Genomic DNA, 252,449 nt, shown 5'->3' on the forward strand with positions numbered 1-252,449 from the left:
GACTGCCCTCCAGCTAATTCTTGCCAAGAGTAAGAAGTGCGCACAAAAGGTATGATGCAGCATTGCTCCGAAGGGATTTTCCTGTTTTAAAATGTCTTCATGTCTCAGTGTTGCTTAGCTTTACTTTTTTTTGTCCTGTAACTCCTAAATATCGCTTTAGGTGGCAGTCGTGCTGTGTGTATTGCTGTTGTTACTGGAGAAAAATGATAAAGGACTGGAAGAGACAAGATTGGTTTTAGACTAAAACAATGATCAAGGGACTAAATTTAACACTGTGTAGACAAATGGTGCGGCTTGAACAACATTTAAATGATCAACTACACTTATTACAGACAGAGCTAAGACTTTATTGACATAGTCCAATGTAGATACAATACAAACGGTTAACAAACCATTAATAAATTGTCAGTAACATGTTAGGTGATGGTGCCAACCCTGACATACCAGTGCCAAACATGGACTCTACTCAAAACCTTAGAAAGAAGAATAACAACCTGTGAAATGAAATGTCTAAGAAAGACAGCCAACAAGACCAGGCGTGATAGAATAAGGAACGAAGAAATAAGGAGAATAGTAGGGACAAGATCTGTCCATGATCACATTCAACAACAATGTATCAAATGGTTTGGCCATTTCAATAGGATGTCAATCCGTCATCCTGCTTTTAGAGCCTACAACAAAAGGAGCTCAGAGATCCAAGCTCAAGGGCGGCCTCGCAAATGCTGGATTGACGACATGAGGGAATCCTCAGAACCTACAACCTGTCTGCTACAGAAGCTGCCCACCAAGCTCTTGACCGATGTCTCCAACTCCCTGCGACACCTCAAAGTACAAGCAGAAGACAAAAGAAAGAAAGAAAGAAAGAAAGAAAGAAAGAAAGAAAGAAAGAAAGAAAGAAAGAAAGAAAGAAAGAAAGAAAGAAAGAACATGTTAGGTGACAGTTAACAACCAATCTATCAACAAATTTTACACAATAGTTTATGTTTGTTCATGTTTAGTAGATATCTGCAGACTATCAACCTTTCCTTAGCGCTAACACAATTTCAAATGAATTGAAAAAAGGTAAACATTTAAATAATATTGGCTGGCTTTTTTCATGATATATCAGATATATTCCATTCAGCTAGCATGATACTGAACAAGTCTAAGATAAGTTCAATATCATGCTAGCTGAATGGAATATATCTGATATACCATGAAAAAAAGCCAGCCAATATTATTATTATTATTATTATTATTATTATTATTATTATTATTATCCATCCATTATCTGTAGCCACTTATCCTGTTCGCAGGCAAGCTGGAGCCTATCCTAGCTGACTATGGGCGAGAGGCGGGGTACACCCTGGACAAGTCACCAGGTCATCACAGGGCTGACACATAGACACAAACAACCATTCACACTCACATTCACACCTACGGTCAATTTAGAGCCACCAGTTAACCTAACCTGCATGTCTTTGGACTGTGGGGGAAACCAGAGCACCTGGAGGAAACCCACGCAGACACGGGGAGAACATGCAAACTCCATACAGAAAGGCCCTCGTCGGCTGCTGGGCTCGAACCCAGGACCTTCTTGCTGTGAGGCGACAGCGCTAACCACTACACCACCGTGCCGCCCTATTATTATTATTATTATTATTATTATTATTATTATTATTATACTACGTACACATTCGATAGAGCAAACCTGGCGGCCATGTTTATTTACAAATTGTCACAGTCGCTCGCTAGTGTGGAAGTTTTACATGTAATATGTATCTTATGGCATTTTCAATTCATTGTGACAGTTTATTGCGGGTGCTGCCGGTGAACAAAGAAATGCTTCTGCGCATGTGCAGAAGAAAACTTTCTCATTGGATATTCGCATCAGTGCTGACATGTGACGTCGTATTGTCTTGACAACCATGCAATATCGTAAACCATATTCAACGCTCATTCTCCATTGGGTAGCGTGGCATAATACAAGTAGGATAAGCGATATGCTAACAATATTGCATGCTATCAAACCAAATGAATGAAACCCGCTAGAAGGGAATAGAATACATTTTTATTCCATCGAAAAAGTGTCCTGTGTGTATAATAATCTTTGATAAATTAGCTAGTTCATGACAATCTGTACGTAGATGGTTTGGAGAGGCTACAGCATTTCTACAGCTTGTCTTTTGTGGAGTGGGCCAGCTAGCGATTCTCTGCAAAAGAACAGAATCCAGTGGAAATCTTGGACAGGACTCGATGACCTTGACATTACTGATGACATTACTGGCACTTCTTTCCCCCCCCACACACACCAGCATTTATAGGAGAAGAACAATTCTGTGGTAGCCACCTCTGAACAGAATGAGCTTAACATCCACAGGGAGAAGAACAAGATCCTTAAAGACAACAACAGTAATGCAGAATCTATCGCCCTAAGCGTGAGGAGCTGGAAGCAGTGGAGACATTCATCTATAAGCAGGGAGGCACAGATGCTGACAGACTAGAGAACATCTGGAATTCCAAGGAACTATCTTTCTTCACCAAGGTCAGATTTTTTAACATCAATGCCAAATCAGTCTTACTGATTGAATTAGTTACTAAAAAAAAACCCTCCAGGCTTTCATCAGCACCTGTTTAAAGGGGCACTTGATTCCCCAAGGCAAGGGGAAAAGAGGATTACCATGCAATATCTGGTGATGACTTGGAGGTGGATATCGAGAGAGCAAGATGAATAGAAGCTCTAAGGACAGAGATGGCTGGAAGAGGCTTGTCAGCAGCCTGTGTCCTAGGAGTGGCAGAATGTTTAAATTCTTTTAAAAAAAATATGCGCTTAAGGCTATAAACACTATACAAAAGTATATAAGGCTATTAATGTGCTACATCTAAACGTTATCGATATTAATAATCAACACTGGCATCGACTCTGCTGAAGGGTTGCTGTCTTTATGCACAAACAAATATGGGTGAAGACAGCGTTCAATCCTTCAGCAGCACTATGTGAGTCTGTCAGGCAGTTGATAAACAGGAACACCATCATCAGACTCTTCCTTGCTGCACTACACGTTATTGAAGCTTCCATCACACTCAGTGATCACAGCTGGTTTTCATTTTATTACTGTGGAGATGTAGCAGATGACGAGGAACAACTGCCAGCTGTCTCATCCTTATCACCATAATATAAAGGCCACATTAATTAAATGCATTCAAGCCACAGTGTCTTAGTAATGTTCTATTAAAATAGTAAGAAATTATGCACTGACAGAATTACAGTGGATATAAAAAGTGTACACACCCCGTTAAAATAATACGTTTTTTTCTGATGTAAAAAAAAAAATGAGACCATGATAAATGATTTCAAAACTTTTCCCACCTTTAATGTGACCTATAACTTGTACAATTCAATTGAAAAACAAACAAATCTGTTAGGGGGAAAAACATAAAAAATAAACAATGTACAATAAGCTGGTTGCATAAGTGTGTACACCCTTAAACTAGTACTTTGTTGAAGCACCTTTTGATTTAATTACAGCATTCAGTCTTTTTGGGTCGGAGTCTATCAGCCTGCCACATCTAGACTTGGCAATATTTGCCCACTCTTCCTTGCAAAAGTGCTCCAAATCTGTCAGATTGCGAGGGCATGTCTTGTGCACAGCCCTCTTCAGGTCACCCCACAGATTTTCAATTGGATTTAGGTCTGGGCTTTGGCTGGGCTGTTCCAAAACTTTAATTTTCTTCTGATGAAGACATTCTTTCGTTGATTTTGATGTATGCTTGGGGTCATTGTCATGCTGAAAGATGAAATTCTTCTTCATGTTCAGCTTTCTAGCAGACACCTGAAGGTTTTGGGCCAAAATTGACTGGTATTTAGAACTATTCATAATTCCCTCCACTTTGACTAAAGCCCCTGTTCCAGCTGAAGAAAAACAACCCCAAAACATGATGCTGCCACTACCATGCTTCACCGTGGGTATGGTGTTCTTTTGGTGCTGTACAGTGTTGTTTTTGTGCCAAATATACCTTTTGGAATTGTGGCCAAAAAGTTCAACCTTGGTTTCATCAGACCATAACACATTTTCCCACATGCTTTTGGGAGAGTTGAAGTTTTTTTTTTTTGCAAAATTTAGCCGGGCCTGGATGTTTTTCTTTGAACCAACCCCATAGTCCAGACATATGGAGAATACGGGAGATTGTTGTCACATGTAGTACACAACCAGTACTTGCCAGAAATTCCTGTAGCTCCTTCAGTGTTGCTGTCGGCCTCTTGGCAGCCTCCCTGACCAGTTTTCGTCTCGTCTTTTCATCAATTTTGGAGGGACGTCCAGTTCTCGGTAATGTCACTGTTGTCCCATATTTTCTCCACTTCTTGATGACGGTCTTCACTGTGCTCCATGGTATATCTAATGCTGTGGAAATGTTTTGTACACTTCTCCTGACTGATACCTTTCAACAATGAGATCCCTTTAATGCTTTGTAAGCTCTCTGTGAACTCTGGCTTTTGCTGGAGGCTGCAACTGAGTAAACGTCTGAACTTTATCTGGGGTTAATCAGAGTCATTTTAATTGACGGCAGGTATGAACCCAAAAAGACTGAATGCTGTAATTAAATCAAAAGGTGCTTCAACAAACTATTAGTTTAAGGGTGTGCACACTTGTGCAACCAGCTTATTGTACGTTTTTTTATTTTTTATATTTTCCCCCTAACAGATTTGTTTGTTTATCAATTGAATTGTACAGGTTATAGGTCACATTAAAGGTGGGAAAAGTTTTGAAATTATTTATCATGGTCTCATTTTTTTTTTACATCAGAAAAACCTGTCATTTTAACGAGGTGTGTACACTTTTTATATCCACTGCATACCTTCATTCTCTGTATTTTTATACCAGCTGATCATGTTTTTCTTTGTAGAGCGCTCATTCATACACAGACAGCAATGTGCTTCGTACATGCATAAAATCATACAGGATAGAAAAGACAGCAATATATATAAAATATAGAACATAGAAAAAGAAAGGGATAAAAGGATCAAATGAATGTTTTTTAAAGCTATACCCTCGAGAAAAAGAACTGAGTTGAAGTCTGTACATCTCTTTACTACAACTTACATGCTTTCTGTGGTTTGTCATTTCTATAATTGCTACATATTAGGTCTTTAAATCATAAGCACAATGTACTGATAATGGCAAAATCGTGGAAAAAAGGGTTTTATTGATTTCCTGGCAGGACTCCGTGTCCATTTCAAATAAAAAGAGAATCACAAATGACAGGCTATAGTTGAAATCAATATCAAAGCTTCCTGTCTGAACAAATGCTTCCTTATGTCAGCATGACAAATTCCTGAGCACGGTTGCTTTATTTGAATTACGTCACAGCTTGTTTCAGATTGAGGTCTGACCTTTGGGTTCAATATTAAAGACCTCAGCAAAGTTTCAAAAAACATGATGAGTAAGAAATAAAATGGATGGATGGATGGATGGATGGATGGATGGAACGTGCTATTGTAGGAAAACAAGCAACAACAGAGTGGTGTGATGCAGCCTGACAAGACACAGTTATTCGTACCACCACAATGGTTGATGATTTTCTAATAACAGCACGTTCCAAAGTGTTTTATTCCTCTGATACCACAGCAACATGATTTTTAGCTTTTAAATAATAACACATATTACATTTTATATTGTGGCATGTCTGAGAAACAAGTTAGTCCTTGTTATTACTTACATTATAGCAGTTATCAAGAATTATTTAATCATCAGACTCTCTCTTTTTTCTCTCTTGAAGTTAATAAGATAATATAGATATGTAGGCAATGCCTAAAAGCAGAGCTCCTGATGAGTGTATGAGCAAATTATTTGCAAGGCCACAAAATCAACCTGAATAGAATAATAATATTATAGTATATGAACCATCGAATTTTGTACTGTTGTATATTTCATGTCAATAAATTGCTGCATTGTCTTGTGACAGTGATACCAATAATGAGATACACATCGCAGTTAGGAATATTAGGAATACATATTTATTCCTTTCTTTGACACTGTATGCCATGCACCAGAAACAACACCATGACATTTATTATGGTGTGACTCTGCTGGGTGCCTGGTGGACAGCAGTGAACCAACACTTTCACTTTACATCATTACTATGTAGTTAGGGGGCACAGTGGTGTAGTGGTTAGCACTGTCGCCTCACAGCAAGAAGATTCTGGGTTCGAGCCCAGTGGCCGACGAGGGCCTTTCTGTGTGGAGTTTGTATGTTCTCCCCATGTCTGTGTGGGTTTCCTCCGGGTGCTCCGGTTTCCCCCACAGTCCAAAGACATGCAGGTTAGGCTAATTGGTGGCTCTAAATTGACCGTAGGTGTGAATGTGAGTGTGAATGGTTGTCTGTCTCTATGTGTCAGCCCTGCGATGACCTGGTGACTTGTCCAGGGTGTACCCCGCCTCTCGCCCATAGTCAGCTGGGATAGGCTCCAGCTTGCCCGCAACCCTGCACAGGATAAGCGGTTATGGATAATGGATGGATGGATGGACTATATACCGGTAGTTCTCATCTCATCTCATCTCATTATCTCTAGCCGCTTTATCCTTCTACAGGGTCGCAGGCAAGCTGGAGCCTATCCCAGCTGACTACGGGCGAAAGGCGGGGTACACCCTGGACAAGTCGCCAGGTCATCACAGGGCCAACACATAGACACAGACAACCATTCACACTCACATTCACACCTACGGTCAATTTAGAGTCACCAGTTAACCTAACCTGCATGTCTTTGGACTGTGGGGGAAACCGGAGCACCCGGAGGAAACCCACGCGGACACGGGGAGAACATGCAAACTCCACACAGAAAGGCCCTCGCCGGCCACGGGGCTCGAACCCGGACCTTCTTGCTGTGAGGTGACAGCGCTAACCACTACACCACCATGCCGCCCTATACCGGTAGTTACAATGGAATATTATCAGACATAAGAACTAATCAATATCGATCCATGGTAGTTTTAGATTATGTAAAACTAAGAAGAAATGCTTATAATTGCTATTGAACTGTACAATAATTATGTTTACACGAGTGTGCAGAGTAAGAAATCGTTCAGGTAAAAAAGAATACAATGCAAAGTTACGTTGCCAGCTATGAAAAAAACCAGCAGGGGAAAAAAACCCTTCTGGAATAAAATCTACTAGAAAACATCTTCCTCGACCGAATGCAATGTATAAGCTCTGAGTGTTAGAGCTGCAATCTTGATATTTCAAACTTGATGTCAAATAGTTGCCTGGTTACAACTGTCAATTGTCTGATGAGCTAGTGGACTAATAAAATTGTTTTAACTAGTTTTATACGAAACTGTTGTGAAAATTTTACATAAAATGTGTTAGTAAATAATCCCACGTTATTTTCTGAAAAGCAAATTAAAAATGAGTGCTGGATAAAAACCCATCTGTCTGATGGAAATAAAGATACAAATTTCATTGTCCAGTAGTCAAGTGTTTATGTATATGGTTGCAAAAGCCATTAAAAATCAAGTCGATGCATTACCGTATTCCCTTAAGCATACAGCTCTGCTCTGCTAAAATGCAGCTTGTCAATCTTAAAGACTTTCCTGTGTTGGAAAAGTTACAGCTTTACTGCTGACTGTTTCAAAGCACTGACACTAAAATGTCCTTCAAAAAATGCTAAATAAACATCTCCTCATAGAAAACGTCACCGTATCATCAATGACACCTGAGTGTCCCATACAATTCCCTGTGAAAGCACATTAATATAAAATTGTGAGCTGGCACTACTGTCAGAACTGCTGGTATAGAAAATTAATCAACACTTTCTGACCAATCACAACTGAGCATTCAACAGCACTGTGGTATGAAAAATGATAGTACATGTAAATTCCGAATGGTAAAATTTAAATTTGAGATAAATGTCAGAGTCACTCCACAGCCATTGTTTAGAAGTGTTGTGTTATGTAATAGCATAGGAAAGTGTACCTTTTATTTTTTTCAGGTGTTTGTACTGAATGTAGCACCGACCTGGAGCGCTTTCCAAAGGTATCAAATTTTATATCCAGTAAGCAATCATATCCAAGTACTTCACTTAAGTAGTGTGAAGTTTTCAGTGGCTGCACCGGTGGCTGATACTGTGCCAGATCTGATGCAGAGACGAAGAGACGGCGAGCCAGAGCTGGGTGGAGTTTTATAGCTCATAAGCCAGAGAATTTTAGCTTTAGTCTAGTGCAGAGACAGATGGTGAGAATCACAGAGAACTCACACGATCACTATACCACAGTGAAGGTCATCAGCACCCCCAGCAGGGGACCCTATGCCTTGACTATTGCTTCAGCAGATCTGTTCTCTCTGCCAAATATGGCACGCTAAGGTCTGCTCATGCCTAGTGTTTAATATCCTGTCTGGAATTGATAGCCTTGTGCACCTCCATTATAGGAATGAATTGGCTGTTGCAGCTGCTGATGAGGTAATAGTGAAGTAATTGCAACTAATAATGACAATTGTTCAATATCGGCAGTGATATGGATAAATTAGAAAGACTTATGGGGATTGGATAGAGTCTTCATGGCCCCAGGAAGTGGGCCTAGAAATCAGTATTAACTCCACAAGACTAATAGCGTGTGGTTATTTAAACTCCACTGTGGAGTCTGACTTCCCCCAATCATGCAAATAGGGATGCAAATGAGACGTGTCAGTTTATATGAGCCTTTGCTTACTCCAGAATATTGAAACATTTTATTAGTTAGAGCATCAGTTTTTTAAAGTCTGTTGGTTTATCCATCTTCAAACACACATGGAATTAAGCGTTAATTACACTGTGTATCAAACGAAGGCCACTGCAGATGATGAATTGGCATGATTCTTGATAGTTCTTTCTTCACTGATGAACTTGATTGTCTGCTAAACTAAGCCCATTCGTTTGAGATATACTGTACAGTATTGTGCAAAAGTCTTAGGCACCCTATTTTTTTCTTTTCATACAAACCTGTTATAGATTTCTATTTCATGACTTCTACATTGGCGGCACGGTGGTGTAGTGGTTAGCGCTGTCGCCTCACAGCAAGAAGGTCCGGGTTCGAGCCCCGTGGCCGGCGAGGGCCTTTCTGTGCGGAGTTTGCATGTTCTCCCCGTGTCCACGTGGGTTTCCTCCGGGTGCTCCGGTTTCCCCCACAGTCCAGAGACATGCAGGTTAGGTTAACTGGTGACTCTAAATTGACTGTAGGTGTGAATGTGAGTGTGAATGGTTGTCTGTGTCTATGTGTCAGCCCTGTGATGACCTGGCGACTTGTCCAGGGTGTACCCCGCCTTTCGCCCATAGTCAGCTGGGATAGGCTCCAGCTTGCCTGCGACCCTGTAGAAGGATAAAGCGGCTAGAGATAATGAGATGAATGGGAAACTTCTACATTATTGAGTCAGTACAAAAACATTTTAGCATTCCAAACGTTGGCTTTCTAGCATAAAATTAAATGTTACAGGGAAAAATGTTTGTATCTGAGCAGCAGGGCGGCATGGTGGTGTAGTGGTTAGCGCTGTCGCCTCACAGCAAGAAGGTCCTGGGTTCGAGCCCCGGGGCCGGCGAGGGCCCTTCTGTGCGGAGTTTGCATGTTCTCCCCGTGTCCGCATGGGTTTCCTCCGGGTGCTCCGGTTTCCCCCACAGTCCAAAGACATGCAGGTTAGGTTAACTGGTGACTCTAAATTGACCGTAGGTGTGAATGTGAGTGTGAATGGTTGTCTGTGTCTATGTGTCAGCCCTGTGATGACCTGGCGACTTGTCCAGGGTGTACCCCGCCTTTCGCCCATAGTCAGCTGGGATAGGCTCCAGCTTGCCTACGACCCTGTAGAAGGATAAAGCGGCTAGAGATAATGAGATGAGATGAGATGAGATCTGAGCAGCATATTACATACCGTAAGAGAGCACTTTTCTTTTCAGATTAAAAAAGAAAACATAATGAAGGCTACTGGGTTTTGGTGCAAAATGAAGAAGCGAGTGTGACAGTCAAAGTGTCCAGAAGAACTGGGGCTGGTTCTGCAAGATGCTCAGTAAAACCTACAGCTCATTTCCTTATCAAACTGCACTCATTGTCCCTGAGACTACCATGTTTTTTTTTTTTTTTTCGAAGCAAAGGGTCGTCTCACACCAAATATTGACTTTGTTTCATTTATTATGGCTTACTGATTACTGTTTATAGTATTTTTTAATGTTGAAACATTTCATTTCATTATTTTTCAGCCATTTTGGGTCTACAGCATTTCGTTACATGTGCCTAAGACTTTTGCACCATACTGAATATAGCACACTGTCATTGGCTGGATGAGAGAAGAAGAAGATCTTTGAGGTTTGTAATAATTATACTGAGTCTAAATAAAAATGTAAGGAGAGAAAAGTAAGATTTTGTCTTTTAATAATACTGTTGTAAAGTATAGATACATCAAAGTATAGTAACAAAGTAGAGTTACTCAAACATTATCCAATCTATATCAGAGGTCAATGAAAAAAAATCAGAATTGGTTGGCAATTTAAATACAGCCATAAAGATATGTTTAAAGCAATTGGTTCTGGTAAAAAATAACTAGGCCTACATTTGATTTTCATTTTAAATGTATGCTTTAGTGACCTTGGAAAAAAAGATGGAAAAAATCCTTCACAATGATGCTATATTTACAAAACAACACATGGCTTTAGAGCTTTAAATAGCTATTAGAAAACCTAAAATACATTAAAACATGCACCAAATTCTTTTTTTTCTGTTAAAGATGTATGTTTTTGTGGCAGCATGGTGGTGTAGTGGTTAACACTGTCGCCTCACAGCAAGAAGGTTCTGGGTTCAAGCCCAGTGGCCAACGGGGGCCTTTCTGTGTAGAGTTTGCATGTTCTCCCCGTGTCTGCGTGGGTTTCCTCCAGGTGCTCCAGTTTCCTCCACAAAGAAGAATTGGGATGATCAGGATGGTTAATTTTTCAAAGAGGATGAATTTGGCAATAGTCAATACATACTTCGAGAAGAAAGAGCAGCACAGGGTGACATTTAAGAGTGGAGGAAGATCTACACAGGTGGACTACATACTCTCTGCAGAAGGGGTAACCTGAAGGAGATTGGAGACTGTAAAGTGATGGCAGGGGAGAGTGTAGCTAGACAACATCAAGTGGTCGTGTGCAGGATGAGCTTGAAAGTGAAAAAGAGGAAGCGTGAAATAGTGGAGCCAAAGATTAAGTGGTGGAAACTAAAAGAGGTTGAACATCAGAAGGAGTTTAGGGAAGAAATGAGACAAGCATTGAGTGGTCATGGAAGTCTGCCAGAAGATTGGAATACTACTGCTGTACTAGTAAGAGAGGCAGCAAGGAAGGTGCTAGGGTGGTCATCGGGAAGGAGGAAGGAAGACAAGGAGACATGGTGGTGGAACAAAGAAGTGCAGGAAATTATAAAAGAGAAGAGGCTAGCAAAGAAGAATTGGGATGATCAGAGAGACGAGGAAAGCAGGCGGTTATACAGAGAGACGAGACAGAAGGCAAAAAGAGCGGTAGCGAAGGCGAAAGCAGATGCATACCAGGAGTTGTATGAAAGACTGGAGACCAAAGAAGGAGAGAAAGACCTGTACAGACTGGCTAGGCAGAGAAACAGGGAAGCAAGGGATGTACAGCAGGTAAGAGTGATGAAAGATGGAAATGGAAATGTGCTGACAAACAAAGAGAGTGTATTAAGAAGGTGGAAAGAATACTTTGAGGATTTATTAAATGAGGAGAATCCAAGAGAGAAAAGGTCAGATTCATTGGAGACAGCAAATCAGGAAGCAGAGTTGGTTAGTAAGGATGAGGTGAGGGCAGCCATGAAAAGAATGAAGACTGGGAAAGCAGTCAGACTACATGGTATCCCGATTGAGGCTTGGAGATGTTTGGGTGAGACGGCTGTGGAGTTCCTAACGAGATTGTTTAATAAGATCCTAGAGAATGAGAAAATGCCAAATGAAGGAAGAAAGAGTGTGCTAGTCCCAATATACAAGAATAAGGGAGATGTACAGAGCTGCAGTAATTACAGAAGAATAAAATTGATGAGCCACACCATGAAGCTATGGGAAAGGGTATTAGAGGCGAGATTGAGAAGAGAGGTAGCAATCTGTGAACAGCAGTACGGGTTTATGCCAAGGAAGAGCACGTCAGATGCAATTTTTGCTTTAAGAATGTTAATGGAGAAGTACAGAGAAGGCCAGAGAAAGCTACATTGTGTGTCTGTAGACCTGGAGAAGGCATACGATAGAGAAGAAGAAACCTTTATTTGTCACATGCACACTTCAAGCACAGTGAAATTCATCCTCTGCATTTAACCCATCTGAAGCAGTGAACACACGCACACACACCCAGAGCAGTGGGCAGCCACACTACAGCGCCCGGGGAGCAGTCGGGGTTAGGCACCTTGCTCAAGGGCACTTCAGCCCAAGGCTGCCCCACGTTAACCTAACTGCATGTCTTTGGACTGTGGAGGAAACTGGAGCACCCGGAGGAATTCCACGCAGACACTGGGAGAACATGCAAACTCCACACAGAAAGGCCCCCGCCGGCCACTGGGCTTGAACCCAGAACCTTCTTGCTGTGAGGCGACAGTGCTAACCACTACACCACCGTGCCGAGAGATGAATTATGGTATTGTATGAGAAAGAGTGGAGTGAATGAGAAGTATATTAGAGTGGTGCAAGACATGTATGAGAACAGTGAAACAGCAGTGAGGTGTGCAGTTGGAACAACTGAATGATTCAAGGTGAAGGTGGGACTTCATCAAGGATCTGCTTTGAGTCCTTTCTTGTTTGCCATAGTGATGGATTTCTTGACAGATGAAGTGAGGCAAGAGTCACCATGGAACATGATGTTTGCGGATGATATTGTGATATGTGGTGAAAGTAGAAAGGAGGCTGAGTTGGGTTTGGAGAGATGGAGGTATGCATTGGAACAAAGAGGAATGAAGGTGAGCAGTAGCAAAACAGAATACATGTGCATCACTGAGAATGGGGATGAGAGTGTAGCGAAGATGCAAGGAGTAGACGTAAAGAAAGTTGGTGAATTCAAGTACCTGGGGTCAACTGTGCAGGAAAATGGGGGCTGCGATAGTGAAGTGAGAAAGAGAGTGCAGGCAGGGTGGAGCAGTTGGAGAAGGATTTTGGGAGTCATTTGTGATAGGAAAGTCCCAGCAAAAGTGAAAGGTAAGATGTATAAGACAGTAGTGAGACCAGCTGTGATGTATGGATTGGAGACCGTACCCTTAACGAAGAGACAGGAGGCAAAGTTGGAGGTGGCGGAGTTGAGGATGTTAAGGTTTGCGATGGGAGTGACAAGGTTGGACAGGATAAGGAACGAGCCCATCAGAGGGACAGCACATGTGGAGAGCTTGGGAATTAAGCTAAGACAGATGAAACTGAGATGGTATGGGCCCATCCTGAGAAGAGATGCAGAGCATGTTGGAAGGAGAATGTTGAGGATGGAGCTGCCAGGCAAATGAAAACAAGGAAGGCCAAAGAGGAGATACATGGATGTGGTGAGAGAGGACATGAAAGTTGCAGGTGTGGTAGAGAAGGATGCAGAAGACAGGGAGAAATGGAGACAAAAGAGCCACTGTGGCGACCCCTAATCGGGAGCAGCCAAATAAAGAAGAAGGAGAAGCTCCGGTTTCCCCCACAGTCCAAAGACATGCAGGTTAGGTTAACTGGTGGCTTTAAATTGACCGTAGGTGTGAATGTGAGTGTGAATGGTTGTTTGTCTCTATGTGTCAGCCCAGCAATGATCTGGTGACTTGTCCAAGGTGTACCCCACCTCTCACCCATAGTCAGCTGGGATAGACTCCAGCTTGCCTGCGACCCTGCATGCGGTTGCGGATGATGTATGTATGTATGTTGTACAGTCTTGCAGAGCAACAGGTTAAATTTCCCCTTGAGGTGCAGAGTGAGGAGGATAATCTATGCTCGATCTTATATTAGGTTGGGGCCATTTTATTGCAGTCTCCATAGTAACCAGTGCCCTGGTAGCATTCTGGAATCAAACTATCCATGGCTTTAGTAATGCTTTGCATGCCAACAGGATTCTTTAAACCACAGGGGAAAGGGTCCATGGAAAGTACAGTACATAATCATCTCCAGGGGTTAAACTGCAGGGAGCTTCCCCACCTTTAATTTAAATAGACCTAATCTCTGTTAATATAATTTAATGAAATTGTAAAACATTGCATGACATAATGACAAAATGAAGATGTCATATGACAAACAAAATGACCAGCAATAGAATAAGACAAGCACTTATGACAGAAAAAAAATCTTGTCATCAGTGTTAACATCAGTTGAATATTACTTATTAGTATGAATACACAGGTGATTATAGGAAATTGCGCATGCTGATTGGTCAAGAAATTCAGACTATTTCTTGTTAACCACCTCAAGCGACTCAGCAAAATGGTGGCCAATCACTTTGTCACCATAAGCGAGGAAGAATTATAAATTATGAAAAAAAATGTTGTTCCTAAAAGCACTAAAGATGCTACGAAGTTTGATCTAAAACGATTCAAAGGTAAGGTGGAATTGTGATTTATTTTATCATCATCATCATTTCCCTCTTGGCACGAGATCGGCCTAGGGGCATGGCTGCTTGGAGCAGGAGAACCTCATCTCCAACATCCGCTCGAAGTCTTGTTTGTTCGTCATAGTTTTTAGGGCCTGATGTTTGTCGATCCCAAGCAGTTCCTCAACTATCTTCCAGTTCCTTCTCTTGTCGAACAAGACAACTTTCTGGATGGTGTCGTTAGCCATTCTGCACACGTGTGCTATATACTTCAGATACTGAATGTGGCAAAAATCATCAATAGGTCGTGATTGGGTAATTTGATGGAGCTTCGTATTGGAGATCTTGAAGGCCCAATTCAAGTCCCCGTCAACTAGGGATGCAGGGTCAGTTCCCTTCTTACATTGGTCTTTGGGTGGTACATTTTTCCTTGCATAGCCCCCAGCGATCATTTTTCGAAGGAACCCTTTTCAGACAGCATTCAGTTTCTGGAGTTCAGCACCTGATAGTTCCCCCGTCTGCACACTGTACAATAGGTGGGACCACACACAAGTAGTCAAGATCTTCATGCGAGTGTTGAGGTGGATTTCGCGGTCAGTCAGCATGTGCTTCAGCTCAATCCATTTTTCAAATGCCGATGCAATCCTGTGATGCAAAAACATCAATGACTTCCCAGTGTTGGTAATGAGATGGCCAAGATAGCGGAACTGCCTCACATTCTTTATTTCTACATTGTTTACCATCAGTAGGCTTGTTCTAGATTGTATGCTTTCATCAACATTAAAGGCCATTGTCTCCATCTTCATATATGACATCTGTAGGCCAAATCTCGAGAAAGTGTTGTCGTATATCTCTAAGATCTTCTTTAGCTCATCCAGGTTCTCAGAGAACACTGTAATATCATCAGCATACATGAGTTCTAATATTCTGGTCACACCATATGACGTCTTAGTGCGAAGTTCTCGGGGAGACACTTCATTCGGTATAACAAACTCGATCCGTGCTCCAGCCTCTGGGAATTGGCTTTTGATGTCATGGTATGCACATCTCATGACAAAGTCCATATACACATTGAATATGCCTGGACTTTCAAGAGCACGTTGGCGACACCCAACATAAGTGTTGAAATAGTGGTTGGTGCCTTTTATGCAGGCCATTGTGCCGGTGTACAGAGCTTTAAGAATGGAGATCAGTTTAGGGCACCAAAGATGGATCTCCAGGACACGAAAGAGTGCATCACATGGTACCCAGTCATACGCTGCCTTAAGGTCGATAAAGCAAACAAAGAGTGGGTTATGTTCTTTCTCTAGTATATACCGTACAATGCGGATTGCATCACAGGTGGATCGATTGCTTCTGAATCCGAACTGCGCAGGCAGCAGGATGTGTTCATAAACTGGCCTTACTCTTTGGACAACAACCATGGATAATAGCTTCGACAGTGTTGTGATGATAAACAGACCCCGGTAGTTTTCCGCTAGGGATCTTGACCCCTTCTTATGAAGGCACGTGATCGAAAAAACAGCCATCCTCTAGGGACCTTCACACACTCCCATATTGTTGCCATCAGCAGAACTAGATAGAGAAGGAGCTGTTTTGAGTAAGAGTATTTGAGTTGTTCGATAAATACTCCGTCAGTTCCCTGGCACCTGCCGTTTTTGAACTTAGACATGCAGTCCTCTAACTCGGACGCCTCGGGGGAGATTCATCAATAGTGTCTAGGTCTTCTGGGGATATGATATGACAAAAGCTATTAGGGTCAACTAGCTCTGGCTGCATGATGAAATCTCTTTTGATGATGATGATGATGATGATGATGCCCTTTATTGTCACTAGTCACATGTACCAGCGAAATTAGCCGTCAACCTGTCCGTACATATACAACATACAATTGACACAGGGTAGACAGGACAGGAATAAAAAATAAAAAGAAAACACAACATGAGGAGGAGAGATAAGGAAAAAAAAGAACACCCCCATACTATGCTCCTGTCAGGAGTACAGTGTGGGAACATTTAAAAAAAAACCTTGCATAAGCACAACTACAACACAGGTACACTTTAAACACGGGACTTGAGGGGAGGAGTAAGGGGTAAGGGGGGGGAGGGAGGGGAGGGGAGGAGGTAATCCAGCGCAAGCAAGCAGCCGTCCGCTCCTGCAGCCATGAAGGCACTGGTCACGCACCCGCTTGTCACACTGGGGGTAAAAATGGCGACCGCGGAGAGTTAGAGAGGAATGCGAGGAATGAGAGCATCTCCCACCATTGACCTTCAGGGGGAAATGTTTTCTCAGCAACGGCCTAAAACAAGGCCGGTTCTGTCTCAGGGTGCCGAATGTTGATAAGATATAAATTGTTTGGTCTTTCCAGACGCAAGTCTTTGCACGTCCTCACCGCTCATCCATATCTGTCCATTCTGTTCAAATTCAAATTCAAATTGATCTCCGAAAAACATATTCCTTGCAAAGCTGGAAGCTGCTCCGAGATAACAACCATTTTGTGGTTAAAGTTTTGAATGTCCACAGTTCGAGTGCCAACAGCTTTGCCCACCACTCCAATATCAGGCAGCTTTGTGGGGCTTTGAACAGCTGTCACCGTTGTCTGATTTCCTCGATATACCAGGGCAATGCCATCAGCAAAAGTCCTGTAATCATGGTTCCGAATAGGTAATATCTTCAATGTCCTCCACAGAAAGAATCGCCAGGCACACGACCCGCCACCGCTCCCACGCGTCCATTGTGTAACCAGCCACAAATGTTCCGGCAAGACAAACGGGTTCCCCCGAACCCAAAACTGTGTCAATTTCGTTAGGAGACCAATTTATCAATTCCATGCTTTTTTAGTTTAGAAAGTAATGGAGGAAGAGTCTCTTCAAAAGTAGACGAGACAAAACATAAAAGCACAAGTAGGGAAAAAAGGAGGGAGAGGGAGAGCAGAAAAATGCGACCGCCTTCCGTGGAAGCACAGAGAAAAAAAAAAACTTTTTGCCCAAGTGTTTCGCAAAATGGTCTTCGAGTTTCTTGGACTGTATGGTCTGTTGCCTCAATTTTGAGAGTGCAGTATAGTTTTTTGCCAACCGGAATTCCTCTTCAGTGTTCCTTTGTTCACTCACAAGGTTGATCTTATTAGCTTTGTTCTTGTAGTATGCACTTTTAAGTTGACGGCAGAGTTTGCGTACTTGCATAGACAGTTCTTTGATATCAGTTGGATGGGTTGACTTCCGTCTTTTCTCGAGCAGGATTAAGAATTCCTCATGAGCCCAGGGTTTAACGTCATGACCTCTGTACAGTTGTGGTATCTTTTCATCTGTAGCTGTGCGGATAGCACTGACGATTTGTTGTTCAATCACATCAACTTGTACCAAAGATGGGGGCTGTTCAAGGATATTGTCGAGGTGTCTACTATATTCAACTCTCACATCTTCAGGATCCCTAAGTGCTTGCATATTGCCTATCTGGCGAGCTTCGCCACTCTTCTTTCTGAAAATTTGTCTTCATTTGCTTTTAGTTGGAAGCATAGCATCAAGGACTACTATTTGATGGTCTGAATCAAACGGTACACTTGCCCTAGGGTATACTCTACAGTTCTGTGCGGCCCTTCTGATAAACCATTCTCCTAAGATGTAATCAAGACGTCTATAGTATCCTAGGTTGGATTTAAAGGACCACCTATGCATAGATGTTTTAGTGGCAAATAAGGTATTTAGGATGTACAACTTATTGCTTCTAGCAACTTCAATGAGCTTTGTACCATTGCAATTTGTAGGCTCGTCATCATTGAAACAGCCCACAAAATTATTTTGAAGTCACCACACACAACCAGTTTATATGATGGATGTGATTGTTTTACTGATGTTATGGCCCTGGAGAGAGTATTATAGAATGCTTCTTTAGTTGAGGCTGCATATGTCTCAGTTGGACAGTAGTAGGAGACTATAGTCAACTTAATCCCGTGAACAGATATTCTAGCCAGTATGATTCTGCCTTCCATAAGGTGCTCAATGTCAAATAATCTAACATGGGGTGCTAAAACTAACGAGACCCCGGCATTGGCCTTTCTCTGTAGCCCATTGTATAGGACTCGCCATATTTGGAGTATGTCATCACTGAATTCGATCTCACCCTGGCCTACAATGCGGGCTTCTTGTATACAGCATACATCATGTTGCAAGATCTTAATCTGCATCACATGCTCTGCCAGTTTAATCTCGCACTTTGCTGTTCTTACATTTATCGTTTCAATCTTGACATGATGGTTATTCCTTGGTTTTTGTTTTGCTTTATGCTTCATCGCAGTTTGAAGTTGCATTGTATAGTTGATATATAACAAGATACTGGATATCTGTTATTTAAAGGGAACTACTAGAATACTACAACCACAATTCCAAAAAAGTTGGGACAAAGTACAAATTGTAAATTAAAACGGAATGCAATAATTTACAAATCTCAAAAACTGATATTGTATTCACAATAGAACATAGACAACATATCAAATGTCGAAAGTGAGATATTTTTAAAATTTCATGCCAAATATTGGCTCATTTGAAATTTCATGACAGCAACACATCTCAAAAAAGTTGGGACAGGGGCAATAAGAGGCTGGAAAAGTTAAAAGTACAAAAAAGGAACAGCTGGAGGACCAAATTGCAACTCATTAGGTCAATTGGCAATAGGTCATTAACATGACCGGGTATAAAAAGAGCATCTAGGAGTGGCAGCGGCTCTCAGAAGTAAAGATGGAAAGAGGATCACCAATCCCCCTAATTCTGTGCTGACAAATAGTGGAGCAATATCAGAAAGGAGTTTGACAGTGTAAAATTGCAAAGAGTTTGAACATATCATCATCTACAGTGCATAATATCATCAAAAGATTCAGAGAATCTTTTGATGATATTGGTCTCAGAAGTAAAGATGGGAAGAGGATCACCAATCCCCCTAATTCTGTGCTGACAAATAGTGGAGCAATATCAGAAAGGAGTCTGACAGTGTAAAATTGCAAAGAGTTTGAACATATCATCATCTACAGTGCATCTCATCTCATCTCATCTCATTATCTGTAGCCGCTTTATCCTTCTACAGGGTCGCAGGCAAGCTGGAGCCTATCCCAGCTGACTACGGGCGAAAGGCGGGGTACACCCTGGACAAGTCGCCAGGTCATCACAGGGCTGACACATAGACACAGACAACCATTCACACTCACATTCACACCTACGGTCAATTTAGAGTCACCATTTAACCTAACCTGCATGTCTTTGGACTGTGGGGGAAACCGGAGCACCCGGAGGAAACCCACGCGGACACGGGGAGAACATGCAAACTCCACACAGAAAGGCCCTCGCCGGCCCCGGGGCTCGAACCCAGGACCTTCTTGCTGTGAGGCGACAGCGCTAACCACTACACCACCGTGCCGCCCTCTACAGTGCATAATATCATCAAAAGATTCAGAGAATCTGGAAGAATCTCTGTGCGTAAGGGTCAAGGCCGGAAAACCATACTGGGTGCACGTGATCTTTGGGCCCTTAGACGGCACTGCATCACATACAGGCATGCTTCTGTATTGGAAATCACAAAATGGGCTCAGGAATATTTCCAGAGAACATTATCTGTGAACACAATTCACCGTGCCATCCGCCGCTGCCAGCTAAAACTCTATAGTTCAAAGAAGAAGCCGTATCTAAACATGATCCAGAAGCGCAGACGTCTTCTCTGGGCCAAGGCTCATTTAAAATGGACTGTGGCAAAGTGGAAAACTGTTCTGTGGTCAGACGAATCAAAATTTGAAGTTCTTTATGGAAATCAGGGATGCCGTGTCATTCGGACTAAAGAGGAGAAGGACGGCCCAAGTTGTTATCAGCGCTCAGTTCAGAAGCCTGCATCTCTGATGGTATGGGGTTGCATTAGTGCATGTGGCATGGGCAGCTTACACACCTGGAAAGACACCATCAATGCTGAAAGGTATATCCATATCCAGATTCTAGAGCAACATACGCTTCCATCCAGATGACGTCTCTTTCAGGGAAGACCTTGCATTTTCCAACATGACAATGCCAAACCACATACTGCACCAATTACAGCATCATGGCTGTGTAGAAGAAGGGTCCAGGTACTGAACTGGCCAGCCTGCAGTCCAGATCTTTCACCCATAGAAAACATTTGGCGCATCATAAAACAGAAGATACGACAAAAAAGACCGAAGACAGTTGAGCAACTAGAATCCTACATTAGACAAGAATGGGTTAACATTCCTATCCCTAAACTTGAGCAACTTGTCTCCTCAGTCCCCAGACATTTACAGACTGTTGTAAAGAGAAAAGGGGATGTCTCACAGTGGTAAACATGGCCTTGTCCCAACTTTTTTGAGATGTGTTGTTGTCATGAAATTTAAAATCACCTAATTGTTCTCTTTAAATGATACATTTTCTCAGTTTAAACATTTGATATGTCATCTATGTTCTATTCTGAATAAAATATGGAATTTTGAAACTTCCACATCATTGCATTCTGTTTTTATTTACAATTTGTACTTTGTCCCAACTTTTTTGGAATCGGGGTTGTAATAAATAAATAGAAATATTTAATAATGATTAACAAACACGGTCGTCCTATCTAGAGGTCTCAGACTTTTTTTTTTACCTTTTAATCAGCAGTTTTAGATTTGCTTTCCAACTAGGAGGGAAGAGGCTACTTCACTTCCTAGCGCCAGTGACTCCATTAGTTCACTCAGCCGCAAAGCCGAGCTATCCAGGGTGTACCTGTCCTAGTGACAGAGGTGGAGTCTGGCTTGAGTGTGATAAGCGTTTAGACTCAGGAGGGCTTACAGATACTGCCTTTTAGGCCTAGCGGATACACATCCGAAAGTTGCGCTTCAACACTCCGTACACCCCAAAACAAAACAAAGTATTTTACGTGAGTCGGCGTAGATAAGTGACACAACCCTGCGTGAATTACATTTGCATGCCACTTTTGAAGTCTCATCTCATCTCATTATCTCTAGCCGCTTTATCCTTCTACAGGGTCGCAGGCAAGCTGGAGCCTATCCCAGCTGACTACGGGCGAAAGGCGGGGTACACCCTGGACAAGTCGCCAGGTCATCACAGGGCTGACACATAGACACAGACAACCATTCACACTCACATTCACACCTACGGTCAATTTAGAGTCACCAGTTAACCTAACCTGCATGTCTTTGGACTGTGGGGGAAACCGGAGCACCCGGAGGAAACCCACGCGGACACGGGGAGAACATGCAAACTCCGCACAGAAAGGCCCTCGCCGGCCCTGGGGCTCGAACCCAGGACCTTCTTGCTGTGAGGCGACAGCGCTAACCACTACACCACCGTGCCGCCCCCACTTTTGAAGTTGGAAATAAATTATTTTTTTTAAATAATCACCTGTGTACTTTGATTAAAACAATTATCCGTCTCAGTCTCAGTGATATCGGTGAATAATAACCTCGTGTCGGTTATTATTCACCGATATTCACTTCGCCTTTAGCGAACAATTGCTAAATATATCCTCATTAAATTCCTGGAAATTACCACCAGCGAGAGTCTGACATTCACTGACCTGTAGGTTTGGGTCCAACTCGCTCTCAGTCGCCAATAAAATATCCTCTTTTCCAACCTTTGCCTTTCTAACACATCTTCTTTATTAGATAAAATGCATTAAGTAGATAAACACAATCCTGACCCACACTGTGCAAACAAATGAAGATGTTTGGTCAGGCTGTGGGTGGACAGGATAACGGTGGGTGGTTTACAGTTTGGTTTTAGTTGCATCTGCTCTGCATTCAATCAAATACAGCAAAGAGGTTTAATAGTGCTTGAATGATACACTTGAGGTCTGCTCCATTTAGATCAGAAGCACTCTGATGATGTAGGGAGAACCATTTTTTTTTTTCTATAATCTCATAGCCTTAAAAATACACCATACATAGTATTAGGCTTGTGCAGAATTCTTCATAAATCAAACAGCATCAACATTTACATGTATCTTATCTTTATTTAGACCAGCTTCCACAAAGTGCTTATTAGTTTCCAAAGAGAATACATCCTCTGTATATATAATCCAGGGATGGAACTAAATCTGAGCTAAAAACCCTGTTAAAAAGGAATTAGTATAGGTGCCAAAACACAGTACAAACTGAGGGTTTGATGGTTTAGCATAGGTTTATGTTTAGTGCTCATTTTATTGCTCATTGAAGAGCTATGTGTTTAGTCTTTGGAGACAGCCAGTGACTCAGCTGTTTAGACAGCCATCAGAAATTCATTCCACCACCTCAGTGCCAGTACAAAGATACTTGTCTTCCTTGTTGTGTCTTGAAGTGAAAGTGGTACAGAGTAAAGCTTAATCTAGGTATTCTAGTAGCTGGAGGCTGGTTGATATTTTGCTTTGTTTTATATCTGATGCGGGCGGATACAGGAAGCTAGTGGAGAGAATGCAGCAATGGATTGATGTTGGAGAATCTGGAGAGATTGAAAACAAGATGCGTAACTATATCCTGGATCAGTGGCAGGGATCTGATGGCACACATGGAAAGCTCTGCCAGGACTCAGGGATGACAAGGGACTGAATAACAATCAATTCAAAGTCTTGTCCTGTGTCATGTAAATGCTTCAAGAAGACACAGACCACAGCCACCATATCATCTCTATTAACTTTACAAGCAAGACAAAGCTGAGAAACATTATGTTTCACTTGCTGTTGTGATTCTTTCCTGTGGCATATGGCTACTGTGGTGTCCATGTTTTCACTCAGAAATAAATCTATCTGTCTCTCTGTCTCTTTTTGCCTGCCTACCTGCTTGTTTGTTTACCTGTCTTTCTCACTACATCTCTGTGTATTTGTCTGTCTGCCTGCCTGTCTGTCTATCTGTCTGTCTGCCGATCCATCCATCCATCCATCCATCCATCCATCCATCCATTCAGTGGTGAAATGTTACTATTAGAGCTGGGACTTCTGCTCAGCCAGAACTTAGCCAGACACATTAAAAAAGCAACATGACAAAGGATTTTGCAGGGATTAGTGGCAGGCTGCCAGGTTGCTCCATTGTGTGTAGTTGTCGATGTTGATTTTAAAAGTAACTAAGGAAATTACATAGGGAAATTAATGCTTAAGTGAAAAATACTGCGGCGAATGTGCGTGGAAGAAGAGGCTGGAGACAGAAATCTTAGTTTCTCTATTGTTAGCCTGTTCTACTTGCTTTATTAGCATTTGCTAACACTACTGATGAATGCTACACCAGCTGGAAAGTGACTTCACTGCTGCACTGATGGCGCCGACTTATGGTTAAAGGAGATACGCAGAACCATGGCCTCACTTTTTGTTTATAAATGCCTTGAGATCTCAAGAATGGCACAGGAATAGTTTTAAGCATTAACAATAAATCTAATATAGTAATTTTTACGATTAAAGTGATTCATATAGGTAGCGGTCTGAGTGAATGACTGACATCTGTGACGTCATCGCAGGAAAGCTATTGGTCTCATGGCCATTTCCTCTATACTAAAACACAGAGCTGACTGCAACTTTGAGCTGAAGACTTACTGAAGACTCATATGAGACCTCTGATCTGTTGAGGAGCGTTGGCTATAAGCCCGTAGTGAAAGAGGGTGCAGTACCAACAATTAAAGGAAAAGAAAACTACAAGAAAAGGAAAGTAAGTTCAGTTGCACCAGTTCTCCTGGAGTGTGAGCCGAGGGTTGTTGCTAAAACCCGGGACGTGACGTGACGTGACATCGCTCGGGCAGAGACCTCCCCGCGGTTGTTGCTAAAACCAGTGACATCCCATCCTGTCCTGGGTTTTAGTAATTGCCTGAGCTGAGCAGTAATGGTGGAGTACTCGTTATGGAGAAAATGGAGAATGAGTGGACCAGCCGTTTGATTTCTCCGCTGGATATGCTTGCCTCAGCAGCAATAACTCGCCTTTACGTGGAAGTAGCGAATGAACAGAGAACTGAACGAATAACTGAAAGTCAGATTGTTTCAAAACAATCGACCACAAGCTCAGCCTTCAAGAAGTGAAAACAAAGACGGGTAAGATGCAACTCTCATTTGGATACAAAACAACAAAAACGACAACACTCGTTGTTTACCTGCATTTAGATTAATACTGTACATGTAACTTGTATTGTGTGTTTAAAGGTCCCATGGCATGGTGGTTTGTTGATGCTTTAAACGGGCTCGTGGAGGCTTCCAGATGTTATATCCGCAGCCTTTCTCGAAATGAACCCTCGGCACGTAAATATAGCCTCCTCGGAGAAAGCCCCATTTCAGCGCTTTTCCCAGTGCGTCGTTTTGCTAATGAGAAGCAGGAGGCGGGGGGGAAGGGTAGAGGGTGGGGGCGGGCCATGGGGGGAGGGGGAGGGGCTTGACCAAGCTGCGGCCATGCTAGCTGTGTGTGAACAGTAGCAATGGCAATACTGATACTGATCTACATACTGACAGAAAATTATGGACACACAAAAATAAATATGAGAAATACATAACATAAGAAGAAATGACCACTAATCAGGTTCCTTCACAAGTCTAAATAAGGGAGTGGGAAAATGTGTGTACAACACTAGTAGTATAGTATAGTAGTATAGTGTTTGTGTGCACACACATACTCGCTGCTATCAGTGCCTGTAGCCACGCTGCTAAGACAAAACCCCGTTCTCCCTCGGACTCCTTTCGTAAACTCAACATGACACAGAGAACAGAGAGTGAGAGCGTTCGGAGTGGTAGTTTACGAACATACGGTATAATACCCTAGGCTTGAACACGCACTCCATAACCAAAGAGGATAGAAGCAGCAACTACAGCAACATATCGCTTATCCAACAGAAGACATGCATTGCGGAGCAATAGTCAAACATAAGCTCATAAGTTACAGTCAATTTCCAGACTAAACTCAGTTTAACAGAGCATGCTGCATGCTCTTTAGTTTTGTAGCGCAGATTACCTGGCTAACTGCAGGAAGTGGTTAGCTGCACAGCTAATGCAGCCATTGCTAGGCTAACGCACCGATTTTAAAACACGGCAAAACGACCAGTTATACACTTACTTGTTCGGTGTTTGTGGCTGATGCGGCAGGGATGCTTGGTACGGACCCAGGCTTCAGTGACAGTTGATGTGCAAAACCTGCCCTGTACTGTCCCAAGTTGTGGAAACATTCCTCAGGAAAATGCTTCTGACAAACATACACCGTCTTAGGTAGACTCGACGGCGTATTATTGAAGTAAATAAAATTAAGCCACTGCGTCTTCAGGGGCTCTCCCGTCGGCAGTAAAAACAGACTCTTTTCTGTGTTGTCACATCCATGTACAGCGCAATTTCCATGTTTCGCTTGCTTAGGTGATGCCATGTGTCCTCTATGGTCTCCTCACTACAACTGGGTGGGCAATCCATACAGTGGGTGGGAATCCAGAGGGGGGGCGTGGGGATCATCTCCCTTGCTGACATAGTAAAGGGAAGAGCTTATCAATGCGCCGTTTTGACGCGCCATTCTCAAATGTTGGGCATAGTTTGGTTTACACATTATGAAATTTCTAGCCAATGGGGTGACTTAAGAAGGTCAGAGGAACTCATTTTAACGTTAAAAAACCTCAGAAAGTGAAAATTTCATGCCATGGGACCTTTAAGTTACCGGTATAATATTGTTTAATTTGCTTCAGAATGTGATTGTCTCAGTTCATCTGATTATTTAATTAGCCTTTTACGTTTTATTAGTGAAAATGCATGCATGTACATGTATGTTGCATAAGTTATAACACATATCCTGTTTTAATGAGAGTCAACCCACAATCAATGAAGTCAAATCAGTCTTAGTTGAGCAAGCTGGTAACGGTATTTCTTACTTTCACCATAAATTTTTATTTATATGACTTTGGTCTCTAGCTGTCAAAGGCCTCAGCCTTAGAACCAGTTCCTGCTGTGAGGTCACGCACTCAGGGCTGGCTGGCTCAGCAGGGCAGCTCGAATGCCAACTTTGCGGTCAATTTTAACTCTCAAAAAATATATATATTTTCTATTCCCATTCATGTAGCATGCAAGAGTGAAGGATGGAGATACTATCCACTCAGAAATGTATTTAAAAATAAAGGTTCTGCGTATCCCCTTTAAGCTCGTGTTGGCCTTCGAGAAGGCTGAGGGCGATAAATCTTTGGTCCCTCCCACTATAAATCAATATCCGATTGGTTAATTCATCTGTCACTTCCTATATAAACATATACTGCCATGGCCTTCTTTCCCGGCAATGAAGTCCGAACCAATGAGTGAGCCAGCTCTAAACTCTTCTCAGCCTAGATACAACAACAACAACAAATCTCATTGGATAACTCTATGTTAATGTTTTCAGGACAGTAACCCTTTCATTTCTGAAGCAAATTTGATAGAGAATGAGGCCAAATTAGAATTAGAAGAGAATAATTATCATGGAATTATGAAAGAATGAGAGCAATTAAAAAATCTCATTCTCATCTCATTATCTCTAGCCGCTTTATCCTTCTACAGGGTCGCAGGCAAGCTGGAGCCTATCCCAGCTGACTATGGGTGAAAGGCGGGGTACACCCTGGACAAGTCGCCAGGTCATCACAGGGCTGACACATAGACACAGACAACCATTCACACCTACGCTCAATTTAGAGTCACCAGTTAACCTAACCTGCATGTCTTTGGACTGGGGGGAAACCGGAGCACCCGGAGGAAACCCACGCGGACAACATGCAAACTCCGCACAGAAAGGCCCTCGCCGGCCCCTGGGCTCGAACCCAGGACCTTCTTGCTGTGAGGCGACAGCGCTAACCACTACACCACCGTGCCGCCCAATTAAAAAATGAAAGAAATTAAATATAACATTTGAAATGCTGATATGTTTGTGCCTTCTCTGAAGGTCTAGAAGATTCTGACGTGTGTCGTCCCCCCCACCCCCCCAATCTACCTGTCTATCACAGCTACAGTAGTCCATAATAAAGTCATGTTTCAGCTTATGGATCTGGTTGTCTAGCAGTTATATAAGTTCTCCCTTTTGTATAAAATTACTGTTGATTAACAGGTTAATTTTCAATCCTTCACCTCTCAACAGCACCCTGAGAGAAAACATCTGATGGATAGGATATTTCAGTTTAATATTATCTGCTTAGAAGAACAAATAATTGTATGCTTGGCATCTGCTATCGCCAGGACACACTTAATTTGATGTGAAACATGATTGTAAGATGGTATTTCATGGTGCCTGCTGGTCATGATGCTGAGCCATAAAGCACAACTGTACTGTAGATGTGAGGATCAATGCATAAATAATTAAATAATTCTAATTTTATCTGAATCACCAAACTCTCCCTGAAGCCAGACAAATCTAAACAGATAGGTCTTGCTGAGCTTCTAATGCGAGGAAATTCTTCTAAAATATGTTTATTTCCTCACCGATTATTACATGCTCCTGGGACAACTAAACTGTTTGTTAATGTGAACAGTGTTTCTGAGTAACTGCTTCTCTCTGGAATGAAACTCTTTTGGTGTCCTTTCATTCACCCAATATTTAAGTCATCAACCATGAAAAATAATAGATTGTCATCAGTCCCCCTGTGGTCAGTGCTGCCAGATTAATTTGGCATCATTCAAACCTCCATGGGGGACCTTTAAACAGCCAATTTTGTTCTACAGTGATGACAATGTTCCATCTTCACCATAAACGGAATATGCTGTGTTTACTTTCCGAGGTCAAGCAGATTTACGCATTAATGTGTTTTCTGCATAGATGACCTCATCTCATGTCATCTCATTATCTGTAGCCGCTTTATCCTTCTACAGGGTCGCAGGCAAGCTGGAGCCTATCCCAGCTGACTACGGGCGAAAGGCGGGGTACACCCTGGACAAGTCGCCAGGTCATCACAGGGCTGACACATAGACACAGACAACCATTCACACATATGGTCAATTTAGAGTCACCAGTTAACCTAACCTGCATGTCTTTGGACTGTGGGGGAAACCGGAGCACCCGGAGGAAACCCACGCGGACAACATGCAAACTCCGCGCAGAAAGGTCCTCGCCGGCCACGGGGCTCGAACCTGGACCTTCTTGCTATGAGGCGACAGCGCTAACCACTACACCACCATGCCGCCCTGCATAGATGACCTATTTTTGTGAAATACTGTAGTACTATGCACTTGATGAACTCAGCCACTGGGGTTGCGCAAGTCAGTGCATTCTTAGTGCCAGTCCCAAGCCCTGATCGACTGGGGAGGGTTGTGTCAGGAAGGGCATCATGACGCAAAGTTGTTAAACCTATGCCAAAGCAAATATGTGGATCCTAAATTGGATTTCCGTACTGGATTGGTTGACCAGGATGAGATAGGAACGGATCATCTGCTGTGGCGACCCCTAATGGGAGCATCCGAAAGAAGAAGAAGAATTATTATGCACTTGATGCTATATGAACCAGTAAAAAGCCTTAACAGTTGTAGCTCTATATTTCACACCATTAAGTGTAAATGCTGCTGCTTTACAGAAAGTCCTTGGACATTGTTATAGTTTTGTATGTACTAAAAGAGACATGCTGAAAGTGAAACATTTTTTCCTAGTCTCTCATTGATTCTCTTGGTGGAAAAGGTCAGGAAGAAGATGCAACCCTGAAAAGGAACTCCTGCTCCTCTTGTTTTCAAATGTCTGGGAATTAGAGATGTGAAAAAGCATTTTCTCTTTTACAAGTGACTGGATCACAGCAGCACTCATGCCTCAGTATCACACTGGCGCAGGTCTATATATATTGAAGAAGAAGAAGAAGAAGAAGAAGAAGAAGAAAGCCTCAGACAATAACAGATTTTGTCTATCTAATTTTTCTGAGTCAGTCCCCATGAGAGTGAAACCATTTTACGACTCACCATGGTAACCTGATTGGGCTTGGAGCCTTGGGCAACATCCAAGTCATGCAGTGTAGCTTTCATTCATGGAAACAGCATGTAGGGCTGGCAGATCTTCATGTCAATTATATGCCATAACCATAATAAAAATTTGCTTCAGTGTTTTTGTTTGGCATCTGATAGACTTATTTATTATCTAAATCTAAAGCTTTTGGGTAGGAACACATGCATGGCTCACCTTTCCGATGCTACTATGCATGAAGCCCTGACCACATCATCCTGCAACCTAACACACACACACATACACACACATATATATACATATATATATATATATATATATATATATATATATATATATATATATATATATACACTACTGGTCAAAAGTTGTAGAACACCCCAAATTTTCCAATTTTTTTATTGGAAACTATTCAGTTTAATGTCTCATTGCACTCTGAAATGAAAGCATAGTACAATATACACATATACAACCCCGATTCCAAAAAAGTTGGGACAAAGTACAAATTGTAAATAAAAACAGAATGCAATAATTTACAAATCTCAAAAACTGATATTGTATTCACAATAGAACATAGACAACATATCAAATGTCGAAAGTGAGACATTTTGAAATTTCATGCCAAATATTGGCTCATTTGAAATTTCATGACAGCAACACATCTCAAAAAAGTTGGGACGGGGCAATAAGAGGCTGGAAAAGTTAAAGGTACAAAAAAGGAACAGCTGGAGGACCAAATTGCAACTCATTAGGTCAATTAGCAATAGGTCATTAACATGACTGGGTATAAAAAGAGCATCTTGGAGTGGCAGCGGCTCTCAGAAGTAAAGATGGGAAGAGGATCACCAATCCCCCTAATTCTGCGCCGACAAATAGTGGAGCAATATCAGAAAGGAGTTTGACAGTGTAAAATTGCAAAGAGTTTGAACATATCATCATCTAATGTAATGTATCAAGTATAATGAAATGCATATTATTTGCTGATGATACAAACATCTTTTGCGCCGGGGACAATGCACAGCAGCTTATGGAAACAATCACAACCGAAATGAATAAATTAAAAAGGTGGTTTAACGTAAACAAATTGTCATTGAATTTGAGTAAAACAAAGATTATGTTATTTGGAAAATATAAGTCGAACCCTCAAGTTGAATTGAAAATTGACAACATAACCATAGAAAGAGTGTATGAAATAAAATTTCTGGGTGTGATTGTTGATCATAAAGTCTGCTGGAAACCGCATATTAATCATGTTAAAGCAAAAATAGCAAAGATTACTGCAATTTTGGGGAAATCAAGACACATTCTGGACTATAAATCACTACATACTCTGTATAATGCACTCATACTTCCATATCTGAGCTACTGTGTGGAGATATGGGGTAACACCTACAAATCTAACCTGCAGCCGTTATGCACATTACAAAAAAGAGCAATAAGAATTGTCAATAATACGGGATATCTTGAGCATACAAACGCATTATTCGTAAAAGCACACACTCTGAAATTCACTGATCTGGTTAAACACAAGACTGCACAAATTATGTATAAAGCAAGACATAACCTTCTTCCGGGTGAGGTACAAAATACGTTTATGGAAAGGCAGGGTGGGTATAACCTGAGAGGGGAAATGAATTTTAAGAGAGTAAATGTTAGAACAACTATGAAAAGTATGTGCATAACAGTCTGTGGGGTGAAATTGTGGAATGGTCTGGAAAATGAACTCAAAAATAGCACCAACATAAAACTGTTTAAAAAATTATATAAAAACATGTTAATAAAAATATATGAGAATGAGGACAGGCAGGTTATATAGGTGATGATGAAATTGAGAGTAAGTCTGTGACTGGTCTTCTTGTATTTAGTGTATAGTTATAGGTATGTGTATATGTATGTACTGTATATATGTATTGTATGTGTGTCTATATGCATAACATAAGTATCTGTATATATGATTTGATTTGGTCGATGTTATACCATGTCGGTATGTTTTGGTATGTTGGTATGTTTTCTTTTTTGTTTATTGCTTTTATTTTCTTTTGTATATATAGTTTATTATGGTGGAACGTGACATTTGATTAGCGGTGGTATAGAGGGTTAGGATTGGATAAGTTATTACTTCTTCCTAATCCTTTCTGAACATTGTTATGTTATTGCCTTGTGGCTACGCTATTCTGTTTGTTTATGATGATGTTTTGATTATTGTATTTTTTTTAATTTAAATTTTTATTTTTATATCTTTCTTCTTTATTGTTCAGAATAAAGTAATCAATCAATCAATCAATCAATCAATCAATCAATCTACAGTGCATAATATCATCAAAAGATTCAGAGAATCTGGAAGAATCTCTGTGCGTAAGGGTCAAGGCCGGAAAACCATACTGGGTGCCCGTGATCTTCGGGCCCTTAGACGGCACTGCATCACATACAGGCATGCTTCTGTATTGGAAATCACAAAATGGGCTCAGGAATATTTCCAGAGAACATTATCTGTGAACACAATTCACCGTGCCATCCGCCGTTGCCAGCTAAAACTCTATAGTTCAAAGAAGAAGCCGTATCTAAACATGATCCAGAAGCGCAGACGTCTTCTCTGGGCCAAGGCTCATTTAAAATGGACTGTGGCAAAGTGGAAAACTGTTCTGTGGTCAGACGAATCAAAATTTGAAGTTCTTTATGGAAATCAGGGACGCCGTGTCGTTCGGACTAAAGAGGAGAAGGACGACCCAAGTTGTTTTCAGCGCTCAGTTCAGAAGCCTGCATCTCTGATGGTATGGGGTTGCATTAGTGCGTGTAGCATGGGCAGCTTACACATCTGGAAAGACACCATCAATGCTGAAAGGTTCTAGAGCAACATATGCTCCCATCCAGACGACGTCTCTTTCAGGGAAGACCTTGCAATTTCCAACATGACAATGCCAAACCACATACTGCATCAATTACAGCATCATGGCTGCGTAGAAGAAGGGTCCGGGTACTGAACTGGCCAGCCTGCAGTCCAGATCTTTCACCCATAGAAAACATTTGGCGCATCATAAAACGGAAGATACGACAAAAAAGACCTAAGACAGTTGAGCAACTAGAATCCTACATTAGACAAGAATGGGTTAACATTCCTATCCCTAAACTTGAGCAACTTGTCTCCTCAGTCCCCAGACGTTTACAGACTGTTGTAAAGAGAAAAGGGGATGTCTCACAGTGGTAAACATGGCCTTGTCCCAACTTTTTTCAGATGTGTTGTCTCATCTCATCTCATCTCATCTCATCTCATCTCATCTCATTATCTCTAGCCGCTTTATCCTTCTACAGGGTCGCAGGCAAGCTGGAGCCTATCCCAGCTGACTACGGGCGAAAGGCGGGGTACACCCTGGACAAGTCGCCAGGTCATCACAGGGCTGACACAGATGTGTTGTTGTCATGAAATTTAAAATCACCTAATTTTCTCTTTAAATGATACATTTTCTCAGTTTAAACATTTGATATGTCATCTATGTTCTATTCTGAATAAAATATGGAATTTTGAAACTTCCACATCATTGCATTCTGTTTTTATTTTCAATTTGTACTTTGTCCCAACTTTTTTGGAATCGGGGTTGTACATACACATATACGTATATGTGTGTGTGTGTGTGTGTGTATATATATATATATATATATATATATATATATATATATATATATATATATACACACACAGTGGGATGCAAAAGTTTGGGCACCCTTACTGAAAATGTCTGTTACTGTGAATAGTTAAGTGAGCAGAAGATGAATTGATCACCAAAAGGCATAAAGGTAAAGATGGCACATTTCTTTTCAGCGTTTTCTGCAAGATTTGTGTATTATTTTTGCTTTGTACAATTGGAGAGTGAAAAAAGAAAAGGAACACCATGCGAAAGTTTTGGCACCCCAATACATTTGAGTTCTCAGGTAAATTTTACCAAGGTTCCCGACCTTAATTAGCTTATTGAGCTGTGGGTTGTTCAAATTCTTCGTTAGGAAAGGTCAGATGATGCAGATTTCAAAGCTGTATAAATTCTCGGACTCCTCAAATTTGTCCCTAAAATCAACAGCCATGGGCTCCTCTAAGCAACTCCCTCGTGTTCTGAATAATAAAATAATTGATGCTCACAAAGCAGGAGAAGGCTACAAGAACGTAGCAAAGTGTTTTCAGGTAGCCGTTTCCTCAGATTGTAATGTTATCAAGAAATGGCAGTTAATAGAAACAGTGGAGGTCTGGAAGATGAAGAAAACTTTCTGAAAGAACTGCTCGTTCGATTGCTAGAAAGGCAAATAAAAACCCCTGTTTGACTGCAAAAGACCTTCAGAAAGAGTTAGCAGACCCTGGAGTGGTGGTGCACTGTTCTACTATGCAGTGACACATGAACAAATATGACCTTCGTGGGAGAGTCATCAGAAGAAAACCGTTCCTGTGTCCTAGCCACAAAATTCAGTGTCTGAAGTTTGCAAATGAACATCTAAATAAGCCTGATGCATTTTGGAAACAAGTCCTGTGGACTGATGAAATCAAAATAGAACTTTTTGGCCACAATGTGCAAAGGTATGTTTGGAGAAAAAAGGGTGCCAAATTCCAGGAAAAGAACACCTCTCCAACTCTGAAGCATGGGTGTGGATCGATCATGCTTTGGGGTTGTGTTGCAGCCAGTGGCACAGGGCACATTTCATTGGTCGGGGAAACATGGATTTGAATAAATACCAGCAAATTCTGGAAGCAAACATCACACCATCTGTAAAAAAGTTGAAGTTAAAAAGAGGACGGGTCCTACAATAAGACAATGATCCAAAACACACCTCAAAATCTACAATGGAATACCTCAAGAGGCACAAGCTGCCTGTCAAAGCAACTACGGTCAATTTAGAGTCACCAGTTAACCTAACCTGCATGTCTTTCGACTGTGGGGGAAACCAGAGCACCCAGAGGAAACCCACGCGGACAACATGTCAACTCCACACAGAAAGGCCCTCGCCGGCCACAGGGCTCGAACCCGGACTTTCTTGCTGTGAGGCGACAGCGCTAACCACTACACCACCGTGCCACCCCATGATTCATCATGAGTCAGTAAATGCAAACTGAAGAATAAAGTGTATTCTGTATACTATATGCACACAGGTTCCAAGTGAAAGGGAAAAAAAAAAAACGTGGTTATGTATACACTGTTTTGGCTGACAATATGATCATGTACTGTGGTGACATTCTCAGTCACCTTAGGAACAGTTACTCTTCTGTTTTGCCTTTCATATCACACTAATGCACAGGCATCATGGACACTACAGGCAGCACAGTGATGTAGTAGTTAGCACTGCAGCCTCACAGCAAGAAGGTTCTGGGTTCAAGCCCAGTGCCTGATGGGGGCCTTTTGGTGTGGAGTTTGCATGTTCTCCCCGTGTCTGAGTGGGTTTCCTCCAGGTGCTCCGGTTTCCCCCACAGTCCAAAGACATGCAGTTAGGTTAACTAGCTACTCTAAATTGCCCATAGGTGTGAATGTGTGTGTGAGTGCGCAGAAAGGAACTGGCCACCCTACTGCTGCAATTCTGGTCAAGTCAAACAAACATGGTACACTCAAAGCCCGGATCGGGTTTGGCAGTGACGATGATGATCATGGACACTGAATGCACAACCATAACTTTCAACCTTATTTACTTGTTTATCTTTCCCAGCAATCTAAATACAGATCTCACTTTAGTCACTGTTGCTACTGAAATTCAGCCAGTGTTTGTGACTGAAGCTCCTGCCATCTGTGTCCTAATAATACACCCTCTTTCAAAATCACTGAAATCATGATCCAAAATTGAGTTCAACTGGGCCTGCTCAGCATTTTGTACCATACAGCAGAAGGTGTAAAAAAAAATAAATAATATTGATTATTCATGTGGGCGGCATGGTGGTGTAGTGGTTAGCGCTGTCGCCTCACAGCAAGAAGGTCCGGGTTCGAGCCCCATGGCCGGCGAGGGCCTTTCTGTGTGGAGTTTGCATGTTCTCCCCGTGTCTGCGTGGGTTTCCTCCGGGTGCTCCGGTTTCCCCCACAGTCCAAAGACATGCAGGTTAGGTTAACTGGTGACTCTAAATTGACCGTAGGTGTGAATGTGAGTGTGAATGGTTGTCTGTGTCTATGTGTCAGCCCTGTGATGACCTGGCGACTTGTCCAGGGTGTACCCCGCCTTTCGCCCGTAGTCAGCTGGGATAGGCTCCAGCTTGCCTGTGACCCTGTAGAAGGATAAAGTGGCTAGAGATAATGAGATGAGATGAGATTATTCATGTGAATTGGCGTAAATGTGGCTTATAAGTCAAGTCAAGTCAACTTTATTGTCAAATATGCTATACATGCTCAACATACAGCACAGATGAAATTTCAGTCCTCTCTGACCCACGGTGCGAACAGGCAATGCAATAAATGAAAATAGAATAATTGAAATAAACAATATAAGCAGTATAAACACTCTAGATAATAAATAGACATAGACTAAACACTCATATATATATATACACATACACGCATAAATACACACACACACACACACACACACACACACACATAAATTGGAGCACAAGGACATAAAATAAACAGTCAAGGGCACTTGAGGTATAGCAGGTAAACATGAAATAAGCAGTATAAACAATAAACTAATAGCTGTTAAGGTGAGGTAGTGCAGAATAGTGCAAATGAGCGAGGTAAAGTGAAATGTGCAGTCTCTGAGTTCAGTGTGCGAATGAATGTTGAGAGTGTGTGTGTGTGTGTGGGGGGGACTGTGAGGGTGACATGATGTCAGATGCTGAAGGGGGGCAGGGGGGTGTACGGGCAGAATCTGTGGCAGGGGGCAGAGGGGGGAGGAGGGGCAGAACAGGGAGGGAGTTGAGCCTCCTGACCGCCTGGTGAAAGAAACTGTTCTTGAGCCTGCTGGTTTTGGCCCGGAGACTCCGCAGTCTTCTCCCCGACGGCAGCAGGCTGAAGAGGCTGTGAGATGGATGGGTGGGGTCACCTGCAATCCTGATGGCTTTGCGGGTGAGGCAGGAGTTATAGATTTCCATAAGAGAAGGGAGAGAGACACCAATGATTCTCTCAGCTGCTCTCACGATGCGCTGCAGAGTCTTGCAGCAGGACACGGTGCAGGCGCCGTACCACACGGTGATGGAGCTGGTCAGGATGTTCTCGATGGTGCCTCTGTAGAATGTGTGCATGATGAGGGCCGGGACTCTTGCTCTCCTCAGTTTGTGGAGGAAGTACAGACACTGTTGGGCTTGTTGTAAGCAAGAAGAGCTATATCAGCTGTAATTTAACGTTTGCTTATTGTTTATTCAGTAATATAGCACTTCTCATCTCATTATCTCTAGCCGCTTTATCCTTCTACAGGGTCGCAGGCAAGCTGGAGCCTATCCCAGCTGACTACGGGCGAACGGCGGGGTACACCCTGGACAAGTCGCCAGGTCATCACAGGTTCAGTAATATAATTTATAACAAAACTGTGAGGAACAACTTTTACCATTACACTGAAAAATATTGAGCCCTTTACATGAGGCTACAACATTAACCTTTTAGTATATTCCACTTACCAAGCAGGGGTTCTTGAGTGCGTTCTTTTGAAATGCTTGTGCATCTCATCGATGTGCTGCTATGAAAGCTATTTCCACTTTACACATACTGTATATTCTATTCTTTTACTTTTTTTAAATGGCAAATCATCAGAGTTTTAGGTGCATGGTTCACATGAACTCAGTATTATACTTTTTTTTTTTGCAATTGGTCTGATGGCTCCATTTGGCTTCTTGCTTAGAGAACAAGATGTGCCTATATGGGGCAGCATGGTGGTGTAGTGGTTTTCACTGTCGCCTCACGGCAAGAAGGTCTTCGGTTTGAGCTCAGCCAATGAGGACCTTTCTGTGTGGAGTTTGCATGTTCTCCCCATGTCTGCATGGGTTTCCTCTGGGTGCTCCAGTTTCCCCCACAGTCCAAAAACATACAGGTTCGACTAATTGGTGGCTCTAAATTAACCATAAGCGTGAATGGTTGTTTGTCTCTATGTATCAGCCCTGTGATGATCTGGCGACTTGTCCAGGGTGTACCCCGCCTCTCGCCCATAGTCAGCTGGGATAGGCTCCAGCTTGCCTATGACCCTGTACAGGATAAGCAGCTACAGATAATGGATGGATATGCTTATATGTTCAAGTGTAATCAGTCAATCTGGGTTTTTTTCCTGTTTCTTAAAATGACCTCAACAGTGTTGGGCCTGAAAACACTTTAGTGCACAGTGATGTGGGGTACAATAATACTGCCCCCACAGACCTCACTATTGTATTACATACAACCCAGGAATAGACGTTTGGCATTTCTGTTGTTAGTTAAGTAAAAATGTGATAAATTTTGAAATCCACAATGATAATTTTTCATAATCGCCATTATCATTTATGTTGACTAATCATTGCAGCTCTACCACACAGCATGGTAAGAGGTCAACAACTAAGTTGTATCATACACCTGCCTGGAAACATCTCACTCTTTCTGCTTCTCACCTCATTTGTTAATGTTTTCTTTTCATTTGTCATCTGTTTTTATATGACTCAAAGTTTTCAGATCAGTGAATCAATCAGTCTAAGTCTCATTTGTTAATCAATCAGTCTAAGGTTTGTTTCTCTCCTGAAGGAGGACCCTCTCTCCAGCCTGCCTCCAGCCATCCCGATCGTGAGCCAACCTAGTCCACAGTGGTCCAGGAAGTTTGTCTCTCCATCTCGTTTTTAGTCTCCCTCTTGGTCTTGTCCACCTCCTTGGTGTCCATTTTATTACTCTAGCAGTCCACCTGTTATCTGGCAGTCTGGCTATGTGTCCTGCCCAGCGATGTAATGATTTTCCGATGACATCAATAATGTCCACCAAGTTTTCAGATATGTACAGCCAATAAATGAAAATCCTTTTGTAAATGGATTAATGTAAAATTCCATCACTACTACTACTACTACCTAAGATTACATTTTGCATGAATACACCCCATTAATATATCAGCATGTAGCCTTTTTCTGTGGTGGTGTCTTGGTATTTCCACTGATTTAATTGTTTTTTCCCTTTAATTTGACCCCATATATACAGTGTCTTGCAAAAGTATTCATCCACCTTGGTGTTTGTCCTGTTTTGTTGCATCACAAACTGGAATTAAAATGGATTTTTGGAGCGGTTAGCACCATTTGATTTACACAACATGCCTACAACTTTAAAGGTGAAAATTGTTGTTTTATTGTGACACAAACAATAATTAAGATGAAAAAAACAGAAATCTGGAGTGTGCATAGATATTCATCCCCCGAAGTCAATACTTTGTAGAGCCACCTTTTGCTGCAATTACAGCTGCAAGTCTCTTGCAAGTCTCTATTAGCTTAGCACATCTACCCACTGGGATTTTTGCCCATTCCTCAAGGCAAAACTTCTCCAACTCCTTCAAGTTAGATGGGTTGCATTGGTGTACAGCAATCTTCAAGTTATGCCACAGTTTCTCAATTGGATTATGGTCTGGACTTTGATTAGACCATTCCAAGACATTTAAATGTTTCCTTTTAAACCACTCCAGTGTAACTTTAGCAGTATGTTTAGGGTCATTGTCCTGTTGGAACGTGAACCTTCATCCCAGTCTCAAACCTCTGGCTGACTCAAACAGGTTTTCCTCCAGAATTGCCCTGTATTTAGTACCATCCATCTTTCCTTCAGTCCTGACCAGCTTTCCTGTCCCTGCAGATGAAAAATATTCCCACAGCATAATGCTGCCACCACCATGCTTCACTGTAGGAATGGTGTTCTCAGGATGTCGGGTTTGCACCACATATGGCATTTCCCATGATGGCTAAAAAGATAAATTTTAATCTCATTTGACCAGAGAATCATCTTCCATGTGTTTGGGGAGTCTGCCACATGCTGTTGGGCAAACTCCAAATGTGTTTTCTGAAGCAATGACTTTTTCTGGCCACTCTTCTATAAAGCCCCACTCTGTGGAGTGTACGGCTTAAAGTGGTCCTATAGACAGATACTCCCATCTCCACTGTGGATCTTTGCAGCTCCTTCAGTGTTATCTTTGGTGTCTTTGTTGCATCTCTGATTAATGCCCTCCTTGCCCGGTCTGTGAGTTTTGGTGGACGGCCTTCTCTTGTCAGGTTTGTAGTGGTGCCATATTATTTCCATTTTGCTATAATGGATTTAATGGTGCTCCCTGGGATATTCAAAGTTTGGGGTGTTTGTTATAACCCAACCCTGATCTATATTTCTCCACAACTTTGTCTCTGACCTGTTTGGAGGCTCCTTGGTTCTCATGTTGCTTGCTTAGTAGTGTTGCAGAGTCAGGGTCCTTCCAGAACAGGCTGATTTATACAGACACCATGTGACAGATCATGTGACACTTTGATTGCACACAGGTGGATCTTAATCAACTAATTATGTGACTCATGAAGTGAATTGGTTGGACCAGCTCTTATTTAGGGGTTTCATACAAAAGGGGGTGAATACCTATGCACACTCCAGATTTCTGTTTTTTCATCTTAATTATTGTTTGTGTCACAATAAAACAACAATTTTCACCTTTAAAGTGGTAGGCATGTTGTGTAAATCAAATGGTGCTAACCCCCCCCTTAAAATCTATTTTAATTCCAGCTTGTAATGCAACAAAACAGGACAAACACCAAGGGGGATGAATACTTTGGCAAGACACTGTATCTTACATATTGTCTTCATGATGTTGATTTCCCTTAATATTCCTTTCTCATCCCTAAACTCACCTGTTTAACAGTGTTTTTAAATAGAAACACCAAATCAAGCCATCTGCATTCGATTGTATTTTGACAAATATATGAGTATTTATATACAGTATAGACATTCTGTCTAGCCAGTGGTGATACTAACCACTAAACATAGCCATGTCACCATTGGATACAAGTCTTGTTAATGAAATCAATGTTATTGTTCGTGAGACCCCACTAACACAAAATATCCCATCCTAACTTTGTTGCCATGGAAACTCATCTCTTTTAATTAAAGTGCCTGAGGTGCCAAAGGGCATCTAGCTTAGGACTTGGCATGCAAAGTCCCAATCAAATCATGTTTGTTTTGACTCAAGCGCAGTATCTCTTAGTCTTATTTGCTGTCTGTCTTGCTGCAAAGTCACAGATAAGAGTGTTTGTGGACTTGGTTCACATCACATCGTCATATATTTAAGATATATTGGATGTCAGTTTATGATGTTAATGTATATCGTAGTTGCTTTAGACAAACACCCTTTCAGACACTAGCCTCAGAAATTAGTTAAGGAACAACAATCTGTCATATCTAATTCAATACCTATGCAAATTCACTTTCATTAATGCAATGAGAGCAGAACGGAAACATTTAACCTCTTGCTGCATAAAACTAAGGAAAAGAATCCTCTAGCATGACGTTAATTCAGACTGGGGTGTCGTGGTTTTTGTCCTGGTAATTAAGACAGTCATAGAGAGGCTAATTGGAGCAATCCAGATTAATTAAATCATTCCCATGTGAAGCTGGTCTCAAATTGGACTTAAATCGAAGGAGCAGGGTAAAGTGACTCATATTTTCAAAGAGAGCTTTAATATGTTCTTCCTACAAAAACACTGATTACCGTATTGCTTCTGATCTTCCTCTAATATTCCCAAACTAAGAGAAAAGTTGCATGGAAAGTTTCAGGAAGTGTTTTCATTTTTAATAGCGCCACTGTGTGTAGTCCAGGCAAAGTGTGCATTACTTGCTATGAATAATTGATGGGTTATGTTCTCCTCAGTGACTGCCTGAGAGAAGCATGCAAAGCGATATGTGCACAATTTCGATCCCAGCAAATCCTTCATCTACAACCGAAGAAGATTACCTTACATTCCTATATGATAACAGCATATCTTAATGCACAAGAATACTCTATAGCATGCATAATAATGCTGAGCAGACTCAGCTGAATTCAGTTTTGGAAGATGCTCATGAAGCATATTGTTAGATTTTAAATAAAATGTCTGAAATACGGTATTTTCTGGATAAAACTAGAATTCATTCATCATCAATAAACACTTAGAGCTACAGTTAGGTCCATATATATTTGGACACTGACACAAATTTTGTTTTTTTACCTGTTTACTGAAACATATTCAAGTTATAGTTATATAATGGACATGGACATAAAGTCCAGACTTTCAGTTTTCATTTGAGGGTATCCACATTAAAATTGGATGAAGGGTTTAGGAGTTTCAGCTCCTTAACATGTGCCACCCTGTTTTTAAAGGGACCAAAAGTAATTGGACAATTGACTCAAAGGCTATTTCATGGGCAGGTGTGAGCAATTCCTTCATTAAGTCATTCTCAATTAAGCAGATAAAAGGCCTGGAGTTGATTTGAGGTGTGGTGCTTGCATTTGGAAGATTTTGCTGTGAAGAAAACATGTGGTCAAAGGAGCTCTCCATGCAGGTGAAACAAGCCATCCTTAAGTTGCGAAAACAGAAAAAACCCATCCGAGAAATTGCTACAATATTAGGAGTGGCAAAATCTACAGTTTGGTACATCCTGAGAAAGAAAGAAAGCACTGGTGAACTCATCAATGCAAAAAGACCTGGACGCCCACAGAAAACAACAGTGGTGGATGATTGCAGAATAATTTCCATGGTGAAGAGAAACCCCTTCACAACAGCCAACCAAGTGAACAACACTCTCCAGGAGGTAGGCGTATCAATATCCAAATCTACCATAAAGAGAAGACTGTGTGAAAGTAAATACAGAGGGTTCACTGCATGGTGCAAGCCACTCATAAGCCTCAAGAATAAAAAGGCTAGATTGGACTTTGCTAAAAAACATCTAAAAAAGCCAGCACAGTTCTGGAAGCACATTCTTTGGACAGATGAAACCAAGATCAACCTCTACCAGAATGATGGAAAGAAAAAAAGTATGGCGAAGGCGTGGTACAGCTCATGACCCAAAGCATACCACATCATCTGTAAAACACGGTGGAGGCAGTGTGATGGCTTGGGCATGCATGGCTGCCAGTGGCACTGGGTCACTAGTGTTTATTGATAATGTGACACAGGACAGAAGCAGCCGGATGAATTCTGAGGTATTCGGAGACATACTGTGTGCTCAAATGCAGCCAAATCCAGCCAAACTGATTGGTCGGCGTTTCATAATACAGATGGACAATGACCCAAAACATAAAGCCAAAGCAACCCAGGAGTTTATTAAAGCAAAGAAGTGGAATATTCTTGAATGGCCAAGTCAGTCACCTGATCTCAACCCAATTGAGCATGCATTTTACTTGTTAAAGACTAAACTTCAGACAGAAAGGCCCACAAACAAACAGCAACTGAAAACCGCTGCAGTAAAGGCCTGGCAGAGCATTAAAAAGGAGGAAACACAGCGTCTGGTGATGTCCATGAGTTCAAGACTTCAGGCAGTCATTGCCAACAAAGGGTTTTCAACCAAGTATTAGAAATGAACATTTTATTTACAATTATTTAATTTGTCCAATAACTTTTGAGCCTCTGAAATGAAGGGATTGTGTTTAAAAAATGCTTTAGTTCCTCACATTTTTATGCAATCATTTTGTTCAACCCACTGAATTAAAGCTGAAAGTCTGAACTTCAACTGCATCTGAATTGTTTTGTTCAAAATTCATTGTGGTAATGTACAGAACCAAAATTAGAAAAATGTTGTCTCTGTCCAAATATTTATGGACCTAACTGTATTAGGGCAATTGACCCAGCCAATTCACTTACTGTACCTGCATGTTTCTGCATGACAGTAGAAGGAAACCCACACAAGAATGGGAAGAACATGCAAGGCAATGAAGTTTCTCTTGCACTCAAGTTTCCATCAATGAAGAGTTTATAACATCAATGAAACTGACGTCATGTTAAAACTGTTAATGTTATAGTCATGTTGTCTGCTGTTGCCCAAATGAGGATGGGTTCCCTTTTGAGTCTGGTTCCTCTCGAGGTTTCTTCCTCATGTCGTCTGAGGGAGTTTTTCCTTGCCACCGTCGCCACAGGCGTGCTCATTGGGGATAGATTAGGGATAAAATTAGCTCATGTTTTAAGTCGTTCAAATTCTGTAAAGCTGCTTTGCGACACTGTTTATTGTTAAAAGCGCTATACAAATAAACTTGACTTGACTTGGCATTAACCCAAACTAAAGTTCAAATCCAAGACTCTGGAACTGTGTGGTGGCGACACGACCCACTGCAATGCAACTAAATACAAACAATGCTATTTTGGATTATCTTTACCAACACTTCTGATTTTTTTTCTGAATAATTTCTGTGGTCCTCTTTGTCATTAATTTTTAGATATCAGCATTTCCAAATTAATATTAGTCATGGTACATTTCTGACATAATGCCATAACTTGTAATGGTGAATCCCATCATCACTGACTAAATATAGTAAAAGATTAATGACGAGGCTACTCTGTACCAGTTCTGGTGGCAATCCACTCAGCATAATTACTTTATCCTCACGTTCTGTGACTCTGCTAATTCCATTTGCTCTTGTGTATGTATGTGTGTGTGTGTGTGTGGGTGGGTGCGTGGGTTGAGGACAAAGAAAAATTGATGGATGTGACTCTTTGTGAACGATAAGGAGGCAGTTAAAATAAAACACCACATCACTCATATCAAGTTTTATTAATAAAAAATAGGTCCAAATCAATATGGATGATGCCATCATCCATTTGATGCACAGGGCTTACTCATACCTGGAGGGGCCATGAAGCACATATATTAGCTGGTTCAACTTGTGAACCTTCTATGAACTGGTTTGCTAGAGCCATGTCATTACATCACTGTATACGTCTTTCCCTTTGCTTTCCCTGATAGCACTGCTAGCCCACCCCACTAGCACTACTGGCACCAAGCACAACGACAGTGGTCTTCTTTTTCACTGGATTAGTCAGACTGGACACTATACTAGCTCTTTTTTCCCCCTCAATTTTTTCTCCCTAATTTATTCATGCTTAATTCCCACCCACCAGAGAAATCTCCCCTATCTCAGCCACAGATGGCTGTGGCATCATCAGGATTTAAACTCACAATCTCCGAATGATAGAGTGAACACTTTTCTGTTGCGCTACTTGGGAGCCATAGCTCTGATTTTTATTTTTTTAATGATGGTCACAAAGTTGCTGGTCTTGTTGGTCATGATAATCCTGCCCTTAGCCCCTGACATAAGCAGTCCTTGGTTCAAAGTGTTGGTGCTGCTCTGGAGCCAGTTGTCTTGGCTGAGAGCCTATTTTTTGGCTGTCCAAACACAAAGAACTGGTTCGAGATCAGGCACCAGCTCTAAACTGACCTCTTGATGGAAAAGGGGTAAGTGAGAGTTGTGTTCTTTGACTTCCCCAGTGCATTCAATACCATCTGGCCCCTCCTGCTTGCAGAGAAGCTCTCAGCCATGAAGGTAGACTCCAGCACACCCCAAGAAACCATACTTTCACAATTTCTCTTCACTAGCTACACTTCTGATTTCAACTTCAGCTTGAACGTACCACTTTCAGAAGTTCACCATCATGGGCTGCATCACTGAGGATGAGGAAGAGACAGTCTTTTAAAACGATAGCCTAGCCTAAATTATCTGCCAATAGAATAATGTTCTCAATTATTCTCTCATTACTAAAATGGATTTAATTCATGACGATACTTATTAAAATGTTAGGTTTATTTAGAGATAATTCTTTCAGTGCTGGGATTTGCATTGGCCTTGGGTCTGTGGAGATTTTTATTTTTAATATAACACAGTCCTATCTTCTAGTGAAGCCGAGAGAAAAATAATGCAGATTCTTCAGTATTACATAACCAATCAGATTAACTCTGCACAGTGAAACTGTACTGCATCCAGACTCAATTGTTGATAGTGAATCTGAAAACAATGGGTCCCATTTTACAAAATATATGTACAATATGAAATATGAGCCAGGCCATGATTATTAAATATTTTGATGAATGAAACTATGAACAGGGCGGCACGGTGGTGTAGTGGATAGCACTATCGCTTCACAGCAAGAAGGTTCTAGGTTCGAGCCCAGCGGCCAGCGAGGGCCTTTCTGTGTGGAGTTTGCATGTTCTCCTCGTGTCTGCGTGGGTTTCCTCCGGGTGCTCTGGTTTCCTCCACAGTCCAAAGGCATGCAGGTTAGGCTAATTGGTGGCTCTAAATTGACCGTAGGTGTGAGTGTGAATGGTTGTTTGTCTCTGTGTCAGCCCTGTGATAACCTGGCGACTTGTCCAGGGTGTACCCCGCCTCTCGCCCATAGTCAGCTGGAATAGGCTCCAGCTTGCCTGCGACCCTGTAGAACAGGATAGGTGGCTACAGATAATGGATGGATGGAAAATATGAATGAATTAACAATTCATTAAATTTGAAGTGAGATCATTTTAAAACATTTTTGCACACTGACAAGGCAGTCTCTTAGGTGAGGACAGCATTGGCCAGTATCAGTCACCTTAACTACAAGTCTCATAGGAAGAAATATTCAAGCTGATTATCTGCCCTGGCACCACTGCTGAGGGAATGAACCTCTGGCTGTCTGAACAGCTGAATCCCTGGCTGTCTTCAAATGAAGATCGAAGACTTTCGTATACACCAAGCACTTGAATTAGGACTTATTTAATTTATATGGACAAAAATCCCTTTTGTGTTTTCTTTTTCTTGCTGTACTAACCTCCCTCTAACAGGGTTTTAGCTCAATAGATCAGGGTATTCTTAGATCCTGACTTACTAGCCTGAGGATATATTTTTGAGATGACAAAGCACTTGTGTAAGTTGCTCTGGATAAATGATTCAAGATTACATTATGATCTGTGTAAATATCCTTTGAGTAATATCATTACTTCCAGGAATGGTACAAACAGATGCCTAAAGCTTTTTGATTGGAGCTATCATTTTGATTGGATAGCGCATTGGCCCAGTTTAGTCTCTTTCTCAATTACTTGATTAAAAAAATACAATCATAAACTAATAAGTGGTCAGTAGCTACATAATGTAATTCATGGCCATTTTCAAAGCTCCATATGTAAGAAACAAAAATTATCCCACCCGAAACACCCCACCAGCAAATACAAAGAATGAAACAACCTTCAGTATCAAGGCTACTCCGATCTGCTAGGTTTCAATCTATCCTTCAATCTAATCTTCAATTTATCCTTCAATATATCTTTGAAAATATCCTTCATTAAATGTGTCGATAAATTATGATATGTAAATGAAATATGTTTTGTAATAATAAATTGAAAGGTTTATTAATGCATTTAATTTTTATGTATTTATTGGATGCTATATTTATGGATTTATTGATGGATAGATTGACACATATAATTAAAGATATGTCACAAAAAAACCCTCCAAAGTAAAAGGCTACATTTAATTCATACAATTAATTAAAAAAAAATTTCACTGGTGCATTAACCTTGAAAATTCCATTCAAGAACAAAACGGCCATCTGAAAACTGTTGTTTTATTTTCCCTTTCTGCTTTTCCATAGTTTTTTGTTTTCTTTTAATTTTTCCTTTGTCTGTAGAACTCAACAATGTTTTATAAGAAAAGTATCTAAAAGTCTAAAGGCCTTCCCACTCCATGCCTTGGTCTTCCCAGGCAGTCTCCCATCCCAGTACTAACCAGGCTACTGAGGTGCATTGGGCAGCGCCGATCTCCGTAGCCCTCAGCCTCTTGTCTATACAGCTAGGGTTACAGTTTGGGGTTAGTCCTCTGGTAACTGAAGAAGTTTGACTCCCTACTCACATCTGTATTGCAGTGTACCTTGCCAGACAGCAGTAGGTACCATTTTTATGATGGTCTTTGGTATGACCTGACAGTGAGTAGAACGCACGTTCTCCCGATTGAGAGACAGATACTAACCACTAGGCCAGCTCACAGTATAAGAAAAGTATAATTAAAAGAAAATATATGCTTTAAAAATTGCAATGACACATGCATGTCAACCTATACGGAATGTCCGTATTTTATATGGATTTGATTCAATAAATGTAGTATATGGGCGTACAAATAAAGTTATACGATTCTTTAAAAAAACCTTCAATATTTATTTAGAGCTATAATCAATTCCCACGATGATAAAAGAGCGCATAACATTTACAAACATACTGTACACCACAGAAAGCACAAACAGCCAGTAAAGAGTCTTATGAAATCGCGCGTTATCTTGTGGTAGCGAGACTTCATTCCACTTTTGATCATGCGCACACCGCATTGCGAGAATCCCGCCAACCGGGAAGTAACATTTTGTTTGAAACGCGTATTTCCACCTGAGCGACTTTCAATAGCGACTGAAAAGATTCTGAATGGGCACTCCGGCAAAGAAATTCAAAACACAATACAGCGGTAGGTTTCTCCCTGTGTAAAGTCAAACTGGTTTTTAATGGTGTTTGTTTACATTTGGGAAACACAGGGGAAAAATGTGTTTAGAAAACTGGAAAAAAGTGTGTTTGAAAGTGAGATCACTGCAACTCAGCTGATTGACTGGAACGAGCATTGCCAGTCAGCTGATTATCAATTGCAGCTGGGCTCGTTGCAGCTGAGTGTGAGCTGCAAATTGAAGGCTCACAGGTGTGTTAATCAGCTGATTAGTTGTGGGGTGGTGAGAGACTAGTAAGAGTTACTTTAAAATTGTTGTGCTTCTGACCTACTTGAGCTAACACTGTGCAAATGTGGCATTTGGGAAACTGGAGAGGCAGCCAGTAAGCATTTGTATTTTGTTCTGCTTTATTTAATGTTGAAATTTATTGTGCTGCATCTCTGTGTTTGGTTGGTATTTGCTTTGACAATGCGTGGCCATGCAACAGTGTTGGGCTTTCTATTTGAATACACGCAGTGTAGTGTTTGTACTCCATTGTTGTTGTCTTACTGTTGTGTGGTTAAGTATAAACCTGGGCACAGATTCCTTCATTGCAATATTTATCTGCATTATATGGTATTGGTAGTTGCAGTGGATTTGTGGGCTACTTAAAGCAGCTGTGAATGGCCAAATTGAGTGTACTGCTATGGCTTGTATGGTTATATTGGTTCTTCTGGTAGTTTATTTCCTTGTGATTTTAACGTGTATACTAAGTAGTTAAATCTTATTTTTCTACAGTCATATTTAAGTGTTATCTGATTTGTAGTTTAAAATATTTATTCTCATATGTCTATTTTGCATAAGTATTTAAGGCATATTTGCATAGTGCATTTCTACATGCGTATTTTGCACAGAAGCATTGCATTTTTGCACTTTAACGGTTAATAATTGTTGTTGTGGTTTTTCTATTTTTATATTTTCAAAGGTTTTTCACCTAAAGAGAAAATTAGACAAAGCTAAAGGAAAAGTGTTAAGAGCTAAAGAGAGAACTAAAGACTTAAAGAGCTAAAGACCTGTTAATTGTTTCTACCATCTACCTGCCATTGCAATTTTATGGATGTGCCTTGAACTTTAATAAAAAGAGAAAAAAAGAGGAAATGGAAACAGTTGTCATGTTGAATCCTTTGAGTGAAGTCCAGTTACCCTAAACCTCCACCAGATGCCACAATCCTTTATTCAAGTTGGGGAAATTGCACAGAAATAACCAAACAAAACTGACACGACTTGACACCCTGAATGGAAGGACCTTTTCAATGGCATACTCCAACCGGCAGCCTCCAAAAACGACGAATACACACACTGCACACTGTGTGTGCGTGACATCAAAGTTGCAGCATCAGGAGTGTATGATGTGAAAGAACATTTCAAATCGAAACTAAACATCAGCGGAATGCAAGCCAAAGGCAAAATCAGCCACTGATGACAGTATTTGCGCGCTCAAAAACTGATATGCCAACAACTGGAAAAGACAGAAAACACAAGGTAGTGGGAGTTTTAGTTCAAGTTAGGCAGTGCTCTGTTTACCCCACAGTAATGCTGACTGTGAGAGAGTTTTCTCTCAAGTCAGGAAGATACACACAGAGAGCAGAAAGAACCTGAATGCAGTCACACTGACCTGGCCTACTGCAGTGTAAGAGCAACACAGCTAGACACTTGCTGTGACATGCAGCCTAGTGAGGTATTGGTGCGGAGTGCTAAAAAAGCTGTCATGGAGTACAATTCAGAACATTAGAGTGACACTTTGTGTTTTTGTCAAACATTGAAGCTTTGTATTCATTCTGAAGGTTTATTGTTATTAATATTGAATAAAAAGTAACTGGGATATATCATTGTTAATTATCATTCAAATTTTAGGTAAATTATTTTAATTTGCATCTTATAAGGATTTTATAAGGGAAATAAGGATTTTGGAGGTTGGTTAGACAGGTTTGATTGACCAAAGGTTGACATGTATAATGACAACAAAATTACAAGATCAATAGACATATGATTGGGGTGACTTGTATATACATGTTGATATGTACAACACCGATTCCAAAAAAGTTGGGACAAAGTACAAATTGTAAATAAAAATGGAATGCAATGATGTGGAAGTTTCAAAATTCCATATTTTATTCAGAATAGAACATAGATGACATATCAAATGTTTAAACTGAGAAATGTATCATTTAAAGAGAAATTAGGTGATTTTAAATTTCATGACAACAAAACATCTCAAAAAAGTTGGGACAAGACCATGTTTACCACTGTGAGACATCCCCTTTTCTCTTTACAACAGTCTGTAAACGTCTGGGGACTGAGGAGACAAGTTGCTCAAGTTTAGGGATAGGAATGTTAACCCATTCTTGTCTAATGTAGGATTCTAGTTGCTCAACTGTCTTAGGTCTTTTTTGTCGTATCTTCGGTTTTATCTCATCTCATCTCATCTCATTATCTGTAGCCGCTTTATCCTGTTCTACAGGGTCGCAGGCAAGCTGGAGCCTATCCCAGCTGACTACGGGCGAAAGGCAGGGTACACCCTGGACAAGTCGCCAGGTCATCACAGGGCTGACACATAGACACAGACAACCATTCACACTCACATTCACACCTACGGTCAATTTAGAGTCACCAGTTAACCTAACCTGCATGTCTTTGGACTGTGGGGGAAACCGGAGCACCCGGAGGAAACCCACGCGGACACGGGGAGAACATGCAAACTCCACACAGAAAGGCCGTCGCCGGCCCCGGGGCTCGAACCCGGACCTTCTTGCTGTGAGGCGACAGCGCTAACCACTACACCACCGTGCCGCCCCATCTTCGGTTTTATGATGTGCCAAATATTTTCTATGGGTGAAAGATCTGGACTGCAGGCTGGCCAGTTCAGTACCCGGACCCTTCTTCTACGCAGCCATGATGCTGTAATTGATGCAGTATGTGGTTTGGCATTGTCATGTAGGAAAATGCAAGGTCTTCCCTGAAAGAGACGTCGTCTGGATGGGGGCATATGTTGCTCTAGAACCTGAACATACCTTTCAACATTGATGGTGTCTTTCCAGATGTGTAAGCTGCCCATGCCACACGCACTAATGCAGCCCCATACCATCAGAGATGCAGACTTCTGAACTGAGCGCTGATAACAACTTGGGTCGTCCTTCTCCTCTTTAGTCCGAATGACACGGCGTCCCTGATTTCCATAAAGAACTTCAAATTTTGATTCGTCTGACCACAGAACAGTTTTCCACTTTGCCACAGTCCATTTTAAATGAGCCTTGGCCCAGAGAAGATGTCTGCGCTTCTGGATCATGTTTAGATACGGCTTCTTCTTTGAACTATAGAGTTTTAGCTGGCAACGGCGGATGGCACGGTGAATTGTGTTCACAGATAATGTTCTCTGGAAATATTCCTGAGCCCATTTTGTGATTTCCAATACAGAAGCATGCCTGTATGTGATGCAGTGCCATCTAAGGGCCCGAAGATCATGGGCACCCAGTATGGTTTTCCGGCCTTGACCCTTACGCACAGAGATTCTTCCAGATTCTCTGAATCTTTTGATGATATTATGCACTGTAGATGATGATATGTTCAAACTCTTTGCAATTTTACACTGTCAAACTCCTTTCTGATATTGCTCCACTATTTGTCGGCACAGAATTAGGGGGATTGGTGATCCTCTTCCCATCTTTACTTCTGAGAGCTGCTGCCACTCGAAGATGCTCTTTTTATACCCAGTCATGTTAATGACCTATTGCCAATTGACCTAATGAGTTGCAATTTGGTCCTCCAGCTGTTCCTTTTTTGTACCTTTAACTTTTCCAGCCTCTTATTGCCCCTGTCCCAACTTTTTTGAGATGTGTTGCTGTCATGAAATTTCAAATGAGCCAATATTTGGCATGAAATTTCAAAATGTCTCACTTTCCACATTTGATATGTTGTTTATGTTCTATTGTGAATATAATATCAGTTTGAGATTTGTAAATTGTTGTATTCCGTTTTTATTTACAATTTGTACTTTCTCCCAACTTTTTTGGAATCGGGGTTGTACATACACAGTAGATATGGTACGGATAAGCTGTATGATTTAAGTTGTACACTCTCAGAAAATAAAATGCATTATTGTACCTTTAAGGGTACAACGGCTTGTCACTGGGGTGGTACCCTCTAAGGTACTTATTTATACCACTTATATACTGATTGGGAACATATATGTACCTTTTTGACCTTAAAAAGGTACACATAGTTACCCTGAAGTCCAATAATGAACCCTAGGGGTACATTATTGTAGATTGTACCTTGGAGGACAGAAATGGACTCCTACTGTATACCTATTTCTGACAGCATATGTCAATACAAAATGCAAAGCTAAACTACAGTTGGAACTCTTTTGAAGACATGTTCGCTTATTATTTACAAACAGATGGTGTTTTAGCTAATGAGAAATCTCTCCACGGCACAAAATATTCAGCAACTCAAAGTGAAGTCTTTCATCTCAAACTTTAGACAGGCACTTTTATGATGAATGATTGAACGAACGACTGACTAATTGGAGGCCTTAAGAGTTCCCATCATTAAAAGTGACTTTGTGAGTCATCTCAGAGTACTTTGCTGCTCATCATGCCAAAATAAGATGTGCATGTGCAGAGCTTAATTCTAGGTGGTGATCATACACAAAGTCTCTCTGGGAATATTATAAACCACATTCCTGTTGGAAATGTTTTTAATTTTCCAGTTGATAACCTAAAAACAAACACAGTATACACACTGCCATCATTCTCATGCAACTCATTAGTAAGAGCTTTCTGGAACTGGAATTGTACTTCAGGTGGCTTTTGAAGAAGTAAAACACCCAGTGCTGAGCTGTTAGTTACAGTATTTTGTTCAATTTTGCCCAGCTGATGTTCCTGGAATCTCTGAAGTACCTATACACAAAAGGACACTGGGCTTTCTGAAACAGTATTTGCATATGAAGTGGCTTTTAGCCAAATTGATCACGCTGGTCCCTATTTAACACTGCGTTTGATTGCACTCCACTTGATGGTGTCCTGAATTCTGCCCTACTAGTTGCAGCAGAGAAAATAACCTTTGTTGGAGAATTTCTCTGCTCAATATTGCGACTATATGTTGCACAACTAGGTGTTTTGCTCCTGCTGTAATGTTCGACTAAACATCCCAGAGACATAGGAAGCCACCATAAACACTGTCCCTGCAATAGCACCTTAATATCCCTGTAAGGTACTGTTGAAGGGCATTATGGTGCTATTGGTAAAGATTAAGGTACCATTGAGGGACATTAAAGTGCCATTATAGGACATTAAGTTACGATCGTAGGACATTATGTTGCCATTGGAGGACATTGCAGTGTCATTGCTGTATATTAACATCCTATTGCAGGGCATTAAGGCACCATTCAGGGACATTAAGGTGCAATTATAAGACATTAAGTTACTATTGTAGGACATTATGTTGCTATTGGAGGACATTGCAGCACCATTGCTGGACATCAAAGTATCGTAGGACATTAAGATGGCATGGCTGGACATTAAGGTATCATTGTCGGACATAAAGCTGCCATTATAGGACATTAAGGTGCAACTACAGGACATGAAGATGCTACTGACAGACAGTAAGATGCCACTGCAATCAATTATGATGCTATTGCAGGACATTAAGGTGTCATTGCAGGATATTAATATGCAATTTCAGGTCATTAAGGTAACATTGCTCAAGAGTAAGATCTCATTTCAGGTAATTAAGGTGCCATTGCTAGACATGATGCCACTGCAGGATATTAGGAAACTATTTAAGACCGTTGCAACTACAATAAATTATTTTGCCATGGCAGGACACAGAAATGTCATTGTAGGATATTAATGTACTAATGCGGGGCATTAAGGTACCATTATAGGATATTAAGGTATCTTTATAGAAGATTAAGGTGCCATTACAGGACATGGAAATGCTACTGACAGATACTAAGGTGCCATTGCATTCAATCATGATGCTATTGCTGGACATGCCATAAGGTGACATTGCTGGACATTTAGGTACCATTGCTGGCTTGGACATTAATGTGATATTGCTGGACATAAAGGTGACATTACTGAACAGTAAATTGCCAGTTCAGGTCATTAAGGTGCCATTGCAGTATATTACGATCCCATTGCAGGACATTACAAAGCCTGTAGCCTTTTCATTACAACCAGTGCAAACAAGCAAACAAACAAACAAGCAAACAAACAAATACTAAAATTACAGTTGTTCCATTTGTCCTTTTTATATAATATGTACAACCAGTACTTTGACTGGATAATATGTACTTAGTCTATTGACTAACTTTATTATTGATTTTTATTATTTATTCTTTATTGACTTTTGGATTCATCTAAAGGCAAGCTGTGAAAAAGGAGTAAAGGAGAGTAAATAATCCACCTCGTTTGTGTTCATAAAACAAGCGACTTTATTTCACATGCACATTCTCAGTCATTTCTGGTGGCATGTTACAAATACTCAGTGAAGTGATCTGAAATCACATGACATGACTGTCACTGATAGTCTGTAGCCTATGAATTTACAGTTGGGACTAGAAACAAGTCAACTCCAGCCTCACTTCTTCATACCATTCCGTGTCATTTTCTTATGTGTTGGTAATGTTGTTGCACTTGTTTCAATGAAAAATGTAAAATAAACAGATGTAAATGGCAAAAAAGCCACAAAAACCCCTTATATTGCTGTATTTTTTGTACCTGGTGTAAGACAGCCCCTGATTGTATCCTATCCTTGCATATTAGTATCATAGTGTCAGCCCACTTACCATTGTGTTCAATGTACAGTCATTCCATTCTTTGGCATCATCCATCCATCCATCCATCCATCCATCCATCCATTATTTGTAGCCACTTATCCTGTGCAGGGTTGCGGGCAAGCTGGAGCCCATCCCAACTGACTATGGGCGAAAGGTGGGATTCACCCCGGACAAGTTGCCAGGTCATTGCAGGGCTGACACATAGAGACAAACAACCATTCACACCTACGGTCAATTTAGAGTCACCAATTAACTTAACCTGCATGTCTTTGGACTGTGGGAGAAACAGGAGCACCCGGAGGAAACCCACGCGGACACGGGGAGAACATGCAAACTCCGCACAGAAAGGCCCCCGTTGGCCACTGGGCTCAAACCCAGAACCTTATTGCTGTGAGGTGACAGTGCTAACCACTACACCACCGTGCCGTCTTTAGCATCATCATAGCTTTATTCCAGACTAAACTTCCTAGTTTATTATCTTGTATTGAACTGCACCTGAGCCATAGCCTTTATTTTTATTGAGCTCCCTTAGGAAGATTGGTCCCTTGTAGCTTTCTGCATTTTAATGCTCATCTACTAACTGCTGTATGACAGAACGTATAGATGCTCTTGTTTATTTCATGAGGTTGGGGTTTCTCAAATCCACCCCAGGGAAATAACCTTGATGACTGTACTTGTTTTTGTTTATAAACGTTATTCCTTGGAGGTTCGAACTATCATTTATTAATTAATGTTCTGAAGCACACTGTGAGTAATACTGCTTTCTAATTTGATGAACTGGTTGAGACATGGGAACTGTACACCTGCAAAAACCAAAAACTTATTAGCCAGGAAACATAACTATCCCAGATAGTTTGCAATTCGTTACGTTTCTGAGCCACTGTGTAGACAAGCCTGGAATTCCAGCTGTTCTTGTACTGAGCTTATCAATATTGCATTGATGCTCTGCTCCTGCTGGTGAGCTCCACTGCTGTAATTAATTTAATTTAGGGTTTTTTTTTGTTTGTTTTCTTTGGGCTTTTTTTTTTCTCCATCTCTTGCTGCTTACTGACTCATGTCACAAACATCAGCCTCACTTGAGTAGAGCCCAATCTGCATATTCAAACAGTCTAGCATTTGATATAGAGATCTTGCAGTCATGTGACCGGAAAGTACACAACCGCCATCTTGTCGGTCAAAAACACCGCTGAATACTGCTGCACTCGTGTACAGAATGGATCAATTTCAATCGACGGACTACACGGCTCATTTTTCTAATGAACAGATAACTAGATATATGTCTAAAATAAACGATCTACAGATTTGTGACCCTTATGGCTTACCGGACAGAGTTTTCACGACCGGATTTTGAACTGCCAGCGGAATACCCACGTGTATAATTACCTCATTAACTTTCCCTCGCTGTTCAGTGGTGAAGCACTGCGTGCTTATAAATCTCTGGACAGTTATCTTTACAGAAATTCAGGATTTGTCAGCGACTCAGATGTGGCATCTTGTAAACAAGAATCCTCATTGGATGGGTAAGTCACTTAAGTATTGAGTATAGCACTGACCAGCCGATTATAGAATAGAATAAGGTAATTCCAAATCGTCCGTGTTGTTTACATGGATCTGGCGTTGGAGAGGTAGAGGCTTGGCAGTGGAGATTTGAGTGGCTGTTTTCTGAGCTTAGTCAACAGGCCGGCTCTGCCTGTAGCCTCGCTTTTGCTTCCGCTCCCGGCGCCACCTCCTTCGCTTTGCTTCCGATAACAATCCACGGAGACCCCGCTGGTCTCGCTATCTCGTCCGGAATGTTATTTATTTATTTTTTCTCATCCAGAATGTTGTGCATGCGATGGAAATCGCTACAAACCGTCATTTTCTGCTGGAAACCAATGTCCAGTAAGTCCATACGGTTGTAGTGGATATTGAAGTCCGGTACAGACGAACAACACGCAAAAATACACACAAAAAACATAAAAAACATGCACAGGTAGGGAGAGCTTGTAGCCGCAGCCGTTGTAGTAGAATTGTATATAGTAGGGTTTTCCAGGAGAAAAGGTAGAAGTAAAAGCAGAAGCAGACCCAGAAGTAGAAGTAGAAGGCGGAATATGGCGTTTGACCGACAAGATGGCGTCTGTCACAATCTGGATCGGCTGTGACGTCACATGCAAGTGCTCCAGAGAGGCAAAGGTATTTGTTGAGGAACAATGACTTTTTAAACAAGCAGTCATGCTCAAATATTTACAACCATGCATTCTGCAGATGATGCATATTTCAAAGCAAAGATACCAGTTTTACAACCCCGATTCCAAAAAAGTTGGGACAAAGTACAAATTGTAAATAAAAACGGAATGCAATAATGTACAAATCTCAAAAACTGATATTGTATTCACAATAGAACATAGACAACATATCAAATGTCAAAAGTGAGACATTTTGAAATTTCATGCCAAATATTGGCTCATTTGAAATTTCATGACAGCAACACATCTCAAAAAAGTTGGGACGGGGCAATAAGAGGCTGGAAAAGTGAAAGGTACAAAAAAGGAACAGCTGGAGGACCAAATTGCAACTCATTAGGTCAATTGGCAATAGGTCATTAACATGACTGGGTATAAAAAGAGCATCTTGGAGTGTCAGTGGCTCTCAGAAGTAAAGATGGGAAGAGGATCACCAATCCCCCTAATTCTGCGCCGACAAATAGTGAAGCAATATCAGAAAGGAGTTCGACAGTGTAAAATTGCAAAGAGTTTGAACATATCATCATCTCCAGTGCATAATATCATCAAAAGATTCAGAGAATCTGGAAGAATCTCTGTGCGTGAGGGTCAAGGTCGGAAAACCATACTGGGTGCCCGTGATCTTCGGGCCCTTAGACGGCACTGCATCACATACAGGCATGTTTCTGTATTGGAAATCACAAAATGGGCTCAGGAATATTTCCAGAGAACATTATCTGTGAACACAATTCACCGTGCCATCCGCCATTGCCAGCTAACACTCTATAGTTCAAAGAAGAAGCCGTATCTAAACATGATCCAGAAGCGCAGACATCTTCTCTGGGCCAAGGCTCATTTAAAATGGACTGTGGCAAAGTGGAAAACTGTTCTGTGGTCAGACGAATCAAAATTTGAAGTTCTTTATGGAAATCAGGGACGCCGTGTCATTCGGACTAAAGAGGAGAAGGACGACCCAAGTTGTTATCAGCGCTCAGTTCAGAAGCCTGCGTCTCTGATGGTATGGGGTTGCATTAGTGCGTGTGGCATGGGCAGCTTACACATCTGGAAAGACACCATCAATGCTGAAAGGTATATCCAGGTTCTAGAGCAACATATGCTCCCATCCAGACGACGTTTCTTTCAGGGAAGACCTTGCATTTTCCAACATGACAATGCCAAACCACATACTGCATCAATTACAGCATCATGGCTGCGTAGAAGAAGGGTCCGGGTACTGAACTGGCCAGCCTGCAGTCCAGATCTTTCACCCATAGAAAACATTTGGCGCATCATAAAACTGAAGATACGACAAAAAAGACCTAAGGCAGTTGAGCAACTAGAATCCTACATTAAACAAGAACGGGTTAACATTCTGTAAATGTTCCCTGCGTGTGGGTGGAGCACAGAGGACGGCAGGACAGAGATCAGGGTGAACAGGAGGCTTTATTGCCGCACTTTTCAGTCTGACAATTAAATAAGCAATCAGAGAGACAGAGACACACACACTGTAGTCTCCTCTTGGGAAGCTCCCCTCCGCTCTCACTCTCCCTCCTTAAATAGGGCGCGGTCAATGGGAAGACACACACAAACACAGGTTAATTGCCGTCAGGTGTAGTGATTCTGCCACTTACCTTCCCTGACTCCGCCCTCCTGTCACAGACCGGCGCTTGACCACGCCCCCGCTGACACATACCCCCACCGCCCGACTCAGGCCGGGTGGCTGTCCGGCCTGCAGCCGACTCCCCCCCCCCCCCCCCCCCCTTGACGGGAGAGGAAGTCTGCCACGACCATCTGCGCCCCCGGCCTGTGGACCACCTTGAAATTGAAGGGTTGGAGTGCCAGATACCAACGGGTGATCCACGCGTTGGCATCCTTCATGCAGTGGAGCCACTGGAGGGGCGCGTGGTCTGACCAGAGGGTGAAAGGGCGCCCCAGCAGGTAGTAACGGAGGGCGAGGATCGCCCACTTGATCGCTAGACACTCTTTTTCTATTGTGCTGTAGCGCCCCTCACGCACTGACACCTTCCTGCTAATGTACAGGACGGGGCGGTCCTCTCCCTCCACCTCCTGGGACAAAACCGCCCCCAGCCCTCTGTCCGACGCGTCGGTCTGCAACACAAAAGGGAGAGAAAAGTCAGGGGAGTGCAATAGTGGCCCCCCCACACAGTGCAGCCTTTACCTCAGCGAAAGCTCGCTGGCATTGCTCTGTCCACTGGACCGGATCTGGTGCCCCCTTTTTAGTGAGATCAGTCAGCAGGCTGGTGACGTCCGAATAATTAGGTATAAACCTACGATAGTAGCCAGCCAGCCCCAGGAACTGTGTCACCCCCTTTTTGGTCTTGGGCCTCGGGCAGGCCGCAATTGCTGCTGTCTTGTTAATTTGGGGACGCACCTGCCGGTTGCCCAAGTGGAAGCCCAGATACCGTACTTCCACCCGCCCAATCGCACACTTCTTCGGGTTGGCTGTGAGACCCGCTCGCCTCAGCGACTTAAGGACGGCCGTCAGGTGTTGTAAGTGCCGCTGCCAGTCATTACTATAAACGATGATATCATCAAGGTATGCAGCCGCATAGGTGGCGTGGGGGCGGAGGACCCTGTCCATCAGCCGCTGAAACGTAGCGGGCGCCCCAAACAGCCCAAAAGGAAGTGTGACGAATTGGTGCAAGCCAAACGGTGTGGAAAAGGCTGTTTTTTCCCGGGATAATGGAGTCAAGGGGATTTGCCAATATCCCTTCGTCAAATCCAGTGTCGAATAAAAGCGAGCCGTGCCTAGTCGATCGAGTAACTCATCAAGCCGAGGCATTGGGTACGCGTCGAATTTAGACACCGCGTTGACTTTTCTATAGTCCACACAGAACCGGACCGACCCGTCGGCCTTGGGGACCAAGACCACCGGGCTGCTCCAGTCACTGTGGGACTCCTCGACGATGCCCATTTCGAACATGGTCTGAATTTCTTCCCGAACCACCTTTTTTTTTTGTGTTCGGGTAGCCTGTAAGGGCGGCTACGCACTGCCACCCCCGGGGGCGTCTCTATGTGGTGCTCTATGAGGTTAGTGCGGCCGGGCAGGGGCGAGAACACATCCGAAAACTCGGCCTGCAACTGGGCGACCTCCGTGAGTTGGGTCGGGGAGAGGTGGTCTCCACAGGGGACCGGAGAGGTACGTGATGCCAATGTTCCTTTTTGAACCTCCGGCCCCAGCTCCGCCTTCTCCGGAACCACCGACACCAACGCCACGGGGACCTCCTCGTTCCAGAGTTTAAGCAGATTGAGGTGGTAGCGCCCCACCCCTGTCCGTTCGCCTCACCTCATAGTCGATGTCCCCAACTCGCCGTGTGACCTCAAAGGGTCCTTGCCACTTGGCGATCAATTTGGAGCTCGCCGTGGGCAACAGTACGAGTACCTTATCTCCCGGAGTGAATTCTCTAAGACGCGTACCCTTGTTGTACAGGCGGGCTTGCCGTTCCTAGGCCTGCCGCAAATTCTCCTGAGTTAGGTGGGTGAGCGTGTGGAGTTTTGCGCGCAGGTCCATAACGTATTGAATTTTGTTTTTGCTTTGTGAAGGTCCCTCCTCCCAATTTTCCCGCAGCACATCCAGGATGCCGCGTGGCTTACGCCCATATAATGATTCGAACAGGGAGAACCCCGTGGAGGCTTGGGGGACCTCTCGCACTGAGAACAACAAGGGTTCGAGCCACTTATCCCAATTATGTGCGTCCTCACTTACGAATTTTTTGATAATATTTTTGAGGGTGCGGTTGAACCATTCCACTAAACCGTCCGTTTGTGGGTGATACACACTGGTGCGGATCGGCTTAATCCCCAATAACCCATACAGTTCGCGTAGTGTTCGTGACATAAATGTAGTGCCTTGATCAGTCAGAATCTCTTTCGGGATTCCAACTCGGGAGATGACGCGGAAGAGCACCTCTGCAATACTGCGTGCTGAGATATTGAGCAGAGGCACTGCTTCCGGGTATCGCGTTGCATAGTCCACCAGAACTAATTGAGCAGAGGCACTGCTTCCGGGTATCGCGTTGCATAGTCCACCAGAACTAATATAAAGCGGTACCCTCGTGCTGACCGATCTAATGGCCCGACGAGATCCATCCCAATTCTCTCAAACGGGGTCTCGATTAATGGAAGAGGGCGCAAAGGCGCTTTTGGAATGGCCGCTGGATTTACTAACAGGCATTCGCGGCATGCCGTACACCACCTACAAACATCGCCGCGAATCCCCGGCCAATAGAATCAGGCCATTATTCGGGCTAGTGTCTTATCCTGCCCGAAGTGTCCAGCCATGGGATTAAAGTGAGCCGCCTGGAATACCAATTCCCGGTGGCTCTTCGGAATTAAAAGCTGTGTGACTCGCTCTTTCGTTTGAGTGTCCTGCGTCACTCAGTATAATCTATCCTTCATAACTGCGAAGTAGGGGAAGGATGGGGTGGCGTTCGGCTGGAGCGTTTGACCATCGATTACTCTCACTTGGTCAAACGCATGCCGCAGAGTCTCGTCTCATGATTGTTCTAATGGGAAATCCGCAAGGGATTCCCCAATAGAGAGAGGAGGAGCCGGCGGTTCCTCACTCTGACGCGGAGATGACATAGACGGCTCTGTGACAGCTGCTCCCGCCAAAGCGACACCAGGACCTCCCCCTGTCAAATGGCAGGACCCACTCTTTACTAGGCGTGTCATTAAACCCCGAAATCCCGGCCAATCAGTCCCCAAAATCAAAGAGTGGGTAAGGCGAGGATTAACTGCCGCCTTCACTATAAATTTTTCCCCTCTGAAAATAATGTGGACCGACACCAAAGGATAGCGGTGAACATCCCCATGCACACACAACACCTTCACCCCCTGTGCTCCCCCCAATGCCTCGTTTTGCACCAGGCTTTGGTGAATTGAGGTCTGGTTACAACCAGAATCCACCAACGCCTGACATGTATCCCCTTGGATACTCACCGGTATGCGATAGGCTCCGGCCCGATCGAGGGCGGCCTCTGGCGCGTCGGGGATCCGAACCACCGCACCCACTTCCATTGCCGTGCACTGTTGTTGAAGGTGGCCCGGCTCCCCGCAGCGCCAGCAAACCGGCCCGGGCTTTCCCTTTGCACCAGTGTTCTGGGGCTCACTCACCTGAGGGGGGGAGAGACAGACGCAGAAGGGAGAAACGGGAGGACACCGCGGGTGCGGCGGGCCGGCTGGGGTGGAGCCGGCCCCCGTCTCCATGGTGGGGGAATGGGGCGAGGACGGGACACAGAAGGAGGGGGAGAGAGAGAGAGAAGAGGAGAGAAGGGTCAACGTCATCTGCTGTCCTGCCGCCGGAACAGCCGCCAAATGATCCTCCGCCAGCTCGACTGCCTGATCCAGCGACGCCGGGCGGTGGCGCTGGACCCACTCCGCGGTTCCTGCTGGTAAGCGGGCGATGAACTGTTCCAGCACCACCTGGTCAATGATCCCCTCGGCGTCGCGATCGTTGGCCCTCAACAACCGCCAGCAGGCGTCCCGGAGCTGCTGGCCGAACACGAACGGCTGGCCGACTTCCTCCAATCGCAGAGTGCGGAAGCGCTGGCGCTGTTGCTCTGGTGTGCGCCCCACGCGCTGGAGGACGGCCCGGCGAAGGTCCGCGTAGGCCAGCCGGCGGTCGGCGGGGAGCTATAGCGCGGCCAGCTGTGCCTCTCCCGTTAGTAGGGGGAGAAGGCGCACCGCGCGCTGCTCCATCGGCCACCCCGAGGCTTCTGCGACCTGTTCGCACAGCGTGATGAACACCTTGGGGTCGTCCTGCGGGCCCATCTTGGTGACAGTGAGGGGAGACGGGCCCGCGGCCGGAGCGCTGGTGGACCCCGCCGACGCGAGGAGGTGCCGGGAACGCCTCACGGTCTTCCTGCTGGGCCAGCACCAGGGCTTCGAAGCGCCGCTCTTGTTCCTTCCGGAGTGCGACGAGCACCTGGTGCTGGCTTTGCTGAGCCGTGGCGAGGGCGTGGAACAGGTCGGCGAACGGGGAGGATTCCATGGGGCTGCTTGGTTGGTGCTCCACTTTCCCGGGTTTCAGCACCACTGTAAATGTTCCCTGCGTGTGGGTGGAGCACAGAGGATGGCAGGACAGAGATCAGGGTGAACAGGAGGCTTTATTGCCGCACTTTTCAGTCTGACAATTAAATAAGCAATCAGAGAGACAGAGACACACACACTGTAGTCTCCTCTCGGGAAGCTCCCCTCCGCTCTCACTCTCCCTCCTTAAATAGGGCGCGGTCACTGGGAAGACACACACAAACACAGGTTAATTGCCGTCAGGTGTAGTGATTCTGCCACTTACCTTCCCTGACTCCGCCCTCCTGTCACAGACCAGCGCTTGACCACGCCCCCGCTGCCACACATTCCTACCCCTAAACTTGAGCAACTTGTCTCCTCAGTCCCCAGACGTTTACAGACTGTTGTAAAGAGAAAAGGGGATGTCTCACAGTGGTAAACATGGCCTTGTCCCAACTTTTTTGAGATGTGTTGTTGTCATGAAATTTAAACTCACCTAATTTTTCTCTTTAAATGATACATTTTCTCAGTTTAAACATTTGATTTGTCATCTATGTTCTATTCTGAATAAAATATGGAATTTTGCAACTTCCACATCATTGCATTCCGTTTTTATTTACAATTTGTACTTTGTCCCAACTTTTTTGGAATCGGGGTTGTATGTGGAAAACTTTATAGGGGAAAAAGTGTTCGCACATCAATGTACCCAAGTATTTAAAAGTAAAAATGTATCATGTTCAGGGTTGTGGTGGATTTGGTGGAGCACTGGGCACAAGCAGGGAATACACTTGAGTCCATCCCAGTGACTAAAAACTGATTATTGATTGTCAGTCTGAGAGGCTCAAAGTAAGGAAATCTTCCAAGGTCATGGAATGAAAGGTTTTTTTTTCACATATTTACCACTTTAATATTGGCAGGTGGATACTGTGGATCTGGGGATGGATAGGAGAACATTTTATGCATGGTGTGTAAGAGTGGGTAGATATAGATGAGGGACACATTAAAGAAAAACACAATATAAAATGAATTCCTAAGGTGTTGAACCACAGCAAGCCTCTAGAGCAGCTATATTGTGCCTTATAACAATGTACCCTTTTCTTAACTATGGTGACAAGGGACATACCTAATAACCTGTATTTTTCTCTGTCTCTCTTTGTCTCTCTAGGTTGAGTTACACATCACTCCTGAGATACCAGTGATGCTGGCCTTTCCTGCTCTTCGGTCCTGCCTGATCCATCCTGATGCCCTACTTCTGGCTGGAGTTTTCATCACTTCACTCCTGTGAGGATGGCTCTATATGTAAAGCCCCTGATCCATCCTGATGCCCTACTTCTGGCTAACGTTCTCTTTGCTTCGCTCCTGTGGAGGATGGCCCCATATGGACAGTCTAAAGATACTCTTAGCAGATGGCTCTGGACACTTACAGTTTTGCTACTATGGCTTAGGACTACAATTGCCGTGACAACTTTAGGATTGCAGTTGTCATGAACAGTCTTGCACTCAAGTCACCATCAATGAACAGTTGATAAGTTCAAGAAAAAAACAGACCTCATGTTAAAACTATAATGCATTTTCCTGGTTATACAATTGCACTTTTTTGCACATGTATAGAACCATGTTATTAATAATCACACTATTTGTTATCACCCAAATGAGGATGGGTTCCCTTTTGAGTCTGGTTCCTCTCAAGGTTTGTTCCTCATGTTGTCTCAGGGTTTTTTTTCCTTGCCACCGTCACCTCAGGCTTGCTCATCAGGGATACATTTATTAGTTCATAGACTTAAAATCTTTAATTTTCTGTAAAGCTGCTTTGCGACAATGGCTGTTCTTAGAAGTGCTATACAAATAAATTGACTTATTGATTCTACAAGTCTCTGGAACGGTACTGAAGGGATTAACACTGTTCTCCCAAAGAGATATTTCCTCAATTGGTGTTTTGATGACGGTGTTGGAGAGCACTGCAACACATTTCTAATACGTCACGAAGACCATAGCATATGATTTTCGCCCTCATCAAACCGTTCAGTGAGTCTTTGAACCTTGTGGATTGGGTTGGGGTCATCCTGGAAGACAGCACTGCCATCAGGGTAAAATGTTTCATTATAGGATAAAGGTGATAAGTTAGAAGGCCTTTGTTTTGAGTTGTGGTGACACATTCTTCTGCAAGGACAAGAGAACCCAAACCATACCAGCAAAATGCCTACATCATAGCAACCATTGTTTTTTCCATTCATCTGGTACTTGTTTATGTGTACATAACTAAAGCTACTTGATAAGATATCTAATCTTTCCCTGTTAAATTTACCTGTTAGAGAAGATTAGGTCACTGTGCTTGGTGCTGATGAATCGGGTTGAAAAACAAAACAAAATGATACTGTAAGTGAGAGAAGTGAAGGATGGGACAGTAACATCTTCATGCAGAGTGGCTTCACAAAAGTAGCAAACTAATTACATTACATACCATTTTAAGGTCAGTGGTGCTCCTTGTGCCTGCAGCCCATTAATCACTGACAGTCCCTAATCATAAATAAATTGCGAAGAGAATTTTCTAACGCAGGATGGAGATAGCTGCAACCAGAGCAAAATCTAGTTCTCTCTGAAAACGCACACTGCACTAAATATTCATTCAGGTCACTTGAAACATGCTTTCTAACATGATTTCTTGAAGGATAGTGCCTTGTGCTTGACGTTACAGTTAGATCATCAGATGTCATGACTAGGTGACCGGGATAAATAATGCCATGACATCACACAAGTGTTTAGTAAATGCTGTGTACTGATGTGTCAGTCGTGATTGAGTCAACTCTTAGAGCTGACTCTTTCAGGTGAACCTTGAGAACCAACTCAAACATCTTAAGAGCCATAATAATTATTATTATATCCCAAATATAATAATAGGCAGCTGCACCCCTCAGAAAACAGCACTATGTCAGTCACCTCAGAGAATCCATAATTTCAACTGGAGCCTCTCAGTATGTGGTATATTTGGTTATTATTATACATACAGGACATTTTTTTTCACTGGAATAAAAACATGTGTTCTATTCCCTTCTAGTGGGTTTCATTCATTTGGTTTGATAGCATGCAATATTGTTAACATATCGCTTATCCTACGTGTATTACATCATTCTACCCAATGGAGAATGAGCATTTAATATAGTTTATGATATTGCATGGTTGTCAAGACAACATGATGTCACACATCGGAGAAGTAAATCTTCCACACTAGCGAGTGACTGTGACAATTTGTAGATAAACATGGCCGCCAGGTTTGCTTCGTTGAATACAGAAGGTTTTGAGAGAATTTTGAAAAAGAAAGACATTGAACACCACAACAGAATGTATAATAATAATAATAATAATAATAATAATAATATTGTCTGGCTTTTTTTTCGTGGTATATCAAATATATTCCATTCAGCTACTCGTCTTTGAATCGTTCCATATCATGCTAGCTTAATGGAATATATCTGATATACCACGAAAAAAAAAGCCAGCCAATATTATTTAATTATACCACAATGCTGCTGCATTTTTATCGACACCCCAAACCACACTGAAGTTTTTTTTTCTAACTATAACAGCACGTTTCAGTCTTTTATTCCTTTTTAAACACAGCAATAATTTCATTACCTTACCATTAACAAACAACACATCGCAACTTTTATCAGTTTATAGTTACATTTAATGTTGTTGAATGTCCACAATACAAGTTACTTCCTGTTATAATGCACATTTTAACAGCTATAAACAGTTCCCTCACCAGCCTCCTTTTCTTCTATTGACATTCCTCATCTCATTATCTCTAGCCGCTTTATCCTGTTCTACAGGGTCACAGGCAAGCTGGAGCCTATCCCAGCTGACTACGGGCGAAAGGCGGGGTACACCCTGGACAAGTCGCCAGGTCATCACAGGGCTGACACATAGACACAGACAACCATTCACACTCACATTCACACCTACGGTCAATTTAGAGTCAGCAGTTAACCTAACCTGCATGTCTTTGGACTGTGGGGGAAACCGGAGCACCCGGAGGAAACCCACGTGGATACGGGGAGAACATGCAAACTCCGCACAGAAAGGCCCTCGCCGGCCCCGGGGCTCGAACCCGGACCTTCTTGCTGTGAGGCGACAGCGCTAACCACTACACCACCGTGCCGCCCTTCTATTGACATTATTGAAAGTTATTTATCTTGAAAAAGACAACAGAACATAATGGAAAAAGGTACAGATTTACCTCTAACTGTTATGAAGCACTGACACTCCTTCCATAAATGCTAAATAAACATCTCCTCACAGAAAGCTTCACCATATCAACAAATTTTCTTTAAAAAAAAAAAAAAATCACATTTATTGAACCCATTTATTATTTGGTTGAGATTATTTGGAGCATCCACCATACAAGTCCCTGTGAATTATCTGTTACTATAGAAACAACAATGTAGAGCAAGAAAATGAATCAGCATCCTCTGACCAATCAGAATCAAGAATTCAACAACACTGTTGTAAAAAATTAATTACAACAACCTAATAATAATAATAACTATAACCACTCTGGACCACATGCGAAGATGTTTCATTAAAAGGATGTTTATTTATTTATTTATTTATGTGTGTGTGTGTGTGTGTAATTAATTGATTAGTGAAGTTCATCTCATCTCATCTCATTCTCTCTAGCCGCTTTATCCTGTTCTACAGGGCCGCAGGCAAGCTGGAGCCTATCCCAGCTGACTACAGGCGAAAGGCGGGGTACACCCTGGACAAGTCGCCAGGTCATCACAGGGCTGACACATAGACACAGACAACCATTCACACTCACATTCACACCTACGCTCAATTTAGAGCCACCAGTTAACCTAACCTGCATGTCTTTGGACTGTGGGGGAAACCGGAGCACCCGGAGGAAACCCACACGGACACGGGGAGAACATGCAAACTCCGCACAGAAAGGCCCTCGTCGGCCACGGGGCTCAAACCCGGACCTTCTTGCTGTGAGGCGACAGCGCTAACCACTACACCACCGTGCCGCCCCCCAAAAAAGGTAAAAAAAAAAAAAAAGAAAGAAAAAAGTTGGATCTAAATAATTAAATTGGTTATGGCTGTACAATGGACTGGACAGTCAGTCTATAAAGGTCTTGCAAAGGAAGAATCCAGCGAACATCTCCAAGAAGATCTTCCGAGATGGATCTGGTCTGAGTTTCCCAAAAGCATCGTAGCACAAAGATCATCATTAAATGGTAGAGCAAGCAGCACAATGAACACTTTCTCTCCTAGTTAAGATGCTCTTAGCGTTAAGAGGTTTTTGGGAAACCCACCCCTGTTTTGTTTTGTGAGCTTGAAGTTTTGTATTTTGAGAAAGTGGTTAGTCATTTATATCATCTTGAGAGAACTTCAGTAAGCTAGTATTAAAGAAATAAATTAGTCTGAGATTTTTCTTCATGTCTTTTTAGAGACCAGACTTCACAACAGAACTCATCCCAAGAAAGATTTTTCCAAAGAATTCCCAAACACGTGATTTCATCACTGTAATTTTTGTTTTCATAAAAAATATCACACCCTCTACCTATGCTTCATGGACTCCATTTTGAGAACAATGGTACTTTAGAAACAAACTAATTTTAAAGTACAATTTTATACTGCACATGTTTTTAGTTATGCATTGAATTTGAACACACTTCTGTTGTTGATTTTTTTTTAATTATTAAAGGTTATGAAGATATTTAGACTCATAGGGTAAGCTTACAAGAAATTTGCCACGTATAGCATTTCTCAGATAAGGGATTGTGTGACTAGCTATTCTGTTATTACTGCAATGATTTTTGTTGCTATTTTCTATTTTTAAAATATATACTAATTTGATCAATCACATTACAATGTCATGGATCATTATTAAAGTCTTTTAAATGGCCATAATGTGCAAAGGTGTCCAGATTGGATTTCTGCAAATACCAAAACAGCCTTTTTATAGTGGACTTTATTCAGTTGCTTTATTGATTTATCATGGCAGGATTTGCACTTTAAGCTAGATATTATCTGATATTTAAAAATAGGTTTCAAATTTTTTTTATCTGGTCAAAATATCAGTGCGCATGTTCTCCATGTGTCCTCTGGGTTCTCTGGTTTCCTCCCGTCTCCCACATACAACATGTAGGTGGATTGGCGAGGTGTGATGTGCGCATGGTGCTCTGCAATGGACAGGTGTGCCATCCAGGGTGTATCCCCAACTCATGCTCAGCATTCCCAGGATAGACTCTGGATCCACCATGACCCTAACCAGCATAAAATGTTCACTGAAGTGAGCAAATAAGTGAGATTAATGGTGTAAGCCTTAGAAATTCACAACAATAGATCATCTCCTCACAGTTTAGAGACCTACATGTACATGTACAACATTCCAGGAGATGCAGAACCAGAATCATTCATAATAATAATTCAAAATGATTCAAAACTCTTTACAGGCTATATGTAAGCACATAAAACCAAACTCTGTTAACTCATAGGCACAATTGGGTAAGTTGCATTTACCTTTAACATCTGCCATGTAGGTATTGCTTAAGATTGTAGGGCTAGGATTAGAGAACAGCTTATTTTGTTTCCCCAGAAATAGCTCATCATGCTAATCTGCTAAAATTTAAATTCTGTGAAATCAGCTATGTAAGGATTAACACTGACAATGACCAGGTGAAAGTGCCTTCTAGTCCCACAGAGTCGGCCAGAAACACTATACTGTACTAACAAGTATTGCAGCAATTTCTATTATTATTATTATTATTATTATTATTATTATTATTATTATAGGATACACAATGTTTCATGTATAAATTGTATCTTAAATGTTTGACTTTATGTCTTCTGCAATATATAGAAGTAAGTAAGAGACAAAGTAGGAAGTAGACCAGTAGCAAGTTCAGGATTCTTCAATAAGGTCTACCTGCAGATCACGGACCACCATTCTACCAGCTTACAGTGGTCATATAGCTGGCTTTTGCTGGTTCCAGAGGACTTTCACTGATGTGACAAAAATAAAGTCTTCTTCTTCTTCACTTACCCACAAATTTATTTATTCCACTTGAAAAGTGTTCGGCAAACCAGGTACCGGATTTGGGACACTACAACATCCTGAACTATTTAGTATTTGGACTTCTAAATACACCAGAGATGCTAAAGGCAGACAAAAGTACAGATGTCTACCGATATTTTGAGGCAGGTTTCGTGCATGCCAGAATGTGATGGGAAATTCCCGATAAAGAAAGATACTTTATTATGACAAAGATAAGCTCAAACATGGACTTCTAATGGTAATAAACAAACCAGGACTGAGATCTAGCATATCTTATGGTGTTTAGCCTCGTCTATATTATCAGTACATAACTAGTCCTGGGTATGACTTTAAACTGCAAACAGTGGTGAGTCTCAGGTCCGGGAGGACTTGGGTATTGGGGAAAGTGGAGTTACCCCTTAATCACCATTGCTCCCAGGTCCACTCTGACCCAGAGTGGTAGCACCTGCCTGGGTTCCAGCTATGGGTTAAATAGTACATCACCAATAAGGCGCTGGCAGCAGGGCGCTTTTCAGTGCAATGTGGCAGATTAAACCAACAGGGTCAATGGCACACCACCAGATGGCATGCGGAAGAGCCACTCAAATGACCAATGGATTGGCATCACTCAGCAAGTCAGTTTTCACTGTGGGGCAACTTCCATACCTGTCAGATCTGTGGCACTTTTGTGCACCACTTGGCATCAGGTCTGGAGGTCCAGAGAGACAACACGATGGGGCCACAACATCGTTTGTCTTATCTTACTGTGCAAGGTGCTTCATTAGGAGAAGAGCTCTAGTGCAGGCCTCGCGGCCGATCTCCGTTTCTGCGCGTCCTAATGAAGCAGTCATTATCGCTAGCGATGGACAGCCGACAATGACGAGTACATAACAAGCAGGCTGCTAGTCTCGCAAAGCATTAGGTCTAATAAAATATATCATGTCCAAAGCCGACATCCAGATATTAATTTTAACTTTGTACAGAGCTTTCACATTAACCTGATATAAAATGTTCTCCACACATGGGAATACTTTGCTGGCATCCAGTCTTCCTGTTGAACTGCAGCTCGCCATTTTTCTTGTCTTTCTGGGTTTGCAGGGAAGCAGTAAAACATTAAACCAGGCTTATCTCCATGTCTGTTATTACATCCAAAAGCACTACAGCTCTCTGGCAGTGTTCTTTTAGATGTAACTTCTGCAAGTTTAGAAAGAAAAGAAAGAAAGCACAACTGTTTATCTGTAGATATTTACTGAATTGGGTTTACAATTACTCGCGTACACTTGTGCCGGTCGTTGTCAAACACAAAGCTTGCCAGGCAACATGGCCGCATAAACAAATCCACAGTTGTGATGACGTCACGTGAAAGTCCTCCATAGCCTATATCTGGCCCACGAGCTGAGAGTCACATGGAACCCTCCTGGTAAAATCCCTATTCAATATTAATATTATGGTTCAAAATGTGTTAAAATATTAAAATGTGTCTTGTACCAGGATAAAGGTTGATGTACACGTGAAATACAACATTCTTTTAGCTACTTTTATTGGTAATTCTGTGGGTGTGATCTTTATATGGTATGTAAGTAAAACCACCTGATATCAGACACACTTGAGGTTCTTCATTATACTTTGCTGTAAAATCAGAAATATTAAAGACACCCATTAAGCTGTGAAAGAAAATTGAGCTACTCACAAGGAATGAGAACAACCACCTGGATGACAGGAAGATGGAATCCTTCAGTGAAAGTGTAAAGCAGATAATTCAATCCCATCAATCTTTCATTCATAGTTTACTCCATAGCAAAAGAAACACAGTTATGTACAAGACAGAGGCAGAGAAAGGAAATGAGGGAGGCCCTGAGTTTCAGCACAACTAATGAAATCAGCAGTTGCTGAGTCATTGCATTGCGTTGCATTGCGCTTCAACTATTTTCAGCTTCCACTTGCCTGTCATCCATTTCTTTTGATCAGATATATGCACTAAGCCTGCAAGTTGGACAAAAACTGTTACTTATGCTAATTACATCACTAGTGAATTCAGAATAATCTGTGTAAAAATCTCTGGTACGCTCACAGCTCACTGTGGATGCTTCTTGCAGGATATATTCTGAACCATGAAGCACATTGACGACCTTGTTACTTCAAAAATTATAGAGATTTGCAGGCCTGGGATTCCTTAGGACTTAGCTGCCTTAGGATTAGTTCTAAGTTTAATACAAGACTTCATAAAGAAAAAATATAATCATCAATACTTTCACTCGCATCATCAGTTTTTCTGAGGCTAATCAGACACAAAGTACGCCACCACTCTTGCTGGGTGTTTTTCCTAAGATAACATCTTAGTGCAGTATTCCATCTAACCAGGAATCTGTTCTCCTTGCCGTTATCTTGTCAGAAATCATTCGCCAAGCAGAGCCTATGTTGATCCATAACATCATCCAGTTGATACATGCACCATGCATATACCACCCCCCTGCTGCCAGAGGGTGGGATTATTTTATTGAGGTTTATTCCTCTAGATCCGCTGGGCAACATGGTGGCGTAGTGGTTAGCACTGTTGCGTCACAGCCAGAAGGTTCTGGGTTCAAGCCCAGTGGCTGACGGGGGCCTTTCTGTGTGGAGTTTGCATGTTCTCCTCGTGTCTGCATGGGTTTCCTCTGGGTGCTCTGGTTTCCCCCACAGTCCAAAGACACACAGTTAAACTGTCCATAGGTGTGAATGGTTGTTTCCCAAGCCCAGGGTTGTGGCAGGAAGGGCATCCGGTGTAAAACTATGCTCCAATAAAAATATGACGTGGATACCCTGGTGCTGGACAAGGGAGAAGAAGATGATGACTCTTCTAGATCTGCCATGTTTAGTTTCACTGCTCCAAGCAGTGTTAACAGGGTCACCTTGAGAAGCATGTGGCTCTTTACCATGCACGGACAGTCATTCATCAATGGAGAGGTATATTGCATGTCACATTGATGCTGAGATGATTGTGTCTAGGATGCCACATAAGGCCATCAAGGAAAGGTACTACCTCTCCACAACCCCTTAATGCCAAAGCAATATAAAATGCCTTAGAAAGGTGTTGATCTACCATGGGCTGGCAGAACAGCTTCAGTGCACCTTGGTATAGATTCTACAAGTCATTCTTTCAAAAGATATTCCCTCAATTAGTGCTTTGATGATGGTGGTGGAGAGTTCTGTCCCCAAAACCTACCATAGATCTTCAGTTGGGTTGAGATCTGTGGACTGTGATAGCCATAAAAATTGATTTCCATCCTTTTTCTTCCTCCTCAAACCAATCAAACTGTTCGGTGATCCCTCATGCCCTGTGGGTCAACTTGAAAGAGACCACTCCCATCAGGATAGAAATGTTCCCTCATAGGATAAAGGTGATCAATCAGAAGAACTTTATGCCATGCCAACAAGATATCTCCACAAGGTAACAGAGATATTAGACTTTTCCACAGTATGGGTCAGACCTGTGCCATGCCTTTAGTGATCGAGGTTAACTTGTTATAGAGTAGAGTAGGGTGTCAGTTGCTTAATTGTGTCATGCAGTACACCCGTCTGGAAACATCTGCCCTTGTTATTTTTTTTCTTTGGTTTGTCAATTAGTGAGAACCCTTCAAGTTTTTATATCAAACTCTATAAAGGGGTTTCCCTATTAAAGAAAGCTCCAAGTAGGTGAGTAGTCCTTAATGAAGAAGCCTTTTCTCCCCTCTTAACAGGTCCTATCTCATTCAAGTCACTCAAAAGCCCTCTTCCTGTGAATGTAGACAGTTCTTGGCCATTTCTGATGAGACCTGACAGGCTCTAGATCTCTGGCTTCAAAGACTAATGGATAGTGGTGTTCTGATGGATGGAAGTGAGAGGAAATGCCATCCTCCCCATCAAGCAGAACCAATTATGATGTCTTGGACTGCTCTCATAAATGGCTGTGGCATTAGATGGATCTGAACGATCTCCTGGCTTTAGAGTGAACACTTAATCAGTTGCCCTACTATGTGGATTTCAAGAAGCATATTGGAAATGCTCTGCATTTTAGTACCGACATTGTTAATGTTAATCTGTTTTATAGAAGTTATTGGCATATTTAAATAGTTATCTATCTTTCTTGGACAAATGAATCCAAGGATCCTTCTAAAGATCCTATAGCCACCTGACCTTGTATCATGTTCCACTGTGACATTTGTATACTGTACAATACAATCTGATCTAAATTGTATCACCTGTTCAAACCTGTGTGAGTCTACAATAGCACTTTCTGTTCGTTGCCATCACATCCAGCGTGTATTCCCACCTCATTCGTTCCCAGTATTCCCGGGACAGGTTCCAGGTCCACCACACCCTTAACCAGGATAAAGCTGTTATTAAGTTGAATTAATCAAATGAATGCATTTGCATACTCTTGCATTATACAACCCTGATTCCAAAAAAGTTGGGACAAAGTACAAATTGTAAATAAAAACGGAATGCAATGATGTGGAAGTTTCAAAATTCCATATTTTATTCAGAATAGAACATAGATGACATATCAAATGTTTAAACTGAGAAAATGTATCATTTAAAGAGAAAAATTACAGTGGGGCAAAAAAGTATTTAGTCAGCCACCAATTGTGCAAGTTCTCCCACTTAAAAAGATGAGAGAGGCCTGTGATTTTCGTCATAGGTACACTTCAACTATTAGAGACAGAATGGGGGGAAAGAATCCAGGAAATCACATTGTAGGATTTTTAATGAATTAATTGGTAAATTCCTCAGTAAAATAAGTATTTGGTCACATACAAACAAGCAAGATTTCTGGCTCTCACAGACCTGTAACTTCTTCTTTAAGAGGCTCCTCTGTCCTCCACTCGTTACCTGTATTAATGGCACCTGTTTGAACTTGTTATCAGTATAAAAGACACCTGTCCACAACCTCAAACAGTCACACTCCAAACTTCACTATGGCCAAGACCAAAGAGCTGTCAAAGGACACCAGAAACAAAATTGTAGACCTGCACCAGGCTGGGAAGACTGAATCTGCAATAGGTAAGCAGCTTGGTGTGAAGAAATCAACTGTGGGAGCAATTATTAGAAAACGGAAGACATACAAGACCACTGACAATTTCCCTTGATCTGGGGCTCCACGCAAGATCTCACCCCGTGAGGTCAAAATGATCACAAGAACGGTGAGCAAAAATCCCAGAACCACACGGGAAGACCTAGTGAATGACCTGCAGAGAGCTGGGACCAAAGTAACAAAGGCTACCATCAGTAACACACTACGCCGCCAGGGACTCAAATCCTGCAGTGCCAGACGTGTCCCCCTGCTTAAGCCAGTACATGTCCAGGCCTATCTGAAGTTTGCTAGAGAGCATTTGGATGATCCAGAAGAGGATTGGGAGAATGTCAGATGAAACCAAAATATAACTTTTTGGTAAAAACTCAACTTGTCGTGTTTGGAGGAGAAAAAATGCTGAGTTGCATCCAAAGAACACCATACCTACTGTGAAGCATGGGGGTGGAAACATCATGCTTTGGGGCTGTTTTTCTGCAAAGGGACCAGGATGACTGATCCGTGTAAGGGAAAGAATGAATGGGGCCATGTATCGTGAGATTTTGATAGAAAACCTCCTTCCATCAGCAAGGTCATTGAAGATGAAACATGGCTGGGTCTTTCAGCATGACAATGATCCCAAACACACCACCCAGGCAACGAAGGAGTGGCTTCGTAAGAAGCATTTCAAGGTCCTGGAGTGGCCTAGCCAGTCTCCAGATCTCAACCCCATAGAAAATCTTTGGAGGGAGTTGAAAGTCTGTGTTGCCCAGTAACAGCCCCAAAACATCACTGCTCTAGAGGAGATCTGCATGGAGGAATGGGCCAAAATACCAGCAACAGTGTGTGAAAACCTTGTGAAGACTCACAGAAAACGTTTGACCTCTGTCATTGCCAACAAAGGGTATATAACAAAGTATTGAGATGAACTTTTGTTATTGACCAAATACTTATTTTCCACCATAATTTGCAAATAAATTCTTTAAAAATCAGACAATGTGATTTTCTGGATTTTTTTTCTCATTTTGTCTCTCATAGTTGAGGTATACCTATGGTGAAAATTACAGGCCTCTCTCATCTTTTTAAGTGGGAGAACTTGCACAATTGTTGACTGACTAAATACTTTTTTGTCCCACTGTAGGTGATTTTAAATTTCATGACAACAACACATCTCAAAAAAGTTGGGACAAGGCCATGTTTACCACTGTGAGACATCCCCTTTTCTCTTTACAACAGTCTGTAAACGTCTGGGGACTGAGGAGACAAGTTGCTCAAGTTTAGGGATAGGAATGTTAACCCATTCTTGTCTAATGTAGGATTCTAGTTACTCAACTGTCTTAGGTCTTTTTTGTCGTATCTTCTGTTTTATGATGCGCCAAATGTTTTCTATGGGTGAAAGATCTGTACTGCAGGCTGGCCAGTTCAGTACCCGGACCCTTCTTCTACGCAGCCATGATGCTGTAATTGATGCAGTATGTGGTTTGGCATTGTCATGTTGGAAAATGCAAGGTCTTCCCTGAAAGAGACGTCGTCTGGATGGGAGCATATGTTGCTCTAGAACCTGGATATACCTTTCAGCATTGATGGTGTCTTTCCAGATGTGTAAGCTGCCCATGCCACACGCACTAATGCAACCCCATACCATCAGAGATGCAGGCTTCTGAACTGAGCGCTGATAACAACTTGGGTCGTCCTTCTCCTCTTTAGTCCGAATGACACGGCGTCCCTGATTTCCATAAAGAACTTCAAATTTTGATTCGTCTGACCACAGAACAGTTTTCCACTTTGCCACAGTCCATTTTAAATGAGCCTTGGCCCAGAGAAGACGTCTGCGCTTCTGGATCATGTTTAGATACGGCTTCTTCTTTGAACTATAGAGTTTTAGCTGGCAATGGCGGATGGCACGGTGAATTGTGTTCACAGATAATGTTCTCTGGAAATATTCCTGAGCCCATTTTGTGATTTCCAATACAGAAGCATGCCTGTATGTGATGCAGTGCCGTCTAAGGGCCCGAAGATCACGGGCACCCAGTATGGTTTTCCGGCCTTGACCCTTACGCACAGAGATTCTTCCAGATTCTCTGAATCTTTTGATGATATTATGCGCTGTAGATGATGATATGTTCAAACTCTTTGCAATTTTACACTGTCAAACTCCTTTCTGATATTGCTCCACTATTTGTCGGCGCAGAATTAGGGGGATTGGTGATCCTCTTCACATCTTTACTTCTGAGAGCCGCTGCCACTCCAAGATGCTCTTTTTATACCCAGTCATGTTAATGACCTATTGCCAATTGACCTAATGAGTTGCAATTTGGTCCTCCAATTGTTCCTTTTTTGTACCTTTAACTTTTCCAGCCTGTTATTGCCCCGTCCCAACTTTTTTGAGATGTGTTGCTGTCATGAAATTTCAAATGAGCCAATATTTGGCATGAAATTTCAAAATGTCTCACTTTCCACATTTGATATGTTGTCTATGTTCTATTGTGAATACAATATCAGTTTTTGAGATTTGTAAATAATTGCATTCCGTTTTTATTTACAATTTGTACTTTGTCCCAACTTTTTTGGAATTGGGGTTGTATTTGAGTAAGGTAAAAACTTAGGTAGACATTGTCAGAAATACCAAACCAAACAAAAAGTCCTATGAGTCTGTATCAGCTGTAGCTTTTGGCATTGCAAACTCCTCAGTGCTTCATGAGTTGCTTCAGAATAACAGATTCTCATGTTTGAAATATATTACCAAACTGGCTGAAGGAAACTAAGTCTTTAATTTTTTATGTCACTTGGTGTTTCTCTGCTGTGTTGCCTTACCACATTATTTCATACACCATTTATAACATACCCCACCCATACATAACCAACATCACAGCCATTCTTGATAAATAACCCATCGTTATATGATATTAAATAGTCTGCATTCAATGATAAACGCTTTCTGCTTTTGAACTTGATTGAACTTTCGTTTGTTGAATAAAGATTAAAATACTAGGTGTGTTAGTCTGAAAAAGTACTTTACTGGGCTGTAAAATGTGAATAATTTTCATGCCTGTCTCAATATTCATATTCAAATGGATTTTAAAACTAATCTGGTTTTCATCATTTTTGAATTCCTGTATATGTGTATTTTTGGCGTTCTATGCAGGATCACTGTCCGATGATGACACACTTCTGAATACTGAATTCTCAGAGGGTGATTAATGAATCATTGAGATTAAGAAATAATATAGGTCAGTACATTCAGTGAAAGCCAAAAATGTGACACATTACTAGAATTCTTAGGTATCTTATTACATATTACTTTTCTTCCTGAGGCTGATGAGTCATACCATGCTGATTCCAGGTGTTTGGGGAATATCTCTTTATTCTCATTTCATTTAAGAAATGCTATTATTAGGACGCTCCTTTGCTTCTTGGGGATGTGACTCACTTCCTTGACCTTTGAAATTATTAGCCTATACCCATACTAAACTCCAAATCTGCCTGAATCTCATTTGTCTCTGAACCATATTAAGCTTTTTTTTTTTTTTTCCAATAGGGCTGCGGATATCACCTAAGGAGCTGCATTTGAGGTTCAGTGATGGATCAGTCAAGAATCACAACCATATAAAATGTGCAAATGTTATCAGGGATGTGCTTACATGAGTGGCCCAGGGTCGCAGATGCCAACTTTGGAATAAACTTTGGCACTTCATCCCTGATCTCAAACTGAGGCGTAGCTGCAGGACAGGGATCCTGATCAAAGGCTGATAGGTGAAGTCTATGGAAGTGTCAAATATATTGGCACATCAGGTGAATTGGGACTTAGCAGCATTTATTATCTGGCCTGATAAATGAAAGTCAAAACTTAAATAGGCATAAACACAGTTCAAATCATGTGCAGTTGTTTATAATGTAAATCTTCAAGATGCATGGTTTAGGTTGGTTGGAACACTTAAAATACAATAAATGGAGAGAGTATAAGTGAAGAGATATAAAGGATGCATGATTGGATGCATTAAACACCCCACAGCTGTGGTTAAATGATGCATTGATGGTTTTTTACGTGCATTAAACTGTGTTTTCATGAAGCAACTTAAAAAGCAGAAGAATACTTTGAGAAATATAAAACTTACTTAGGCCTACTACTTAGTATGCAGTATAATGTTAGAGATTGATGTTGACATTTTTATCAAGTCCTGTGTTATGTTGCTACTGCAAGAAATCAGTTACAAAACAATATTTACCTTGTACTGGTGGTTTTACTGTCATTTTTTTCCTCATCTATTTATGCCGACTTTTAGAAAATACTGGTTATGAATTTGAAGAATATTAAAGATTTCTAAACCTTGTTATTAGCACATGTTGACAATGAATTTTGAGGAGAATTTTTTTCAAGGCCTGTTATTGAAATGTAGATGTGGTAAACAATTAATCAGGGATAATGTAAAAGTTGAAACCAATGAAAATTTGTCCCAAATGATCAAACGTCAAAAAATTCATTCAGGCTTGATAAGCCATTCCTTATTTTTTTTAGAATATAATATAAACAGGGCGGCACGGTGTTATAGTGGTTAGTGCTGTCGCCTCACAGCAAGAAGGTCCGGGTTCGAGCCCCGTGGCCGGCAAGGGCCTTTCTGTGTGGAGTTTGCATGTTCTCCCCGTGTCCGCGTGGGTTTCCTCCGGGTGCTCCGGTTTCCCCCACAGTCCAAAGACATGCAGGTTAGGTTAACTGGTGACTCTAAATTGACCGTAGGTGTGAATGTGAGTGTGAATGGTTGTCTGTGTTTGTGTCAGCCCTGTGATGACCTGGCGACTTGTCCAGGGTGTACCCCGCCTTTCGCCCGTAGTCAGCTGGGATTGGCTCCAGCTTGCCTGCAACCCTGTAGAACAGGATAAAGCGGCTACGGATAATGAGATAATGAAAAGATGAGATAATATAAACATTTTCCCATCAAACATAAATAGTGAACACGTCGAGGATTTCAAAAATGTATAATATGTTTGAGTTTTTCTTTTATTAAGTCCAAAAAAAAACCCCAACAACACTTAGACGTTTTACATTTAAATTTATGGTAATTGGCAGATGCCCTCACCCAGAGCGACTTCCAGAAGTGCTTTGAAGTCTCTATCAATACATCCTGATACTGGTTCGCTAGGTCTCAGGCTAAGAATACCATCAGTTTAAAAATTCTGTTGGGGAAGTAATAGAGAAAGAAAAGTAGACAGATAACACACAATTATTTTTTTTTGAATGACAGTGGGGTGGGGGCGGCACGGTGGTGTAGTGGTTAGCGCTGTCGCCTCACAGCAAGAAGGTCCTGGGTTCGAGCCCCGGGGCCGGCGAGGGCCTTTCTGTGCGGAGTTTGCATGTTCTCCCCGTGTCCGCGTGGGTTTCCTCCGGGTGCTCTGGTTTCCCCCACAGTCCAAAGACATGCAGGTTAGGTTAACTGGTGACTCTAAATTGACCGTAGGTGTGAATGTGAGTGTGAATGGTTGTCTGTGTCTATGTGTCAGCCCTGTGATGACCTGGCGACTTGTCCAGGGTGTACCCCGCCTTTCGCCCGTAGTCAGCTGGGATGGGCTCCAGCTTGCCTGCGACCCTGTAGAAGGATAAAGCGGCTAGAGATAATGTGATGTGTGTGATGTGACAGTGGGGTGGTACGGTGGTGTAGTGGTTAGCGCTGTCGCCTCACAGCAAGAAGGTCCGGGTTTTAGCCCCGTGGCCGGCGAGGGCCTTTCTGTGCGGAGTTTGCATGTTCTCCCCGTGTCCGCATGGGTTTCCTCCGGGTGCTCTGGTTTCCCCCACAGTCCAAAGACATGCAGGTTAGGTTAACTAGTGACTCTAAATTGACCGTAGGTGTGAATGTGAGTGTGAATGGTTGTCTGTGTCTATGTGTCAGCCCTGTGATGACCTGGTGACTTGTCCAGGGTGTACCCCGCCTTTCGCCCGTAGTCAGCTGGGATAGGCTCCAGCTCTCCTGCGACCCTGTAGTACAGGATAAAGTGGCTAGAGATAATGAGATGAATGACAGTGCAAAATTAAGTACTTCAGGAAGAGGTAGGTCTTTCGTAAGTCAGGATGCTGTTTGAAGACAGCCAGTGACTCAACTGTTCAGACATCTAGGGAAAGTTCATTCCACCACCTAGGTGCCAGAACAGAGAAAAGTCTTGATGCATGCCTTCATTGTACCCTGAGAGATGGTGGGACCAGTCGAGCAGTGCTAGAGGATTGGAGAGAGAGAGAGAGAGAGAGAGAGAGCATGGTGCAGTGTGGGATGGATAAATGCTTTGAGGTTAATGGGTGCTGGTCCATTTTTGGCTTTGTAAAGCACCATAAGTGTTTTAAATCTGATGCGGGCAGCTACAGGAAGCCAGTGGAGGGAGCACAGTCAGCATGGTGTGGGAAAACTTATGCTGAAAATGAGTTGTGCAGCTGCAGTCTGGATCAGTTGCAGAGGTCAACAAGGTCAAAGATTAAAAAAAAAACTGTCCCAATATATTCTATTTTATTTAATCAGTAATATTATATTTAAATCATATTGATATTAATGAACTGTTGTCGCATTCTTCTTCTTCTCCTTTCTCACTTCGATGTGAGGATGATGGACTGAAAATAAAACCATTGGAGCCAGCCAGGGTGACACCATGGCCTGTCGCCTCACAGTAAGAAGGTCCTGGGTTCGAGCCCAGCGACTCGCGAGGGTCTTTCTGTGTGGAGTTTGCACATTTCCTGTCTGGGTTTCCTCTGGGTGCTCCGGTTTCCCCCAAAGACATGCAGGTTAGGTTAATTGGTGGCTCTAAAGTGAGAGTGAATGGTTGTTTATGCAATGACCTGGTGACTCTCACCCATAGTCAGCTGGGATAGACTCCAGCTTGCCTGCGACCCTGTAGAACAGGATAAGTGGCTCCAGATAATGGATGGATGAATCTACCCAGCCATTGGGTTTCACTGGAGACAGCAGTGAAAATTCTATTTTGATGATGTAAAGCAAGTTACCTTACTATCTATTGTAGCTCCGCATAGAAAAAAAAATTCGTCCAGCTCACTTTATGACTTTGAATGTCTTTTGTCCTTGTACAACCAGGCTCAGTGTTCTGATTCACCAAGTTCTTTCAGTACTTGATGTGGTACTGATAGCCGAACGGGTTGTTCAGATTTTTTTTTTTTTACCAGAGCTTCTTATCCAAACAATACGGTTGTGTGACTGGCTCTAGATGTCGCATGTTCATGCCGTCATTTTTAGCCTAGTTGGAGAAAAGAAAACTAATTAGGTGGCTATAAGCTGAGTTAAGAGGTGATGTAGCTGGTTATACAGTGTTGTGTTTCTCGAGAAAATAACAGTTGCATAAAGGGACAGAACCATTCAGAAATAAAGGTGAAAATGAGTGTGACAAGCTAATGCGAGCTGAGCTGGTCACACTCACAGCCAATAAGAGTAAAGGCCTTGATCAAGGCCCGATCAGGGGTAGTTTGTATCAGGAGAGATACAGCAGCTCCTTCCTCCCTACTGCTGTGACACTGTACAACCAGCAACTCACCAAGCATAACACCAGTCACTCCTCACAATAATCAACAATACTGTCCAGATCACTTCTACATCCATAGAAACCCCTCTGAATGTATACTGTGTGCACTGACTATCAGCATCAGTACTTTACAGTGAACTGCTAGCTACATATGGTTAAAATGGCTTTTGTGCAATATACCGAATTACTTGTGCAATACTGGTAATACTACCTGTGCAATACTTACACGTGCAATACCACCTTTGTAATACTCTTATGTTAACTATATATCTGCAAACCTGTTAATTTATGGAAATTTGTTAATTTTTTTAATCTCTAAATTTGTAGTTTATTTCTTTATATATATATATATATATATATATATATATATATATATATATATATATATATATATATACACACACACACACACACACACACACACACACACACACAAAACACAGTGGTGCTTGAAAGTTTGTGAACCCTTTAGAATTTTCTATATTTCTGTAAAAATATGACCTAAAACATTGTCAGATTTTCACACAAGTCCTAAAAATAGATAAAGAGAACCCAGTTAAACAAATGAGACAAAAACACGATACATGGTCATTTATTTATTGAGGAAAATGATCCAATATTACATATCTGTGAGTGGCAAAAGTATGTGACCCTCTAGGATTAGCAGTTAATTTGAAGGTGAAATTAGAGTCAGGTGTTTTCAATCAATGGGATGGCAATCAGGTGCGAGTGGGCACCCTGTTTTATTTAAAGAACAGGGATCTATCAAAGTCTGATCTTCACAACACATGTTTGTGGAAGTGTATCATAGCACGAACAAAGGAAAGCTGGAAAAGGTTACAAAACCATCTCTAAAGAGTTTGAACTCCATCAATCCACAGTCAGACAGGTTGTGTACAAATGGAGGAAATTCAAGACCATTGTTACCAGGGCCATAGCCAGGATTTTTCAAATACTGAGGTCAAGCATGGCTGACAGCACCGAAGCCCAGCTACCTGAAGTATTGGCATTATTTACATTCCATTATCTTAAATTACATTACAATGTAGGGCTATTAGTTCTGTGTGAAGACTATGTATTAGAGAGAGTGTGTGAGAGTGTATTATTTGTGTGTATGTGTGTGTCTGTATTTGTGTGTCTGTGTGTGAGTGAGTGAGAAAGAGAGAGTTATGTGTGCTTTATAATGCGATGTGACTATTGGCTTACGTTAGGTTAGGTAGGCATATGTGATAGAGTGTAGACTACACCCTGCCTGTTTTATCCAAAACCCAACTTCCGCGGCTGACACTAGTATAGGCTACGTCGTGTGATGCTGCGTTAGACACGGCAACGATAGAGATAGAGGCTGAGAGATTTCAGATGACATTAGACGAATGTGAATTTTACTGGGGGGAAATACAGATGACATGTGGATGTGGACGCTGCGTTTTACATTGATCACTGCTCGAATTCAGCTTAGACCAATTTGAAATTTCTGAAAAAAATACCAAGGACATGACCTCGGTGTCCTCAATGGTAGTTACGGCCATGATTGTTACCCTCCCCAGGAGTGGTCGACCAACAAAGTTCACTCCAAGAGCAAGGCATGTAATAGTCGGCGAGGTCACAAAGGACCCCAGGGTAACTTCTAAGCAACTGAAGGCCTCTCTCACATTGGCTAAGGTTAATGTTCATGAGTCCACCATCAGGAGAACACTGAACAACAATGGTGTGCATGGCAGGGTTGCAAGGAGAAAGCCACTGCTCTCCAAAAAGAACATTGCTGCTCGTCTGCAGTTTACTAAAGATCACATGGACAAGCCAGATGGCTATTGGAAAAATGTTTTGTGGATGGATGAGACCAAAATAGAACTTTTTGGTGTAAATGAGAAGCATATGTTTGGAGAAAGGAAAACACTGCATTCCAGCATAAGAACCTTATCCCATCTGTGAAACATGGTGGTGGTGGTATCATGGTTTGGGCCTCTTTTGCTGTATCTGGGCCAGGATGGCTTGTCATCATTGATGAAACAATGAATTCTGAATTATACCAGCGAATTCTAAAGGAAAATGTTAGGACATCTGTCCATGAACTGAATCTCAAGAGAAGGTGGGTCATGCAGCAAGACAACGACCCGAAGCACACAAGTCGTTCTACCAAAGAATGGTTAAAGAAGAATAAAGTGAATGTTTTGGAATGGCCAAGTCAAAGTCCTGACCTTAATCCAATCGAAATGTTGTGGAAGGATCTGAAGCGAGCAGTTCATGTGACAAAACCCACCAACATCCCAGAGTTGAAGCTGTTCTGTACGGAGGAACGGGCTAAAATTCCTCCAAGCCGGTGTGCAGGACTGATCAACAGTTACCGGAAACGTTTAGTTGCAGTTATTGCTGCACAAGGGGGTCACACCAGATACTGAAAACAAATGTTTACATACTTTTGCCACTCACAGATATGTAATATCGGATCATTTTCCTCAATAAATAAATGACCAAGTATAATATTTTTGTCTTATTTGTTTTACTGGGTTCTCTTTATCTACTTTTAGGACTTGTGTGAAAATCTGATGATGTTTTAGGTCACATTTATACAGAAAATCCTAAAAGGTTCACAAACTTTCAAGCACCACCATATATATAGTCCTTTTTTGTATACTTAGTACTTTTGCACTACTCCTTCACTGCCTTATCTTTTTCTCTTTATATGTTTTTGCCGGGGTGGTGTAGTGATTAGCGCTGTCGCCTCACAGCAAGAAGGTCCGGGTTCGAGCCCTGTGGCCGGCGCGGGCCTTTCTGTGTGGAGTTAGCATTGGTGTCCACAAGGGGTTTCCTCTGGGTGCTCCGGTTTCCCCCACAGTCCAAAGACATGCAGGTTAGGTTAACTGGTGACTCTAAATTGACCGTAGGTGTGAATGTGAGTGTGAATGGTTGTCTGTGTCTATGTGTCAGCCCTGTGATGACCTGGCGACTTGTCCAGGGTGTACCCCGCCTTTCGCCCGTAGTCAGCTGGGATAGGCTCCAGCTTGCCTGCGACCCTGTAGAAGGATAAAGCGGCTAGAGATAATGAGATGAGATGAGATGTTTTTGCCGGGGTGGTGTAGTGATTAGCGCTGTCGCCTCACAGCAAGAAGGTCCGGGTTCGAGCCCCGTGGCCGGCGCGGGCCTTTCTGTGTGGAGTTAGCATTGGTGTCCGCAAGGGGTTTCCTCGGGGTGCTCCGGTTTCGTCCAAAGACATGCAGGTTAGGTTAACTGGTGACTCTAAATTGACCGTAGGTGTGAATGTGAGTGTGAATGGTTGTCTGTGTCTATGTGTCAGCCCTGTGATGACCCGGCGACTTGTCCAGGGTGTACCCCGCCTTTCGCCCGTAGTCAGCTGGGATAGGCTCCAGCTTGCCCGCGACCCTGTAGAACAGGATAAAGCGGTTCGAGATAATGAGATGAGATAGCAACTAGGAAGCCAAATACAGTAAAATATTTTGTGGATGCACATTAATTAAAACGTCCCACCCTTTTGTCTGCTCTTGTCATGTCTATAAACCTGGACTGGTTATGGGTTAGAGTTATGGGAAGCTGGGCATCCTGTTAAAAGGGCCAGTGTAGTCCTGCCCCCTGCACCCCCCAGCCCTGCTTTAAATGCGCTCGTCCAGTAGCATGTGTTCAGCCGAGCGCTTTCTCTCCTCTCTTTTCTCTCTCTCTCTCTCTCTCTCTCCGGTGTAAGCGGCGGGTCCCGGTGGTAACATGGTGCGAAGATCAGGGCAGCACTAAGCCTGTATAAGGACACCACGACCAAAAATAAAACAATCCAAGCTTATCTGATCTACCAACACGCCGAGGAGGAATCCAGCTGTTTTCGGACGCGGTAAGGAACCGAGTCTGTACCGCTTTCTCTTCTTCTGCAGTATTGATATCGGTGTTAAATTGTTAACGACGGCGGACGCGCGCACGCACGCACGGACGCACGCACTCACGGGTGCGCGCCGCTATTCTGCTCTGTTGTGTTTGACAGTGCGCCTCTTTTTTTTTTCTGTGTTGTTTCTGTTATTTTGTATCAGCACTCCCTTGTAGCTTCACTACCAGCCGGATTAAGTGTTATTTTTGTCCTTTTCAGCAATCCTGGTAAGGGGGAATAATTAAAACGTCCCACTGATGTTGCACCAATGTAACCCTCAGTGTAGCCAGGAGTCTCAGATAAGAAGATTAGGCGACTCCAGAGGGTGGAGGTGCTGCATGCTGGGCTCACTTGATCCCACTGACCACTAGTTTGTAAATGAAACATTCCCTTACATGCATTTCACTTGGTCAGACGTTTTTCATATGTCATTATGGGAATAAGAACAGGTGACTATCATCTCATCTCATCTCATCTCATCATCTCTAGCCGCTTTATCCTGTTCTACAGGGTCGCGGGCAAGCTGGAGCCTATCCCAGCTGACTACGGGCGAAAGGCGGGGTACACCCTGGACAAGTCGCCAGGTCATCACAGGGCTGACACATAGACACAGACAACCATTCACACTCACATTCACACCTACGCTCAATTTAGAGTCACCAGTTAACCTAACCTGCATGTCTTTGGACTGTGGGGGAAACCGGAGCACCCGGAGGAAACCCACGGGGACAACATGCAAACTCCGCACAGAAAGGCCCTCGCCGGCCACGGGGCTCGAACCCGGACCTTCTTGCTGTGAGGCGACAGCGCTACCCACTACACCACCGTGCCACCCACTTTCACCTCTTAATGTCCTGAATTTCATTCATTCATTCATCTTCAGTAAGGGATGAGAGTTGTGGTGGAGTCCAAGTCGATCCCAGGAACACTAGACACGAAGCAAGAATACACCCTGGATGAATGCCAGTCCGGGGTAGCGCGGTGGTGTAGTGGTTCGCACTGTCACCTCACAGCAAGAAGGTTCGAGCCTAGTGACCGGCGAGGGCCTTTCTGTGTGGAGTTTGCATGTTCTCTTCGTGTCTGCATGGGTTTCGTCCTGGTGCTCCGGTTTCCCCTACATGCAGGTTGGCTCTAAATTGACCGTAGGTGTGAATGTGAGTGTGAATAGTTGTTTGTGTCTATGTGTCAGCCCTGCGATGACCTGGCGACTTGTCCAGGGTGTACCCCACCTCTCACCCATAGTCAGCTGGGATAGGCTCCAGCTTGCCTGCGACCCTGTAGAACAAAATAAGCAGCTACAGATAATGGATGGATGAATGCCAGTCCATCACATGGCACCACACACACACACACACACACACACACACACACACACACACACACACACACACACACACACATACCAGAGTACCCAGGGTTAGAACATTTCCCTGAAATTGCACAAATATGCAACATCATGTGAATGTGATCAGATTACACGAAAACTAGCAGGGCACTCGGTAGAGTGTATACCTCCACCAAGCCACACATTTGGATTTGCATCAAAATCTAATCAATTGTTTCTTGGCTCATGGCCCATCTTTCCTCAAAATTTCATTAAAATTCGTTCACTACTTTTTGAGTTGAGTTCCGTTGGGAACAGACAAACAAACGGAGGAAAACTCATAACCTCCAACAACGTTGGCAGAGGTAATGAAACTTAACATGCATTACAGGTGAACCATAATTCACATGTAAGGTTCATGTGGCTTTTCTGTAAGGGTTGCGGACTAAACAGATACAATAACGGATTTAATTAACACACAATATGTGTACTGGTTCAGAATTCTGTTGTGGTTAATTAAAGTGTTGTACAACTATATACAAGTATAAACCAGAAGTAAATAATGTATTCCCAGAAACAGCTACAAGATTTAGAAGTCAGTAATCCATTATTCATTCATTTTTTTTTTAACTGTCACTTTATTCATTGTGGGTTGTGGCTGAGCTGGAGTCCATCTCTGCTCATGGGGAGAACATGCAAACTCCACACAGACCGGTCCATGCTCGGTTGGCAGGTTCAAACCCAGAACATTCTTGCTGTGAGCCAACAGTTCAGAACAACCCAGAACATTCTTGCTGTGAGCCAACACTGTGCCATCCTTACACCAAGATTAACATATGTAAATGGGAGTGATACTAACCCAGGATTGTGTGTGGTATGACTGCATGGTGTTGACTACAGAAGTGGTTCTCAGTGTAGGGTTGGGGAAACTGGTTGGTCTGTGATTATTATTATTATTATTATTGACTGACTGACTGACTGACTGACACTGGTAAAAATCACAACCTCAAAGTTATTATATTTATTAATGAATTCTTATTGCTATTAACATTGTTATTAATTGAATTGGGTTTAATCCAAACCTCCATAACTCAACACCAAGTAGCCTGTAAATAATTTCAGCTTGGACCTGTTGGTGGAAAGTTTAAAAAGAAAGCTCTTTGGCTCCAAAAATAGAGAAAATACACTATTACTGTACACAATTAATATTCATGAAGTAAAATCTATACTGAGTTGGTTGAAGAATTAATTTTACATTTAAACGTGTCCCTGAGTGCAAAAAACCTGAGAACCTCTGGACTAACGTACATTGTATATTGTGTTGACTACACGTAGTCCTCCCTCCAACCAACAGCATACTTACTCGGGCTTACCTGAGGCCAGCAGACAGGCCCTCAATTTTACCCTAATTCCCATCCACCATATGGGTCTCCCCATTACACGACCACTACCAGCCAGGGAGGGTGAAGTTTTTCACATGCTTCCTCCTTCAAACTGATGCTTATGTAATGTTGTGGGACAGAATAACACACTCGGCAGAAAGTGCTATCCACCCACTTCCGTATGCATGGTCTCACAGACACCCTTGATTGGCTAGCATTGCTGTAATTGACAGGGGAGAGAGAATGCCACTTTTCCTCTCTTGACCGTGGCATCATCAGGATTCAAACTAGCAATCTCCAGATGATAGGGTGAACGCGTTTCTGTTGCACCTCTCAGGAGCCTCATGCTTTTTATTATATTGTATTCAACAACACTGACCATCTCTATAGGATCATTACACTATGTTTAAACTGAAATTGTGACTAGAACACTTTATAATCCACATGCAGGAGCAACATGTTCTGAACAACCCAATCTCATGAACAATTTGAATCAAATGCAACATGAAAGGATTTTGTACAATTTCATACAAAGGTATGAATGCGAACGGCTTCTCTAATCCTAACCCTAACTGGTTAAGATTAGTGTTAAAATCATAGTCATGTTAATTCCTTTTGGGAAAAAAAAAGACTCCTCGTATTTCTCCGTTAGAAATTAGATAGCCTGATGTCCTGATAATAAAAAATGCTGTAAATCTGGATGCTTGATTGTGTTTCTTCAGCCAAATCTAGTTTTGAGTATCTGTGGAAAAAACATCAATGCATAATTTGAAGCATAATGATGTAGACCTCTGCCCTGGTTACTGTTTAATGCATTCAAATCCTTTAAGCAATCAGTTTCTTGCCTGTCTCTGACATAACCGTCCTGGATTGCAGATGTATTACAGGATAAATGTGCAAAGGTAATGTGGTCGGAGTTTGTTTGATTTCATATGAAGGCACAACACTGATTACTCTGGCCCTAACCCTAATCATTGTAACTTTTCATAAAAATGGGAGCACGAACACAAGCCACAGCACAATTACGTCAATATGATATTGCTGATAATTCTTTAGACATGTTATATAACTATTTTTTTTAATCTGCCAAATTAATATTGCAGTCAAAAAGGTATTAGTACTATCAATGTGATTCTATCGAAGTTGTTTTGGATATACGATGCACTCTGTATTCTTTTTGGACATTTTGTAAAGCAAAGATACCTTTAAATGGTTCCATGTATCAAAAATAGTTACTATATTGAACAGTAAGCAGGTAAATGATCATGGAAGGTCAAATAGTAAATAATAAAATTTATTTAAAAATGAAATAATACTTTAAAAATTGCATACATTTTTTTGGGTAGTATTCTAAGGAAATTGGATGATAGGCTGTTCCAAATATCTTGGACAGCATGTTGCATTTCTTCCATCCCTGCCAGGGCAAATACATAATGTTTTTTTAATCAGAAGCACATCAATGCTTGATTAACATTAAGGGTGCCAAGAAATGTGTGCCAAGAAAACATTCCCCATACCATTCCACCACCACTACCAGACTGAAATGTTGACACTAGACAGATTCAGTACATGGCTACTTGCAGTTTGTGCAAACGTCTGACTCTACATGGTCAAATAGGGGTACAGTAGGAGTCCATTTCTGTCCCCCAGGGTACCGTCTACACTAATGTACCCCCTAGGGCTCATTATTGAACCTTATGTGTACCTTTTTACAGTCAAAACGGTACATCTGTGTTCCCACGCAGTATACAAAAGGTACAAATAAGTACCTTAAAGTGTACTGCCCTCCCCCAGTGACAAGCTGTTGTACCCAGAAAGGTATAATAATGTACTTTATTTTCTGAGAGTGTACCATTTGCATATTGCAGCTGAAATCGAGATTCAGCTGACCAGGTGACCTTTTTCCAGTCTTCACTTTTCCAGTTTTGGTGAGCCTTTGTCCACTGTAGCCTTAAATTCTACATTCTTCTTGGCAGACTTGACATGCTTTTCTGCTCACCATAGCTGTAAAGAGTGGTTATTTGAGTTACTATAGTCTTCCTGTTGGCTCAGTTCAGGCTGGTTATTCTCCTCTGACCTCAACAAGACAGTTCTGCCCATAGAACTACTGCTCACTAGATGTTTTTTGTGTTTTGCACCATTCTGATAAACTCCATAGACTGTTGTCAGTGAAAATCTGAGGACGTCAACAGTTTCTGAAATGCACAAACGATCCTGGTTAGCACCTGCAAACATGCCATGGTCAAAGTCACTGAGATTTTTACCTTTTCTGATGTCTGATGTGAAAAACAATTTGAAGATATTGACCTGATTTTATGCATTGTACTGCTGCCACATGATTAGAAGAAGCCTTTATTTGTCACATGCACACTCAAGCACAGTGAAATTCATCCTCTGCATTTAACCCATCTGAAGCAGTGAACACACGCGCACGCACACACACCCAGAGCAGTGGGCAACCATACTACAGCGCCCAGGGAGCAGTAAGGGGTTAGGTACCTTGCTCAAGGGCACTTCAGCCCAGGGCCATCCCATGTTATCCTAACTGCATGTCTTTGGACTGTGAGGGAAACCGGAGCACCCGGAGGAAACCCACGCAGACACGGGGAGAACATGCAAACTCCACAAAGAAAGGCCCCTGTCAGCCACTGGGCTCGAACCCAGAACCTTCTTATTGTGAGGCGACAGTGCTAACCACTGATTAGCTGATTAAATAACTACCCATGAATGAGCAAGCGTGAAGGTGTTCCTAATAAAGTGGCTGGTGAGTGTATACAAAGAATTCAGGAAGTAACTGCACTGCACTTTAGTAACAATAGTTATATAGCAAATGAATAGTAGTACACAGAGAAACGGGACATTTTGAACAGAAGTCCTTCATGAGCAGTGTAAGCAAAATGCTTCCGCGGCTGTAGGAGGTGAAACCAGTTGGTATTCGAAAAATTTGATGTAATTGCTGTTTAGTTGTCACGATATATCTTTACTTTGTGCATCTCGTCTGCTTAGATGCTTTCCTTTGAAAGTCAGTCGAGTGAAGTGAAGGCGGAGCAAATCGAAGCTGACAGTAATTCAGGGTTGCAGTATTGGCATGGAGCCCATTAACAGCATCATTTTACATTACGAGATCTGTGCAATAGACGCATGAAGCATTTGTTCCATGTGGTATGACTCTTCCTTTGGGGTTTTTCCTCAGACTCTTTTCAGAAGTCTCATTGGGCTCATTGTTTTTCTTACTAATTCCCCATGTGATACCATTCATCAACCTTGTTCTAATGTTCACAGCACAATAGCATCATTCCAGCACACATTTGGAGTATTTAAGATTTTAATATGAGGATGAACGTGACTGGATATTATTCCACTTCTTCAGACAACCCGATGGTCTGATTTCTTATGACTGTGCTTATGTAGTCAAATCTAGTTTTGAGGAACTGTGGAAAAAGCATCAATGGAAAATTTGATGCGGACCTCTACCCCTATTACTTTTCCATGCTTTTATATCCACGAAGCAGTCAGTCTCTTACCGAACCACCATGCCCTTCTCAGCCATGATTGCGAATGTATTTCATATTATGCGATATAATTTTGTTGCACACTTGGGCAGAGCATTAAGGGTGGATGTGGGCTTTACCACCAACCGAGAGCCTCTCACTTGCCCTCTCCAAAGACCCCATAACACTGGTCTCAACCATCTATTAGAGTACTAAGAGAGAGGCAGTTATTCTCAGTGCGTGTAGTTTATTCTAATGCTTTCTCTGTGATGCATAATAAAAAAAAATTTATATTCAAAGACGGGAGAAAAAGATTGAATTTTGTTTTGGGAACATTAATGGAAATCAGGATTAATTAGAACGCCAATATTTCAAGTGTGCTCCGTATTTAAATAAAAATGAAAAATTTTATTACCTCCACCAGGTTTGTTGGAGGTTGTGTTTTCGCCTCTGTTTGTTTTTGTTCCGAACGTAACTCAAAAAGTAGTGAACGTATTTTGATGAAGTTTTGAGGAAAGGTGAGCCATGGGCCAAGGAACAATTGATTGGATTTTTGATGGAAATTTGACTATATAAAGTATGTGCACTACAAGAAATTATCTCTTGTTAAGAGAAAATATCTTTATGGGTGAGTTTGTCTAATATTTCTTATTAGAACTCAAATATAAGATTTAGTCTTCTTTTAGATGCTTTTACCCATTTCAAGCTTTAAAGTTTTCTTATTCTACTAGCAGATAATTTTGCTTCTTTCTCGAATTAAATCCTTAAAATTAGCAAAATTATCTGCCAACAGAATAAGAAGATTTAAAGCTTGAAATGAGTAAAAGCATCTAAAAGTAAGCTAAATAATCTTATATTTGAGTTCTAATAAGAAGAGAAATTCACCCATATTAAGGATATTTTTTCTTAACAAGAGATTATTATTTTTTTTGCAGTGTGGATCCAGGATTATTATTATTTTTTTGCCGTTCCAAAAAAACGTGTTGTGTACAGCTTTAGTATTATCCTAGGCTCAAGTGATTTTGATGTTGAAAATATGTGGCTAGGCGGCGGTATACATGCTATCAAGTTCCCTTCTAGTTATTAATGCATTCAGGCTGCATGCACAATCAACAGTATAACGTCTAATGCAGCATCCAGCTTTATCATTACTCAGGTAGTGGGCTATACTGTGATTTTATAGATTCTGTGATTATTTGCAAGAATAATGGCTGCTTTAAAAACAAAAAATCTGAGATGATGTTCCACTTTTTCCTTAGTCCTCTACCAACCTGTTTCTCCAAAGGACATGTACATTTCTTGGCACCCTTAATATTAATCAAGCATTGATGTGCTTCTGATTAAAAAAACATTAAAACAGTATGTGAGGTCGTATGTCTAATATCTGTAGCTGCAAGGTCAGATTTAATACTTTGTTTTGCAGGTTGTACTGTTTTAGCTGGCAGCATATCATTCGCATGATGGTGTTCAGGCATTAGTTGCTCTGCAGTGGCTTCTAGTGAGTCAGATGCCCTGCTTTCTGTTTGTTTGAAGGGCGTTTCACAGGCACATGAGGGATTAAGAGCACCTCTCCCACTTGACCAGAGGAAGGTGGTTTCATGGATGAGAGGAAGTAAAACTGGGGTGAAAGATTAGAAAACAAATTCTGCTTTCCATTATGCAAAAGGTTCAGCTGAGACATGGAAAGCTCATTCATTGTACACATGCAAAGAATGAAAATCAATTTATCAGCATGCTAAGCCATTTTCCAAATGGAAATGGCGTAAATGAACAATGCAAAGTGTCCTCAAAAGTCAGTCATGGCCTTCCCCACTGATTGAGTAAAATGAGGAAAAAGAAATATTGATTACCACATTCGACCATGCAGATCTGTAATGCATCGGAAAAAGCCGAGGGGATTGACCGTATTAGCTATGACAGATTACCTATTTGAGGGAATTTTAATGGCCTGATGGTTAGAGAAGCAGTTTTGGGACCAAAAGGTCACTGGTTTGAGTCCCTGGACCAGCAGGACTGGCTGAAGTGCCCTTTTGCAAGGCACCTAACCTTCACCTGCTCCCCAGGCTGCTCTGGGTATGTTGTACATTACTCTGGATAAGGGCATCTGCTAAATGCCATTAATGTAATGTAAAAAATAAGAAAATGTCATATAAATGAGTCCTCGGTAAGATGCCAAATTATTGTCAGAAACAAAACGGAGGACTGTGGCATAGTGGATAGTGTGACTGCCTCTGAGGAGTTTTTACACATTCTCCCCATGTTCGTATTGGTTTCCTCCAATTTCCTCAGTTTCCTCCTACCTCCCAAAAACATGCATGTATGTTGTCGGTAGACCTGAATATGCTGAATTGCTCCTTGATGTGAAGGGGTGTGTGTGTGTGTGCATGCATGGTGCCCTGTGATGGACTGGTGTCCCATCCATGGTGTGTTCCTAGGATAGATGCTGGATTCACCACGACCCTGCCCAGGATAAATCAGTTACTGAAAATGGACAAATATATGGCCCATTCTATAATTGTGGGTACATGTCAAGTGCTGACTCTGTTAGTCATCATCAATTCTGTTATCGTTAAACTGGGCAATCCATGAACAGAATTGACGATAAGAGTTGACATTTCCCCCCATTTTGTGCCTTAACTCCACATGTTTAACCTCAAACTAGCTACCACATGACATGTATAGAAATGGAATTTTATGGATTTTAATCATATTATTGTTTGTAAAAAAAAATGAGTGAGAGATTCACGCCAATATCACAATAACAGATTTGACACATAATTAACCCTCTGGGGTCTGAGGGTATTTTCTGGCACTTGATTGATTTTGGCATACTCTGATTTTGTTGTCAATTTCAACAAATCTAAGCAGTATTTTTAAAGTCATATGACTTTTTTTGTATTCAACACAAGTTCAGCAACAATAATATCTATATAGTATGATTGTACTTTAAAAAACAGATAAATGAAGATGTTGTAAAAAGCAGTTTTAGAACTGTGTTGGAATGTGTGAACAAAACAACAAAAACGTTACCTTACTCATTATGATGAACCATTTTGGTCACTTTAGGTGATTCTGTTCAGTCTTAGGAATGCATCAAGCACAAAACTTAAATCTGCGCCACCAGGGCCGCTGACAGCTTTGGCTGGGCCCGGGACAAAATGCTCTGAATGGCACACACACCCACCTCTCTTATCCCAGTCTCTACTCACTCCAACCCTTAAATGACAGGTATTCAAAAAGGTATTCAAAAAGGTATTCCTAAACTCGTGGATAGTCTACTATAATCACGCGATTGGGGTGCTCTTGAAGGAGCAGCGATGGACGGGGGATTTCGGGCAGGGCTGGGGGCGAACATAGTATACTGTGCGTGCGTACTGTCCAGTGTGAAAAGCAGAGAAGAACACACCGCTCGAGAAACGGCGGGATATGATTGCGGGCTAATGTGAATATTCTTAGCTTCAATCAGATATATGAAACATAATGTTATTAAGCCGTTGTGGTTATGAAATGATTCAATGCCCTGTGCGTTTGATATGGTGTTCAGTGTGACTTGCTCTCCCCTCGTTTGTAACATGAATTGCGTGCCGCGCGTGCCTTGGTTGGGGTTACTTTACGGGGCTGGAAAAAGTTGGCTGTGTCTTACCTGGCTCAGCTGCCCCACTGCCTTTGCTAGTACCTGCTGCATCATCCGAATCTTTTTTAAAATATTTATGCAGTGAGCCCCTGAGTCTCTTGGTTTCTTCCTCTCTTTTTCTCTTTTCTTTTCTGTGCTCCTGACTTGTGCATGTTGGCAAATGGCATGCACGCTGATTGTCGAAGCGCTATGATCGAACGATGTCGTTTTTTTCCCCTTAATCAAAGAGTCAGACCAAACCATTTTTGCACTGGGGTGGTAGGGGGTTCTTGACGCCTTTTTCAAAGACAATAAAGGCAAAAGATCTAGAAATCATTTATTGAATGCAAATATAGCACATTTCTCCCCCAAATCAACACATTTTGAAATGAAATAAAATAATTTAATTGCAACTTCATGAGAGCCCAGTTCTGGGCCCTCCCCATTCCTGGGCCCGGGACAACATACCCGTTTGTCCCCCCCTGTCGGCGGGCCTGTGCGCCACTGATTTGGACAATTAACTGGCCATCAAAAAATTTATGCCTGGGGGTGTTGTGGCTCAGTGGATAAGGCGCCATACCAAAATCCGGAAACCCAGGTTTGATTCCAACCTGAGGTAATTTCCTGATCCCTCCCCATCTCACTCCTGCTCATTTCCTGTCGCTACACTATCTTATCTAATAAAGGTGAAAAAAGCCCCCCAAAAATTATGTCCTACTGTTTTGGGATAAAGGGTTGGCAGTGGGAGGGGTATTCAATGAGAAGGGTAAAAAATTCAATTCCATTCAATGAGAAGAGTGAAAACCCCTCCCACTGCCAACTCTTAATCCCATCAGGTCAATTCACAATGGGTAAGGTCATGTTTTTTCACACTTTCCAACACAGTTCTAAAACTGCTTTTTACAACAGCTTCATTTATCTGGTATTTGACTCTATTCAGTGTGTCTTGAAATTAACTTTTGTACTATTTTACTCTGCTCAGAGCCACAACCAACTCTGTTACACAATTAGTCTGTAATTTTGCTCCAACTCCAAATTTTACTCTCTAAAGTCAAAGTAGAGCAAAATTAACTATTTTTGAGGAAAATACTTTTAACTCTGGAAAAATTGCTCAGTCATTTTTCCTGTGTATGCACTACAGCGCACTCATGTCAACCGACCTGCTCTTAATAAATAGAAGAAATATTCACACTTAAGTTGATATTCAGCTGGATCAAGTTGAAGTAAAAAAAAAAAAAAGGCATCGCTCATCATCAGCATCACAGTTCTCAAGATTGAATTAAATCGCTGTCCTGAATCATCCGAAGCGCATAAAATCCGTGTGCCATCTCGCAACAAGTTTTACCTCCAAATAGCCTAAACTATGGCTGACAGATTTTATCCCGTTTATGGTGGGCTTTCCCACCGCGAAAGAGAAACCAATGGAAATCAAAAGAGTGAATATCATACCGTTACCATGTGATGAGTCTTTTTATGAATGTGTAAGTGCACGCTCAGCGCTCCAACTCTAGTGTGACTAAGGTAACAAGTTTTATGTCTCATCTAATTTAGGTAATTTAAAAAACATAATCCTCTGTGGTGGCACGGTGGTGTAGTGGTTAGCGCTGTCGCCTCACAATAAGAAGGTCCGGGTTTGAGCCCCGTGGCTGGCTAGGGCCTTTCTGTGTGGAGTTTGCATGTTGTCCGCGTGGGTTTCCTCCGGGTGCTCCGGTTTCCCCCAAAGACATGCAGGTTAGGTTAACTGGTGACTCTAAATTGACTGTAGGTGTGAATGTGAGTGTGAATGGTTGTCTGTGTTTATGTGTCAGCCCTGTGATGACCTGGCGACTTGTCCAGGGTGTACCCTGCCTTTCACCCGTAGTCAGCTGGGATAGGCTCCAGCTTGCCTGCGACCCTGTGGAAGGATAAAGCGTCTAGAGATAATGAGATGAGATAATCCTATGTGCCCACTGCCACATAATAAAGTATAAAGTTTCTGTCAATATGTTTCTCATGCTTTTATGATTTAAAAACTCACGAAGATATTTATCTAAATACATTACCTAGTCATTCTAAACCTGCCGAGCTTCACCGACGAAACTCTTGACCCCAAAGACATGCAGTTAGGTTAGCATGGGGTGGCCTTGGGCTGAAGTGCCCTTGAGCAAGATACCTAACCCCTAACTGCTCCCCAGCCACTGTAGTATGGCTGCCCACTGCTCTGGGTGTGTGTGTGTGTGCTCACTTGTGTGTGTGTGTGTGTGTGTTCACTGCTTCAGATGGGTTAAATGCAGAGGATGAATTTCACTGTGCTTGAGCGTGCATGTGACAAATAAAAGCTTCTTCTTCTTCTTCTTCTTCTTCTTCAAAGGGTTAATGTACTGTTGGTGTATCCTCAACATTTTGTTCAAATTAATGAGAGAAGAAACATAATGTACCTCACTGCCTTTCTGAAGTTTCCCACCAGAGGAAGTGACATCTCTCGGTGCAGGTGTCATGCATGTTATTAAGTCTTTGTGGATTTTATGCGGTTTTATAACAGAGTTGACAAGAACATTGGGACGGATTTTAAAAAATTAATTTTTTTATTACTAAAACTTCACATAATACTGAAAATTGACTTTCTGTGCAGTTGATTTTATAACAGTTAATAGAATAAGCCCCCAAAAACAGATTGTTAGAATCACTTCATGTTTATTCAAGTTGAGTGTATGAATCAGTAGTCGAAGACAGCCAATAATGTGGGGGGAGGTGTGTGAGTCATTTAGTTAATGTTTTATGGATAAATTGGGTCTAAAACATACATCAAACATGGCCATTGGTGAAAGTTTGTCATAATTTGCATTATTGCTCAAAACTGATTCAATAAATATTTCTTTTGTGGAAAATAACAAAAGGCTCATCTCAGAGACGCAAAATGTACCCAGAATTCTAGAATAAACCATATGTTGTGTATAGAAACGAAATGTCTGTTTTCAAGTGTCATGATGTGATATTTTTGTCATATCACCCATCACTCATGTTCGTCTTTTCACTTTTCCCTTTGCAGGCTGATGTCTTTCTGTAAATTCAAAGGTTCTGTTTCTTATGTAGGAAGTGGCCGCACTTTGTGACTTGGTCAGTCCTTCCGGATGGCTGGCCAAATTTCTATTAAATGAACAGAAGCTGAGATTAATCATGCAGGTAGCTGGACAGTAGTTGTAATGTAGCTGCATTTCCCTAAAGGATCGCTTTAACATAGAGTAACTTGGAGCCTACGAGTTCTTTTCCATACTTCTCATCTGTGAAAATCAGAAATGCAAAGGAATATGTATAGCAAATAGTGTCCTGTTATAGGAAAATAATCAATCCCAATGTTTTATTTCTCTTGTATCACAGCAATTTGCCTGTGATTACATTTTATTTTATTAATTAAATGTCAGTTTATTGTTGAAACTCGTTAGTTCCTGGCAATGGAGATTCCTTCCAGAAATCTTATAAACATCTTCCAATAAAAACCTTCACCATATTAGTAATTATTCTTCCATCCACATTCACTGGATATAAGCAATCACATGCTCTGATTGGCTACTCTACTACTAGGATATCAGCTCATATACCATGAGTAGAGAAAAACAAAATGGCGGAGCGTGTTGCTGAAACAGGCGAGGACGAAATAAAAACTACTCGAAAACAAAACACCAAAAAATACAAAAAAAGGCAACAAAATATGGAATAAAAGTATTTGATGGTAAGAACATATCTTTTTTTTTCCCCAAGAATTATTATAGCATTTTTCACAAATTGCTCCTGTCATTTCGCCGGTTTGTTTACATTCTAAGTAGAAATGACTTTGTCGGATGTTTTGTATAAAGTTTTTATTTATTGAATTTGCAAAAAATCAAAATAAAATGCTTTGTTTCTCAAAATCCATTGAATGTGGATAGAATAAAAGAGTTATTCCACTCAATCTCATCGTACATGGCTTATAGGAAACTCGGTGCTACGCGCCTCTTCAACTATCAGTTCAGGTACGACTCGATTTCGTGGAATAACTGTTAATTATTTGTTTTCTTTGTTAAGCAGCAAAAATATAATACAAAGGAAAAAAGGTGGGTGGCATGGTGGTGTAGTAGTTAACACTGTTGTCTTGCAGCAAGAAGGTTCTAGGTTCGAGCCCCGTGGCCGACGGGGGGCCTTTCTGTATGAAGTTTGCATGTTCTCCCCGTGTCTGTGTGGGTTTCCTCCGGGTGCTCCGGTTTCCCCCACAGTCCAAAGACATGCAGTTAGGTTCACTTGGGGCGGCCTTAGGCTGAGGTGCCCTTGAGCGAGGCACCTAACCCCCACCTGTTCTCCAGGCGCTGTTAGCATGGCTGCCCACTGCTTTGGCTATATGTGTGTGTGCTCATTGCTCACGTGTGTGTTCACTGCTTCAGATGGGTCAAACTCAGAGAGGATGTTCACAAGTGTACGTGTGATGAATAAAGTTGTTGTTCTTCAAAAAATGCAACAAGGATACAAAAAGTAATAAAAAAAACTCCAAATAAAGTGATATTTTTCAAAAGTTATTGCAAAAAAAGTCTAATCACCTTTGTTTCCACTGTCTCAATATTTTTGCTACTCGCTGAGCCCTCATCTTTGACTTTGATTCCATAACACATGAGTATGAAGCATTTACAGGCGTTTATTTCACATGATTATAGTCAGAAACTGAGTGGTTACTGAATTTGTTGTACTTTTGTGTGTGTGTGTGTGTGTGTGTGTGTGTGTGTGTGTGTGTGTGTATTTGCTGTAGTAAAAGTGACTGGTATTTTGTCCGGTTAGTACTGTACATTGGTCGCCATGAATTGATTAGTTTGGTTAAATAAATGAAACTATAAAAAACAATCACTGCAACAGAGAACAAAATATTTATGGAGGAAAAGAGGGCATTGTACTGGACACACTAGAAGTGGATCAAAGTAATCGTGACGTAGAACATGTGATCCCAAATTTGGGGATTAAGAGAGAAGTTTCCTGCACAGAGACTGTCTACTGTACCACACAATAACAGTTTAAGGGGAAAATCTTGCTGAGAGAACAATTTGTATTCTTATAAAAGAGGATATGTATTTTTAGAACCATCCTCATCCAGACAGGAAATGGGATAGTGGGCTCCGTAATGTTTCATATAACATGCTTTCTCAAATATTTTCCTTTCCCTAGTGTTGCGTGCAGTTTCCCAAGTCCCTGGGTTGGATAGTTTACACTTCTGTACACAGAGTAGGAATACAATGGGTATTATTTTTGCCGTAATAAGCATTTGACTCTTGCTGGGTTTCTTACTGGAAAGCTGAACGTTTTGATTTTTTGGCTAGGCAAAATTTTTTTTATTTCCGCTAGTCATAAAATACGGAACTACTCAGTCATATTTTTATAAAAGGATCATAAAGAACAAATAAAACCTTTTTTTTTTTTAAAGTTATTAAAGGGAGCTGCCATGTTGAGTTTATATACTTAATTTTATAACTTTGTTAAAACAAGGAAACTAAAACAATTTGTTGGCTCCTGTCTCACAATAAAAAAAACATTTGGGAATTATGTGCCAATAATGTGACTATATTATTGTGGTCCTGAATCACTCCTCTCTCTCTCTCTCTCTCTCTCTCTCTCTCTGTAGGCTATCCTCTTATTGACTGAAGAACTGTTTGTCATTAAGCTAGATCTGATTTCAGCACTTGCTGAGCACATTTTCTTGCTTCTCTTCAGAAACATGATTGAAAACAACACAAGATGGGCTAAATGCTAAAAAGCTAGAGTCTGAGTGCTCCTTTTAAGGAGGATGGAGTTACAGACGGACGGGAAGTAATCAGCGATGTATGCCAGCGGGTGAAAAAATAAATACTGCTTTAGATTTGTGCTGCAGTGGGTGAGAAATGTTCTATGTGAGCCGGTTTATTTGATTTGCACAGCCTTTATTAGATTTTTATGCACTTTGTGTTTATATTGCATCATATTGCAAACTTTGTACATTTTTTTTCCTAAAAGGTCTCTATCTCAAACTTTTGTATTTAAACGAGACAAAAAACCCTCTATGCTTTGTGCCTCTTTAGACAGATCTTTTAAATTACTGTTGATTAAGTTGTTTAAATATCTGCAGAGGATAAGTAACGAAAACGTATTCTGTTATTGGAAAATAATCACTGCTGTGATTGAATATTTTCCAATAATGGCATGTCTTGGAGTGTTTTATTCCTCTTATACTGCAACAATTTAACAGTGATTACGTCAATTTAAAGAAGACATCATACTTTATCAGTTTGAAGTTATAGTTGATGTTGTGTAACTTCTGCAAAATAGCTTCATTCCTGTTATTATTTGTTATAGCAGCTATAAACAGTTGTTCAGTCATCAGGCTCTCTTTCTTCTTTCTCTTTATGCTAATAAAACTGATAGTCTAATAGTAGAGTAGCCAATCAGAGCGTGCAATTGCTCATATCCAGTGAATGTGGATATAATAAGGTTATACCTTTTTCTTCATTTAATAACAGCACTTTTTTGTTGGTGGGGTGGGGTCTATCTATCTATCTATCTATCTATCTATCTATCTATCTATCTATCTATCTATCTATCTATCTATCTATCTATCTAATTAGTCTTGGATTAAGTCGTATCCTCATACAAGTCCCTATAAATTAGGCTTGACTATAGAAATTGGTGTATTAGAAAATGAATAAATATAAACTGCACTATTGTAAGAACTGTATTATAGAAAATTAATCGGTACCTTGACCAGTGCAAGGCATATAAATGATTTTTAAATGTGACTACAGTGATTCAGGATGACGTCTTAATTTATGTGTAGCGCTTTTTCCACTCTACACCGTAACTCTTTGTGTCACAGCATGACTGCCACCTCATATGTGCCTCTTCAGGTATGAGGGAGGGGGGAAAGCGTTTTTGGAAGACCATCATGGCTCAAGCAAAGGTTAGTGTGTCAGCCCAGGGGTAGGGTGGCCATGCGAATCTGCACTGTAGGGGCCTGGCACCGGAGTTGTGTTTCAAGAAGAGCCTGGGGAAGTGAGAGATCTGTTGTCCTTGACCTGTATGCCACTTGCCCCAGCACATGAGGTACGCTAGAGAGTCCTCTGGGTCCGCCAACCCTTTTGTGTGAAGAATTAAAAATGGAAAGGAGTAAGCTGAGCTAGATTCCACAGCTGAGATTAGATACTGTGATTGTGGACTGAATCTTGGTCTCAACAGACATAAACAAAGTGATTCATCAACAAATATGTTTGTTTCCTTGAAACATAGGGCAGAATTGCATGGAGACAGTGGAATAATTCAAGGAATTGAAATAAAAAAAAACAATGACAAAATGTACAAGTTCAGGCACATAGTTCGTCATAGGTTGAGTTACACAGCACTCGACTTGAAAAATCAATTGGACTGCTCTTTACTGATAAATTGTTCTGACTGAAATAGCGGTGAGTCAGAACAGCTCACAGCCCTGTCTCCGAGCTTACCTGTTCAGCTCTACATGGGCGACATTAAGGATAAAACATAAAAAGGCTTATTGATAAAATGAAAACATGACAAATTACTGCCACAGATGCATTGTCAAGTCTTTTACTGTGATGTGACATACACAAGAGGGCAAATGAAGCTTCTGCAGAAGACTGCCATAATCCATTACTTTGCAATAATTTGTTTGTGCTTATGCCAATATGGCATAGTAGAACCTTCAGGTATTAAACTGTTTACTTTTTGACATAGGATTTCCTGCACAGCCACATCTAAGTAAAAATTCTTGCCACATCTAAGTAAAAATAAAAAGTTGTTTTTCTGCTATTGACTGGCAGATGGCTTTGCAAGTTGATTGCCAATAAACTTGATCACCTGCTTCACTAATAAGAACCACATTGAATGCTAACGATGTCCTAATTTTAAACTGGAACATTCAGCACTGTCGGCTCCAAAACTCCAAAAACGGATAACTAGAGAGAATTCCTCTCAAATTTCCTGTTAGCTTAGCTCATTTTACGGTAGATATTTGGCTAATGTTAGCACGTTAAAGGTATGAATGTTTCTGAATACTGTTTAGAAATACTGTCGCAAATCTTGTTGTGTTAGTTCCTTGCCTATGAGGCTTGCGTTTGCTAATGGGATTAGCAGTGAAGGTTATGAACCTAGATAACCTAGAAATCATAATGGCTCATTTTAGCTACTTGGCTAGAATGAGGATGATGAACATTTTATGAATGCTAAAAAGCACCCGTCACAAATCCTGTCAGTGGTGTAGTGGTTAGCGCTGTCGCCTCACAGCAAGAAGGGTCTGGGTTTGAACCCAGTGGCCGACAAGGGCCTTTCTGTGTGGAGTTTGAATGTTCTCCCCGTGTCTGCGTGGGTTTCCTCCTACAGTCCAAAGATATGCAGGTTAGGTTAATTGGTGACTCTAAATTGACTGAGTGTGAATGGTTGTTTGTGTCTCTATGTGTGTGTCAGCCCTGCGATGAGCTGGCGACTTGTCCAGGGTGTACCCTGCCTTTCGCCCATGGTCAGCTGGGATAGGCTCCAGCTTGCCCCGTGACCCCGCACAGGATAAGCAGTTACAGATACAACGAATCCTGTCAGGTTAGCTCATGCAAGCTACTTAATTTAGTGAAGATTATGACTTTACTTTTCATGTCAGCAAGTATAGAACAGTGAAGATTTGTTAATTTCTGTTAGTATAAATACGGAAGTAATTATAGGAAATTGCGCACGCTAATTGGTCGAGAAATTCTGACTATTTCTCGATAATCACCTCGAGTGACTCGGCAAAATTGCGGCCAATTGCTTTGTCACCATAAGTGAGGAAGAATTACAAATTATGAAAGAAAATGCTGTTCCTAAAAGCACTAAAGATGTTACGAAGTTTGGTCTAAAACTATTCAAAGGTGAGGTGGAATTGTGATTTATTTTATCTTTTTCAAAGCAAAGTATTTCATGTGAGTCAGCATAGATAAGTGACACAAGTCTGCACGCATTACATTTGCATGCTGCTTTTGCAGGTTGAAATAAATTATTTTTTAAATATGATTATTTATTTTTTAAAATAATTACAGGTGTATTTATACTAAAACAATTATCTGCCTCAGGCACCATGAATATTGGTGAATAATAACCTCGACTTCGTCTCAGTTATTATTTAAATAATACTGGCTAGCGTCAAGTGGTATATTGGATATATTCCCTTCAGCTAGCATGATATTGAACAAGTCAAAGATGAGTTCATTATCATGCTAACTGAATGGAATATATCTGATATACCACAAAAAAGCCATTATTATTATTATTATTATTATACATGCACATTCCTTTCAGGTGTTCAACGTGTCTTTCTCTTTCAAAATTCTCTCAAAATCTTAATATATTTAACGAAGCAAACCTGGCAGCCATGTTTGTTTACAGATTGCCACAGTCGCTTGCTAGCGCAGAAGTTTTACGTCTCCGACGTGTGACGTCATGTTATCTTGACGACCATGCACTATCGTAAACCATATTCAACACTCATTCTCCATTGGGTAGAGTGACGCAATACATGTAGGATAAGCGATACAATGCTCAGCATAAATGAGTGCACCCCCTTTGAAAAGTAACATTTTAAACAATATCTCAATGAGCACAAACAATTTCCAAAATGTTGACAAGACAAAGTTTAATATAACATCTGTTTAACTTATAACGTGAAAGTAAGGTTAATAATATAAACTTAGATTACACATTTTTTTCAGTTTTACTCAAATTAATGACAGCACCAAGTCTTTTAGGCATGGAATGAACAAGTTGGCGACATTTTGCAACATCAATCTTTTTCCATTCTTCAACAATGACCTCTTTTAGTGACTGGATGCTGGATGGAGAGTGATGCTCAACTGGTCTCTTCAGAATTCCCCATAGGTATTTGATTGGGTTCAGATCAGGAGACATACTCAGCCACTGAATCACTTTCACCCTGTTCTTCAGAAATCCAACAGTGGCCTGAGATGTGTGTTTAGTCATGTTGGAAAAGTGCACAATGACCAAGGGCACGGAGTGATGGTAGCATCTTCTCTTTCAGTATAGAGCAATACATCTGTGAATTCATGATGCCATCAGTGAAATTCAGCTCCCCAACACCAGCAGCACTCATGCAGCCCCCCATAAGGACACTGCCACCACCATGTTTCACTGTAGGCACCATGCATTTTTCTTTGTATTCCTCACCTTTGCGACACCATACAGTTTTGAAGCCATTAGTTCCAAAAACATTTATCTTGGTCTCATCACTCCAGAGTATAGAGTCCCAGTAGTCTTCATCTTTGTCAGCATGGGCCCTGGCAAACTCTAGGTGGGCTTTTTTGTGCCTGGGCTTTAGGAGAGGCTTCTTTCGTGGACGGCATCCATGCATGCCATTCCTCTGCAGTGTACGCCGTATTGTGTCACGGGAAATAGTCACCCCAGTTTGGCTTTCTACTTCTTTAGATAATTGCAGTGAACTTGCATGCCGATTTTCTTCAACCCTTCTCATCAGAAGACGCTCATGTCAAGGTGTTAACTTCTGTGGACGACCTGGACGTCTCTGTGAGATGGTTGCAGTTCCGTCTTTCTTAAATTTTTGTACCACTTTTGCTACAGTATTCTGACTGATAAGTAAAGCTTTGCTGATCTTCTTGTAGCCTTCACCTTTGTGGTGTAAAGAAATTATTTTCTTTGGAGAATTCTGAAGAGACAAGTTGAGCATCACTCTCCATCCAGCATCCAGTCACTAAAAGAGGTCATTGTTGAAGAATGGAAAAAGATTGATGTTGCAAAATGTCGCCAACTTGTTCATTCCATGCCTAGAAGACTTGGTGCTGTCATTAAAAATCATGGAGGCCATACAAAAGTACTAGATGTAGTAGTTTTTGTTGTGGGGTGTACTCATTTTTGCACCCTAATTTGAGTAAAACTGAAAAATGTGTAATCTAAGTTATATTATTAACCTTACTTTCATGTTATAAGTTAAACAGATGTTATATTAAACTTTGTCTTGTTAACATTTTGGAAATTGTTTGTGTTCATTGAGATATTGTTTAAAATGTTACTTTTCAAAGGGGGTGTACTCATTTACGCTCAGCACTGTATGCTAACAATATTGCATGCTATCAAACCAAGTGAATTAAACCCGCTAGAAGGGAATAGAATACAGATTTTTATTCCATCGAAAAAGTGTCCTGTATGTATAATAATCGCCGATAATCACTTCGCATTCGGAGAATACTTGTGAATTAATATCATATAGAAATTCTAACGGATGTCAGTTAATGTTAGATAATAGGTTAGCCTTAGCAGTGAAAATCACAAACTTAAACATCCTGTTAGAAATCCTGTCAGAGTATCTCATGTTAACTATCTGACTAGCATTGACAGTGTAGATTGTCTCTTTTTTTTTTTTTTTAATTTTGAATTTAACAAAACTATTCTCAGAGATCCTGTCAGGCGTGGTCGGCTGATCTTCCTTCTTACTTGAGGGCTTCCATATATAGACTCAGACGTGCATGCTGAGGCCTGCTGTCATTTAGGCTACGTAAATGGACAATTTAAAGGGCAAACAAGAGAAACTTGTTTCAATTTAAAGGGCAAGCCATTATGAGTGCGTTTTGGGTTGAATCTAGAACACATTTTCCTGCCAGCTCCATTTCAAAGAGAGAAGAAACAATGACTCAGGCCTTTGGCACATATGCAGCCCCCTCCGAAAGTATTGGAATGGAACGGCCAGTCCTTTTTGTTTTGGCTATATATTTAGGTTTGAGATCAGAAGATGAATGAAATGATGGATCAGAATGTCTGCTCTCATTTTCTGATATTTACATCTAAATGCATCAGACAACTTTGAACAATGCATCTTTTGTTTGAACACACCCATTTTGATCAAAAATATTGGAACCAGTGACTGATGGATTAGATTAGATTAGATTAGATTAGATTAGATTAGATTAGATTAGATTAGATTAGATAAAACTTTATTAATCCCTTTGGGAGGGTTCCATCAGGGAAATTAAGATTCCAGCAGCATCATTACAGATAAACAGAGAAAAGAAATAGGGAAATTTTCTAGATAAATTAAAATAAATTAAGTATTTACATATACAAATATAAAAGAATAAGATATGGGGAAGAGAGGAAGGGGGGAGGGGGAAAGGGTTAGGGTAAGTGTGTGTGGGGGGGGGAGCAGGAAAGATATTGCACTTTATATTGCACATTATATTGCACCTTGTCCGGTATTGAGGTATTTCACCTGACGTCACAGGGTCACGTGACGCCCCGGTGTCCGCCATTTTGAACGTCAAGCTACATACTAACGCTGCAGACAGAGAGGGAGAACCGGATTGAAAAAAAAGTGTTACAGACACCTAGAATAGATTAATTTGTCAGTAAGCACTCTATAAATAACCATGGTGTTTGCTTGTTGTGCTGTGGGCTGCCAGAACAGACAGGGACAGCGTGCAGGACGCTCCTTTTACTGGTTTCTAGTGATGGGAATTTCGGCTCTTTTTCGGGAGCCGGCTCTTTTGGCTCTTCTTACTATAAGGAGCCGGCTCTTTCGGCTCCCAAACGGCTCCTGAGATTTTATTTTTGATTTAATTGCTGCAATTAACTAGTTAATTAATTACATTATTTATATTTTATCAATAGGATGTTTTCCATTTTATTTTAGTTTTTGTAGCCATTGTAAAGCTTTGTAAAGTATAGCAGTGTAACAATGTTCTAGCTATAGAAATAAAACTTATCAATTAATAAATTATTTTCTCACAAACATAATGCAAAACTGTGTTATATTACCAATATAAAATACACAGCTGATTTTCCCCTCCTCAGGTGCCTCACAGACTCCTCTCCCCTGCACTCCACAGCTTTAAGCATTACACCAATTTTCGTATTTTCGCAGCTGTGAATGACATCAAGCCCCCCAACCAAAAAAAGTAGGCATACACCATGCTACTTTTTTCCTTTGAATGGTAATAGACAACACAAAGACGCAATCAGACAGCAATTTTTTTTGTGAAAGTCTCTCTCTCTCTGAGGCACCTAAGGACAAAAAAATAATTCGGCTCCCCAACTCGGCTCCCACCGAAGAGCCGGCTCCCGTCGTTCACTTCAAAGAGCCGGCTCTTTGAACCGGATCATTCGCGACCGACACATCACTACCGGTTTACTACTGACCCAGACAAGAGGGATTACAGCTGTGAAAAGACAGGATTGGGAGCCAACAGAGTACTCCAGACTTTGCAGTGATCATTTCATTTCAGGTTAGTTTATCAGTTAACGCAATTTTGATAAAATATATAGCAAAAAGTAAATGGGTCAGTGTTTGTTAACCCATCTGAGCAGTGAAACAAGGCAGTGTTAATTTGTCTAGGGTTGCATGTAGCAGACATCAGACATAAAACGCAATAACAGAGGCTAGAAAGAAACGGGACACAGAAATAAACAGGGAAATTAAGTAAAAAGAAAGAGAAAAAAAAAGAGCACAGATCTCCAAACACATGAGAAGCCTATCTTACGCACATATCACGCGGACTCCACACACGCATCGTGTCTGAAGTCATAACTCATCAGGGGAAATCGTGTCCGCATTGGCATGTTCAAAAAACAACCTCGCGTCAACAATGATACCACACGCAAGAAAAAAAAAAAGTCAGGCTACTCAACAACCAACCTGGCAGCAGCAGTCGTTGTCATGTAAACACAACACTTCGGATATGCAAATGCTTCCCGTTACACACGATTGCTATGTCAATAAACATCATTTTGCCAATATTTTAGAGACCCCCCAACATTTCCCAAATCATGTCTGTTTCAGGGGATCTCGGATCCCCTGAGTAACAAGACAGGGTTGTGAACATAGCCTACCTTGTACCGTTTCAAACTGCTGGGGTCATCCTTCATCAAACTGTTGACTTCTGTCGACAACCTTGGCTCCATACCAAGGCTGGGTACAGTGTTTGTGATAAAAGACAGATCCAATTTAACACGAATCACAGCTTACTTTCTTGTTAAAATGTGCAAAGGTCTCCACCATCTCATACCGCCTTGCACTGAAGGACTTAAGCGTGCCGTCCAAAATGGCTGCATCACGTGACTTGGTCACGTGGGTGAAATACCTCAATTGCTTATTGTTAGGCTAGGCTACTGCTCCTTCCCATCCTCTGTCCTCCTGTTACCCCTCCTCCCCCCCAAAGAGGAGTTGTACAGTCTGATGGCATGAGGGACAAAGGAGTTTTTAAGTCTGTTCATCCTGCACTTGGGAAGTAGCATTCTGTCACTGAACAGGCTCCTCTGGTTGCTGATGACTGTGTGCAGAGGGTGACTGGCATCGTCCATGATGTTCAATAGTTTGTCCATAGACCTCTTCTCTGCCACCGTCACCAGAGAGTCCAGCTTCATGCCGACCACAGAGCCGGCCCACCTGATCAGTTTGTCCAGCCTGGATGTGTCCTCCTTGGATGTGCTGCCCCCCCAGCACACCACAGTGTAAAACAGAACACTGGCGACCACAGACTGATAGAACATCCACAGGAGTTTCCTGCAGATGTTAAAGGACCGCAGCCTCCTAAGGAAGTATAGCCTGCTCTGTCCCTTCCTGTATAAGTGATTGGTGTTGCAAGTCCAGTCCAGCCTGCTGTCCAGCCACAGCCCGAGGTACTTGCAGGAATCCACAGCCTCCACCTCGACTCCCTCGATCAGAACTGGTCGTGACCTTGGTCTGGACCTCCCAAAGTCAATGACCAGCTCCTTGGTCTTCGAGGTGTTGAGCTGCAGATGGTTCCTGTTGCACCACACAGCAAAGTCCCTCACCAGGCTCCTATACTCCTCCTCTCTGTCATCACTGATACACCCAATGATGGCTGTTCATCAGCAAACTTCTGAATGTGACACAGCTCCGAGTTGTAGCAGAAGTCCGCGGTGTACAGGGTGAAGAGAAGAGGGGCCAGCACCGTACCCTGGGGTGCTCCGGTGCTGCTAATTACAGTGTCAGACGTGATGTCCTTCAGCCTGACATACTGCGGCCTATCAGTGAGGTAGCTGGAGATCCAGGTGACCAGGCAGGGGTCCACTCGCATCCTGTTTAGTTTGTCCTGAAGCAATAGGGGCTGGATGGTGTTGAAGGCACTCGAGAAGTTCAAGAAGAGGATCCTCACTGTGCCATTTCCCTTATCCAGATGCGAGTGGGCTCGGTGTAGCAGGTAGAGAATGGTGTCTTCCACACCAACACCTGCCCGGTACGCAAACTTCAGACAGTCCTGGGCATGTTGTACCTGGGGTCTGAGGAGGCTGAGGAAGAGCCGCTCCAACGTCTTCATTAGATGTGAAGTGAGTGCTAGCGGTCGGAAGTCATTCAGCTCACTGGGCCAATTCTTTTTGGGAACTGGAACGATACATGATGTCTTCCAGAGGGTTGGCACTCTCCCCAGCTGCAGGCTGAGGTTGAAGATGCGTTGGAGTGGTTCACCCAGTTCAGCAGTGCAGGTCTTAAGTAGTCGTGGACACACCTTGTCCGGGCCTGCTGCTTTCCTGGGGTGAAGCTTCCTCAGTTGACCTCTGACCTGGTCTGCAGTAATGCATAGAGGAGTCTGTGTTGAGGAGGGGGTGGAGGGGGCTGCTGTGATGACTGGGGGGAGGTGTGTTGAGGGAAGAAGGAGAGATGGCTGCAGTGAGGGAGAGGGTGGGGGGGACGTGGGCTGGTTGAACTTAACCCTCTGGAGTCTAAGGCCTTTCAGAGACTTTGAGGCTGTTTGCAACACCCTGACATTTTCAAGTATTTCAACTAACTGTAAACATCTATGCAAAAGTGGCACATATGGTTGTATTCTGAAAAGCCTAACAAAAAATAATATGAAAGTAAAGTGAATGTAATACAAACACGTTTTATTTAAATTGAGTGTAAACACAACTGTACAAAAAACAGGTTTTAGAGGTCTTCAAACAGTGCAAAGAAAACACACAATAAATATTTCTAGCCAAGACTTTTGAAGTTTGAACCTTGTAAACAAAAGTGTTGGCTGCATAAAAGTAAAAAGAGCATTTAGAAATGTTTTGTTGTTTCCATACAAAATGTAAAAAAGTAATTGTATGCCAAGCCAGTGTCTCTGTTAGTCGAATACTAATTAGATGGGCGTGAAACACCTCTGATGGCCCCCACCCCCTGTAACTTTCCATGTGCTCTGGCAGGACATTGCCTTTGCCTTCTGGCTGAATGGGGCGTGCTCTCACCTCTGAATAGCCACTCAAGCACCGGGTACTTTACATGTGAATAGCGATAGGTGTGGCCTCGGGGGCTGCTGCAGTCAGACAGTACAGAAAATCCAAAGATTTCTTTTCACTCTCTTTAAAAAGGGCCAGCTATATAATTTATTTCATATATATATATTTGAAAGCTAGAAGTTTCAAGGTTTTTAATGGTGTCACTTATATGTTTGAATGACAAAAACTCACAGGGTTACAGATGTGTTTTTGGAGAAGTGTCAAATTGCCCACCGGCGGGCACTTATGCCGCTTTTCCACTACAAACGCAGCTGAGTCGGGCTGAGCCGTGCCGTGCTGAGTCGGGCTGAGCGGGGCTGTTGGAGTTGCATTTCGACTACAACTGCGCTGAACCGTGCTGGCTGGAAGTGGGTGGACGTCAGGTGATGTCGTTAAGCAGCGCAAACAGTGACATCAGTGATCTTTTAAGCGGTAGTCTCACGACCCGAATAGTAAACAATAAACATGGAGGACATGGAGTCGTTAGTGTTGCTGGTCTTGGTGCTGTGGCTTGTTGTCACCGACAACGCGGACAGATACTGGCAAGAGCGTATAGATGAGGCGAGGCGCATAAGGCTTCAGAAATTCTCGTAATTCGTAATTATTCTCCTTCTGGGTTTGCGGTGTTTACAGATCCCAGCGCGCTCGCGGGGCATGTGAGGACACTCCTCCTCACCAATCAGTGCACAGGGAAGTGTCTGCTCACGCCCCCAGCCTCACTCGGCACGGTTTGGCTCGCTTCAGCCCCACTCCAAAACGGTGCGAGTTTTAGGGGCTAAGCAGGGCTGAAGCGAGCTGAGTCGTGCTGGTTTTTGGTAGTCGAAACGCGAGCCATGTCGGGCTGAAGCGAGCTGAAGTGAGCTGAAAAAGGGTAGTGGAAAAGGGCCATTAGACTCCAGAGGGTTATTGAAGAAGTCATTCAACTCGTTTGCCCTCTCCACTGTCCTCTCAACGACTCTGGTCTTTGTATTGTGGCCTGTGATGGTTTTCACACCTTCCCAGACCTCCCTCATGCTGTTCTCCTTCAGCTTCTGCTCCACCTTTCTCCTGTAGCTGTCCTTAGCTTCCCTCACGCAGCGTTTCACCTCCTGCTGTGCTGCTTTCATCGCCTCCCTATCCCTGCTCCTGAAGGTGGCCTTCTTCCTGTTGAGGACAGCTTTGACTTCCTGTGTTACCCATGGCTTGTTATTAGGGTAACACTGTACAGTCTTAGCGGGGGAGACCACATCTGCACAGAAGTTGAGGTAATCTGTCAGACAGTGTGTCAGCCCCTCTATGTCCTCACGGTGTGAGCTAAGCAGCACATCCCAGTCCGTGATGTCATAGCAGTCTCTGAGGGCATCTTCCATTTCAGGGGACCACCTCCTGATGAAGCTAGTTGTTGCAGGCTGCCTTTGAACCAGGGGGGTGTACTTCGGCTGTAGAAGAACCAGGTTGTGGTCAGACTTCCCTAGTGGGGGGAGGGGTGTGACTCTGTATGCATCCCTCACATAAGCGTACAGCAAGTCAATTGTCCTGTTGTTCCTTGTTGAACAATCCACAGCCTGGTAAAAAGCAGCCAAAGTAGAGTCCAAAGTAGCATGATTAAAGTCCCCAGAAATTATCATAAATGCCTCAGGGTACTGTGTCTGTGATGAGTGTTTCTTATTACCCAGGTGTACACTGTTCGATTGATTTATTTAATAATTATTAGCTCTGAATGTCTACTCTTGGGCGGCACGGTGGTGTAGTGGTTAGCGCTGTCGCCTCACAGCAAGAAGGTCCGGGTTCGAGCCCCATGGCCAGCGAGGGCCTTTCTGTGCGGAGTTTGCATGTTCTCCCCGTGTCCATGTGGGTTTCCTCCGGGTGCTCCGGTTTCCCCCACAGTCCAAAGACATGCAGGTTAGGTTAACTGGTGACACTAAATTGACCATAGGTGTGAATGTGAGCGTGAATAGTTGTCTATGTGTTAGCCCTGTGATGACCTGGCGACTTGTCTAGGGTGTACCCCGCCTTTTGCCCATAGTCAGCTGGGATAGGCTCCAGCTTGCCTGCAACCCTGTAGCACAGGATAAAGCGGCTAGAGATAATGAGATGAGATGTCTACTCTTGGTTTGAGCCCTTGGTTTTGCCTGTGAAGACTACGTTTGTTGTTAAAAAGAATCAACATAGCCCTGTGATGACCTGTCGACTTGTCCAGGGTGTACCCCGCCTTTCGCCCGTAGTTAGCTGGGATAGGCTCCAGCTTGCCTGCAACCCTGTAGAACAGGATAAAGCGGCTAGAGATAATGAGATGAGATGAGATGAGATGAAGAATCAACATGAAGACCAGAGAGCTGTCTCTGAGAGAAAAGCAAGCCATTTTGAAGCTGAGTAAAGAGGGGAAATCAGAGCTATTGCATAAGCATTGAGCATAGCCAATAGAACAATTTGGAATGTCCTGAAAAAATAAAGAAACCATTGGTGCACTAACAACCAGACATGAAACTGGTCAGCCAAAGAAAACAGCAGTTGATGACAAACATTGTGAGAGCTGTGAAGAAAAACCCAACAACAATAACGGTGACCTCACCAACAACCTCCACAGGGTAGAGGTGAAGGTATCACAATCCACTGTTCAAGAACAACTTTGAGAGGCAAGACCATAAGATGCAAACCACTCCTTATCAGTAAGAATCAGAAGGCCAAATTTGAAATTGCAAACAAATACAGAGATGAGCCACAAAAGTTCTGGAACCAAAATTAACCTCTACCAAAGAGCCGGAAAGGCCAAAATGTGGCAAAAGAAAGGAGCTGCTTATGATCCAAAAAATATCTGCTCATCAGTCAAACATAGTGGAAGTAGTGTCATGGCTTGGGCTTGCATGGCTGTTTCTGGAATGGGCTCACAAATTTATTTATTTTTTTAAATGATTGTAATAATAAGTTCAATTTGTATAACGCCTTTCTCACACCAAGGTTGCTTTACAATTGGAGGGAAAAAAAGTCCACCAAAGAAGGTCAGGGTATAATTCCAGTGGCATAGCTGCCCACAGTCCCACCAAAAGGTGCACGAAAGTATGTCCTACATCGCCTGCACAGCCACTGCGAGGCCACCAGGCAACATTGCTCAGAGCACTGTGCTGTGGATCCACAAAGCGAGCACAGAAGTACTGCCACACAGAATGCTGGTATGTCCCAAACTCCCTGCACAGCCACCACGACACCATCAGGCGACATCGCTCGGAACGTCGCACCAAGCATAGAAGCACCGCTGTACAGAGTGCTAGACAACCCCAGTGTTAAAAAGGGCAATGAGCTCACTGCAGTCCATAGCAAGGAGCACAGGCATCACCCATGGCGGACCAAGGCCTGAAGGGAACCGACACCCAAAACTGGGTCTGGAGCTACACCACAACTGGTGGAGAAAACACCAAACAAAGAACAAACATCAAATCATATGATCACAAAAAGAAAAACAAACTGGGGGGCGAATAAAAAGCTATGGTGAGAAGTGGCAGCCAAAGTGTGCATAGTGTACTCTCAATCGGAAACGGAAACCAAATGTAATTCATGATGGTAGCAGCAGAATGAATTCAGAAGTCGACAGAAGCATTCTATCTGCTGCTCACTCAGTCCAAAAATAAGATACTTTACGATGTCCAGGTATGTGAGTGGAGGCAGTGCAATCTAGTCCTTGGCTGTTTATCATGCTTAGTTTGTCCAAATACTATTGCTTGGCATTGTGAGTCAGTTTCTACCAGTACAGTCTCCTTTTTCTTTCTCTTTTCCCTTCTCCAAGAACGCAACAATCCAACACAGTGGTAACCACCAATCCGTGTTTCGATACTTGGGTTCCAGTTGTTTCTGAAAATTGCAGCAATCCATTTGCTCCAGTCTGTAAAAAGATGGCTGCTATTTCTTGTTGAATCTGTTTATACAGTAAATCGTACAACAGCTCTCTCCCATTGTGTGTGTGTGTGTGTGTGTGTTCACAGCATTCTTTTTGTGTATTTGTGGCTGAACACTACTGCTGTCATTCAGTTCTTTCTGCCACGCAATAGGCGTAACCGCAGTGACTTCCTCATATGCAGTAGTGACGTTACGTGCATACCGTACCATGACTACTTCTCTCATTTTGGACTGGGGCAGAACAGACGCTACAATGACTCACTATCGCCTCTTGAGATACAAAGTGGTATTATGAGATGGATGGTCTGTCCTGTGTTGGGGCTAGCTGGTTAGCATGCCAACTTCAAGTCAAGTTTATTTGTGTAGCGCTTTTAACAACAGACATTTTCGCAAAGCAGCTTTACAGAAAATTAAAACCTTGAAACATAAGCTAATTTTATCCCCAATGAGCAAGCCTGTGGTGACGGTGGCAAGGAAAAACTCCCTCAGGCGACATGCGGAAGAAACCTTGAGAGGAACCAGACTCAAAAGGGAACCCATCCTCATTTGGGTGACAACAGACAACATAACTTGCTTCTATAACTGTGTCCTATAGAGTCACAAAGTACAACTGTTTAATCAGGAAATTCATTATAGTTTTAACATAAAGTCTGTTTTCAGTAGATATTTCTACAACACAATACGTGACATCAACACTGTTATTTCTTCACATTCCATTCATAATTTTGGTGAATTATTTTAAGAAGTTTTAAACTGAAGTTACGGTGGTGTAGTGGTTAGCACTATTGCCTCACAGCAAGAAGGTCCTGGGTTTGAGCCCAGTGGCTGGCAATGGCCTTTCTGTGTGGAGTTTGCATGTTCTCCCCATGTCTGCATGGGTTTCCTCCGGGTGCTCCAGTTTCTCCCACAGTCCAAAGACATGCAGGTTAGGTTAATTGGTGGCTCTAAATTGACCGTAGATGTGAATGGTTGTTTGTCTCTGTGTGTCAGCCCTGCGATGACCTGGCGACTTGTCCAGGGTGTACCCCGCCTCTCACCCATAGTTAGCTGGGATAGGCTCCAGCTTGCCCGTGACCCTGTAGAACAGGATAAGCAGCTACAGATGATGGATGGATGGATGGATGGATGGATAAACTGAAGTTCTTAGAAATTCTTACACACAGTACCATTAACTCCTCTAGATGTAAAGATCAGGAAATAAAAGCTGAAATTCTGATCAATCATAGCCATATTTTGATCTTAACCACAAATGTCTTCAGTGTTTAGCAAAAACAAAAAATTGTCCTGGGTCGTTCCAATATTGTCGGAGGCAACTGCACTGTTTTTGTAGATGATTAAAATAAATAAATAAATTATTATTATTGTCCCTCTGAACAAACCATGTTACCTTGCCCCGCACACAGCCGAGTCATGACCTCCGTCTTCATGAAGACATACAATCTATAAGAAGCCACAGGAATCTTCACTAGGCTCGGAGGTGATGATGGATGTGTTTACGTCTTACCTCAGTAGAGCGGGGGGCAGTCACAACATGGTAGGCAGCAGACTGGCACCCTAATGGGAAAACAGGACATTGGCAACTGTGAGCTGGAAAGCAATAGCACGAAAACTTTGCATCCCCTTAGGACAAAATAATCATGAGAGAGAAATGTTATTTAAAGCAACAAGATATTAACATTCTCCATTTCACAGATGTTGCTTCATTATCACATTAACAAAATTGGCCAAGTGTTAGTGTATGTTATATTTAGAGGGAAATAAAAATATCAGTTCAATAGCTTTCCAATCCTTGAAACACAACACAATAAATATGTTTGTATTGAAATATTTGTGATGTGCTTAGTGATTCTGGTGCTAATCTGTCGGGTAGTACTGTGTGTTCATTATTGCATGTCATGCTGATCTCACAGGCGGATATCGCTAGTACAGTTATAATGGTGTTTTAAATAGGAGAAATATTTTCTCATTCAGCTCAACTTAATCTCAACCATAAGGGATAACAGCCAGGTTTTGCCATTCTCATCTCATTATCTCTAGCCGCTTTATCCTGTTCTACAGGGTCGCAGGCAAGCTGGAGCCTATCCCAGCTGACTATGGGCGAAAGGTGGGGTACACCCTGGACAAGTTGCCAGGTCATCACAGGGCTGACACATACACTACGTTTACATGCACATAGAGAGAATTGAATTTCTGCCGTTGCTCGACTGAAATCGAAGTTCAAAATGCCATGTATACACCTTAATTCGGTTGAAATTGAACCGAACTTGATTTCTCGGAATCGAGCTACACGACCTAGTTTATGCGATTTCTGCCGAGCTACTTTGTGCATGTATACCCTATCGAGCTAGTTGTCGAGCTACTTCCGGAAGTGACGAGTGACGAGACCACAAGCGGGAAACACAACAGCCTTGGTCGGCATGACAACAGTAGTAGCGAGCAGCAGAAGAGGTCAGGAGGAACAAACGAAGAAGAGAAAATGGCGAGGTAGAGCTCTCTGAAGTGTGGGTGGAGCACAGAGGACGGCAGGACAAAGCTTCTGGTACTAATAGAGATCTTGCAGTCACGTGACCGGAAAGTACACAACCGCCATCGTGTCGGTCAAAAACACCGCTGAATACTGCTGCACTCGTGTACAGAATGGATCAATTTCAACCGACGGACTACATGGCTCATTTTTCTAATGAACAGATAACTAGATATATGTCTAAAATAAATGATCTACAGATTTGTGACCCTTATGGCTTTCCGGACGGAGTTTTCACGACCGGATTTTGAACTGCCAGAGGTGGAATACCCGGACGTGTATGATTACCTCATCAACTTTCCCTCGCTGTTCAGTGGTGAAGCACTGCGTGCTTATAAATCTCTGGACAGTTTTCTTTACAGAAATTCAGGATTTGTCAGCGACTCAGATGTGGCATCTTGTAAGCAAGAAAATGATCCTCACTGGATGGGTAAGTCACTTAAGTATTGAGTATAGCACTGACCAGACGATTATAGAATAAGGTAATTCCAAATCGTCCGTGTTGTTTACATGGATCTGGCGTTGGAGAGGTAGAGGCTTGGCAGTGGACATTTGAGTGGCTGTTTTCTGAGCTTAGTCAACAGGCCGGCTCTGCCTGTAGCCTCGCTTTTGCTTCGGCTCCCGGCGCCGCCTCCTTCGCTTTGCTTCCGATAACAATCCACGGAGACCCCGCTGGTCTCGCAATCTGGTCTCGTCCGGAATGTTTTTTTTTTTCTCGTCCGGAATGTTGTGCATGCGATGGAAATCGCTACAAACCGTCATTTTCTGCTGGAAACCAATGTCCAGTAAGTCCATACGGTTGTAGTGGATATTGAAGTCCGGTACAGACGAACAACACGCAAAAATACACACAAAAAACATAAAAACCATGCACAGGTAGGGAGAGCTTGTAGCCACAGCCGTTGTAGTAGAATTGTATATAGTAGGGTTTTCCAGAAGAAAAGGTAGAAGTAAAAGCAGAACCAGAAGTAGAAGTAGAAGGCAGAATATGGCGTTTGACCGACACGATGGCGTCTGTCACAATCTGGATCGGCTGTGACGTCACATGCAAGATCTCTGTAGGCTTTTTATTGTCAGACTTTTAAGTTTAACAGCCTACTTTTATTCTTGAGAGAAGCGCACGCTGTGTTCTAGTCCCGGGATGAGCTCTCCCCTCTGCCTCCTTAAATAGGGCGCGGTTACTGGGAAGACACACAAACACAGGTTAATTCCCGTCAGGTGTACCGTCGTTCTGCCACTCACCTTCCCTGGCTCCGCCCTCCTGTCACAGACCGGCGCTTGACCACGCCCCCACTGCCACAGGCAAGCAGAAACGTGCACTTCTGGAGCAATGAGGAGACAGAGTTCATGCTCATTCAGCTTAAGGAGTTGAATATATTAAAATTCATGGACGGGAGAAAAACGCGCAATGGAGAACACGGAACTGATAACTTTGTTTACACTCTTGAATAGCTCTTCTTCATGACGACAACTGGAAGTGTACCAACACGATGGGGCGTGTAGCGCCACCTGTGGCTTGGGTGCACAATGCACTTCACACAATAGCCCGATTTCATTGTGTGCATGTACGATTGGATTTCTCTGGCACCCTGCTGGGACCTTCAGCTCGATTACCGACAGCAGCTCGATTTGGATGTGCATGTAAACGTAGTCACAGACACAGACAACCATTCACACTCACATTCACACCTACGGTCAATTTAGAGTCACCAGTTAACCTAACCTGCATGTCTTTGGGGGAAACCGGAGCACCCGGAGGAAACCCACGCGGACACAGGGAGAACATGCAAACTCCACACAGAAAGGCCCTCGCCGGCCACGGGGCTCGAACCCAGACCTTCTTGCTGTGAGGCGGCAGCGCTAACCACTACACCACCGTGCCGTCCCGGTTTTGCAATTAGTTCCTAAAAACAAAAGAGAGCAAGAGCTTCTATTATCACTCATCATTTCCCATTGGTGTTCAAGATCATAAGAAAGCCAATGTAGAAGTGGTGGAAATGGAGCACATTGCGATGCAGTTAGATGGCGCAGTTGAACCGAGTTACAGCAGAGGTTTGGCAAGTTAGTGATCTACGAGATGATGAGTGCATTGGCAGTGATGAAACTTTGGAACCTGATCTCTTTGAGAAGAGGATACACATGAGGATTTGAAAGCGCTAGACTGACTAAAGCACTGCTACATTTCTCTCTTTAGTTAGTAACTAGTAGTTGCCTGTGAACCTGATTTCATCTGAATGGTGCTCTTCACAGGGGCTGTGTTGGTCCTAGGGGTTGTGTTGGTCCTAGGGTTTGGTCATACAGCTGCTTGGAATTGGGCAGTCAACCCGAAGAGTCAGGGGTCAAACATTAGCCATTACTGTTACAGTGGTGCTTGAAAGTTTGTGAACCCTTTAGAAGTTTCTATATTTCTGCATAAATATGACCTAAAACATCATCAGATTTTCACACAAGTCATAAAACTACATAAAGAGAACCCAGTTAAACAAACAAGACAAAAATATTATACATGGTCATTTATTTACTGAAGAAAATGATCCAATATTACATTTCTGTGAGTGGCAAAAGTATGTGAACCTCTAGCATTAGCAGTTAATTTGAAGGTGAAATTAGAGTCAGGTGTTTTCAATCAATGGGATGACAATCAGGTGCGAGTGGGCACCCTGTTTTATTTAAAGAACAGGGATCTATCAAAGTCTGATCTTCACAACACGTTTGTGGAAGTGTATCATGGCACGAACAAAGGAGTTTTCTGAGGACCTCAGAAAAAGTGTTGTTGATGCTCATCAGGCTGGAAAAGGTTACAAAACCATCTCTAAAGAGTTTGGACTCCACCAATCCACAGTCAGACAGATTGTGTACAAATGGAGGAAATTCAAGCCCATTGTTACCCTTCCCAGGAGTGGGCGACCAACAAAGATCACTCCAAGAGCAAGGCGTGTAATAGTCAGTGAGGTCACAAAGGACCCCAGGGTAACTTCTAAGCAACTGAAGGCCTCTCTCACATTGGCTAATGTTAATGTTCATGAGTCCACCATCAGGAGAACACCAAACAACAATGGTGTGCATGGCAGGGTTGCAAGGAGAAAGCCACTGCTCTCCAAAAAGAACATTGCTGCTCGTCTGCAGTTTGCTAAAGATCATGTGGACAAACCAGAAGGCTATTGGAAAAATGTTTTGTGGACGGATGAGACCAAAATAGAACTTTTTGGTTTAAATGAGAAGCGTTATGTTTGGAGAAAGGAAAACACTGCATTCCAGCATAAGAACCTTATCCCCTCTGTGAAACATGGTGGTGATAGTATCATGGTTTGGGCCTGTTTTGCTGCATCTGGGCCACGACGGCTTGCCATCATTGATGGAACAATGAATTCTGAATTATACCAGTGAATTCTAAAGGAAAATGTCAGGACATCTGTCCATGAACTGAATCTCAAGAGAAGGTGGGTCATGCAGCAAGACAACGACCCTAAGCACACAAGTCGTTCTACCAAAGAATGGTTAAAGAAGAATAAAGTGAATGTTTTGGAATAGCCAAGTCAAAGTCCTGACCTTAAAGTGCATATCACGAGTAAATTCAGGAGCAAGATCAATGGAATTCTCCTATTTTATATTGGTCAAATATCTGTCACATTTTGCATTTTGTGCAATTTTTTTACCTCGTGCAATACCAGAAAAACGTAGTTGAAATCAAACCATTTGAGGCGAATTCGTCTGCCTCTGAAAAAACTTGGCATTTGGATTTCCCAGCAAACATTGATTTTCGTGACGTCGCATACGGGACGCCTCCTTCTTAATCCTACATCAGCGCTGGTTTGTTTATGAGAAAACGACCTGGTGGTTTTCTGCAAATTCCTTCAACATTATCACGTAATTATTAAAATGGTTAACGGATGTATCGTAGGAGGTTGTAGCAACACCAATCTTGATGGGATTAGTACTCATCGTTTTCCAAAAGAGCGGACAATGAGAGAGAAGTGGGAGCGCTTCGTGCGAGGCACCCGGAAGCCGAAGACCAAGCAGAGCCGAGAAAAAGACCAAGAAAATCAGTGATTCACAAGTTGACTGTTTCCAGGGTAAGAAATAATTCTGACATCTCATTATATTCTTCATCCAAAGGTGAAGTAACATTGCGCTCAGGTGACAATTCCATATTTCAATGCAAAATCGCTAGCTGCTAAACTAGATCTACACAGGCTGTGCACTGAAACCGTGCAAGCTCTCGCAGCCTACTGGCGCTTCCGCAGGTAACGTCACGAATCTGGCTCAATATTCCCTTGGGATTTTTCCAGATGCGTTTTGTTATTTTATTTTTTTCTGCTGTAGACAGATGGCCTTGTGCAAAATTACCCTTCTGGATGAGTGTGTAAAGGGACATACTTTCAGATAAAAAAAAAACGAAATTGGTCCAGAATATGCCCTTTAATCCAACTGAAATGTTATGGAAGGAACTGAAATGTTATGGAAGGACCTGAAGCAAGCAGTTTATGTGAGGAAACCCACCAATATCCCAGAGCTGAAGCTGTTCTGTATGGAGGAATGGGGTAAAAATCCTCCAAACTGGTGTGCAGGACTGATCAACAGTTACCAGAAACGTTTAGTTGCAGTTATTGCTGCACAAGGGGGTCACGCCAGATACTGAAAGCAAAGGTTCACATACTTTTGCCACTCACAGATATGTAATATTGGATCATTTTCCTCAATAAATAAATGACCAAGTATAATATTTTTGTCTCATTTGTTTAACTGGGTTCTCTTTATCTACTTTTAGGACTTGTGTGAAAATCTGATGATGTTTTAGGTCCTATTTATGCAGAAATATAGAAAATTCTAAAGGGTTCACAAACTTTCAAGCACTACTGTACATTTGGACAACAGAGTATAAACAATAGATTCACAGAGACAGTTTTCCTGATTAGTAACTGAAGCTTTATGTGCAGGGAGGCGAGTTTATTTGAAGATCTATCACCAACTTTCTGCTGCCGTATTACCACAGTTATAAACAATTAAGGAGGTAACCTAATAGACTACCTTCAACTGGATGGTGTACAGTATCTTAATACCATGTAGCAATTTACATGTAGCGCCCTGTAAGCCTATAACAGTTATCATAAGTTACTATGTGCTACTTATCACACAGTATCTGTGTCCACATGTACATCTGTCTTTGATCATCTGTTGAAGGACAGCCCCAAAGTGGTCCTCCTTGGCAATAATGTACAGGGATGTATATCACCAGAAACGTCGAAAAGGAATTGCACCATTTATTAAACGGAGTGGAACGTCCAAATACCAGCGCAGGTGTAGAAGGCCCAGTGGAGAGTTGAGTGGATGCATGTGATATATGTTTTCACTGTGTTCTGTCAAAATGACGACATAAATCGCTCCCCATGTCTCCTCAGTGATGTGGACTCGGCCCTAGCGGAAGTCTCTGGAAAGGAGTGCTGATTGTGAGGTCCCATACAATCGAAACTTAGGCCAGTCGGGGAGGGGATTCCCCACTGATGCAGCACACAGTGTGTTAGCATGAGCATGTAGCCTATGGGAAATGAGTGCCTTGGATTAGCGCAGTGTGTTCACACGAGCATGCAGCCTATGGGAAATGACAGTGTCTTGGATTAGCGGGGTGTGTTAGCACGAGCATGCAGCCTATGGGAAATGATCGTGTCTTGGATTAGTGCAGTGTGTTCGCGCGAGCATGTAGCCTATGGGAAATGATCGTGTCTTGGATTAGCACGGTGTGTTAGCGTGAGCATGTAGCCTATGGGAAATGAGTGCCTTGGATTAGTGCAGTGTGTTAGCGTGAGCATGTAGCCTATGGGAAATGAGTGTCTTGGATTAGTGCAGTGTGTTAGCGTGAGCATGTAGCCTATGGGAAATGATCGTGTCTTGGATTACCGTGGTGTGTTCGCATGAGCATGCAGCCTATGGGAAATGATCGTGTCTTGGATGAGCGCAGTGTGTTAACATGAGCATGTAGCCTATGGGAAATAATTGTGTGTTTGATTAGCACTAATCCCATCTTTTGGAAAATCGAAAATGTTGTCTTGGGCCCCTCTGGGGTGTCACCAATCCATGTGCAAAGTATAGAGTATGCGCGTCCAGACGAGTCGATTTGCAAAGGTGAACAGACAGAGACGGACAGCATTCCTTTAGTAGTATAGATGAAGAAAGCACTAAAACTCCCTGGCACCACTATCGGCAGGTAGTTGACTGTCTTTGTGGGTAACGTCAGAAACGCTACCTAAAGTGAAAATAGTCAAGTCAAGTTTATTTGTATAGCGCTTTTAACAAATAAACATTGTCGCAAAGCAGCTTTACAGAATTTGAACGACTTAAAACATGAGCTAATTTTATCCCGATCTATCCCCACTGAGCAAGCCTGTGGCGACGGTGGCAAGGAAAAACTCCCTCAGATGACATGAGGAAGAAACCTCGAGAGGAACCAGACTCAAAAGGGAACCCATCCTCATTTGGGCAACAACAGACAGCATGACTATAACATTAACAGTTTTAACATGAAGTCAGTTTCGTTGATGTTATAAACTCTTCATTGATAGAAACTTGAGTGCAAAACTGTTCATGACAACTGCAGTCCTAAAGTTAGCAAGTCAACTGTAGTCCTCAGCCATAAAAGCATTACTGTAAGAGTCCAGAGCGTCCTCCAGGTGTGACTTTCAACTGTCCTCATGGGGCCATCCTCCACAGGAGCGATGTGATGAGACTCCAAAATAGACTAACTTATCAGTGAAAAAAGTTTAAATGAGGGGAAAAAACCTCCTAAACCAATATTTCATTGTTGGTTAATGACTTTTTATTGATTGCTGAGCCTTCTATTAAAGACTGTTGTTTGAAAGCGGGGCTGTTTCAGGAGAAGCTGAGCTTGCACTTCATAATTTTCTTCAGTTTGTGAGACTCCTATGTTGATGTACTGTGTAGACATATAAAATGAATATTCTTTGTTTTATGTTCTCGTTTTCTTACTACCACACCCACTGTCTTTCTCCAAGCATGCTCTTACTCTTTGCTGTCTTCATGATATAAAATTCAGCTTCTATATGAATCCCTTGTGCCCTTGCTGAAGTTACAGCCTCGTGATCACTCTCTGGCACTTTACTGGAGAAAGGCTTTTTCCAATATCCTTTGGGAAAACAGTGGATGCAGTTGAAAAGCGGGCTTGGTACTCAGTATTTATGCCTCTGTGTAACAGAGCATTAGCAAATGGATAAGAAGTTGATCTCATATTTTACTTTTTTTTTTATTAGCCCATCAAACGCTATGGCTTTTAAAATTTCTCTTCACTGGAACTAAGGGTGGTGCTCTGGTCAGCACTGTCCCCTCATAGCAAGAAGGTTCTGGGTTTGAACCTCGTGGCCAACTGGGCCTTTCTGTGTAGGGCTTGCATGTGCTCCCCGTGACTCCGTGGGTTTCCTCCAACAGTCCAAAGACATGTTGAGGTTGGTTGTTTGTCTCAGTGTTAGCCCTGTGATAGACTGGTGACCTGTCCAGGGTGTACCCTGCCTCTTCCCCAAAGTCAGCTGGGATTGGCTCCAGCTTTCCCTGCAGCCCTAAGGGATAAGCAGTATCCTTGACTTGCAAGTGAAATCAAAGCAAATAGAAACCCGGATGTCGGCCATGTTGGTGGATATACAAATGCGGGGTCAAGCGACATTCCATACAAAACATAGTCACACGTGCGCAACTCTCTTTGTTTTTCCACTGCTTTAAGCGTTTTTTTAGCTCTGCCATATCTTTGTGCTGTACAGTGGTGCTTGAAAGTTTGTGAACCCTTTCGAATTTTCTATATTTCTCCATAAATATGACCTAAAACATCATCAGATTTTCACACAAGGCCTAAAAGTAGATAAAGAGAACCCAGTTAAATAAATGAGACAAAAATATGATACTTGGTCTTTTATTTATTATGGAAAATGATCCAATATTACATATCTGTGAGTGGCAAAAGTATGTGAACCTCTAGGATTAGCAGTTAATTTGAAGGTGAAATTAGAGTCAGGTGTTTTCAATCAGTGGGATGACAATCAGGTGTGAGTGGGCACCCTGTTTTATTTAAAGAACAGGGATCTATCAAAGTCTGATCTTCACAACACATGTTTGTGGAAGTGTATCATAGCACGAACAAAGGAGATTTCTGAGGACCTCAGAAAAAGCATTGTTGATGCTCATCAGGCTGGAAAAGGTTACAAAACCATCTCTAAAGAGTTTAGACTCCACCAATCCACAGTCAGGCAGATTGTGTACAAATGGAGGAAATTCAAGACCATTGTTACCCTCCCCAGGAGTGATCAACCAACAAAGTTCACTCCAAGAGCAAGGCATGTAATAGTCAGCGAGGTCACAAAGGACCCCAGGCTAACTTCTAAGCAACTGAAGGCCTCTCTCACATTGGCTAATGTTCATGAGTCCACCATCAGGAGAACTCTGAACAACAATAGTGTGCATGGCAGGGTTGCAAGGAGAAAGCCACTGCTCTTCAAAAAGAACATTTTTGCTCATCTGCAGTTTGCTAAAGATCATGTGGACAAGCCAGACGGCTATTGGAAAAATGTTTTGTGGATGGATGAGACCAAAATAGAACTTTTTGGTTTAAATGAGAAGCGTTATGTTTGGGGAAAGGAAAACACTGCATTCCAGCATAAGAACCTTTTCTACTTTTCGGACTTGTGTGAAAATCTGATGATGTTTTAGGTCATATTTATGCAGAAATATAGAAAATTCTAAAGGGTTCACAAACTTTCAAGCACCACTGTATATGGTTATGGTCACAACAGTACTCGTGACCCGTGGCACGTTCCGATTTTTTAGAATTCCATCCGTGATTCTGAAAAGAGGGTGAAGAAACTCTGAGGCTTAGTACAGAGAGAAGACGAGCATGGCTGAACAACATTGGCAGGGCTGATCTAGCAGAGGCTAAAACCAAAACAGCTTGTGTTTGCAGTAATCATTTTATCTCAGGCGAGATTCAAAAGCTTTCTCAATAATATCATGGAAGAATTTTATTTTGTGTTGCTAAATGAGCGTTCTCTTGTCATAGTTCATTCAGTCGTTGTTATAATTTTAACCCGTGTATTACCATTTCGCTTCTAGGAGCGCCAGCAAAATTGTATGATAAAACAGTCCAGACTGGGCACCCACTCAGAAAATGGGCTACAGTATGTTTCGTCCGAGATCAGACTTGATTCTTCTGCAGCCAAACCAGATAGACCGTGATATCTGAGTACTCTATGGTCGGTAGAAGCGTCTTATCTTCAGTAAAGTCTGACTTTTTAAAATAATATGGGTTAAAACCACACATATCTATCTTCTCTTTGTATCGAATCTTTGCTGGACTGTACAAATCATGGTAATACTGAGAAAATTCAGCATTGTTTATAGACACACTTTCAGCGGCTGCCATCATAGTTGCTTTGTATTTCCACCATTGTGGTGGACGCTCATGACGTAGCACATTTTGATCACGTAGTTGCAAGCCATCTATAGATATTGAGTGGAATTAAGGAGCCCAAACATGTTCCACCATGACCTGTGCACAAAAGGAGATCCATGAAGACATGGTTTGCCAAAGTTGGTGTGGAAGAACAAGTGGCCTGCAGAGAATCTTGATCTCCGATGCACTGAACACTTTTGGGATGAATTGGAATGAGAGCTGCACATCAGGTCTTCTCAAGCGACATCAATGCCCTCTTGCGCTCTTGTGGCTGAATGGGTACTGAAAGGGGCAAATTCCCACAGCCACGCTCCAAAATCTAGTGAAATGCCTTCCCAGAATTTTTAGCTACATCCCATGTAAAGCAAAGAGGCCTTCAAAAAATAATGCAATTCAATATTTTGTACATAAAAATAATGTTCCCTAAAGAACAGTAAACAGCACTAATTTAAACAAAGTCAGTGTTTGCCATGCCAACCCTTTGCCTTTAAAAATGACACTTGCTCTCCCATACAGTTTATGGTCTTACGAGAATATTGACTCCCACAGTTCTTCTAGAGATTTTGATTATTGAATTTGCTTCCGTTTTGGTGGGTAAAAACTGGACGTCACCAATAGGGTGGGGTGTGTTTTCTCTTCTTTTTTTTTTTTAAATAAATCTGAGAAGTGGACAATTGTGTAATGTCAATTTCCTTACTGCCATGCAGACTTTTTTTTCTCTGACATTTTACTTTTGTTTGGAAAAATTGAAAATATTTTTGACTGACACAGTAATGGGAAAGCAATGGTTAGTGAAGCAACTTTATGACAAAAAGGTCACCAGTTCTATTCCCTGGACCAGCAGGAATGGCTGAAGTACCCTTGAGCAAGGAACCTAAGCCCAACTGCTCCCCAGGCTGTTCTGCGTATGTTGTACATCGCTCTGGATAAGAGCGTCTGCTAAATGCCGTTAATGTAATGTTATTTAAAAATTTGTATTAAACTGTGTGTTGGTTCTTGGTTCTTTTTTTTATATGTTGTCAAAAACAAGCTCTCTTCTCTCTTTTTAATGAAATCCTGTTCCTGTCCCTGTCCCTGGGTGTGTATCTATGATTTAATAGGCATCTGCTTGTGACTCAGCTCCTGTTGCAGAACTCCTAGTACTTTGTCCTAGCAGATTCACCCCGCTGATGTGCTCACTAATGGGGAGTTATTAGCGGAAATTGGCTACTCTGGCTTTTATTTGTCCAAAAAATGCTAATGTGGTGCTAACAGTGAATGGATCCTAGCAGGGTATAAAGGCAAGACATTAACATGCCCAAGCCAACGTCAGGGTTTTGTATCCTGCTAGGCTATGTTTATTGCTAATACATCACTGGATAAAAGTTAGTGTAAAGTGTTTAAAGTGGTAACTATAATATCTGATTTGATCAAAGACAGCAAACATGCTTGTCAAACATTTTGCTGGTCATAACCAGAGTTGTCGTCGTCATCGTCGTCTTCTTTCGGCTGTTTCTGTAAGGGATCACCACAGCGGATAATGTCCCTCCATCTCTTCCTGTCCTATGTATCTTTTTCTGTAGCACCAACAGTCCTCATGTCCTCCTTTGTCACATCCATAAATCTCATCTTTGGTCTTCCTCTTTTCCTTCGACCTGGCAACTCCATCTTCAGCATTCTTTTCCCAATAAATCCCGGATCTCTCCTCTGTACGTGTCCAAACCATCTCAATCTCACCTCTCTCACTTTGTCTCCAAATCGTCCTGCATGTCCTGTCCCTCTAATATTCTCATTTCTAATCCTGTCCAACTTTGTCACTCCCAATGAGAATCTCAGCATCTTCAGCTCTGCTACCTCCACTTCAGCCTCCTGTCTCCAAACCATACATCATCACTGGTCTTACTGCTGTCTTTCCTTTTCACTCTTCTGTCACAAATCACTCCTGACACTCTCCTCCATCCATTCCAACCTGCTTGCACTCTCTTTTTCACTTCTCTTCTGCGCTCGCCATTACTTTGTACAGTTGACCCTAGACATTTGAACTCCTCTGCTTTGACCACCTCTATTCCTTGTCCACTGTCCTCCCCCTCATTCATGCACATGTACAAACCAGCATGGTGTTGGTTATTGATGATGCCTTCCTTAAACATTTGATATATATTCATTCCTGATAGGAAAAAAATGCTCTAAGCTCTTTAGAGACAAAATATGGCAAATCTGATTTTGGGCTTTTTGAAAGTTATACTGTCGTTCGAAAGCTCGTAGGTTGTTCATCCGTATTGTACAAGCTGTGATATGATAATTGTCTGCTGTTAAACAGTGTTCACTTTTGTGAAGTCTGCAGGGAATCATTGCTCTGTATTTGACTTAATCAAAACATAACCATAGCAATGAGAAACGTCTTCCCCAAATGATCATAAAAACCAATCCGAAGGAAGCAACAGGACTGATTAAGCATACAAAGGAAGCTACAAGGAAGAACTGGTATGACTCTGAGTCCTGTTGCCAGCCGGAGACTAGCTTGATTGGTCCTGAACATTGAATTTTTCATGGCAACACTTCAAGTCTTTGACATTTGATGTGTTATACATACCTGTACATTATTGAAGATGGAGTCCTTGCAGACATTTTTGTGCTATTACAGATACTCTCAACTTTTGAATTTATGAAACCCTTTGAAAATGAATGACGGTGTGTAATGTTCACTTTAAACAATGATTCCAGTCAACCAGCTGGAGAAAAAAACAAAACAGTTTGAAACAAAAATTTAATGTTAAAATTTAGGCATATTTATCAGAAGCCCTAATAATTGTGCAGTTGATTTTATAGGGTAAATATATTAGACGAGAGTTACTTAAATGGAATGTTTAAGGCCAAGTTTACATTAGACCGTATCTGTCTCGTTTTCTTCGCGGATGCACTGTCCGTTTACATTAAACCGCCTGGAAATGCCGGGAAACGGGAATCCGCCAGGGTCCACGTATTCAATCCAGATCGTGTCAGCTCCGGTGCTGTGTAAACATTGAGAATACGCGGATACACTGTGCTGAGCTCTAGCTGGCGTCGTCATTGGACAACGTCACTGTGACATCCACCTTCCTGATTCGCTGGCGTTGGTCATGTGACGCGACTGCTGAAAAACGACGCGGACTTCCGCCTTGTATCACCTTTCATTAAAGAATATAAAAGTATGAAAATACTGCAAATACTGATGCAAATACTGCCCATTGTGTAGTTATGATTGTCTTTAGGCTTGCCATCCTTCCACTTGCAAGTGGTAAATGATATGCGCTGGGATCACACACACAGCGGCTCAGTCCCGAATCACTGCTCGTGCGCTTCACTCGCGCGCTGTGTGAGCTGCGCAGGGCCGGAGTGCGCACCCTCCAGAGGGCACTCGCTGTTCAGGGTGGAGTGATTTGGAGCGCAGGATGCCTGCGGAGCCAAGCGTATCCGTGTATTGGTGTTGCTGTGTGCACGCAAATCGTGTATTGGTGTTGCTGTGTGCACACTAATCGTTTTAAAAACGTTAATCTGATGATCCGCTGATACGGTCTAATGTAAACCCCACCTTAGTGATTTACTTGGGAACATCCATTGTTATTCTATCCACAATCAAATCAAAAGTCCTTCCCACACCATGTGGCGCATAGGGCGGCGCTGATCTCCGTTTCCATAGCCCTCAGCCTCTTGCCTATTACATAGCTAGGGTTACAGTGGGGGGGGCTAGTCCTCTGGTAACTGCGAGAGTTTGACTCCCCACTTGCATCTGTATTGCAGTGTGCCTTGCCAGACGGCAGCAGGTACCATTTTTATGATGGTCTTTGGGATGAAGCGACCACGAGTAGAACTCACGGTCTCCCGATGGACAGGCTAACCACTAGGCCAATTTGCGGTATCCACATTCACAGGATAAGCAATCATGTGCGCTGACTGGCTACTCTACTACTAGGCTATCAACTCGTATACCGTAAGTAGAGAAAAACAAAATGGTGGTGTGTGTTGCTGAACCAACCGAGGATGAAATTAAACTCTACTCAAAAACAAAACCCCCAAAAATACGTTCATCTTTTTTTTTTGTATCGTTTTATTTTTCAAGAATTCTTATCACATTTTTCACAAATTGCTACTGTCATTTCACCGGTTTGTTTACATTCTAAGCGGAAATGATTTTATCGGGTGTTTTTGTATAAAATTTTTATTTATCGAATTTGCAAAAAATAAAAATGCTCTGTTTCTCAAAATCCAGTGAATGTGGATAGAATAAAACCGTCATTCCACTCAATCTCGTTGTACTTGGCTTATAGCCAACTCAGTGCTACACGCCTCATCAGCTATCAGCTCATGCACGACTCGATTTCATGGAATAACCGTTAATTATTTTGTTTCTGTACCTCAGAATGAAGCTTCGATGTGAATTAATTTTTTTTTACTTTTTCCATAAATGTTATTTACATGCCACTGAACATATGAAAGATGCCTAACCATTAGTTTCACTTTGATTCCTTTGTTACTTTTGGTACCTTGATTCACGAGCTGCCCATGCTGCTGAAGTCAGGCTATATGTAAACGTCTCCAAAACGAAATGCATCTCATCTCATTATCTCTAGCCGCTTTATCCTTCTACAGGGTCGCAGGCAAGCTGGAGCCTATCCCAGCTGACTACGGGCGAAAGGTGGGGTACACCCTGGACAAGTCGCCAGGTCATCACAGGGCTGACACATAGACACAGACAACCATTCACACCTACGGTCAATTTAGAGTCACCAGTTAACCTAACCTGCATGTCTTTGGACTGTGGGGGAAACCGGAGCACCCGGAGGAAACCCACGCGGACACGGGGAGAACATGCAAACTCCGCACAGAAAGGCCCTCGTCAGCCACAGGGCTCGAACCCAGACCTTCTTGCTGTGAGGTGACAGCGCTAACCACTACACCACCGTGCCGCCCCAAAACAAAATGCATGTCAACAGCAAAAAAACCAATCAGCCTCTACACCTCAATTTATGGCAAAGCCAAAGAACAAGTCACCAAGTCTGTCTATCTAATGCACTAATGTTGGTTCTGCTGCTGTTAACCACAGAATAAGATTCGGCAGGGCTGCCTTTAACAAAAACAAAGATCTCTTAACTTCTCAAAGGATTCCTCTTTATATCAAAAGCAAAATTTACATTTTTACCAGTCGTCCTTTATGAACTAGAAGGTGTTAACTGGATGACAAACCTACGCAGAAAAATAGAGACTTTTCAAAACCATATTTTGAGGTTTATGACAAACCACATCAAAATTGAGGATCTTCTTGAAGCTACTAAAATGACTCCCATAATGAATGTTATCAAGTGCAAAACCCCCAAACTCTTTGGCCATGTAAAATGGGCAGAAAGAAGACTTGCTAAGATTTGTGTCGAAGGCAAACGGAACAGAGGAAGATCGAGAAAGCGTTGGCGAGACAATATATACCAATGGTCCGGTCTCAATATCAATGACCTTAACAAAGCTACACATAACAGGAAACTATGGAAGGAGATTTCTCATATTAGTGCACAATCTGCCACAGGCAGAAACAGTGTTAGATGATGAACATTTGAGTCTTATGCCAAGATATTGCTTATTATTATAATTATTACTTATAGTAAGTATAAAATAATTGCGTCTGCTTTGACATTATTGAGTGTTAAAACTTTTTGGCTCAATGTTTTAAAATCACAAAATTGTCAGCTAGAACCATATAATTACAGGATTTTGAAATGATCTTGTAATTTAGCTGGTGTTTTCGCAAGCTGGTATTTTCTCTCCCAGACTCGGTTAGTCTGATGCCAGTAATAGATAATTATTAGGAGGTTCTGTCTTTCTTTTTAAAAATGAAATGTGGGTTGTTTTAGCTCCGTGCAGTAGTGCTCGTCTCTTTCTGTGGTTTGGTGCTGAATGGAGGTCACCATTCCCTCTTTGCTCGACCCACATGGAAATAGAAAGGACCTTTTAAACATTCCTCAACGGAAACGTGTTTGCATTTGACCCAATTCTTCTGCCTTCTTCAAAAGCTCTGTCAAAAGGATACCTGCACTAATGAAGTGAAAAACGTTCTGCCATTTCCTTGGATTTCTGACTTCTTTTTGGGAGAGGGAAAAAAAAAGAGCTGATGTTAGAAAGACATTGATTGCATGCCACTGAATATGAATATATATAAAGGGTTTTACACCAAAATATTCTTTCATAGTATAATAATTAAAGTTGAAGATCAGAATATTTATAGTTCGAGTGTCTAAACATCAGAGTTGTCAGAACTTTATAATTAATTCTAAGGTCTTAATACGTGCCCATTAGCCTTTTAATCAGAATTTTGTCTTCATTTCGGAGGATTGGACCCGATTTAAAGAGCCCACTCCGGCAAGAGGCCTAATCATTATTTCTCCAAATGATTACAGGCAGCTGCAGATATCCACCCGCTCTCCTGCTAATCCCCCATCCTGCTTTTAGCCATGACACACACAAACACGCTGTGCATGCTGTGCATTAGAGGTCAAACAGCCTCCAGCGAGAGCAGCCCTCCAATTATCAGTTTTCCATACACTGCGCAGGGCGCCGTAACCCGCCATGATGATAAATATTGTGTGCGTGTTGTGCTAAGGCAGGTTGTGATTATAACAATCAGTATTTTCTGTTTTCCTGTGAGAGCCAAACTGAGCTGGTTTGATAACGGAGCACTCTGACTGATGCGTTTGTAGATGCATGAACCTGAAGGGGCGGGTGACGTGGGGTGTTCACGGCATACAGCTGCACTTCCATCCATCTGCCTACATTTGGAACATTTACGCCCACACATGGCGCTCTCTCTCTCTCTCTCTCTCTCTCTCTCTCTCTCCATGTGTGTCTGTCTGAGTAATATCCCTTAATTCACATTCAATCATTTGTTTCCCAGTGTAATGAGACTGAGAGATGATCATGCACCTCTGCTTTTGCACCTCATCTGACCCTGGCAGGTCATTTCCATCCAGTACGTGTTAAAAAAAAAAAACTGTTAGAAGCTTTCAGCTCAGCAGACTCTCTCCACCCTGTTATCGTTTTGACGAATGGACAGCTAAGATTGGCAGAAGTCCCAGATGAGGAATTAAATGAAGACTACAAAGTGAGCTGTTATTCTCACCCTGACCGGAGGGACTCGCCCACCAAGGACACAGCCTCATTCTTATTTATACCACCTTCATTACTATCCCTTCTCTCTTCATCTCCTTCTGTCTCCATCATTCTCATCACTGCCTATCTTTACCAACTCCTCCTCCTCCTCCTCCTCCCATATGAGCCGTCTGTGAAATAAATGCCTCAGTGATTTGGGTCGGGGCTCGACCCATGCTGGCTTCATTAATAGCTGTACCTGCTGGCAGTATAAAGACTGGAACAGCACAGTGATCCAGGGCTACTTTAACATTGTACACTGTCAGAAAGAAAAAGGTGCTCCAGAGGTGTAAATGTATCTCCAACAGTGGCCACCAAATCAGGCCAAATCGCACAACCATGTCGTTGAGTATTTTTCTATGACGGCATCCCTTATGTTTTATTCCTTACTTAATTGTTAACTTAAAAGTGAATTTCATATTTCTACATTAAAGTTTTGTTGTTTTTTCCCGAATATCTGTGGCAGTGCTTTAACAGTGTAAAAGGACTTGAATAGTTCTTCTGCCTAACTCAGAGGCTGTCCACACGGCAACGGATTCAGGTGAATCTGATAAAATTGTTTATCGTTTCGGCCTGGCGTCCACACGGCACCAGCGTTTTGGGTGCCCCAAAACGAGAACAGGTTCCAGAGTGGAAAAATCTGGCAACGACACCGTTGCGAAGTCGTCTGGATGAGTAGAACGGATTTGTTTACGATGACGTCACAACCACATGACTAGAACAAGCAGCACTCTCGCTGTTTTGTATGAACCACTGCATTGCATTCACTTTTGTATACAGCTTTTCTTTTAAATAAACAAGTAACTGAACCATTTCTTGAATTTCTTTTTTTTATTGGATAAGACTGCTTTTCAAAATGTTCACACACAATATAAAAAGTTATATAAATTATATAAAAATGCTTTTCAAAATGTTCACACACAATAAGAAAATTAAGTTATATAAAACTATGCACACTAATAAAACTAATTTGTACACCCAGAAGGCACGATTTCCTCGCGTAGTCACAGCCATCTTCTTCTTGTTGTTGTGTGTTTGTTCCTGAGTGCTTCACGCCGGGTAGAAGAAGGGGTTTATGTGCATGCGTCCTACTTCTTCTATTGTTCTGGTGTCTCCGATGGGACTGTCTTACAGCGCACGTAGAGGTGTGGCATGTGTATTGCATCGTTTTCAGCAAGCGTTGCGTTGCCATATGTACCTGATATTTTACTGATCCGTTGTCCATGTGGACGCGATATTTTTTTTTAATAAAATCTCGTTGCCGTTGTCGTGTGGATGTAGCCTCAGTCATTACATTGTCCTCACTGAATGCAAGTTTCATGTTACTATCTATCTATTTGGCGTATCACTACAGTGACATGGCTGCTCTGACAGCTCCAGCTGTCAGTTTCTAGGGAAGAATTACAGTAGTGGTTTTCCTGTTGCCTTCTACTGGATTATTATAGAGGTTTTCTCTTCTCAACCATTCACACACATTCACACCTATGGGCAATTTGGACTACCCAGTTAACCTTGTTGTTGGCTGTCCATTGCTAGCGATGATGACTGCTTCATTAGGATGCACAGAAATGCAGATGGGCCACGTGACACAAATGGCCTGGCTGAGCTGCCATGGAATGTCTGGCTTTGTGAGCCCTTTGACGCTTGTCTTCAATTGCAGACGCTGAGCTTTTCACTATGCTTCGCCATGTTGCTCTATCCGAGGCATCCCTTTCCTACGTCTGATCGATAATTCCGGCATTCTTCACGTTCCTCTTCAAGACGTCTTTGTACCTCAGTTTCTGTCCTCCTTATCTCCTCTTTCCTCCGCTCAGTTCTCCGTAGAAAACGGCTTTGGGTAGTTGCGTATCAGGCATGCGCTAGGTGTGTCCAGCCCAACGAAGTTGGAAGGCTGTGATAAGGGCTTTCATGCTTACTGTACTGACTTGCCTGAGAACTTGTACATCGGGGACCTTGTCCTGCCATCTTATTTTGAGGATTTGATGCAGGTGTCGGAGTTGTAGCCTGGTCGGTTTCTTGAAACGTTTACGCTAGAGCGTCATGCATTCAGGTGGTGTAAAGCAGAGATGGTAAGACAGTTAACCTAATGGCATGTCTTTGGACTGTGGGGGAAACTGGAGCACCCGGAGGAAATCCACACAGACATGGGGAGAACATACAAACTCCACACAGAAAGGCCCCCATCGGCTGCGAGGTTTCGAACCTAGAGCCGTCTTGCTGTGAGGCGACAGTGTTGACCACTACACCACCGTGCCGCCTCATGTTACTCTTTCTAGGAATTTTTGAAAAGCAATTACTCCGTCAGGGTTCTCCAGAAAATCTGAAGTAACCGGTTAAAAAAAAGTAGTAGGCAGCTAATGGCAATGCGCTAATGCTAGGGGGGTCTGGAGGCATGCCTGTCCCCCCGTCCCCCCGAGAAAATTTTGAAATTTACATGCTTTCTGGTGCATTCTTGGCGAATAAATTACTGACCATTTCCCTGTAAAATACTTGCAAAATACGTATGAAATTTCCCTCCAGATGTGTGTGTGCTTGGCTTTCTCAGTTCCTCTCTGTAGTACGCTGCCTGGCTCTGTAATATAACTACATACGCTACAGTGTGGTCATGTGGTCCAGCTCAGCCAATCAGAGTGTGAGAATTGATCAACAAATATGGCGTCGCTTCCGGTCATGCTAGACCCAAATCCAAGACAATTTCATGGTGAAATAATTGGATTTGCAGCAAATTATGGGCAGCGGAGAAAATATAAATCGCTTGAACACTTGAAAGGCATTTTTTTTCCCCCCTGGAATCGAATAGCCGGTGCAGACCGTCTGTGTAGCCGAAGAAAACCACCAGTCGCCGGTGCTTCTGGCCATCTCTTCTCCATAATGACAGCATTCTTTCAAATTCAAATGACTTTTTGGTTTTGCTGTTTAACATTTTATACCATTATTTGCCTTACACTAAAAGTATACAGAGCTAAAAAGTCATGACATTTAACTTAAGTCAGCCTGGAACGTGTCATAGCACAGCATTTTATCTAGGTGTTGTTGTCAGTTTGTTGAAATGAGAGCTGATTCCTGCATGAATAAGCCTTTACATGTATATTTAGGTTTATATCACGTTTTCAAGGTCTTATGAACACTGATGCTTAGTGAAGTTGTATTTTCAGTGACTAGGTACACTTCTTCATTCACAATTCATGGTCAAGGTACCACAGCGATGAAAAACTTTATAGCCTGAAAGATACAGTTTAGTACAAGTTTGTGAGTGTACGTTACGCTTAGACGTCGTAGCAGTGTTATTGAATATGCTAAACTGCAGCATGTTCTGGTAAGGTTGCTGGCACGCCTAGGAGGAGCAGGACAGGCAGGTTTCCTATTGCTTCAGCAAACACTGCTGTTTGATGCGCATGGGATGTCAACAGAGGATTTGCAGGGAGGAGAGCCATCTTTGGCTTCTGAGGGATCAAATGCCCTGTAATGTTGGATGTCGGCACAGGGTGTGTGTATGTGTTTATTTCATGTCCTTTTATTCCCACAAGGATGGGAATACCTGACCGTTTTGACTGTGTGGGGACATTTGACTAGTCCCGATAAGGAAAACTGCTTTTAATTTTAATATAACTTTTAATAATTAGGTTTCCTATTTAAGGTTTAAGTGCAGGTAGAACATTTAATTATCTGCATTAATAATTACATAATGCTCATCTCATCTCATTATCTCTAGCCGCTTTATCCTTCTACAGGGTCGCAGGCAAGCTGGAGCCCATCCCAGCTGACTACGGGCGAAAGGCGGGGTACACCCTGGACAAGTCGCCAGGTCATCACAGGGCTGACACATAGACACAGACAACCATTCACACTCACACCTACGGTCCATTTAGAGTCACCAGTTAACCTAACCTGCATGTCTTTGGACTGTGGGGGAAACCGGAGCACCCGGAGGAAACCCACGCGGACACGGGGAGAACATGCAAACTCCGCACAGAAAGGCCCTCGCCGGCCCCGGGGCTCGAACCCAGGACCTTCTTGCTGTGAGGCGACAGCACTAACCACTACACCACCGTGCCGCCCTACATAATGCTATAATATCTTAATATCCCTACGAAGATAGGAGTAACTGAACATTTTGACATTATGGGGACATTTATGTGGTCCACATGAGGAGCACTACTTCTTCTTCTTCTTTACAAAAACCACATCATTTATTTAAAGCTAGATGGCCTTTCGATTTCATAAAATCGGTGAAATTTAGTTCCCTCTGAAATTTGGTCATTGTGATATATGTTTATTTCTGCAATATCTATTAAAAAAAACCACACACACAAAACAGGCCATTCTGTAGCTGAGAAGTTATTTAATTTGAGGGGATTCCTGAGCAAATAATGTGCATGAAATCGCTCACTTCGCACAGTCAAGCAGACAGAGGAAGTCCGTGTGCGCATGCGCAGGTTTTTCTTCTTCTTCTTTTGGGTTTTACGGCAGCTGGCATCCACAGTGTTGCATTACTGCCATCTACAGGTTTACCTTGACCGTGCACTGACAGTTCCATCATTCTGTTGCTAAACGAACAACTGATCGCACCGAGGTGCTCGCTGACCACCGATATTTATTAGTTTGGTCCTGCGTTTCCTTTCCTTCACAACATTAATGGCTTTTCTTCTCACTTTCCGTTACTGTAGTCGGTCTTTCACATTTTATTCGCATCCTCCATTTTTCTCTCCTGTTTCAAATTTGTATCCCACAATGCCTTGCGCGAACAGGGAAAGCCCACCACATGATGCATGACATAGTATCTTGAATTGGGTCATGGTGAAGCAGGAAAAAAATGGCAGAGAATTTAGGGCTACGTGGTTCTAAATTCATTAATTGTTCTTTTTTTTTTAAACTAATAAAATTGGAAGTCTGTGATTCGAATTCAGTAGCTTTCGGTCCACTGAACAAAAATAATTGGGTGTCGGGAAAATTCTTTTTATGACCTACACTTGAAAAATCTGAAAGGCAGTCTACCTTTTAAAATATTTGTTTATTTAGGTTTCCTTTAAGTTCATGAGGTTAAGATTAGGGATAGATTCAGATGTAGGCATAGCATTAATTAGTTGCATGTTAACAGGAAGGCTATCATAAGCATAGTAAGTCAAACGTCTGTGTGTGTTTGCATGCATGTGTGTGGCTGGGGGGAATCAGAAGCTTCTGATTAAACGCAGCCCAAGGACAAACAAGATAAAGGTCAGAGAAAAAATAGAGCTATTGGGATAGAGAGAGACCAAAAGTCAGAGATCAGATTGCTTGTCTAATTTCAGTAAAATTGATGAGGGATGGAGGAAAAAAAATCAATTCTGTCTTCTTTTTCCTGCCTTTTTATAGTTGCTGCAATAAGATCCTCTCACTATGGGAAGCATTTTTATCCTCTCTCCCTAGCGTTTCTGTACCCTTGTCCTAATACTCTGATTTGTTGGTCTACAGTGGCACTCTCAGTCGCAGCACTTCTACTGGAGCCTTGTTTTTCTTTCCAGCGTGCAGGGCTCTCTGTCTGTCTATCTGTGCGTCCATCCATGTAACGCATCACACAGAATCGATATTTTCTGAACTGCTGAAAAGGTTTGATCAATAACTGAGCTTTTTTCCCCCCCTTGCATTACTTGACAGACAAGGTTTTGTTCAATGCATCAAACACGCATGAAATGAGAAATGAACTGAATCCAGAATGGCTTTCTGTGCATGTTACATGGAGTGCACTATGGAGCTGTTTTTTTTTTTTTTATTTAAAATTTTTGGATGGTGGTAGTAGTAGTAGTAGTGGAGCATGGTGGCGCAGTGGTTAGCACTGTCGCCTTACAGCAAGAAGGTTCTTTGTTCAAACTTCGTGGCTGATGCATGTCCAGTGTGTGTCATTAGACCATGGTGGCCTTCATTTTTAAATTGTACCTAAACAGCATGTCGTATATGTGTGTGTGTTTTTAAACAGTTTATAGTTACATTATATTCCTGTTATCACTTTCATTATAGCAGCTATAAATGGTCATTACCTTACCATCCTGCCTCTCTGTTGAAGTTAATGAGACTAAAAACTTGCTTGCCATGTTACAGAGAAACTGTAAAGTGCAAACTTGTCTGTCCTGAAGACTCCCGTGTTGGGAGACTAAGGCTACGTTCACACTGCAGGCTGAAGTGACTCAAATCCGATCTTTTCGCCCATATGTGACCTGTATCCGATCTTTTATTGACAATATGAACGACACAGATCCGATTTTTTCAAATCCGACCCAGGCCGTTTGGATATGTGGTCCTAATTCCGATTCCTATCCGCTCTTTTCATATGCGACTTCAGTCTGAACCGCCAGGTCGCATTCATCCGACTTACACGTCATCAACAAGCCACAAACGTCATTATTCTGCGCTGAAGTAGGCGGCGGGTCTCTCAAAAAAAGTTGCAACAACATGGCGCATAATCACGGGCGCAGATAGAGGGTGGGACGGGTGGGATTCGTCCCACCCAGATTTAAATTCACTTCGTTCGGTCCCCCCCACTTTGCATAAGGCAAACCTCACGGAAAAATCAAAAGACTAATTACCATTCGGTTTATTGAGGTGCACGGCAGTGTATACATAGTTGCAACAACTCACATAAAACAAAACAAAGACTGATATTCGGTTCGTTGAGCTGCGCAGACTGCACAGGTTGCGAGCTCGAGCTTGCTTGCTATGGTAACCCACAACAAGTTTGACAGGCATATCGGGGTTGGGGTTGGTTTGCTGGCAGCTTTGTCCCCCCCAGTTTTTTGTCCCCCCCAGTTCAAAAAACGTATCTGTGCCCCTGCGCATGACATCAATGCGAGGGACGCTTCGGGCTGTGAAGGTTCTGAATCTTCTCAATGGAAGGACGCAGAGGTTAGGGAGCTGATTTCCATTTGGGGGGATACAGCTATTCAAGCTAGATTGGATGGGCCATACCGCAACCGGGCGGTTTTACTTCCGTAAACACTGGCCATGCTCACTGCGTGTGACGTTGTTGTATCCTGCAATGTGCATGCGGAACACTTTTAGGTCGCTTTTCGTTCATACTGAGGATCACATACAAGTCGCATATATTTGTTAATGTGAACGACCTCACAAAAAAATCGGATTTCACAAAAAAATCGGAATTGAGCATTAAGCCTTGCAGTGTGAACGTAGCGTTACTGACTGTGACAGTGTTGACCAGAGCATTTTTTAAGAATTTTCCACTAGGAGACCAACTGGTCTGGGCAATACAGTCACAGGCCCCAGAGTCCATGCGGCTGCACCGTTGCGGCATATTCTGTGATGCAAAATGGTTCGCCAATCACCATACAGACAAACACACTACAGTGACTACACAGCTATCACGAGCAATTACCAAGCACAAATGTTATGTCAAAGACACTCAAAGTTACACAGTAATGACATCGGATTCTGACATCAGCCATCTCAGTAACCAAATTTTAGTTTTGTTTTTCTTAACCAACATGATCTTGTGTGTATATCTTATAACATAGATCTTCGTTTTCCTTATTAAATGTATACTTACATGGTACTTGGTTAATTAATTGCAACCGATTGAACCAAATGATAAGACATAACTTGGTTTAAAATTTGGTCTCCCAATGAAGCTGGTTTGGCATTGACTAGGAGACCAAATCTCCCAGTAACTACGTTAAAAAATGCTCTGGTTGACACTGGCGACTCCTGTAAATGTTTTAGTAAACATCTATCAGAAAGCTCTGCCATGTTAACAGTTTGACATTTTTATTTATGTGACAATAACGTGTTGCATGAGGTTATGTAGAGCATCTGCTTTACAAGTCCTTGTGCATGAGCTATTAGTATAGAGTGTTTCCCACAGGTCTGAAATGTACTTGTGGTGATAGCCGGCGGAAACTTCTGGCACAAATATGGTCTATGACGTGATTTCTGATTGCATTGGAATCTGTTCAATGAATAGAGTTATCCATTAGGGGCCAGGGGCGTCATGTAAGCTAAAATTCTGGGGTGGTGGGGACAGTTAAAGCGGGGGCATAGGGATCCTTCCTCAGGAAAAAATTAATAATAATAATAATAATAATAATAATTTCAATTTATATAGTGCCTGCCTTTCTCAAAACCCAAGGTCGCTTTACAATTATAGGGAAAAAAGTTCATCAAATAGAGGTCAGGATGTCATTCCAATGGTGTAGCAGCCACAGTCCCACCAAAAGGCGCATGAAAACAAGTCCCACGCTGCCAGCACAGCCGCCGCAGCACCGCCAGGCGACATCACTCGGAACACCATGCCATGGATTCACAAAGCGAGCTCAGACGCACTGCCATACAGAGCGCTGGTATGTCCCAAACCGCTTGCACAGCCACCACGACACCACCGAGCAACATTGCTCGCGCTAAGCACTAAAGCACTGCTGCACAGAGCGCTGGACAACCATGATGTTAAAATGAGCAACGAGCTCACTGCAGTCCATAGCTAGGAGCACAGGCATCACCCACGGCAAACCAAGGCCTGGAGGGAACCGATGCCCAAAACTGGGTCCGGAGTTACACCACAACCGGTAGACAAAAACACTCAAACAAAAACAAACATCAAACTACACAAACACCAAATAATAATAATAATAATAATAATCAATTATTGGACAATGCTGAGGCGGCATGGTGGCGTAGTGGTTAGCGCTGTCGCCTCACAGCAAGAAGGTCCGGGTTCGAGCCCCGTGGCCGGCGAGGGCCTTTCTGTGCGGAGTTTGCATGTTCTCCCCATGTCCGCGTGGGTTTCCTCCGGGTGCTCCGGTTTCCCCCACAGTCCAAAGACATGCAGGTTAGGTTAACTGGTGACTCTAAATTGACCGTAGGTGTGAATGTGAGTGTGAATGGTTGTCTGTGTCTATGTGTCAGCCCTGTGATGACCTGGCGACTTGTCCAGGGTGTACCCCGCCTTTCGCCCGTAGTCAGCTGGGATAGGCTCCAGCTTGCCTGCGACCCTGTAGAACAGGATAAAGCGGCTAGAGATAATGAGATGAGATGAGATGCTACAAGAGAAAGTACATCAGCGAGAGAATAGATATACATGTCTTGTTAGAAAAACAAGATGGGAACATCTTCAATAAACTGAAAGTGTTGAACAATTACTGATTGTACCCCCTGCTTCCAGGAATTAAGAAGACTACATACAGTTTAAGAAAGAGCCTTTCACAACGCCCTAAAGTGAAGACAGATAGATTTAAGAACTCATTTTTTTAAATAGAATCATATTTAAATATGAGTTAGCTGTTTACCGTAATTACCAGCGTTTTTTGATTCTTGGCGTCTATGAATTTTAGTGTTTTATTATTGTATATTTTTTCTTCCGCATTATGTATATTTGTCTTATTTAATGAGACCATTTATTTATTGATTGATTCAGTGATTGAACAAAATACAGTGATTTGTTAGTGGCGAGCAAGTAATTAAAGGTAGACTGCCTTTCAGATTTTTCAAGTGTAGGTCATATAAAGAATTTTCCCTGACACTCAATTATTGTTGTTCAGCAGCCTGAAAACTACTAAATTCAAATTACAGACTTCCAATTTTATTTTATTTTTTTAAAGTAGAACAATTAAGGGCCACGTGGCCCTAAATTCTCTACCATTTTTTCCTGCTTCACCATGACCCAATTCAAGATACTACATCATGCATGACGTGGTGGGCTTTCCCTGTTCGCACAAGGCATTGTGGGATACAAATTTGAAACAGGAGTGAAAAATGGAGGACGTGAGCATGCGAATGAAATGGGAAAGACCGACTACAGTAACAGAAAGCGAGAAGAAAAGACGTTATGTTGCGAAGGAAAGGAAACGCAGGACCAAACTAATAAATATCGGCGGTCAGCGAGCACCTCGGTGTGATCAGCTGTTCGTTTAGCAACAGAATGATGTAACCATCAGTGCATGGTCAAAGGTAAACCTGCGCATGCGCACACGGACTTCCTCTGTCTGCTTGACTGCGTGAAGCGAGCGATTTTCATGCACATTATTTGCTCAGGAATCCCCTCAAATTAAATAACTTCCCAGGTACAGAATGGCCTGATATTCTGAGATATTACAGAAATAAACATAAATCACAATGACCAAGTTTCAGAGGGAACTAAATTTCCCCGATGTCATGAAATCAAAAGGCTGTCTTGCTTTAATTATTTGCCGATGCCAAAAGAAGAGGCAAGTAGTTGTTTGCAAGACACTAACAAATCACAATATTTTGTGAAAACCAAGTTCAATCATTGTTTTATCTCATCTCATCTCATTATCTCTAGCCGCTTTATCCTGTTCTACAGGGTTGCAGGCAAGCTGGAGCCTATCCCAGCTGACTATGGGCGAAAGGCGGGGTACACCCTGGACAAGTCGCCAGGTCATCACAGGGCTGACACATAGACACAGACAACCATTCACACTCACATTCACACCTACGGTCAATTTAGAGTCACCAGTTAACCTAACCTGCATGCCTTTGGACTGTGGGGGAAACCGGAGCACCCGGAGGAAACCCACGCGGACACGGGGAGAACATGCAAACTCCACACAGAAAGGCCCTCGCTGGCCACGGGGCTCGAACCCGGACCTTCTTGCTGTGAGGCGACAGCGCTAACCACTACACCACCATGCCGCCCTCATTGTTTTATCATTCAAATTATTATTTTTTGAAATACTGATTATAAAGTTTGCGCGACGAGTCAAACGATAGCAAAGAAATTGAACCATGTTGACAAAAGTGCGAAGTAACTGCACACCATTATTTATCAGCAGTTATTTGCAGTTCTCCCAGCCAATCAAAACAGCGTAAAAAAATTTTTTTGAATGATGGGCAGTTTTCTGCAATTTGACATTTATATATTCAAAAGCTTTTGGGGGGGAGGAGGGATTATTTTAAAACGTCACTAAATCAGCTTTTGTAGCTCCGTAATCTCCCACTTTATATTCGGGTAAATACTATGAATTTATTTTTAGAGATTTTCATATCAGTTATTTGCGCTGTTATGGTTATTGCAAAGGACTCATTTATTCACTCACTTCTTCTAGACTGCTGCCAGTTTTCTTGAAAAAAAAGAGCTAAATCTTGTCTGCTTCACTCCAAAATTTTAAATAGAATAAATCCATATAAAAAGACTACATCCACGATGCAAATTAATCAAGAGAAACGGATAATAAAGCCACAGAAAAAAAGGAACCTGCCAACATGGTAATGGTTATATTTTCAGACGCGGTGTATAGGAAGTCACATGAGTCCAGATGAGACTGTGCTGACATCACATAACAGTGTCTGCTCCCTGATCAATAAAAGCTCAGACGGAGCAGTACCGTGGTGCTTGAAAGTTTGTGAACCCTTTTTTGTGATCCACAGCTTTAAAAAAACACCATATGCAGTATTGTGCAAAAGTCTTAGGCACCCTATTTTTTTTCATGCAAACTTTGTTATAGATTTCTATTTTATGACTTCTACATTATTGAATCAGTGCAAAGACATTTTAGAGTCCAAGCGTTCGTTTTCCAGAACAAAATTAAATGTTACAAAAAAAAAGTTTGTATCTGAGCAGCATGTTACATAAGAGATCACTTTTCAGATTAAAAAAGAAAACATGAAGGCTGCTGGGTTTTAGTGCAAAAGCGAGTGTGACAGTCAAAGTGTCCAGAAGAACTGGGGCTGCTTCTGTAAGATGCTCAGTAAAACCTACAGCTCAGTTCCTTATCAAACTGCACTCATTGTACCCAAGACTATTTTTGTTTAAAGCAAAGGGTCGTCTCACAACAAATATTCATTTTGTTTCATTTATTATGGCTTACTGCTGTTTATAGTATTTTCTAGCGTTGAAACATTTCATTTAATTTCATTATTTTTAAGCCATTTTTGGTCTACAGCATTTCTTTACGTGTGTAAGACTTTTGCACAGTACTCTGTGTGTGTGTGTGTGTGTGTGTATACACACATTTCCAATCTGACCTCTTATCTGTAGTGTATCTATGATGACCGTGACCAATAATTTCTACATATTCCCCTGTACTGAGCATGGAACCAAAAAGTAGTTAACAGTTAACTGGTATAAACTCGCATGTATTGAAAGTCTAAAGGTTGTTGTTGAAGTTTTCCAGTAAATGTTTATGCAAACTTATTTGTAAAACATTACAAATTTTTATGATGAATTCCTGAAAGAGGTTTAGAAAAAATTCTTCAGATGCATATAATTTACATTATCTATCTTATATATATAACATACAGTGGTGCTTGAAAGTTTGTGAACCCTTTAGAATTTTCTATATTTCTGCATAAATATGACCTAAAACATCATCAGATTTTCACACAAGTCCTAAAAGTAGATAAAGAGAACCCAGTTAAACAAATGAGACAAAAATATTATACTTGCTCATTTATTTATTGAGGAAAATGATCCAATATTACATATCTGTGAGTGGCAAAAGTATGTGAACCTTTGCTTTCAGTATGTGGTGTGACCCCCTTTGTGCAGCAATAACTGCAACTAAACATTTCCGGTAACTGTTGATCAGTCCTGCACACCGGCTTGGAGGAATTTTAGCCCGTTCCTCCGTACAGAACAGCTTCAACTCTGGGATGTTGATGGGTTTCCTCACATGAACTGCTCGCTTCAGGTCCTTCCACAACATTTTGATTGGATTAAGGTCAGGACTTTGATTTGGCCATTCCAAAACATTAACTTTATTCTTCTTTAACCATTCTTTGGTAGAACGACTTGTGTGCTTAGGGTCGTTGTCTTGCTGCATGACCCACCTTCTCTTGAGATTCAGTTCATGGACAGATGTCCTGACATTTTCCTTTAGAATTCGCTGGTATAATTCAGAATTCAGTCAGTGCGTTTACATGCACATAGAGAAAATCGAATTTCTGCCGTTGCTCGACTGAAATCGAAGCTCTAAATGGCATGTAAACACCTTAGCTAGGCTGAAATTGAACCGAACTTGATTTCTCGCAATCGAGCTACGCGACCTAGATTATGCGATTGTAGCCGAGCTACTTAGTGCATGTAAACCCTATCGAGCTACGTAGTCGAGCCGCTTACTTCAGTGCTGCCCCTTCCGGAAGTGACGAGTGACGAGACCAAAAGCGGGAAAAACAACAGCCTCGGTCGGCATGACAACGAATCATGACAACGGCATGAATCTTTTCTTTTTGTGGCATTGTTTGCACTGTTAAAATTTAGCTCACTTACTGTATCACCAAATACATCTGTACAGCTGTTGCATAGCTGTGAATTGTGTACATAAACAAGTCATTTTATTTGTGTGTGTGTGTGTGTGTGTGTATATATATATATATATATATATATATATATATATATATATATATATATATATGTATGTCCAACATCTGAAGAATGTCAATAAAAACAAAACAATTGAACTTTTTGTGTTTATTAAGACATAAGTTAAATTGTAAGCAAAAAAAATATTTTTTTGTAAGCAAAAAATGGACTTTAGAAAAATATTATTGTGCAAAATAAGTTGTCTTACAAAACAGTAGTCTGCGCCGGACAGTTTGTAGCCATACAGTCTGTTAGAGCAAGCCTAACAGCTTGAACACGGAACTGCTAGTGTTGCCAGATTGGGAGGTTTTAAGTGCATTTTGGCGGATTTGAACATGTTTTGGGCTGGAATACGTCAGCAGTATCTGGCAACACTATAGCTCTTCTTCATGACCACAACCGGAAGTGTACCAACACGATGGGGCGTGTAGCGCCACATGTGGCTCGGGTGCACAATGCACCTTGCACAATAGCCCGATTTCACTTGTGCATATAGGATTGGATTTCTCTGGCACCCTTGCTGGGACCCTTTGCTCGATTACCGACAGTAGCTCGATTTGGATGTGCATGTAAACGTACTGACTGTTCCATCAATGATGGCAAGCCGTCCAGGCCCAGATGCAGCAAAACAGGCCCAAACCATGATACTACCACCAGCATGTTTCACAGATGGGATAAGGTTCATATGCTGGAATGCAGTGTTTTCCTTTCTCCAAACATAACGCTTCTCATTTAAACCAAAAAGTTCTATTTTGGTCTCATCCATCCACAAAACATTTTTCCAATAGGCTTCTGGCTTGTCCATGTGCTTCTAAGCAACTGAAGGCCTCTCTCACATTGGCTAATGTGAGAGAGGCCTTCAGTTGCTTAGAAGTTACCCTGGGGTCCTCTGTGACCTCGCCGACTATTACACACCTTGCTCTTGGAGTGATCTTTGTTGGTCGACCACTCCTGGGGAGGGTAACAATGGTATTGAATTTCCTCCATTTGTAGACAATCTGTCTGACTGTGGATTGGTGGAGTCCAAATTCTTTAGAGATGGTTTTGTAACCTTTTCCAGCCTGATGAGCATCAACAATGCTTTTTCTGAGGTCCTCAGAAATCTCCTTTGTTCGTGCCATGACACACTTCCACAAACATGTGTTGTGAAGATCAGACTTTGATAGATCCCTGTTCTTTAAATAAAACAGGGTGCCCACTCACACCTGATTGTCATCCCATTGATTGAAAACACCTGACTCTAATTTCACCTTCAAATTAACTGCTAATCCTAGAGGTTCACATACTTTTACCACTCACAAATGTGTAATATTGGATCACTTTCCTCAATAAATAAATGACCAAGTATAATATTTTTGTCTCATTTGTTTAACTGGGTTCTCTTTATCTACTTTTCGGACTTGTGTGAAAATCTGATGTTGTTTTAGGTCATATTTATGCAGAAATATAGAAAATTCTAAAGGGTTTGCAAACTTTCAAGCACCACTGTAGTAACCAGTTTTCCTGCTCCGGGCTCCTTTACCAATATTACATCAGATGCTATGCTGTCACAAGTCACAACTAGCTAGCGACTAACTTTTGCTGGTACCAGCCAACTCTCTTGCAAAACAAACTATATTTATTAAATACAGTTAATGCCGGCCTTACACCAACCCACTTTTCAAGCGATTTCACTATTGCAGACAATGTCAAATGTTGGAATAATATCATGAGAGTTTTCTAGAGTTGTAGCGTGCTGATTGTTTGATAATAATTGGCCAGGATGGCTGTCTTAAAGGGGAACTGAAGTCATTTTTAAACTTGCTTTATTTCTGAATTAATGTGTTATTCAATTACGTTTTCAGTTTTAGTAACCTTATATCGTGACTCGTATTGGCAACTAATTGCAATTAAATATTATACTTATCGGCCTTTTCGGTTTTTAGCCATGTTGAATTTAGTTCGTTTGGTCCATGGTAGGCGTCACTTTTCCGCGCGATCTTCACGAGACTTGTGCGAGACTTCGAAACGTGAAGTGTCAGCCAGGTGTCAGTGCCGCCATTTTGAAAACTGTTTTCCAAACGAAATATTGCACAAAAACGAGTTTAAATGACGATTACTGCCTACTTTTTTCAAACTTTTCTTTGCTATGAAAACAAACAAAACTTCCAGCTTGATTACATCAGCATTCGAAGGAGGGCGCGCGCGTCTTTTGACAACGTTGGCAGATGTTGGTCACTTTGATTTCCGCTGTACGTTTTACTTCCGTCCTACGATGTCTCGCACAGGTCTCAACGAATCTCGTTTACGGCCATTGCTTTGACATATGGACTGATATATTACATACCATATTTCAAACACTCATAACTTGCTATAGCAGCGACAAAATAGCGATCAAAAATGCATTCTGATATTTAATAAAATGAGAAATAGAATTTTGATAATAAAAAATTTGCCTTCAGTTCTCCTTTAAGTCAGTCTTTTTCTCATCTTGAAGCTTCAATAAAATAACAGTGTTTAATATTATTGTAAGTCTTCATTCTTCGTTCATGTAAATAGTGATGTGGACATTGTTAACAACTAATAGATGAGCTCTCTCCAGCACCAAACAGGAAGTAGAAAAGTGGGTACAAGAGCATGATGGGAAATAATCGCAAAAGGAATCTAGTTGCAGTCTTGGAATAGATGACTTGCAACCATGTGATCAAAATGTGCTTTGTCCGCTACGATGGTAGATTTGCAATGCAACTACGATGGCAGCCGCTGAAAGCGTGTCTGTAAACAATGCTGAATTTTCTGAGTATTACCATGATTTGTACGGTCCAATGAAGATTCAATACAAAGAGAAGATAGATATGTGTGGTTTTGGCCCATATTATTTAAAAAAATCTGACTTTTCTGAAGGTAAGTCACTTCTACCGACCATTGAGTACCCAGATATTGTGTTCTACCTGGTTTGGCTGACGAAGAATCAAGTACGACCTTGGACAAAACATAGCCCATTTTCTGACTGGGTGCCCAGTCTGGATTGTTTCTAGTGTATAATTTTGCTGGCGCTCCTAGAAGCAAAATGGTAATACACATGTTAAAATTATAACAACAACCAAGTGAACCACGACAAGAGAATGCTCATTTTATAGCAAAATTCTAGCAACACGAAATAAAATTCTTCCATGATATTATTGAGACGCTTCTGAATCTCACCTGAGATAAAATGATTACTGCAAACACGAGCTGTTTTGGTTTTAGCCTCTGCTAGATCAGCCCTGCCAATGTTGTTCAGCCATGCTCGTCTTCTCTCTGTACTAAGCCTCAGAGTTTCCTCGCTCTCTTTCCGAATCACGGACGGAATTCTAAAAAATCAGAACGTGCCACGGTCACGAGTACTGTTGTGACCACAACCATATACAGCACAAAGATATGGCATAGCTAAAAGAACGCTTAAAGCAGTGGAAAAACAAAGAGAGTTGCGCACGCATGACTGTTTTGTATGGAATGTCGCTTGACCCCGCATTTGTGTATCCACCAACATGGCCGACATCCAGGTTTCTATTTGCTTTGACATCACTTGCAAGTCAAGGATTAGTGACCCTGTAAGATCTCCAGTCTTTGCAAAATGAGTCTTCAGATGTGAGAGGGTGTCAGAGTTTAGTCTTTTCAAAGTCTTCGTGTGTGTGTGTGTGTGTGTGTGTGTGTGTGTGTGTGTGTGTGTGTGTGTGTGTGTGTGTGAACCTGAACTGACTTCATCTTGCAGCTTTTTTAAAGAAACCATATACCAAGAGAAAGGTGTCTGACTTTTTTTTTTAAAGTCGTGATCTATGACATAATTAGAAGAATATATTTGACTCACAATGATCATAACTACATATTTAAAAAAATAATCATATTCTAATAAACGGGGTGGCACGGTGGTGTAGTGGTTAGCGCTGTCGCCTCACAGCAAGAAGGTCCGGGTTCGAGCCCCGTGGCCGGCGAGGGCCTTTCTGTGTGGAGTTTGCATGTTCTCCCCGTGTCCGCGTGGGTTTCCTCCGGGTGCTCCGGTTTCCCCCACAGTCCAAAGACATGCAGGTTAGGTTAACTGGTGACTCTAAATTGACCGTAGGTGTGAATGTGAGTGTGAATGGTTGTCTGTGTCTATGTGTCAGCCCTGTGATGACCTGGCGACTTGTCCAGGGTGTACCCCGCCTTTCACCCGTAGTCAGCTGGGATAGGCTCCAGCTTGCCTGCGACCCTGTAGAACAGGATAAAGCGGCTAGAGATAATGAGATGAGATGAGATAACAAAAACGGCCTATTAATTTCTGTTACAGGCGCAAAAATAGAAAGACCAAATGTACACAGGCTGTTAATGTCCTTACAATAATCAGTTAAATAGGCTAGAGCAAAAAGCTCTATTTCGAAGCTGAATACAATGCGCTGACTAGACTCTAGTACTCCATGTTGTCATGGTAATGTTGACAATAACACATGATGTGCATACAGATTAAGATTGTCGACAGCGTGAAAGCTCTCTGTTCATGTGGTCAGCTATTTGGCCATTCATTCAGCACAAAATGGCTCCTCTTAGCGATACAGTACATTATGTTCATTATTATTTATCTATTGCTCAAAGATCATCTTGTTCTGCAGACTTATTTGTTAAAATGTGTTGCCAGGTATACTTTGGCAACCATTAATATATCTGGACGGTCCACCTAAGTAAAGTCTATGTGTTGGAATCACTGCTGTAGAGACAATAACATAACATATTTGAATTTTGAGAAACAGAGCATTTTTATTTTTTGCAAATTTGATAAATAAAAATTTTACAAAACGTCCGACAAAATCATTTCCACTTAGAATATAAACAAACTGGCGAAACGACAGTAGCAATTTGTGAAAAAATGCTATAATAATAATTCTTGAAAAATAAAACAAGATATGTTCTTACCATCAAATTTTTTTTATTCCATATTTTGTTGATTTTTTTGGGGGGGGGGATTTTGTTTTCTCTACTCATGGTATATATGCTGATAACCTTGTAGTAGAGTAGCCAATCGGAGTGCGCGATTGCTCATATCCAGTGAATGTAGATAGAATTAAAAAAATATATATTCTACATACAGGACACTTTTTTCTATGGAATAAAAACATGTATTTTATTCCCTCCTAGCGGGTTTCATTCATTTGGTTTGATAGCATGCAATAGTGTTAGCATATCACTTATCCTATGTGTATTACATCACTCTACCCAATGGAGAATGAGCGTTGAATATGGTTTACGATATTGCATGGTTGTCAAGACAACATGGCATCACACATCAGCGCTGATGCGAATATTCAAAGTTTTCTGCTGTGCATGTGCAGAATCATTTGTTTGTTTGCCAGGAAACAGAAAGACGCGTTGAAGACCTGAAAGGCGACCAAAACTTCATTAGAAATTCTTCATGCATATTTACAAGAGAAAAACATACCAACGGACATCGAAAAACTGGAAAAGAGACACGTTGGAGATGTAAAACTTCCGCGCTAGTGAGCGAATGTGACAATTTGTAAACAAACATGGCCGCCAGGTTTGCTTTGTTAAATACGGAAGATTTTGAGAGAATTCTGAAAGAGAAAGACATGTTAAACACCCGAAAGGAATGTGTAATAATAATAATATTGGCTGGCTTTTTTTTCGTGGTATATCAGATATAGTCCATTCAGCTAGCATGATATTAAACGAGTTGAAGACTCGTTCAATATCATGCTAGCTGAATGGAATATATCTGATATACCACGAAAAAAAGCCAGCCAATATTATTTAATTATTCCACACCTTCTGATTTGGAACTGACTTGGATTAGTAGTTAGTTATTCGTTTTTAAAGCGTTTTATTCAGTAACTACTTTGAATTAAATTTGGTGAAATTAACAGGAAAATGATGTTGCAAGAAATGAGGAATGTATGGTAGCTCTGGACCTGAGAGTTAAACTGGATATATAATATACGGTCAGGTGATTTACCATTTTTACTTCATTTATACTAAAAGCTTTATGTAGAGTGCAGTTCCTGCTGAGCTATACACCTAGATTTACTAATCTTTGTTTGTCTGGTTCAGTTCTATCACACACACACACACACACACACACACACACACCCCAAGCTGCCTGTCGAATCCAATCTGTCCCCAGCATCGTTACAATATTACTGTACACAACCCATTATTATTATTATACACCCCTTCACAGCTGGATTAGCAGCCCTGATCCTGACCCACATAGAGGAACAGCTGTGTGTGTGAGATATCACTGGATAGAAAGCTTGTCCTGGGTGATGAACAGGCTGGACATTTGTTCAGTGTGTGAGTAGATTACTCGTTAAGCCCGTTGCTTAGGACAGAAAATTGAAGCTTGGACATCTGAAAACAAAGCCAGGACCAAATGGTAGAATTGAATTGCATTTCTACTCCTGCGTGTTTTGCTGAAGTTTTCTAAGAGGCTTTTATGAGTTTATGTAGCCTGGCAAGCCAGACTAAATGTGAATATTTAGTCTGGCCTCGCTCGTAGACATTTCCGAAGGGTGGGGGTGGAACAACCCACTGTCATTCAAACTGCCTCTGTGCGTATAGGCCAACGCTCTGACCAATCAGCGCAACAGTGACTGTGACGTAGTCAGAGCGACAGAAAGCAGTGGGGGAGACCTTGAAATAAATAATTTTTCAAAATGCGTATTAATTAATAAACAGGTTCTAGATATTAAGAAGTTTGGAGATAATTACCACAAGTTTGGAGTCTGTACCACATACTTAACATACACTCTTATTTTTTTCAAGTGTTTTTCAAGGGTTTGCTTAAACTGTTTTTGAGAGTTTTTATTTAGTGGTGTTTGGTGAAATAATTTCCCTTAAATTTAAAATAACGGGAAAATAAGAAACAATCAAAAAGTAATGTTTCAAAGCTGTTTATTAATTCTTCGTACTGCACAAACTAGCCCATCCTTTTGGCTACGAGCGGAGCCAGCTGGTAGATCAGACTTTTGCCATAGCCGGTCGGCAAAACAGCGAAAACGTCCTTCTTGAAAAGGAATGAGCGGAGAGCCTCTTCCTGCTCATGTTTCAACGAAAACTCCAAGTCTAATTCTTCTAAAACTGATTCCAAAGCGGAGTCAAACTAGCGCTGTTCACTAGCCGTAGCCATCTTTCCTGTTGTGCTTTCTCCAGCGTCGCACAGCTTTGTCGTCACTCCTGCAAAAGCCCGCCCAAAGAATCCAAACAAAAACCTTGCGTTGTGATTGGCGGGCACGATTTGATGCCCGGGGTGTTTTGTTGATATGGTGCGAGGCTAGACCCACTCGCAGGGAAAAAGTATTTTTGGCCACTAGGCGGGTGGGTCTAGTTTACTAGGCTAGAGTTTATGGGTTTTACAAGAGAAACATACCAACGGACATTGAAAAACTGGAAAAGAGACACATTGGAGATGTAAAACTTCCGCGCTAGTGAGCGAATGTGACAATTTGTAAACAAACATGGCCGCCAGGTTTGCTTCGTTAAATATCCCAGATAGCAAATGATGTTATTTCAATGTTGATATTTGGTCAAGATGGTTGATTTACAGTTATAGTTGAACACTGATGGTAGATCAACCATTAATCAACCAGTGATAAAATAAAAAGTTGAAAAAATGTGTTCGAATCAATGTAATGGTTGAAGGAAACATTTGATCAATGTTGAATATATGTTGATTTTGTTGTCATCATACACTGCACCACTGGACGGGAGCCTGGGGTGCACTCTGGGTGAGACCATTTTGTGGGAGGGGGTTTCCTATATTTCATTGAATTTCATTTATTTAATTTAGAATTTTAATGGAGCACAAGGAACTATGAAGAATAGATTATTATTTATGGTTATGTGCAAATCTTGTGTGTGCAACATGTAAGGAAAAAACGAACAGAAAATTCTACTGTACCGGACGCTATTTGGAATGGTCCAAATAACCGTCTCTCAGAAGAACTTTCAGAAGAGCTCGAGCTCCGTTGACGACGAGACTTGCGACCATAGACTGTCCGTGCTTGCGACTGAAGAAATTTGCTTCAACAACACTGGCCAGTTCTCCTCTTTGTGGTAGTGTGGTTAAAAATAGTGGTTAAGTGAACATGTGCTTGTACACATGGTACTCTGATGGACAAGAACCCCATCCCACCTCACGCCCAGTGTTCCTGGCATAGGCTCCAGATTCACCACCATACTGAGTAGGATAAAACAGTGACTGAGGATTACTATACAGACTTATTATGACATGTTATGTATTCTCATCTCATTATCTCTAGCCACTTTATCCTTCTACAGGGTTGCAGGCAAGCTGGAGCCTATCCCAGCTGACTATGGGCGAAAGGCAGGGTATCTACACCCTGGACAAGTCGCCAGGTCATCACAGGGCTGACACATAGACACAGACAACCATTCACACTCACATTCACACCTATGGTCAATTTAGAGTCACCAGTTAACCTAACCTGCATGTCTTTGGACTGTGCGGGAAACCGGAGCAAATATTCAAATATTTTGTTAGTCAGGCAGTTATTTGAATTGTACAGTAAGTTTAACTGCTCGTACTGTATTTAGGCAATATTTTATTGTCCAGGTAAAGACTGTATAATCCTTTCTGGTTCATATCATATCTGGTTCATGTCCACAGACAGGCCTTTCCATCACTGTGTACGGTGAAACATCAACATCAACCCAATTTCTCATGGTGGTGCAGTGGTTAGCATGGTCGCCTCACAGCAAGAAGGTTCCAGGTTCGAACCCAGCAGCTGGCGAGAGCCTTTCTGTGTGGAGTTTGCACGTTCTCCCTGTGTCTGTTTCCTCCACAGTCCAAAGATGTGCAGTTAGGTTGACGTGGGGTGGCCTTGGGCTGAGGTGCCCTTGAGCAATTCCCAAATAGCAAAAATCAGTTGAATCAACATTGAAATAGCGTTTGGCAGAAAACATTGAAATAATGTTGAAATGATATTGAAAGTGTCCCCTTGAATTTGGGTTGAATTTTCAACCCTATCAGCATTGAATCAATAGTGATTCAACCATCATCTAAATAGAAATTTCTATTTAGATGATGGTTGATCACTATTGATTCAATGCTGATAGGGTTGAAAATTCAACGTTGATTCAACCCAAATTCAAGGGGACACTTTCAATATCATTTCAACATTATTTCAATGTTTTCTGCCAAACGCTATTTCAATGTTGATTCAACTGATTTTTGTTATCTGGGATGGAAGATTTTGAGAGAATTCTGAAAGAGAAAGACATGTTGAACACCCGAAAGGAATGTGTAATAATAATAATAATATTGGCTGGCTTTTTTTCGTGGTATGTCAGATATATTCCATTCAGTTAGCATGATATTGAACGAGTTGACTCGTTCAATATCATGCTAGCTGAATGGAATATATCTGATATACCACGAAAAAAAGCCAGCCAATATTAAATTATTCCACACCTTCTGATTTGGAACTGACTTGGATTAGTAGTTAGTTATTCGTCTTTAAAGCGTTTTATTCAGTAACTACTTTGAATTAAATTTGGTGAAATTAATAATGCTGCCTGTCGAATCCAATCTGTCCCCAGCGTCGTTACAATATTACTGTACACAACCCATTACATTATACACCCCTTCACAGCTGGATTAGCAGCCCTGATCCTGACCCACATAGAGGAACAGCTGTGTGTGTGAGATATCACTGGATAGAAAGCTTGTCCTGGGTGATGAACAGGCTGGACATTTGTTCAGTGTGTGAGTAGATTACTCGTTAAGCCCGTTGCTTAGGACAGAAAATTGAAGCTTGGACATCTGAAAACAAAGCCAGGACCAAATGGTAGAATTGAATTGCGTTTCTACTCCTGCGTGTTTTGCTGAAGTTTTCTAAGAGGCTTTTATGAGATGAGCTACTTCTTCTTTTTATAACATCGGGTCCTAAGGAAACAGATCTGTTTGTAATTTGCTAATGATTTTACTGTGGAGAGAGTATTTGAGAGGGAAAGAAAGTCGCTTGTTCCTTCTTTCTCTGATGTGACCGTGGTTTTATTTAAGGCAGGATTTCGACTAGCTTTAAAGCACCTCTTGAAAAGGCATTAAGCAATAAAAATGACTAGGGCTGATAACATTGGATGACATCTGGGGATATGAGGGATGACATTAAGGCTGCGTGGAGTGTGTTCAAAGATCTTATGTGGTGTGGGAATGAATAGCATGTTGCACAACCTTGTTAGAAACAGCTTGTGTGTGTAGATCCCACTGGTCAAATGTTACTCTGATACAAGTGAAAGTTGTCCAGTCAATTTTTTTTATTTAAGTACTGAAGTACTTGCTTTTGGAGTTTGCATGTTCTCCCCGTGTCCGCGTGGGTTTCCTCCGGGTGCTCCGGTTTCCCCCACAGTCCAAAGACATGCAGGTTAGGTTAACTGGTGACTCTAAATTGACCGTAGGTGTGAATGTGAGTGTGAATGGTTGTCTGTGTCTATGTGTCAGCCCTGTGATGACCTGGCGACTTGTCCAGGGTGTACCCCGCCTTTCGCCCGTAGTCAGCTGGGATAGGCTCCAGCTTGCCTGCGACCCTGTAGAACAGGATAAAGCGGCTAGAGATAATGAGATGAGATGAGTACTTGCTTTTAAAAATACTTAAGTATTAAAAGTACATTTTCCGTCAGTGCATTGTTGTATTATTGCCACAACGTTCACAAAACCTAATGCCTCTGAAGCAACCGACTGGATTTACAAAATGAATGCATGTTGTGGGCGGCACGGTGGTGTAGTGGTTAGCGCTGTCGCCTCACAGCAAGAAGGTCCGGGTTCGAGCCCCGTGGCCGGCGAGGGCCTTTCTGTGTGGAGTTTGCATGTTCTCCCCGTGTCCGCGTGGGTTTCCTCCGGGTGCTCCAGTTTCCCCCACAGTCCAAAGACATGCAGGTTAGGTTAACTGGTGACTCTAAATTGAGCGTAGGTGTGAATGTGAGTGTGAATGGTTGTCTGTGTCTATGTGTCAGCCCTGTGATGACCTGGCGACTTGTCCAGGGTGTACCCCACCTTTCGCCCATAGTCAGCTGGGATAGGCTCCAGCTTGCCTGCGACCCGGTAGAAGGATAAAGCGGCTAGAGATAATGAATGCATGTTGTGCCATCATGGCGGTTTAACATTAAGCTAGTTAGTCAGTGAAGCTCCACCTGACATGCTAGCAAACTCTTTTCAAACTTGAAATCATATTGGGTAGCTAACGCTACGAGAAAAGAAAGCTTTCTACATTCTGTTTATTTGGCAAAATTATGCTAAAACATTTCTGAAAGGACTTCAGATAATTTAATGCTATTCATGTCAGCGTAACTCCGTTTTTACATGCTAACTGACCGTGTCCAAGTTCACTAGCGATGTGCAAACGTTAGCCGTGGACAAGGCGATGGCAACTTGGCGGGCAAATCCATAGAAAGTCATTTGACTAATCAGACTGCATAGCTATTGGAACATTATTGTGAGCTCTAAAAGCACAGACAACTTCATTGCAAGCTTTCTCTTGGAATAAAACATTTACATCCCTCAATATGCTTCCGCAGGTTGGCCAGTGGGTTTTTATAGGCCGTGATGTGGTTCGTTTTAGGTAAACAAAGCAAACATTTAAAATGAAATGAATCTTTAATCCTTTCAGAAAACTGAAACATGGGTTCTAGGTATGGCCATGGGTGCGTGCATTCTCCAGAAGAACCGCCTCCTTCCATTCGGCCATCAACTGATCGTGTTTAAATAATGCTGCTGAGAAATCACTGAACTTGATTTTATACAGTCTATGGACGTGACGTGACCCTAGTGATTACTGACAGGCTGTCTCAGTGTCACCTGAGGAAAAACCAATCACGCTTTAGAAAAGAAAAGAAAAAACATCCACTTTCTAAGCTGCTTTATAGTAACGAGTAATGAGGACCTTGATAGAAATGTAGTGGAGTGAAAAGTACGATATTTGCCTTTCAACTGTAGTGAAGATAAAGTCATAAGTTTCCAGAAAAAATAATATTCAAGTAAAGTACAGATACTCAAAAAGTGTACTTAAGTACAGTACTAAAGTAAATGTACTTCGTTACTGTCCACCTCTGATATATGATTTTTTTTTTTAAATGACCATTCTCTGATCAAAACTGTTTTATTTTATTTCCAGTTTTGAACTGAACCTCCTTTTGTTTGCTATTTCCATTTCCAGTCTGGCAGAGAACTTAAAGCTAAATGGCCTTTCGATTTCATAAAATCGGTGAAATTTAGTTCCCTGAAATTTGGTCATTGTGATATGTTTACTTCTGTAATATCTAAAAAAAAAGGCCTTTCTGTGGTTGGGAAGTTATTTAATTTGAAGGGATTCCTGCTTCTTCTTTTGGGTTTTACGGCAGCTGGCATTCAGTGTTGCATTACTGCCATCTACAGGTTTACCTTGACCGTGCACTGACAGTTCCATCATTCTGTCGCTAAACGAACAGCTGATCACACCGAGGTGCTCGCTGACCGCCGATATTTATTAGTTTGGTCCTGCGTTTCCTTTCCTTCGCAACATAACGTCTTTTCTTCTCATTTTCCATTACTGTAGTCGGTCTTTCACGTTTCATTCGCACGCTCACGTCCTCCATTTTTCTCTCCTGTTTCAAATTTGTATCCCACAATGCCCTGCGCGAACGGGGAAAGCCCACCACATGATGGATGATGTAGTATCTTGAATTGGGTCATGGTGAAGCAGGAAAAAATAGCAGAGAATTTAGGGCTACGTGGCCCTAAATTCATTAATTGTTCTATTTAAATAAATAAATAAATAAATGAAATTGGAAGTATGTGATTTGAATTCGGTAGCTTTCGGTCCACTAAACAAAAATAATTGGGTGTCAGGGAAAATTCTTTTTATGATCTACACTTGAAAAATCTGAAAGGCAGTCTACCTTAAGCATTAATTTAGGCAATTAAAGCAGTGGTTTGTGTACTGAGCTCTCCAACATGAGCACTAGGTCTGACTCCAGTGTAAGCTGCTTCTGCTTTCTGTTTGTTGTTGCTGTCGTGTTTTCCCACATTCCCTTCATGTTGCAGCTTTGATCCCAAGATATAAATCCACCAGCGAAGTCAATGTCCTAAAGGACTTAGTAACGACCGTGTACATGACGTCTACTGAATTTGCATTTATGAGAAATCTGATATTCAGCACACCAAACCGGGGTCAAAGATCTAACCGACGTGATTTAACTGGTCAAGAGTGCATGTGGATCTGAGCGAGAAAGTACAAGTTAATACCAAGCCTCTGTGGTTTATGAGAGTCGTTGCATAAGAGCTGGAAATCCTCAGAGCTTAGTGGACTGCGAGAACTTTTTATAATTCTCCCTAGAGGCCATGAGGAGGAGAACTCGTATAGGACGAGCTATAATTATAATCATAGTCCTAGAAAAATGATCATATTAGAAACAAAGGCAAAGGCTTAAAGTATTGAGTCATTTGATTGGGTTTTATATAAGAAATGAAAATCCTGAAGTGTGCTGTTTATAGGAAAATAATCAACAGTGGGTTGGTGCGATGCGGCCCAACACGAAGAGGAGTTACTGTTACCATCCTGAGGTTGATTATTTTCCAAAAACAGAATGTCCTGAAGTGTTTTATTCCTTTTATACCACAGCAACTATAACCATTTTGTAATTTATTAATGAATGACATGGCATACTTTTTTATCCATTTATAGCTGCCTTTAATGTGATCAAACATCCATGAGTCAAGTTCCTATTATTAGTCTTTCCATGTTTAACAGTTATTCCATGAAATCGAGTTGTACATGAGCTGATAGCCGATGAGACGTGTAGCACCGAGTTGGCTATAAGTCATGTACGATGAGATTGAGTAGAATAACTGTTTTTTTTCTGTCCACATTCACTTGGTTTTGAGAAACAGAGCATTTTTTTTGCAAATTTGATAAATAAAAACTTTATATAAAACGTCCGACAAAATAATTTCCGCTTAGAATGTAAACAAACCGGCGAAACGACAGGAGCAATTTGTGAAAAATGCGATAATAATTCTTGAAAAATAAAAAAAGATACGTTCTTACCAGGGCGGCACGGTGGTGTAGTGGTTAGCGCTGTCGCCTCACAGCAAGAAGGTCCGGGTTCGAGCCCTGTGGCCGGCGAGGGCCTTTCTGTGCGGAGTTTGCATGTTCTCCCCGTGTCCGCGTGGGTTTCCTCCGGGTGCTCCGGTTTCCCCCACAGTCCAAAGACATGCAGGTTAGGTTAACTGGTGACTCTAAATTGAGCGTAGGTGTGAATGTGAGTGTGAATGGTTGTCTGTGTCTGTGTCAGCCCTGTGATGACCTGGCGACTTGTCCAGGGTGTACCCCGCCTTTCGCCCGTAGTCAGCTGGGATAGGCTCCAGCTTGCCTGCGGCCCTGTAGAAGGATAAAGCGGCTAGAGATAATGAGATGAGATGAGACGTTCTTACCATCAAATTCTTTTATTCCATATTTTGTTGCTCTTTTTTTATGGATTTGTTTTCAAGTAGAGTTTTTATTTCATCCTCAGTTGGTTCAGCAACACGCTCCACCATTTTGTTTTTCTCTACTCACGGTATATGAGCTGATAGCCTAGTAGTAGAGTAGCCAATCAGAGCATGCGATTGCTCATATCCAGTGAATGTGGATAGAATAACAACTTTTATATATTTTTCTTGGCTAAATAACAGTATGCTCATTATTAGCCTGAGAGTATGTGGAGTGTCCATTATAGAAGCAAAGATCTTTAGAATATACCAAGATTTAGAAACATAATTCATCTCTATGGGAGCCAAAGTGGAGCAGTTCCGATCTCATGAGTGGGCGTGCCACATTACGTCACAAACAATTTCATTAAGGAGGTTGAGAAGCCATATAGCTGCATGTCCTGAAACAAAGTCCATTTTTTTTTCCTGAAAATGTTTGCTTCAGAAATACCATTGTGGTCTCTCAGTGATCATAGGTAACTGGGAATATGCTGTAAATTCATCCAGATACCCGTTAACCCTCCCAGAGAGAAATAACGGCCAATGTTCGGACATCCGTGGATCTCCTCATTGATTTTTAACAGAGCGCTGCGTTGTTTTGGTCTGCATAAAAGGGATCAGTCCTCACGCCACCTTCCAAAAGACGAACAAGGACGTGGTCCTACGCCTGTGGCTCTCGCTCCGCCTCAATCCTGTCTGATAGAAGGCCCTGTAAATGTGTTGTTACTACAGAAAAAATAATGTATAAGGACATGCCTATTTAATATAAACCTGTGACTTGCTTTGAAGCCAGAATTATTGTCAGAAAAATCAATTAATTTTTTTAATCAACTTCTGACTCATCACATTTGTGGTTTTGCAGGTACAGCACTAATGCTTTCTTTATCCCATCTTTAGCTCATCATCAGGGCTACGTGAGAAAAATTCCATGTGACCAAAGCATTGTGCTGGAAGCTTCTGGACCTTGAATAGTTATGAATCGCTCCTCCTTCCTCCTCCAGCGTTTCTTTCTCATGGCTCTCCTCCCGGCATGTCTGGACTGGGAAATGGAGGGTGTGTGGGCGACTGTGTTATTAATTACTGCAGATTCTTGGCTCCTGAGTTACGACTGTGTTCTCAAAACATGCCATGAAAACATTTGATTCAAACAGCTTTTCCTTCCATCTTGCCTTTTGGCTTGATGAATTTTTGAGTCCATCTAAAAAAATGCAAGGACATTTTTGAGTTTGTAGAAGTGAATGGAGTTACTTTATTAATAAAAAGGTGTATATATACACTATACACACACACACACTGTTACACTCAGCTCCATAGTTATTGGCATCCTTCAAAAGAATGAGCGAAATATTTGCATAAAATCGACATTACACATAACGATTCAAAAAAATTTCATTCAAACAAAACTATATGCTATTCTTTTAACAAAAAGGGTATTATAAGAACATCATTTTCGCAATAATAGACTTTCTCCCAAAAACTGACTCGCTGGCCACTTTATTAGGTACACCCATCCACCAGTTATCTAATCAGCTGATCCCTTAACAGCAGCACAGTGCATAAAATCATGCAGATACAAATCAAGAGCTTCAGTTAATGTTCACTTCAAAGCAGGGGCGTCAGAAGCATTTTTAATGTGGGGGGGACACACTGGTGGGGGGACTGGGGGTGCTCATCTCATCTCATCTCATCTCTAGCCGCTTTATCCTGTTCTACAGGGTCGCAGGCAAGCTGGAGCCTATCCCAGCTGACTACGGGCGAAAGGCGGGGTACACCCTGGACAAGTCGCCAGGTCATCACAGGGCTGACACATAGACACAGACAACCATTCACACTCACATTCACACCTACGCTCAATTTAGAGTCACCAGTTAACCTAACCTGCATGTCTTTGGACTGTGGGGGAAACCAGAGCACCCGGAGGAAACCCACGCAGACAACATGCAAACTCCACACAGAAAGGCCCTCGCCGGCCACGGGGCTCGAACCCAGACCTTCTTGCTGTGAGGCGACAGCACTAACCACTACACCACCGTGCCACCCGGTCTGGGGGTGCTCCCCCAAAAAATTTTTAATTAATTAGATGCCATTTCCTGCATTCTAGTGTATTTTTAACAGGTTGTTAAGCACCTACAATTTTACCTACAAAAGTCACTTAATTCAATGACTATTTTAGAGACTCAACAATAAGTCCTCATTCAACTCATCTATATATTCATCAGCCTGTTTTTAAACCCACTGCTCTGCCTAAGATAATGAGATGAATGTGACACAGTTTATCACCAACAATGACTTTATGGGTGCATTTTACTTTTTATTTTGTGTTTCCTTTTTTATTTAGTTTTAGATGTAACACAACATGCCACTGGGCCAAGCAATAGTGACACTCAACTGTATGTAAAATAAGAATATTCATAATTTCACACAATGAACAGGCATGACATGGCATCATGCCAACTTCATAACACAAAATCACACTGTGTCAAGCAGCGGTGACACATAAAAAAATAACTTCACACAATGAACAAGTGCAATTTTGTTAACCACCAACAGTGACTTTAGTGGGTGCATTTTACTTTTTTCCGATTTAGCGATACTCATAACAAAAATGACATGGCATCATGCAGTCTTCATAACACAAAATCACACTGGGTCAAGCAACGACACATAAAAGAGAACTTCACACAATGAACAAGTGCAGTTTTGTCAACCTACATGCAATGGTGGTACTACAGTAACATTTACAGATTAGTATAACAAATAGATTTATAGATATAACTCCTTCTTACATTGGTCCCACCACAATTACTGTACTACCACTTCATAACTTTTATCCCCCTTTCCTTCACAATCCACCTGGAATAACATCCATCTCTCTCCATCGCTTTCCTCTCTACTATTCCTTCCCCATACACTGATTGCCCATGTTACTTTCCAGAAAACTGGCAAAGACCAGATAAAACAAGTTCTTCAAATCACAACAGGGAATCAGTAAATATCATCAGAGCAGACTTGACCTCATTCTTGGCATTACAGTAAGGCAGGCCTACTGGGTTTGAATTAAATGATAGCTAACATTAAGCTAGCTGATACGTCTCCTAACATTGACTAGCCAGCTAACTGCTCTAACATTTCCATTGGGACAAAAAAAACCTGTCCTGTGGGGAAATTCTGACTGACTTTCCGCTTCTTTGTAAAGAATGTCCTTATGTCCATTGTGTCTGGGGAGGGAGCAAATACTGCAAACAATTTATCACCAACCAAGAATACCCCATTAGGCTAAGCTTGTTTCATTGTTTAGTTGAACATTAATTTAACGTGGCCTAGGGTTAATTTTGAGGGCATATAACAAAAGAATAAGGTTTTAGCAAAAGCTAGACATTATGAGGTGGCAATGGGGCTGGCGTTCCCTCCTCTACTTTCGAGCAGCTGCACCAAAATGTCTCTGCTTGCACTGAGATTCACTTCACCTGTGTGCGGTAAGTTGTTGTAGGTAACGCCCGGAAAGCCCGGAGTGGATTTTCAGTGGTATGTGTATTCTCTTATCGATCAAGTGGAATGGATTCTTTCACGAAGCAATAGAAACGGCGCTGCGTGAACTAATATTATATGTTAAATGTGTGGGGGGGGTCCAAACGAAGAATTATGAAATGTGAAAGGACTTCACATTCAATGGTGGTGACGCCCATGCTTCAAACATCAGAATGGGAAAAAAATTGTGATCTCAAAGTGCGACTTTCTTTCACTGTGGTATGGGTGTTGGTTTGAGCCAGATGGACTGGTTTGAGTATTTCAGAAACTGCTGATCTCCTGGAGTTTTCACACACAACAGTCTCTAGAGTTTATACAGAATGGTGCGGAAAACAAAAAAACATTGAAGGAGTGGGTATAGACAAACGCCTTGTTGATAAGAGAGGTCAAAGGAAAATGGCCAGATTGGTTCAAGCTGCCAGGAAGGATATAGTAACTCTTAGCAACTCTTTACAACCATGGTGAGCAGAAAAGCATCTCAACTTGCAACAGCAGAAGACCACATTGGGTTCCACTCCTGCTGCCAAGAACAGGAATCTTAGAATCAAGAACAAGTTCCTATTAAAGTGGCTGGTGAGTGTATGTCAAAAATATTGACAGCCTTGAAATATTTGAAATAAATGCGTTCAAATGGTCAGCTTTGGATTTGATTTTTTTTTTTAAATAAATTGCTCAGTCTGTAGAAACTCTAGAAGCTGATTCCTTTGAAATATGAGGTTGCACATAGAGATTTTGTATCATCCATCACCATCGGGAGAACCAAAGAAACAAAAAAATGATCGAGATGAAAGAGATGATTCATAACTCAAATAGCGAATATTAAAATATAGGACAATAATTAAAAAAACAAAGCTTTGAAAAGGTTGGAAATTTGCCCGAATAGGACATGAGCAAATCCTACTGTGAAGAGGATGGTGTGGTGAGGGAGGGAAAGAGCAGCCCAAAGATCACGGTTTCAGATTTGTACAGTATATATCTATTTTAAGGTCATCATGTTTCAAAATCAGCTATTAATTCAGGTCGATTTCAGTTCACTTGTATTTGTGTCGTACTTTTAACAGTAGACATTGTCACAAAGCAGCATCACAGAAGACTGGATGTCGGTTTTGATCCCAAATAAGCAGATTAAAGGAGATGGCGAGAAGGAGAAACGTTAAATGGCACATCTACAGTGATGAGCGCTTTGGAACGGTCACGGTCAAGAAGTGCTTCCTGAGAGCATCTAATTTTTAAAAAAGCTGCCGAAATTCACTAGCATATTACATCTAGTATCACTGATCAGATGTGAGCTCTGGTGAGGTGATGTATAATTTTTTTGTCAAAACTCTAGAGGCGGCACGGTGGTGTAGTGGTTAGCGCTGTCGCCTCACAGCAAGAAGGTCTGGGTTCGAGCCCCGTGGCCGACAAGGGCCTTTCTGTGTGGAGTTTGCATGTTCTCCCCGTGTCCGCGTGGGTTTCCTCCGGGTGCTCCGGTTTCCCCCACAGTCCAAAGACATGCAGGTTAGGTTAACTGGTGACTCTAAATTGACCGTGAATGGTTGTCTGTGTCTATGTGTCAGCCCTGTGATGACCTGGTGACTTGTCCAGGGTGTACCCCACCTTTCGCCCGTAGTCAGCTGGGATAGGCTCCAGCTTGCCTGCGACCCTGTAGAACAGGATAAAGCAGCTAGAGATAATGAGATGAGATGAGAAATAAAACTCTACATGTCCTCATGTGCATTAACCTCCTAAGGCCCAAGCTGTTTTTTTACATGCATTTTTTTATTTCTCTTTGCTATTTGGGCTTATTAGAACCTGATTAGAATAAAAACTAAGCATCATCTTTGATAAGATGTACTTTTAGAGAAAAAGTATGTCCACATATGTGGATTCTTGTTCCGAATTTCTAAAAAGTGCTGTCCACGCATGTGACCGCTAAGCCCTAGGAGGTTAACTCAAAATTTATGAGCTGTTGCCATGGCGTGGCGTCAGTCATCCGTCCGTCCGTCGTCCACAAGTCAGTTAAATCGTATCTCTTCCGCCAGTTCTCCATGGATTTCCGTTCCGATTGTTTTGTTTGAAAGAACTCCTCACAAAACTTGGTCGTTGTTTTGTCAGATTTTTTGCTAACAAGTTAGAAATTAGGCCAAATTAACAGATTTTCCAGTCCTCTCGCTAGAATTGTATCTCCTCTCTAATTTCTCATGTGCAGAAGGACGAGTTCTTTCAAATAAAACAATCAGAACTGAAACTGAGAATAAAGGGAGGAGATATGATTTAAATGAAAATAAACAAAGCTGTAAGTCATATCTCCTTCCTCTATTCTCAATGGATTTCAGTTCTGATTGTTTTATTTGAAAGAACTCGTCATTCTGCACAACATTCAGTCATTGTATTGTCAAATTTTTGCTAACAAACTGCTAATTAGGCCAAGTTCATGGATTTTGGGACTTCTGATTAGAATTGTATCTCCTCTCGCAGTTCTCACCCGATTTCAGTTCTGATCGATGTTTTGGGCCGATCTTCCCTCAAGGAACAAAACTTTGGCGTTTGTTTGTTTGATTTTCCTGTTGTAAACAATTTGTTGAACTGAAAATAAAGCTGTAAACAAATTGTTTACCGCAGAAAAATCAACAAACAAATACCAAATTTTTGCTCCCTGATGGAAGATCGATTAGAACTGAAATCGGGTGAGAACTGCGAGAGGAGATACAATACTAATAAGAAGTTGGGCGCTGTTAGCATGGCTGCCCACTGCTCTGGGTATGTGTGTGTGCTCATTGCTCACATGTGTGTGCGTGTGTGTGTTCACTGCTTCAGATGGGTTAAATGCAGAGAAGAATTTCACAAGTGTGTGATGAATAAAGTTGTTAAAAAAAGTCCCAAAATTCGTGAAGTCGACCTAATTAGCAGTTCATTAGCAAAAATTTGACAATGACTGAGTGTTGGGCAGAAGGACGAGTTCTTTCAATTCTTTTAATTCTTTTAATTAATTATTTTAGAATAAAGATAAAATTATTTTATGTAATTTTATTTCTCTATTGTTTACTGTTTTTGTTTTTACTTCTGTAAAGCACATTGAACTGCCATTGTGTATGAAATGTGCTATATAAATAAACTTGCCTTGCCTTCAAATAAAACAATCAGAACTGAAATCCACTGAGAATAGAGGGAGGAGATATGATTTAAATGAAAATAAACAAAGCTGTAAATCGTATCTCCTCCCTCTATTCTCAATGGATTTCAGTTCTGATTGTTTTATTTGAAAGAACTCATCATTCTGCACAACATTCAGTCATTGTATTGTCAAATTTTTGCTAACAAACTGCTAATTAGGCCAAGTTCATGGATTTTGGGACTTCTGATTAGAATTGTATCTCCTCTCGCAGTTCTCACCCGATTTCAGTTCTGATCGATGTTTTGGGTCGATCTTCCCTCGGGGAACAAAATTTAGCCCTTTTGTTGATTTTCCTGTTGTAAACAATTTGTCGTGGAGGTTGGTCCTCTCTCACATTTCAGTTCTGTTTGTTGTTTTGGTACTTATGGTTGTTTTGATGGCAGGTCAGATGAGCTACTACGTCCTTGACGTTCTGGTTAATTTTTCAGTAACCGCTTTATCCTGGTCAGGATGGTGGTAGATCTGGAGCCTACCCCAGGAACACCTTCATGAGGCAGAAGAGTTCACCCTGGATGGGATGCCAGTTCAGCACAGCACACGTGCATTCAGTCCTAGAGGCAATTTGGCATCACAAAACCTACTTGCTAGCATAGTTTTGGGAGGTAGGAGGAAAACAGAAAACTCAGCAGAAACACAATCTGAATCAAAAATAAGAAAGAATACAATATTGCTCATTTTCATGAAGTGTGCCAATAGAATTGATCGCATATCAGTAGAGCAATTTGAGATCAGTGGAGTTGTTCCTATAGTGTTGAATAGAATTGATCGCATATCAGTAGAGCAATTTGAGATGATCTCAAATTGCTCTACTGATATGCGATCAATTCTATTCAACACTATAGTGTGTCTGCCACATCGTACTTTGATTTAAAAAGGGTTTGTGATGTCTAATATAATTATGTTTATTTTCTCTTCATGGTAGCTCCTGCTGTCTGTTCCTAATGAAACTCAAGCATGGTCTGTGTGCAGTAATGAGGGCTTTTTGCTGTCTACTTGTCTGGTCATCTCTGCTTATTAAACATATTGCTCTATGTGTGCCCTTAATTGGTCTGTTTTTGCTAGCAGGTCTGACCCTGGGGTTGTGTCATTGCTGTGCACACACAGACTCGTCACCATGGGAAAGCAGAACAGCAAGCTCAGGCCAGAGATGCTACAGGACCTGAGGGAGAACACTGAGTTTTCGGATCATGAGCTACAGGAGTGGTACAAGGTGAGATAAAGCAGCTGTAATAAATGCTGGATTACAACAAGTAACTATAGTATTCGTTGACAATAGTGAGACATTTCTAGTCTTCCAGCAGCCAATGGGTCAAGTGTTTCTATCACATGATGGTATTTACGCACATCCTGGGCCACTAGACGACAGCAACTTTTAAATTATTCCACGAAATCGAGTCGTACATGAGCTGATAGCCGACAAGGCACGTAGCGCCGAGTTGTCTATAAGCCATGTATGATGAGATTGAGTGGAATAACTGTTTTATTCTATCCACATTCACTGGATTTTGAGAAACCACAATTTTATTTTTTGCAAATTCAGTAAATAAAATCTTTGGACAAAACGTCCGACAAAATCATTTCCACTTAGAATGTAAACAAACCAGCGAAATGACAGTCACAATTTGTGAAAAATGCTATAATAATTCTTGAAAAATAAAAAAAGATACGTTCTTGCCAGGGGCGGCACGGTGGTGTAGTGGTTAGCGCTGTCGCCTCACAGCAAGAAGGTCCTGGGTTCGAGCCCTGGGGCCGATGAGGGCCTTTCTGTGTGGAGTTTGCATGTTCTCCGTGTGGGTTTCCTCCGGGTGCTTCAGTTTCCCCCACAGTCCAAAGACATGCAGGTTAGGTTAACTGGTGACTCTAAAATTGACCGTAGGTGTGAATGGTTGTCTGTGTCTATGTGTCAGCCCTGTGATGACCTGGCGACTTGTCCAGGGTGTACCCCACCTTTTGCCCGTAGCCAGCTGGGATAGGCTCCAGCTTGCCTGCGACCCTGTAGAAGGATAAAGCGGCTAGAGATAATGAGATGAGATGAGACGTTCTTGCCATCAAATACTTTTATCCCATATTTTGTTGCGCTATTTTGTATTTTGGGGGGGGTTTGTTTTCGAGTACAGTTTTTATTTCGTCCTCGGTTGGTTCAGCAACACGCGCCACCATTTTCTTTTTCTTCTTCTTTAGGGTTTTTGGTGGTTGGCAAACCAACTTAAAGGTGCATTACACTCAAAAAAAATAATTGACCCTAAAAAATAGACTTTATGTAATTTAATCACATGACAATTTTCCATGTAATTCTATCACATAAACTTTAAGTAAATGCCGAGCTTTATGGTACACGTTTCAACCATGTTAAGGTAATGCAAATAAATTACATAATGGTTATGGATTTTTTTTAAATAAACCTTATGTGGATAAATGGACTCAATGTTTTTTTTTAAAGATATTTTTTGGGCTTTTTTTCAGCTTTATTATTGGATAGGACAGTGTAGAGACAGGAAATGAGTGGGAGAGAGAGAGAGACGGGGAGGGATCGGGAAATGACCTTGGGTCGGAATCAAACCCAGGTCCCCGGATTTATGGTATGGCACCTTATCCACCTGAGCCACGACGCCCCTGTGAGTCAATGGTGAAATTAAAATGATTTTTTGATCCCGTTTGAATTGTGACATGAATTTCACATATCTTGTTTCTGAAATTTTAAATATAATTATTTGTACCAATAAGGTCACGATTTAGTAGGAAGAAGTTTGACGCAATGACTGAAAATGTTGCCACCTGCCATCTACTGTGCAGGAGTGTGATGTGCATGTCAGTCCCTACAAGATCTCATCAAGTAAAGTATACATGATTTGTTTAGATATAGTTCATAGTAGGCCAGTTCAAATAGCGTTTATATGATTTAACTGAATATATTTTCAATTTTATAAACTTTACTTAAATTTTATGTGTAACTATTTCTTAATATTTACCTGGACCAAGAATCATTTTTTTGAGTGTACCGCCACCTACTAGGCTGGAGTGTGGAACAGGAGATAGGACACAACTGTATTCTTTTAGCCATTTCTGTTTCTTTTAAATACTTAATAAAGCCGCCATTTTGTTTTTCTCTACTCACAGTACGGTATATGAGCTGATATCCTGGAGCAGGAGATATTGGGATGGGGGGGGGACTATATTCTTTTAGCTATTTCTGTTCCTTTTAAATACTTGATAACAAAGTGATATACTGTATCTGGCTTGATGTACTCCACCATTTTGTTTTTCTCTACTCACAGTACGGTATATGAGCTGATATCCTGGAGCAGGAGATATTGGGATTGGGGGGGGGACTATGTTCTTTTAGCTATTTCTGTTCCTTTTAAATACTTGATAACAAAGTGATGTATCTGGCTTGATGTACTCCACCATTTTGTTTTTCTCTACTCACAGTATATGAGCTGATAGCCTAGTAGTAGAGTAGCCAATCGGAGTGTGTGACTGCACACATCCAGTGAATGTAGATAGAATAAAAAGAGGTCACACTTGAAGGGTACAATAAGTTGTTTAGTGGCCTTGGGAAATGAGCTGCAATAAGAGGCTCTGTATGCCAGGGTCAGGTGCTAATGTGAGGCTTCAATGCCTGCTGTAAATACCCTGATACTGTATATGAATGAATTAGACATTGTGTGTTGAAATGTAAGCTACAGTGACTCATCATGGCTAATGGGCTGAAAAGAGCTTAAACACTCTGACCTGCGTTTTAATTCCCAGGCTTTCCACTCAGGGGCTTGAAACGGGGCCTTTTCATAGATTTATATGAGTATATACGGATAGTGTTTCTTGACACAGTTCATGAATCCTGTATTATAGACAAAGATTGAGGTTTTATTGTGTGAAAGTGGGGATGTGGTGGTTACAGTATGAACTATATAAACATAGGGATGATTTGTTGATTCACTGACCTGATCTCCCATCCGTGACGCACAAAGAATCCTCGAATTCACACTGGCCATCCACATTAGTTTTTGTATAAAGCTAGTTAATGATTGACCATCTTCTCATCTCATCATCTCTAGCCGCTTTATCCTTCTACAGGGTCGCAGGCAAGCTGGAGCCTATCCCAGCTGACTACGGGCGAAAGGCGGGGTACACCCTGGACAAGTCACCAGGTCATCTCAGGGCTGACACATAGACACAGACAACCATTCACACCTACGGTCAATTTAGAGTCACCAGTTAACCTAACCTGCATGTCTTTGGACTGTGGGGGAAACCGGAGCACCCGGAGGAAACCCACGCGGACACGGGGAGAACATGCAAACTCTGCACAGAAAGGCCCTCACCGGCCACAGGGCTCGAACCCGGACCTTCTTGCTGTGAGGCGACAGCGCTAACCACTACGCCACCATGCCGACCTTGATTGACTATCTTATTTGACTTATTTTATCTTATTTCAAGTTATACACAAAATACTGTCCCACCAACGGATTGAAATCCCCTGAAGCATCACTGCTTCACGATTCTTTGAGTGCAAACTGTAAAGATAGAAATATCAGACCAACTAGTGAGCTCTGGGTTTATATTTTGTACATCCTGTATTATTCTATCCACATTCACTGGATATGAGCAATCGTGCGCTCTGATTGGCTACTCTACTACTAGGATATCAGCTCATATACCGTGAGTTGAGGAAAACAAAATGGCGGAGCGTGTTGCTGAACCAACCGAGGACGAAATAAAAACTACTCGAAAACAAAACCCCAAAAAATACAAAAAAGCAACAAAATATGGAAAGAAAGTACTTGATGGGAAGAAGGGTTGTCCCCCCCCCCAAGAATTATTATTATCGCATTTTTCACAAATTACTCCTGTCATTTCGCTAGTTTGTTTACATTCTAAGCGGAAATTATTTTGTCAGACGTTTTGTATAAAGTTTTATTTATTGAATTTGTAAAAAAAAATGCTCTGTTTCTCAAAATCCACTGAATGTGGATAGAATAAAACAGTTATTCCACTCAATCTCATCGTACCTGGCTTAAAGCTATCAGCTCATGTACGATTCAATTTCGTCAAATAACTGTTAAATATATGGGATGCAATAAAATTGGTGCTCTAGAAGTAACAAGGAGAACTGCAAAAACATTACAATGACTTGTTTACATGTGTATACAAAGTCCTGCCTCCTAGAATCTACAATGGCCAATATCTTTCATCCACATTAATTTTGTCGCCCACTAGTTGACTTTTTATCATCTTATTATTCTTAGTATATTCATATACATTTAACTTCATACCACACAAAATGCTGATATGCTTATCAACTTACTGATTTGTTAAATCCCTGTTGCCTCACAGCAAGAAGGTTCTGGGTTCAAACCTGGTGGTCTAATGGGGTCTTTCTGGGTGGAGTTTGCATGTTCACCTCATGCTTGTGTGGGTTTCCTCCTGGTGCTCCGGTTTCCTCCTGCAGTCCAAAGACATGTGGATTACGTCAACTGGCTACTCTAAATTGCCCACCGGTGTGAATGAGTTTCGGTGGTTGTTCATCTCCGTGTTAGCCCCCAGATAGCTTGGTGACCTGCCCAGGGTGTACAGTGGTGCTTGAAAGTTTGTGAACCCTTTACAATTTTCTATATTTCTGCATAAATATGAGCTAAAACATCATCGGATTTTCACACAAGTCCTAAAAGTAGATAAAGAGAACCCAGTTAAACAAATGAGACAAAAATATTATACTTGGTCATTTATTTATTGAGGAAAATGATCCAATATTACATATCTGTCAGTGGCAAAAGTATGTGAACCTTTGCTTTCAGTATCTGGTGTGACCCCCTTGTGCAGCAATAACTGCAACTAAACATTTGCGGTAACTGTTGATCAGTCCTGCACACCGGCTTGGAGGAATTTTAGCCCGTTCCTCCGTACAGAACAGCTTCAACTCTGGGATGTTGGTGGGTTTCCTCACATGAACTGCTCGCTTCAGGTCCTTCCACAACATTTCCTTTGGATTAAGGTCAGGACTTTGACTTGGCCATTCCAAAACATTAACTTTATTCTTCTACAACCATTCTTTGGTAGAACAACTTGTGTGCTTAGGGTCGTTGTCTTGCTGCATGACCCACCTTCTCTTGAGATTCAGTTTATGGACAGATGTCCTGACATTTTCCTTTAGAATTCGCTGGTATAATTCAGAATTCATTGTTCCATCAATGATGGCAAGCCATTCTGGCCCAGATGCAGCAAAACAGGCCCAAACCATGATACTACCACCACCATGTTTCACAGATGGGATAAGGTTCTTATGCTGGAATGCAGTGTTTTCCTTTCTTCAAACATAACACTTTTCATTGAAACCAAAAAGTTCTATTTTGGTCTCATCTGTCCACAAAACATTTTTCCAATAGCCTTCTGGCTTGTCCACATGAGCTTTAGCAAACTGCAGATGAGCAGCAATGTTCTTTTTGGAGAGCAGTGGCTTTCTCCTTGCAACTGTCATTCACACCCTTGCTGTTCAGTGTTCTCCTGATGGTGGACTCATGAACATTAGTATTAGCCAATGTGAGAGAGGCCTTCAGTTGCTTAGAAGTTACTCTAGGGTCCTTTGTGACCTCACTGACTATTACACGCCTTCTCTTGGAGTGATCTTTGTTGGTCGACCACTCCTGGGGAGGGTAACAATGGTCTTGAATTTCCTCCATTTGTACACAATCTGTCTGACTGTGGATTGGTGGAGTCCAAACTCTTTACAGATGGTTTTGTAACCTTTTCCAGCCTGATGAGCATCAACAACGCTTTTGCTGAGGTCCTCAGAAATCTCCTTTGTTCGTGCCATGATACACTTCCACAAACATGTGTTGTGAAGATCAGACTTTGATAGATCCCTGTTCTTTAAATAAAACAGGGTGCCCACTCACACCTGATTGTCATCCCATTGATTGAAAACACCTGACTCTAATTTCACCTTCAAATTAACTGCTAATCCTAGAGGTTCACATACTTTTGCCACTCTTAGATATGTAATATTGGATCATTTTCCTCAGGAAATAAATGACCAAGTATAATATTTTTGTCTCATTTGTTTAACTGGGTTCTCTTTATCTACTTTTAGGATTTGTGTGAAAATCTGATGATGTTTTAGGTCATATTTATGCAGAAATATAGAAAATTCTAAAGGGTTCACAAACTTTCAAGCACCACTGTATCTTGCCCCTCATCCAATGTCAGCTGGGATTGGCTCCAGTTCACCCACAACCCCTAATGGATAAACAGCATAGAAAATGAATGAATACATAATCCAATTGACCAGTTGACATCCTCTACACATTAGAGCACGTAAGTTCTTGAACTGGAACCCGTAATTGATTTCTACTAAAGCTAGAAAGATCATGCTAGCAAGCTCCAGTTTGTTAAAGTGGACCATTTTTTTTTTGTATCCTTCTATTACTTCTCACTGCTGCATAAATTTATGGGGGGAAAGATTTGTTGTAGCGCCTAGTGCATTGCTTGCTCTTTCTCTTTGTATGTAGATCCATTTCATTCACCAATTTCTAGGTGACATGGAAGGGGATGTGTTTTTAATCATTCAGTTCTGTGTGTCACACCACAGCATAAATAAGTCTCTTATTAGAATGTATGAAAACCACGTGTATATTTTATCACCTCTGGAAGTATGAACATAGTAAACTGAAGTGCTTCCTGACTAATAAGAGGAAGTCTGCTTTGTTCTGTGATGATAGCCTGTCTGTTGTTGTTGTTGTTGTTTAAGTTCATGTACTTAATAGAAATCTCCAGATACTTCAAATGCACAACTATTTTATAGAAGGCAAATTCAAACTAACAAGTAAAATTTAAGCTAATAAGGTTTGTTTGGGGCGGCACGGTGGTGTAGTGGTTAGCGCTGTCGCCTCACAGCAAGAAGGTCCGGGTTCGAACCCCGTGGCTGGCGAGGGCCTTTCTGTGCAGAGTTTGCATGTCCTTCCTGTGTCCGCATGGGTTTCCGCCGGGTGCTCCGGTTTCCTAGCCTGGGCCCGCCCATCCTAAGCGTGACGCAACACAAGGGCCTGTTGCGAGCTTAGTCTGGCCAGGCAAGCTATCTACAGCTCTTCCGAGCTCCCAAAAAATCGGGAGCCAATCAACTTTGAGCATCTCCAACGGCCCTGGGTAGAGGCGTGTTCAAGGCAGTGACGTAGTAGAACTGCGACCGGAAGCCATAGATTGTTTACAGAATCTATGTCGGAAGCGCTTCATTCACATCACGAACATGGAGCAGCGGCAAGCCTTTGACACAGCGGTAGATGCTGTATTGAAAGCATTCAACAGGAAGTTCTCATTGAAAACGGAGCAAAGAGCAGCCCTGGAGGTATTTATCTTCTTCCTGTTACTCAAGCAGTTTCCGTCGCGTCACATACGTCAGAGGAAAGAGTGATGTGATTGGTTTAAGCTTCGTCACAGCCTTTTCTGGCTTCGACCAGTAGCAAACTGAGGCATTTCAGGGAGGCGGGTCAACCACGCGCTTTGGGAAACGGTTGGGCTTAATATCTTTGCCAGACCAAATGCTCGCAGAGCTTTGAAGTCGCGTTAGCCAGACTACCGGTTTCCCCCACAGTCCAAAGACATGCAGGTTAGGTTAACCGGTGACTCTAAATTGACCGTAGGTGTGAATGTGAGTGTGAATGGTTGTCTGTGTCTATGTGTCAGCCCTGTGATGACCTGGCGACTTGTCCAGGGTGTACCCCGCCTTTCGCCCGTAGTCAGCTGGGATAGGCTCCAGCTTGCCTGCGACCCTGTAGAACAGGATAAAGCGGCTAGAGATAATGAGATGAGGTTTTTTTGTTTTTAATGGTTTTGCAGTATCCACAATCAGATCAGATGAATTATACACATTTAGAACTGAATTTATAATTATGTTAAAAAATAATGTTATATTCTATCCACATTCACTGGATATGAGCAACCACGCACTCTGATTCGCTACTCTACTACTAGGCTATCAGCTCATGTACTGTGAGTAGAGAAAAACAAAATGGTGGCTTTAAAAAGTATTTAAAAGAAACAGAAATAACTAAAAGAGTATAGTCCCCCCAGCAGCTCCTGTTCCACACTCCAGCTCAGTCGGTGGCAGTAATGCACCTTTTAAATTGGTTTACCAAGAAGAACAACAACAAAATGGTGGAGCATGTTGCTGAACCAACCAAGAAAACATTAAAAAAATGCAAAAATATAAAATAAGCAACAAAATATGGAATAAAAGTATCTGATGGTAAGAACGTATCTTTTATTTTTCAAGAATTATTATTATAGCATTTTTCACAAATTGCTGCTGTCATTTCACCGGTCTGTTTACATTCTAAGCAGAAATGATTTTGTCAGATGTTTTGTGTAAAGTTTTTATTCATCAAATTTGCAAAAAATAAAAATGCTCTGGTTTTTTTCAAAATCCAGTGAATGTGGATGGAATAAAACAGTTATTCCTTCAATCTCATCATACATGGCTTATAGTCAACTCAGCGCTACACACTTTGTCAGCTATCGGCTCATATTCGACTCGGTTCCGTGGAATAACTGTTTGTTTGTACAGTGGTACTTGAAAGTTTGTGAACTCTTTAGAATTTTCTATATTTCTGCATAAATATGACCTAAAACATCATCAGATTTTCACACAAGTCCTAAAAGTAGATAAAGAGAACCCAGTTAAACTAATGAGACAAAAATATTATACTTGGTCATTGATTTATTGAGGAAAATGATCCAATATTACATATCTGTGAGTGGCAAAAGTATGTGAACCTCTAGGATTAGCAGTTAATTTGAAGGTGAAATTAGAGTCAGGTGTTTTCAATCAATGGGATGACAATCAGGTGTGAGTGGGCACCCTGTTTTATTTAAAGAACAGGGATCTATCAAAGTCTGATCTTCACAACACATGTTTGTGGAAGTGTATCATGGCACGAACAAAGGAGATTTCTGAGGACCTCAGAAAAAGCATTGTTGATGCTCATCAGGCTGGAAAAGGTTACAAAACCATCTCTAAAGAGTTTGGACTCCACCAATCCACAGTCAGACAGATTGTGTACAAATGGAGGAAATTCAAGCCCATTGTTACCCTCCCCAGAAGTGGTCGACCAACAAAGATCACTCCAAGAGCAAGGCGTGTAATAGTCGGTGAGGTCACAAAGGACCTCAGGGTGACTTCTAAGCAACTGAAGGCCTCTCTCACATTGGCTAATGTTCATGAGTCCACCATCAGGAGAACACTGAACAACAACGGTGTGCATGACAGGGTAGCAAGGAGAAAGCCACTGCTCTCCAAAAAGAATATTGCTGCTCGTCTGCAGTTTGCTAAAGATCACGTGGATAAGCCAGAAGGCTATTGGAAAAATGTTTTGTGGACGGATGAGACCAATGTAGAACTTTTTGGTTTAAATGAGAAGCGTTATGTTTGGAGAAAGGAAAACACTGCATTCCAGCATAAGAACCTTATCCCATCTGTGGAACATGATGGTGGTAGTATCATGGTTTGGGCTTGTTTTGCTGCATCTGGGCCAGGATGGCTTGCCATCATTGATGGAACAATGAATTCTGAATTATACCAGCGAATTCTAAAGGAAAATGTCAGGATATCTGTCCATGAACTGAATCTCAAGAGAAGGTGGGTCATGCAGCAAGACAACGACCCTAAGCACACAAGTCTTTCTACCAAAGAATGGTTAAAGAAGAATAAAGTTAATGTTTTGGAATGGCCAAGTCAAAGTCCTGACCTTAATCCAATGGAAATGTTGTGGAAGGACCTGAAGCGAGCAGTTCATGTGAGGAAACCCACCAACATCCCAGAGTTGAAGCTGTTCTGTACGGAGGAATGGGCTAAAATTCCTCCAAGCCGGTGTGCAGGACTGATCAACAGTTACCGGAAATGTTTAGTTGCAGTTATTGCTGCACAAGGGGGTCACACCAGATACTGAAATCAAAGGTTCACATACTTTTGCCACTCACAGCTATATAATATTGGATCATTTTCCTCAATAAATAAATGAGCAAGTATAATATTTTTGTCTCATTTATTTAACTGGGTTCTCTTTATCTACTTTTAGGACTTGTGTGAAAATCTGATGATGTTTTAGGTCATATTTATGCAGAAATATAGAAAATTCTAAAGGGTTCACAAACTTTCAAGCACCACTGTATGTTATATATAAGATGGATAATATAATTATATGCATCTGAAGAATTTTTCTAAACCTCTTTCAGGAATTCATCATAAAAATTTGTAATGTTTTACAAATAAGTTTGCATAAACATTTACTGGAAAACTTCAACAACAACCTTTAGACTTTCAATACATGTGAGTTTATACCAGTTAACTGTTAACTACTTTTTGGTTCCATGCTCAGTACAGGGGAAATATGTAGAAATTATTGTTCACGGTCATCATAGATACACTACAGGTAAGAGGTCAGATATATATATATATATATATATATATATATATATATATATATATATATATATATATATATATACTACCATTCAAAAGTTTGGGGTCACTTTGAAATGTCCTTATTTTTGAAAGAAAAGCACTGTTCTTTTCAATGAAGATCACTTTAAACTAATCAGAAATCCACTCTATACATTGCTAATGTGGTAAATGACTATTCTAGCTGCAAATGTCTGGTTTTTGGTGCAATATCTCCATAGGTGTATAGAGGCCCATTTCCAGCAACTCTCACTCCAGTGTTCTAATGGTACAATGTGTTTGCTCATTGCCTCAGAAGGCTAATGGATGATTAGAAAACCCTTGTACAATCATGTTAGCACAGCTGAAAACAGTTGAGCTCTTTAGAGAAGCTATAAAACTGACCTTCCTTTGAGCAGATTGAGTTTCTGGAGCATCACATTTGTGGGGTCGATTAAATGCTCAAAATGGCCAGAAAAATGTCTTGACTATATTTTCTATTCATTTTACAACTTATGGTGGGAAATAAAAGTGTGACTTTTCATGGAAAACACAAAATTGTCTGGGTGACCCCAAACTTTTGAATGGTAGTGTGTGTGTGTGTGTGTGTGTGTGTGTGTGTGTGTGTATATATACACACACACACACACACACACACACACACACAGAGTACTGTGCAAAAGTCTTACACACGTATAGAAATGCTGTAGACCAAAAATGGCTTAAAAATAATGAAATTAAATGAAATGTTTCAACGTTAGAAAATACTGTAAACAGCAGTAAGCCATAATAAATGAAACAAAATGAATATTTGTTGTGAGATGACCCTTTGCTTTAAACAAAAATAGTCTCTGGTATAATGAGTGCAGTTTGATAAGGAACTGAGCTGTAGGTTTTACTGAGCATCTTACAGAAGCAGCCCCAGTTCTTCTGGACACTTTGTCACACTCGCTTCTTAATTTTGCACCAAAACCCAGCAGCCTTCATTATATTTTCTTTTTTAATCTGAAAAGTGCTCTCTTATGTAACATACTGCTCGGATACAAACTTTTTTTTGTAACATTTAATTTTGTTCTGGAAATCGAATGTTTTTGCACTGACTCAATAATGTAGAAGTCATAAAATAGAAATCTATAACAAAGTTTGTATGAAAAAAAATAGGGTGCCTAAGACTTTTGCACAATACTGTATATGTTTTTTTTTAAAAGCTGTGGATCAAGAAGTTAAGACTTCTTTTCCCTTTTCTTTAGGGCTTCCTTAAAGACTGCCCAAGTGGCCACCTGAATGTGGAGGAGTTTAAGAAGATATATGCCAATTTCTTTCCATATGGTGACGCCTCCAAGTTTGCAGAGCATGTTTTCCGCACATTTGACACCAACAACGACGGCACCATTGACTTCCGGGAGTTCATCATCGCTCTTAGTGTGACCTCACGGGGAAAGCTGGATCAGAAGCTGAAATGGGCATTCAGCATGTATGACCTAGATGGCAACGGGTACATCAGTCGTGAGGAGATGCTCGAGATTGTGCAGGTCAGTGAGCATGTTGAGAGAATTACTGCAGACATGCATTAATTTTCAGTAACCACTTAAATCTAGTCAGAGGCACAGAACCTATCCCAGAAATACTGGGCATGAGGCAGTGGTACACCCTGATTTGGGACACCAACCCATAGCAGGGCACCATGCACACACTCGAAACAGAGGGAGAACTTAAAACTCTACACGGACAGTAACCTGACCTCAGGATTGACCTGGGGACCTGGGAGCTGTGTATCAGCAATCCTCCCCACTACCCTTACGCAAACATGGGATCAAGAAATGAACTGAAGCAAACAAGAGAAAAATGATCAAAATTTACCAAATTAGCTCTTGTTATATTGGCAGTTGTGCTGCTTGTCTCAGCTTAGTCCAACATTTATTTTTAAATTTCATCTCGCCCCAGTTCTTATCGGACTTTGAAATGAGATCTTTTGATAACAGAATTTTTAAGTCCAGCAAAATTAATGAAGAGGGCTGGTGTTCCTCTGCTGGATGTCTGAGTGGCATGTGCTAAAGCTGTTGTGCTGCAATCTGTAATCTGCACATGCTGAATATGCAAGCTGTTCTGTTATAGATGGGCTTGTGTCAGTTTTTGGAAATGCTGTTAATATTAATGCAGTGTTCGCGTCAGTTCACCATATGTTACATCTTTGGGTGCATTGATGAGGTGCGTACATGTGCGTGCACACGTCTTGTTAAAATAAAAATACATTTAAAAAACACTGCGTTTGTCTTGTTTTGTCACATTGCAAGCTGGAATTAAAATGGATTGTTGGAGGGTTAGCACCATTTGATTTACACAACATGCCTACGACTTTAAAGGTGCACATTGTTGTTTTATTGTGACACAAACAATAATTAAGATGAAGAAAACAGAAATCTGGAGTGTGCGTAGGTATTCACCCCCTTTCGTATGAAACCCCTAAATAAGAGCTGGTCCAACCAATTCACTTCATAAGTCATGTAATTAGTTGATTAAGATCCACCCGTGTGCAATCAAAGTGTCACATGATCTGTCACATGATGTCTGTATAAATCAACCTGTTCTGGAAGGACCCTGACTCTGCAACACTACTAAGCAAGCAACATGAAAACCAAGGAGCCTCCAAACAGGTCAGAGACAAAGTTGTGGAGAAGTATAGATCAGGGTTGGGTCATAAACATATCCCACAGAGCTCCATTAAATCCATTATAGCCAAATGGAAAGAACATGGCACCACTACAAACCTGACAAGAGAAGGCCGCCCACCAAAACTCACAGACCGGGCAAGGAGGGCATTAATCAGAGATGCAACAAAGACACCAAAGATAACACTGAAGGAGCTGCAAAGATCCACAGTGGATAGGACCACTTTAAGCCCTACACTCCACAGAGTGGGGCTTTATGGAAGAGTGGCCAGAAAAATGTCATTGCTTAAGAAAACACATTTAGAGTTTGCCCAACAGCATGTGGCAGACTCCCCAAACACATGGAAGAAGATTCTCTTGGCAAATGAGACTAAAATTGATCTTTTTGGCCATCATGGAAAATGCCATGTGTGGCACAAACCCAACACCCTGAGAACACTATTCCTACAGTGAAGCATGGTGGTGGTGGCAGCATTATGCTGTGGGGATGTTTTTCATCTGCAGGGACAGGAAAGCTGATCAGGACTGAAGGAAAGATAGATGGCACTAAATACAGGGCAATTCTGGAGGAAAACTTGTTTGAGTCGGCCAGAGGTTTGAGACTGGGATGAAGGTTCACGTTCCAGCTGGGCAGTGACCCTAAACATACTGCTAAAGCTGCACTGGAGTGGTTTAAAGGTTGACATTTAAATGTCTTGGAATGGCCTAATCAAAGCCCAGACTTCAATCCAATTGAGAATCTGTGGCATAACTTGAAGTTTGCTGTATACCAATGCAACCCATCTAACTTGAAGGAGTTGGAGCAGTTTTGTCTTGAGGAATGGGCAAAAATCCCAGTGGCTAGATGTGCTAAGCTAATAGAGACATACCCCAAGAGACTTGCAGCTGTAATTGTAGCAAAAGGAGGCTCTACAAAGTATTGACTTTGGGAGGGGTCAATACCTATGCACACTCCAGATTTCTGGGTTTTTTTTCATCTTAATTATTGTTTGTGTCACAGTAAAAACAATTTGCATCTTTAAAGTGATAGGCATGTTGTGTAAATCAAATGGTGCTACCCCTCCAAAAATCCATTTTAATTCCAGCTTGTAATGCAACAAAACGGGACAAATACCATGGGGGATGAATACTTTTGCAAGACACTGTGTAATAAAATTATAAATTTCTATTTCTCGTGGAGACCAGCCAGTCGTCCTCATAACATCAAAACTGTCAGATGTTCCTATCCTTGTGGGGGCATTCGTTCCTGACTGAGATATAAAACACACACTAAAGGATGCATGGCTGCAGAGTTTTACTGTTCCGCACACAAAAAATGTCAACTAGTCATCTTTTCCATCTTCTTCTTCTTCCGGATGTTCCTGTACGTTCGGGGTCGCCACACCGGATCCCCTTCCTGACGCAACCCTCCCCAATGCTTTTAGGCTCCAATGTTAAAGATGAAGGCAAAAATAGGTGAAAATATTTGTGCAAAATAATGAATCTGTGCACTGTGTTGTTCCACTATTTAAGGCTGTACCAACAATACTTAAAATGCATTTATGTGAACAATCTTGCTGCTCAGTAGGAAACATTGATTCTGAAAGTGGGAGCGTCTGGCTCCAGACGAGCTGAGTGGGATTGGATAGTGATGTTCAACCCGTGGCCATGAAAGCACTCTTCCGCACAACACTAGTCATTACAGAATTCTGCCACAGTACAAGCATTTTATTTAGCTTTAAAAGACGACAAAAATAACTTGCTGGAATTAAAGTTGCTGAGTGGGATCGGGATTTAAAAAAACAGGCTTGTGCACACCTCTCCACTTCATGCAAAATGATATCAAAGTGTTAAAGGTTCATTAGAGCCAAAGAGGGGCAGCACGGTGGTGTAGTGGTTAGCACTGTCACCTCACAGCAAGAAGGTTCTGGGTTCAAGCCCAGTGGCTGATGGGGTCCTTTCTGTGTGGAGTTTGCATGTTCTCCCCGTGTCCGCGTGGGTTTCCTCCGGGTGCTCCAGTTTCCCCCACAGTCCAAAGGCATGCAGGTTAGGTTCATTGGTGACTCTAAATTGACCGTAAATGTGAATAGTTGTTTGCTTCTGTGTGTCAGCTCTGCGATGATTTGTCCAGGGTGTACCCTGCCTCTTGCTCGTAGTCGGCTGGGATAGGCTCCAGCTTACCCGCGACCCTGAACAGGATAAGTGGCTACAAATAATGGATGGATGGAATAAAGCCAAAGAGATAAGGGGGGGAGATTCCCAGTGCAGACCAGCGGTCTCAAAAGTAGCCGGTCACCGGCGGCAAATCGCCGGCTATGGCTTGTTATGCCGCCGGCTATTGTCAGTCGAGTCACAAAATTTAATATTAAATATTTCTGACAGCAAAAAAAGTTGTGAACGTAAATTACATCCACTATGTCATGTATGTCCGTTGCCGCATCAACTGTGTTTACATCCTCGACATGAGTGCAGCCATTACTGCCGCCTGTGTTGCCAGATTGGGAGGTTTCCCACCCAATCTGGGCGGTTTTAAGTGCATTTTGGCGGGTTTTGAACATATTCTGGGCTGTAAAACATCAGCAGTATCTGGCAACATATTTTTTTACTTAATACAAGAAATTAATGGATGCCAACGTTTTTGCCAAAATGGTATTTTATTTTCCATTGTTTAGGCAGCTTCAGCATCATACTGTGAGATTCTGTTCAAATTGTTTTTTTCTTCTATGAAGCCTGAGACATTTATTTTATTAGTTTATAATTATTGTTTAATTTAGTCTTCAGGAGAGACTGCCTGCACACAGTACTAGTATTAATAGGTTTTTTTTCTTACATGAAAGCTGAGGCATTTATATTATATTTTAAGGTAACTTCATGTTGTGCTGTGAGGTTCTATGCACTTTAACTTTTGTACCAACAGGAGCATTTGGATAAGTAAAGCCTATTTTTCTGCATTTTTGTAGTCCTGGTAATCTTTTATATTGGTAAAGTTGTTTATAGGACCATTTCTCAGTGTCTGTTTTTTTAATCCATAGTTTTTCAGTAATAACTTAATATTTAACATATCACTCAATTTTAAACAACCCCCGCACCTCCCCCATGGGCTGCCCCCATAGTCTCCAAAATTTCTGTGGGAAACACTGGCGTGCGTAACAACGCTAATCAAGCTTAAGCTAGACGACCCGCCTCAAATACCCGTCCCAGGTAAATGTTATCCCAATTTTAGATGGCCTGTTCCAAACCATGAAAAATTCGTACTTGCATCTCTCTCTCTCTCTCTCTCTCTCTCTCTCTCTCTATATATATATATATATATATATATATATATATATATATATATATATATATATATATATATCCCTGCACGCTTTGCATGCATTATGTCTGCCGCTGGCAGACATTTTACCATTTTGCACTCTGCTGTAAATTATTTGTACCCTGCTATTCTCCCAAACTTTGAAGCCCCTGGTAGACTTATGCAGTTGACCGTAGAACTGGCTTCATCTAGTCTGAAAAATTAACAAAGTACATTTGGCTTGCTTTCTTTACCACCTGCTTGCATCTCTTTTGCATCTGCCTCAGTGCCACCACCACCACCACCACCGGTACCCCGACTAATCTCCACAGCAGCAAACCTGATCTACCTGATGGCTTTTATAATAAAATATTGTAGTCTATATGGATTTGTGTAATAGATTGGAAGCTCTGAGTCACTAATTGTTGCCTGTCATAAGGCCATGTGGTTCATTTAGATTTAAATCTACCACCATCGAAAACTAAATTTAGAGCCGGTGCAGTCAGAATCATGACTTGACATGATTCTAATCAAGGCTGTCAGGCAAGACTAACTGTATATTATCTTTGACACTGTATGCAGCATGTGCTTTTGCGAGTGCACTCAGGTGTAGAGCTGAAATGCTTCGGCTTGTTATTTAGCACTCGTTTGTAGTGGGAGTTCAGGAGCCTTTGCCCGCAGCCCTGAGAGAGGGGAAGCACTATTAGTATGTGCTCAACGTGCACAGCTTGTACTCAGCTGCAATCAGAGCAGGCAGTACTCTGTGGTGAATAAAACCCCCTAGTCAGTGACCCCCAGTGAGGAGATTTATGGAGATGTCGTGGGGGATGGTGGCTGCAGTAGCAGCAGCTATTATGCTGTACCTTTATGGATTAGACGGTTAAATTTAACTGGGATTTATTCCTGCCTGTAGAATGGCGGGATTATCTGTAGGTTTATGGCCATTACAGTTGGCTGGTGTACAGTGATCGCAGAGCTGTTTCTTTCTTTCTTTTTGAGCACTGCTTTAATCTGGAGAGGGGTTGGAGAGGCACTCCACTCTACTGTATTATAAAAACCACGGAGCATGGAGATCGTGAGTGTGAATCATGAGGAGCCATCCGTGACCAGGAGTAGAACTGGTCCTGCTCTCAGAGTGGGAGAGATGGCATTCCTCTGTGTCCTGTTGGTTACCTCCGCCAAGGAGGTTATGTTTTTGGTAGCGTTGGTTTGTTTGTTGGTTGGTTGGTTTGTCTGTTAGCTACATTACGGAAAAAGTTATGAATGGATTGCTCTGAAATTTTTTTCCAGAGGTGTGACTGGCCACAAGTAACAATCCATTAAATTTTGGCGGTGATCCGGATCACCGTCTGGATCCCGGAATTTTTTAAAGGATTCTTGGTGGAGGTCTGCGCTGTCCGAGTGCTTTTCTAGTTATTTATAAAACTACTTCAAAGCACATTTAATTTATAAATCCTAAAAAAAGCTTAATGTAATGTGCACCTGAACAAGTTTTTTGCCCTACCCATAAACAGTTATTAATACGCGATTAGATTAGATTAGATTAGATTAGATTAGATTAGATTAGATTAGATTAGATTAGATTAGATTAGATAAAACTTTATTGATCCCTTTGGGAGGGTTCCCTCAGGGAAATTAAGATTCCAGCAGCCTCATTACAGATAAACAGAGAAAAGAAATAGAGAAAACTTCTAGATAAATTAAAATAAATTAAGTATTTACATATACAAATATAAAAAGAATAAGCTATGCGAGGGTGGCACGGTGGTGTAGTGGTTAGCACTGTCGCCTCACAGCAAGAAGGTCCGGGTTCGAGCCCCGTTGCCGACGAGGGCCTTTCTGTGTGGAGTTTGCATGTTCTCCCCGTGTCCGCGTGGGTTTCCTCCGGGTGCTCCGGTTTCCCCCACAGTCCAAAGACATGCAGGTTAGGTTAACTGGTAACTCTAAATTGACCATAGGTGTGAATGTGAGTGTGAATGGTTGTCTGTGTCTATGTGTCAGCCCTGTGATGACCTGGCGACTTGTCCAGGGTGTACCCCGCCTTTCGCCCGTAGTCAGCTGGGATAGGCTCCAGCTTGCCTGCGACCCTGCAGAACAGGATAAGCCGCTAGAGATAACGAGATGAGATAAGATATGGGGAAGGGGGGGGCAGCAGGAGAGATATTGCACTTTATATCTCTCCTGCTGCCCCCCTTCTCCCCCCTTTCAGCCCCCCTCTCTCTCCCCCCTTCCTCTCTTCCCCATTTATCTTATTCTTTTTATATTTGTATATGTAAAAAGAATAAGATATGGGGAAGAGAGGAAGGGGGGGGGGAACACTGCAAATTAACAGTGCAAAAGTTTTAGGCACTTTTTTTCATACAAACTTTGTTATAGATTTCTATTTTATGACTTCTACGTTATCCAGTCGGTACAAAAACATTTTAGAGTTCCAAACGTTCTTTTTCCAGAACAAAATAAAATTTTACAGAAAAAAATGTTTGTATCTGAGCAGCATATTACATAAGAGAGCACTTTTCAGATTAAAAAAAGAAAACATAATGAAGGCTGCTGGGTTTTGGTGCAAAATTAAGAAGTGAGTGTGACAGTCAGTGTCCAGAAGAACCGTGGCTGGTTCTGTAAGATGCTCAGTAAAACCTACAGCTCAGTTCCTTATAAAACTGCACTCATTGTACCTGAGACTACTATTTTTATTTTTTTTTAAAGCAGTGGGTCGTCTCACACCAAATATTGACTTCGTTTCATTTATTATGGCTTACTGCTGTTTATAGTAATTTTTTTAATGTTGAAACATTTCATTTTATTATTTTTAAGCTTTTTTTGGTTGACATGTGCCTAAGACTTTTGCACAGTACTGTATATGGTTTGCTCATGATCTCATTTGCATGTAATCAGGAGCAAGGTTCTTAATCCATTTTAGGAAACATCTGGTGAAAAGGAAAGAGGAAAGAGAATTTGTTGACATTCGTTGACGATGTCTTCATTGCAATGTTGCGATTGTACCGAACCAGTTCATGCAGTAAATTTCATTATAATGATCTCTGCAAGGTTGGCATGGCAACACGCTGGGTAGTGTTGCCTCTTCACTGCTCCCCAGTTTGTTTCTGGAGCTTTGCATGTTCTCCCCGTGTCCATGTGGTTTTCTCTTGGTTTTCCAGTTTCCATCAACCTCCAAAACATGCCAGTAGGTGGATGAGTGGCTCTAGATGGTGGCCCCATGCGTGAATGTGTGTGTATATGGTATCCTGTGAAAGATTGGAGTCCCATTCAGGGTGTATTCCTGCCTTACAGCCAGTGTTCCTGGGATAGACTCTGGATCCACAGTGATCTTGGCCTCAAAAAATCTTGGCCTTTCGATTTCATAAAATCGGTGAAATTTAGTTCCCTCTGAAATTTGGTCATTTTGATATAGGTTTATTTCTGTATTATCCATTTAAAAAAAAAGCAAACAAAAACAAAAACGGGCCATTCTGTGGCTGGGAAGTGATTTAATTTGAGGGGGATTCCTGAGCAAATAATGTGCATGAAATTGCTTGCTTCATGCAGTCAAGCAGACAGAGGAAGTCCGTGTGCACATGTGCAGGTCTACCTTCATCTTCTTTTTTTGGGTTTTACAGCAGCTGGCATCCAGTGTTGCATTACTGCCATCTACAGCTTTACCTTTGACCGTGCACTGACAGTTACATCATTCTGTCGCTAAATGAACAGCTGATCACACTGAGGTGCTCGCTGACCGCCGATATTTATTAGTTTGGTCCTGCGTTTCCTTTCCTTCGCAACATAACATCTTTTCTTCTCGCTTTTTGTTACTGCAGTCAGTCTTTCACGTTTCGTTCGCACACTCACGTCCTCCATTTTTCACTCCTGTTTCAAATTTGTATCCCACAATGCCTTGCACGAACAGGGAAAGCCCACCACGTGATGCATGATGTAGTATTTTGAATTGCATCATGGTGAAGCAGGAAAAAATAGCGGAGAATTTGGGACCATGGGCCCTAAATTCATTAATTGTTCTATTAAAAAAAAACTAATAAAATTGGAAGTCTGTGATTGGAATTCAGTAGGTTTCGGTCCACTCAATAAAAATAATTGGGTGTTGGGGGGATTCTTTTTATGACCTACACTTGAAAAATCTGAAAGGAAGTCTACCTTTAAAGAACTTACTGAAGATGAACAAAATAATGATCTCTCCAGTTCTGGTTCCAATTTAAAACATTTTTACCTGAAAATGGCTCTTGAGGCAGTTATCATGTAGCAAAAAAAAAACAAAAACATCATCGTCCTGAAAATCACGTGCTTTATATATACGCCTAAGACCCGATACGGGTAAATACAAATTACAAGAGGGATTACAAGAGACGTAGTAAATAGTCATGTATGAATGGCTATAAATATGGATGTGAAAGTTCCTGATGAAAGTCAGTCAGTAATAGACAGTTCATTGATTCACTTATGCCCCTTTTCCACCAAAGCAGTTCCAGGGCTGGTTCGGGGCCAGTGCTTAGTTTGGAACCGGGTTTTCTGTTTCTACTAACAAAGAACTGGCTCTGGGGCCAGAAAAACCGGTTCCAGGCTAGCACCAGCTCTTTGCTGGGCCAGAGGAAAGAACTGCTTACGTCAGTGGGGGGGCGGAGTTGTTAAGACCAACAACAATAGCAAGACCGCGAAAGGTCACCATTTTTAAGCGACGAGAAGCAGCAGCTGTACAAACACGAAGTCATCCATTATTATTGTTGTTGTTGTTGCTGCTGCTTCTTCTTCTCCGTGTTGTTTTTGCTTCGATGTTCGCGCCAAGGTTTATGCAAACGCAGCGACGTAACTGACGTATACAGCGACGTAACTGATGTATACAGCGACGTAATGACGTGGCTCCCCTTAGCACCCCGAGCTATGGAAAAGCAAACTGGTTCTCAGCTGGCTCGCAAGTTGAACGAGTTGTGAACCAGCACCAGCACTGGCCCCGAACCAGCCCTGGAACTGATTTGGTGGAAAAGGGGTATTAGTGTCCTTTTCTTTCAAAGCTCTTTTCACATGACGCTTGTCTTGTCTTTTTTTGTTGTCTTCCTTTCGGTCACTGTTTTTCTTTTTGCATATGTCATGAGTGCACTTCCACCATTCTGGCCTCTCAGTTACAGTGTCCTTCCATGTGTGTAGTGCATCACAACGTTCCAGAATATCCTTGATGGTGTCTTTGTATCTGAGAAATGGACGACCGATCTTTCATTCTAGAATTTTCTGCCAATTCATCATAAAATAGTGCTTTGACTGACCGGTCATCTGACAAACGTGCAACGGGTCCCACCCAACGCATTTCATTTCTACTAGGCATGTTCTCATTGTCTTCACCCTTGGTGTGTTCTAGAACGTCAAAAATTTGTAAAGTAGTCATCCCATTTAATCTTTAGTATGGATCTAATGGCCCTTTTCCACTACCCTTTTTCAGCTCACTTCAGCTCGCTTCAGCTCACTTCAGCCCGACACGGCTCGCGTTTCAACTACCAAAAACCAGCACGACTCAGCTCGCTTCAGCCCTGCTTAGCCCCTAAAACTCGCACCGTTTTGGAGTGGGGCTGAAGCAAGCCAAAACGAGCCGAGTGAGGCTGGGGGCGTGAGCAGACACTCCCCTGTGCACTGATTGGTGAGGAGGAGTGTCCTCACATGCCCACACACGCCCCGCGAGCACGCTGGGATCTGTAAACACCGTAAACCCGGAAGAAGAAGAATTACGAATTACGAGAATTTCTGAAGCCTTATGCGCCTCGCCTCATCTATACGCTCTTGCCAGTATCTGTCCACGTTGTCGGTGACAACAAGCCACAGCACCAAGACCAGCAACACTAATGACTCCATGTCCTCCATGTTTATTGTTTACTATCCGGGTCGTGAGACTACCGCTTAAAAGATCACTGATGTCACTGTTTGCGCTGCTTAACGACATCACCTGACGTCCACCCACTTTCGCTAACTCCACCCAATGTGTCCACCTACTTCCAGCCAGCACGGTTCAGCGCGGTTGTAGTCGAAATGCAACTCCAACAGCCCCGCTCAGCCCGACTCAGCACGGCACGGCTCAGCCCAACTCAGCCGCGTTTGTAGTGGAAAAGCGGCATTAGATGCCGTTGTTGGATGGTTCTTAGATTTTTGATTTGATGGCGGTATAAAGTCCAAGTCTGACTTCCGTACACCATCACTGGAATAACACACTGGTTGGACACATTAAGTTTGGTTTCTGTTGTTAGTTCCCTACAGTTGAAGACTATATCCCTGTGTCCGAAATCACTCCCTACTCACTATATAGTGAGGTCGCCATTTTGTAGTGCTGTCCGAATGTATAGTGAGAATTATTACACCCTACATAGTGCGCTCAAAGTATCCCACAATGCATCATGAAAAGTAGTGTACAACCGATGGTCACTAACCAAGCAATATACCCCATCATGCATTGCGGTCGCGCTAAAAGAAATCAAATCAAAAGCCTCAAATTTGATATAACTCCTTTCGACATAGTGTGTACAATTGTACACATGAAGTTCCATAGCCTTTTTCCTTGTGTCCGAAGGGGTTAATAAAAGGCAAGCGGCAAAGAAGAAAGTATTCAGCCTTGATTTAAAAGAACTGAAAGATGCAGCAGACACAAAGTACTTTGTATTTATTAATGTGGGAAATACGCTCAGGATAATATGGATTTATCACAAAAATACATGCATGTATTTATTATTTTGAAAACCCACCAGCCGACTGACCTGGCACGTTTTAATTGTGCGACAGTAATGATGTAAATAACGGCACGGCGGAGTAGTGTCTGGAAGTGTTTTTTCATTTTATCAATGTGCTCACTATATAGTCCTCTATATAGTAATTCCCTATATAGTGAATAGTGAACGAGTGAGCGATTTCAGACACAGGGTCTGTCTCTGAGCCTACCCACAGCACGGGAGGCAGCTTGAATAAGCGTGGTAATTTCTTTATCTAAATTGCAGTCATTACTAATGTAGCTGCAAAGATATTTGAAGTGATCTACTTTAATCACCTTCTTCTGTCTTTGCTCTTTAGCCAGTGACAAAAGCACAAAGGCATCAACTGTCATTATGTTCAGGTGATTATTTTGCCACTAGAGTCACTAAATTAAAAAAAAAATGCACGCGCACACAATCAATAAATACAGTGATCAAAATTGGAGAACAATTTATAAATACTTGATTTATTCTGAAATCTTGTGAATCTTCATTGCTCAGAATTTGAAGGCATATCCGCTGTGGTTCTACTACTCTTGTACTAGCATTTTTTTTTTTTTAATAACCATGGCACTTCAACAAAAACCTTTATTTTGTGTGAAACACACTGATCAAAATTCGAGAACAGTAACCACTGTAGCAGAAGAGAAGATCAAAGCTAAAAAATTTTGAGGGCTACAGGATTCAAAACTTAATAGGAAGTGTTGAGGCCCTTGCTTTGAATGACTTCAGCACGTCTGCGCCCACAGGACATCACTAGTTTCTCACACTGCTCTGATTTGATCTTGGTCCATTCTTCTTGTAGTCTCTTCCACAGTCCAGTAACTGTAATGAGTTTCTTAGCCATTACTTTATCACCAAGGATTTTCCAGCGATTCTCTATAGCAGGGCTTTTCAAAGTGGGCGCGCCTCCCCTAGGGGGCACCAGAGTTCTTCAGGGGGGCGCAACATGAGGAAAAATAAACCAGAATAAGTTACTATTGCGGACATTTAGTGACCATCAGCTAGCCTTTGCCAGAGACAAAATGGATCGATTTTTAGTACCTAAAGCTACAGTGAGTGAGGAGACAGAGTCTGGGCCAAGCAAAAAAAGAAGGAAGTATGACCACGATTATTTAAAGTTTGGATTTTCATGGACTGGATCTGAAGATGCTCCACTGTCACGGTGTGTTGTCTGCCAAGAGGTGCTAGCTAACGATGCTATGAGATGTTTAAAATGTGTAAAACAAGATGTTTTTTTTAAAAAAAAAAAAGCACAGATGTTTAAAATGGGTAAAAAAAATGTTTTAAAAAAGCACAGATGTTTAAAATGTGTAAAAAAAGATGTTTTAAAAAGCACAAATGTTTAAAATGTGTAAAAAAGAGATTTTAAAAAAGCACAGATGTTTAAAATGTGTGAAAAAAGATGTTTTAAAAAGCACAGATGTTTTAAAATGTGTAAAACAAGATGTTTTAAAAAAGCACGTTTAAAATGTGTAAAAAAATGTTTTAAAAAGCACAGATGTTTAAAACGTGTAAAAAAAGATGTTTTAAAAACCACAGATGTTTAAAATGTGTAAAACAAGATGTTTTAAAAAAGCACAGATGTTTAAAATGTGTAAAAAAGATGTTTTAAAAAGCACAGATGTTTAAAATGTGTAAAAAAAAGATGTTTTAAAAAGCACAGATGTTTAAAATGTGTAAAAAAGGTGTTTTAAAAAGCACAGATGTTTTAAAATGTGTAAAACAAGATGTTTTAAAAAAGCACAGATGTTTAAAATGTGTAAAAAAGATATTTTAAAAAGCACAGATGTTTAAAACGTGTAAAACAAGATGTTTTAAAAAAGCACAGATGTTTAAAATGTGTACAACAACCATTTTTTAAAATATGAATGGAACATTAAGTATAGCAACAACAAAAATTGTAAAGGGGGGGGGCGCTGTTGTTTATTTGCTCTCCGAGGGGGGGCTGACTCTCCCACACTTTGAAAACCCCTGCTCTATAGGGTTTCAATTTGGACTCGGGACTGGCCATTTCATTGTTTCAATGTTCTTAGCTTCAAGGAACTGCTTTACCCATTTTGCAGTGTGACAGGGGACGTTGTCTTGCATGAAAATTGCGGGCTGGTTGGGAGACGCTCGCAGTTAAGGAATTGCATGTTGCTGAAGGAGGTTCTGATAAACATTTGCATTCACCCTGCCATGTAGCTGTACAAGAGGCCCAACTCCTGCTGCAGAAAACATCCCCCCCAAACCATGACACTTCCTCCTCCAAATTTAACTGACGACTTTACATATTTTGGATTCAGTCTTTCCCCAGTTCGACGCCAAACATAATGTTTCCCATCAGACCCAAATAAATTGAACTTGCTCTCATCACTGAAGTGAACTTTGGACCAGTTCTCCTCTGTCCACACAACATGCTTCTCAGCAAAGGATAGTCTAGCCTTTTTATTATACCCCTGCTCAGAAAGAAGGGGGTGTACTGGTTTACCTCTGTCCTTCCATCCGTCCGTATCTCCATCCATCTGAAGCACCCTTTTTCTCAGCAACCACAAATCATAGCCACTTGGTACCAAACTTCAGCTTGGGGTTCTATACCGTGTATACCGTTTTCAGGTCTCTCGCACATCAACTTCCTGTTTACCGACTGAATGTGTTTACAAAATGTATAGGGTGGATTTTGACACTACAGGTAGTCGTCGACTTACGACTGCGTTTGGTTACGACTGACCGGTCGTAAACCGATCTGGTCGTAAGTCGGCCTATGTTAAATGAACGTAAGTATATTGTGATGTGTAATGATATTGTAATCATCTTAAAGTCTTATTTTATCAACATTTTCTTATTTCATTACCTTGGCTCATTATTTGGTTTAAGTCAAACACTGCATACTCAGGGTGAAAGTAACTTTTATTTCTTGCCGGTATATTATTTTGAGCCATAGTGCACACGCGCAGTGTGCGCCGAAAAATACACCTAATTATTTATTATTGTCTACTTATCAAGCATTCACTAGGACTTCTTATCACTCAGTAGTACTAGTATAGTACTTTTTTTTATCACACTATCACTCTTTCATCCACCTGTATCAGTTTTTGATTATAAATAAATTGCAAACACATCATTTCAACAACACAATCGTTTTAATTACTTTTTTTTTAGCTGAACAGTTGAAAACTAACTTTTCGTTTTGGACATTGGACACAGAACAGTGTAACAGAACAGAAAAGCGAAAGTTACTTTGATTACCAGCTGCGCACGTTATAGCACAAGATCTGGTTAAGCCGTACGCACGCTGTCGCTCGCTCGTTGTTTGTCCAGCGAAACACTGCACACTTAATAGAAGAGGCTGGATGCACTGTTACCAGATTGGGTGGTTTTAAGTGTATTTTGGCGGGTTTTGAACATATTTTGGGCTGGAAACCGTCAGCAGTATCTGACAACGCTGGCTGGATGCTGGGCGCTGCCGGGAGCTGGGGCGGAAATTGTCGTACGCTCAGCTAGCTCAGCTGGGAAACACTTTTCAGTCATAACCAGACAGTCATAAAGTCGATCGGTCGTAAGTCGCATAGGTCGTAAGTCGACGACTACCTGTATTTCAAAATGACAGTTTACCAGGATATTTGAAATCCCTGGGGAGAACACTGCTCTTTACTTACTTGTTTCAGGTTTAATTATTTGTTGAAGTCAACATTCATAATAAGTGTCTTATTCATTCGATGGCTTGTATTCTGATATAAGCGAGAGCGGGGGGATACGTAAGTGAGCAGTAGCTCACAGTTCATCTTGTTCTTTCTACTTATGAGAGGTTTGGTCACTGCAGAGTGGGCTTTCAGTCCGAAATAGTAATAATAATCTCATCTCATCTCATTATCTCTAGCCGCTTTATCCTTCTACAGGGTCGCAGGCAAGCTGGAGCCTATCCCAGCTGACTACGGGCGAAAGGCGGGGTACACCCTGGACAAGTCGCCAGGTCATCACAGGGCTGACACATAGACACAGACAACCATTCACACTCACATTCACACCTACGGTCAATTTAGAGTCACCAGTTAACCTAACCTGCATGTCTTTGGACTGTGGGGGAAACCGGAGCACCCGGAGGAAACCCACGCGGACACGGGGAGAACATGCAAACTCCGCACAGAAAGGCCCTCGCCGGCCCCGGGGCTCGAACCCAGGACCTTCTTGCTGTGAGGCAACAGCGCTAACCACTACACCACCGTGCCGCCCAGTAATAATAATAATCAGATCAATTTATATAGCGCCCTTCTCACACACACAGTCGCTTTACAATTAAGGGGGGGGAAGTGAGTCCACCAAGAGAGGGTGAGGATGTAATTCCAATGGCGTAGCTACCACAGTCCCACTAGGCGCACAAAGATAAATCCCACACCACCTGCACAGAAGCTGTGACACTGCCAGGCAACATCGCTCAGAACACCGTGCCATGAATCCTCAAAGCGAGTACAGAAGTACCACCACACAGAGCGCTGGTATGTCCCAAACCACCTGCACAGCCAATGTGACACCACCAGGCAACGTCGCTCGGAACGCCGTGCCAAGCACAAAAGCACAGAGCGCTGGACAACCCTGATATTAAAAAGAGCAATGAGCTCACTGCAGTCCATAGTGAGGAGCACAAGCATCACCCATGGCGCACCAAGGCCTGAAGGGAACGGATGCCCAAAACTGGGTCTGGAGCTATGCCACAACTGGTGTACAAAACGCTCCAAAAAAATCAAACTACACAAAAACAAAAGGCAGAAAAAATGAAAAGCCTCCAGTGAGAAGCAGCAGCCAAAACACGCACGGCGTACTCTCAAACGGAAACGTTTAAGAATGGTCTTAAACGGCGAGACACTGTATGCCAAGACAGATCCTTGCCCTCTTCAGCACTGTTGAACTGATTCCCCATTGAGAGTCTCCACATGATCCTGTCCTCTCGTGTATTTGTCTTACGTGGACGACCAGCCTTTCAATATTGTAGAAATCACAGACTTGGAACGCCCAACTTCTCTTGCAGTGTCTGAGAGGGTCATCCCTTTGGCCTTCATCTGGACAACCTGTTGTCGCAGGGTTCCAGTCACCTTAGAGCGGCTTGCCATCTTGCAAAGTAACTAGGAGGGCTGCCAGATAAATAGGGCTCGTCAAATAATGAAGGAAATTGTCACCAGGTGCCAGATTAACACCAATAATGCCGCTTTTCCACTACTAACGCGGCTGAGTTGGGCTGAGCCGTGCCGTGCTGAGTTGGGCTGAGTCGAGCTGAGTGGGGCTGTTGGAGTTGCATTTCGACTACAACCGCGCTGAACTGTGCTGGCTGGAAGTGGGTGGACACATTGGGTGGAGTTAGCGAAAGTGGGTGGACGTCATGTGATGTCGTTAGGCAGCGCAAACAGTGACATCAGTGACCTTTTAAGTGGTAGTCTCACGACCCGGATAGTAAACAATAAACATGGAGGACATGGAGTCGTTAGTGTTGCTGGTCTTGGTGCTGTGGCTTGTTGTCACCGACAACGCCAACAGATACTGGCAAGAGCGTATAGATGAGGCGAGGCGCATAAGGCTTCATAATTCTCGTAATTCGTAATTATTCTTCTTCTGGGTTTACGGTGTTTACAGATCCCAGCGTGCTCGCGGGGCGTGTGTGGGCATGTGAGGACACTCCTCCTCACCAATCAGTGCACAGGGGAGTGTCTGCTCACGCCCCTAGCCCCACTCGGCTCGGTTTGGCTCGCTTCAGCCCCACTCCAAAACCGTGCGAGTTTTGGGTGCTGAGTAGAGCTGAAGCGAGCTGAGTCGTGCTGCTCTGAGGTAGTCAAAACGCGAGCCGTGTCGGGCTGAAGTGAGCTGAAGTGAGCTGAAAAAGGGTAGTGGAAAAGGGCCATAACTGGGAGGTACCTGAAAGTGTTCTCTAATTTTGATCAGATTTGTTCTTCAGATTTCTCATTTAAGGTTATTATATTGTGCTCCAGAATGTATGGGGCCGAGTAAAATTAAGGATTAATTTCACGAGTGATTTCGAAGTTTTGAAAATTGCCCGAGTCGTGAAGCGACGAGGACAATTTCAAAACTTTGAAATCACAAGTGAAATTGATCCTTAATTTTACGAGGAACCATACGATTACTTGTTTATAATATATAGGGCCAGATTCATACTTCGGAAGCCATTCAAGTTGACAACATTTGTCATTCATGTTTTCTGAACCAGTCAGGGCGCAAAACTATCTTGCACGTTTGAATCAGTTTCTAAAGCGTCTTTCATCATGACACGGCGACATGACACGAGGATTTTGAAAGCGGTGCACAAAATTTTATTGGAACTTCTTTACAAAAGCCATTTTGTTGACAAAATTTGCTAATTTTTGTAACCGTAACCAAGCAGCGAACTGGCCAATAGCATTTCAGAAATACGGCCCCGTGTTAAGGAAAAAAGCCCTCCTCGATTGACCAATCAGAATTGAGTAATTTGGCCCTATGTATTATAAAATCATGAAATATGCTCAAAAACCTGCCCTTCTAGTCCTGTTAGGATAATTTCAAATATGTATAAGTAGTGACTTTAAAATTTAGCAAATTATAGGTTGTTCTCTAATTTTGATCAGTGTGTGTATGCATGGCTTTAATCATGACAGTACGCACCACTCAGTGTTCCACACAGTATTTTCACTCAAGTTTATTCTTAGAAATTCTCATGTGTGCACGGAAAGATGTGCATGGTGCTTACACTTCTGTTTTTTTCAATAGAATGTTTTGTGCATATGCCATGTTAATAACACTTATGACATTTGGCAGATAAATGAAGCCTCTGACCGAATCGTGGGTTAGCTCGGGTATACAGAAGATGAAGTACGGAGCTGGCTTTGTGTGTCTCAGAAGAAGCATGTGCTGACCTTCACAAACCAAAACAAAAAAGCCGAAGTGGAAAGTTATGATTGATTAACTGCGGTCTACGTAGGAATGTAAATGCAATGAAATAATGCCAGGACGTGAAACGAGTCTTGCGCAGCAAACAAATGACTAAAGTCTGCAAAATCAGAATGAGACCCGAAATTAAGAGAGTGTATTTGAAATATGCGAAGAGAAACATGGATTGGGACGAATCCAAGACTCTCGATCATGGCAAAGGTCAGAAGACAAGCAGGCAGGCTTAATATGGGCCAGTCAGTAAAACATAAATGAGGAAAGAGATCTTGCGTCAGAATTAGGAAATATGATGAAACATGGGACACAAACTCAAAGGGGGGGTTAGTAGAATTAAAGTAACTAATAGCATGGTAAGACTTTGCACAGAACAAACTAATGGTTATGTATATAACTAAAAATGTACTTGATTAACTCTGAATTGTCCAATGTACTCAAACCTCGAAGTTATTATACTTTTTACACTATTTCTTAAAGGTTCAATTGTCAATACAAATCGCGGTAAGTTTTAATATTTTATCCGCATTATGATGTTTTATTCTTTATTAGCTCATTTGGCCGGCGGCACGGTGGTGTAGTGGTTAGCGCTGTCGCCTCACAGCAAGAAGGTCCGGGTTTGAGCCCCGTGGCCGGCGAGGGCCTTTCTGTGCGGAGTTTGCATGTTCTCCCCGTGTCCGCGTGGGTTTCCTCCGGGTGCTCCGGTTTCCCCCACAGTCCAAAGACATGCAGGTTAGGTTAACTGGTGACTCTAAATTGACCGTAGGTGTGAATGTGAGTGTGAATGGTTGTCTGTGTCTATGTGTCAGCCCTGTGATGACCTGGCGACTTGTCCAGGGTGTACCCCGCCTTTCGCCCGTAGTCAGCTGGGATAGGCTCCAGCTTGCCTGTGACCCTGTAGAACAGGATAAAGCGGCTAGAGATAATGAGATGAGATGAGCTCATTTGGCCGGCAAGCGATGAGCTTATCTCATGTATTGTCCGTCATCCGTACATCGTTGTCCACATTTCACAAAAATCGCATCTTCTCTCTCAATTCTTCACTGATTTTTATTATTCTCCCGGCATATAATGTGGGGGCATATAGCTATCGCTCTGTCCGTCTGTAAACATTTTAGTTTTCAGAGCATAACTCAAAAACTATTTGAAATTTTTTCATGAAACCTCACAGTTATGTTAAATGACTAAAAGAGTTGTGCCTTTTGACATTTTGGGATTTCTGTGATTTTTATTTACCTAGCCTGCGATGGAGTAAGAGGGGCGAGGTATTGTAATCAGTGCAGTTTGTTTGTTTGTTTTGTTTTGCTTGTTTGTCTGTTAACAATCTAGCGTCTAGACGGTTGCACCAATTGACTTCAAATTTTCAGGGTAGGTGGGCAATGGTCCGTAGATTACCTGATTTAAATTTTGGGGGTAATCAGGTCAAAGTCAAGGTGAAGGTCACCAGAAAGGTCAACCTTTCAGTCAAAATAATATTTTCCATTATACAGTAACTCAAAAACAGTTGCCGATAGACAGATGTTTACTATTATGAGCATATAGGAAGTCCCATATGGGCTTTCATTTGGCACCATGAACTTTGACCTTGAGTGACCTTGAAAGGTCAAACTCAAGGTCATGGATTTTCAGAGGGCTGTAACTTGAAAACGGTTGATGGTAGACAGATAGTTTCCATTATCAACTTATAGGAAGTCCCATATGGGCTTTCATTTGGCACCATGACCGTTGACCTTGAGTGACCTTGAAAGGTCAAACTGAAGCTGATGGGTTTTCAAAGGACTACAACTTTAAAATGGTTCACGATAGACAGATATTTACCATTATCAACTTATAGGAAGTCCCATATGGGCTTTCCGTTGCCACCATGCCCTTTAACCTTGAGTGACCTTGAAAGGCCAAACTCAAGGTCATGGATTTTCATAGGACTATAACCTGACAGCTGATAGTTGAGAAATATTACCATTATCAACATCTCATCTCATCATCTCTAGCTGCTTTATCCTGTTCTACAGGGTCGCAGGCAAGCTGGAGCCTATCCCAGCTGACTACGGGCGAAAGGCGGGGTACACCCTGGACAAGTCGCCAGGTCATCACAGGGCTGACACATAGACACAGACAACCATTCACACTCACATTCACACCTACGGTCAATTTAGAGTCACCAGTTAACCTAACCTGCATGTCTTTGGACTGTGGGGGAAACCGGAGCACCCGGAGGAAACCCACACGGACAACATGCAAACTCCGCACAGAAAGGCCCTTGCCGGCCATGGGGCTCGAACCCAGACCTTCTTGCTGTGAGGCGACAGCGCTAACCACTACACCACTGTGCCACCCCATTATCAACATACCGTATAAGTATAAAATAAGTGCTGCCAGGTGAGGTTTTTTTGCCTGGTAACACTTGTTTTTTTTTTTTCTATATTTCCATGGCAACCAATTCAACCTAGGAAAATTTGGAGTGGGGTTTCATGTGGGCACTGGGGGGATATGTCGTCATCTGATGACACTTGTTTTTTCTGGCAGGAAGGAAGGTCTGCCTGGGGTGCATGTAGTTTCTACCCAAATTTGCATAATTGCAATTAATAATGAAGATATAATAATAATAATTTCAATTTTATATAGCGCCTTTCACAAACCCAAGGACGCTTTGCACAGGAGTTACCAAAAAAAATTTAAAAATGCCACGCTAGGAAGAGTAGTGTGAGGTAAAGAGAAAAGTTTTCAAGTTAGCGTTGAAGGAAGAGAGAGTGGAACAGTCACAAAGCGATTATGGTAACGAGTTCCAAAGTTTAGGAGCAGCAACACTGAAAGATCTGCCACCCATAGATGCCAGTTTAAAACGTGGAACAGTCAGAAGTCCACAGACAGAAGATCTGAGGGAGCGGGAGGGACAGTACAAATGAATTAGCTCACAGAGATAGGAAGGGGAGAAACCATGAAGAGCTTTATAGGTTAAAAGCAAGATTTTGTATTTGATCTGAGAAATAACTGGCAACCAACGCAGTTGCTGTAAAACAGGAGTGATGTAAAATATGGAGTAATTAAGCCCTAACAAACAGTTTCCACACAAATTGCTTCTTCTCCCTCAACTCTTCACCAAGTTTGATTCTTTCTGGCATGAAGGTAGGGGTACCTAGGGTGCATATAACTTCTATCCAGATTTGCTTAATTACAGTTATTAATGAAGTTATGGACTAATTAAGCCTTAATGAGCAGCTCAACAAAAATCGCTTCTTCTCGGTCAATTCCTCACCGTTTTGGATTCTTTCTGGTAAATGGGTCGGTATTCCTAGGGTGTTTTATAGCTTCTATATATAGTGTATATAGCTTGCAACATTTATTGTGCAAGGTGGCCCACTTTAGATCGTTCCTTCTGGACTAGACGGGGCCGGAGTGAGCTACGCCATCATTAACGGTCTCGTTATATATTTCATCTCATCTCATTATCTCTAGCCGCTTTATCCTGTTCTACAGGGTCGCAGGCAAGCTGGAGCCTATCCCAGCTGACTATGGGCGAAAGGCGGGGTACACCCTGGACAAGTCGCCAGATTATCGCAGGGCTGACACATAGACACAGACAACCATTCACACTCACATTCACACCTACGGTCAATTTAGAGTCACCAGTTAACCTAACCTGCATGTCTTTGGACTGTGGGGGAAACCGGAGCACCCGGAGGAAACCCACGCGGACACGGGGAGAACATGCAAACTCCACACAGAAAGGCCCTCGCCGGCCACAGGGCTCGAACCTGGACCTTCTTGCTGTGAGGCGACAGTGCTAACCACTACACCACCATGCCGCCCTCGTTATATATTTGCTATTAATTTATATTTGTTATCTACAACTTTCAAGTAAATAAGTGTCAGATTTTGAAACCCTATGGCTAATAAAGTTTATTATTATTATTATTATTATTATTATTAATGGCACACAGATGTTATGATATTATAATAAAAAGGCAAACGAACACAAAACAAGTGAACACAATCAGGCAACAAACCAAAAACAGGAGGATGGAGCGGAGAACAGAAACCAAAGCAATCACGAGCACGCAGCAAACCAAATACTAGTGCTGTTATTGCTGTGTAACACTGTTCTCTGTAATCTTTATGTCTCATGTCACAGGCCATCTATAAGATGGTGTCCTCGGTGATGAAGATGCCTGAAGACGAGTCCACACCAGAGAAAAGGACAGATAAGATCTTCAGACAAATGGACTTGAACAATGATGGTAAGATATGAAGCCGTGTGCGTATAGCTTTAAAACGTTAAATTTTTTTTTGTATCCCCTTCAAACTCTTCCCTTCTTGCTCTCTCCACCCAGGTAAGCTCTCTTTGGAGGAGTTTATAAAAGGTGCCAAGAGCGATCCGTCCATCGTGCGGCTGCTGCAGTGCGACCCCAGCAGTGCCTCGCAGTTTTGAGTCTTTTAAGAAACAGGCGCTCTGTGCATGAAGGTTCTCGTCTTTTCATTGTTATTTGTGTTCCAGACGGAAGAGTTTTAAGAGGAGGAAAAAAAATCGCATCAGTTTTACTTTGTTTTCTTTGAGAAGGGACAGGCATGCATCCGAAGAACAAAGACGACACCCGCAAAGGTGTCTTCTGTCTGCTGCGCTTCGTCTGTCCGTGTCTGTGAGGCTCAAGGAGCGCTCGGCTCACGCCGTTTAGCCACCATACTCCAGGCTCCTGGTTTTGGGAAGGAACATTCCCTGGATATCGTGCATGCACTCCCACTCTTCCCTGCCCTCAGCTCTCTCTCTCTCTCTCTCCTGCCCGAGTCTAGCAATCCTGTTTTAATTTTGTTCTCCTTCCTTTTTGTTTTGTGTGTGGGTGTGCACACTATAAACACACATATAGAACATATTAGATGGCTAGTATAGATGCCTTTTTACTCAGACAGTATTATGTAGCTCATGTAAGTATCCAAATCTCCCCCCCCCCCCCCCCCCCCAAAAAAAAAAAAAGACCCTCCAGTAGACAGTGGACTGATGGACTGGATGTTAGGATTTGTTTGCTTATAAGTTTTCATTTAATACAAGAAGCTTGCAGATCCCGTTGTTTAATTTTGCTTGATTTTTTTTTTAACCTTTGGTTTTGTACATATGTATTGTTTCCTTTAAGGTTATTTATTTGATCTGTTTTTTTGTTTTTGCACGTGGAGATTTTGTGAAACTTTGATTTCATCTGCGTGAAATCATCAGTGTCGTGTCATCTTCAGGTCTGCAGCAGGAACCCACCGGTGATCTTACTCTGACTGAGCTGTGCCGAGTTTCCCAAAAGCATCGTAGCACAAAGATCATCGTTAAATGGTCGCGCGAGCAGCACGATGAACACTCTCTCTCTCTCTCTCTCTCCTCTCCTAGTTAAGATGCCCTTAGCGTTAAGAAGGCTTTTGGGAAACCCACCACTGATCTGACGTGTGCTTATGACATCACCGATAAGGGTTTGCAGAACTTGGAAGAAATGTTTCATGACCGTAGTATTATAAGATTTTTATCTGCCATTCAGATCCATATCTTTATCGTACTAAGGTCATGATTTGCATCAGGAAAAAAAAAAAAGTTTCATGGTGTTTGGAATCGGATACTTGTAGCACATGCGATTCGAGGCGCTCTCTGTGGATGCGAGTGTGATGTGCGGATGATTTGTGTATGTGTGCACTAACTTTATAGTATTACTTTGTGTCAGTATGTTTTTGAGATAATACTGTGTGTTTTTTGAGCCCCAGATTTAAGTGGCAAATTCCCCTACCTCCTGTACTTCAGGTCGAACCTGAAAGTATCCACAACCATCTGCTAATCGGTTCCATAGTCTAAACCAATCCGACTCTCACCTGCATTCAACTAACTATTCTCAGAAGGCCATCCTATCATTTATAAAAATGCGTAGCCAACAGTTTTGTATTCACGACTAGTGTTCAAGCCGAAGCTATCACTAACTCACGAGAATACTTTTTTCTTTTTCCTTCCAACCCATAATTTTTTTAAACCTACCTGCAGCTGGTGTGTTCTGTTTAAGAAAGTATTCAAAAGTTATTTCTAAAATGGTGGAAAAGATTTATGATCATCCATCACTCTTACCAGGAAATACAGTTTTGAAAAAAATCTAAAACAACAGGTTATCACAGTTAGCGCTAGCTAAGGGCTTATTTCCACTCTTGATTGAAGGCATATATGAAAATATCACTGCTTTCATCTCTCGACTTGGTGTCATAACTACCGAGAGAGAACTTTTATCTCCCCTCGGCAACATTTCAATCCACCTCCTACGTTTTTGTGTCTGGTGATGGAGTGTCAGGATCTCTCGTCTCACTACAATCCCAGCTTTTGTCTTGCTCTCCAACTCCTTGCTTCCAAATTTGTACTGTGACTGTCCATGCCTCTGGCCCCTTATTGCAATTTCTTCTTTTATGTTGCATGAAAAACTCATGTGAAGACATCATGATTGTCCCGTCCTCTTTGCTGAAATTGATGATGACAAATATACTTACGTGTTTAAAACTTTTGTCTGGAAGTGTTTTCTGCTTTTAGCATCATGAACAGCGGCAGTGTTTTATTTGATAACATTGATCCAGGTCATAGGGTTACATTATGTTATGGGGTGGTGTTCATTCATGGGTCAGACCGTTCACACATTATTAAAAAGGTTTTTATTAGAGATCAAGAGCACAATCAGGTCACTGAAGAAAAAAAAAAAAAAAAAACACACACTGAAATCTGTTCAGCATCTAATCTTTTACATGTTTAAATTTAAAAAAAAAAAAGCACACAAACTCATTTTAACCTCACTCTCACACCTTTTAAAGGGACACTCATTGATGTAATTAATTCCCTGTTTCTTTATGCTAACCATCACAAAGTGCCCAACCTGAACACTTAATCTTAACCCTCAAACAGCTCTTGGACAACGAGGACTAGATACAATATCCCCACTTCTCAAAAATGTCCCAACTCCATTGGTTAATGTGTTCTAGTCCTCAACGTGTCTCATATGCACACCAGGCACCATGCCAGACTAAGTTTCTCCATCCTGCATTTTTCTCCCTTCATGAAAAAGCACTATTAAAGTGTGTTTTTTCATATCATATCAAATCAAACCAAACCAGCAGACATGGCCTACACACGTCATCGGTAAACTCTTCTGGAATGCACCACTTTTGCCCAGCCACGCACTCCAGTTGCGTTTCCTTCCTCGGCCCTGTTCGAAAAGGACTCAAGTTTGGTCAAAGTAATACAAAGGCTTCTAATTAGATCCAGAAGCTGGCCCTGTTGAGTGAGGCTCTGTTGAATTGAGATGATGAGGCTGCTCTGTTCTGGGCCGAGCGGCTCGAGCTGTATGGCCGAGACGCTCGCAGCAGCTCATGCTGTTCAGGGGGACATACTAGCTCATGGTCTCTATGGTAACGGTGGGGTGGTGGGACACTGTGGGGGAGCACTGGGGGCACAGCTGCTCTGAGGGTCTTCACCTGGAGAGGGGGGGAAATAAAAAAATAAATAAATAAAAATAGCCTTACAGTACTGCTGCAGTATGAGTCATACATCACTGGCTGTGTACACGCCCAATTCCTCATCCACACTGAAACACCACTAAAAACAGTGTGCTAGATGGGGTCAAAGCAGGCACCTTGTTCATCAAGATCACACAGAAAATATTTAATTGGTTCCTACAGATGAAATTTAGGAGTTGTTATACATACAATTAATCGAGATCACCACCACTCACACTGGCAGGTGGCACACACACGTGGAAGTAATTAATCCCAATTGTTTGTAGTCACTAGATTCATGTCACTGATTAGACACTCCTTCAATGAACCAAATTTGGTACATAAACATCAAGGAATACCTCAAAGGAAAATCTTTTTTGAAGTAGAAACAAACGGGAGTCATTTTAATGCCACACTTGTAATGTTTATTACCAAACGTGCTTCAGAAATCTAATTACACAGAATGAAAACCTATTCAATTAGGATAATCTTCTGATGGCACTCGCTAGCAGACATTTAGAAAACCCATGATTGCTGTTTCTCATCTGTTGTGCATCAGTGTTGGGGAACTGCAGGCAGGTTGAGCCAAGAGCAATGATGCATCCAACAGAGCAAATCACCATGATAGGAAATACTGTCTACCCCCAGCTTCTCTCTGAAATGTGGCTGTAGCCAAAAACTCAAGCATGCCCAATTCTCACAAATCCAAGTGCGTGTGTGCCAACTTGGATACCAACTGATCCACATAACGGTTTCTGAAGTGAGAAGGTCTAATCCCTGATAAACCTCTCAGAGCTCACAGCTAAGAAATCAGTTTGGTCCTTAAAGAGGGCACTGGGTTCCATTCGCCAACAAGTCAAGAAAATCCATGCTACATTCATTAACGTGCTAACTTGGTTAGCCTTTTGAGACGCAAACCAAACCACAAACTTAAATGTAATTAGCTACTTAGAATGTAGTTTTATTTATTCTAGCCACATTCACTGGGCAATGAGCAATCGCATGCTCAGATTGGCTCCTCTACTACTAAGCCATCAGCTCGTATACCATGAGTAGAGAAAAACAAAATGGTGGAGTGTGTTGCTGAACTAACCGAGGACGAAATTAAAAAAAAAAAAAAAAAAAAAAAAAGTGTTCGATGGTAAGAACATTTTTTTCAAGAATCATAGCATTTTTCACAAATTGCTACTGTCATTTCACCAGTTTGTTTACATTAAGTGAAATGATCTTGGGCGTTTTATCGAATTTGCAAAAAATAAAAAAAAAAAAATGCTCAGTTTCTCAAAATCCAGTGCATGAGTGGAATAACTTGTATCCAATCTCATCATAAATGGCTTATAGCCATCAGCTCATGTGCGACTCGATTTCGTGGAATAACTTAAACCTAGACACAAAAACAAACTTTGATTTCAGTAAATCAGTTATCAGCAATAACAAGCCCATATCTTCATAAAGCTGTCCTGAACCAATGCACTGTAACTCCAAATTCATTTTCTAATGCTGGTTGCTTTGCATACAGTGGATATAAAAAGTGTACACACCCCGTTAAAATGACAGGTTTTTCCTGATGTAAAAAAAATAATGAGACCACGATAAATAATTTCAGAACTTTTCCCAGCTTTAACGTGATCTATAACCTGTACAATTCAATTGAAAAACAAATCTGTTAGGGGGGAAAAACAAACACCCGTACAATAAGCTGGTTGCATAAGTGTGCACACCCTTAAACCAATACTTTGTTGAAGCACCTTAGGATTTAATTACAGCATTCAGTCTTTTTGGGTTGGAGTCTATCAGCCTGCCACATCTAGACTTGGCAATATTTGCCCACTCTTCCTTGCAAAAGCGCTCCAAATCGGTCAGATTGCGAGGGCATCTCTTGTGCACAGCCCTCTTCAGGTCACCCCACAGATTTTCACTCGGATTTAGGTCTGGGCTCTGGTTGGGCCATTCCAAAACTTTTTTTGGTGCCATTGTTGTGCTGAAAGGTGAAAATCCTCTTCATCTTCAGCTTTCTAGCAGACACCTGAAGGTTTTGGGCCAAAACTGACTGGTATTTAGAACTGTTCATAATTCCCTCCACCTTCTTTTGGTGATGCACAGTGTTTTTGCACTAAACATACCTTTTGGAATTGTGGCCAAAAAGTTCAACCTTGGTTTCATCAGAACATAACACATTTTCCCCACATGCTTTTGGGAGAATTGCTGTATTTATTTTGCAAAATTTAGCTGGGCCTGGATGTTTTTCTATGTAAGAAAAGGCTTTTGTCTTGTTCCTCTACCCTACAGCCCAGACATATGGAAAATACAACTGATTGTTAGATGTAGTACACAACCGGTACTTGCCAGAAATTCCTGCAGCTCCTTCAGTGTTGCTGTCGGCCTCTTGGCAGCCTCCCTGACCAGTTTTCATCTCGTCTTTTCATCAATTTTGGACGGACGTCCAGTTCTCGGTAATGTCACTGTTGTCCCATATTTTCTCCACTTCTTGATGGCGGTCTTCACTGTGCTCCATGGTATATCTAATGCCGTGGAAATGTTTTTGTACGCTTCTCCTGACTGATACCTTTCAACAATGAGATCCCTTTGATGCTTTATAAGCTCTCTGTGAACCCTGGCTTTTGCTGGAGGCTGCAACTGAGTGAACGTCTGAACTTTATCTGGGGTTAATCAGAGTCATTTTTAATTGGATGGCAGGTGTGAACCCAAAAAGACAGACAATGCTGCATTTAGAACTCAAAACCTTGATTTCTGTAACAATTTGTTCACCAAGCCTACAATTATAACAGTGATAAACAATAGATTTACGGAGAACTCTGGCTGGTATTTCAAATAGGACACACAGCTTATTTTTAGGGGCCACAGTATGCAACAAGGTGTTACACACGCACACCCAATCCAAAGGCTTTTAATTTGAGAGAGAATTATCCAAATTAATGTGTGTAAATAACATTCGTCTTTTGTGTCTCCATTCACTCACACAAGTCATAAAATTTATAAATGAATATTTTAAAAATCAAGTGCAGGAAGTTCTAAGAAAAAGGTGCAAAATTGGTCGGTATTGTAAATCAATCAGACAAAAGGTACACAAAGTGCAGTCTCAGTGGCATGTTTTTAAGGGCACTATATGTGGATTTGCTGTATGGAATCCCAGTTCAGCTTTGACCCATGCACACAATTTTTAACTGACTGTAAAAAATCTTACATGAGAATAAAACCAATGTGCTATATGCTTCCTTTGATCATGTTGTAGAAATAAATTGCTTAACCATGCAGACACATAAGGAGGATCATGAGCAAGTTGCACATGATTGGTCACATATTCCACAGTGTTACACACCGGACTGGTCTCGCAGTGAATTCTTGTTTTGCGGCGGATTAAAGCAATGGACACGACCCAGCAACGCCCCGAGACCGCCAACTCCACCACACTCATCACGATCAGCGGCACCCACAGGATCAGAGTGGTACCCTGAGAGCACAGACAGAGGAGATGGCTTACTGCGTGCATGCCCACACATGATAGCAAGGTTTGATGAAGAGTGGCCACTACGTGCTAGCAACAATTTCAGCCATAGTGCGAGCAATCAGCTCACATGGGGCTCAGCAATATGAAGTGAGCAGAAGAGGAAGGAATCATTTCACAGTGATGACAAATAGACTCAATATAAGAGCTGGATGTTCTGTGAGGAAGAAGCTGCTGTGAGAACGCGTGCGTGCGTGCGCACGCACAGGTTACTTTAAATCATACTTTTTGTTAGGGGTTTTATTGTTCCAGTAGATGCATCGTTTTGTTAAAGGATCATGAGTAAATGTAAGGCACGAATCATCGCCAGGAATGATGCACAGTCACATAAGCAGCATTTTACCTGCAATATTACAAATTCAGTTCATTTATTTATATAGCACTTAATGGACATGGTCACAAAGCATCTAACAGAAATCCAGATAGGGATTTAGATTTATTAGAATCCTAGCAGGATAGTCTAGTCAATTAAAAAATAAATAAATAAAAATACTGGCACCCTTTTAGAAAATTAAGGCCACATGTAATAAGGGATATTTTGAAAGTTTTGAAGTTAAAATTGGGGTGTCGAACATACATCTGTACCATCTTGATAAAAAGGTTCTAATCCAGCCAAACACACCCCACACATTCTAGTCGAGTCACAAAAATAAATAAATTTGAGTCAAGTCCACTACTGATCCGAGTCGAGTCCAACACTCCAACTGCACCATTTGCCGGTGGCTGTTTCAGCACCATTAACATTAGTTTGTTCCTGAACATGATGTATGAACAGGTGAATGTGCATTCTCTGTCAGTAGTGCGAAATATTCTGTCAGAGATGGCTGCAAGTGCAGAAGGTGTGTTTATTAATACAAGAGAAGACAGGTAAACAATCCAGAACAGCAGGCAAAATCGTTAAAAAAAAAAAAAAAAAAAAAAAAGGCAATAGGTCGAGCGAGGCACAAACAGGCTATCGTAGACGCGGCAGAATCAAAGATGAGAAACAGGAAATCAGGGATCAGGAAACCAAACAAGGAACTAAGGCTTGGTAATGTGTCAGCAACACAACTCAATACTTCGCAAAGTAAGTGTGTTTTCAGAGTTTTTATATAGGTGCACTGATTGCGCCTTAATCCTGTGCAGGTGCGAGTCGTTTACGGTGCACGCGAGAATCCGCTTGGTGCACGTGTTGTCCGGAGCGCGCCCGAGAGTCTCTGATGCACGCACCAAGGTGCGCAGGGATGACACTTGCACTAAATTAGTACAAAATTAACGTAGATATAAATATCTTATGCCAAATTATTAATCGCATGTTACCCAAAAAAAAAAAATCTGAGTCCTCATCTCCATTTTCCAAGTCAAGTCATGAGTCCTTAAAATCAGGGCACGAGTCAGACTAGAGTCTGAGTCCTAGACTCAAGTACTACAACACACACACACACACCAAAACAAACTAGAACTGTGAGTAAACTCATCTCATTATCTGTAGACTACGGGCGAAAGGCGGGGTACACCCTGGACAAGTCGCCAGGTCATCACAGGGCTGACACAGACACAGACAACCATTCACACTCACACCTACAGTCAATTTAGAGTCACCAGTTAACCTAACCTGCATGTCTTTGGACTGTGGGGGAAACCGGAGCACCCGGAGGAAACCCACGCGGACACGGGGAGAACATGCAAACTCCACACAGAAAGGCCCTCGCCGGCCACGGGGCTCAAACCCAGACCTTCTTGCTGTGAGGCGACAGCGCCAACCACTACACCACCGTGCCACCCGTGAGTAAACTCACTATAGAATACTCCCCGCTTACAAGCCGGTCATCATATATTGCCATATGTAAGGGAACAAGTTAAATTCTCCCCTTTGAAACATCGGACCGGGATTATTTTCCTTCATGCACATCTTCAGGTGGTATACTGCAACTGTGTAAAGTTGCATCAAAATCCATCAAACCATTTAGGAGGCGTTGCGCTTACAAGACACGTGGACAGACGGACGGACAGGGTGATCCTATATCTTCCCCCCCAACTTTGTTTGCGAGGGGTATAAAAACCAAAAACATACCAGAATAAATACATACAGAATCTAAAATTGTCTTGTGGACCATAATTGAAAGATAAAAGGCCAGTCTGTTATTCCACTAGGGGGCAAAAAAGATCAACTTAAAAAGTCTCCTCTCATCTCATCTCATCTCTAGCCGCTTTATCCTGTTCTACAGGGTCGCAGGCAAGCTGGAGCCTATCCCAGCTGACTACGGGCGAAAGGCGGGGTACATCCTGGACAAGTCGCCAGGTCATCACAGGGCTGACACATAGACACAGACAACCATTCACACTCACACCTTCGGTCAATTTAGAGTCACCAGTTAACCTAACCTGCATGTCTTTGGACTGTGGGGGAAACCGGAGCACCCGGAGGAAACCCACACGGACACGGCGAGAACATGCAAACGCCGCACAGAAAGGCCCTCGCCGGCCACGGGGCTCGAACCCGGACCTCCTTGCTGTGAGGCGACAGCACTAACCACTACACCACCGTGCCGCCCCTACTTAAAGTCAGGGCCATAAATTCAAGTTACTGACAAAATATGCTAATGATACAATTCTTCATTAACAAGCTGAAAATTTGACACATGATCCCAATTATGCAAGGCACTGTGTGGTAAAACCATAATATGGAACATTAGCAGGTTTTTTGGTAAGTCAGTCATCGACAGTCTCGTCAACCGTTTTGTTTTGGTCCATGTTTAATTGGCTTATGCATTAAGAATTATCTTTCAGATAAATGAACACATTCAAGAGGAGATGGCAATGGGTTATATATTTACTGAACTAATCGTTTTGGCCTGGCTCACTTGACATTGGTCCAAGTGTAACGTTGCCCATCACCTAAAATGAGTTTGCTAAAACATCATGGTATCGGTTTGACTGTCTTTTCATAAATAAAGGTACCAACCTTTATAACTCTGCCATTTCAAGTGTTTATGCATTATTTTTTAAATTTTATTTGCAGTACCAGACAAGTCAAAGGTCATCGGTCTCATATTGAAAAGTTTTGATTTTTCCCCCCTCTGTGATGGACAGATTGCATACATCTCCCAGTCCAACTAAAGTTATTTAAAGGGGTACCAGATATGATATATACAGTTGCTGATGTGACAAAGTAACGTATTCTTAAGTATTCTATCAAATTTATATACTAGAAAACAACGAAATATCTTGGTAATTGTAAATATAATAGTCGGTACGCTAAATGGCACAAGAGTCGCCATTTTTAAAAGACCGTGACGTCAGCCCTACCCACTGCACTAGGAGAGAAGCGTGTAATCATGGCGTCGGGCGCATCAAGTGAAAGTGACAGCTCTGTCGAATCATACGAAGAGATCCCGCAAAAGACACGTCTGGAGGATCATTATGCTTTCCATCGGTCCTGTTATTGCACCCGAAAGCAACACACTGTGGCATTGTGTAGCCGATCACTTACAATTCATCCTACTTTCCGATTCACACGTGCTAGTCCCAACCTCAATGAGCCAACACAACTGGGCACATACATACGTCATGAGTGTTACGCAGAGAAAATGAACGTGCATTCTGATTGGATAAAATTAATATCATGGCGGGCTATTCAAACTGCGGAAATAGTTTGCTCGAGCTACTTTCAAAACACTATAACTTTCCAACCTTAGAACAAAAAACTTTAAGTCTTGAATAAGGTTCATTAATGTGTGTTTTATTGTTATATTTACTCTATATATTGCCCTCTGTTCCCTTTTAAAAACACCTATGAATGAATTTCTTTGCATTTACACTCCAACAAAACTGCCACATTTATATTTGAGAGAAAATACCATTAGTAAGAAAAAATAAGGCACGAATTTTGTTAAAATTCAAGTATTGAGAGTTTATGGTACATTATTGGTTTTGCCCCTTGAAAGGTGCCAATAATTCTGGAGCCCGTGTATATGTAAATGATGTCCCAAAGCAAAATCCAGCAGTCACACAACTAAGCATTCAGGGATACTGCAATGCCTCTTTGTATAATGGATTAAAAATAGATAGATTTACTTTACTGATCCCAAGCTGGGATTTTTTTTAATGCGTAATATATACTATAACAGAGATGATTTTCCCCTCTTTGCATCAGTAAAGCAGATAAAGAGTGAAATATGAAAATCACCACCACCCTCTTCCCAACAGTTAAAATCAGGACCTCCTACTGTGCGAATTCTCCTCACCCAGTGCACTTCTAAGCCTAGACCACACGGCCTACTTCAGCCAAATTGGTTCACAATCGACACCCACGATCACCATATTATATAAAGAATAATCACGAGTTTACCTTCACTCTACTGGACAAATAAGATTACACACATGAATATGAGGGGACAAATAATAAATCCCCACAGTGATCTACTGTAACTCCAGACTTTACAGTCTGACCAGGGACTCACATAAATGCGTGTGGGGTCAAAGGGACACTCAAAAGTGATGCTGAAGTAGCTCATTTCATCAGGTAGTTTGCAGTGGAGCAGAAGGCCTTTGGTGCTGTAAATTAACGTCCAAACCAAAGCGACCAGCAGCCCAACGACTGAAGCAGCAGCCAGCACGCCCCCTGCTGCACTCATCACGCACACCCACCATATCTGAACAAACAAGAGGCAGGAAGGTACAAAGAAAATGAGTGAGGCAGCCTTCGGCTATTACACACCAAAGATTCAAACTTATATTCACACATTAGTACCAAACTGATTTAAGTATCCCATTAATAGATCACTTTTTTTTTAATGCCATTATAAAAACTCTTATTAAAGGAGAAGTCATTTTTAAACTTGCTTTATTTCTTAACATCTTATTCAATTATGTCTTCGGTTTTAGTAACCTTATATCGTGACTCGTATTGGCAACTAATCGCAATTAAACATTATACTTATCGGCCTTTAGCCGTGTTGAATTTAGTTCGTTTGGTCCACGGCAGGCGTCGCTTATCCGCGCGATCTTCACGAGACTTCGAAACGTGAAGTGTCAGCGCCGCCATTTTGAAAACTGTTTTCCAAACGAAATATTGCACAAAAACGAGTTTAAATGACGATTACTGCCTACTTTTTTCAAACTTTCCTGATTGCTATCAAAACAAACAAAACTTCCAGCTTGATTACGTCAGCATTCGAAAGAGGGCGCGCACGTCTTTTGACAATGTTGGCAGATGTTGGTCACTTTGATTTCCGCTGCACGTTTTACTTCCGTCCTACGATGTCTCGCACAGGTCTCAACGAATCTCGTTTACGGCCATTGCTTTGACATATGGACTGATAGATTACAGAGCGTATTTCAAACACTCAACTTGCTATAGCGGCGACAAAATAGCAATCAAAAACACATTCCTATATTTAATAAAATGAGAAATAGAATTTAGATTTTTTTTTTTAGGGTGTTTTCACACCTGGTCCCCTTTAAAGGAACCAGACTCGGTCCTCTTTAAGTGGACCAAAAAGTGGACCAACAGAAAAAGAACCCAGTTCTTTTTGTGTTCACACTGAATTTATTACAAAGAGGACTGGGTTCTCTTTCTGGTCCAGTTAAGCTTTGATGGGGCCTCAGTCCTCTTTCTGTTCACACCAGGTCCTCTAGAGCCCTCAGACCCCCAGTGCATGGAATTCTGGGTAATTTTCTCTTGAATCAAAATGTCTGCTGCCATGCTTGCCCTGCTGTATTCTTTGATCAAAATAGTGCGGATTAAGGAAAATAAGTTTATTCCAGCGGCTGTGGTAAGTTCCAAAAGGAAGTTGAGTTTCCCTGCTACAGTCCAACTACGGCAAACGAAGAAGGGTAAACTACAGTGAAAAAGGTGAAGTGAACCCGGTGCCCTTTTTGTTCACAATGCGCAGATTAGGTGAACCGTACCGTTGATTTTTAGCGAACTGTACTGAGACCACCTCCTGAGGTGGTCTCAGTTCGGTTCGCTTTAAAGGGGTCTGGGTACGGTTGAAGTGTTCACATATGCGCAAAAAATGCCGAGTCATCGACCTGAGTTCGGTTAGATGGCTGAAAGGGACCAAGTGTGAAAACACCCTTAAATTGCCTTCAGTTTTCCTTTAACAACTTTTTACTGGGTCATTTAAACATATTAAAACCTGGTCAGCTGTCCATCCCAGTGGCGTGTTTGGCAACAGATGGGCTGGTTTGAGCATTTCAGAAACTGTTGATTTGAGACTTCTGTTGGATGTGAAAATCAAGAGTTTACACAGAACGGTGCATAAACCAAAATCATCCAGTGAGCAGCAGTTGCTTCTCTGTTCACCACAGTTGTGAAGGAGTAACAAGTCTTTACATACAGTATCACCAACATCTCAAGACTATTAAAACATCAACACTTTCATATTTACCATATCACACCACAATACTCTACACGGTCAGTACTTGTCTTCAACAATGTGCAATTATTGGTACTCGCACGTCACTTTTTCCAATGTGCAATACTGGCACTTGTGCTACACCCCCTCCCCACACTACCCCACCGAGACAATGTACAGTGTCTTGCAAAAGTATTCATCCCCCTTAGTGTTTGTCCTGTTTTGTCACATTACAAGCTGGAATTAAAATGGATTTTTTGGAGGGTTAGCACCATTTGATTTATACAACATGACGACCACTTTAACAGTGAAAATTGTTGTTTTATTGTGACAAAAAATAATTAAGATGAAAAAAAAAAACAGAAACCTGAAGTGTGCATAGGTATTCCACCCCCCCCCAAAAGTCAATACTTTGTAGAGCCACCTTTTGCTGCAATTACAGCTGTAAGTCTCTTGGGGTATGTCTCTATTAGCTTAGCACATCTAGCTACTGGGATTTTTGCCCATTCCTCAAGGCAAAACTGCTCCAACTCTTTCAAGTTAGATGGGTTGCGTTGGTGTACAGCAGTCTTCAAGTTATGCCACAGATTCTCAATTGGATTGAGGTCTGGGCTTTGATTAGACCATTCCAAGGCATTTAAATGTTTCCCTTTAAACCACTCCAGTGTAACTTTAGCAGTATGTTTAGGGTCATTGTCCTGCTGGGACGTGAACCTTCATCCCAGTCTTAAACCTCTGGCCGACTCAAACAGGTTTTCCTCCAGAATTGCCCTGTATTTAGTGCCATCCATCTTTCCTTCAGTCCTGACCAGCTTTCCTGTCCCTGCAGATGAAAAATATCCCCACAGCATGATGCTGCCATCATCATGCTTCACTGTAGGAATGGCGTTCCCAGGGTGTTGGGTTTGCGCCACACATGGCATTTCCCATGATGGCCAAAAATATCAATTTTGGCTCATTTGACCAGAGAATCTTCTTCCATGTGTTTGGGGAGTCTGTCACATGCTGTTGGGCAATCTCCAAACGCGTTTAAGCAATGGCTTTTTTTCTGGCCATTTTTCCATAAAGCCCCGCTCTGTGGAATGTACAGCTTAAAAGTGGTCCTATGGACAGATACTCCCATTTCCGCTGTGGATCTTTGCAGCTCCTTCAGTGTTCTCTTTGGTGTCTTTGTTGCATCTCTGATTAATGCCCTCCTTGCCCGGTCTGTGAGTTTTGGTGAACGGCCTTCTCATCAGGTTTGTAGTGGTGCCATATTATTTCCATTTGGCTATAATGGATTTAATGGTGCTCCGTGGGATATTCAAAGTTTGGGATTTTTTTTTTTTTTATAACCCAACCCTGATCTATACTTCTCCACACCTTTGTCTTTGACCTGTTTGGAGGCTCCTTGGTTTTCATGTTGCTTGCTTAGTAGTGTTGCAGAGTCAGGGTCCTTCCAGAACAGGTTAATTTATACAGACAGACACCATGTGACCGATCATGTGACACTTTGATTGCACACAGGTGGATCTTAATCAACTAATTATGTGACTTATGAAGTGAGTTGGTTGGACCAGCTCTTATTTAGGGGTTTCATACCTATGCACGCTCCAGATTTCGTTTTTTTCCATCTTAATTATTGTTTGAGTCACAATAAAAACAACAATTTGTACCATTAAAGTGGTTGATGTGTTGTGTAAATCAAATGTGCTAACCCTCCAAAAATCCATTTTAATTCCAGCTTGTAACGTGACAAAACAGGACAAACACCAAAGGGGATGAATACTTTCACAAGACACTGTATGCACATCTCTTAATTATTTCTATTTTCACTTTAATGTTATTTCTATTTTTATATTTAGGACTTTGAAATTTTTTTATTGCTATTCTGTTAAACTCCTGCAGGGCTCCAATGCTGAAAGTCTCATTTCTGGTTCTTATTTCGTCCAACGCATTTCATTGCAAGTTGACCCTGTGTTTACATACACATGACTAATAAAACTGGCCTGAGTGGTTATTCGAGTTGTCATTGCCTTCTTGTCAGCACCAGTCAGTCTTTTTCCTTTGGCTTCTCAACAGCAAGGTGTTTCTGCCCATATACTCACTGGATGTTGTTACACCATTCTGGCTAAACATTAATGGACTGTTGGGTGTGAACATTCCAGAAGAGCAGGAGTTTCTGAAAATCTCAAACCAGCAAAACCAACCAACCATTCCACAACCGAGGCCACTGAAATCACATTCTGCCCCCCCCCCAAATTCTGATATTTGAATGTGAACATTAAGTTCTTGACCCATCTCTACATGACCACGTACTGATACCACCTGATTGGACCACTGCATGAATGAGCAGGCATTCAGTTGTTCCTAATAAATAAAGAGTGGCTGGTGAGTACATGCCTGCATGCACACAGTTCAGGAATAATCACAACAGTATTAAAAATATTATACAGTATACAAAAATTCTCTGCAAACTTAATTACAGAAGTTCACTGCAGTAACTCCTTGGATTTTTCTCTTTGTAATGAATTATTTTCTATTCTATGTAGTGTCTACATTTGCTTAATTTAACCCGATACGCCACCATTATATTTCCCCTTTTTTAATTAAACGGACATCAGCTGATGCCATTTCATGTTCTTGTTTTGCCATACTCTTATTTGCACAGTTTTTACTTTATTTACATAGATAGCTGCATTTCAATGCAAAGGTGCTACATAAAGGTTGTCTGTGAAGATTCTCAGTCATCCAGGTCATAGTAAACTGTGGGTGGTGAGAGAGCGCAACTGGACTTGCTTGAAGACGTTTCACCTCTCATCCAAAAGGCTTCTTCAGTTCTATTCTGAACCAACAATCCATTGATCACCCCAACGACACTCTCTAGGCTGTTCACACCCAGCCCCCAGTGACCCACACCAACAGGATGACTCAACGACACCTTAGGATTGCTTTTCACCCATGAGACGATAAATACCTGATACTCCCCATTAGTCAGACAGAACTGAAGAAGCCTTTCAGATGAGAGGTGAAACGTCTTCAAGAATCTTCAAGCAAGTCCAGTTGCTCTCTCTTACCACCCACAGTCTACATAAAAGGTTATTATACTGACTTGTATATACACAACCACAAGAGGGCGACAGCACCAATAAAAACAAAGAGCACACGTAAATCTGAAGAATCTCTCTCAAAAGAATAATATATCTGCAAGGCTGTGTTTTTATGAACAAGATGTTTTTATGCAAGGCATTCTCGGAAGGGTTCCTCACCATTCAAGGAAGAGCCAAGACCAGTGGCAGAATACATAATTGAATTTAAGGATCAGGAAGGTCAGCAATTGAAATTGCTGTTAACACACACACTCGGAGCTCCCTCTTAAAGTGAGATGGCCTTTCGATTTCATAAAATCGGTGAAATTTAGTTCCCTCTGAAATTTGGTCATTGTGATATGTTTATTTCTGTCATGGCTCACAAAATATCAGGCCATCCTGTGGCTGGGAAGTTATCGGAGATTCCAGAGCAAATAACGTGCATGAAATCACTTGCTTCATCCAATCAAGCAGACAGAGGAAGTCCGATGCGCAGATTTACCTTCGACCATGCACTGACCGGTACATCATTTTGTCTCTAAACGAACAGCTGATCACACCGAGGTGCTCACTAACCGTCAATATTTATTAGTTTGGTCCTGCATTTCCTTTCCTTCTCGTCTTTTCTTCTTGCTTTGTTACTGTAGTCAGTCTTTCATGTTTCGTTCGCACACTCCCATTTTTCTCTCCTGTTTCAAATTTGTATCCCACAATGGCTTGACACGAATGGGGAAAGCCCACCATGTGATGCATGACGTAGTATCTTGAATTGGGTCATGGTGAAGCAGGAAAAAAATAGCAGGGAATTTAGGGCCATGTGGCCCTAAATTCGTTAATTGTTCCATTTTAAAACAAACTCAAATTTGGAAGTCTGTGATTTGAATTCAGTAGCTTTCGTTCCACTAAACAAAAGTAATTGAGTGTCAGGGAAAATTTCTTCTTATGACCTACACTTGAAAAATTTGAAAGGCAGTCTACCTTTAAAGCAAAGAAGAGAGCATGTAATATTATTAACTAGAGCTTGAACAATCAGACTGAAAAGAACAGATTCCTTCATTCAGACTTACCAGGACTCGGTTCTTCACATTTCTAGAAAGGACTATAGTGAGAATTCCAACTAAGATTCCCTGTGGAGATATTAGGGAAAAGAGATGAAGGATAAAGCAAACTGTGCATTTCCGTCAGATTTATCCTTTTGAAACTGAACTGCATTAGAAGGTAACTACCTCCACCCCTGCAATAATGGTAACATGGTGGTAGTTATGCATGACCCAGTGAGCACGAAGATGATAAAAAGGTGTCCATCATCATTAGTGGGACTTTTAGATGTTAGCCAGAGTGAAAGTTTTTAAAATACATAGAAAAAAAACAGCTATATAATGATTATATACAAGCCATCCAACTTAGTCTAGACTCAAAAACATGTATTTAGAGACCAAATCAATGCATCAAGGATCTGACAACAAAGTCACCTTACGGTCCTGATTTCATTCAGGCCATACTGGCCCAGTTAAGGACGTCTATTGACATCTTTGTGCTCAATGGGTAGAGATGGAAGGGTTTTTGCTCTAGCATGTCTCACCACAAGGCCAGCTATTAGAGCCAAAATGTTGGGGAGGGTGTACTCCAGCGTCTGGATGTTATGGCCGACATGCCTCAACACTGTGCCATGGACCAGCGCTGCCAACAGAAAATTCACATGGCCCACCAACACCAGACACAGGCCCATCTTCATTAGAGACCGGGGCTCCTGCCCACTGGCACAGAACACTCCTGAGACAGAAAGACATGCACAAGTTGTTAACTGCTACAAACTCACAGACGTTTAAAAATAAAAAAGTTGCAGCATTTTCAACTTCATCTTTATCTATTACACTAGTAACGCATGGACAGTTAGCAGAATTTGAAGGAAAGTTGACTCCATGAAGTCCAATGGCAGTTCCATATATAAAACATTAAAAAGTGTAACACAAATTCAAAACTATTGTTATCACTCGTAAAGGTCTTGGAAAGTGACAGACATGACTGAATTCTGCTCTCATGCAGTTTTGAACACTGGAGCAGAATCATTTATGTGCAAACGCTGTCTGAATTTCCTGGAAGAAAGAGACAGAGTTACCAGCTGTGTGTTCAATACAGTGGCAAAGAGCATTTTAAAAGATGCAGTGTCTGGATCAGACAGCCACTTCAAGGACTGCTTCAAATCAAATCTGGCACCAAGTCAGTAACATTAAATAGCTTGCTAATCACAAAAGCCCATTTGTGGTGATGACTGAAACATACCAGAAAACCCAGAAAGAAAGGAGTCACTTTCAGGGTGAAGTAACGAGTTGGTGGCAGACATGGAATCAATAAGCTGGAATCAATAAGCTGAGGCCTCAAAAAAAAAAAAAATCAAACGAGATTGTCAGTGACGGCGTAGCTCACTCCAGCCCCGTCTAGTCCAGGAGGAACGATCTAAAGTGGTCCACGTTGCACAATAAACGTTGCAAGCTATATACACACACACACACACACCCTAGGAATACCTAGCCTACCTATTTGCCAGAAAGAATCCAAAACAGCGAGCAATTGACCGAGAAGAAGCAATTTTTGTTGAACTGCTCATCAAGGCTTAATTAGTCCATAACTTCATTAATAATTGTAATTAAGCAAATCTGGGTAGAAGTTATATGCACCCTAGGTACCCCACCTTCATGCCAGAAAGAATCAAAATCGGTGAAGATTTGAGGGAGAAGTAGTGACGTGTGGAAACTGTTTGTTAGGGCTTAATTACTTCATATCTTCATTATTAATTGCAATTATGCAAATTCAGGTAGAAGCTATATGCACCCCAGGCAGACCCAAGTTCCTGCCAAAAAGAAGGAAAATTGGTGAGGAATTGAGAGAGAAGAAGCGATTTTCGTGAAGTATGGACGACGCTGGACAGATGACACATGACGGCATAAGCTCATCACCTGTTGATTGGATGAGCTAGTGTCCTCCAAAAGAGCCCTCCCTCTAGTGACTAGTCAGCCTCCGCAGTCTTCATTGGAGGAGCGCAAGGATGCAGTCACTTCTGAGTAACTCGTCTGTACTGATAAATATTTAGTAGTAGTTACCACCATGTTCAATTCATGACTCACCCCGTTCCTTTCATGGAGTATGTCCCCACTAATTTGTCACTTTTCCCCCCCAGTGGGTTTCTTCTCTCTTTGGCAGAGACAGATATCTTTACAATATTCATGAATACTTCCTAGTTCAGAAGACGAATGGCAGAGTCTGGCCATTTCTAAATTTGAGAGGGGAGCTGGTTCCTAAAAATCCTTCCTTTCCGCATGCTAACATCAGATGCCTCATGTTGTGGAACCACAATACTGGTTCTTTTACGGTTTACCCTGTAAGGACAAGCATTTTAACTCAAAAAGGTCTACCATTTAGCCTCTTGGCCATTGGTGATTTTGAAATGTAAGCAAGCAGCCTTTCACCCCTCCTAATTTAACGATGGTGAGAATCATCTGGATAACCTATGCTACATGAGGAATCAACACACCTTAGGACTAAATGGAATGGAATGGTGTTTGGAGAGGACTGTTGTACTTGGGCTAAAGCAAAGCATGTCGTCACCACTGAACAGACGACTAGGATCAACGCTAGTTTGTCAGGACACATCCAACTTCCTCTCATAAGTACCCTGCAGCACTTGGTCTCAACATGAACTCGGAAAAGCTTCTTCACACAGACACCAATTACACAATTAACAGACACTAAACATTTTAATGAGTTGGTAAGGTGCAGGAAGTCTGTGCTACTGCTATCTGGAGCTGCTCACCATGCATTACCAAGGTTCTACAAAGTTAACATCATGCTTCGCTTTAGTCCAAGTGCAACAGTCATCTCCAAACACCATTTCATTCAGCATAGGTTATCCAGATGATTCTCCCCATCTTTATCAAATTATGAGGGGTGAAACAGAGTGCCAGTTACCCATATACCTGGGGTTCTACAAATAGATCTGCAGAACATCTAGGGTTCCTCATTATCCTGGACCAGTAAGAACTCAAAAGACAGCAATGTTTATTGCAAATATTATGTCTAATGATACTTTCTGGTATTGTTTAAAAAGGTATGCATGTATGCAGACACAGAAGACTGTATACAATTCATCTTCACTGCATCTGGCAGTTATGTGGGGGTTCATAAAACCAGTTACATACATTAATTTGTCACATAGATCACATAATGACTGGGGAAGAATAAAGGGCAAAACCCCAATTGATTTTCAACCCCTTTGGCATAGATTTTTTACACCGGATGCCCTTCCAGACACAACCCTCTCCAACCTTTTCGGACTTGGGACCAGCACCAAGCATGCACTGGCTTGTGCAACCCCAGCAGCTGAGTACTTTAACCCCAACCTACATGTCTTTGAACCATGGGGGAACCCCATACAGACACGGGGAGAACATGCAAACTCCACACAGAAAGGCCCTGGGGTTCAAACCCAGAACCTTCTTGCTGTGAGGTGACAGTGCTAACCACTACACCACCATGCCACCCCAATTACTATAGTTTGCATTTCTTTTCTCAGTAAAAGGAAAGGTATCAAGATTGTTGGTAGCAGTCATCCATATACTCCAGACAAAAAGTATTTATTTAAAATACTAATACAAAGCATATATGCAGAACCATGGCCTCACTTTTTGTTTATAAATGCCTTGAGACCTCAAGAATGGCATAAGAATAGTTAACTGTTAATAAATCTAATATAGTAATTTTTACAATTAAAGTGATTCATATAGGTAGCGGTCTGAGTGAATGACCTTGACGTCACAGCAGGAAGTCTATCGGTCTCATCACCATTTGCGCTATACTAAAAAACAGAGCTGACTGCAACTCCAATCCTCCATTTTGAGCTAATTTATTACCATGCCACATAGATGTGTTGCTGGCGGGTGCAGCAACATGACAGAAGATGGATTTATGTTGCATTCATGGCCCAAGGATGTTCAAACTGCAAAGATTTGGCAAACTGCAAAGTTCTTGGGCACATTGGGCGGCTATGAAGTGGTCTCTCCTCTGCACATTTTACTGAGGACTCGTACGAGACCGCTGATCTGTTGAGGAGCGTTGGCTATGAGCCCATATTGAAAGAGGGTGCAGTACCAACAATTAAAGGAAAATAAAACTATAAGAAAAGGAAAGTAAGCTCAGCTGCACCAGTTCTCCCGAGCGTGAGCCGAGGATTGTTGCTAAAACCTGGGACGGAACGGGACATATCGCTCAGGCAGCAACCTCCCTGCGGTTGTTGCCAAAACCGGTGATGTCCCGTCCCATCCCGGGTTTTAGTAACTGCCTGTGCCGAGCAGTAACGGCAGAGTACTCAGTATGGAGAACGAGTGGACCAGCCGTCTGATTTCTCCGCTGGATATACAACCCCGATTCCAAAAAAGTTGGGACAAAGTACAAATTGTAAATAAAAACGGAATGCAATAATTTACAAATCTCAAAAACTGATATTGCATTCACAATAGAACATAGACAACATATCAAATGTCGAAAGTGAGACATTTTGAAATTTCATGCCAAATATTGGCTCATTTGAAATTTCATGACAGCAACACATCTCAAAAAAGTTGGGACAGGGGCAATAAGAGGCTGGAAAAGTTAAAGGTACAAAAAAGGAACAGCTGGAGGACCAAATTGCAACTCATTAGGTCAATTGGCAATAGGTCATTAACATGACTGGGTATAAAAAGAGCATCTTGGAGTGGCAGCGGCTCTCAGAAGTAAAGATGGGAAGAGGATCACCAATCCCCCTAATTCTGCGCCGGCAAATAGTGGAGCAATATCAGAAAGGAGTTCGACAGTGTAAAATTGCAAAGAGTTTGAACATATCATCATCTACAGTGCATAATATCATCAAAAGATTCAGAGAATCTGGAAGAATCTCTGTGCATAAGGGTCAAGGCCAGAAAACCATACTGGGTGCCCATGATCTTCGGGCCCTTAGACGGCACTGCATCACATACAGGCATGCTTCTGTATTGGAAATCACAAAATGGGCTCAGGAATATTTCCAGAGAACATTATCTGTGAACACAGTTCACCGTGCCATCCGCCGTTGCCAGCTAAAACTCTATAGTTCAAAGAAGAAGCCGTATCTAAACATGATCCAGAAGCGCAGATGTCTTCTCTGGACCAAGGCTCATTTAAAATGGACTGTGGCAAAGTGGAAAACTGTTCTGTGGTCAGACGAATCAAAATTTGAAGTTCTTTATGGAAATCAGGGACGCCGTGTCATTCGGACTAAAGAGGAGAAGGACAACCCAAGTTGTTATCAGTGCTCAGTTCAGAAGCCTGCATCTCTGATGGCATGGGGTTGCATTAGTGCATGTGGCATGGGCAGCTTACACATCTGGAAAGACACCATCAATGCTGAAAGGTATATCCAGGTTCTAGAGCAACATATGCTCCCATCCAGACGACGTCTCTTTCAGGGAAGACCTTGCATTTTCCAACATGACAATGCCAAACCACATACTGCATCATTTACAGCATCATGGCTGCGTAGAAGAAGGGTCCGGGTACTGAACTGGCCAGCCTGCAGTCCAGATCTTTCACCCATAGAAAACATTTGGAGCATCATAAAATGGAAGATACAACAAAAAAGACCTAAGACAGTTGAGCAACTAGAATCCTACATTAGACAAGAATGGGTTAACATTCCTATCCCTAAACTTGAGCAACTTGTCTCCTCAGTCCCCAGACGTTTACAGACTGTTGTAAAGAGAAAAGGGGATGTCTCACAGTGGTAAACATGGCCTTGTCCCAACTTTGAGATGTGTTGTTGTCATGAAATTTAAAGTCACCTAATTTTTCTCTTTAAAATGATACATTTTCTCAGTTTAAACATTTGATATGTCATCTATGTTCTATTCTGAATAAAATATGGAATTTTGAAACTTCCACATCATTGCATTCCATTTTTATTTACAATTTGTACTTTGTCCCAACTTTTTTGGAATCAGGGTTGTACTTGCCTCAGCAGCAATATCTCACCCTTATGTGGAAGAAGCAAATGAACAGAGAACCGAACAAACAACTGAAAGCCAGATTGCTTCAAAACAATCGACCACAAGATTGGCCTTCAAGAAGCGAGAACACAGACGGGTAAGCTCCGAATCTCATTTAGAGACAAAAACAACACTCATTGTTTACCTGCATTTAGATTAATACATGTAACTTGTATTGTGTGTTTAAGTTACCAGTATAAGATTATTTAATTTGCTTCAGAACGCGATTGCCTCATTTCATCTGATTATTTAATTAGTCTTTTACCTTTTATCAGTGAAAATGCATGCATGTTGCATAAGTTATAACACCTATCCTGTTTTAATGAGAGTCAACCCACAATCAATGAAGTCAAATCAGTCTTAGTTGAGCAAGTCGGTAATGGTATTTCTTACTTTCACCATAAATTTTTATTTATATGACTTTGGTCTCTAGCTGTCAAAGGCCTCGGACTTAAAACTGGTTACCGCTGTGACGTCACGCACTCAGGGCTGGCTGGCTCAGCGGGGCAGCTCGAATGCCAACTTTGCGGTCGATTTTAACTCTCAAAAATATATATTTTTTTCTTCCCATTTATGCAGCATACAAGAGTCAAGAACGGAGATACTATCCACTCAAATTTATTTAAAAATAAGAGGTTGTGTGTCTCCTTGAAACTCAAAGAAATAAAACCTTCAATTCTACTTCAACACAAAATATAGAATTACCTGCTTGTGAATATACTTGCATCTCACCGCTAACAACAAACACGCTTATATGGTCTTTAATGATTGGTTATACATTTAGACAGAAGCTAAATTAGTGGTTTACCGCACAGACTGCTAAATATAGAGACAATAATCGGCTATTAGCAGCACAAACCCCCCCAAGAACAGCTCCATTTCTTCAAAACATGCCCTCGTACTGTAGGCCTATTACAACTGGAACTTAACATGAATGCAAAGTAACTGGTTTGTTGAGTAGACAAACAGCTGACACATCAATTCAAAAACACAATAAGGAGAAAATTCTCAACAACTACCAACTTAAGTTCGAAACCTTTCATTAGAAGGACTTGAATCAAATTTTACATTTCATACTTGTCAGAAATGAGGCAGAATATCTCCCATAGCCCATTGGGTAAAGCATTAAACTGCCAAAGTGAGATTGGGTGGATCATTTTCAGTCCGTTGTCACAGCAAAGTTTGACCCAGAAGTCCAGTACTGATCACACACCGAGGCAGGGGAAAGACCGCTGCATCAAAAAATGTCATCTCTATTAATAATTACACACATTCAGTGAACAGTGTGGTCTTCATCCTGAACAGAAAGACTATGAGTATTAGAAGAACCATGAAGAGCTGGGAATTATTAAATCCATTTGGAGGAGAAGAGAGACTATAAGCATTTGTTTTGGTGCAAATGTTGTAACACAATCATGGCATAGAGCAAAGCGTAGTAAATTAATCAGAACACAGATGCAGATGATACAGCACTTGCCTAGAATAAATCAAAACACACAATAAGGTGCGAATAAACTTTAATCAACTTGGTTTAAAAATCTGACCCAGAACCATAAGAACTTTCTTTTTCCCCCCTGAAGGTACTCTAAAATTGTATTGTTTACCCTTTTGTGATCAAACTACCTTCAGCATGACTACAGCACTTCATCTGAGTGAAGATGAAGGAGTCATGTTCAGATCCCACTATCCACTCTTTTATATCTGGTGCTCACCTGAGTGATGCATTTTATCCTGTATCTTCAGTGGTATTTAAGTCATCTTTAAGTATAAAGTTATACACAAACTTCCTGCACAACAACGGAAATGTACATATGAGACTCCACACCTAACCCGGTTCAGCAGCTCAACAAGCGCTGAATGCAGGTGTGCGCATAAATAGTGCGCATGCGCTGAAAGACGCCTTTCTTAAACACCAGGCAAGAATGTGCGCGCTGGTGACTCGTGACGTAGAAAATGACTCTTTTTAGTGATTCGAATCATTTGGTACTTCTACACTAAAATGATTCGAATCGTTTAGTCACTGATTCGCTCAGGTTCAGGTTAAAAATATTTAAAGGTTTTTTTTTTTGTACATTTATTTCATTAAATTAATAATGTGTCTTAATTTTCTTTCTGTAATTTCATATAGTCAGCTGGCTACCTATAATTTAAGGATTTGTTCCACATGTATTCCATCCTGTCCTACAGGGTCGCGGGTAAACTGGAGCCTATCCCAGCTGACTACGGGCGAAAGGTGGGGTACACCCTGGACCAGTGGCGGCTGGTAGTCTTTCAAACAGGGGAGGCTGGTCGGTTACGATATTTCCAGATTTTAAAAGAAAAAACACATCAATTTTGCCCATACTCTTGCCTCTGATCTGGCTGATTGTTGGCAGGGTCACAAACTGTGAAATAACAGGTTCTTTTGGCCCATTAGCCTGCTGTCCAATATACATGATGGTGGTGTTGGGGGGGGGGTATATTTTAACATTTTATATTTTAAAATTGTGGCATGTTGTTTAAAAATTGATCATTATTGAAAGCAGCTCTTTGTCAGGAACCTCAGCAGTAACAGCAGAGTGTTCTGGAATAGGCACAAGCACTGACCTTGGGGAGCCAAACATAGAGCTGGGTGCCACACATTTCATTCAATGACACTTTCCCTACATTTTACTTATTTTGACTGAAAAATGTTTTATTGACAATTTTGATAACCCTTCACTTTTAATCCAGGTCTGTAGTGTGAAATGTTCTCGGCTGTGTTTTTGTTTAAAAATGTTTTCCAAATTGTAGCTGTGTTTAATTCATATCCAGAAAAATATATATTCCAACATAATATACTCAGCATAAACATTTTAAATAGATTCTATATTTTTGGTCCATCCATGACATATTACTAAAGTAGCCTATTTACTGTTGTTGATGTGGGTCACTTGCTGTTAGCCAATTCACTTTCTCGTACCAGGAGAGCTGAAAGGAACGAGTATTATTCCCTACCTTTTTCACCAAGTCAATTTGAGGCGTTGGTCTACCCTGCTCTTTAATTTTAATTTTTTCCTCGAAAGGAAGACTGGCAAATGGCTTCGCCAAAATTAAATCAGCAATGCTCAGCATCCGTCTGCAGCTTTCTTGCTAGCTGACTAGCCCCCTCAAGTTCAAGTTCAGTCACTCAAATAAACGAAATTTCTGGAACTAAGATAGCAAACTTGACAACACTATATTTACACTTTATTTACAATGAAAATATATACAAACTAAAAAAGCTGGTAGAAACCGTATGTAATGAATGAAATCGAAATGTAAGCTGATCTCTTACAATACACCACAGCACTTGCGAATCCGCATGGGACTGTCTATATTTGAAACGAGCTGTCAATCAAAGAAAATATCCGGCCGCTTTCACCAAACACCAGTCTCCTCGCGGAAAGCTTTGCCATGTCCCTCCCACTGTGAGGCTGGGAGTCCGTGGGCGGGCGTTTTCACAGTATTTGTCCAATAACCATCTTGCATTTTGATATTGAAAAGCGCAAAGCTCCCAAATGCCATTGAAGTCCACTGAGGCTGGGAGTCCGTGGGAGGGCATTTTCGCAGTATTTGTCCAATAATCGTCTTGCATTTTGATATTGAAAAGCGCAGAGCTCCCAAATGCCATTGAAGTCCACTGAGGCTGGGCTGCATCGCGCTGTCATGAGGGGGAAAAACTCACGCACACATTAGGCGAACTGGGGAAAGTTATAACGGAATGATTTCGCACTGTAGTTGGGTTGAGCACATATATTTCTATGATTCTGGATCTGAAATAGCAATGTTATAAGGTCGGCTATAACATAAGTCTAGTGCAATTCATCCTACACGATGTTTGTCATTTTTAGAGGAGGCTGAGCCTCCCTCGTTGTCTTAGAGCAATCGCCCATGCCCTGGACAAGTCGCCAGGTCATTGCAGGGCTGACACACAGACACAAACAACCATTCACACTCACAATCACACCTACAGTCAATTTAGAGCCACCAATCAGTCTAACCTGCATGTCTTTGGACTGTGGAGGAAACCGGAGCACCCGGAGGAAACCCACACAAACACCAGGAGAACATGCAAACTCCGCACAGAAAGGCCCTCGCCAGCCGCTGGGGTTGAACCCAGGACCTTCTTGCTGTGAAGCGACAGTGCTAACCACTACACCACCGTGCTGCCCCTTATATGCCATCTCATCCCATTATCTCTAGCTACTTTATCCTGTTCTACAGGGTCACAGGCAAGCTGGAGCCTATCCCAGCTGACTACGGGCGAAAGGCGGGGTACACCCTGGACAAGTCGCCAGGTCATCACAGGGCCAACACATAGACACAGACAACCATTCACACTCACATTCACACCTACGGTCAATTTAGAGTCACCAGTTAACCTAACCTGCATGCCTTTGGACTGTGGGGGAAACCGGAGCACCCAGAGGAAACCCACGCGGACACGGGGAGAACATGCAAACTCCACACAGAAAGGCCCTCATCAGCCACGGGGCTCGAACCCGGACCTTCTTGCTGTGAGGCGACAGCGCTAACCACTACACCACCGTGCTGCCGCCCCTTATATGTATTATTTACAATTATTTTAAACATGAATGTTAGGCGGCGGCATGGTGGTGTAGTGGTTAGCGCTGTCGCCTCACAGCAAGAAGGTCCTGGGTTCGAGCCCCGTGACCGGCGAGGGCCTTTCTGTGCGGAGTTTGCATGTTCTCCCCGTGTCCGCGTGGGTTTCCTCCGGGTGCTCCGGTTTCCCCCACAGTCCAAAGACATGCAGGTTAGGTTAACTGGTGACTCTAAATTGACCATAGGTGTGAATGTGAGTGTGAATGGTTGTCTGTGTCTATGTGTCAGCCCTGTGATGACCTGGCAACTTGTCCAGGGTGTACCCCGCCTTTCGCCCGTAGTCAGCTGGGATAGGCTCCAGCTTGCCTGCGACCCTGTAGAACAGGATAAAGCGGCTACAGATAATGAGATGAGATGAGATGAATGTTAGGCCATTAAAACAAACAAACATCCATCCATTATCTGTAGCCGCTTATCCTGTCCTACAGGGTCGCAGGCAAGCTGGAGCCTATCCCAGCTGACTATGGGTGAGAGGCGGGGTACACCCTGGACAAGTCACCAGGTCATCGCAGGGCTGACACATACAGACACACAACCATTCACATTCACACCTATGATCAATTTAGAGCTACCAATTAGCCTAACCTGCATGTCTTTGGACTGTGGGGGAAAACGGAGCACCCGGAGGAAACCCACGCAGACACGGGGAGAACATGCAAACTCCACACAGCAAGGCCCTCATCGGCCGCTGGGCTTGAACCCAGGACCTTCTTGCTATGAGGCAACAGCGCTAACCACTACACTACCATGCCACCCACAACCATATTTATGCCTTATTTTTTTACATTTTGATGCATTGTATTTTTATGCCTTCACACTTTTATTTATTTAATATCAGTGCAGCTGTGGCCTAAAGGTTAGAGAAGCAGCCTTGGGCCCAAAGGGTTGCCGGTTTGATTCCCAGGCCGGCAGGAAAAATGTGAGGGAATGAACAGCACTTTCCCCTCCCTCTTTATCATGGCTGAAGTGCCCTTGAGCAAGGTCCCTAAGCCCCAACTGCTCCCCAGATGCTGTAGCACAACTGCCCACTGCTCTGGGTATGTGTGTGTGCTCATTGCTCACTTGTGTATGCATGTGTGTGTTCACTGCTTCAGATGGGTTAAATGCAGAGGAGGAATTTCACTGTGTTTGAGTCTGTGCTTGAGTGTACTTGTGATAAATAAAGGCTTCTTCTTCTTGTATGCTCCTGTAAATTATGCACTTCATATCATACCCCTCACATTAAGAACGTGTCATTCTTTTTTTTTATATATTGCAGTTCATTTCTGTTCAAGGTTGGCTGGATTATTATATGTTCTCATCGTTATGACTTAATTAAACTCATTTCAAGTACTACGTTAAACACATTCTAATGATTCTGTGTAAGAAGAAGACAAGTTGAGACTTAACGAACCTTTGAAGAGGAAAATGATCATGACTGCACATAAGTAAAACTGAATGAACCCTAAACCAGCACCACTGCTCCAGATAATCAGTCTACCTGATTAGACGGATGAGACACGGCTGATAAATCTTGAACTTGAGTTCCATGATGTCCTTCTGCATTTTCCTTCTCAAGTGCACATATTGTATTTGGATACATAAGAAAAAGCACAAATCCACTGCTCACTACAATGCAGAGAAAATAACCTGTTTCTTAAAACAAACAATATACAGAGTAGCCTAATTGATGCTAGAGGGCGCCTTTATGTTTTAACATCAAAAAAAGTTTGACATTTTTCGCTGTAATACATTAAAAGACACAAGTAAATGATAAAATGTTTACTTCATTCATTTATTATTTTATGCATATTACAAAGTGTACACTATCTTCTTCTGATAGCCTATAAAACAAATAGTTGCTTTATATAGCTAACACTGAAGGTCAATAACTGCAATAGATCAATTTAATAATAAGAAGAAGAGGAGGAAGAAGAAGAAGAAATAATAATACATTTATATATTCTAATTTTCCTTTACCTTATAAAAAAAATTTATGATAAAACAAAGTATTCTACAGTCATTATAGCTTTAAATTTATAATAATGATACAAATCATGAAAACTAGGCTATATGATTCCAAGATTAGAGAAAAATCCAAGAAATATGAATAGATTAGGATAAATAATGGCATTTTTTATCTGCACTTAAAAGACTGTGTTTCTAAGATTTTCTAAATCATTCTTGCTGATTTTAGGGATAATATCACAACAACAAATTTTCCACCAGATGAGCTGAAGTCACTGACATAATAATGATCATTATTATTAATGCTAATGAATAATTTCAATTTAGCATAGTAACATTAACATTTTGACTCAACTATTCCTTTAAATTTTGATCAAAATAGTTACAATAATAAAAATCAATATTCCTTATTTTTAAAAATTGTGCCAAGAAAATACAACAATTTAACTTCAGATGACAAGTTCATGCATTAAAATGATATCTTTTGCTTGAGTCTGGCACTTTAAGATTGCTTTTCTATCTTCTCAGGACTAGCTACCTTGTAGTCTATTGTGTTCATTGGCATGTTACACTCATCACATTCTGGCTCGCCACACCTCCTGCGTTTGATGACGTGGCTTCCTTTGCGGGTGAGATAAAAAATACGCATGGCGATCAAGTAGAAGATCTCTGACACGTTCAGAATTATGCAGATGGCCGAGGCCCCCACCATGAAGTACGTGAAGACACTTTTCTCCGTGGGCCGTGCGATGTAGCACGTGACCTGTCTGCAGGGTTCGACATCACACACCACGCTGCGAGGCATGTTAAAGTTGGTGTAGAGCAGATGCAGCAGGTAGAGGAATCCTACCTCTACACCCGTCTTGATAAGCAGGCTAATGAGATACGTCCACCACAGACCTCCATGTTTCTGCCCAGGGTTGTCATAGAGCTTGGCATCAGGACCATGCTTGAGGCGGTATTTGCGCTCACGATCTTCACGGTACCACACATGCATTACAACCAAGAAGGTAGGGCAGGTGACAAAGATGAGCTGTAAGGCCCAGAGCCGGGTGTGTACAATAGGGAAGAAGTAGTTGTAGCAGGCATTGGGGCAGCCAGGTCTTTTAGTGTCACAGTCAAATTCTCTTTGGTCATCGGCCCACACACGTTCAATAGCCACCACAAACACCATGACACGGAACACGAACACCAGAGTCAGCCAGATGCGTCCAAAACCTGTGGAGTATTTATTTACCCCACTGAGGAAGAATTCAAGACTTTTCCAATCCATGTCTTATGTGGGTTAGAAAATGTAATGAAGCTACAGTCCAAGATGATTCTGTTCTTTAGGGAATCAAGGAAGCTGTCGAAGTTGCATTCAAGGATACAAATGACTGACAGCAGTCATAGGAAACCTTTATAAACTAATAGAAAAAAATCTAATTAATCCATTTTGCTTAAATAGTGCAGTCAGAAATTTATAAAAAAAAATATCAAAACAGTTTTGAGATCAACAATATTTTAACCTGAATATGTAAGCTATATCAATTCCTACTGGAAACTATTATTTGTGTCAACTACTATTAGAATAAAGTAACATTCTTGATTACATTACAAGTTCCCAACCCTTGTGCCAGAGTACACCCCATCCTGCCCCGTTTAAATGTTTTCCCTCCTCTAACAAACCTAATTCAGCTAATCAGCAAATTAACAGCCCAATCTGAATTGAATTAGGTTTGTTAGAGCAGGAAAAATGCTGAAATGTGAAGGACAGGGCGTACTCCAGGACCAGGGTTGGAAAGCTGTGGATTACATGATCGGTAATACCTAAAATAAGGCATACTAGTATATGAGATCCCAATTTTATTTTCCAAAAAACAATATACGGACAATAAATATAACCAAGGTGCCATACCTATAATGTTGTTTGGTCCATTGATTTAATTCTGATGATTAGATCGTGTTGACCTGCTCACCAACTTCCTCTCAAACACCTGTTCACTCTTACACTGACTCATAGCACTTTGTGTGTCCACAGGTTGTGTCCCAAGTTTCAGAAAGAGGTGTGGTTTCGGCACTTTAAAATTTGATCTTGACATTGGCTTCATACAAGAGGAAATTTTTAAAGTGACCATAACGAGTCTACTACAATACAGTTTGGGGTAAAAAGACAATAATGGCATGAATTGTCTTTACTTTATTCAATTGGATTGATCAATCTTATACATTCAGTAATAATAATAATAATAATAATAATAATAATAATAATAATCATCATCATCATCATCATGATGCCTGCTTTTAATGCTGCAGTGCCACCTGAGGGCCTGAAGATTACGGGCATCCAATATTGATTTTCAGCCTTGTCCCTTGCACACAGAGATTTCTCCACATTCTCTGAAACTTTTTATTATTATTATGTGCTGTAGATGATGAGATATTCAAACGCTGTGTCTGAAATCACTGTATAGTGGACTAGTGAGTTGACTATTTTGTAGTGCTGTCCAAATGTATAGTGAGGATTATTAAACCCTATATAGTGGACTCATAGTATCCCACAATGCAGCGTGAAAAGTAGTGTACAACTGATGGTCACTAAGCAAGCAATATATACACCATCATGCATTGCGGTTCCTTATGACAACGGGCATGAGACAAATTTATAAGTTGTGGTGCAAAAATGCCAATAATATTGTAGTGTGTTGGGGTGAATGAACGGAGGAAGAAGTGCATTATAAATGGACATCCAAGTACAATTAAAAATAGTGAGAGAATAGAAAATAAGCTACAATAGAATAAGACAGATGAAATACAAGAATAAAAGTTATAGTGCAGAGCGAGGAATTAATCAAAAGCCTCAAATTTGATTTAATAAAAGGCAGCGATAAAGAAGAAAGTATTCAGCCTTGATTTAAAAGAACTGAAAGATGCAGTAGCCACAAAGTACTTTGTATTTATTAATGTGGGAAATATGCTTAGGATAATATGGATTTATCACAAAAACACATGCATGTATTTATTATTTTGAAAACCCACCAGCCGACTGATCTGGCATGTTGTAATTGTGCGGCAGTAATGACATAAATAACAGCGCGTTGGAGTAGTGTCCGAAAGCGTTTTTCATTTTACCAATGAGCTCACTATATAGTCCTCATCTCATCTCATTATCTCTAGCCGCTTTATCCTTCTACAGGGTCGCAGGCAAGCTGGAGCCTATCCCAGCTGACTACGGGCGAAAGGCGGGGTACACCCTGGACAAGTCGCCAGGTCATCACAGGGCTGACACATAGACACAGACAACCATTCACACTAACATTCACACCTACGGTCAATTTAGAGTCACCAGTTAACCTAACCTGCATGTCTTTGGACTGTGGGGGAAACCGGAGCACCCGGAGGAAACCCACACGGACACGGGGAGAACATGCAAACTCCACACAGAAAGGCCCCTCGCCGGCCACGGGGCTCAAACCCAGACCTTCTTGCTGTGAGGCGACAGCGCTAACCACTACACCACCGTGCCACCACTATATAGTCCTCTATATAGAATTCCCTATATACAGTGGATATAAAAAGTGTACACACCCTGTTAAAATGACAGGTTTTTCTGATGTAAAAAAATGAGACCACGATAAATAATTTCAAAACTTTTCCCACCTTTAATGTGACCTATAACCTGTACAATTCAATTGAAAAACAAACAAATCTGTTAGGGGGGCGGCACGGTGGTGTAGTGGTTAGCGCTGTCGCCTCACAGCAAGAAGGTCCAGGTTCGAGCCCCGTGGCCGGCGAGGGCCTTTCTGTGCGGAGTTTGCATGTTCTCCCCGTGTCCGCGTGGGTTTCCTCCGGGTGCTCCGGTTTCCCCCACAGTCCAAAGACATCCAGGTTAGGTTAACTGGTGACTCTAAATTGACCGTAGGTGTGAATGTGAGTGTGAATGGTTGTGTGTGTCTATGTGTCAGCCCTGTGATGGATGACCTGGCGACTTGTCCAGGGTGTACCCCGCCTTTCGCCCGTAGTCAGCTGGGATAGGCTCCAGCTTGCCTGCGACCCTGTAGGACAGGATAAAGCGGCTAGAGATAATGAGATGAGATGAGACAAATCTGTAAGGGGGAAACATAAAAAATAAAAAATGTACAATAAGCTGGTTGCATAAGTGTGTACACCCTTAAACTGATACTTTGTTGAAGCACCTTTTGATTTAATTACAGCATTCAGTCTTTTTGAGTCGGAGTCTATCAGCCTGCCACATCTAGACTTGGCAATATTTGCCCACTCTTCCTTGCAAAAGTGCTTCAAATCTGTCAGATTGCGAGGGCATCTCTTGTGCACAGCCCTCTTCAGGTCACCCCACAGATTTTCAATTGGATTTAGATCTGGGCTCTGGCTGGGCTGTTCCAAAATATTTTTGGGTCATTGTCATGCTGAAAGATGAAATTCTTCTTCATCTTCAGCTTTCTAGCAGACATCTGAAAGTTTTGGGCCAAAATTGACTGGTATTTAGAACTGTTCATAATTCCCTCCACCATGACTAAAGCCCCTGTTCCAGCTGAAGAAAAACAACCCCAAAACATGATGCTGCCACCACCATGCTTCACCGTGGGTATGGTGTTCTTTTGGTGCTGTATGTATGTTTTTGCACCAAACATACCTTTGGAATTGTGGTCAAAAAGTTCAACCTTGGTTTCATCAGAACATACGGTAGCACATTTTCCCACATGCTTTTGGGAGAGTTGATGTTTTTTTTTTGCAAAATTTAGCTGTGCCTGGATGTTTTTCTTTGACCCTATCTCATAATCCAGACGGAGAATACGGGAGATTGTCATCACATGTATTATACAACCGGTACTTGCCAGAAATTCCTGCAGCTCCTTCAGGGTTGCTGTAGGCCTCTTGGCAGCCTCCCTGACCAGTTTTCATCAATTTTGGAGGGACGTCCAGTTCTCGGTAATGTCACTGTTGTCCCATATTTTCTCCACTTCTTGATGACTGTCTTCACTGTGCTCCATGGTATATCTAATGCCGTGGAAATGTTTTGCACCCTTCTCCTGACTGATACCTTTCAACAATGAGATCCTTTTAATGCTTTGTAAGCTCTCTGTGAACCCTGGCTTTTGCTGGAGGCTGCAACTGAGTAAATGTCTGAAATTTATTTGGGGTTAATCAGTCATTTTAATTGACGGCAGGTATGAACCCAAAAAGACTGAATGCTGTAATTAAATCAAAAGGTGCTTCAACAAACTATTAGTTTAAGGGTGTGCACACTTATGCAACCAGCTAATTGTATGTTTTTTATTTTTTATGTTTTTCCCCCCTAACAGATTTGTTTGTTTTTCAGTTGAATTGTACAAGTTATCGGTCACATTAAAGGTGGGAAAAGTTTTGAAATTATTTATCGTGGGCTCATTTATTTTTACATCAGAAAAACCTATCATTTTAACAGGGTGTGTACACTTTTTATATCTGCTGTAGTGTGTAGGGAATAGTGAATGAGTGAGTGATTTCGGACACAGCTTCTGCCTCTCTTAGATGCTCTTTTTATACCTAATCATGTTACTGACCTGTTGCCAATTAACCTAATTAGTTGCAAAACGTTCCCCCAGCTGTTTCTTTTGAGTACCACTTACTTTTCCAGTCTTTTTTCTCCCCCGTCCCAACTTTTTGACGTGTTGCTGCCATCAGATTCAAAATGAGCGAAAATTTTTCATGAAATAGTAAAATGTCTCAGTTTAAACATTCAATATGTTGTCTATGTTCTATTGTGTGTGTGTGTGGGGGGGGGAATATGGGTTTATGAGATCTGCAAATCATTGCATTCTGTTTTTATTTACATTTTACACAGCGTCCCAACTTTTTTGGAATTGGGGTTGTATATCCAGTAAATATAAAGTTTATAACAGACTTTTATATTACAGCATCCCTTCGAGAACATCAAGATGTTTTTATAAAATACACTACTTCATAACGGATTAGCTTGGAAACTCATTTCATGGGTTATGTGCCATGTACTGAGTCAAATGAACAACGTTTTCATGGATGTTATCACATTCTGTGTGACTGTTCAGTCATGGAGCTTATCTGAACCCATAAGTGTGAAAGAATATTTACCTTCATTCTGGTGCCTGGCTGCTCCAGTCATTACATTATATTACATTACATGGCCTTTAGCAGACACTCGTATCCAGAGCAACGTACAACAAATGCAAAAGTCAACCTCTTTCAAGGATTTATGACTCAAACCTGAACTGGATTGGCAAATATGGCTTCTTTGTTTACTCAAGAAATTAACGTTTATAACAAAAGGTCTGAAAGTGGATAAGCACATAATGTGTTATAAAGCCAATGAGCTATCATTTTTTAATTACATATGAGCAATACAGGATGGGACAGACAGAAATGTACTCATAGGTTGGTTTGTTTTTCAGGGAGTTTTCCAATTATTGCTAAAGCTTTCCAACTATATTTGTTTTCCAACTATTGCTAAATCATTTGAGAGTGGGTGTTGGCTTCTCCATTGTACTGTTTAAAGGGATCCTCCGGCAGATTTATTCTCAAACTTATTTTACGTAAAGTTAGTTGTAGATTTCAAAAATCAAACTTTGATTTTCGGAGACCAAATAGTGTTTGAGAAAAATGAATTTTCTTTCAAATGTCAGATGGGCTTCCTGCAGTGGTGATGTACAGTGGTGCTTGAAAGTTTGTGAACCCTTTAGAATGTTCTATATTTCTGCATAAATATGACTTAAAACATCATCAGATTTTCATACAAGTCCTCAAAGTAGATAAAGAGAACCCAGTTAAACAAATGAGACAAAAATATTATACTTGGTCATTTGTTTATTGAGGAAAATGATCCAATATTAAAAGTATATGAACCTCTAGGATTAGCAGTTAATTTGAAGGTGAAATTAGAGTCAGGTGTTTTGAATCAATGGGCTGACAATCAGGTGTGAGTGGGCACCCTGTTTTATTTAAAGAACAGGGATCTATCAAAGTCTGATCTTCACAACACATGTTTGTGGAAGTGTATCATGGCACAAACAAAGGAGATTTCTGAGGACCTCAGAAAAAGCGTTGTTGATGCTCATCAGGCTGGAAAAGTTTACAAAACCATCTCTAAAGAATTTGGACTCCACCAATTCACAGTCAGACAGATTGTGTACAAATGGAGGAAATTCAAGCCCATTGTTACCCTCCCCAGGAGTGGTCGACCAACAAAGATCACTCCAAGAGCAAGGCGTATAATAGTCAGCAAGGTCACAAAGGACCCCAGGGTAACTTCTAAGCAACTGAAGGCCTCTCTCACAATGGCTAATGTTAATGTTCATGAGTCCACCATCAGGAGAACACTGAACAACAATGGTGTGTATTCTGCCCTCGCTATCCATCAGCTCTATACAGCTAGACAGATAGTTAACAATAATGAAGAGAAACTCTGGAAGTCTCGTTGAGGATTTAGGTTTGGTCTTTTGTTCTTCTTTCCTCAGTTTTATTTCTCAGATTTCTTCCCATTAGTTTTTTTTGTAAGAAGACAAAGATTGTACCTAGCAATGTATTGAAGCAGACTTGTGTTGTGTATGATTTCCGTGTTGTTGCTTGAGTCAGTCCAACCCTCAAAACAGTCCAACAAGGAACTAAACTCAAAACGCCGAAGGGCGGAACAGTGTGCATGGCAGGGTTGCAAGGAGAAAGCCACTGCTCTCCAAAAAGGACATTGCTGCTCATCTGCAGTTTGCTAAAGATCATGTGGACAAGCCAGAAGGCTATTGGAAAAATGTTTTGTGGATGGATGAGACCAAAATATAACTTTTTGGTTTAAATGAGAAGCGTTATGTTTGGAGAAAGGAAAACACTGCATTTCACCATAAGAACCTTATCCCATCTGTGAAACATGGTGGTGGTAGTATCATGGTTTGGGCCTGTTTTGCTGCATCTGGGCCAGGACGGCTTGCCATCATTGATGGAACAATGAATTCTGAATTATACCAGCAAATTCTAAAGGAAAATGTCAGGACATCTGTCCATGAACTGAATCTCAAGAGAAGGTGGGTCATGCAGCAAGACAACAACCCTAAACACACAAGTCGTTCTACCAAAGAATGGTTAAAGAAGAATAAAGTGAATGTTTTGGAATGGCCAAGTCAAAGTCCTGACCTTAATCCAATCGAAATGTTGTGGAAGGACCTGAAGCGAGCAGTTCATGTGAGGAAACCCACCAGCATCCCAGAGTTGAAGCTGTTCTGTACGGAGGAATGGGCTAAAATTCCTCCAAGCCGGTGTGCAGGACTGATCAACAGTTACCGGAAACGTTTAGTTGCAGTTATTGCTGCACAAGGGGGTCACACCAGATACTGAAAGCAAAGGTTCACATACTTTTGCCACTCACAGATATATAATATTGGATTATTTTCCTCAATAAATAAATGACCAAGTATAATATTTTTGTCTCATTTGTTTAACTGGGTTCTCTTTATCTACTTTTAGGACCTGTGTGTAAATCTGATGATGTTTTAGGTCATATTTATGCAGAAATATAGAAAATTCTAAAGGGTTCACAAACTTTCAAGCACCACTGTATGCAATGATATCATGTTGTGGTGGTTTGGAGCAACTCAGCTGTTTATATTCTTTGTTTACATAATTGTTTTGCTAGTTTTACAAGTATTTCACCAAATTTATCAGTTTTTTAAAAAGTATGCCTCATTGTGTAGCACAGGGGTGGGCAATTATTTTTTCCATGGGGCCACATGAGAAACAGAAAATTTTGTGGAGGGCCGGACCAAAAGGCTGAACTAAATTCTGCATAATATTAATTGTATTTCTTTATATAAAGCAATAAATAACATTGTTTTTACAAGCTGCTAAGACTGGTAAGAGTATGGAAGAAACGAGGTTGCCTTACAAAAAATGTCATTTATTCAATCAAATTTCCCAAAACAATGGTTAACAAAATGTGAACGTTTGTACCATTTTTTTTCAGTCACATTCACCCCAGGCGGCACGGTGGTGTAGTGGTTAGTGCTGTTGCCTCACAGCAAGAAGGTCCTGGGTTCGAGCCCCGGGGCCGGCGAGGGCCTTTCTGTGCGGAGTTTGCATGTTCTCCCCGTGTCCGTGTGGGTTTCCTCCGGGTGCTCCGGTTTCCCCCACAGTCCAAAGACATGCAGGTTAGGTTAACTGGTGACTCTAAATTGACCGTAGGTGTGAATGTGAGTGTGAATGGTTGTCTGTGTCTATGTGTCAGCTCTGTGATGACCTGGCGACTTGTCCAGGGTGTACCCCGCCTTTCGCCCGTAGTCAGCTGGGATAGGCTCCAGCTTGCCTGCGACCCTGTAGAAGGATAAAGCGGCTAGAGATAATGAGATGAGATGAGACATTCACCCCAAAACACAATAAAGACATCACAATATTGTCTTTCTACTCCACATATCGACCGGGCGGCACGGTGGTGTAGTGGTTAGCGCTGTCGCCTCACAGCAAGAAGGTCCTGGGTTCGAGCCCCGGGGCCGGCGAGGGCCTTTCTGTGCGGAGTTTGCATGTTCTCCCCGTGTCCGCGTGGGTTTCCTCCGGGTGCTCCGGTTTCCCCCACAGTCCAAAGACATGCAGGTTAGGTTAACTGGTGACTCTAAATTGACCGTAGGTGTGAATGTGAGTGTGAATGGTTGTCTGTGTCTATGTGTCAGCCCTGTGATGACCTGGCGACTTGTCCAGGGTGTACCCCGCCTTTCGCCCGTAGTCAGCTGGGATAGGCTCCAGCTTGCCTGCGACCCTGTAGAAGGATAAAGCGGCTAGAGATAATGTGATGTGATGTGTGTGAACTTGTGCTATGAATGTGTGCAGTATATTTGCATGGGGATTGTTTATATATTTCAGACATTTTTGTAACAAGGACAGTTCATTCTTAAGAGCAGGCCATGAAGGGGGGGATTTGGCATATCGACACTTGTGTATGTAATATTTTGTAAAAAAAAAAAAAAAGAGATTATTCACCAAAAAGTAGGAATCGGATCTACAGATCGGCTCGGGCTCCGGCGCCTGCTGGTGACGTCACACTATGTGATTGGCTGGACCGTTTGAAGGATGATGTTTTTTTTTTTTATTGGAAGTTTCAAAGGTTTACAGAGCATTAAGGCAAATGTATGTCTTTTTTACAGAACCTTGTAGGAACATAGCACACATAGTACACATATCAAGAAATTATAAAACATAAGAGGAAAAAAATAAATAAAATGATAAAAAGAAAGAAAGAAAGGAAAAAAAGACACTCGAAAGAAAGTAATGGAGGGGGGGTACATTATAACAAAATGAAGCTGTCTATTATTGATATAAGTTCGTTACTCCTCTTAGTTTTTAAATATCTGACGGATTTACTGTACAAACATAACTCGTTTTTAAAGGAAGGGAAAATGGGGATTGTCTTTATGCATTTGCATTTGTGAATATAATATTTTCCTAAACACGTCACCACATTTATTAAAAGCTCTATGTTTTTGTCTTCGTGTATACACCCATATTTGAGTAGATTCAAGTTTAAAAAAGGAACGGTAGGAATGTTTTCACAGAGCCAGTCACATACATCGTCCCAAAAGGCGTTACTGTATAAACATAAGAAAAATAAATGATCTGTAGTTTCAACATTTTCACAACAAAATATGCAATTCTTCAGCTCTATGTTAAATCTGTAGTTAATAAGCTCCCCTGAGGGATATATGTCATTAAATATTTTAAAGTGGAGTTCCTTTGTCTTGGGAGGGATAGGTAGGTTTAAAGTGAGAGTACGTAGTTTTTTGATAGTGTGTGAATCAATATTTTTAGGATTAAAGTTTTTATATTGGTGATAAGGAAAGAGATAAGAAGTGAACAATCCTCGGATTACTTGGTTAGGTATATCTTTCTTTATGAAGTCGTCCTCACCTACTCTTAAGGCACTAGGAAGGCTAGGGGCAGAAGTGAATTGTTTTGAGTTTTTGGCCATTAATAAAAAGGCAGGAGGGATACATTTCATGAGCCTGTTGTATTGTTGTCGATCACATTGAAAGCCGTGTTTTAAACAGAAGTTATCAAATGATAAGACACTGCCATCCTCATCTAGCAGGTGCATTATCGACCACACGTCCCTCTCCATCCATTCGCTAAAATATATTGATTTGTTTTTGTGAAGAATATATCTGCAGTTCCAGATAGGTGTGTTGTGTGGAGTGAAGTTGTGTTTGTACAGAAGGTTCCAGTAGAGGAGGACTTGAGAATGGAAAGAGGATAGTTTTAAGGGCAACTTCTTTGGGATGAAATTTGAAGGATGATGTACAAGTTTGTGGTTGGTCTGGACAAATTACGGGAGTAGTTATCGCGGAATTAGGTTTCGTGGGATTTCATGTCATGTTCATGTCGCGCGCATTGCGTTTTTGTTGAACACAACTTCAAAATAAAAGCAATGCACATTCAGTCCATGTATGAGGTAAAATTAGAAAATACGTTTATTTTGTAATTTCTAATTAACCTTACGCGGGCCGGTCAGAATGAACCAAAGGGCCGGATGCGGCCCACGGGCCGTAAAATGCCCAGGTCTGGTGTAGCATATAAATGCCACAGTGATGCTAAAAAGAAGCACAAGCTGAAACTAGACTGCATTTCCACAGAGAAAATACAAAGTGTGTTTGCTCAGCTGTAGCAGAGTGTATAGTGTAGTATGTGTAGTGTGTGTGGCTGCACACTCTAAAATCTCGGTTTTAAGTGGCTCAGTGCGCAGCTGAGCTCTAAAATCTCTGTTTTGAACTATGCTACACACTGCCTTTGTTAATTTACCCAGCACCAGCTGTAAGTCATGTAAAAAAAAAAGATTTTTGACTGCGAAGTATCATGATGTGCTGCGAGTTGAGCCATTTTAAACCAAGATTTTAGCGCGCACAGCAACACACACACACACACTTTGCCACACACACTTTCTGTAGATCATGTGAAAAAGATTTTGCAGCGCAAGATCTCATGGCTGATCTAGTTTCTGTCGGTGACACTTTGCCACAACTGAGTAAGCACACTCTCTGTGGAAATACAGTCTAGTTCCAGCTTGTGCTTTCTTTTTAGTATCACTGTGGCATTTATATGCTACACAATGAGGCATCTCATCTCATTATCTCTAGCCGCTTTATCCTGTTCTACAGGGTCGCAGGCAAGCTGGAGCCTATCCCAGCTGACTACGGGCGAAAGGCGGGGTACACCCTGGACAAGTCACCAGGTCATCACAGGGCTGACACATAGACACAGACAACCATTCACACTCACATTCACACCTACGGTCAATTTAGAGTCACCAGTTAACCTAACCTGCATGTCTTTGGACTGTGGGAGAAACCGGAGCACCCGGAGGAAACCCACGCGGACACGGGGAGAACATGCAAACTCCGCACAGAAAGGCCCTCACCGGCCACGGGGCTCGAACCTGGACCTTCTTACTGTGAGGCAACAGCGCTAACCACTACACCACCGTGCCACCACAATGAGGCATGCTTATTTAAAAACTGATAAATTCAGTAAAATACTTGTAAAACTAGCAAAACTATGATGTCGTTTTCTAAACAGCTGAGTTGCTCCAAGTGACCACAACATGATATCATTGCATACATCACCACTGCAGGAAGCCCATCTGGTATTTGAAAGAAAATTCATTTTTCTTGAACGCTATTTGATCTCCAAAAATGAAAGTTTGATTTTTTAAATTTGCGACTACTTTTACTAAAAATAAGTTTGAGAATAAATCCGCTGGAGGATCCCTTTAATTAAAAACAAAACAAAAAAACAACACACACACACACACACACACACACACACACACACACACACACACACACACACACACACACACACACAGAGTTATTCTTATTTAGTTTGTGTTAAATTAATTCAGAGGTCATGTAGTATAGGATTAATACTTTAAGAGATTTTAACTAATGAGTTATGATGGTCTAATCTGCAACAAAAGTAGCCTATTGGCACTGGTCCTTTTGGATGTTTATTCGAAGTGGATACCAGAAACTTTGTTTAATATATTTTATTTCCTTGGTTTTTGCCAAACAACACAAGAAATATGTCAATCTGCACATCATACTTTCATATTTATAGTCTAGTTTTATTGAATTCATTCATTCATTCATTCATTCATATATCTTCAGTAACTACTTTATCCTAGTCAGGGATACACCCAGGAAGCAGGAAACTGCACCCCGGATGAGACACCAGTCCATTACAGGTCATCATGTACACTAGGAGTGATCTTATCAAAGTCAATTCATCTACTGGCATGTTTTTGCACAGTGGGAGAAAACTGGAGAACCCAGAGGACACAATAAGAACATGTGGAACTTCACACGAACAGTACCTTGAGCTCAGTTGTATTACAGTGGTTCCATAAATAGCATAATAAAAGACATCAGGTGCAAATTCAGCACCAAGTCATTGAATCATATTTTTTTATAAAACAACTTAACAACAAGAACCTAAAAAAAGTAAAGCAATCTTAAGAAACGGGAAAGAAATACACACTCATACTCGTCCTCTATGACAAATCACTTTATATAAATTGCAATTGATTACATTGATGAATATATTATGAATATAATATTCAATAAACCACATTTTTGCTCATCTCTGTTGATCGTTCATGAGATGGCTAAGCTGTACGGAGGAGCACTAATGTCCTTGTTTGGAGGATGACTGTTAGCTTCGTCAAACAGTTTTGTCTCCGCCATTTTGCCCTGGTCGTCTTTGCTAGGCTGAGAAGAGATTGTTGCAATACGTCTCTCATGTTTGTTGAGTTTGTGTGAGACGGCACATTCACGGCAGCGCTTACAAATGAGGTACAGTATCTCACAAAAGGTCAGCAGGATACCGAACAAGCTGACCACCACTAGGAAGATGGTGAATATGCGCTTCTCTGTAGAACGACTGATGAAGCAGTCAGTCACTTGAGGACAGGGAGCCTCTTTACATCTCACCAGCATAGGAAAGAAGGTGGCCTCGTAGATGTAGAACACAAGAAAGATGAACATGGCGTCCACTGCAAGCTTGAACATGAGGCTTAAGAGATATGTCCACCACAGCCCCCCTTGCTTCTTCCTGGTGTCTTTGTAGAGATGAGCACAACCCTCACCATACTTCAGCTGGTGCTTACGCTCACGGTCGTCCCTGTATGCCACATGCAGGACCACCAGGAGAGAAGGGCATGTGACAAAGATGAGCTGGAGTGCCCACAGACGAGACGGAGATATGGGAAAGAAATGGTCATAACAGACATTGTGGCAGCCTGGCTCTCTGGTGTTGCAGTCGAACTCCCTTTGCTCGTCACCCCACACCTTCTCAGCAGCCACCAGCAGCACCAGCAGACGGAAGATGAACACCACAGACAGCCATATGCGACCAAAAGCCGTCGAGTACTTATTGACGCCACTCACGAGCCCCTGAAGAAAAGCCCAGTTCATTTTCACGCCAGAGGACACGAGCTGATTATGTGGTTGGCTCCTGACACTTGTTCCGAATGCCTGAGGTGTGTCACTCACTTCAGCTATTATGTGAACAGAGTGTGACCAACCCAGTAAAGTAAGTAAATACATCAGTGTGAGCGTGAGAAAGAGACCGAGAAAGACTGCCTAGATAACAAGTAAACACTGCCTTCCTAATTTGTGTCAAGAGTCAAAACGTGGACCTTTCTTTGGGGCAAAAGGTTTCTGGTTTCAGATTAAACAAAACCATCTTTGAAGATTGTGGTACTAGGCAGGGTGAGGCTGACTTCACTTACCTTTTAGCACGTTACAGAAAACATCTCATCTCATTATCTCTAGCCGCTTTATCCTGTTCTACAGGGTCGCAGGCAAGCTGGAGCCTATCCCAGCTGACTACGGGCGAAAGGCGGGGTACACCCTGGACAAGTCGCCAGGTCATCACAGGGCTGACACATAGACACAGACAACCATTCACACTCACATTCACACCTACGGTCAATTTAGAGTCACCAGTTAACCTAACCTGCATGTCTTTGGACTGTGGGGGAAACCGGAGCACCCGGAGGAAACCCACGCGGACACGGGGAGAACATGCAAACTCCGCACGGAAAGGCCCTCGTCGGCCACGGGGCTCGAACCCAGACCTTCTTGCTGTGAGGCGACAGCGCTAACCACTACACCACCGTGCCGCCCAGAAAATATCTCATCTCATCTCATTATCTCTAGCTGCTTTATCCTGTTCTACAGGGTCGCAGGCAAGCTGGAGCCTATCCCAGCTGACTACGGGCGAAAGGCGGGGTACACCCTGGACAAGTCGCCAGGTCATCACAGGGCTGACACATAGACACAGACAACCATTCACACTCACATTCACACCTACGGTCAATTTAGAGTCACCAGTTAACCTAACCTGCATGTCTTTGGACTGTGGGGGAAACCGGAGCACCCGGAGGAAACCCAAGCGGACACGGGGAGAACATGCAAACTCCGCACAGAAAGGCCCTCGTCGGCCACGGGGCTCGAACCCGGACCTTCTTGCTGTGAGGCGACAGCGCTAACCACTACACCACCGTGCTGCCCAGAAAATATCTGTAAAACATTTTAATCTTGCCTAGGCTATCTTCCTGCAAAGATCATGCTGGGTAATCAGTCAGGATAACAACAACTGAGGAAGCCATGGCCTAATGGTTAAAGAAGCAACTTTGGGACCAAAAGGTCACCGGTTTGATTCCCTGGACCAGCAGGAATGGCTGAAGTGCCCTTGAGCAAGGCATCTAACCCCCAACTGCTCCCCAGGCTGCTCTGGGTATGTTGCACGTCGCTCTGGATAAAAGCATCTGCTAAATGGCATTAATGTAATGTAACTGTGCTGACCTTGTCTGAAACCTTTCTCCAGACAGAGAATATCATGCTTCTGTACAGCAGCTATTTCCTGTCCCACTAATTTATTTGGACAAGCAGTATTTCAAGAGTGCTGATATTTAGTACAAATATGTGTAGTAGTACATTAGCAGCAGATTAGAACAGTTCACTCTTTGTATCACTCTACTTTTCTCACTTATCTTTGCTACATAAAACTCAGTCAACATTGCTCTTCAGTACAACAGCACTCTTGCTCATGTGATATTGCTTAAATAAATAAATAATGTCAACTGGAATCTAATGACAATTTGAATAAAAATGGCTGCTTTGCCGCGTAGAATGGTGGTATTGTTGTGGTAACAGTGTTACTTCACAGCTCCATGATCCCCAGTTCAAGCCAGAGATTGGGTTCTGTCTGTTTGCAGGTTTGCATGTCTCCCTATGTCCTCTAGGGTTTCCTCTGGGTTCTCTGGTTTTCTCCCAGCTCCTACGTAAAAACATGCCAGAAGATCAATTATGCCTAGGTGTGAATAAATATATGCTTGCATGGTGCCTTGTACCCCAAACTTTTGCTTGTCACTGGCATGGTACCATCTTTTGTACCTTTCATAAGTATCTTTCACTGAAAATATGAATATAGATAGAAGATATTACACAGTGGCATGAAGATATGAAGTTTACCTTCAAGTGGTGAACATATTTCACGAGTGAGTTCACCAATTGAAGATAAATGTCATATCTTTGTGCCACCATGTAATATTCTTTTATTATATAGACACAGCCACACACAAAAATACGCTTATACATATAAAATAAAGGAGCCAAACTGTAACTTTCTTTCACATTAGAGTGATACCACTAAGGGTGAATATTTTCTATCTTTGCATGTTGTGTATCTTTAATTACCTTTTAATAACTTTCGAGGTACATCAGTGGTACAGTTATGTGCTGTACATCAAATTATTTTATTATTGTGAAGATCTAACTTCCATCTCTCTCTCTCTCTTCATTTCTTTATTTCTTTGTCTTCATATCTAACTTCTGCATCTCTTTAATTTCTTTGTCTTTCTTTCTTTCATGCTCTTTCACTCTATCTCTATTTCTTTCTCTGTTTTCATATTGAACTTCTCTCTCTCTATTTATTTATTTCTCTCTGTCTTCATATCTAACTTCTCTATCTCTTTAATTTCTGTCTTTCTCTCTTTCACGCTCTCTTTCACTCTCTATCTCTTTATTTCTTTCTGTTTTCATATTGAACTTCTCTCTCTCTCTACCCATCTATTTATTTCTGTCTTCATATCTAACTTCTCCATCTCTTTAATTTCTTTGTCTTTCTCTTTCACTCACTCTATCTATTGTTATTTATTTACTTCTCAGTGCCTGTTTGTCTTTATCAATTCAAATCTCTCTCTCTCTCTCTCTCTAGTTCTTTCTCTCTGTCTTCAGCTCTACCTTCTCCATCTCTTTAATTTCTTTCTCGCTTTTATTTTTTTCTCTCTGTCATCATATCTAATTTCTCCATCTCTTTAATTTCTTTATCTTTCTCTCGCTTTCACTCACTCATTCTATCTATTATTTATTTACTTCTCAATGCCTGTGCTTGTCTTTATCAATTCCAACCTCTCTCTCTCTCTCTCTCTCTCTCTCTCTAGTTTTCTGTCTTCAGATCTAACTTCTCTATCTCTTTAATTTCTTTGTCTCTCTCTTGCTTTTTCTCTCTGTCTTCATATCTACTGTAACTTCTCCATCTCTTTAATCTCTCTCTCTCTTCATATCTAACTTCTCTATCTCTTTAATTTCTCTCTCTTTCTCTCTGTCTTCATATCTAACTTCTCCATCTCTTTACTTTCTCTCTCTCTCTCTCTCCATATC

At 41.8% G+C, this 252,449-nt stretch overlaps 4 protein-coding genes across 7 annotated transcripts; 1 reads left to right on the forward strand and 3 right to left on the reverse strand.

Annotated features, from left to right (window-relative positions):
* The first annotated feature begins 86,015 nt into the window (after positions 1-86,015).
* Positions 86,016-205,618, forward strand: hpca (hippocalcin). Of its 2 annotated transcripts, none has more exons than XM_060942028.1 (5): positions 86,016-86,154; positions 170,751-170,895; positions 182,364-182,645; positions 204,826-204,931; positions 205,025-205,618. In XM_060942028.1, exons 2-5 carry the CDS (start codon positions 170,800-170,802, stop codon positions 205,120-205,122), a joined length of 582 nt encoding a protein of 193 aa, XP_060798011.1. In that variant the 5' UTR covers positions 86,016-86,154; positions 170,751-170,799; the 3' UTR covers positions 205,123-205,618. The 2 variants fall into 2 exon arrangements, with proteins under 2 accessions (XP_060798011.1, XP_060798012.1); XM_060942029.1 differs by having other exon boundaries at positions 170,790-170,895.
* Positions 205,619-207,380: 1,762 nt separating this feature from the next.
* On the reverse strand, positions 207,381-230,032 carry tmem54b (transmembrane protein 54b). Of its 3 annotated transcripts, XM_060942030.1 has the most exons (6): positions 229,887-230,032; positions 222,702-222,892; positions 222,187-222,246; positions 216,153-216,344; positions 211,525-211,656; positions 207,381-208,163 (listed from the first exon to the last, which is right to left on the reverse strand). In XM_060942030.1, the coding sequence occupies exons 1-6, from the start codon at positions 229,897-229,899 to the stop codon at positions 207,945-207,947; spliced, it is 807 nt and encodes a 268-aa protein (XP_060798013.1). In that variant the 5' UTR covers positions 229,900-230,032; the 3' UTR covers positions 207,381-207,944. The 3 variants fall into 3 exon arrangements, with proteins under 3 accessions (XP_060798013.1, XP_060798014.1, XP_060798015.1); XM_060942031.1 differs by lacking the exon at positions 222,187-222,246; XM_060942032.1 differs by lacking the exon at positions 211,525-211,656.
* Positions 230,033-235,213: 5,181 nt separating this feature from the next.
* On the reverse strand, positions 235,214-236,667 carry LOC132899995 (gap junction beta-3 protein-like). The gene is made up of 2 exons (XM_060942033.1): positions 236,642-236,667; positions 235,214-236,150 (listed from the first exon to the last, which is right to left on the reverse strand). The coding sequence occupies exon 2, from the start codon at positions 236,015-236,017 to the stop codon at positions 235,247-235,249; it is 771 nt and encodes a 256-aa protein (XP_060798016.1). The 5' UTR covers positions 236,018-236,150; positions 236,642-236,667; the 3' UTR covers positions 235,214-235,246.
* An 11,176-nt stretch (positions 236,668-247,843) lies between these two features.
* Positions 247,844-249,234, reverse strand: LOC132899996 (gap junction beta-4 protein-like). Its single transcript, XM_060942034.1, has one exon. The coding sequence runs from the start codon at positions 249,192-249,194 to the stop codon at positions 248,376-248,378; it is 819 nt and encodes a 272-aa protein (XP_060798017.1). The 5' UTR covers positions 249,195-249,234; the 3' UTR covers positions 247,844-248,375.
* Positions 249,235-252,449: the final 3,215 nt, after the last annotated feature.

This window comes from Neoarius graeffei, chromosome 16 (assembly GCF_027579695.1).
Source record: "Neoarius graeffei isolate fNeoGra1 chromosome 16, fNeoGra1.pri, whole genome shotgun sequence".
Classification (NCBI taxonomy): domain Eukaryota; kingdom Metazoa; phylum Chordata; class Actinopteri; order Siluriformes; family Ariidae; genus Neoarius; species Neoarius graeffei.

Bases quoted from the DNA above. Each gene is read 5' to 3' on its own strand.
- hpca (XM_060942028.1), top strand. From the start codon at position 170,800: ATGGGAAAGCAGAACAGCAAGCTCAGGCCAGAGATGCTACAGGACCTG. The intron at 170,896-182,363 runs GTGAGATAAAGC...CCTTTTCTTTAG, and splicing joins AGCTACAGGAGTGGTACAAG to GGCTTCCTTAAAGACTGCCC. The intron at 182,646-204,825 runs GTCAGTGAGCAT...CTCATGTCACAG, and splicing joins AGATGCTCGAGATTGTGCAG to GCCATCTATAAGATGGTGTC.
- tmem54b (XM_060942030.1), bottom strand. The intron at 216,345-222,186 runs GTAAGTCTGAAT...TTGTTTGTTCAG, and splicing joins ATGTGAAGAACCGAGTCCTG to ATATGGTGGGTGTGCGTGAT. The intron at 208,164-211,524 runs GTGTGTAACACT...CCCCCTCTCCAG, and splicing joins TTCACTGCGAGACCAGTCCG to GTGAAGACCCTCAGAGCAGC.
- LOC132899995 (XM_060942033.1), bottom strand. From the start codon at position 236,017: ATGGATTGGAAAAGTCTTGAATTCTTCCTCAGTGGGGTAAATAAATAC.
- LOC132899996 (XM_060942034.1), bottom strand. From the start codon at position 249,194: ATGAACTGGGCTTTTCTTCAGGGGCTCGTGAGTGGCGTCAATAAGTAC.